At 43.0% G+C, this 288,358-nt stretch overlaps 1 protein-coding gene across 1 annotated transcript; it reads right to left on the bottom strand.

Annotated features, from left to right (window-relative positions):
- Positions 1-94,916: 94,916 nt before the first annotated feature.
- Positions 94,917-244,320, bottom strand: KCNH5 (potassium voltage-gated channel subfamily H member 5). The gene is made up of 11 exons (XM_059848193.1): positions 244,248-244,320; positions 231,655-231,778; positions 224,176-224,282; positions 219,708-219,836; positions 205,286-205,401; positions 200,353-200,745; positions 185,169-185,598; positions 144,681-144,880; positions 133,196-133,448; positions 122,506-122,702; positions 94,917-95,864 (listed from the first exon to the last, which is right to left on the bottom strand). The coding sequence occupies exons 1-11, from the start codon at positions 244,318-244,320 to the stop codon at positions 94,917-94,919; spliced, it is 2,970 nt and encodes a 989-aa protein (XP_059704176.1).
- Between the last annotated feature and the right edge of the window lie 44,038 nt (positions 244,321-288,358).

Below are 288,358 nucleotides of genomic sequence, written 5' to 3'. Positions count from 1 at the left end.
TCAATGGATTTCACTCAGTTTATCACAATGCCTCTTTCTATACCAGGTTTTGAAATATTAGTGGAGATCCTAAAATACAAGTAGCTTGGGAGGGTTGTGGGTGACCACAAAGCCTATTCCCTTTCTGGAAAGGCAGCATTTTTAAACTCAGTTCAGAGGTGATGGTAAGGGATGTGATCCTCTGAGGCTGCATCAGGACATCTGAACTTGGTCTGTCTCTCTCCCTCTACAGGAATCTGTTTCTCTTCACTGACTATGGATGAAGCTTGGGAACCTTTTCTCCTTGTGCTGACACAAGCCTTTGAGTAACTGCTGAAGACTTCATAACTTTTTTCCTCCTAATGAGGTCCATTAGTGCAATTTAAATCTCATTAAGCTAATTGTAGTCTGTTAGACTACACATCTCTGAAAATATGTTTAAAAAACATGAGGGATGTTTAACTCATCAGCGTGTTGTATGAAGTACTCAATTAATATTCGAGTAAATTTCCCTTGCAGTTGTGCTTGTATCTGGAGCAGTTGGGCTGAGGGGATATTCACCAAAAAACATCAGGGAAGTATTGTGAAGTAATTGCCCTTTTCTATCAAATATAGCAGTGTTCTTCCTAGAAAATTAACCCCTTAGAGTGGTGGAAAGATGAAATAATGTTCTTGGAATACATTCATTCAGGGGATGGGTCTATATGCCCAAGTTTTGCCTTCTGTCAAAATACAAATTAAAGTGCCCTGGCTTCTGGGATGCCTCCCAAATGCATTGACATGAATGCTGCTGCCTATCTGTAAATGAGAGCTTTCCATTTCCATAAGACTGAATTTCTTTAAGAGGTCTCCCCAAGCAGACACCCCAAATCCCTGCTCAGCCTAGCAAAAACCTTGGCTGCAGTCTAAGGCTATATGACAGAAATAGAAGTGCTGGCTCTCCTGCCTTAGAAGCTCTTTGACACATTTGTGTTACTGCAAAAACTTCTCAGATCTTTGTTTCTCCAAAGACATGTCAAGCTGGAGCCTTGAATGAATTCCTGCTGGGAAAGGTTGGATTTGCTGCCTGCAGGCAGCCAGACGTGGTGCAGGACCTGTTTCTCACGCTGGGGAGGGAAGTGGGGCCCTTCCAGAGATTTTTGCCAGCAGTATGCTGGGTTTGGCAGGGCAACCCCAGCCAGCCCTGGTGTTCCTGGGGAATGAAGCAAGCTCTCAGATCTTATTTCATGCAGGTTTTTGTAGGTCAGAGCTCACATGGTTCTGACTGGGAGTGTACTGGGGCTGGGTGTTCACAGCCTTCACCTGGTGAGGAACTGGCTTCTTCCTTCACCACCTTTTTCTTCTGGTGTGTGTCTGTGCTCTGTCCTACTGGGATCAGCAAAAAAAATCAGTGTCCTCTAGAAATGGCAGTGGGTGTGGATCAGGTTAACAAGAGACACAAATAAGAATTGGTGGGATTTTTTTCTCATAAAAAACCCAGAAAGTCTTCAGTTTTTCACGTTGAAGTTGTCTCTTCCTCATCCCAGCTCACCTGCATTGACACAAACCTCTGCAAACACTCATGGAGAGCCCAGACCTTAGAAACTTAACTTCTTTCTTCCTTTCTTTCCTCCATGTTTTGTAGTCACTTGACTTCCCAGATCTGAATCTTGTTCAGGAGTTCAAATCCTCCTTGGGCTTGTACCCTACTGGGCTACTGAAGTCTGAAAGGAATGGAAGTGGTGAGTTATGGGGAAGGATTTTGACATCTGAGAAAGACCTGTGAGAGAAGGCTGTTCTAATTAGTAAAACTTGTGACTAAAGTATGGAGTAGGGAATGAGAGAAGAGAGGTTGCTGCAGCAACAAAAGCTGTGCTGCTGCTAAATGTGCTGATTATAAGCTTGAACTCCTTGGAGAAAATGGATCCTAACAACTTATTGCTGACAAAAAGTGGTTGAGATGGAAAATTGAAGTGTAACATGTTTGAGTATGTGGAAGTGTTACTTGTGGCTTTCAAAGTGGGAGAGTCACTCACCATTCTGCTCAGCAATGGGGGAAATTAATGTTGAATTTAGGTGTTTTAATAGCAGTAGAAATTGGAGAGCAATGAAGCTTCCAAAATCAGGATGATAGATTAGTGCAGTTTGGTATCAAATCTTGTAATGGTTGGTCAATCTCCAACGGAAAAATAGCTATAAAATAGAGTTGTGTGTTTCCTGTAATGACACAAGAAATGTGCAGCTGCTCTCTGGGTTGTGGGAACACTGAGAAATAGGGGTGGGAGGTGACCCCCACCACCACTGATGTGGCTGGAGACCAAAGAGCAGTAACAGGAGGGTTACTGTCAGCCAAAGCTGTTTTCAATTTTAACACTCCCTCTATTTCAAGAGCAAGGATTTTGTTGTTGGTTGTTTATTTAAATCATAAGATGCTCTTTGCATCATATCTTTCCAGAGAGGAAGAGTGAGAATAAACTATTGACAAATTGGTCATGTTCCTTGGTACGGTACCAGAAGGCATCACAAATGAGCTCCAATAAATGAAAAAAGCAATGAGAGGAAATATGGAGGGCATGGAGGAGAAACACCCTGAAAAGAGGAGGAGAAAGATCAAAGCAGTTCTGATCTGGGAAGACTGCAAGGTAACATGACTTTAAGATCTAGTAAGAAGATCAGGCAAATGTTAGGGAGCTTTTTTTGCTCTTTGAGTTTGTTTTCTTGTTTTCTTTTCTTCCAATGAGAAGATGTTTCATCTGGACAAAAATGGTATATTGATAACAATGAAGCTGGACTTAAGTTCAGGAGGTCAGGTCCTCATCAGATTTTCATCTTTCAGTCATAATTCAGAGGAGAACTGAATACAAAAGAAATCTTTGTGAAATCTGTTTGAGAACACACTGAGAAAAATATTGAACCATGTCTCTTATGATCCAATCAGGCATATCTTTGAAGCAATGTTTCCCCACGGAGGTAGGAATTGGTATGCAGATCTGCCTGCTGTCTCTTGACTTCCTGGCACTGAACAGATGAGTCTCTGTCCTCATTGCTCTTCCTCTGACCTTACAACTCCTGGGGCATTCCCTAGAAAAGAGTTTTTAATTCATGCGCTCTTGTACAGAAGGCAGAAATCAGGATAGACACATCAGCTGCTAAGTGCAGAAAGCTTCACCCTGAATTTTGATTTCCCTGATGCTCTTTTCTGCAATCCCAGGACAGACCTGTGTCCAAGAGTGTGGCAGTTTGATATGTGTCCTCTTGACTTCAGCAGTGGTTGGCTTTGAGCGTCGCTCGCTCAGCACATCGAGGTGCGAACCCTCGCGCAAAGTGTAACTGAGCAGTGAGAATTTTATCCTCTGAACAGCCTTCCTGTGCACTTGCAGATCTTGCCATCACACTCGTGCCCTTTTAGCTTCTGGCCTCAAAATGCTGGGGCTCTGTCTGATGCAATGTTTGAGCTGAGCTGGGGCATTTCTGAGGCTTTGAAAAACGCGATTTGGGTTCTCTCTCAAATATCTTTTACTGGTAAAGTTCTAAAGAAAAACATCTTGTATAAAAGATACCCCACCTTGATTGAAAGAACTCAAATGCAAGAGTGAGTTCTGGCATATTTTACCTTGAACTGTGGCTAAACTCACCATAAGTTCTGCTCATTTCTTTTTGAACTTCAGCTTCCAGTCTTTCCATCTTATTTTGCTCCACTGTCAGGCACTCAGCTGTGTCTGAAATCTTGCCCCCCGAAGCATTAGAATCGGTGCAAAGTGCCAGTCTCTAAAGCAGACACTATGTAATGTGGTAAAACACAATGAGCAACCGTTTATTAAAAAAAAAAAAGCAAACAAAAAAGATATGTACATGTGCATCTCACTGCCTGATTTGAAATTTCCTGGTGATAAAAGGACCTGGCACAATGAGGATGTAGTTTTGTTCCTCTATTCCTGTTCTTTAATAATATGAGAATTTGAAAGGCATAAATATGCAAGAATTTTTTTTCCCCAGTTATTTTTATATCACAAGGCATGATAAGAAAAGATACTTTAGGTGAGGTATTTTAATAATGGCCCTTTTTCAGTTGTTGATGATTGAAAAACAGCAGCAATAAGGTAGAAAACCTGTCCATGAGGCAGCTTCTAAATAATTACTAGGCACAAGCTTGTCAATGCTATATTAAAACATTATTAAAGTTAGGGGAATAAAATCAGCAAGAGTTGTTTATCAGTTTTCTTATGTATCTGGAACAAGTTGAACAGACTGTTAAGGGGTTTTCACAGCAAGTGGGGAAAGGCTACAGTTCTTTCTCTGGGTGGATTGTCCATAGTGGAATTGCTTCAGCAGAGCTGTGCAGAACTTTCCCTTCTCCTCTTCTTATGTGTCCTTGTCCCAAAAATCACAAGCAGAATGGGGCAGGCTTTAACAAAAGGGAGAAGGCTTTCTCGTGGGAACAGCTTTATAGCACCATTTTTCTGCAAAGGTTGCTTCTCTTCTAAGTAAATAAATAAATAAATAGATAAATTTGTCTGCTTGTTTGACTGCAGTAATCCAGACTATAATGGATGTGAAAAAGAGAAACCTCAGCTGGAGAGTGAGGAAATATTGGGAGAAAAGGCTTCATGGTTCCTCATGGTTTGGTGCATTTTCTATCCCATGAAGAGTACTCTATTTATTTAGGTTTAGAAAGCTGAAGCACATTTAATATACCTGAATATGTAAGTCAAGCAATCCAAAGCTGAAGTATGGGAGACAGAATTAGATATAATATGTGATAGATTTTATGTATTTTGGTATGTCTTCAATATTTTTTTCCCATAATTGTGCTAAATAATCCTTTGAGTGACAGAAATTATACTTTTCCTCTCACATACAGGTTTTGGTAAGTAAACTCCTGTTTCTCTCCATCTTCCTTCCTTTTCCTTTGGAAATCTGGACAGACAAAAGCATCTGGGAATGCTGTTAGAATTAAGTATGGGGTATGTAGTTCTGTGGCCTTATCTCCTTGGTCTCTCCCACAAGGAAGGCTCTGGGTGGAATGTGTTTTTATAGAAAAGACAATGGTTATCACCCTCATGACACAAGATGAGGCACAGTTAGCTGCTCAGAGATGGCTGTAGACAGCTGATGCTCCCTCAAGAGAGATGGATTCATGTCTCTTATCTCATGTTATCTGCAAAATCAACAGTGTAATTTGTTCATGATGATGTTTTTCTGATTGCTTAGCTGAGAACTAAGCCTTTCCCAATGGGAGCACATAGAATTGATTTGATCAACTGTTCCTTCTGAAATCCTGAGGGAGAGGAGAGGGTCAGTGCAGCACAGGCCAAGATGGGCCATCCTTATGTGAATGAGGGTTTAGACCTTGCATCATGGGCACAAAGGGAAGGAAGTTCTCTTTAAACATATGAAAATACTTTTGTTGCAAATGTGGTCAAAGAGTGAAACAGATTTCCCAGGGGGGTGGTGAAATCTCCATCCCTGGAACTGTTCAAAACCTGACTGGGCACAGTCTGCTCTCCTTGGCTCTGTTCTGAGCAGGGGATTTCAACTGGAGCTCCCTTCCAGCCCCTGCCATGCTGTGATCAGAAACTCCCCCAGACCAGGAGTGGCCAGGCTGCTCTGGGTGCTGTTTTGGTGGAGTGAGCCAAACACAGCATGCACAGATAACCTGCAAAATTATATGAATTAAACATTTCCTTCTGCTGAATTCTCTTTTGTCTGTCCTTTAACTATCATTACTCAACCTTGAGTCCTACTTCCCAACATCCCAGTATGTTCCACTTTTACAGTGGCCCACTCCAAAGCCAGGTGAAGTTTCTCTGTTGTTTCCTTCAGATTTTGGCAACCAGGGATTCAGATCCTAACCTAGCTTTGTTCTCTGCAGGTGGCAAATCTGGATTGTAAAGAGCAGGCATTTTCCTCATTAATGACTGAGTCTCATGGTGCTGCCTGGCCATTCTGAGACAGGATCTGATGGAAACTGCTGTTCTGGGTCTCTCTAAAGGAAAAACCTGGGGGAGCACCTCAGTTTTGAGGCAGTTGATGGTACTGCTTGGGATACACAAATTAATCACCCTCCAAAGTGATTTGTCTGCAGAAAATACTGCTGTGCTGTGCTCCATGGAGCCTCACTGAGTGTGTGCATGCACACACACTTCCTGCCAGTCCATCCTCTCTGACTGGCAGCTCTTTTTGCAGAGCTGCCTTCTGGTTTGTCTCCTGCTTTGCTGCCTTTGCTCACACACACCTCTCGCTGATGCCATCCCTCCCTCTCATGGGCAGGGAGCTCTTCCCCCACTTTGGGCTGCTTTGCTTTTCATCCCACTCCACCATCTTCACCATCATGGGCACTGCTCTGAGGACTCTTTGCCTTTTCATTTGGAAGGGCAGATTTCCAGTTTATTGTTGCCTGACTGTTCCTTTTAATTCATAACAAATTCCAGTTTATTATTGCCCATTTCTTTTAATTCATAACCATGTGCCACATGTTGGGGTTTTTTTCCCCACAGAAACTTCCTTTGCTGCAGCCTTTGTCTTCCAGGCACCTGCAAGCTCTTTATTGACTTGTCTTGCCAGCTCTCCCTGCTCAGTCTCCATGCTGTCAGGTCTCTGGCTCTGTTTACTTCCTGCAGCTTTTCTCTCCTCACATAAAGGTGAAGGCAGATATACCTGGGAGGCCTCTATTGTCAGCAAAAATGGACTTCCACTGAGGCCAGAAGTATAAATATCCTTCCTGTGATCTCATACAAAAAAATAAATTTAAACAAAGCCCTTTTATCTGTCTGCACCCACAAAAAGTGCAAAACCACTCTGCTAGTGTATTTTCTATAGCTTTATAAATAGACTGTTCCTTTCCTTCCCCTGCTTGCTCAGGGCAGCTGAATGAATACCATCCAGGGACATTTAGTGCCCTCCGCCCCCTCAGAAGACATGGCATTAAAAAGAAAACAAAAAAGATAAAAGGGTTTGATGTAAAATGACCATTTGCTTCAAAAGAGCATTGACTGAATAATAGATCAAGCTTCACTTTGGTGCAGTGTTTTTAATAAAGGATGTGCCTTTGCCCACATGTTTCTGCTCAGCATTAACTTGAGAGACTGAGATGTTTGAGTATTCTCTCTAATTTAATAATCAGTGGTTAATTCTCCTCTGGCCTCTTCTGATCCTTTTGCTAGCATGTATTGGCCACTCAGAGTATGAAGCTGAGATTTAAATTGAGCTCAAGCCTCCAAAGCTTTGATCAGCAGGCTAGTTTGAGTTTCTTTGGCAGGAACTAAAAGGTGTTGGCATTCAAATTCCCAGCTAGAGCAAAACCAGGAGGTGCTCCTGCAATCCCTGCAGTGACACTGCCTGGTTTTGGGGACACAGCTGAACTCTGTGCTAGGGCTGACTCAGCCACACTGAAGTTTTAACTTTAGACTGGTTCATGCTTTCCAGGAGGTTGCCAGTGGTTTAAAATAGAGAATTTGAGGTTGTGCATCTTGGATCCCAGTCCCATGTCACCACAGGGGACGTGTGACTTGTCCCCAGCCCCCTTGCACTGCGGGAGTGCTGCTCCTCCTGTCAGTGCACACAGTGACACTTTGGCTTTTTCTCCTGTTCCTGTCCCATGGAAAATTCCTCCTTTCACCCTCCATGTGAGAAATGGTGAATTCCCCCCATCACATCATGACCTCTTCTACTCCTGGCACCATGAGCTGTGCTGTCCCAGCTGAGCTGGATCCATGGCTGTTGACCTTCCCAGGCTGAAGGCTGACACTGGTGGCTGCTGTAAACTGAAATTGTACTTCCATGGGCTAATTTCATTCTAGACCTCACTCTGGCTTTGCTGAAAGGGAAAAATAAGATAATTTGTAACCCATCTTGTGTTGATTTGCTGTGTGTTAGCCTTGACTTTATCAATATTACCACAAAGACATTGGGGACATTGTTTGAACCTCTGTGAGATGGGAAAGGATAATTCCAGATTTCCATCTGGTTGATTAAAATCAATCCCTGCTCTTCTCAGGAAAAAAAAAAAAAAAACAAACCCAAAACACCAAACCCAACATTTCTATTTTTGTAGTTTCCTGGTGGCAATCATCTGTACTTGCTGAGACCCAGATTCTTTAGAACCTAAGGTCAGGTTTATTTAAGCTCCCAGTTGCTCTCTATGGAAATTTTGCAATTTACATAAAGGACAGTAAATTCAAATCATCACCATCAGTACAAATAGTTAAACCCCTATTGCTCACATCCAAATTCAAATTCCTTGCTGATAATTTGAGCAGTACACTGGCTTTGATAAATTCCTTTCCCTACATTATTTTATCATCATAATTATTTGCTGTTCTGCTTTGAATCTGCAAATTATCTCATACATTTATATTTACATATGCAATAAAACTGGGCACATGATTTATTGTCTTGTCAACAGCAAAATAAATAAAACAGTTTGTCAGAGATTATCCCTGACTTTTGGGCAGAGCTGTAATAAATAAATAAACAAATACCCAGATGATAGGATTTTAGAAGGGATAAGTATGAAACAAGTTTGAGGTGCAACACTTTGGCAAATACACAGCTGTGGGAGTTTTGTCTGAGGGCTGACTCTGAGGTCCTATTCAGATTAGAGATGGAATTCCAGTAGGTTTTTCATTTTGAAACATGTGCTGCTAAAATATTCCTCTGCAAAAGGAACACAGCCTTTGAGTTGGAGCATTTGTAGTTTAGTCAATAAACCTGTCTAAAAGACACGGTGGATGAGGGTCCATCAATCACATTTTATGATTATGATAGCAATGTGGCAAAGGAGTAATGTACCAAATAAGTGTTGAAATTGATGTCTGTAGCTTTTATAGGTTATAAAGAATAAAAGCCTGGAAGATGTATTTTTAGCATTGTAGGTAAATTACTTGGGTATTTTGATTGCAAATATTATAAAATTAGATGTAGAATTATTGGCATGCATTTTTATTTCCAAGAATGTGTAAAAAATGCTGATTGAGAAGACCACCAACCACATGCAGAATAAAAATCCACACATAGGCATATTTCTACAAAATTGTCTTAGAGCCGTCTCGCATGGTTTCTACAATTTGTAAATTATTTTCCTACAGTTACTGATAACCCAAACTTTTGGTTAAAAATATTTTTAATGAAATCAGTTAAGTATCTGAGAGTCTCATCTGAAATTACCAAGGTAAAAATTAACAAAACAAATTTTGCTTGCCCTTCATTTTGAAGCTGACCCATGAACCTCCACAGCACCTTCAAGATTTGGTGACAAATCAGTACACTCTATTTACTGAACAATAAATAATGCATGAGCAGTCAGCACCCTGACAGAAGTTGAGAAAGACTGTTGCAGAAATGTAACTGTAAAAAAAAAACCGAATTAAAATATGATGGTGGAAGTGATTTGTGAAAAGGAAATGGGTCAACAATGTCAAATTACCAATTTCTTCTGAATGACTCACCCAGCCATAGTACTTACAGTAGTGTGCAGTCAGCAAGAAGGAACTGGGACAAGAACTGTGGATTTCCTTCCTTTTTCCCTCACATTGACCTAAAATTCAAACTATCCCAAGTACTGCCAGGACAGGGGGTGTCTTAATACCTCTCCTAAATTTGTCCATCCTCTCTTCAGTCCCCCAAAATCTAGTGGCAGCTCTTCAGGTCAGCAACAACTTTTCTGTTGTTTCATGTGAGAACATGAAGTTTTCCCTACCTGAGCAGAGCCAGGTTTGGTCCCTGCAGTGGTGAAAGTCTCTTGTGAGGAATTATGGAACAGGCAGGGCCTCTCCTTGCTGGCTTGGAGTTCTGGGTGTGCTAACCCCATGGCCAGCATGTTTCTGAAGATGCCATCAAACATCAAGTAGGCTGGGAAAGACCTCTAGGGTCATGGAGTCCAACCTTTGACTGATCCCCAGCTTGCCAAGAAGAAAACAGCACCAAGTGCCACATCCAGCCTCTCCTTATACACCTGCAGAGATGGGGACCTTTGGCCATGGACCAAAGGAGGTGGTAAAACCATCATGACAAAAATCCACCTCTAGACATGTCTCAAACAGACTTCAGATGACCTGCTCTGGATAACCAACAGTGGATATGCCCAGATGCAATAATATCTCAGCTCACCTTTAGGACTGGCAGGAGCTTGGTGTCTGCAGAGAGGAGGTTGGGCTCTGTGGAGTCCTACCTGGAATGGGAAGACAAGGCAAAATATACAAATTATTAGTGCCCCTGGAGTCGTCTGCTCCAGCCTGTGCACTGCTTCCAGCCCAGAGCTGCCCTGTGGCTGAAAGGATGAGGAGATCTTGCTGGTGACACGCTGTGTTCTGCTGTCTCAACGTGCCCTCAGAGCCCCTCAGCTCCCCTTCAGCCTTCTGTGGAATACAAACACCCCTGTCTCTCCCAAACTTGTGATCCCGTGGGGATTTTGGCAGGTCCTGGAGCCCTTTGCCTTTCAATGTGAATGAATGGTTCTCAGGTACCTGGAATATGGGTGGGTATGAGATTTTTCTCTCTGCTTCTTCTTCTCCTAAGGGTCCTTTGATCTTTCAGGCTAGGAAGCCTTACTCTAATAAGCCAAGGTTTGTTTGCTTTGCTGAAGAAACATCAAAGCAGGTAAAGACCTCTTGAGTTGTGTAAGAAATAACTAGACATGATCCTAACCTTGTATATATGCAATGGCTGATCTGTTTGTCTGGAGGGAATCAACACAGACTCATCACGCTTAGGGAAGTGAACAAAAGCAGAGCAGAATTATTGAAAGTAGCAAACCCCAAGCTGTGTTTCAGGTGAATCAGTTCAAGGGGACCTGCAGTGAGAAACTCAGCGTGGGGGTTTTTTTAAGTCTTTATGTGCAAGTTGCTGCACTATAATGTCTTCTCACAACCTGCAATACTTAAAAAATTACTATAGATTTCTTGTAAATCAGCACTAATAACAGTCCTTGAAGGACTCTTTGCCAGCCTTTTTGCTTGGTGTTGGAAGTAATCCACTCTGTGTAAAGTAATGTGTGTGGAATTCCCCATCATTCCCCTGGGAAATGATTCCTCTTGCCACATTGCCTTGCCCATACCCTGCAGGTATACTTCCCTTAGCTGTGATTGCTTTGCAAATAAGGATATTTGCTTTCACATAACTGCTTAAATGCTGCTGTGAATATGAGCCTGGGGTGGTTGTTCATTCAGCTTTTAGTCTGAAAGAGTGTTGCAGCACCAAGTGAGCTGCTGGAATAAGTCCTTCTGGCCCTTACCTGCAGTGGCAGATGTGGGAAAGGATTAGAGAATATTAAATGTTTGCTCTTTTAGCTTGCATATGGGGTGAGAGAGGATATCTGCTTTAGTTGTGAAATGCCTTTGCTGTTGGGCAGAGCTATTTGCACCCTGACTTGCTCTAGTGCACTTCTGGAAGGTATCCCAGAGAGTCATGCACCTTTCCATAGGAATGGGCAGCTGTGAACTGAACTGAGCTCATGGCAAACACTTTTGCTTGCTGTGTAAGGTGTGACTGTTCCATGGTCTTTGTTTGAATGGCAGCACCTTGCAGTCACCACTGGAGCTGAGCCTTGCTGAGTTTTGCAAAGGAACAAAAGTGGAGTGATAATTTCCATTTAGAGCTGCAGAAGCTGAGATCTCTGTCAGATCCAGGTAATTTCTGTGAGGTTGTGCAGCCCATACCCAGCTGAACTGTGACTTGAATTAGAGATTCCAGCAGTGCCTAGTTCTCTTGACACAAATGAGGGTCTCTCACCATTCTTGTCAGGAGATTTTCTAATGCACAGAGCAGAGCTACCACACTGAAGACTCTTTCTTCTGGACCACCCACACCCTTTTCCAGGTGTGCATGGTCTTTGTCTGAGGAATATGGAGCACAGCTTCTGTCTGCCACCTCTGTGCTCTGCTCTCCTTGCTTGTGAAGGGGTGAGCCTTGAGCAGAGCCAAGTCAGCTCCTGGCTGCTCCTTCTCAGTGTGGCCATCAGTGATGCTCAGTGCATGAACAAGGGGAAAACTTGGAGTCTGGCAGTGACTCCCAGAAAAAAATGTGTTTTCCCATTCTTGAAGGGATGGAACCTGAGGTCAGTCCTTATACAGAGCTTGTGCCCAAATTGCAGGATATCCCAGAGCCACTCCCCTGCCCAAACTCTTTTCAAGTGTTCTGAACTGTAATAGCATGTCCTGATAACTGTTTTGCTTTGCAGAACTGCAGCTTGTGTTAGCCTGTGAATAACAACCCTTGTCATTATTGGCAATTAGTTATGTCCTGCAGTCTGGCTGTGAGTCCTGTGTTCACCAGAATCCCTTACAAATATTGCTCACCTACCTTTGTCAATGCATGTACTGTGCTCTAAAAGCCCTGAGTGCATTGAGTAAGTTCAGAGGAGGTTGGCTCACATTTCAAGGTAAGGAAATATGGGTTCTGCTCTTTAGAGTTAAAACCTCCAGGGATCTGCAAACTCTTCCCTTGAGTTTACAGAACTTTATCATTCTATATCCTCAGCATCCATCCTGCACATACAATATTCAGAGATCTTCCTGCAAGAATGCCCAGCTCTGCCAGCATATTTGGGCATTCCCTTTCTCTTGGGAAGTTCTGCTTTACATGAAAAAGTTAAATGCACCTGTAAACATAAAATGAGAGCCACGGAAATGGACAATGTGAGCCAGTAACAGTTTGTATTTTTTATATTATAGTATTTATATTCATACATATTTGTATATTCACATATATATTTACATATACATATATAAAAATATATTTAAATCAAAATCCAGAAAATGCGGTCATTCCCAAAAGCCATCTAAATGCTGCCTGTCAGAAGCTGGAAAAGCACCCTTAGGCTAATTTAGCAGGGATGAGATGGCTGTCTTCCAAATGCTGAAGAAAAGGACTCCACAAATTAGTAATGCTGGGTCCTTAGTAGGAGACACAACTTTGTAGGGCTTCTGCTTTGAACATGGTTGTGGGTTTTCAGTGAAATGTCTTAGTTTCTCCACAATACAGGAATTCCACTTGGGGTTTTACCTGGTGTGGGGCTGTACCAGAGCAGGGCTGCACACACACACCAAGGGGTCAGAGTGGGAAGGAGGTTCCAGCATGGAAATTTGGGACATTTGTCACCTGAGTAGCAGAAATCTTCCACCAAACCAAAATATCGCAGCAGGCTGTTGTTAAAAGTTCCAGCCACTGGCAAACTCATCAAAGCAGTGCAGAGGTGTACACACTGTGTGTCTGCTCTGCATCTCCTCAGTTGTATTAAAGATTGATTGAGCTGCACCAGCCTATCTTAGCAGTCATCTGACTTGGTGCACTCTAAAACCAATATAAGCCTGTAAACCTATTTAACCTTCCCATCGGGGAATGCATTTGGTTGAAGATGGCAGCCTGATGTTCATTAAAATTAAAGACAGAAAATAATATTAGATAATGCAGTGCTTTTCCCTTGGCAGCTTAGGGCTGGCACCTCCTTGGTGTTCCAGTTTGACCCTTTGTGTTGTTTTGTGAAGATTTATTTTCATGTTATTTGGCATATTTTTTCTCATTGCTCCCCATACTACTTGTGCATCACCTTCACCCAGTTTGTCTTTCCCCATTCAGACATTTTTAGGAGGACAGAATACCTAAATAGAAGAGTTTTCCAGCTATTGGCCTCTCTTTTAGCAAATATCAATTGTCAGTAGACACCACTGGACTTGCTGTAAGACAAAGAAGAAGAAAGGAGATGCAGCTGTCATGTTATAAAAAAATGTTTCTTTCATGATGGGCATCACTGTGGCTGTTTGGGTCTAAAACAACAACAATAATTCTAGTTTTGCAGATATTATATGCTGGTTACAGCTACAGATATCTTCCCAGTGTTGTGTGTATGAACTTTTTGGATCAGCAGCTACAGCATTTTTCAGCCTAGCACAAGTCTGGCTTACCTCAGCTTCTGGAACTGGGCTGATTTCTCTTGAAAAGTAAGAACTGGAAATGAATAGTAGTTTTTAAAATGTTGAAGGTGGAAGATAGTGCTCACAAAGCTGTAACCCCAGGACTAGAGCAGCTACAGATTCAGAAAGGCAATATTTCCATATTAACATGTACAGACCCTGTGCAGAACACCAGGATTATGATAATGGAACAAATGTGTGCTGGGTGTTCAGCTGTCTGAGGTCACTGCTGCTCCAGCAATGCTGCTGATGTGCAACATCAAAGAAAGAGTGCTCTGGGTTTTTTGTTCTTTGTGGAGAATTGTTGCTAAGCAATTGGGAAAACAGTAAGGCAAAAGATATGAAAGCATAATTCACTTTGTAAACAATAAAGATCCTTACAATTTTGGAAGAAACTGCAGCAATAATACATAACACCAGAAAGGAGAAGCTCTACAGAACATCAATAGAACATTATTCAGGCTCTTTTTTTTTAAGAGTGCCAGAAGACTGACAACTTGATGCTGATGTAGAATTGAGTTACCATCACTGATATCAATCATTTCCCTACCATGGTTCACAGAACCCCAAACCACAATGAAGTTAGAGCAGTGCACATGCACACACTCACAGTACAGATATATTTCACCAGTGGAACTTTATCATATCAAAACTCATGACAAGTTTGAAGGTGGGGGAATTTTCTTCACATTAATCTGACTTTGTACAGTTCTTGTTTACAGATGGTTTTGCATTGTTTCATTTTGTTTTTCAAGGATGCCAGTAAAGATCTATATTGCAGTGGCTTTTGTGTATGAATTAGCAGAGAAATCACTGATTTCTCAAAGACAGCAGAAAATTTCCTGATCCTAGCAAAGGCAATTTCTTGTTTATCACTTTTCCAAAAGTGTTGACTCCCTGGTTGGGCATTCCAGGTCAGCACCTACCTGGCTGTTCTGCAGCATTATTCCCTGTATCAATCCTTGTCTGACTAAACTGATGCTGCCCTTTTGAAATCGATGGAGTGAAGTCATTTTACATTTCCTGAGGATCTGTTCTAATGTGGAAATACTTCCTTTTCTGTCAGCTGGTGTTTTCATCTGGCTTGGAGGTGAGTTTGAAGGCTGCAATATACATTTATCTTTTAAATCACCTGCCAATACATTAAGGAAGGGTGGCATAATCTGTTCTCCTGTCATCTTTATGAAAAAAACCAGTCTTTTCTTTCAAACTCCCAAAACTGGGAGTCCACAACTGCTCCTGGGTACTTTCTGAGGGACTGCTCAAGCCAGCTTCACTTCTCTGTGTTGTGCAGAGAAATGAGGGAAGATCACACATCTTACACCTGGGCCTGTGAAATTTTGCACAGAAACTTTATTTCTGCCTGTGGTTGCTCTATTTCACTCCAGAGTATTCTCCTTCAGCAAATTTAGGGGAGAAAACCCCAACATTCCTTTTTAAGTGTGGATTCTGGCATCCTCACCTGAGCCAGCCCATGCTGTGCTGCTGCCTTTGCTTTTGCTCTGGTCCTCTGCTGGTTTGCTCCAGCCTTTGGGATGGGATGGGATGGGATGGGATGGGATGGGATGGGATGGGATGGGATGGGATGGGATGGGATGCTGGACTTTTCCAAGCTGTGTCCCTTTTGCCTTCACCAGAAAGGAGTCCTGCAAACACAATTGTAAATCCCCAAATGGGTGACAACATTTAATGCTGCCAGGAAAGCAGCATGAATGGGAGTCTGCTGATAAACCTTGAATTAAAGGCCTGAAATTAAATTCTAACAAGTTGCCATGTAGCTTTATGATCCTTTGAAAGCAATGGTCCAAATCCTGTTGATTACAGTGGATCCAGGCTTTCTCCTGAGGTGTTTCTGCTGTACTCACACCCTCAGAAATGCTTAGGGTGTCACAGTGTCTGTTCATTTGGTGAACAGACACTGTGTTCTGAACTTGGAGCCTTCCAAGTTCACAAGGAGACAGAACAAAAAAATACTGTGGGTTTTGGCCACCTACAGACAATGTGAATGTTTGGTTTTTGGTTTCACTTTGGGTTTGATGTTTTCATTAAACAGAAGCAATTCAGATATTTTTTTCTACACAACTCTGGAAACATAAAGAGTTTGGTACATAGGTGAACTCATCCATAACAAATTACATGGAAACTATGGAAACACCCTGCTTAATGGAGTACAAGGTCAGGCTGTCTCATACTAAAAAATTAATCATTCCTCTGGGTTTTTTTCCACAGGATTTCTTGGGAGGTGGGGAAAGAGATTCAGATCAGTAGGACATGGCAAGACTAAACAGTGGAATTGATTAGGCCTAGCTGAATTAATCACTGAGAACAAGTCACCTCACAAATTAAATTTTTTTTTGTTTCTTTCCCCTTGTGTGAGAGGAAGTGTTCATTTCTGCAAGTACTGATCAAATTATTTACCTGACACATTCTGGAGCACTCATGTCACTCACAGACCTGCCTTTATGTCCCCTGGGATCCTTTGGCCTTTCTTGCTCTTCAGTGGCTTTGCTGGTGGTGGTTCAAACAGGTCACTCTTCTATAGAATGCCAAAATGTTTTTGGGAGATGAGACATGGATTCTTCCAGTTTCCATTCAGTCTGACTGCAGGAAGGTTGGTTCTGCACTGGGTGTTTTGATTAATCTCCAAATGAAATTTTATATTTGCCTTTGTGGCAGCAATTATCTCCTCTTTTCCACATAGACCTCCTGTCCAAGTCAGGTTTATCCAGCAGAACTGAGTGCCCAGCAGAACAAAGATAACTTTTCATGGAATTTATCATAGATTTATTTGGGGTTTGAGAATTTGATAAGATCTCCATTCCCCCCTCCCCTTCAGTGTTTCCAGATTGTGATAGAAGTAGAACCATTCTTTTAGAACTGAGATAATTCAAGTGTTTGCAGTTCCATTTAGTGTGTAAACCCTGTAGATTTGGACTCACAGCATACAAAAATTATTTCTGAGGAGAGGTTGCACAACAGTCTTTCCCTGGAGCTGAATGTGATACAGCCAGGTCTGTGTGAAAGAGTGAATCCTGAATTCCAGATGGGGAGGGGTTTCGTGGATTCCAGGAACAGGAGAAATGAGCTGCCAAATATGCAAGCCTGCCACCCTTAGTCTAATTTAATTTAATGGAAGTGAAGCAGGTAGGTTGACCTCGATGGGATTTTAGCATATGCTTGAATGTTCTGCTGATTCTGAGATCCCAAATCTAGCTATTTTTTATCATTCTGGTGAAACTCTGCATTCACAACGACAGTTCTCTTTAGAGGTGAGCTGTTTATAATGATATTTTCTTTGGAGAGGAGATAAGGGAAGAAGGGGTGGAGACTCCACTGCCAGTATTTAGGACTCTGGTTGGGCTGGCAGGAGAAAACTCTCCAGTCCTGTGCCCTGCCTGTGTCAGAGACCTGATGGATGAGGAGCTTGGCTGTGAACCAGATAGGCTCAGGGTGCTGAACCTCAACCTTTTCCATCCTCCCCATCCATTTGTCCAGAGGAGGAGAAATCAAATCTCTATTTCTATGGCCACGTTTCCATTCAGAAAATTTCCCTAAAAACCTTTTTGTGTTCTGCCTTTCTGGCTTTCTTGGTGATTTTCAACTATTCTACCTGTAAGATGTGAAGTATTTTGCTTCAAGTTCTTCTAAAACCTGACAATTTTTAGTTTTTCCTTTTCTTTTTCTTTTAGCAGGTAGGAAAGACTCACACGAACCCAGCTGAGACCTCTGGGCTCATCTCACACCACCATGAATCTGTTGGCCAAGGTTTGTCATTTTTTGGTAGTGCTGACTGTCCTGCAGCTCTGGGATGTTTTGTTGCTTTGCCTGAAACTGAATTCTCAGTTTTGTATTAGAACACTTGTGTACAGTTTAGTATTTTGAACAGTCACATAAAATGCCACTTTCCTTATCAATTATTGCTTGAATTCACTTTCTTCTTCAAGCTGCTCTTGTTCCCACATGGTCCATGGCTCTGCTTTCCTCAAGTTTATGTTATAGTTGGCATTTCTGAGTGCTGCCTGGCTGAAGGCCCTCCCTTGTCATTTATCTAGGCTGGTATGAGCCAGGAATGCACTTCCATTTTCATGAGCATCCCCTCTACTTTGTAAGGCCAGAAAACCTGCAAGGATTTGGTTTCTGCTGACTTTCCTATTTAGGGTTATAGACACAGGAGCACCTAAAGCTTTCCTCTCCAAAGCTGCTCATGTGGGGATGAATGATGCATGCAGGGAAAGGACAACTTAAACCTGGGAAGGAATTTTGGGTTTCCACTCAGATTCCTGTGATTAGACCCTCTGGCTTCTATACTTGGAAGGAGCATGAATCACCACTTGAAGCTTTTCTGAAATCAGCTTCCCTGCTGGTTGATTCAATATTGCCACAGCCTTGTCAGCTCCCCCAGGGTGAGTTCACCCACCTTTTCTTCAAGGAAAATAAGCTCATATCCAGCACCATTAATAACTTCCCTGCATGTGGGGATGTGTCCACATCTACTCCACTCCTAAATTTCAACCAAAAGCTTTTCTGAAGCACAGTGCAGGCTTGTTCTCCTTCTGCCACCCCCTTTAGCTCCATCTCAGCCACCTTCTTCTCCAGGCAGATGGCTCCCACCCCCTCCCAGCTCCCCTTGACACCCTGCCAGCACCATGCCCAACCACCCCTGTCATCTGCCTCTTGTCTCTAACCCAGTTCCCTCAGATATGACAGACTACAGTTCTCCTCCTTCTCTCTAAAAAGAAACACTGCACCAGCAGCCAGGAGCCCTGGTCAAACAAATGGGGATGGGGGTCAGAGAGGGGTGCAAGGCCTTTCTACAGAGATGTTTTGACTTTTCAGCCAATATAACTGACTTTTTAAGGGTATTTCCATTGTATTTGTTGGGAATTTAGGGGATTTTTGGGTATTTTTTTAGGGTGTTTCTATTGTATTTGTTGGGAATGCCCTGACGAAGGCAGGAATGAGGCATCTGACTCCATGTTCTTAAAAGGTTAATTTATTATTTTAAATAATATTATTTTTATTGTATTATATTGAAAAATACTATACTGTACTAAACTATACTGAAGAATACAGAAAGGATATTTATGGAATGCTAAAAAGCTAATAATGAAAACTCATGACTCTCTCCAGAGTTTGGACACAGCTTGGCACCAATTGGCCAAAAAGTCAAAACAACTCACACCAGAATGCAATGAAACCATCACCTGTGGGTAAACAACCTCCAAACACATTCCACACAGGAGAAGCAAATGAGATAAGAATTGTTTTCCTTTCCTCTGAGGCTTCTCACCTTCCCAGGAGAAAAATCCTGGGCGAAGGGATTTTTTCAGAGAATGTGAATACCACATATTTCTTTCCTCCTGTTCAAAAAGAAAAAAAAGAAAAAAGAAAGCAAGCACGCCCTCCCTTCCTCCTCCCAGTCTGGTTGGAAATGCTGCTGAAGCACAAGGTGGGAGCTGTGGTTCCACACTTGGTGCATCCATTTTCTGACGAGGCCTCCTGACCACCTCCCCACCAGGGCACCTTGCCAGGCCTCCTGCATCCCCTCTCCATGCTTCCCACAGGAGACTGGAGAGATGGAAAGAGCAAGTGGCATTTCAGCATCAAGCCAGTCACCCATCTTTGGCTTAAATCTGCTAAATTTTCAGTGTACAAATGCTTTGGTTTTCCATTTTCTCTAGTGCATTGAATTTTTTTTAAAGAAGCAGAATCTCTCTTTTTATGGGAAAAAAAGACCCTAACAATCACAAGGTATTTTCATTCCCTCAATTTCTCTTCAAAATATTTTTTATCAACTTTAGTAACAAACTGATTTCTGCAACATGTAAAGTAGCCTTAAAAGTGACTTTTTCTTGAGATGTATGTTGGCTCCAAGCTCAAGAGATTTTTTGTTTTGTTTTGTTTTGGTACTCCTGAAGTCTCCTGATCACTGCACCCTGGTTAAGTTTTCTTTGTGTCTTAAACAACGCTGTGTTCTCATCTCCCAGCTCTAGACTTGCACACAAACCTTTGCAAACTGGCCCCAGGAGAACCTGGGGAATTTATAATCAGGATCACAATATAATTTTCAGTCAAGTGTCTCATATAAGATTTCTCATTTGAAGTCAGACACATCCCTTCCTCATTCAGGGAACAATTTGGGACTGCTTCTGCCTTTAAACTCATGGCTATAAACTACACTGAATCCATTGCCTCCCACTGGCACACTGGGCTTCCAGTGATCTGGAAATCTGGATGTTGGGCAACATTTCATCCCTTCTTGGCATTGATCTCTTGTTTGTTCAATGTATTTTCCATCCCTCAGTCCTGCAGCAATGAGATTTCTCAGTTGTGTTTGGCTTAGAGGTACTGGAGAAGGCAGGTTTAAGAAACAATCCTTGTTTTCCTTACTTTTTTAATACCTCAACACAGAAGCTCTGTCAAGAGAATAGTGCTAGGACTGCAGAGGGTTCTAAGGTACTTTTAGAGACATTCTTCAAGATTTCTCAGTCCTTGATGTATATTTCAGAAGACACAACCCCAGGTGAGGGGACTAAGAAATCGAGGAAAAGACTGCTATAATTTGTCACCATGCAATATACTGTCACCATGCAATATTATCACATTAATTGATATTTATCTCTGCCTTGAAAGGTGCCAGTGGATGTAGAGAGGTGTTCTCATGCTGCATTCCTTGCTGTTGTGGCATCTGGGGCAGGGGACAGCTGTTCTTTGAGCTCTCATTTTGCTTTCATTTGATGCCCATAGAGTTATCAATGAGAAATGTCAGCTTAAATTTTCATGCTTGAAACTGTGCTAACATTTGAAAACCTCTCTAATTCTATTTATAAACCTAACCTCTGTTAGGGTTATAAATGGAGTTTAAGTTGGACAGGGCTTGGAGCAACCTGGTCTGGTGGAAGGTGTCCCTGCCCATGATGATTTTAAGGTCCCTTCCAATGGAAGCTGGATGATTTTTAAGGTTCCTTTGAAACTGGATGATTTTTAAGGTCCCTTCCAATGGAAGCTGGATGATTTTTAAGGTCCCTTCCAAACCAAACCATTCTGTGACTCTGTGATTAGAAGTGGTTACTGGCAGACTGAAGGAGCTGCTTTCTTCTGAGACACTGAGCTGTTATCAAAGAGTCTACAGGACTGAAAATCCCATCAGAAAAACCATAAACCAGGACTTCATGACTTTCAAAATCAGCTTGGTGTCTTGGGTGACAGCTGATACACTAAAAATCAGTGAGACTTTTGTTCTTTAGCAATTTAGGTAAAATATCCCCTCCTTTGCTACATCTGAGGCTAAAGCTGAGATAGACAAAATCCCAAAGTGAGATGTGAGTCAGGAAGACAACATCATTTTTTCCCCAGAACTGAAACAATCATCAGCCAGGCTGTAGTTCTCACTTTCTCTAAATTACTGAAGCTTGTGAGGAAAAAATTGCATGAAAGGCCTAAATATTTTTGCTTTTGTCAAATTTTCCCAGGAAGCCTTTATATTATGTTAGTGATTTTCAGTGGTTTCTAGCATGAATTCTGCTTTTAGTTTCAGCTTGGACTATGTAAATTTCACTGACCTATTTTTAGCCACACAATATTTTTGTTGTTATTATGCAGCAGCCTAGAAATAGCAGTGGGAATTGAGAAGAAATTTTAATTTACAGGACTCTATAAACCTTACCAAGCACAACTGTTTGTGTTTTGTATTTCAATTTACTGAAGGTGCACAAAGCTGTCCTCTGTAGCTTTTTCACAAAAAAAGTCACATTCTTAACATAGATGTAAAATGCAGAAGAAAATGCAGAATAATAAATTGGAACCTGTGATCAGGGTGGTTTTTTTCTCTAAAACTAGTTTCTGAAGAGTTAACTGATAATGCTGTTAGAAAGAAAGTGAATAACTAAACACTATCTTCCACAAACAGCTTTTTCTGGGATTCTATTTAACCAGCTTTGTTTAGAAAGCCTCAGACTGATGTAGTTTTAATGCCATTTAAATTTAGCATTCACTTTGCAGGACAAGGAGATGGTTGCCCCTGTACAGCAGGGCCCCCAGTTTCCACACAGGGGTGAAGTCAACAAAGATTCTGCTCCTGGTACCATGGGTAGTAACCATGGAAGGAAAGGAAAACAACACCCTGCTTGCCCCCTCATTGCTAAAATAGTGTTTGTGAATTAATAACTGCTCATTTTTTTAAAGCATTTAGGTTAGCATAAAAAGAGTGAAAGATAATCACTCTGTGGCTGGGGCAGCAACCCTGCTGACTGCCTGAGTGTGACAAACAGCAAGGGTGGGAGAGGGAGCAGACAGAATATTCATTATTTTCTCATTGAGAAAGGAGGAGGGCAGTCTGGGAGCCAATATTTGGAGTCCATGTAAGCCATGATTGCTGCCTATGATCCCCTTCAGCCCCACCCATCACCCACTCAGCAGCTCTCTGGGGAATTGGTGTGCCCAGCTCCCCATCCTGGGTCACTTATTTATTGCAGGGGGGAGCTCTGCCTGCTCTGCTCACATTCCCATGGCCCAAAAGTCATCCTGCACTCTCCTGATTTCAAGGTGTGACACTTGGGTGTCAAAGACCAGGTGCTGTTGGTTAGGAGGAGAGGAGAGGGAGAGGGAGCATTAGCTTAGCAAGCCCATGACCGGAAGATGTTGAGTTCTGATAGCTGTCCTGAAAACAGAGATTTGAAAGCTTAGGAAAGAGCTACAGAAATGTCTGTAGACATGGGACTATGCCCTGGAGAGGCTGAGCTTGAAGGTGAGTTAGTTTTCCATCTCTGATGATGGATGGCCTCTGAGACTGGGGAATGGTCTTCAAACTAATGAAGACAGAATGTGGGCAAAGAAGTGGAACAGGAAATTCAGATGAAATCGTGCTGAAAACAGAGAGAGTGATTTTGATAATGAGGATTATTGAGCACTGAAACTGCTTGTGAGGAAATACATAGGAACATCATCACCCTAGACATGATTAATCAGCCTTCTAAAATATGGGCATTTTTCAAATAAACTGTGTTTGATGGTGGTTTTGGGGTGGAGGATCTTTGATCCCCAAGCTGTAGGATCTAAACAATTCCATGCACTTCTATATAGGAAACACTTTCTGGGCCACAGCATATTTTTCTTTACACACTTGGGGTATTTCTCTCTGTCCTGGAATGGATAAAATGCTAATCTTAATGTTCTGTTGTTTTTCATTTAAAATTGCAACATTTGAGAGAGATTTTTTTTTTCTCTCTCTCAGAAACTTATGTCTTTTCTCTGTTTTTATGGCCTGGAGGTTTTCTCTCCCTTTTTTATTTATCATCTCATATTGCTGTGGTTTGAAGATACCCAGCAGTGACGCAGGCTGCTGTAGGGCTTTGGTCCTTTGGCTGGTTTCTATTTTTAGAGTGTTCCTAGTTGCACTGAAAACAGGCAGCAGCAGCTGGATTGGCCCCAGTATCTGGCACCCTTTTGGTCAGAAGCTGCACTGTGAATAACACATCTTGCCCTATATTTGGGGACTATGAAGAACATGATCCTTCTAAAGAACATACTCCACCTGTGTAAGTAACAGGTCTTGTGGATCTGCCCCTGGTCAAAGGGGACCAGAATTAACCTGGCTCAGCACTTCCCCCGAGGCAGGTGCTGTGACCAGCTGAGTTAGCTCACCTGCACAAAGCCAGGTGAGCTCTGCTGCTGCCCAGCTGGCCCCCTGGAGCACAGAGGTACTGCTTGGCAGCCCAGAGGATCAGCCTGCCCAAAGTCTGAGTAAAAAGTGGAATTTCTCCTCCAAGAGCTGGAACAGCTCCTCATCTCAATCCTCAGAGCAATCAGAGATGGCAGAAGAGCCAGGATTAGCTCTTGCTGGCAGAGCAGTGCCTGTCCTTCAGCTTGCCAGAGACCAGCTGAGCATCCTTCATGCAATCAGCCATGGACTCTTCTCTTGGCCAAAGCAAAAAAAAAATTGAGGCATAATTTTATTCCAATGTATGGCAGGATCACCTGGGCATTCCAAAATTTTCACTGGTCAGAATAATTTATTTTTTTATGCCTGCTCAGTACCTGGTACAGCTTTTTCTCAGTTTGTGCTTGAGAGGAATAAGAAATTCCCAGTTCTACCCTTTCCTGCAGCCACCTTCTGTTCTCCAAACACCCCATGGGAGAAACATTCACTTGGGATAAATAAAATGAAGTAATTTTGTTTGCAGTCTCCTGAAGAAGAAGCTTTGCCTGTGAAAGATTTCTTGAAAGTGATTTTCCTGGTGTGTGGTTTCCTTTTTCTAACTTGAATTTCCTCTGAGGTTTTGTCTCTATATTTTTCCCTGGATTACCTGAAGTAAGAAACTTTTAGCTGAGCTGCATTTGAAGAAGGAACACCAGTATCAAGAAAGAAAGATTCTGTTTGAGATTTTAATTTCTACCATTTAAAATTTTTACTAAGGTTTGTATCAAAAAAGCCCCAAGCTAATAAGAATGAACAGGGCTAAATAAAAAAATGCAGCCTGAGTGGTGGTGTGGGTTTTGAGTCAATTAAAAAGGCTTCTTTTTCCCATCCAGTGGGAAAATATTATCCATGCCAGGCATTTAATGCTGTATAAATGCCCTGGCTGAGGGAAGAGCCTTGTTCAGGCTGTATTATTTCTCACATTTTCCTGTGACTCCTCTTCCCAGTCATGTTCCCAGGTCCTGCCCTGTTCCTGTGGATATTTTGAGCAGTGATGGGCACTGAGCAGACCATGTCCATGCTGCAAGTGCAGGTCCAGGCCCTTCCCTGGGCTCAGGCTGGTGGCCCAGGACACCCTTGGAGGCACCAGTCAGGCACTATGAGATTTCTCTGAGGGAAAGCCTCAGCCTGCACTCAGACTCCTTCATGCCACATGGAGACACCAGACACAGTCCAGACAGTGAACTGACAGCTCTGTCCCCACAAATGTCTGTCTTAAGTCAAACCTGCTTCAGTCTGCCAAGAGACCATGATGTGCTCAGAATCTGCAGGGAGTGTGGCTCCCAATATGCTGTATTCCACTTTCCATCCTGGTTTTATCACCCTTTCCCCATCACAGACCAAGCCCCTGGTGTGAGAAGTACAAGAGAGAACCTCCCTGTCTCATTTCCCATCTTGGATCAGGTCTCATGGACCTTTGCCTTGTGACTACTCTTAAATAATTCTGTCTAGCATCTGATTTAAAAATATCTCCAAGTCAAGCTTTGTGCAATATCATCTGTTCAAAGCAACACCCAGACTGAACTGCAACTGTACACTCAGTGCCCCTGCTTGTTTCTGAGGAGGAGTGAATTTAGTCCAGGAATGGAAGAATTTCTGCAGCTTCTCTGTCTCCTCTGTGATAAACTTCTAGTTTGAGATGTGTTCTGGACTTGCAAAAGGAATGAGGCCTCTTAAATTTGTATTTTTTTGTAATTGTCCTTATTTATTGCTACTTTTCCTTGTCCACCTGAATGTCACATGGCAGTGTATTTTTGCCCTAACTAAAGGCATAATAGGAAGAAGTTATTGAAAACAGGTTGCTTGTGATTTTTAGCTTAATTAGAATGTTATTAATTATTAATAGGATTAATTAGGATACCCTTCTCTGTATCAGTCCTATATCAAGCCTTAAAATTTTTTCCCACTATGCAGTATTTTCCACCTTCACCTGAATTGCTGTTTTTACCCCTCCTGCTCCTCTCTGTGCATCCCTATGACTGAACATGCCCTATTATCAGTTCTAGGGCATGTTCCACCCTCTGCTGCCTGGCAGCCCCTTCCCCAGTGAAACACATTGTGAAACCCCAGGAGAGACCCCTGTTGTGGGTGGGTGTGATGAGGCAGGCAGTGCTTGGGGTTAGGTATGGCAGCACCTTGGTAATCAATGAATAATTTGGGTCAGAAGGGATGTCAGGAGGTCTTCTAGTCCAGAGCAGGCAGAGCCCCCCAGATGTAGGGTCTGAACAGAGGGGAAGGATGGCTTCCCTTTTCTCAGTGGCTACACTTGGTTGTTCTTTCCTGAACATTAACTATAGCCAAGTTTGTCCTGAGACAGGCTGCCATGGGAAGGAACACCAATATTCCTCTCTTCTCCAGAAATCTGCTGTTGCACAGAGCCCCAGGTGGGGGTGACAGCCACGATGGGGTGAGAAAGCAGCAATGCTGAGGAAGTTCATTTAATGCTTCCTTGGGTGTGGGCTAGAGCTGTGGATGGAGCAGATCATAAAGGGTAAAGGGTCACATCCAGTCTGTCCTCCCCACAGGCTGCAGCCCTTCAGAGCCCTCACATCCTCAGGGCAATGAGTTTTGTACTTCTCTGCACCAGAAAGCCATAATTTAAATAAAAAAGAGGCTGTTTAGTGTTTCATTCTAAACCTCTGCCTAAAACACGCCAGAGAATTGCTCCCAGTAATTCCTGCCCTGTGCATTGCATCCCAGCCTCTGTTTCAGCAGGAACAGACCTCTCAGACACAGATTTACTCATCTTTAACAACTCTATGAGCTGCAGAATTTGCAGCTTCCCTTGATAATCTTTTTAATCTAAACAAGCCCCTGAGTGGGCGAATAGGCTTCAGACTATTCCAGAATAAACTGGAACTTTAAAATATTCTATGAAATATTTTAAAATAGATTTGGTAACTATCTGGAGCTTAATCTTAGAATTGTTTATCTGGAAAAAGGTGTCTTGACGTCAGCAGCAGACCTGGCAGGGACTGTAAGACCATTTCATTTCACTAAGAAATGCTATAATTCCTCCACTATCTTAAGGTAATTCTTATAGACATTGCCTTTACAGTAATGCAAATATGTTACTGGAATAAATGCAATTAATTAATACTATTTATTAATTAAATCTCATTTGGTAACATGCTGACCCAGCATGCAGATGCCAGTCAGGCAAAAAAAAAAAAATCAAAACCTAAACCCAAAGGACAAAATCTTGATAGTTGATGCTTTTGTCATGAGCACTCATTGCCTATGCAATTGTTGATAAATCCAATGCTTTTCCTGTATCATTGGCCAGCAGCATGAGAGTTTTGTTCTCTCATGTCAGCAGTTTATAAAATGTCATTTGAACATTCCTTTTTTCCTTAAATCCAACCATGAGATCTGGGTGAGACCCAGATGAGGGCAGGACTTTGGGAATACCTGAGCAACCTGATCTAGTGTGAGGTTGGAATGAGCTGGTCTTTAGGGTCCTTCCAGCTGAAACCTTTCTATGATATTTGTGCATCTTTGCAGCCATTTGGAGACCTGCTGTGCAGCAAACACTGCTTGCCTCAAAAATTTGAGGAAAACTATGCCCTGGACAGTTTTTGTCCAAAATAGTTGTTGATATACATAATAGGGATGTCCTGTATTCCTCAGGGTCTCCAGCAATCAAATCAATCCCAGATCTCTTTCTGTCTCAGGGCTGAAGTTCCAGGTTCCATGGGGCTGTGGCACGAGGCAGGTCCAAAGTCTCAGAAGTGTTTTGAGCTATGTAAGCAAACAAGAACAGGAGTAGAAGGAAATTAGGAAATTTCTGCACAAACGTGTTGCTCAGAGCCTGAGACACCAGGATAATTGTTCTTTTTGAGAGATTATCAAGACCTCTGCAGTGGATCCATTGCTATATTTCATTCCCATGACTGGAGCTTCATCATGAACTCCTCTGTGTGGTGACTCCAAGGTGTTCTCTGAGCAGGGACAGAGCTGTGTCCCCCTGGCAGCAGGGGACTGGCTGGAGCACAGGCAGGATTCCATCTGGGAATGTGATGTTGGTACCTGCAAGGATCTTTCCACTTGAGTTAATTTATTTGTCACTAACTCCTGACTTTTACTTCTGGGAATTGCTCACACAATTAAGATGTGTCCTACAAGATTCTCAGTGTGATCACAGCTGAAAAGATTTTGGGTACAAGAATAGGCTCTGAGATGATACCAGAAACTCTGCAGTATCTCCTTACAGTTGAAACTGGGCTGGTGATGGTGAGGGCACCTCGTGTCCCTTTATTATTTTTTTGTTCATAATTTTTTAGAAAGTAAAATATTTAAGCACTTTTCCAGCACAGACAGGTGTCATACCTGGTTGCAAAGCTCTGGCAAACTCCACGTGCAAACACATTTCTGGTCAGTCCCAAGGACAGCACAATCTCTGTTTACAGATAAGAGTCTCTCGTGATGGGGATACCAGGGCAAAAGGGTTTTTATTATGATACTCCAGAACTGGATTACAGTAGCAGAAATAGCTAAAAGCCACAAGAGTTTCCCAGAGCCTCTGGCACTCCTGTGAGCCTGTTTTTTTCTCCAGGTTTTTACATTCTGTTCCAATGCTTAGTTATTGTCACCATTCAAAATGTCTTGTTCTATATTTGTACTGTGTAGATTTAACCTCCAAGGATTGCTACATTTGCCGGTTTAAAGTGTCCTCTGCATGAGCCCTGTTTCCACTCCTGACTCTTTAATTCATTTAACTCACACCTTACTTTTCTGATAAAGAAAATAGCATAAATGGAAGTCAAAAGTTCTGTTCCATGAAGGATAACGGGTTGGGATATTTACATTAATTGTGTCAGAACACAACTTCTATTAAACTGCTGCAGAATGCAGGTAACCTGTTGGAGCAACATTAAACTGCAATGTTTTAGTGTGACTCAGATATTTCAGTTGGTGTGTTTCTGAGAGAAATTTCATTTAAATTGATGATTTTTGTATTGAAAAACTCCCTTATGAAAAGATAGCTTCAGATGTGAGATCATGCTGTGTGCAAATTGCTGCTTTGCTTGGGCTTCTTCTCTTTTCTTTTAAGATGTATCTTTAAGACAATGCAGTTTCTCAACATCCTTTCAGAAGATTTTCCCTCAATGGCTCAATAATTCCATAGGTGAAGACATAAACAGAGTCTATGACACCCCTTTATGAAAACAAAGACCTTGTAGCAGCTCTTTATGTTTTGTTCCACTTAGTTAATTTTCCTCCAACAGCCTCTTTTTCAATAGTTTTCTGTATCTTCTTGGTCAATTACCCAAATGAATTGCCAGGGAAGTAATTTGCTGTCTGCTCGTGTCATTGCTGTGCATAGTTTGACTTGATTAGACTTGCCATGCCACCTTGCTTCGAGTCTTTCTGCCACTTACCCTGCCAAATGAGATGTTAATCCATCTTTCAAAAATGCAGCTCAGTGGTTTCATTGTCAGTGATTTTATTAACCAACAAACCACCTCACAGCCACTTGTTGCCCTCAGCTTCGTTACACGACCCTCTTGGGATCCAAATAACTGCTGCTTCCTGAACAATTCTCCTTTCTTTTACAAACTGTAGACATCTGTGTATCCTTGGTCTCTGCATATTTTCACTAGTGCTTTTCTACCCTTCTTGTTTGGTACACAGCTGATTGTCAACACTCCTATAAATCCATGGAAGTTGTTGTGGATGAGCTCCACCCAGCCTGGAACTGCTGAGAATTTGGGCCCAGACAATTTCTCCTCCAAATTTGGTACACTTTATTTTCTCTTAGACTTGCTTTAGCAGTGACTCCATCCCAAAATTGCCCAGGAATGAGTTTATTTTGTGGCTACCTCACTGGTGAGACTCTCCTGTGGATGGAGGAGCCCAGTGGGAATGGGATCCCTTAGAGGTGTGGGTATGAGGGACGATGGGACCAATGCACAGTTTTGGGAGGCTGAGGTGCAGACCAAGTCACTGGGTTAGGGACCCAAGGGACCTTCCTGCCAAGGTCCCACAGCCACATTTTCTTCACACACAGGTGCTGCTCTGGCATCCTCGGTGAGAAAAGTTTAAAATTTCTTCTGATTGTCATGTTTTGTTTTTGTATTTATAACGCAGGACCTGGGTCTGAAGGCTGGGACTGTGCTGCCCTACTTAGTCTGTGATCCTTGTTCCCTGCTGGTTGTCATCCCAGACAGGGTGATGTGTATCTTGTGGGGAAACTCCATTCCAAGGAGATCAGAAGCTTTTGATCTGCCATGGCAGATGGGAACTGTGAAATGTCTGATCAAAGGGGGAAGGACTGAGATAAAGCCATGCCCATGAGATGAGATTCAGCCCAAGTGTGCTTCCAGCTCCAGAATATATTTTTCTCTCTTTATTTTTATTCCTAGTGTGAATTTGTCCAGTTTCTAAGTGACAAATGGCCACTTCAGCATAATTTCTGGTTTCTTTTGCATGTCTGCTCTTCTGCTGATGCATAAACTCCTCCCTGTTCTTGGGGAGAGTGTCCTGGATCTGAGTCTCCAGAATTGCTGCTTTCCCCATGATGTTTTATGTACAATATAGAAGCTAACACCTCCAACAGGAGAATTGTGGAAAGGAGTCAGGAACCAGCCAAGTGCTTGGATGTGAGGACTTTTCCCCAGATTGCAGGAGGTCTGCAGGTTCTGAATCTTTACTGATAACTTATTAACCTTAAAGTGGCACACTCACATTGAGGAAGAATAATTTTATGTTTGGGTTGAGCAAAATTTGAATTCTGCACTAATGTTAACAAACCTTCCATCAAAATCAGTATATTTCCCTGAAAGGGTTTGGTTTCAGTCAACCAGCAGGTTTTGATGAACAATCATAGTAATTTTATTTCCCTTCCTCAAAATTTCCCAGTATGTTTCCTAATTACATGTCCAACAAAAGATTGCAAAAGATGGTTTAAGACCCAGTTGTAGCAGGTGTGGTTGGAATCTTCCAAAGATCATCTGTTCATCCAGGTATCAGGATGCATAACCCAGGATATTGCATAAGTATGTAGGCTATTGATGACAAAGAGAGCACAAGATTGTGCCTAAAATAAACAGAAAAATATAGAAAATTTCCTGTCATCAAAATCATCTCCAAGCATGTTTCAGAATTTTCCATGAGGAAAATCAGGAAGGATCTTTGACCCAAGTTGAAAAAAAATTATTCTGTCTTTGGTTATGTATCTTAGTCACAGACTGACACTTTAGGTTCATTTCAGCAGTGTTTGTGCCATCAGAATCCAGTGTGAATTCTCCTGTGACAGCATTAGATCAATCATGTTTTAAAGAATGCAAGTAATTGCATCTACTCCATCTTCTGAGACAGTCCAAAACTGACACTTTGGGTTCACTGCAACCTGAGTTGCTAACACGGGTTGGAAGGTGAGAGATAAGTATCACAAAGCTGTATTTTTAATATTCTTATGTAAAACGAGCTGGTTTCAAGTTAAAAAAAAAAAAAAAAAAAAAAAAGTGAGAGAGACTATGAGAAAAATGCCTAAAATCAGTTTTTGAAAAATGGGATAAAATGATAAAAGTTGGGGACTTCACTGAACTCAAAGCACTGTTAGTACTTATTGAACATACACTGAGGTTATCATTTTAATGGGTAGGTCAGGCTATCTGAAATACTGGTGTCTGCAATAACCCCTGTGATCAAGGTCTTTAAAGGGAATCTTTGCTACAGAGACAGACTTAAATGGAGAGTAGAAAATGCCACTTGGGTCTAATATCTTGGTGAAAGGCTGGTACTTGAGGTCTTTGAGAAAAATTGGTTACAAGCCCAGAAAAAAGAGCTTTTCCTCATGCTGCAGGTGTTCTAAAATGTTATCACATTTTGTGCATCTTTGCTAAACCTGCATTTCCTTTTCAGAGCCTTAAATGCAGGCACTGGGATTTCCAGAGAAGCCAAAACCAGGCCAGGACCAGAGTGTGCTTTCCATGGCAGTGGCAGATAACCAGTGGAGCACATGTGGAATATTGTCAGCTGCTTGTTGGCATGTCTTACAATGAGATTGGGTGTTTTTCAAAATGGAGCTCAACTCCAAATGGGGAAAAGCCCCAGGAAGTTCCCAGGTGTATATTGCACAGAAAGTCAGTCTAGATCATGGCAGTATTTTCTCCTGACCTTGCCCTCTGAAGATAGATTTTACAGCACCTGGCAAGGCTGTGCCACCAGAGAGGAAGGGCAGTGGGAATTTAGAGATTTTCACTGTGGTGAATTTGCATTCAGAGAGATTCCCTCTGGCTTTACTGCTGCAATCCTACAAAGAGAAAAGCCCTACCCATTTCTCCTGCTCTTCCCATGTGCCTCAAGGGGCCACCCCTGGCTGGGAAGGTTCTCTAAGGGCAGCCTGCAGCTGCACCTCCTGAAGCCTTGGCTGGGGGGGGATGAGAGACACTGGAAATGCTCTTCCCTTCCCCTCCCTTTCCTCATATCTAGATGGATCTTAGACCTGGCATTTTGTTCAGGTGGAAGGAGGGTGAGCATTGAAAGCAGCTGGGATTGCATCTTTTCCCTTTCTCAGGATATCTAGTCAGGAGGGACCAGTAAAATTCTTCCAGAATGGCACAGAAATTGCACAGGTATTAAACTTTCTCCTTCCCACTTTAATGTTTTTATTAGTCTTTCCCAGGCTTCATCCACAGGTGAAAATGGGTGTTTGTTAGTCACTGGTTGTGTCTGAGCCGTGAGTGTGTAAGATCTGTGATGAGGCTCGAGGTAATGAGGACACATCAGGACAGTTTTGTCTCTCCTTGTTGCCTTAAGCTATTCAGTTTTCTACAAAGAAATGGGAATCAGAAGGTTTTATTGATTAACTTAATAATCTGAATCTGTTTATCATGTTCCCTTGATGCTGTGAAATCAAAGCACTGCTCCCCTGCCAGGCACTAAAAGGTCACATTCGAGGGTCATTAAAAGCAGCAGCGTGCTTAATCAGGAGCCCTTGCAGAGCAGCACAAAGACACCCCTCCCTTTCTGTACATGATTTATTTTTTAATAACAATGGCCAAGATGGCAGCCCATGAAACCCTCTGTGCTGTGCTGGCTGCTCTGCAGCAGGGCAGACCCTGTGATTTGCAGACCCTCTCTGCAGTGGTAATGTCTGTGTGAGCAACCTGGAGCAAGCAGTGCTGCCTTATTGCTCTGAAAGCTCTCCCCAGCCATGTGGGCCTGACTCACTCTGGCTACAGAGAGCAGTTGAAGGACTCATTATGCAGATATGAATTTTTAAATGGTGTGGTTTTATTACCTTCTGGTTTCCTACACAGACTCCACTGCTGGGTAGCCCAAGGTACAGGAGCTCACTCCCTGGGTCTTTATGGGCTGTCCAGCCCTCATCAGAAGATGCTGCCTGGCTGGTTTGGTAGATTTGACTTAGTGGCTTCAAACAGCAAGGAGGATGGATGTGGGACTAGATGAACAGTCAGCTGAGTTTTTGTGAGTGTAAAATGCAACAGAGGGAGTTGAAAGATACAACACTTTGTTGTAGCCCCAGGAATCCCCTTGTGTGGGATTCATCACTCGACTTGAGCACAGAGCCTCCTTGATAAGTGGCATGGACCTCCCAGCATCATCCTCTTCAGAGAAGTTTGGAAGGCAGAGTGCCTGCACCAGCTATCCACGCATTTTGTACAGAGGGAAGGTGGCCATGTGTGTTCACACCCTGAAGAGAAACAGCCACCCTGCCCTGCATGCTCTGCTGCCTCTGCCTCACCCTCTCAGATGAGATTCACTGGCTCATTTTCAGTCCCACAGCCACAGTGGCTCAGGGGCTGTGTGCCCCTCACCCTCTCCTCCCTCCAGCTCTGCCAGCTCCACCTGGAGCTCCAGTCATGAAGCCAGCAGCAGCTTCTGGCTTGGCTGCAGCAAGAGAGACCCAGAGGTGAGGGACCAGTGGTTTGCAGTCACAGCCCTGGCAATGCAGGTGTGCACCCAGCTTGACTCCTTCTCCTGTGGCAGAAGAGCTGCAATCAGCCAGAGCACCTCAGAGCACAGAGATCAGGCTGTGAAACGGGCAGCAGGTACCAGAGGACTGCACCTCCTCTGTCCTCCCACCTTTCCCCCTTTGGGACACAAAACTATTATGGTATTTTTCATAAAAAGAAGAGGGTTTAAAGTGGGAGAGGGCAGGGCAGAGGGTGATGACATGTGAACAATGCAAGAGTGACAGAGGCACCTGCTGTCCTAAAGCATTTTCAAATGTTAAAAGCATATAATTGGGGGCAGCTGAAAGTTGAAAGAGTGCATGGGGAGCTTTTAAAGTGGAGGGCTGGTGCTTACATGAAGGATTGCCCTTTCATCTCCCTGATCCTGGCAGCCTCCAGGAGCAGTCATATTCAAATGGTGAAGGATTAGGAAAAGAAGTTCCATGTGGTGGACAAAATAAGAAATACATTTGCCCTTTCCTTTCAAGTCATCCTTTTTCATTCTGAGACTTTGCTAAATAAATAAATCTTCACACTGAGTCCTACCACTTATTGTCTGCATTTCTGACATAAACCTGCCTCTTTCATGCTCTGTTTTGTGAGCCACAGAGACCATTCCAAACCCTGGGGAAACACAATTGTGCATCTAATTTCCTACTGGTGAAGGCAAAGGTTTTCAAGCAGATCTGATGACTGTGGGCAACCACTTTGTGAGAAATCCAAAGGGAGCCTGCAACTCAGAAAATGCTGAGCCTTCTGAAAGCTGTCTGCTCAGACAGAATTTGATGGGGGGAGGAAAAAAAAAGTTTGCTTGTTTTTTTTTTTTTTTCCATTTTTAAGTTTGCAGATGGAGCTCAGCTCATATGGGAGCAAGGGATGAGTAGTGTGGAGATGAGGCAGACACAGGACTGTGGGCTGTGTTGAGACTGCCCCAGATAGATGTGTTGATCCCTTGGTGTGAAGCATCCTCTGCTGTTCCCATCCCAAGCAGCTCCTGATCACAGACTAACAGCTGAGCTGTGGTGTTGGTTATCAAAACACTCAGGGAAGGTTATAGAGGCGCCTGCTTTTTATTGAAGACTGAATCAGGAGAGTTCGTCTCCCTCTCATTAAACCAAAGTTTTCAGATCAGTTGGGTATATTTTACTGATCTTGTTGCACCAACTTATCCCACTTGTGTGGCCCTGAGATAGAAATATTTGAAGATTATGCTGTGTTTGCTATGTGTGCACAAGCTGGTTCAAAGAGCAGTGAAGGGAGAAGCCTCAGATTTCTCTCTTTCATTACAAATACCCTGCACCAGTGAAGTGTCACCGTTTTTTGTAGTGACTCACGAGGTGTAGCTGTGTGTACATGGATAAATATCACAGAATCATAGAATGGTCTGGCTTGGAAGGGGCCTTAAAGATCATCTCATCTCATCCCACTCCTCCTGCCATGGACAGGGACACCTTCCACCACACCAGGTTGCTCAGAAGTCCCTCTAACCTGGCCTTGAACACTTTCTGAGATGGGGCATCCACAGCTTCTGTGGGTAACCTGTTCCAGGGCTCACAACTCTCACAGGGAAGAATTTCTTCCTAATATCTTGTCTAAATCCACTCTCTTTCAGTTTGAGGCCATTCCTCCTTGTCCTGTCACTCCATGCCCTTGTCAAAAGTCCCTCTCCAGTTCTCCTGCAGCCCCTTCAGGTACTGCAAGGTTCTCTAAGGGTCTGAACTGTCCCAGCTCCCTCTGTCTTTGTAGGAGAGGTTCCAAATCATAATGAAATCACATCCTGAGGACACAATGTTCTGTGAACTTCCTTCAGCACAAGAAGGATTTTGCTCTCATCTGAAGAACCAAGGCTGGTTAAACATTTCTTCTGCATTCAAGAACCCTGAAGTGGTGATTGAACTGTGCCAGGATTTGAACTTCTTCTGAAAGAATTGATTCACTTCAGACAAAGTGTTATGAAGGCGCCATGTGTACCCTGATGTAACTGAGAGAAGGATCTCCTGTTTGCAAACCACTGTAGTTCTTTACCTGCCTCTTGCTTTTTGAGAAGAAACCTATCCTGCCCCGAAATCAACCCAGATGTCCAACAGGCAGCACTGCTCACAGCATGTGAAAAGCCTACAAGGGAAACATTTTGAAAATATTGCAACTTGTTATTGCTAAATGACTATTCACTGTGCTTCTGCCAAGAGAATCTGGCTTGGCTTGGCTGTACTTGTCCTTTGTGTGCTGGTCCAGAGCCTGAAAAAGAAGTGGGCACCAGGCAGCCCAAGTGATCCCTTCCCCATGATCCAGGGCAGGGACAGTCTGGGGACACTGGCCCCAGAAGGCTGATGGCAGCACAGGCTTGGAGGTCTGTGTGTCATTCTCCAGTCCATCACCAACTCACCTCATCACTGCTGGCCTGGAGCCCTCCCTCTCTGCCTGTAGTGCCCCATCAGAGCAGGGGAGGCAGTGCAGTTTGCATGTGCAGTGGTCTGAACTAGAATATTTCATTTTATTTGTGGAGAGTGTGACCATTTTCTCCAATGCTGGACATGAAGCTCAAGGCTGCAGAGAGATAACAAGAAGATAACACAAGCTATGACAGTCTCTAGCAGTCTCTGGCAGTCTCTCCTTGGGAGTGTGTGAGGAGGGTAGCCATGTTCATCTGCCAAGTGAAAGTGATTTGGGAAGGTCTGAAGCCCTTTGGAAGCTTTGGAGCCATTAATTTATCTGGGTTTTTAATATTTTTATTATTATCCTGCATTGTTAATATTTCCAAAGAGTGGGGTTTTTTTCTTATAAACCATATTGGTAACATTTGATAAAATAATTTCAACTGGCTGTGTCTCAGGTGGAAAATTTAAATTTTCTTCGGAATGATATTTTCATTTTGTGCACTGGACCACCCATCCTCGGAACAGGAATGCACATAAAAGCCAGCAAAGCTGTGATGTGACCACAGAAAAGATTTCCTTTGAATCAGAGCCGTTGCATGGCCAGAAGCAGCACAAGCTTTATGTGTGCTTGCATGGTTCAGACATGAAGCATCAGCAGGGAATGCAGGCAGAGCAGAGTTTGACCTAATGGACGTGGAAGATACACAAATTTCCTGCAAGAAAATCTCCCAGCAGGGTGTGGATGTGTATTACAAGTTCTGGCCTTTTGGACAACTGTTCATGTGTCCTAAAAATAATGCTGCTTTTTAAAGAGCCTTCTTCATGCTGCTGAGACCCTTCCAAACAGGAGCACGCTTGCACTGCACTAGCTGGCCCACTTAATGAATATTCATCATTAATGCATGAACCATAATTTGTATTCAGGCAGCTCTTGCTTCCCCCTCTATGGTGGCATCAAAGTACTTACAGGGGTTTTAAATGTGAAGGGCTGATTAGGAGGAGAGGGGAAGGCAAATTTCACACTTCAATTAATGCTTTTGAATCAGTCCCTCTGTTGCAGATTGCCTAAAGGCAGTCGGCTGCTCCCCACAGCTGCTGCTGAGGATGAGAAGCAAGCCAACTTGCCCTGAAGTCTCTGGCTAACAGCAAAGGTCATGGGAAAGCAGTGTTGTGGTATTGGACAAGTTAACACTGCAATTAAAAGAGGCTAGGAAACCAAACCCTGCTGATGGCTGCCTCGTCAGCCTCGCATCTCTGCGTGCTGGCTGGTGCTCAGGCCAGCTGCCTGTGAAAAGCAAATGAAATCCATCCTTACTGCACAGCCTGCAGCAGGAGTGTGTCTTTCACACCAGGAAAGGCACAGACAGGACTCAGAACTGCTCAGATGACCAGGTCCTGGCAGCGTGCCCCTCTGCTGAAAGTGGTGTTTGGTGCAGTGCAGCCAGCCCTGCAACCTCTCCAGCAAGGCATTGGGCTGTGTGTTGGTCTCAAAGGCACTGGGCTGTGTGTTGGTCTCAAAGGCACTGGGCTGTGTGTTGGTCTCAAAGGCACTGGGCTGTGTGTTGGTGTCTGTTATCCCCAGGTTCATGCTTGTGGCCTCTCTCAGACCCTTTATCTTTATACCCCCCTCCTTTTCCTACCAATTTTAGCTCAGGGAGGAGATGGAAAGCACAGGAAAGAGGGGATGCTTTAGACAACCCTCAGAACTTGCTCCCAGTGCAAGGATCTTCAGAAGATCAGGCTGCAGGGCCTGGATCCTTGCTGGATGGAAGGGATGGTTTGGTGTGGGGGCAGTGCAGACAGAAGGGCATGTGTGTGCTGGTAAAGGTCCCATTAGCAGCCTCTTGGTTGTTTACCACATCTCTGGTCACCCCCAAACTTTGTGTTTTGACTTCATGGCATACAGCCCACTTGAGGGGCCAGACAGCAGATTGAGGGGTCTCTCCAGAGTGGCAAAAGTGACCCAACAGTAGTTTTTGGCCTTTATGCCATGTGGAAGCAGAAAAAGAGGAGGAGCAGCCTGGAGATCCCTTCTGTACCTCTCTCCCTGCTCAGGGATGTGTGGGACACTGAGAGCACCCATTTGAGCCCCAGCCCAAATGAATCCAAGCTGGTTTCTCCATGGTGGCTGGGGTGGAACAGCATGCTGTGGTGCTGCCCCAGTGCAGAGCTGTGCATCACAGCCCCTGCATGTACCTGCTGCCTTCTCCCCTTCCTCTTGGGCAAACGTGCTCAAGACTTCTGTGGAATGCAGTGCTCATTGCTGTAACCCTCCATGCTATCCCTCAGCTGAGGAAGCACCTTTTTGAGATGTGAAATATATCAGTAAGTGGGAAAAAAAAGTACTAGAACATTTAAATGTCTTCAAACTGTGCAAATCCTTGAGCATGTTGGAAGAGTTCTTCAATTAAACTCCTCCATGTTGTTCCTCCAGGGAGCTTCATCTCCACTGCCCACCTGTCCAGGTGTGGGGCATGAGCATGTGCAGGACAGAAGGCACCCCAGGAATACCTGTCTGTCTGTTCTACAGAAAAAAAGCCTTTCCAAAGGGCTTTTTCATGAGGCATTCACCATCCCAGAAAAGCACAGAGATGCACACCAAGTACATGGGTAAAGGAAATGCAAGCAAACTAAAATTCCTTAGGGCTGTCTCCCTCCACTCTTTCTCAGATACAAATAAGTGTAAAAACATAAAATATTGGAAAGTCTGAGTTGTTTATCAAACATTTGCACCCCATTCTCTCTCTGCAAATTATATGAGAGACCCACTGTATATCCTGTGATGGGTAAATGGGTTCTTTTAACTCTGTTTCCTCTCTTTTTCTTTCCTTCTAGTGCTCTCTGAAATGGGTTTCCTTTCCCTTGGTTTATTAAATTTCTCTGATTTTGGCTTTGTAATATTTTAAAGTGATGAAGACCCCTCCTGGCTAGTTTTGCAGGCTGATGGGCTGTGTGCAGCTCACTGCTGCTGCCCATGAAATATTATTTGATGCCCTGTGAGAAGAGGAGGAGGTTCTTGGCAGACCAAGAGACAACTGGAGCAGTGTCCCATAGCAGTGTGTGGAAATAGACCCATTTTATTCCTCTAAATTACATTTGAAATATCTTTACTGAACGTGACAGGTCAGAAAATGAAATATTCATTCTGTAGGAAACTTACAATTTTATTTTCAAACAAGCACTAGAAGCCAAAATTAAATACCAAGTGAAGTTGGGGAATTTTTCTGTTCCTGTAACATTGAAATGTCTTGATTGAAATGCTTCGTAATGGTAATTTAGAACATTTTGCTCTTATTTCTCCTTGTCACAATGGTAGCTGAAATTATTCTATTGAAACAAAATGATTGAATCTATCACAGTGAAATGTAATTTCTGGTGAAAGAACTGATGGAATTTGATACCTTCTTGCAGCATTTCCCAATTTTCACACTTCAGTCAAAAAAGCTCTTATTGTTGTAAAACTTGGTCAAGCAGCCCTTTTGGACTTGTTATTCCACTGTCACCTGTGATATTTGGTATAAAAACAGTGCCAGTGGATGGAAAGGCAGATCCTGATAACCAGGATGGAGAAAGGCATCACAGAGATTTAGGTCTCTTTTTCATCTGATTTTCTGTTCAGTTGACCTAAATATTTAATCTTAGAGTTCCCTTCATCCTTTCAAGTATTTGTCTCAGTTTGAGGATGAACACCTAGCCTGTGATGACAGGAGAACCCATCAAAGCTCTGTGATGATCACCTTCCTTCTAACATGGAGCTTCTGCAGCTCCAGGCAGGCACCAGACCTGAGAAAATTTTCTCTCTCCATCCTGACAGGACTGCTAGCCATGTCTGTGAAACTCAGTGGTTTTTGGCAGTCCCTTAGAGTCTGTCTTTGCACAGGATGTGCTCCACTTCTCCTGATGCTGGCTGAGACTTTATTTATTTCTTTGGAACTGAGCTCAGAGGGCTGTAACAGCCAGACAGGGTCGTGTGTAAGGGTGGAGGAGGTGACACCTATTAGATGCTGCTTCACAAAGTGCTTCTCTTGCTGCTTAGCCCCCTTCTCATCCATGCTTTTCGAAGACCAGCCAATCCTTTGAACCACCTGGGAACTATAAATGTTGAGGTTTTGCATCAGGTAGGCAGAGGGGCACCGTGAATGCTCACGGGGGCTCTTGGAGAGGAAGATCCTTCCCACAGGGAGCTGCTCACCCACCTTGGCAAGTGTGACAGCTCTCTGACACTAATGCTCCTATCACCTCTAACATCTCAGCTTTGCTAGGCAGGAGCATAAAGCCCACAATATTAGCATCCAAGATACGTGTCTATTAATAGCTGCTCACCAGTTCTTAATTAGATTGACATATATTGAAGATATGTAGCTGAATTAAACCAGACTGAATGCAGAGCTGCTATCAGAATTTCTAGCCTTTAACCATATTTTCCAATGTTGCCTTGTCTTTATGAGCATAATGAAATTTTCCTTAGGATGCTGCCTGGGCAAAATGCAGGGCACCTATAGAGAGATAATAAATAACCTCATGCTCATTCCCTCCCCACTCCCCTCTGCAGGATTGAATTCTTCAGCAGCTAATAACAGTTCCTGCCAGCACAGCATCAATTCTAAATCTCAACACATGGGGAAAAAAAGTAAGTTTAGACAATATTGAAGTGAAGCAACTAAAAGTTGGAATTGAAGTCTTGGCACTGAGTACAAAGTTTGAAATTTATTCCACTTCAGAAACATCCCAGGCTCCCCTTCGGAAGAGCCTATTGTAGATATCTTAATTCAATGTCTGAGGACTTCATGACTTCATTCAGGCCTTTTAAAAAGTCTATTAAATGTTCCAATTGCTTTCTCAGAATTCACAATTGTCCTCTGTGACTGACTGGTTTTTTGTTATTGGGTTTGAGGTTTTTTTTAACCTCCAGCCTCAATAATTCAGACCTGTTAAGTGCTGGCTGATTTTTTTCAATGCCTTAAAGAACACTAAAATTTCAGCCAGGTGCTGTAGCTAACTGGTTCAGGCTATGAAAATTCAAAGGATTTCCAAAAGACCTGGCTTGTTCCCACTCCTGATGCAGCTGTGCCAACCCATTCTAACATTTTTGACAGATGTGCAGTGATTGGTGAAGGCAGGCAAGGGAGAGTAATATATCACCAGAGTATAGGATCTGTCAGCTGTAGCAACAACAACAAAAACCAGCAACACTCTCTCCAAACTGAAATAGAAAGTAATGTCTTCAAACACAGACACTCACTCCTCCAGTGGGAGTCACTTGCCCAGGTTGTCAGGCACCCACACTTTATTTAGGGATATTGTAAAATAACTCCACAGCCAACAAATACCTGTTCTTTTATGACACTTAATGTTATGCAAACTCTCTGCCAGATCATGCCTTAGAAATGCCTGTATGGCCTCTAACTCTGCTTGTGTCAAAGGAGTATTTTTGCTTTTGTTACACAAGCCAGTAGTTAAATTCACCTAAATGTGTCAAATCAGAAATGCTGGGGTGAGTTTTCTGCAATAACTTCTGATCTCTTCGAGAGGCGGCACAGCTAGTCAGGGTTAGCATGGAGGTTTGATGCATCATCTACCTTAGTGAGGAGGGAAGTGAATAATAAAATGAAATGACTCAATGAGTTTACTGATGGATTTAAACACTGTGATCTGAAATTGAAAGTGCTGGAAATGGAAAGGCAGTTCAGGAAATGAGAAAAAGCGTGGAAAGAAAATTTGTCATTTGACCATAGGCATTAACTTTGGGAGAGGCTGGCTAGGGGAGGTAAGGCATGCATTCTAATGATGGATCATCAGACACCTCAGAAGTTCATCTCAGTCACAACCTCTTCACTCTAGTCTGCAGTGAAATATGTTTTAATTCCTGTTGTTTATCCTTAACAATACAGCCTTCCAGTACCTGAAGTCAGCCTACAAGGAAAGGGACTTGTTAAAAAGCATGTAGTGCCACATGGGGGATGGCTTTGACCTGAGAGTAGATTTAGGTGAGATATTAAGAAAAGATTCTTCACTGTGAGTTTGGTGAGGCCCTGGCCCACACTGCCCAGAGAAGCTGTGGATGCCCCATCCCTGGAAGTGTTCCAGGCCAGGCTGGATGGAGCTTGGAGCAACCTGGTCTGGTGGAAGGTGTCCCTGCCCATGGTAGGGGATTAGGAATAGATGATCTTTGAGGTCCCTTCCAACCCAAACCATTCTGTGACCTGTGTTTCTCTGATAATACAGAGAGGTGGGCTCTGCAGTGCTGAGCAGAGGAGGCTTGGCTGTCTTTGTGCAGCTGGCAAGCATAAGGGAGAGGCATGACTTGTTCTGAAACCAGAGAGCAGATCTTCTGTTTGTGTCTCTAAGTATTAGGAACTGGTGTTTTCTTCACTGTTCATGTCTTGGGAGATTGCAAATGAAAACACTATGAAATAATACCACAACAAATTTACATGTTGCTGTTATATAGAATTACACAATGAATCTTTTAAGACAACCAAGATGATCATAATTAAAGTGGCATTATAAAGACATCCCATGGCTTTTGGGCTCTCAGTTGCTTTAGTGTCTGTCTGGGTTAATTGACCATATGAGAGAATTGGCCTCCAATTTATCCTGTTTTAATCAAGATTGAGAACGTTGCAGTAATGCTGCATCCTTGCCTGAGTCTGCAGTGTTTGAAATACAGAGTTTACCCTGAAATGGACAGCTGCATGCTGGTGGAGGTTTAGCAATTTAATAAAAAATCTGCACACTTTCAGTTGGTATGTACTATCTTTTGAACAAGAAGATACAAAACCAGGAGCTTTGATCTAGTGGTTGTTTTTTGTTAGTCATGCCTTGGTTCATATCCTGATGAAAAGAAAATAGCTTGGGTTGACTGCCCACTCAGGCTATCTCTGAGGACAGCTAACAAATGCTCTTCTTCAGCATATTTTCTTAAAAACCACAGACGTGCAATGGTGGAAAAGTGGGGTTTTTGGGGGGAAAGGGGCATCTGTGCTTCTATTGTAATAGAATTTGCTCAGAAACTGCATTACCTTTGTCTAATAGGACCCTCTCTGCTAGGCAACATTTTGCTGATCTTTCAGAAGGATCTAAATATTAATCATAGACATCACATCAAGGTCCTTGGTTTGGTTGGACCTCAACCACTTGTTGTGATAGAACATCTGTATTGATGTAGTGATAAATCCAGGAATGTGGATTTGAATCACAAAAGAAAAATTGAATCACAAAACAGTGATGTGGATGTAGTGGTGTTCATTCAGACAGTTAACTTTGCAATCCAAATAAATTGGTGACTGTTTAAAGTGGGGTCAGTTTAAGAAAGGTTTTGTGTTACCCTACACAGACACTAAAATGCCTGGCTGTAGAGCATAATGATTTAATCACTAAGCTTTGAGATCTTTAGATCCTGAGATCTTTAAGATCTTTAGATCTCACAGCACTGAGATACACTCATGGAAATTAGGGTTTTGCTAGAGGAAACCACATGGTGCTGAGGCCTTCACTGATTTTCTGCCTGTGGCAAAATAAAAAACTCTGCAGATGTTATTTCACAAGCAGCAAGCTCACCCCCACACACAGAGGTCAGAATCTGCTGGTGAGGGCTGCTGAAGCTTCTTAATTTCTTTTCTCCTGGCCTTTGATTAACAGACTGTCAAGGCTGCTCTTTGCTTGCAGCCCTGCAGCACTGGCAGGTGCAAGTGAGAAAAAAGTTCCTTTGGATGAACTTGGCTGGGCCAGTGCAGCCAGTGGTGACCCCAAGGACAGAGTGGATGTGTCATTGTCAGTGCAGTTGCTCAGAGTACTTCAATCCATCAGGCTGGTGGCCCATGTATAAAGGAAGCAGAAGGCCAAGTAGTGCCATGCCACAGGATAATTCCAAAGACTGGTGCTCAAATACTCTATTTCTTGCTCACTCTGTCTTTGAGACTGGTAATCCTTGAAAACACCTGAGATTTGTCACCTAGAGTGAGGCAAAAAACCTCCTTGCTGACCACAGGGCCAGAGGGTTACAGTGATTTCTGGAGTGCTTCGCAGCTTCTCAGCTTTGGTTGGAATTCTGTGTCGTGTTTTAAAGGAACAAATAATGGACTCTGGTCAAACTGGATGGTCTGCTTGCAGGGCACAGCCTGTGCATGAAAAATTGTATTATTTGTATTGTATTGTATTGTATTGTATTTTTTGTATTGTTGTATTTTTTGGCTTGTCCTTTCCACAGAGTTTGGTATGCAGCTCAGAAAGGCAGAGGGTGGGGAGAACAAAGGCAGGGAGAGCCCAGCTAGACACGAGGGCTGGTGAGGATGGCCCAAGTGAAAGCAGAAGAAGAAATGGCCTCTAGGAGTGCCAAGGGGAAGTTCAGATTAGATATTAGGAAAAAAAAAAATCACTGAAAGACTGGGTAAGAATTTGAATAAGTTGCCATGGGGGGTGGTGAAGTCACCACCTCTGGAAGTGTGCAAGAGCAGTCCAGAGGCTCTTTGGGGATATGGTTTAGGGGTAATTAGGATGACAGCTGGACTAGATGATCCTGAAGGTCTCTTCCAACCTTAAATACTCTGTGATTCTGTGAATATTCATGTCCTGCCCTTGTGGATGCCATATTCTTCAAATATGAACCACAGGCAAATAAAAATGATCAGAATAGAAAGCCAGCACACTCACTGCTGTGTCTCATAGGGGAAAACAAGCAAGGTGCTTTTCCATGCAATTTTTATTTTCAGAGACTGAAACTGAATTGCCTGTAAAGAATGTTATATAAACTGGCACTGTAACATTAGCCATTGCTCTAGAGAATCTGCAAGGTGGGAGGTGGTAATCAGGATGAGTGGCAAATAAAATCCTCAGAGAAGACTGGGGCTCCTAAAAGACTGGCCTCTTTAACTGCATGGTTAAAATGCTGCTTGAAAGAGCTCTTCTACTGAGGGAAACTAAATGTTGCTGGCATAGCCTGAAGCAACCAATATTGGATATTTTTAGCAAAAGTTTGGCCCTCCTCCTCTTTTCTCAAGCCTTTGTGTTCATGCCACTGTCAGAATAGAATGATTGCAGGAAGCACAGCTATTATGGAGCATTTTTTTAACCCTTAGAATCCAGTTTTTAGGTAGGTTCAGGTGATACTCTAGAACTTACAGGTTCATGTATAGCTATAGTACAATTTCAGCAGCCTGGTAATATTTAATCTCATTCATGTGGCTTGTTGTGTATTTTGCATGTAATGAAAGGTAAATGAAATAAAAAGGCACAGGCTTGGAAGAGGGACCCCAGGGCATTGATTTCAGTCCTTTGCAAGAGCAGGAGACCAAGAAGTACTCAAAAAAATCCACAGACTTATCCTCACACCAAGAGGCACTGCAATCATGTCCCATTTGGGCCAGTAGTAAGAAATAAAATGCCTTAAATGTGTGACAGAAAGAGAACAGAAGAGATTGAGGGAATCAGCAATGTCTTTACACTCCTTTGATACCAGACAACTCAATAAACAGATTTTCATTGAGATTATGGGAGAGAGAAGAGGCACATGATGGGAGCAAGCCAGAAATGCCTCAGAATTCTTGCTTATCTTACCTAGGGGGGAAAATTCACTCATAGGGAGTTCCATACCTGTTGGAGTGCAAGCCCTGCACACTTCAGAGAATAGAATTTCACTGAGAGACCCAGAAAATCAGCCTCTCTCCCATGTTGAAATTTGGCTGCTCTTTGGTGTCCAGAGAAAGCAGGGAAAACAAAAATCCACCAACCAGAAATTAAATTATGCAGCAAGATAAGAGAGAAACATGAGATTTTTACTGTCTGCTGCGTGTACCAGCAGCAGCCCTGAAGTCTGAGGTTTCTGTCATGTGGCTAAAAAAAGAAGTCACTGGCTACTGTCTCTCCTTACAAACCTGCCTGGGTGTGTAACAGATCATAAAAATGCTTTATTCTCATGGAAAATCTAGGATGATGAAAATAGAGCATGAGAGAGTCTTAGAGGGGGTGTAAGGCAGAGACTTTCTGGTCAGTATTTCCACAATGACTCTGCAAATGAGTGCTGGTTTGGCTCTCTAAGACAGTCAGGTAATTATCTTAATTGCTTTTAATTTTGCCAAGACCTTGACTCCCTCAGTGCATCTGTAATCACGTAGTTGTTATGCTGCCAGACCAGGAGTGTCTGTCATTTTTTTAGGCTGTTTTGTTCTTTTTTGGTTGAAGAGGAACGGATCTAGGTATTTCTTTTTTTACTTTTTCTACATATCCAAGCAAATTCTCTGCTGGACCTATTATTTTTAAAAACAATTAGTAAAATTCTGGTGATTTTTTTTCAGAATTTCTGAAAAAATAATTCCCCAGATGGAGAGGAACCTTTCAAGTAATGGCTTAGAGTTGATTTTAATCTGAATATAGGGTTTTAAACAGATACTGGCAGCCTTGGCCAACAAATGCTGTTAAAATCTAGTCAGACTCCCTGGAGAGGATGTCTCCCTTTAGCTGCTCTGCAAGAAGTGCTTCTTCTTTGTCTCTCATAAACAAAAGAATGAAGTTAATGTGGAAAACAGCACTGCAGCATTGTCCCCTGGACACACAATTTCACTTTCACACCAGAGCAACAAAACTGCAGCAGGGCTTCTCTTTGAGCCAGGTTCTCCCTCTCCACAGGGAATGGCTTTGTTTTCTCACTGCTGTCCCCTTCTCAGCCCTTTGGTCACGAGCTCTGTACACAGCTCCTGCTCCTCCAGCAGCTTCAGGCAGAGCAGGGGCTGCATCTGCTGCTCCATCACCTTCCAGATCCTCAGGGGGCTTGGCAGGTGCTGTGTCAGCTGATCCTTGGATCTGGGGATGGGTACCAACAACCCTCTCTTTCTTCTGGTGGTCTTCCCATTGATGCCTCAGGCTTGAGCTTTTCTATTTTTCACATTCTGTGCAGCTTTAGTGTGCAGTTCTGAGCTTCACATTAGGGGATGGTGAGCTCTGTGCACAGAGTAGGGAGACAAAACAATTCCTTCTCCAGCTGGGGACCAAGGACAATGATCCAGATCTCAGGCCCAAGAGCAGAAACACCGTGGGCTGAAGAGAGAAAAACAAGAAGGATGGGACTGCATGGGCTGGAGCTGGAATTGGACAATGAACTCCAATATGCAAATGGAGCAGAACTCATAAAAGTGAGAGACCACTGGACTGGTTGTCCATTTTGTGACCATTTTGGGTTCATCCTGGGTGTAGCCCTGGCTGGGCTCTTGTGCTGCCCAAGGTGGATCCATTGAGGCCTTTTAATAAATCCCTACTTTATTTTTAGCTCTGTCTAGTCTCTGTTCTAGGTCAGCTTTCACAAAGCATCACCACTGGTAACAAACCTGTTTGAAGCCATTTTTGGTGGGCAGCTGTGGTTGAGTGGTCTTTTTTGGGCATCTGAGGTCACAAATATTTCCTTCAAGTAAGGTGTCTTTTGGGGAGAAGGGGGCAAGAAATGATCAAAGGGCATCCTGCAGAGCTAAGGAACCTGTCAGAGCCTCTGTCTCCAGTATTCCAGTTCTTCCTGTGGCCTCTGCACAGCCCCACAGGGGAGTGATTTCTCAGGGGAGCTCCCTTGACACCTCTCCCTCCTTGTTTCCCCAGAGGAGCTGACCCCTGTGAAGGATAACATCCCTTCTGTCAGCTCTGCCTGTAAGAACGGAGCAAAAACGGGAACAAACCATCCCATTTGTGCAGTCCCAGCTCTCCCCATGTCAGAGACTGCAGCTGGCAGGCTGAGGACCAGTCTTGCCAGAGCAGCAACTGAACACATGGAGGGTTAAAGTCTCTTCCCTGTCACCTCCTCACCAGGAGGGTTGAGCAGTTATTCACTTTATTTAGCAAAGGGAAGCAGCTCCCCACTAAACAGGCTTGTCCTCTGCCCTCCAGCCCCAGGAGCCTGGGCTGTGGAGGAATTCTCAGCTGAGGAGACAGCCCATGGGTACCTCCCTTTTGGGTACCCCAGGTGTGTGGGTGGCTGTAGGACATGGGCCCTGGAGATGCAGTGGATGGTGACCTTTACACACACTGATTTCAAAAATTCAATATCTAAAACTTGTTCCTAAGACTTTTTGGTTTTTTCTTCCAGACCAGGATTAATCCCTGCTAAAATAGCCTGCTTGTTTTACAATGAAAAATACATCTGCTGGTCTCACCCTGTGGAAATTGCTTTGGAAAAAGCCTAAATTCAATGTGGAGGCCAGCAACCAAATTCATCAGTGTCCAGCCTGACTGTGTGCCCGCCCCTGGCAGAGAGCCAAGGCAATCCAAAAATGCCTGTCCTCCTCATTTTGTGCAAGAGGGCTCAAAAAGGGGCTGGTGCTGCACCAGGGGCATTCAAAGTGCTTTCATCTGAGGAGATGCAGCCTGTCAGTGGTGCTCCTACTCCACTGCCTCTCCTTCTCCCTCCCCTCCTCTCCCCACACCTTGCTGTGAGATCTCACCTCCTCCCACTGTCTCTCTGGTGACATAATGCACACTTGGCATCAGGCTGAGCCTCCAAAAGTGCCTGCAAGGCAGCAGGGTGGCTGCTGGATCAGACTTTGGCTTGCAAGGTGGATCCCTAGAAGGGAGGAGAGCAAGGGAATGGTGCAGGAACCAGCCCTATCTCTCTCTCACTTGGAGGTGGATTTTCCTTAGTCAAAATCCAAGTTGTCCATGCTAAGATTTTTAAATACCTTTTCCACTTCCATAAGCAATGGATGAAGTCTTGCCAGTGAATGATTTGGCTGAAGGTAAAAGAGGAAGCAGCAGCTAAAGTTTGGAAATCATGCCTGGCTCCTGGGAAAGGAGTGGCTGGTGAGTGGCTGGACAAAAAATGAGGGATCAGCCCTTGGAGGTTCCGTGCCCAGCTCTGATTCTGTTGAAAAGTTCCTTACCCTCCTTATGCCTTGGGTTATCATAGTGGTACACAGTGGTACTTGGTTATCCCCAGGGCATTTAGGAGATTTATGAATATGAGGCTTGAAAAGTACACTGCCATCAGACACTGAGGGATATTGCTGTCTACACATGCCAAAAAGCATTTGTAGCCTCAGCACTCCTGGTGAAGGCTGAACACAGAAAATGTTTAGAAATAATAATAATAATAATAATGATGATGAAAAAGGAAGCTGTTTGATTTTCCCAAACCTGCAAAAAGTTATGGTGCAGTTGCTTTTGAAGGCTTTGGCCATAGTTTAGAACACTTTAACCACTGTTAATCTTATCCTTGGAGATTAATTTTGCTGCTGCTGGAGAGAAACAACTATATGCTATTCATTGCTTCTTTTATGGCATTTACAACAGAATCACTGTACACAGAAAAGCAGTGCAAGGTGAGGTGTCAGGAAAATCCAGGTTTCATCCCCCAGAAGGAGAAACTGGGGAGCAGCACAGCTTTCTTCATAAGACAAGCTGCTCCCTCAGCAAGCTGGGAGAAAAGTGTTCAAGTCTAAAAATCTTCAAGTGGAAATTCATCCCTTTAAATGCTGGAATTGTAGGCTCTAATTTTAGGATTTTTAGGTTTAACTGACTGACTGTAGTCATTACAATGCTCCATTTTTAGGCACTGCAGGTATTGTAAGTCTGATCCTCTTCTAACACCCTGTTGCTAGGAAAGGCTGTGTTTGATTCCTGTTCAGGCAGTTCAGATGGCAGGGAACAAAGTCAAGCAGGCTTACAAAGCAGAACTTACCTGTGAAACATTCCCCAAGCTGAACTTGTGCTCTCTGTCCCTTTTTTGACTCACAGGAGTGGAGAACAAGCCTGGCTGGGGCTGTGATGGAGGAGTGAAGTGGCAAAGAACAGTTTGTGGCTTTGATTGCTGCTGGCTGAGTGCTACAGATGCTGAGGTCTGACTGTCTGCAGAGTGGCAGGCTGAAAACTGGGAGCAGTTTTTCCTCCAAAGTGAGCAGCAGGATTTACTCCAGGCCTGGAGGCAGGTGGAGATGTACAGACAAATTCACTGCTGTGGTGGCCCTGCAGGCTGGGAGGGCAGGACTGCACGTCCTGCTGGCACCAGTGACACAAGGTTTGTGGCAGGGGGGAAATGGCACAGCACAGTCTGTGAGTCTTCCCATCCTCCCTGATTATTCTTCATTTCTGGAAGACCATCTCAGCTAATTATTCTCTTAGTTTAGATTGACTGCCCAGTGGAAACTTGATGCAGCAGGATGGGAGCAGGCCAAGTGCAGGTACAGGAGATGTGAGATTTGCTGGGCTGTCCTCAGAGGACACTGCTGCAGGGAGGTTTTCATTCTGAGACACACACAGCTGAGGCCAGATCCCTTCATGCTGCTGAGGACTCCCCAATTCACACAGGGTTCCTCCTGAGGGAAGATTCTCCTGTCCAGGTTCAGACAGGCATCCCAGGAAGCCTGGCTGGAAAACAGGCAGGATGCATGCTGCATAACTTCAATAAGCATGGTGGAGCATCTGCTGGCACTAATAATATAATTCAGATTTGAAATTCAGAGTTAAGGGAAGCTTTTGACATATTCCTCCTTGTAGGTAGCCACCAGAGACCTGGAAATAAAAACACACATGGAAAAGTCAGAAATTTCATGTTGCTTTAGGCTTATTTTAATTTGCCACTCGGTAGGGAATGTATCAGCCCTTCACTTTGCTGAGATAACTAAAATTATTACCTCTTCAACTCTGAGGGTTTTTTTTGTTTGTTTGTTTGTTTTTTTTTGTTTGTTTGTTTTTTTGTGGTGGCTCTGTAGCTAAGAAACTCAAAAGAATGAATGCACCTCCTTCCAGCAAGTTTAGCTATCACTGCTTGGTTTAAAACCAATAAATCCATGTGAAAAAATGGATCAACCTTCCTAAAAAAGGAGGAGAGAGAGGATTTGAGCAGTTTAACAAAAGGAAACGGGACACAGAATGGGAGGATCCTCTGAGCATGGGGAGATGCTGAAGGTTCCAAACAAATGCAGTTGTTTGCTTTCTTCATTTATCATGGTGTGAGGAATTTGTCCCCGTCCTGTGTGATGGTTGCCTGCAGCTCCTTGTGTGTTGTAGCTCAGTCAACCTCTCCCTGTGCTTCTCTTTGCAGTCTGTGCAGGGCAAATCAGTGTCTGCATTTCTTCCTCGTGCCATTGGAGTGGGGACTGCTTTGTGTGCTGCAATTGCAGAACATTTCTGGCTAAGTTGCAAAAATCTGAGATTGGCTTTCTACAGAGCAAGGTCCAGACTTTGCCCCAAACTTCAGAATCAAAGATTACTTGGTGATTGTGCAGCCTCCTGCCCTCTCATGTGTCCCATCATGGGCAGGACAAGCAAGACATGGTGACACTGATGGAAAGGCCTGGATCAAAGTGTCCCTTAGCATGTTGCTGCTGCTGCTCAGGATCATTCATGAGAAAAATTTTGGTGGGAAGCAGGGATTTGATGGGCTGGTGTCCAAATCACTGGATGGAAGTTTAGGACTACCTGTCTGTGGGTTCTTCCAGCAGTAACACCAGAGTCTCAATCCTCACAGCATCTTTGGAATGGGAAAGGGTGACTTGACCCTGGTGCAATTCCATCTCACTGATGATGTTTCACTTCTGTCACCCTGGACCAAGAAGTGTGGTCTGGCTGCTGTGTTGTCCCTGAGAATCCCCATTCCTAAGGGCAGGGAATGTGAGTCTAGAATCAGAAATCAAACAAATCCTTGGCCTGCTTTGGGCCTCCAGCTCACTCAAAACCAGGCCTAGGCTTGTAATCTCTCCTGCTATAACTCCTTGATTTCTAGAAGGAAAGATCAGGGAAATTTAATGTGTGCCCTTCTTTGTTTTTTCCTTGCTAAAGCCTTCCTCAAGTGACCATTCATTTTGTATTTGATGTGTTTGAGCATTTCCAGCACACTCACCATGGTTTCTCTTGTCTGAAACAGAATTTTCAAATTCTTCTACCCCTGCAATGATCTTTTAGAGTAAACATTGGTTTTGTGTCAATTTGGTGCATTAGGCAAAGAGTGCACAATATCCACTCTCCTTTCCTTCCTCCAGCAGTGGTCATCCTCTGTTTAGCTTAATGTGCTCCCTTCCCACACTGCTGGAGGTCTGCAGTTTTGTATCTGGTAATGGATTTGTGCTGTCACTTCAACACACAGATTTTTCTTTTTTTTTTTTTTTTTCCCACTCCACTGATCTACTGATTTTAGCAGCGCTGGGAATCCACCAAAGGAAATTAATTCAGTCTAATATATTCAATGTGTTTGTTAGAAGACCCTTTGTTGAGTTTGAATAATTGGAAATAATTCATTTTATCGCCACTCTCAGGTCCTGGCTCCATCATTTTGAGTCAGATATAGAGATCTGAAGGTAAGTTCAAGCCAGTAGCTTATTGGACTATATTCCTGATGGAGCCAAAGTGTGGTGATAAATTGTTCATAAACCACATCACAGAATGCTCCTTATTTCATCTTTGAATCACATTGCTGTCTCCTTAATTGGCTTTGATATTGCTGTGCTTATTTTAGGACATTTCTGATGAGTGAAGAATTTTCTTTCTTCCACTTCAATATAAATGTACTATCTGTAGTTCTGTTCACTCTGTTCAAATTTTATTCCAATGCTGTGGAGAACATTAAACCAATTTCATTGCATTAGTTTCTGCCTGTCTGATTTCAGCCCCAATTCTGGGGGCATGAACCAAATCATTAGTCAGAAGTAAACTGAAGAAATACAAAATATCTGTTAAAATACTTCCCGAGAAGTAAATGTCAGGTCCATGTGAGTGTTTTGCCCTCAGCGGGTTCCTTGGGCTCATCTCTCCTGAGCAGTGAAGTTTGTCCTCACACCAACCACAGATGGAGCTCAGCTGTCACATCTGACAGGAGGCCCTCACAGCCAGGAGAAGATCCAGCTGGATCAGCCCCAGGCCACATCTCAGCACCTGAGTGTCCAAACTTGCGAGTCATGGTCGCTTTCTCTCCCAGTGTTCTTCCACTGCCCTGTAATTCCTGAGCCTCTGGCTGCTCCATGTCCCAGGAAAGGCAGAGTCCCCATCCCCACCCACCCAGCAGCCCCATCCCACAGTAGCCAGGTGGCTCTGGTGCTCTCACAGGGCCAGCTGGGATGGAGTGGAGCCCCTCTGAGCAAAGACCTGCAGCTGAGGTTATTCCATCCTTGGAATGGTTGCTTGAGGCAACTGCCCTGCTGAGTGTGTCCTTCACCAAACAGAAAATTTGGAGGCTCTGGAGGCCCAAACACAACAGTTTAGTCAAGGAAGTGTTGCCTTTTCCTATGGATACACAAAGAACCCTCTGGCCACCTCAGAGCACACTGAGATTCAAGGGTTTGGCAGTGCTGGAGAGCAGAGAGGCTGCAGCAGCTCTGGGACCTGAGCAGAATTTAGGCTGCCTGGATCTGATCAAGGAGACAGAAGAAGTGTCCTTCCCATCCACCCTCGCTGCTTTCAGGATCAAGTGCTCTCTGTAGGGTCTGGGAAGAGTTTGTCTGAATTCTCACTCAGTTTCTGTACATTTAGGAATGGACACCTCATGAGGCAAAAAGATGAAATATTCAGAAGCTAATGTACCAAATTGTAAGGAAACATAGTAAAGAAACTATTGTGGCCAAAGAGAGACAGCTGCAGCCAGCAACTCCTTAGAAAGTGGTGGTAAAGACAGAAAATTCCCTTTGTGTCTGGCAGAAAATGGGGATACTGTGGGCTGACCTCATCCTGCTGGGCTTTGCTAAGCAAGAGAGAGCGTGAAGTCAGGAAACCACTGATCTCCTGAGTTTGTTGGGCATCTCTCCTCTCTCATTGCTTTCACCCCCATTTCCCATGACTTCTGAAGGGCAGGATGCCTGACTCTTCAGTCTGTGGTGTCCACTGCCCTCACTCTTCCCTCTTCTGATTCACTGCAGGATTTTACATTTGCTTTATGCCTTTTCAGGCAGCTTGAGTTCCTCATATGGGGAGCAGCCCTATTGTGAGCATGAGACTTCCTTGGCTCAGGGGTTTTGTGGAAGGAAAGGAGCAGATTTCCCCATGGTTTCTCACTACCTTTACTGCTCTTGCACTGCAGATGTTGCAGCTCATGGAAGGCCTGAAGAAATGATCAGTTGAGTGGTTTTTTAGGGACAAATGTGTAGCCCACAAATGGTATTTCGGGTATTAAACAAGGTTAAAGAAATCTGAGAAGTATTTGGAGTCCAAGAAGAGGAGCACTGGAAAGGTGAGGAGCAAAGCAGCTACAAAGCAGATTGTCCCCAGAGGGACCAGGAAGAGTATGTATTACTTTTACAAAAAAACAGGTCTGTTACCTTCATAGTGCCTCACTTTAGAGTGGTATCCCGGCTTTCAAAAATCCTTTGTAAATTGAATCTGTGCAGATGTGTGCCCTAGGAAACCTCTCAGGAAAACAAATAGGTGGCTTTCTGAGTTTTCTGTCCTGTAAATACAGTCAGCCTGCATTTTCCTTCTGAAAGTGATGCAGAGTTCAATAGTTCAAATGAATTAGAGTGGCACTCACGTTATTTATTTCAGCCCTGTAAGATGAGCTTGACACAAGATATTAATTACTGATATCTGTCTCCGTGTCAAACACATAATCAACACAGAAATCTGATTCTGATGAGTGAAAAGGGAAACCACCATTTGCAAATTCCTCTTAAAAGCTACCTCCTTTCAGGGGTGACTTCTGGAGGTCACTTTCAGCCTGTATTTGTCACAGAGAGCAGGGATTTATGGTCCCAAATTCTTGACTATAAAGAGATTTTAGCAAAGGTGTACCTCAGCCCAGAACAATTTGTGAGGAGCAGCATCAGTCTGAGGATGGAAGGAGTTTTAGCTCACACAGAAGCATGGTGGGAGCCACAGGCCATTTCAGGGAAGGACAAGGATGACAGGCACCCCACTGCACTGTCAGGTGTGCAGAACATCTCAGCACCCTCTGGTCCATCCATTCTTTCACAGACCCAACACTCCTTCACATGTACAATGGGATGAATATCGTGCAGGTCACCTCTTGAGCTACAGAGATGGGAAGCACTTAGCACTAGCTATTTATGTTAGTTTTCCTTTTTGAGCTCCCATGTCAATGTAGAGCCTGCCAAGAGATCCTTGACTAGCCCCTGGTGAGGCACCACCTTCAGCACCCTGCAGGTTTGTGCTGTGCCAGCCCAGGTGATTAATGTGGCACATCCAGTTCTGAAATTCCAGCAGAGTTTTGCTCACAGAGGGGGAATTGTGTGGAGCAGCACTCAGTTGAGTTTGATCAATGCAGGGAGAACTCTGTATGGCATTTCCTGCTCTCCATCTCCAGTAATTGACTATATGTGTTGATATGAAGTTTTGGAAGGTTATAAGACGTTATAAGGTTAATGTCTGCAACTGAGCTGCCATCTATCCTCAAGCCTAATGAGCTACCTGTGTGTCTTCCTGATGCCTTTGGGTGGAAAGCCAGAGTACATCCAGTAAATAAATTGCTTTCCACCACTGCCTTCAAGTCTGCTTCCTTCAAATGAGCACAGACATGAAACACAGCTGTGAACCTATGCCACAATCTTTCATTTCAATTTGTGATATTAACCAAAGCAATAGTCTTCCCAAGGCTTGCTTCATCACAGTTCAAAGGTGTTCAATAGAACATTAACTATTGCTGGTGCAGTTCCTCAGGTTTTTGGCTGGCTGGGAGAGCTGCTTGTGGCTGCTTTGCATTCAGAGCTGGCTGTGTGCTGCTTGGGCTCATTCCGCTTCCTCACAGATTCATATCTAAGTGTGGTCATCTCTCAGAAGGAAGGCTAAGTTAACTTGCTGAAAAAGCAAAGAGCTTTCTCTGCACAGAACAAAATTGCAAGTCTCTTCCAATCTCATTTTCGTGGCTGTTATACCACTGTGGACACCTGATTTACAATGCTGGCCTGATTTACAACTCTCCGGGACCAGATTTAGCCCTAAGAGTTTTTTGAATTAATGCAAGTGGAAACATAGCTGGGGGAAAAAAAAATGGGAAGGCAAATGCACTGTAATGGCTGCTAATGAGAGGAATAATTATGGGTAACTGGTGATCCAATACCCAGCATGACTGAGCTGAAGCAGTGCCATTCGGATTTGTGCTCAGGTCCTGAGGGCACTGCAGCACCTCTCTTTAGGGAAAGGCTGAGGGAGCTGAAAAACTCATGAGGCAAGTGCCACCCCCCTCTTTTTGGGTGCCAGCCTGGTGGGAAGAAAGAGAACACTGGCATATCCTGGTTCTGCAGATGTTGGCTCCAGCAATACACTGCCTGGCTGACTCTTGCTTTTTGTTTTATATTAAGATCACAGTGCATTGTCACCTAACCCATGAAGCCAGGAGTCCCAAGTTAAGTAAATAAATAAATTTTCACATCTACTTTTAACAAAAAATATCTGCAAATATGCTTTTCTATGGGAACAGATGGTTTGATCATTTCTGTGTCTGCAGAATGTCTTGTTTTGGTAGGATATGGTCATTATCTCTGTTGTTTTTTGTGAAGCTTTTGCTTTCTGTCAGTTTTCACCATTATCACATCTCGGGTTGCATTGGAACCCAACTCTGTAACTGCAACAAAGTGACTTTACCAATTATTCTCATGATTTCTTAAAACACTTGCAGCTTTCATTCCAATTGGCAACGAAATAACAAAATTTCCTGGGCCTAGAAATTGTCATAAGCTCTCATTTTGAAGCAATGGGCCAAGGGACACAGTTTAAAGCACAAGATAAATAACTTGCATGCACTGCCTGCACTGGAAGAAGATGGATTTTGTGTGTTTCCTTGTCTCATCTTTGTCTTGTAGACCATCTTGCTTGATGGACTGCCAAGCAAGGACTGAAATTTGCTTTGGGCACCCTTCAGTGGTGCTGCTTTTCTCCTTCCTGACCAGTGGGATTTAGCTCACAGCGTTTAGAACAGAACTGCACACTCCATTTGGTACAGCTTCAAGAGCACAATAATTACAGGAATAAATCACCAATATCTGCACAGTGTTTGTGGAAACTGAGATTATAAAGCACTAGAGAACTGCAAACACTGGCAGCTAGACAGGATGGTGCTGGAAGGCAGTCTGTGTCTAAAGTTACCTCCCTTAGCAAGAGGGTTAATTATGATAATTATATAATTATATTAATTATTTTATTTCTCTGGGGAGAAGAATTTTGGAAACAGGTCTGAGCTGTGGTATAGGCAGAAAAATCTAGAAATTACCCCAAATAGAAAAACTGTGGTGTTCAAGACACCAACTTCCAGAGATGAGAGCATGGAGGATACTTTTCCTAATTCTCTCCAACAAAATTATGTCTTGATCTTTGAAAATACTCCAGCTTATTGTTCCTGTAGAAAGTAAAGGAGTTTAGGATGTCCAAAAAATGCTATGTAAAGTCTGCTATGTAAAGTTCATTTTTATGACCTTGGTCCTCTTGAAGGAGTCACAGCCAGCCCTAATTTACAGACAGATTCAATATACAACAAATTTAGTTTGGATTGCTTGAAAACCTGCAAGCTTGGCTCTCTTGCTGACCATCCTCCCCTTGTCCAACCGTGGCAGTACTCAGTATTATATTATACTCAGTATTATACTCAGTGTTATAGAGCAACACATATTTATGGAAGGTGCCTCCAAGTTTTGGCTCCACTCAGCACCACCAAAGAGCTCTCCAGAAAATTTCATGGTGTGTGCACAGACACTCAGTTTTGGGGATTTTTTTGGCTTGACATGCATTAAAGAAAAGATAATCTCAGCTGCTGAGTAGAGGTAAATTTGTTATGGACAGTTATGGACATTACATGTATGACCTTGAAGGTTTATGGAAAAGTTCTTTATCTCATGTTTCTTGAAGGAATTATTGAATCATAGAAACCAAGAATGGTTTAGGTTGGGAGGGACTTTAAAAGTCATCCAATTCCACTCCCCTGTCTCAGAGAAGAACAGCTTGAACCATGCCAGGCTGCTCCAAGCCCCATCCAACCTGGCCTGGAACACTCTCAGGGATGGAGCAGCCACAGCTTCTCTGGGCAGCCTGTGCCGGGGCTTCACCACCCTCACAGTAAAGATTTTTTCCCAATATCTAATCTAAACCCACTTTCAATGTGAAGCCATCCCCCTGGTCCTGTCTCTCCACATCTCTCTCATAGGCTCCCTTCAGAATATGGAATTCTGCATTTGGGTCACTCCAAAGCATTTTTTTTTCCAGGCTGAGCAATCCCACTGCTCTCAGCAGAGCTGCTCAATTCCACCCATCCTCTGGCCAGTCTCCAGTGTCCCAGGGACCTTCCTGAGCTGGGGGTCCCAGCTGGATGCAGCACTGCAGGTGGGCTCTCAGCAGAGGGGCAGAGGGGCAGGATGCCCTCCCTGGCCCTGCTGCCCACGCTGCTGGGGGTGCAGCCCAGGGTGGGATTGGCTTTCTGGGCTGAAAATGCACTTTGCCAGCTCCTGGCCAGCCTCTCACCCAGCACACCCCTCAGGAGGATCTGCCACTGCTCATTCTGGTTCCAGCCAGAGGGGAAGGGCAGAGCAGGAAGAGTGATAGCTGATAAGGCACAGCAAACCATAAATGAGATACCTGCAGGGGCTTGGGCAGCCCTCAAGCAAAAGGAGTGAATTTCTGCTGTTTTCAGCTGATTGCAGTGAATGAGGAGTGTCACTGGCCTGCTGGAGCAGATTTAGGCTGCCTTGCCAAGGAAAAGCTTGTTACCTGGGCGAAACTGTGTAGCCTCCAAAGAAAACACATCATAAATGAGAACAAGTGCCCAACACGTATATGATCAGGCTGGCTATTTTCTTTTTGTGATAAATACCAATGCTGAAAGGCAAACAAGAAACAGAAACTACTCTGTTCTGCAAAATTTAGGATAACAGAGTTTCCAAACTATTTAAATTTGGAACGACTCAAATACTAAAAAGACATCAAAACCAATATAAAATATTTTTTAAATATAGTTCAATATGGCTTATTCATTTTGCTTTGATTAAAGTAAGAACAAATTTCTTGTGACATTTTCAAAACAAAATGGGACAACCTCAATAAGTCAAAAATCTACTTTTTTTTTTTTTCTATCTAATAATAGTTCGAAAACAGTACCCAGAGAAACATTTCACTTGCAGGGAAACTTGCAGGGAAAATTTCTTCTGGCTCAAATATTTCAACCAGCTTTGGGATTGAAAAAATTCTGGGTTAACATTTATTGTACAGACAGATCTTCTTTTGTGCAAGACCACCTGGATGGTGAATACATAAACCCAACATATACAAGTCTCAGGACAAAGGTGTCTGTCACAAATAAATCAATGTCCCAGCAGCACATAAATGGAAAATGGAAAAGGAGAGACTTTAAGGCTCTGATCATGTGACTTTATTAGGATTCTGGTCATGCTGATGTATGAAAAATGTTGTCAGGGAACAATAATTCACTTTCCTTTGGACTAGATAGGTGAGGAAATGTGGAATCTTGCATTAGTTTTCAGAGCTGGTATTTCACATGCATGGGAAATGTGAAATTCTCAGTGCCAGTCAGGAATGAAGCTGTAGGGGAGAGAAAATCTAAGGCTAGGCCAAAACTTTTAAAGGGACTGGTGACACTGGATTGCTGATGGAATCTTATTTGTGCAAGAGTAATCCAGAAACATCTGTGTCTCACTGATGCCTCCTCAGAACTGGGCGTCCAAAAAGTGAGGAACACATCCCAGTTTAGTAAAACATTGTCTTAGTGATTAATTCTAAACCCTTTCTGGAGGAGAAAGGGGCACCAATACCAAGGGGAGGGGGGTTGGCCTCTCCTCCCAGGCAACCTCCAACAGGAGGAGAAGAAATGGCCAGAAATGGCCTCAAGCTGTGCCAGGGGAGGCTCAGCTGGGCCATCAGGAAAAATGTGTTCATGGGAAAGGTTGCTGAGCATTGGAATGGGCTCTGATGGAGTCACCACCCCTGGAGCTGAGCAAGAACCAGCTGGATGTGGCACTTAGAGTCATGCCCTAGTTGACAAGGTGGGGATCAGTCAAATGCTGCATTCAATGATCTTGGAGGTCTTTTCTAGCCTAAATGGTTTTATGATCCTGGGGATCTCTGGACAAAAGAAATTGGGATTTGTAAGCAATTTGCAATGGTCAGTACTGGTTTGAAAGAACAAGTAAGCAAAATAAATACGACCTTTTTATAGGACTTTTTTAGCACTTTTCTTTCCCATTTTCAGACACCTTTTTTTAAGAACCTTTAGTTACTGCCTAGAAGTGGGCTTTAACAAGATTATTAGCACGGTGTCAAGTGACATCAAGTGGTCATTTGAAGAAATCTTCCCATCAAAGCAGTGGCCTTGGGCTGCCCTGCAGGCCCCCAGAGGCTGAGACTCACAGAGCTGTAGTAAAAGCTCAGTACTGACCCATGGAACTGAAATAAAAATGAGCATTCATAAATGTGTCCATTCTGTACCTTGTGCAGTCCATTAAGGACCACCCCATGATTCCACTGAGCCAAATATTTGGGAAACAAATCCTTAAAACCACCTAGGATTTCTCTACTCCCTTGGACAGCTGTTGGCATCAGCCAATAAATTCCTAAATATATTGAAAAAGGTATTATATTTTAATGTTATATTTAATAAGTTATGTTTAATATTAGGTTTATTATTTTTTATTATATTTAATAAGTTTAAATTTATTGTTATATTGTTCAATAAACCTCATACTGTGACTTTAACAAATCCATGTTCCTGACCACCAGTGTTTGTTTCAGAAGCATCTGAGGACTTTTTGTAAAATGCAGGTGGGTCGTTTTGGGGGAATGGGTGAAAAACAGGCTTGTTGGATGAGCAGCCCTGAGCAGCCTGCCCTAGGAGACTCTTCTTGAGCATGGGAGTGTGGGACTAGGTGGCTTCCAGGGATATTTCCAGCCTCATCCATTCCACAAGCTGTGATTCTGTTCCGTTGCAACAGAAATATTGAAATATTCAATATTGAAATATTTGTTTTGAAGACACTTTTGTGTGTTGGCTTTGCTGTTGTGTTTTTCCCCCTCAGTATGTCCTTATGCCCGTAATGTGGTTTCAGTCTGCTACAGTGCAGACTGAATTTTTCCTGGTGTAAAACACTTCTACAAAACTTTCACCTGCTGTAATCCCCAGAGTTGCTGTGTGAAAAATTCCACATCCATAATAAACTGCCCAGCTCTGGAGGCAGAGACACCAGTACTTGAAAGATTGCTGTCTACACCAGTTCTAGATTCCCTCCAAGTCTGGTGTACTCCTAACTACACTCTGTGCATGTTTTTCATGGAAGCTTAGGACAAAATAAACAAGTTCATCTCAGTTACTCTCTATGGAGGTTGTTGCTGTCTCAAAGCCTCAGAGTTCTGGTAACAATTAATTGCAGCAATTTTAAAATTTTTCATCTCTATTTTTTGCAAGCACTTTAGGTTTAATAAACCCAGTAACTAGGCTAATGTCACCTCATCCATTTCCCTGGTTTCCCATGTGATGCTTTGGTGGGATTCTGCAGCTTCAGCCCTTTTTTCAGCTGTTAAGGTTTTATTCCTAAGTGTGTAACAGCACAGAAGTGAACAGCATCCTGAAAGTGCTGTTAAAAGTACTGAATTGAAATCACTTATAGCATTTGTTGTATTTGTATTCTTGATTTGTTCATCATGTTTTTCTTCAGCCTTTCAACTAAGCCACATTGAAATCATTTGAGGTACAAGTATTAGACATGAGACACCTCTCTCTTTAGAGGTTAAAAAAAAAAAAGCTAGCTTAACTAGGAAGTAGCAATAGTGGCACATTCTGGCAGCCATTCTTATGCCATGGTGTTAATTTCTTCAAAAGATTCCCTGTGCCACTGATAATATAAAAGAGGTCAGAAGTTTCCTGCAGCTTTGAAACAAAAAAAATAGTGACAGGTTTTGGTGCTCTGTGGTGATGGGATGGCTTCAGATCCATCTGAGAAATGTTGCTAGAGAAGGCCTTCTGTGGGACCTTGCTCCCAGGTCCTGTGAGTGGGACCTGCAAGTGTGAGGGGCTGGAGAGAAGCTCTGGTGCTCATACAGGACCCCAGGATGGAGCCTGTCCCCATCATGTCAAGGGATCTCCTGGGTGCTCCCATCACCAGGTGATGGCTGAGTCCATCAAGACATGAAGGAACATTCCTTCCTGAAGGACATTTCTTCCTTTGTAGCATAGAGCTGTGGCAGCTCTCCTGTCCCCTCTTCTTCCAAAAGGCAGAAACCCTGGAAAATGGAGCCAGTTCATTTTTAAAACATCAGCAGAAAAGAAGCTGTAAGTTAGATGTAGCTCTGAACTGAACAGGCTTTTCCAGAGAGAGCCACTGCCCTCCTCCCTGATTTCTAGACTTTTAGCCAATTTTTGGTAGGAATGAGAGTCCTGCTATTGGGAAGAGCAGTTTTGCTTTTGGGCAGAAGAAGAAATGTCAGGAGGCAGCTGGAAGAGAATGATAGCATGGGGTTGGTGTTAGGCAGAATTCCTCTGGCTTTTAATTCTGAACTTTGGGTCAATTTTTGATGTGTCCCCTGCTCTGCTCACCCTCTCCCAGAGCAATGAATCAACTGTAAATGCTACTGTAAAAGTATCAAACTCACCCAGAAAAAGGTTCCCCTTTATACCATGTAAATTCAGATAGTGGGAAGCTTTGGCTCAGTCCCTTTCTGTCGTTTTTCAGATATCAGTTCTTTTATTGCCACTCATCCCACTTCAGCTACTGAACCCAGACTTTACAGATGTTCAGCAGTGCTTCCTGTCCCAGTGTAGTCACATTTCCATGTGTAAGTACATTTGTATCAGTCATTGATCAAAATGACTGATACAAATGACACTCAAAATGTCACTTTACCATTTTTGCAGTCGCCCTCCTGTGAATTTTCCCTTCCCACTTTGAATTTTTTCCAGACATTTCAGTCTCTTTGAAACCTCTGTTTTTACAGGAGCAGCAGTGCTTTTCCCAACAGGTAAAATTATTTCCATTCCAGGTATTTGCTGAGCAGTTAATAACTATGTCTTATAAATCAAATGACCCAGCACTTTCTGAGAAGCAATGGAAACTTTTCTATCAGTGGGAATGTGTCAGTATTTTAATTAAATGCAAAATAATACTCATTACATCTAACAGTGCAAGTAGAATAGGCTTACCATTTATCCAAATAAATGAGCAAACAGTCCAAATCCCAAAGCAACAGAATGAAATGGAATTAGGCTGCCTGTGATGGTCTCCCCCCTAAAATAATCATTCCTGGTCACTGTATCACAGGTGCTTCCATTTTTCAATTTATTTCTTAATTACATTTTCCTTTCAGAGTTTTTTCCTCCGACTTGAAATGCCATAATTCATCTATCACTTTTTATTCCTTGGACTCAGTCAGAAATGGAAGAGGGGGAGCGAGCGGGGTCACTGATTGAAATGGAAAATGGCATCACTGTATTAAGGTCCAAAACAACAAATGCAAAAGTTTCCAAAAGGTAAAGAATAAAAACAAACAAACAGAAATTTAAAAAAAACAGCCATGAGTACAAATATCAGCAAAGCACCCCCTGGTTGAGTCAATTTTGTCCTGCACGTTATTAAACTACTTCCACAGAGGAGACCCTGAAGGTTTGGCTTGCAAAGCACAAAGGGCCAGGTGACAAGGCACTGCTGCAAGGGGGATTCAGGATCTCAGATACAGCATTTGGGCACCCATGGGGAGCTGCAGGGGGGGATCCACAGCCAGGAATTCTCTCCTGCCAGTGGAGTTTTGGAGTGGCTGTGCTGGGTCACTGCCCTGGGTGGGAACCTCGCTCTCCAGTGTAGTCCAAGCACACAGTGACATCCCAGCCTTTGCCAGGCTCCCAGGGAATTTCTGTGCTGCTGAATGAAAGGCATGGAACCAGCTTCAGTGCTGGACATCTACTGTCCACATTGCTGAGCTCATAATTCACTGTTCAACTCTGTTGTCGACCCATGCAACTCACTTCTAGACAAATTCAGGACAGAAAGGGTGAGCTCTGAACAGCAGAGATGTGAGCCAGCTGCTTCCACCTGTGCTTGGTGTCTGAGGCTGTTTCCTTTAGCAGCCCAGGCACGGCTTAAGCAGCTTTCTGGAGGAGCTGGGGTTGATGTTGTACCCCAAAATAACAGTGGCAGTTCTTTGGGGTGGAAAGTTACTGATGAGGATTGAGTTTGGGGTCACTGCTCATTCAGAGGCTTCACAAAGAGACACGTGGAGTAGATTCCAGAATCTCCTGGACTCTTTGAAGGGAGTAGGAGAATTTTCCATGGCTCCAGGGGCCCCATATCTGACCATGGCTGCAGAAGAGCTCCAGGGATTGGGGTTGTGCATGGTCTTCTAGGAAAGTGTCCACGGGGGTTCTCCCCACCAGCAAATCTTTCTGCACACTGCCTGGCTGTGTTCTGGCCAGGTGGAGGGGAGCAGAGGTTTTGAGCAGTCCCCATCACGTGTCCCTGCCTTCTCTGTCCTGTTTGCATCCCACAGGCACTGAGCTCTATTGAGGTGTCTTTTCACTAACAGAATCTGAAAGCCTAATAGGAGTGACTTCTCTGTCTTTATCAGCAAAAAATGCATGTATAATCTGATATGAAAACTACTAATCCATTAGGACTTGGACATTTCATTAGCATGCAGAGAGGAGCTTTTATTGCCTGCTCAAGCTCATAAACTTGTCTCCAACTGGAAGGAAGTGGCATGTAGTTTGAAATCCTGGGGCTGGGCAGTACATGTGCTCAGCTGCCAAGTCAATCTCGTTTGCCCCAGGGGGATGCCTGCAGCACTGTACCAAGCCCACACATAAAGGTCACAGGAGGAGAGGCTGCTCCTTGTCATGCTCTGCAGCAGCAGCTTTGCCTCTGCAGGCACTCTGCTGGGAGCTGAGGTCTTGCCTGGGGAAATGCAGCTTGGGCTGGGATAGTTTCTAAGCTGCTGATCAGCTAAGCTGTCCCCAAGAGCATGGAAATGGAGAAAGGAAAGGAAAAGTATTTTACTGAGAGTCACAGGTGAGAATTTACCTGGCCTTTCCACCTGACAGCACCAGTTCCCGCCTTAAGAGTGATGAACAGTGTTTATTTCACTGGAGAACATCTTGTGTCCTTTCTTCCCACTGTCCCTCTGTGCTGTCCCAGTCAGGATCTGCCCACAGCACTTTGCTCTGTTTCACACTCACCAGTGCTCTGCCTCCCTGTCTTCTCCTCTCCCCTTCTCTCACTGGCTCTGCATACACCTGACTGGGCTTTCCTGCTTCACTACCCCTTCTCCTACGTGGCTCAACCAGATTTATCCTCTTTCTCCCTTTCCCCAGGCTTAGGAAGGGTTCTTCTGTGCCAGCTCTTCTTCCTAAACTGGAGAGCATGGATTTGAGCCTTGAGTGAGGGCACTTCTCAAAGTGCTCCTGGACATGACAAGGAGATTCAGGGCTGGCTCTACTCCTGGAAAGAAATGTTCAGTCCAGTGTTTGCTCCTCCTAAATCTTATATTTCATCCAATGGTAGAAAAGAATATGCACAGTCTATTAGTGTGAGGACCATGGTGTAGAACCACTGTAGGAAGACTTACTAGTACTGGGTTTTACAGAGGGTTTTCTGTTGTCCCTCATCTAACCCTAAAGCTGAAACTTGACCTTAAGTTTTACCTTTGACTTGTTCTGAGCAATCTGATAGCAGAAATATGCCAATGCAGTACAACTCAGTGACCTGATAAAGCCAAAACCTGATCCACAAGTACATGATCCATTTGGAAAAAGGCAAAACCCTCAGTGTATTCCTCTGACCACTTCAGCTGTTGCACAATAACTATATGCAAATCCAGGGTTATTCTCACAGCTGGCACAGCTTGGCTTAGATAAATATAAAACTTGCTTTAAGGGAATAGCTCGTAATTGGGTTAGGCCCAGGGTTTTAATTGGATTTACGTAAATGCACACAATGCAGGGCAAAAATCAATAACCTGGAGAGCTTCTTTGGGCTTATTGTTTAAATCAGCAACACCAAGTCAGCTGAATTGAACAGGATATTTGCATACCCCATCCCTCCAAAAATGGCACTTTTTACATGGCATGTTTGAAACGTGCTGTGCTCTCCCATGTTTGTGTCCTTTTTTATCTGTCTGGCCACTTGCACTTTGGGTGCTTGCAGGCAGAACCCTGACAGCACAGAAGAAGAGGGTAGGAAGTATTTAAATCAAGGAAAATTTTGAGATTTAAGCTAAAAACTGTGCTATGCAAACAATTCATGGTCACCTTGTAGGCTGACATGAGGTTATCAGTCAGCCTTACCATCCCTGCAAGTGGTAGCAATGGTAAAGAGGGGAGCAAGGTCTTCTTGCTGTGGTTAGAAGTAAAAGCCTGTGAGCTACATGCATATTTCAGAGACAGGGTGTGCTGATTTTCTGTGAAGGACTCGAGGAAAAAATAATGGTTTCGTTATTTATTTCAACTGAAAAATTGAAATTGTTGAAAAATAATTGCTTTATTATTTACTGATAAAGACTTCCTTGCCTCTATTCATCAACTAAGAGGAAAAAGACAGATAGAAAATGGTATTATCAGCTAATTCTTAAATGGAACAAGTTTAAGTGCAGTGTGAAATGGATTTAAATTCCCTTAGAGCCCCAAATTGCTATACGTTGCATTTTCTGAGGAAGAAAAAATGCAGATTTTCTCTTTCCTGCTTTGTTTCCCACCTCAGTATAGTCTTGTTGACACTGCTGCTATCCACATCTTAAGGAGCCTTTCTTCCCTTAGGAAAATTTACATAAAATAAGGGTGAGACTTGTAGCACAGGTTGGGCTTGAGCTCACTTCCAGTCAGTGGAAAACCACCACCATGAAGTGATCACAGCCCTTAAACCATCCCTTGGCACAGGGAAAACTCTCACTTCCCAGGAGAGCCATCAAGTGCAGAGTTCTGCACCCACGGGCGACTGCTAGGGTTAGAGCACTCGTGCAAAGTCCATTTCTGCAGACATTTTGTGATGTGGTCTTTGGCTGGCTGACCTCCATCTCATCCCCCTGACTCTTCAGCACCTGAGGGGGCACAATTTTTGTCTCCTCACTGGGCAAAGTGTGGCTTCAGCCTTTTTACTGCTGTTCCAGAGCTCCAGTACACTGTCCCTCACTAACTGGCATTATCCCTGTAGTAACATAAACAGATTTTGGGGTGTTCAGAGAGTTCTAATGGAAGTTTCCAAACTTTCATTGTTTTTCTTTGGAAATCCCAACTAGATCCTTCTGCTCTTCCATCCATAAACCTGAGCTCTTCAGCTCTCCACCTCCAACCTGGTTTTTGGTTCTCTTTTTCCTATTGTGTCATTCAATCCTGCCTTGAACCCTTCTCCTTAATTCAGACCCTGTTTTGCCTCTTCGTTCTTTCTCCGTTCTCTTGTTTTGATGGCTCCTCCTCCCAAACTCATCTCCCCCTTTCTTCCCTGCCCAATTCCTGCCTCACCAGTGCTTCAAGTTTTGTGTGCTTTTCATTTTCTTCACCTTGTCCTTTCTGTCCCTCATTTGAGTGCTGCTCAGTGTCTTGGTTTGGATAAGACAGGTGCCTGCTAAAGAAGGCAGGAGCTTCCCCTGAAATGGAGAAAGCAAACCCTCCCCACCCCTCCAAATTGCTATGAATTTTAAATTAAGGGGCTCTCAGGCAAAAAAATACGGGAGCAGGAAATAACAGTTCTTTAATAGGGAAGGGGGGAAAAAACATAAAATGGTAAAATAAAAACAATGCAGTACACTAAAATGACAGAGTCAGAACTCAACCTGACACCCTGTTGGTCAGGGTGCTGGCAGCAGTCCAATTGGAAAAGTGGCTGCAGTCCTCCTGAGGTGTCAGGTGTGGTTCTGTTGGAGCAGGGGGTCCTGTAGAAAAAGGGTGATTCTTCCTCCGCAGATCCGTGGAAGTAGAAGCAGCTGCTGTTCCTCTGGTGAATCCAGTGGAGAAGCTGTGCTGGTGTGTCAGAATCTCCTGATTATATCTGGGTAGGAATGCTTGGCTCCTCCCTCTGGGCGGAGCATCTCACAATGGGATGTTACAGTTCTTATCAGCCATGCAGTGACATTCAATAGCCTCTTATCACGGGATGCCTCCTGCTGAGGGAGGAGTGATTGTGATCTCTCAGGGAGAGAGATAAGGGGAAATTGCCCACTTAACACCTAGACAACTGCCATACAGATGGTAATAGAATACATCCTGCCTTGCAATCCAGAACACAGTGAGATTCAGCAGTGGTGGAAGAGAAATTCCAGCTCCACTTCCACCACCCCTGGCTGCAGCAGGCGCTGCCCCGTGGATCACACACGTCAGAGATGTGCAAATCTTCTGAGGTGAAAACTGACACCTTCAAAAGTGTCAACAGCCAAATTCAGAAAAAACAAAAAAAAACCCAAAAAACCCATTAAACTGAGCCTTATAGCTTGGTGGATTTTCAGAGCAGCAGGGAAAGGCAGAGCTGTAACCCCAAAGAACACACCTGCTCTAAATCCAAGTGTGCTCATGGTTTCTATTGAAACCAAGAAAAGCAAAGCAAAACAAAACAGAAAGGCTTGCCAATATTATTTTAAGACAGAAAAGGAAAATATGCTTCCTCTTCTCTTTAATTCTTGTTTCAAAGCTCTATATTTTTTTCCTCAATCTTTTTTTTACCTAAAAAGAAGTGAGGAAAAAAACAAAACCCAAACCATAATAAGCAAAACAGAAACAAAAAGCCCAAGCAGCCCCTCCTTGTATGAAATCTCAGAGAGGAGCAGTTGGGGTCACCTGTCCTGGCTGTGTCTCCTCCCAGCCCTCCCTGCACACTTCCTTATCAGTGTGGCTGTAGGAAAAGCAGAAAAGGCTTTGTGTGAGCCCTGCTCAGCAATAACAAAAACATCTCTGTGCCACCAGCCCTGTGTTCAGCACAAATCCAACACACAGCCCCACACCAGCTGCTGGGAAGAAAATTAACTCTACCCAGCCAAGAGCAGCACGCCTCAGCAACGTTTGGTGCCAACACTGATTTATAACATCATAAGGGTAATGTCTAAATCTGATGAAAGAATGGAAATTGCCATTGTTGAGGGCTTATATTCCCATTTTGTCTGCAAAGTAGATAGGGTGAACAGTAGTGGCATGTTTGTATTTACACAGGGTAAGAAATAGGCTATCTGAGACCTAGGAAAACAAGAACTTACTAGAAATAAAATCTTTGGACCAGCTAAATTTTGAGTTTCCATGTTTGCTACCTACTTCAGGTTTTTTTCCTTCTATGGCTTTTTAAAATTATTTCCTTGGTTTTTTGTTGTTCACAGCAACACTGTAGTTCCAAAAAAAAAAAAAAAAAAATAGGGTGGACTGATGAGTCTATTGAGACCTGTCTTCATATGAAATTTGGACTGATGCTGTAGCCAGAAGTATCCATGTAAATATAAAAAAGCCCAATATTTATATCTTTACCCCAATGGTAAAGATAACTGGCACAGTTCTGTGCTTGAGCATCTTCCTCAGACATTCCTGAGAGTTATCTTGGTTGTCTCAGTGGGTTGAGGCCTGGTGACCAAAGGATGGTGTGCAGGAAGGAAGGTTTAAGGTGCCATTTGTACCAGGGCACAGTCTTGTGTTAACCAGGAAAACTGACAGTCACTGGCTGTGCAGGCCAGACCTAGAACAGGAATTGAAATTAGGGGTTCACAGCTAAAACACAAGGAGTCATTTTGACTCTGTAAGGAAGAATCAAATCACAACTTGGCCACAGATGCAAAATTTGCACACGTCAAGAAACGTGCAAATATGTCAATAAAGTATTTCTCACGGAAACAACAGCCACTAGAATAAACAAAACCAAAATTTAAATTCTTTCCATTCAGCCTTTGAAAGAGCATGAAAGAATTTCCCTTGCAGAAATTTGAAAGTATGCCCAGGCAAGATATATATGGAAAGAAATCTAAATTTGAGGTAGGAACATGCATCTCATATAAAAATGTTGTGATGGGGTTTTTTTTGTTTGGTTTTTGGTTGGGTTTGGGGTTTTTTTTCAGAATAAAACATTCTTCAATGAATTTTTTAAGACTCAGTTTATGCAGGGAAATGCTAATGTTACTGTGTAGAGGCAGCTGCTGGGCCAACTCAAATCAAGTTTGGACTGCATCCTATAAAGTCTGTCTGGAGGAAGCATATGCATTTTTGGTGCCTGGATTTGAAAAGCAGTCTCTGAAATAACTTGGTTCAATATTTGGCAGACAGGGAACAGAGAAGAAAAGCTGAATCTTCAATAAAATAGTCACTTGCATTCACAAGAGTAATATAGACCAAAGTGAGGTGCTTTGAAACTGCACAAAGGAACAAACAGGAAGATGGAGCAAAAGGCACACAAAACCACAAGAAAAGATAAGTAAGGGTCAATTTTGTGGCAGAATTGACAGACTGCCTAAATGAAAAAGGAAATCAGTTCCACATGGCAGCCAGGAGCCAAGAACAAATGATTGATAAGAACAGGAGACTGCAAAAGAAGATCCTGGGCTAAGAACCTGAAGAGATGGCACAAGGACATGGTCCTGGACAATAATGCTCACCTGTTGAACTGGAGAGCTCGGCTCACTTGCAGTACAGAGGCAGCATGCAGAGTGCATCCTGCATCCTTAAAAATAAGGCTGAGTGGCTGTGGCCTGGACCAGCACTCTTTTTGTGATTAGTTTTGTGGTGAGAAGAGAATTTTGTGAGGATGCAGATCCCACCTCCTCCGAGCCCTTGCTGGTGCACAGAGGTGAGGGCACCAGTGCAGGGGGAGCTGGGCTGAGCTGTCCCTGCAGCAGCTGGCCACAGTGCTGAGCTCGGGTGGCCCTGGACTGTGGTGGTGACAACAGTCTGAGCACTTCAACACTTCCAAACTCTCCAATAATATCCCTCTCCAATTTAATTCCTTAGGCCTGGCTCACTGCAGCTGGAGCTGTTCTGACTGCACAGTAGGGCTGGATTTTTCCATTACACGTCTTGTGGAAATCCATAATGCAGAATTTTCAAATTGGACTATTGAGATGCTAAATTAATGGGATGGCAATATTTTTCCTGTGAAATGCTGCAGAGAAAGGAACTTAGATTTCACTGGTTTGTTTTTTGCTCATTTTTCTCTGTTCAGAATTTGCACAGAAGCAGTCAGACTCTCTGCAGGCATCTGGGTCTTAAGGTTACTCCTGACACTGGTAAATCATCCTGCAATTCCCCCAGAAGATGTTTTCTCCTGGGTTATCACAACTCCTGACATTGGCCAAATCCTCCTGGAATACTTTCAGGAATGTTTTTGTCCATGTTACCCCAGGGCCATAGGAAAGAGGAGCTGTTGGTGACCCTGTGGCTCCTGGCACTTCCCAGGAGATGGTCTGAGCTGTGCCTGGTCAGTGGCTGCAAAGCACAAAGAGATCCAAAAAAGATGGTAGCCAGGGACTAAAATTAGAGATCCTTGGCCACAAGGAGTCACTCTGATCAACCAGCCTCATCATTTACATAATGAAACACTTACTGAGGCAGAAATGTATTGATGAAGATCAGAGGCCTCCTTTGAGTTGCTTTGGAAATTTGGCCTTGCACAAATTTCAAGTGAGGTAAATCTTTTAAGTGTCCCACGAAAGAAAATTGGGTTGAACATGGTTTGAAAGTAAAATTCTTTAATTAATTTCTCCTCTGTGTTCATGTAGCATTTTAAAGAAAGAATGAAATGTTAAACTTCAAAGATCCTTGAAACACTAGAGTGTCAGATAGCCTGACTTTTTCTTTTGTTTTGTTCCAAAGACAAAATCCTTGCAGAAAATCGACATGGCTTTAGTATTGATTCATTCTTTTCTAAAGCTATATTTAGTTACATTCAGGTGACATTTTTTCAGATAAACTCAAACTTGCCTGTTGGAGTTGATGGAAAGCTGACCCCACGTCTGGGACTGGCATTTTTATTTAGCAAGAGAAAGAATCTGCCATTGTTTCTCACAAGGTTTGCTGTTATACACTTTAATTATTGCCAGCCATATCAGTGAAGCTGTCTGTGGATAAGGTACTTGGAAATGTTCAGAAAAGTGATAGAATCCAGCCCCAGCTCATTACCATGGCTATAGTGAAATGGTAATGGTGGAATAAATTGCCTGGTATAATTATGTATATGCCAGATGCTCTTAATCATTCCACTTCAAGCCTCCTTTGCTAACTGCAATTTTGAGCCTTTTCTGAATCGAGAGGAATTGGTAAACATGAGTAATTAAAAAGAAATTAAATGGATTTTAGAAGTGAATTACTGCAGTTCCTGCAACACTAATATAATTAGCACCTCTACAATCAGTCTGAGCTAGAAGATGTGCTTTATATGGCACAGAAGATGTTTCATTTGTGGTTTGCACTGGAACCCTAGTCACTGTGTTAGTGTGGTTAAACATCTCTATAGAACCATGCCAGGCTAGTAAGGAGAAACTTATTCTCTCAGCTGATTTATTGAACTAGAAAGCCACATCTCAGCTGGTGTAAATCACAGCATTTCCACTGACTGTGAGATGCTGAACTGGCTGAGCCTGTGGCCCACCCTCCATTTGGATTAATGCAAGCAAGGGTCTGTTGGTATCCCTACCCATAATAAATGATTTTTGGCTCTCTGGCTAGGACTCCTCTTTCAAATGAGACAAAGTTCCTGTAGTGAAAGCAGAAGATACCCTACTATCAGTTTTTGTTTTGTTTTTTTTTTAGTTATGTTGATATTTGAAGTACTTCTCCATTTTCAATACTCAGGGGACATGAAGGACAAAAACAGATTGCCACAAAGAAAACAAATTTCTGATCAAAAGTTTTCCTCAGAGGCTCAAAGACACCTGTGCTTTGTCAGAACTTTGTGATACATCACAAAAGTTCCATTTATCTGGGAGAAGGAAGGTTTTACCAGCAGGGGAAGGTGGGTAAGAATGACACATCTGTTGCAGGAATCACCCTGGGATCTATAGTCTGATTTTCCAGTCAGATGTGACTTTGTCTATCTGTGTCTTGAAATCCACCAAGGATGAACCTGAAATCACCTGCCTGTGCAGCTTGCTGTGGCATTGTAGCACCCTCCTGATGGAAGGTTTTTCCCTGAACCTCCAAAAAGGCAATTTGTGGGGATTTTCCCCTGCTATATTGTCTGCTTCTCCTTGACCTCCCTTTGTAATTCCAGCTGCAGGAATCTGCACAGCTTTTTTTTTGGCACTCCATGAGTTTTCTGTCATACCAGTCAAATTTCTCAAGATCTCCCCTGGACCAAAGTGAAGCATCAAGAGATAAAATTCCTTTTCTGTGTATTTTGTGCTAAATACAAGGCACCACCTTGATTTGATCCCAATAAATTCTTTATTTGCACCTAATTATCTCATCCCAAGCGTGCTTCCTACAGACTGGGGTGGAAGAAAGACTATTTGTGCTTTTAAATACAGATTTATTGGTAGCTAGGGCACACAGCTAGCTTGCAGAAACACAGGTACCTGGGCACCAGAGTACCTTGGCTGCTGCCTGCCTGTCTTGGCTGTGGCCCCAGACAGGTGGGGATTTCTCTCCTTTCACCAGGCTGCAAGTTGAAAAGTGGAAAGTTGCTCCAGCCCTCTGTATGTTCAGAAGTAGGGAGAAAACATGAAGGGAATTTTTTCTGCTGAGATGCTTCTCTGCCTCCTTACAAACACAGTGGACCAGATCTTCTGCTGCTCCTGAGCTGGCTTTCCCTTCATTGAGGATGTGGAGTTATTCCAGCTGACAGCAGGGCCTGAGCAACAGCACTTTAATGGTTTTTGCCTTATTTAACTATTAACACTTGTTCCAGGATTGTTCATTAGATGAGGCATAAAGCACAAGTATTTTTATTAGGTTTTCATCTCTCCTCTCCCATCAGGGAAAGGTTCCACTTTCAAATTACTGTTGGAAGGACTTTAAAGTCTTAGCTATCCCTAATCTTTATGGTTTCATTTCAGTTCCTAATATACCATTTGGTTTATCCTGTGAGCTGGGAGCTATACATTGGAGGGACTTAGCCCAAAGATCCAGTATAAGCAGATAGTTTGGTTAAGCTGATTTTTGCAGTTTAAGTGGGTCTAAAGCCCATCATGCCCAGGATTATATTTATACTCGTGGTTGAATTTGACAGAATTTGAGCATTCTTTGTGTGTTGCAGTGTGCAGCTGGGAAAGTAGAAGGCAGCAAGGTTAGTAGTTTATATGTAAAGCAGAGCTTGAAGAAGCACATAGACAATTTACATTTTCATTCTTTTGTACAGCTCTCGGGGAGAAAGTAAATATTTTGGCAGCCTAGATCATGTGATAGTGAAACAAGAGACTTCATTAATTCAGGTATTTCAGATTCAGCCACAGCTGAAAGGAGGGATTATGAGTGCCCAATTTGAGCCAGCTGGAAAAAACTAAATCTAGACCAAGGTCAGGTATATCACAAATGAAGGAATGGTATAAAATGCATTTAATTTCCTGAGAGCTGTGATAAAATTAAGATAAGAGCCCTGGGAAGAGAGTCTAATACACCACTCAGCCCTATCAAGCCTTACAGGTTTGCTAGGTGTGTCATAGCTGATTTGAAAGGATGATTCCTAAAAAAAAAAAAAACCCAACCTGCAGAATGTTTTATTTTTGTTCTTTTAAGACTTCTTGTCTTTCTGAGCACTGCCATTGACAGAACTGAATGATATTTTCCTGCAATATTGCTCAGTGAAAACACTGTTGCTCTTTGTAAGTAACCAGGGACAAGACCAGCCCTCCAGGCCTGCAGCCAGCCCCCAGCTCTGTGAAAAGCTGTGGAAAATCCCTCCTGTGGCATTGCAGCCCCCAGCACTGCAGTGGGCTTGGCTGCCTTCAGCATGTGCCCACCACAGGCTCGTGGTGGAAAAGGCTGCTCCTCCCAAGCAAAGCAGAGCCCTGGAGGAGTCCTGCATCACTGAGGCTGGGAAGCATTTCCTTAAACTTTATTTATTTTGCAGAGGCCAAAAAGGAAGGAGCAGCACCAGCTAGGGGAGAAAGGGGCTGTGGGAACATCACTGCCTTTCACTGCTGTCTCCTCAGCAGTTATTCTAAATCCAGCTTTTCTTCCAGAGGGTGAAAACTTGCCATCTTCCTCTACCTTTTTCCTTCTCTCTGCAGTCCATGCCTTCAATAATTTTATTTGCATGCCCATGGGAATATGGGAGCACACAGGTATACATTCATGTGGATAGCACACATTTTCATACAGGGCTGTGTGTACATTTTGATTTGAACTGAAATCAGGTTGCTGCTTGTCTCTCACAGACTAAGGGCCCTGTTCTAAAGGGTGAATTTTCATACATATTCACTTCTGCTTGAAAATCACACCCAGCATTTTCTTATTAGACCAGATCTAGGGGGGGTCTGATCTTATTAGACCAGATCTTCAGGGGGGTGGAATTTACAGTGCCCCCTAACCCAAACCTGTTTTTAATTCCTGACATGGCGAAGGTTTGATGTGTCTGTGAAAGATTCTCTCTGTGCTCTGCCCACTTCTTTGTTCACTCAGGTAACAAAAATCCTCTGACCTCATCCAGGGTGTAACAGCTGGCTCTGCAGCTCCAGTAACAGCAGGCAGGAGCACTGAAAGCAGCCAGCAGTGGAAGGGGAGGATGGCAAAATACCTGCAGGGCACTGAACATCTCCCAGCACTCAGCAATGGCCAGCTGTGAGTGCTAATTAGAGACACTGCATCACTGACCTGCTGCTAAAAGGGAAGGGAGATGGGGCTGTTTACCTTTGCTGTGCTCAGTCCTGCTTCCAAAGGAGTGGCTGCTGCTCCTGGCTTTGCCAGGTGTGCTGCAGGTCTGTGCTGCAGCCAGGGCACAGCTCCAGCAGCACCTGAGAGGGTGCACAGGGCAGGGGAGCAACGAGGGCTCAGCTGTGAACTGAAAATTCAGCTGGACTCTGATAAAAGAATCTGTATCCCTGTGAAATTCAGTTGTGCAGAGTCTCTCTCCATATCCAAGTTAGATTAGATTTATGTTTAAACAGGAAAGGAATCAAAGGTGCTTTCAGAGCACCAAGCTTAGTGTCAACCCATGGTAGCCAGCCAGGTGAGCACTGCACAGCCAAAATCCATGAGCCTGGTTCCCCTCAGATCCAGCTGGTGCACACAGCAATTCCAGGTCATAATTCCTTCTGATGTTGGCATGCCATTCCCAAAGGTTGGTGAGCATTCATTTTCCTTGAAAACCTGTAAATGATGGCTCTGGTGTGCTCATAGAGCTGTAGGGTCTAATGCTTGTACAGCTGCCCTGGGTCAAGAAATTTTCCATAAAAATAGTAATAAAAAACCAAGATTATTACTTTCTGTAAGCCTCAGCCTAAGCAGGCCTTGTGCTAGATTAAACCCCACCTCTCCTCTGAACACCTCTGAGCTACCTCCTTGTGCCTGGGGTGCTGCTGTCCTGATAATCAGTTCCTGGTTACAATTGTCTGCCACACTTCTCTGAAGCCAACACTTTGCTTCATTTATTTGGGATTTTCTTGCTCAGCATGAAAAGATGTGATTAGATAAAGGAAACATGAGCTGGTTGTTGTAGCCCTGTACCAGCAGCTTGTTTTGGCTTGGCACCAGGGTTTAAATGGGACACACAAGTGCAAGCCTGAGGAAGCAAGGCACAGGTCTGAATAGTCTCAGCAAGGGTTGAGGTGATCACTCTCATCACTGAGGTGATTCTGCAGGAAGGGCAGTGTGCTCCCAGGAGCTGTGCCCAGCTGGGGAGGCAGCTGGGCTGGACCCTCCATTAGCAGAGCCAGCAGTGGTGTGCTATTGTATTTGGGTTCCCCCAGACCAAGGCAGGAATGATGCATCAGACTCCATGTTCTCAGATGGCTAATTTATTACTTTATGGTGCTGTATTATATTAAAGAATACTATACTAAACTATACTAAAGAATTCAGAAAGGATACTTACAGAATGCTAAAAAGATAATAATGAAAACTGACTCTCTCCAGAGTCCTGACACAGCTTGGCCCTGCCTGGCCAAAGAGCCAAAACACCTCACAGCAGAATCCACTGAAACCATCACCTGTGGGTAAACAATCTCCAAACACATTCCACATGAGCACAACACAGGAGAAGCAAATGAGATAAGAATTGCTTTCCTTTTCTCTGAGGCTTCTCAACTTCCCAGGAGAAAAATCCTGGGTGAAGGGATTTTTTCAGAGAATGTGAATTTCACAGTGTGCAACTGGGTGTGCAGAAGAAGCCCCTCTGGTGATGGAGAACCTCAGACTGGAAAGCTGGGCTGCAAGGTGGGCTGAAATTGCTTTCTCAGGATAAGGCTGGAGACTTCCACTGTGAGGGAGGAACTACCAAGACACCTTAGTCATCTCTAGGGAGAAGTTACACAATTACTGAGTCCTTAGTGGTTTTGTAATAAAAAACCCAACAAGCTCATCTTCCTTTGGTGGATCCCCAGTCAGAAGGGGGAAGAATTTGCTGTTTGCTACAGCTGAGCACAGAACAACCTGCACCTCTTAGTAATGCCAGGGTAATGCTGACTTCATGCAGACAGGATCAGCTGAATGTTGTGGGAAGCAGGTTTTCACATGTGCCACATGGTAAATGAACCCTGGGATTGCCCAGGACCTTGTAGGTGAGTTTTACCCTGCCCTGAGAGAAGAGGAGGGGCTGCACCACCCACCCAGGCTGGCACAGCGTTCTGGCAACATGGCAAACAAAGCCCACAGAGACATTATGCAAACTGCTTCAAGATGGGTTAGAAACAGGAGCTGCAAATGCCAAACCAGGGGCTAATCATGTGAAACGTGCAGAGGGAAGAGATACTCACAAAGCAGCAGCCCTGAGAAAGCCCTACTGAGCACCCTGTTTAAACCCCAATGAGCACACCAGAGTTTCAAAGTGATTATCTGAGTAATAGAAGTTCTTGTAGCCAAACTATGGAGCAAAAGCATGAGGGCAGTGGCCAGGGTGCTGTGAGCAGAGGCTGGGAGCACTGCTGCACTCTGGGGGCCCTGGGACCAAAAGTTTGTAGTTATCTGCTGGCCACAGTGGGATGCTTTGCCAGACCAGAGTCTCCAAGAACAGATGGGATTTATCCATGCAAGAGCATGCACCTGCCTCTCTGTGAGGTGCAAGAGAGAAGAGATGCTCAATGCAGCATGGCTCATCTGACCTATCTAAATGTTTTATTTCAAGAAAAATGTTTGCTCAAGGAAATTCTGGGACAGGATCATCTTCTTCTCCCTTCTTCTCTCTTTCTACAGGTGTTGCACAAATCTTTTGTCTCTTACCCTGGGCCTTCAGGTGCTCAGATGGGCAGTACTTGTGTTAGTGAGCACTGCTGGGCTCCATGTGAGCAGGTCAGGGCTGAAGAGCCCTGGGTGGAGCTGGACATGCCCTTAAACAGAAATGGGAGCACAGAAGAAGCTTTTGGGGTGAAACCCCAGTTCAGCAGGTCACCAGGACAGCAGCAGTGGCAGCATGTTGGGCTTGGGTAGGGTCCTCTCTGTGACTCCAGCCCAAAGGCTTGGCATCGATTTTTAAAGTATTTGAAAGGCCAGAAAGGTTCTCTGCACCTTGCTGCTAATGAGATTTCAATGTAAAATAAAATGAACATTGTCTAACCCAGATTAAACTTGCTCCTGAGTTATTTTTAGCTTGCCTAAACTCTTTCAACCCCTTTGGTAAAACTCATCAAAATTCATCTCTGCTAAAAGGATGTAACTTCAAAGAAGGCATATGCATTAAATGTCAACATGCTTTACTCATTATAAATTACAGTATCATTAAATCTAACACGAGTTAAATGGGAAAGGTTTAATTTCACTATCTTTAAAATGAAGGCATTTTAGCATGGGAATAAAATTTTCTATTAAAAATGTTTTTAAAGTAAAAGGGGGCACAGAAGGTTTATTTTACATGTTATCATATTTGTATGAAAAAACAAAAGCAAAAATGCAACACCCCATTGTTCTGAGGAAGATGTGGCAATAGTAGCTGACTTCTGCTCGTTTTACAACCTTCTTTTTGGATACACTTCTAATTTAAACTGTGGAAACTGAAAAGGTTCCTTTAAAACTGGTTGTCATGGTTATAAAATCCCGAAAGAAATTATGTGCGTCTGCATCTGCTGAGGGAAACATTTATGGCATGATTTAGCAGAGGGGGGGCAAGTAGCCACCCACCACAACCCATTTTCAGACTTGCTTATTACATTACTCAAATTAATTTATCACCCTCCCCAAAAAGGATTCTCACACATTTTTCACTGCATGCAGTTCATTAGCAAATATCATATGGTGAGGGGCTGGTTCTGTCAGGTTCTAAGAGGTTGGGGGGTTTTTGTTTGTTTGTTTTCTTTAGTTGTCTTTGTTTCAAGCAAGCTTATCTAGAAATATAGAGTGTGCTAGACTGCCAGCACACAGTTGCTGTCACAATTGATGTCTTGGATCTCTTCCATTCTTTTTTCCTTTCCCTGATACAGCTAGAAAATCATCTGGCCAGAATAAAAAGCCAAGCTGAATGCTGCAGGTCAGACTGGCCTGAACAAATGTCTGCATTTCTGCATGGAGCTCAAAAGGATAAAGCAAAGGACAAGAGGAAAAGAAAGCTAAAGAAGAAGGGGAAAAAAAAAAAAAGGAAAAAAAAGAGAGAAAAGGAAAGAATAAAGGGAAAGAGAAGAAGGAAATGGAAAGAGGCATCACCTTACTGAAGGAAAACTAAGTCTTCTGTGAAGCCACTGCACTTTCATATGCTCCCAGGACAAAGCTGACCAACCTGTTGAAACTCTGGGTTTATTAGAAATGAGTCTATGTTGAGTCAGGCCTCCTCTCCCACAGGGATGCAGAAGTCTCCTCATGGCTTAGAGGCCGTGGTTTGGCACGTTTCATTTTTCATTAAGAAAAGCTGACTGCATAGACAATTAAAAAATTACAAAAAAATGTAATTTTTTGTGAAAAATTACAAATTTTCTGTGAAAGGCTGAGGTAGCATTTTTTAATCTTTAGGGTGAGTGATCTGTTGACTGCAGGAAATCTGTGCTGTTCATGGCCCTGTTAATGTAAATAGCAGATAAGGATGATGAGGGCATCTTAGATAAACAATACAATTTGTGTTATTGGATTGTGAGCCTCTAATGGGATTCAGAGTCTCCTCAAACCCATTGATCCAGGGCTTTTCCCATTTGAAAACTTCTGCTGGAGAAGGAAGTCCCCAGCATGAAGCAGAGCCCTTGTGAGAAAGTTTGGAATATTAAAACAGGCTGAGCTACTTCTGAAAGGCTGTGGATGTTCTCAGACATTTCTGCCACCCATGAAATCAGTGGTGTCATTCTTCACTCTTCTGTTTCTGTGGAAAATTATTTCAAGTGTAGAAAAATATTTTCTACACTTCTGATGGAAGCCATTAATTTATGGCACCTGAATGGAAGAATATAAAAAACTGCAGAAGAGGGAAATCATCAGGGACAGAATTGTGCTTCTCCAATCCTCTTGCCTCCTTCCTTTACCTCTCAACAAACAAAACCTTGCCATTGGTGTTGAATCCTTTATGTGACTTCTGAATGTTCATGTGCTGCATGATCACAGATTTGGATTTCCTCTTGTTGCCTGTTAAGTGAAAGATGTGCTTTCCCATGTCTGCACTGCCTAGCTCCTCACTCTGCTGCTTCCTAATGGCTGCAAAAAACCTGAGAACAGGCAGGCAGCAGAGCTGCATCCATCCAGCTCCCTGCAGCTCTTCCCACTGGTACCTCCTGTCTCACCTGCAGGCTGCTGCCAAGCTCTGGAGCAGTGGGGCTGAGGGCTTTGAGTGTTACAACACACACACACACACACATATATATATATATATATGAAAAACAGATAAATATGCCCAAATTCTCCTCCCATGTTGAGTAGTGCCTGCTCTGCAGTCCTAGCTCTCACACAGAGATGTGTTTTCCTTTGAGTAGTGTCTATATCACTGATCTATAATCCTGTAAATAGATTGCAAGACTGATTAATCCCTCATTTCTCTCTGTCCATCTATTTCTCATCTCAGTTCTTTTCTTTCCCATTATTTATTTACCTAGCAGGAAATAAATTGATCCAATCTATTTCCTCATCCTATCTTTCTTATTTCTCTGCTAATTATTAGTAGACAGACTCAGCACCCTGTGGGAGGGTCCCCCACTGCCCTTTGGGTACCTTTGGAGCAGCTGGGATGGATCACACCCTTCTGCTCTCCCCAGGGGCTGATGACAGCCTGATTCACTGCAATCAGATTAATTTGGAGCTATGTTACTTTCCTGGAGAAAATGTCACAGGATTACCCAGGGGAGGGATGGCAGAGGTTCATTAAATTGGTCAGTCCATCTTCCTGCCAATCAGGGGCACTTCCTGGCAGGGCACGCTCCAGCTCTGCTCCAGCAATGTGTCCTGAGTGCCTGGTGATGTGCTGCCAGCCTTGATGATGTTCAGAGCCAGCACTTTGCCAGGGCAGGGGCTCTCAGAGCCACTCCTGCTGTGCTCTGCCCTGCTGCCTGATCACCCTTCCTCCTGATGTGCTCCCCTCTGTGAGCACCACACACAGCTCTTGCTGAGGAAGGTGTTGAGCAGCAGTAATCCCTGCAGCAGCACTTGGGAAGGAATCCTCCCTGGGAGAGCTTTGCTGCTCTTTGGGAATGTCACCTCAGTGCCTCTGTCCCATGCTGCCCAAACACAAACATCCCCCTCAGGCTTGCAGGACCACCCTGCTCATGCTTGAAAGTAATGATTTGTAAATTTCCTTTAGGCAACCGAGTGAGCAAGAGGCTTTACTCAGACAGACCTGGATAGATGGAAATTATTGACCAGGAGAAGGTCTGAAAGTGTCTAGAAGAATAGCTGACACCAGTGGCATGCCTCTCCTTATCCATTTCTGAGTTGTGCTTTGCAAAAGTTCAGGTGGCTTTTGATGTCTGGCTCAATTTGTGCCCTGAACTGAGCAGCTGTTTTATTTCTGTACAGACAGAGAATTGTCAGTGCTGAAGAACTTCCTTGGTCCATCTTCATTACTTCACTTAATCAGATGTGTAAGATGATCATTTTAGCCACATTCTCTGCCAGAAAACAGAATCACAGAATGGTTTGGGCTGGAAGGGACCTTAAAGCTCATTCACTTTCACCTCCTGCCGTGGACAGGGACACCTCTCACCATGCCAGGCTGCTCCAAGCCCCATCCAGCCCAGCCAGTTTAACATCACTGGGGAGAATTAGGAAAAACTTCTGTAAGAAAGGTGTTGTAAAGGGTGCTCTGATGTGAGGAGGGAGCTGGACTGAACTAAACCTCTGTCTCTGCCCTGTGCTCCTGCCCTGTGCTGGCTTGTACACGTTGTTTATATCTGGATCCTAAATCAGAAGTAGCATCAGCCATGGAGAATAAATCTTCATCCTGGTGTGTTGGATGATGCTCTCCTAAAGGGATTGAGATGTGCATATATTAACTTGTTTCCCTGGCTCCCACAGGGCCTGTTTAGGCAGAGGTTATGAGCACAGGCAAAGCAAAATGGGTACCCTAGGGCCTCAGAAATTTTGGTGACTGATCCTGCATTTTGGAGAGCATGCTTTCCACTGCAGCTTACAATGCAAACCCTGTCTGGGCTTGTGGAAAGAGTCTGGGGTCTGGTGAGGGCTCATCCCACGGATAATGACAGGAGTTGCCAGCTTGCTCAGACACAGCTGCAAGACCACACAAACCAGTGCTGTCAGCCAAATCAGCTCCTGCAAATTAATCCATTCTTGCTTCATACCCCATCCTGACAGTTCCCTTTCCAGCAAGGCTCCCAGGGCTGGGATGTACAGCCTTGACACTCTTCCAAATGCCCACTTGGAAGAAGCTGCTGTGCTGATGCTGCCAGCTCCCAGTCTGGCAAAAGCCAACCCCAATTACAAAAGACAAGCAGCAGGAGCAGTCCCTGACACTGTTTTCTTCAGCAGTGGAAATTATGGCCTGTTCTACCAGGGTTTGAAGGCTTTAGCCTGCTCTCCCTCCTGTGCTGAGCCCAGGGTCTCCTCACCCCAGCTGAGGATGCTAAGAGTAGGCTCAGAGAGTAAAAAAAAAAAATAAAAACTCCCCAATGAATATTTTACACCATAAATTAAAGAAGTTTTCTGCACCTGTCCTTACAGATGGCAAAGCCTACCTGTGGACACCCAGATTTGGGTGCTTTAGCCCCAAACTGAATTGATGCCACTCAGTCTCTCACAGCTGTGACTACTCCACACCCAGACACTATTCCTGGCTGGGACAAAACCTGTAGGGTCTGGTCAAAGCCACTTGCAAGGGAATAGAAAAATCCACAAGCTTTGGTTTCTGCTCTGAAGGAGCCCCAAAGCAATGGTGGTTTCACGAACAGGTCAGCAATGTTGTGTGTGTTTCTGCCAAAAAATCTCTTGTACCTTGGCACAGGCAATTCTTTTGGGAATGCATTTGTAACCAAGCTAATGATGCAAGAAGCAAAGGGAGCCATGTCTTAGAAATTATTTAAATTTCCAAGTGAAACACTTCTGCCTCTATCCCACTGTCCTTCAAAATCTTCATTTTGTATCTGAAGTGTAATTTTTTTGAAGCAAGGTTACCCATTTGCAGCAAATAAAATGGAACATTTTATGAACAAAAGGTTGTAAGAAAATACTTCTTTTCTACTTGGATAAAGTATCCCCTCTTCAGCCTGATTTGCTTGGGAGAGGGAATTAGATGCCACAGAAGTTTTATGGATGAGGTATCTGTGACCAGCTCAGCTTGATTTATTTCCTATTGTCTTCAGGCTAACGAGGAGGAGGGTCAAGAACTGTTCCTATTGTCCTGTAGAGAAGCTCCATTGTAACAATAGATTTATGTATCTCCCTCATCCCCAAACCACCTAAAAATAAGATTGTGTTTTGCTCATTAATCTCAACAAATTGTATTCTGCTTTGGTCAGGAAAACAAGAGCTATAGCTTTTATGGTGTTCAAGAAAAGTAAGGACACAAACACTTAAGGTCAATAAAATGCACTTTTTATTCTGTATCAATGAAAATATAGCCACATGTAAATAAAGACGTGTGGAAAAAAAAAAAAATCAACATTGATCCTCCCTGAAGAAGTACAGTTCATTGTGCTAAAACCCATTTCCTTTGGGTTAGAAACAGTTGTCTGCCAATGCTTTAAAGTGACCCACGATTTTCCTTGTTGTTGAATTTTAGCAAACAGAAAAGTGCAACAAGAAGCTTCCTACAGATAAAGCAATCTCCCCGAGCACACACGGCAACGTCCAGGGGTGACGGGAGAGTCACAACCAACAAAAGCACTCCCAAGCCTTCCTCCTGGGCAGCACACGTGGCCAAGGGAGCATCCACTCTGCACAAACTGATGTGTGATTTCCAGCATTAAGATGGTCCTTCCTTGATGCAATTCCTGATTGCTTTGCAGGTTTCAGATATGGTAGCAGAGATGCATTCCTTTCATAGCTGTTCGCTTTCAAACGCTTTATTTTTCTTTTTTTTTTTCTCCTCTAGGTTTTTATAAGCTTCCTGCTGTCAAAACACAGTTCTCAATTGCTTTTGTAGAAATAATCCTGAAAGGCAGAGGCATTTAAAATCCTCCCAAATCCTCAGTATATTAACAACAGCAAAAAAGATAGCTGGGCTGTTCAAAAATATTGTCGGGAACATGAATGTCATTTGCATTGGCTAGTGTATAAAGAGCAGCAAGTAGTAACAAAAGAAACATCACCCCAGCAACAACCCTTTCCCCCAATTTCTTCCTTGCAAAAAAAAGAATTTTCTCAAAATACTTTTCCTCCCCACAGTCCCGTGTCTGTGAATCACATACATTCAAAAGCAGCAGTCACTCTGTAGATCAGGTTTTCCAACATGAGCTTTTAAAAGCAGTTGTTTTGCCCAACTTCTCCACGAGGGTTGCACAAACACAATTATACCAGCTGGTGCTTTTTCAGCTAATGGGACACCTTGAACACAAAAAGTAAGGACCTCAGAGTAAAAAAAAAAAAAAAAATAAAGAGGATTTAAAGCTCACTATGCTTTCAAAGTCCTGCTAATGTTCAAGGAGAGATGCCCACAAGCAAGGGATTAGTCCCTGTTAGGTGCTTGAGGGTGGAGAGAGACACCACAGCACAAATGTGCCACAAATGTGGGGTGGGGAGTGCTGAGCTGGTGCTACAAGGGAAGGAAAAAAATGCACATTACAATTTCAGCAGAAAAAAATAAATAGATAGAATAAATAGAAGGCAGGTTATGCCAAGGTGGGGTGCTCAGCACAGCCCCATGGGTACCTTGTGAGGGCAGGCTGGTTTTTAGGTTCATCATCTCTGCAGGCTTGTACAGCAGCTCCTGCTCAGTTTAGTTTTGTTGTCATTTTGGGTGGGGGGGGGAAGCTTAAGGAAAAAAACCTGGGAAAACAGCACAATGTTTTGACTGTAATGAGGTCCCCTGTGATGACAATTCGTTAAAAAATAATCTCCCCCTGCCACTAATTGTGATTATTGTGTGAGCATGCTCCTACCAGGATACTTCTGCAAAGCTGAGGGTGCACAGATCATGCCCACCCCTTGTCCCTCTTTCTTCTCAGTATAAATTCCCTAGATTTTTCTTCATTTAGGAGCCTAGGATGACTAGTTGCCTAAATGTGTGGGAACTCATAAGCATATCAAAGGGATGGGGGAGGCAGGGGAGGAAGCCTAAAACCCATGTGTCCCTTACAGAGCCAGGATTTCAGCCTTCAAAGCCTGGTCTGGGGTGGGGGGCTACACTTCAGGAACCCCCCCCAAGCTGCCCCTTCCCTTCCCTGCTCTGCTCCAGGTGTGGACATGAACAGGACCCAAAAGTTGAGCACATCTGCCCACAGCTGGATCAGCAATGCTCAGATGGAGAGCTGCATGGCAGGATTCAGCCTCACAGCACCTGGTGCTCAGCCCCTTGTCTTTGTCATCATCTCTCTCTGTGGTAGCAATAATAGCTTTATTTTTAACTGTGCTTCTCCCCAGAGAGAGTTTGCACAGCTTATGTACATATCTGGCTTGTGCAAGGATATTCTAGACAGTCATGAATTTTGAGCAGTTACTTTGGATGGAAATTACTGACAGTTCAGACACCAAGAATGTGTCTTTTGGATTCCAATATGTGTTAATTAAAAAGTGCCCTTTCCCTGATCAGGTCAGCTGATTTTTATGGCAATCCACCTTGCTGTCCCAATCTTCAAAGACATCCTCTACATTTCTGCATGCAGCATGCAGCATTTAGTAGGGCATGAAATCTTGGACCCATTTGCATTAGACAAGGGCCTGAAATTAAAATTCTATTACCCACAGTTCTCAGTTTTGAGAAAGCTCAGCCCACGCTGGGACTCAGTGTCCTGGTCCCTCTGCACGAACTGGGTTAGAGAAATTAATGGAAAGACTTCCACTGACCTTAGAAGGAATATTTACACAAGATGCTCAAGCTTGAAAATATTTACCTCCAAAACAGAGAACACAATTTAGAAGATCTGCTGAGACCACTTTACTGAACCACTCAGTCACTGGCTGGTATTTAAGCAGGACATTAAAAAATCTGCTCTTGCTACAATTCTTATTAGCATATTATTTCTTCTGAACACAAACAGCAAAACAGATCATTACCTCATTAAATCTGCTGATGCAACATCACTTAATCAATCTCCCCATTTCTACAATGTGCTAGCCTAATGATCTAGGCAAGAATACAAGGGAGAAAGGAAGGAGAGAGAAAGAGAAAAGATATAAACAAACAAATAAGGAAGGGAAACACTGCATTTCATTGTGGGAAATATCCTGTTTCGTGTTATATAGCTTTCAAAGCACAAAAATTAACTCAAGATACTGAGCTACACCTGCACATAAAAGCCCAGGCAAGTCTCTATGCAGAAGAACAGTCAATGGGTATGTAAGGCTTATGAAGCATATCATGTCCTAATTCATGTGAGGGTGGTTGGCAGGACTAATGGGATTTTGTTATATAAACTGTGCTGATAAGGCATTGGAGCTTTAAACTGTTAGCAAGAGTATTTTTATGGCTGGCATGTTTTCCAGACAAGATATGGTGAACCTTTACCTCTGCTTGCAGCCCCACAAGCTGCCCCACACCCCTTACAGTAAAGGGCAAATAATCAACAAGGAAGGGGGAACACAAAGCTGCCCTAGGAGAAATGCTGCAGCACAGCTTTAGGAGCATCTCTGCATCCCTGTGAAACCAGGGGCATGGGGAGGCTGACACTGAGGTCAGCTGTGAAATGTGCCCATGGAAGGGAAATAGTGCCAACTGAACATTGGAGAAAACATGGTTTGTGTGCAAGTTTTCTGGGAAAGCTCATTAGCCAGTTGTACCCTCCACAGAAATGAGCCACAGCTCCCCTTGTCTGAGTGCAGGGATTTTCCTGGGACAGCTGAAAGGAACATTTACAGACTTGCTTTGCACTTCAATGCTAATGAGCTTTTCCACTGGTATCAATAAATTCTCCTGCTCACAAGTTTAGCATTCCTTTGGCATGCATTGCCAGATAAATCCTTTATTGTCTTTCTGGTAGCTTGCCCAATCCCCACCAGGCAGATTTTTAAAACCCAAATCCTGCCTTATTGCTGGCTACTGCCTCTCTCACCTGATAAATTCAATTTACCACTTGATAGAATTAGGCAGCTGGTGGCCCTCAGCCCTTCCTTTAAATAGAAAAGAGATGTGTCTGGGAATCTACAGACCATCAACAGGCAGCAGGAAGAGTTGGGAGGTGCCATTGCATCCTTGCACCCAGAATCCTTTTCTAAAAGTCCCATTGTGGGAGGATCCTGCAGAATAAACCCCTGTGATTGATTTCAGGAGAAGGATGTTCACTCTCACCTACTGATGACCTCAAAGGGATGAGCTCTGAACGTGCTCTGAGTGCAGTGGGGTTGCTGGTATTCAAAAAGTTGGGTATAAACAACTAGTTGAGGTGATATTTCAGCTCTGAAATTTTAAGGTACAACCTGACTGAGCTTGTTTGTAATGCCAGAACTCCTAATTATACCTAAAATAAAAAAAAAAAAAAAAAAAAAAGCTGTTGCCAAATAGCATTTGATGATTCGAGTGAAGAAGGCAGTAATTAATCCTGCAGGGACAACAGAGGACTAATTAGAAGCAGAGCAGAAATTTTGTTTTCCTTTAGAAAAAAAATTGCCTTTTTCCATGAGAGCTCAGATAAGACACCCAATTTACAAACTGAACTGTGACCTCCAACTAATGGTCCTGGCAGCAGCTTTGGATGCAAGTGAATTCCCAATGATTAGTCAGAAAGTGCTGCTTTTTTTTTTCCCTTTTTCTAGGAAATAAAAGTGGTGACAGAGAAAAAAGGTGGAACATGTCAGGAAACTACTGAAAGCAAGTGCAGAACAGGAAAATGCCCACATGTCTTGGCATAGGACACGTGGAGAAGCTGAGCAGAGCCCCCCTAGGTTTGCCTGAGGAAATACAGAGAAATTTTACTATCACTACATGGCACTGGTTCAAATTGCTGCTAGGGCTGAAGCTCACCCAAAGTGTAGCTGAATGGTCACACACATGGCAGAAGCTGGTGTCTAACTCCAGTTCCCCTTCTCAAAGTGGCTCATTAAAACCCACAAACACCCCAGTCCCTGCCATTCTGTGGAACACTGCTGCTCAAGAGTGTACAGAAGGGCCACAAATTAATAAAATAAAATAAATAAAATGAAGGTTTGTTTAATAAAACAATGTCCTGAGAATGACAGAAGCCTTGCCCTGTTATTCCTGTTTAATTTGGAGACTTGTTGCTAAGCCACAGACTGGAAAGGATTTTGTGAGCAACCCTGTGAACCATCATAGAGATTGGGGAGGTTACAGAGTCTGGGAAAACATCTAACAACAGAGCCAGGTGTAAACCTTTGAATGTGCCTTGACAAGCAGGGAATAAGCCTGGGAATGGGGCTTGGGCAGGCCCTAAGAATGTGCCCAGACCCCATGGATGTGCCCAGATCTTTTGGACAAGCCCAGGCCTTTTCATCAATGGTGTCCACACATTGAGGAGCAGGCTGAATCCAGAGGGATGAAAATCCAGAGGGATGAAAATCACCTCCAGATCCAGCCACTAATGAGAAACCTGCACATTTCCTACAGCCTTGGAGGTGCACGTCTGCCAGGGCAGCACTGAAAACCAGCTCAAATGCTATTGATATTTTGATGGCATTTTCAGACACTGTAATCCCCTTCCACTGGACTGGGGAAGAGGCTGGAAGAGGGTGTGGGTGTTGTTGATGTATCCATATCAGCCCACTGCTTCCAGAAACTGCATAGTCACCGAGACATTATTCTCAGTGTTTGGCACCAAGTGTGGATTTTAGCTGATGCCTGACTAAATGCCTAATTTATTTCTATGCCATAGTTTTAGAATATGCCAGATTTCTCTGCTGTCTGTTTGATGAGTATTGGCTCTCACAGCTATTATCTGGAAAACTGGCAACATGCTCCTCCGCATGGTATTTAAACTGAAAACCAGAAAAAAATAGGACATCACTAAAAACCTTCAAATTTTACCTCCTGTTTGTGCTATTAAAATCTACAAAATCACCAAATGATAAAACAGAACTTGGGACTTTCTGGAAATCACTTGGTCAAACCCTCTCTGTTCATTGCAGGGCCAGCTGCAAATACAGAGTCCATACACTGATGCTACATAATTTAGATACTCTATGCCCCTTTCCAACAGGATTTAGAGATACTGGAAGAGCTTTGGCTCTCCTGAAGCCCACATTTTCCCCTAACAGCATATTTTTGAGTATCCTTTAATGGACTTTCCCTGTCCCACGGCTGTCACCCCAGAAAAGTCTGCCAGCCTCATCCTGTCCTGGAGCAGGGAGGGCTGAGCCCAACTTAGTACAAAATCCTTTTTATAGGGCTTTTAATTAAGGCTAATTGATGTATTCATGGCAGACAGCCAGACACAGAGTTGTTGCACACCAGTAGTCTCAGATTTTGGGCCAAACAAGCTTGCATCTCCAAGAAGAAAATAACAAAGAAAAGAACATATCTGCTTTATAGAAAACAGATAAAAAGGTTTGTGAGAATACTGCCTCAGATTCCTGGTTCCACGTGCCATGCACCAGGGGGCTGATTAGCATAATCTAAGAAATAAATACAATTTATTCAGCATGGCTTGGTCAAGCCCTTTTTAAATGCTTCTGCTATTTGAGTATACAAAATCAATATGTGCCTTCTTGTCCCACTGTGCACTACAAGGTCAATTTTCTGCCTGGCTAAATGCACCCTCAGTAAGGATGATTTTAGTTTGTTTGTCATTTGTTAGATATCGCAGCACTGATCTTTGCACAATATTCTTTATGTCAGTAAGAACATTCACTGCCTCTCTACCAGAAGAAATGTGGACTTTGTCAGTTTTAGCTCCATTCAGCACTTTGCTTTAAGAACATATTTCATTTGAAAATGCACCATAGCATATTTAACCAAATAAAACATGTCGAGATCGTGTTATCTGCTTGCACCAAAAAAAATTAGGGGAGAGTTATAAAAAATATTCCCAGATGTGGAAATCTAGATGGATCAAACTTTTCCTCCTACAGCCTATTAAGAGCAATGTTAACAAAACCATTCAAACCCTCCTCTGCAGGAAAATGGTATTTGAAAACATTTTTTTAAAAAAATAAACCAGGTACCTCTTTGACACCACCTCACTTAGGGAAAAACATATTTATTTTAAAAGACAATCTGTCGAATTCTCACATCCAAAAAGATAAGCTTGGGTTTTCCAAATGCTCAAAATCCAAGTAAAAAAAGTGTAAATTTCTCACAATATATCCTTCTATGCCCTCACTCCCAAATTCCATATTAAACCTTTGGCTTTTTTTTTTTTTTCTTTTTGTTTCCCTTCCAGTTCAGGGAAGGGAAAACATCTTTTCCCCCCAAAAAGCCTCTAAGCTATTTCATGAGCACATCTGTTTTCTGACCCAGGCAATGATGACGTCTGAGGAACGGTCTCAGTTACTTCCAGGGCAACTGCTCTTGGCTTTGCAAAGAGTACAACATCATTTCTGCAGCTTCCAGTCCTCTGAAACTGTCCTGGGATCCAAAATACATATTAAAGTCTGATCTGATTATCAGATTCAACCTTCACACCTGTGCAACAGGGGTGCTCTCCATGTGGTGCTAAATGAAGACTGAACTTGAGTCTAGCAACGAGCCCAAATTCTGGTGCAGCATCAAGCCCCTATGGTTGTGCTACTTCTGCAGAACACAGAAAAGAAACATGGACAAAGCTTAAGTTTGTCACTTCCAGAATCAGCTCTGCTCTAACCCCCGTGCCCTGGCAAAGACAGGAAAAATAAAGGATTTACAAATACAAATTCAGAAGAACTGAATCCTCACTACAACAATTTTTTTTTTTCCAGTAATAATCCTGAAGTGCTGTTCTATCTCTTATATGCAACATTACACAAAAAAAGCTATTAGAAGTACTTTAGTTCATTTGCTTTGGGAAGTGTTCACTTTTCTGTACACATTTTCTGTACATGTTTTATTTTTATTCCAAAGTCCAGAAAGATAAATCCACTCGTGTGCAGGTAAAATGCTTTGGACACACAAAGCACAGGGAAGGTGCTAAGGATGCTGTTCCCAGCATCTGGCAGGAACATCTGTACAGGTTTTGAGCTCTTACAGGAAAGGAAAGGAAAGCATGCAGCCAAGAGCTCCCTCCTCATGTGTCACTGCTTGAGCACTGGCCTGGGTGGAAGTGACACCTTGGTGTCCTTATTGCACTTAATGACTACAGGTGGTTCCTTTCAGTCCAACCTGAACTACAGGACTGTGAATCATGCTTTTTTACAGAGAAGGAAAGCCCAGTCACTCATCACATCATGCACAATGACATCTCCATGAGGGGACAATGACAACCCCATGGGAGACAAACTGCTGACAACTCCATGAAGCAATATGTAATGCTCCCACCACAGATTTTAGAGGCAAAGTCCTCCAGAATTGCACCAGCCATTGCCAACCCCACAAACTGGGCCTCCTCCAGGACACAGAGCCTGGGACAGCCCATCCACAGGCTGTGCCCATCACACACACCACTGCTTTGTGCAAGGTACACGCTGGTTCCACTGAACTGGCAATGGACAGTGCTGGGATATCAGAGTCAAAGCAGCACTAGAAACAGACCTGGAGACACCGTATTTGTTTCATGAACTTGGTATTTTACACTATTTAGCCACTCACTACACATTTGAACCACTCAAGCTGCACTTGAACTGTAATAGACATTCTGGGCCTGCCCAAATGATTTTCAAGGTCAGACTAATCCTGTTAACACATTCTCTTATTGTAAAGTGGCACAAAGTTACACCTGACTTGCAAGATAAACCTAAACAGAGATCCCTTTGCATGCCATGCAGTTCTACCTAGAATTAATATCAGTCATAGAGAAAGAAAAGCAGTCTGTCACAAAGGCAGAGGAATTAAGGCTAAAGCTTTCTAATAAAGCCAACCCCCGTTATCCTGCTGTCTCTTTTTCATGGCAGGTTCATGCATTCCAGGAATTTTAACAAAGTCTGGCCCCAAGCCTGAGCCTGTGTGGCTCAGCTATTCACCAGGCAGCCCTGGGCAGTGTCTGTGTGTCTGTCTTAACCAGCAGACCAAGTCAGGCAAGAACATTCAACACTTGACACCCTGGCACTTAAACTGTACCCACAAGGTCTGTGCAGACTCCTGCAGCAACCCTGTAACTCCCTAACCCCACAACCTCCCCATTCTTTCAGAGTCCCAGGGTGGGACTTATCACAAGAATGGGAGGTCCTGATGTTTTGAAGGTGCAGGTTGCTCTTGCAGTCCAAACCATGGCTGCAGAGTCATGCCTTTGCACTTGTGTCAGAACAGCAGCTGCAAAATACAGCTGAAAATTTTGACAGAGGCAACTGCAGCTGCCTAGAACTAAAATGAGTGGGTGGCCTGACCACCAGGCTTTGGGAAGAGCTGTCCCCTAATGTGGCTTTTTGTTCTTTCTCCTTTTTTTTTTTTTTTTTTTTTTTTTAATCTCTAATTTTCTAAAGAAAGGGGCAGAAACAGGACAGAAAAAACTGCCATCTCCCAAAAAGGCTCCATGAGTTGACACAACTGAAGCAATCACTTCTCTGGCTTTCTTATGAGCTTTAGGAGCTCTAAGGGTTTGCATTTCACAAAGATATGTTCACCCTAAGATGTAGATTCCTAATTGCCACTACAGTGAATGATGGTTTGTTTGAGTTTTAGGGATTTTTTATTTTTTCAGGATGTGATTCTGTTTAGTCTAGTTCTCTAATGTTAAAAAATGGATCTAATACTGGTGTTTAGAATGCTCACTAATTATACCCATGTATTTGATATACCTGAATCATAGTGATGCCTTGTGGTACATACATGTTTTACTCCAGGCACTTTTGAAAACACAGGATCTTGATACAAGAGGTCATTTAAGCCAGAGCCAGGGGGAATCCTTCTCTGAAGGAGCCACTGTGCTCTGCTGGGCTGGCCTCAAACTACACTAGGTAACACCTCTGAAGCTTCAATGGCAATTTCTGCTATGCATCTTGTGTACCTGGGTTCAAACCAGTGCAAACAGAGAGGCAAAAACCCTCTCCACACTCAGGGCAGGGTCCAAAAGTCCAGCTCCAAAGAGGAGATCAAACAAGATCCAGTGCAAAGCCTGCCCTGCTGAAGCCCTGCAAAGCCAGCAGCTCCAGTCCAGGAGTGGAGAGAGGGTCTGAGCACAGCCCAAGGCTGGGAGATGCCAATGGGAGTCAGCTAAGAGGGGGGACAGAGCCTCTGACACCAGCCTGAGGGACTCAGAGTGTGTGGGACCTGTGGGCACTGCAAGCCTCCTGAAATGTGGCTCCTCCATGCAGTGAAACCTCCAGGAGCCCCAGGCAGGAGCAGCACTCCAGGCAGGGCTCCATCCCCCCAGCACACCCACCACTCTCCCAGCCACACATTATCATCCAAGCACCTTGGACTACAGAGAACTACGTCCTGACCAGTTATTGTCTCTCTTTCTAAAGGCAGCTGCAGACTGATAAACATCCTCATGAAAGAGAGTGGAGGGGGATTTACTGCAACCTTTTAACTTCAGGCTTTCAAACTTGCTCCCATGGTTCCCAAGAAGCTGAACTAGGAGTGTTCTCTCCCTTGCTCAGACCTCGTGCAAAGTCTTTCTGCCAGGGGCAATAGGGGGGACAGGGGGAGAGCAATCTCAACCCCACAAAAATGGGACATGCTAATGAAGATACTGACAGAACTGGACACCACCACTGAGTGCTGCAAAGAGAATTTACATAATGTTACTCTAACAGTTCAGTAAAAATGGCATCAGTAAAAGGAGGCTTTCAAGAAAGAAGTTACCCCCAAACACTCCAGGAGTGCAACCAAGAGAGTTTCTGTTAGTTTCATTTTGTTACATAAATCACCATTGTTATTATTCTTATTATTATTATTATTTCTTACTTACGATGTTAAAAGAGCAGGAGGATACTTGAAATAAAAGGCTGTGCATGCACAATACCCACAAAAACAAATTCCAGTGATCCACCCTAGCACCAGGCACGGTGCCCTTCCCTGCCCACTGAGCTGAGCCCTCCCTTTAGGAGGAGTAGGGGAATTCATCACCAAATATACAGTATATTGTCATGGAATGATACCAGGAAACAAACAATACTAACAGGAGTCTGAACGTGTCCTTCACGTCATATTAATCTACTGTTTAACTCGGCAGAAAAGACAGTGAGGAAATAAAAGCTCAATTCACCCAGCCTGAGATCAAAACTGTCATGGCAATATTGGCAGGTTAGACCCTGATTCTTTAAATAGTACATTGCCTTTGTTAAACAAAAGTCATTCTTTTATTACATAATAGAGATTATAAATAAATGTAAAGTGTGCATGCAGTCAACTGCATATTATACAAGCAATATCTATGTTAATAATTGCTTTCTTTGGCAGGCCAGAATCCAGCTGGACATGCAATATTTACATATCAAAATCCTTGGTGTGTTCAAGTCATTTTGGATGCAAGTGAAAATATATATGTATATATATTTACCGTATACACACACATTTTTATATATATATGTATAAAGGTATATATACACCTCTGCATATATACTGTATACATATATACACATAGGTATATGCTAAAAGTGGATCTCATCTTTTTCAGATTCAGGTGATGCAGGCCTTGAAACACTAAAAATATCCTGACAGGGTATCTGGGGAGGGGACTGGGGTGATAAATGAGACTTGGGGGAAGAGAGCTGGGATACGTTCTTTTCAGACAATATTTTTAAAATTTCTGCCACCTGCTTCTCAAGGGCAGCCATCCTACTGCTTAGCAGCTGGATATCTTCTTTGAGTTCGTGCTTGACTTCCTGCAGCGTGGTTTGTAAGGCCTGCTCAGGAATGGGGTAGAAAGGACACCTAGCATCCGCCTGGATGGGGCTGTGCTCCAGGGGGCTGCGAGTCTCACCAGCTTTATCCAAGCGAAGGTCACTTTTTGTGATTCCACTGTCACAAGAGTCTGTTTTCCTCAGTGGGTTTTTATTTACACCGTTCTCCGAGTCATTGGACTTGGGGTCATCGGACAGCAGCCCCATGGACTCGGCCTTTGTGACGTTGTTCCAGTCCTCCTTCTTCTCCTCGTGGGCGCCCATGGTGTTCTTCAGCCGAAGCCAGCCCTTCCCGTTCCCGTTCTTCATCCTCATGGGGCTGTTGACCTTGAGGCATTTCTGCTCTCCGTTCCCGTTCGGCTTCAGCTCCATCACGTCGCGGTTGTTCTGCTTCACGGCCTCGCTGGTTTTCATGTAGGCCAGGGTGGTCTGGATGGGCGTGATCTGGGACACGGTGACCACACTGGTGCCCGTGATGGAGGCCCCGTTCTGCACGCTCCTGCTCTCCACCTGCAGCTGGTTCCGCTCGGGGTCGGCGTGGCTGGAGCCCTGATTGCGCATCTCCTTTTGCTGCTTGAATTTCTGGAAGAGTTTCCGCACTGGGTGGTCCACGGGGATGCTCAGTGTCACCTCGTTCTTCTGGCGCAGGCGCTCCTCTTCCTCCTTCTTGACATCGCTGATCTTCCTGAAGATGATCTGTGGGGGGATAAATCCACAACAGAGTCAGGACTCAAAGGACACCGCATGAAAATATTAATTTGAGATGGGTAAAAAGTCTTGAGAACAGCCATTTCTCTCTTTATTCTTAATTCTGATCTTCCTTTCCATCTTAATTTTTTGTAGTGGTTTCAAATGGAGCTGATCAAGACACAGCAACCTCAAGGTTAACCACTATAGATAGGGTACTTACACATACACACACACACTTTCTTAACAGGATACATTAAAAAATGGGTTTCACCTTTTTTCTTGATGCAGAAGATACTACTACTCGAAGAACTAAAAATATCCCAACACCAACAGAAGGAAAGAAACTGAACAAAGAGAAGAAAGCCATTGACAAAGAACCCAAATACTGTGATGCCAACCTACCCATTACTCACACTCATACCTGCTCTGTCACTATCTTTAGTACAGATCAAAAGGAAACAATAATTCAGCAGGGACTACACAGCTGCAAGATAAATTCAATGTACACACCCTTCCAGAGGCTGGAAATTCACAGCTTGCTTAATACTTTTTGGTTTTGCTGTTAGGGTTAGGGTTTTTTAGGAGTGTTGGAGGGTGCAATTAGGTTCCCCATGGGCCACATGTGTGGCTTCACACACTTTACAAGTGTTTACTGCAGAATTAGTATGTCTAATATGTGTAGGTGAGCTGGAAGCACCAGGGAGAAGCAGCACAACAGGGCTGTAAAACCCAGCAATATCCACCCTCTCATGCCATGCCATTTAATGCTGAGTTATTTCACCAAGCAGCATGTCTCAGGCTGCTGCAGAAAAAGGAATTTGAGCCTCAAGCTGAGGGAGGATCCACAGAGTAAAATCTTTTTGTTGATTTTCTACATGTTACTCATACGATTTTTTTATTTTTATTTTTAGGTTCATCCAGTTTTCTTGAATGTGGGACTGGGAATCTGGGAAACTGGTTCTCTGTTTGACAACACTGTGAAAAGCAGCCTGTGATTAAATACAAATATGGACTGTGAAGGGATAGTGTGGTAAGAAAAGGAAAACAAAGCCCTTGAAATACACAAACAAAACCCTGTGTCAGTCAGCTGTAGGTTTTTGAAATATCAACTTGAGTATCCATATTTGAGAATCTATTTACTTTCAAGTCTCACATCTTCAGAAGTCAACAGAGAAGTGCCACGATGGCTACAGATCCTTCACTGCATGAATCTGGGATGAGCTGGGCTTCAAAGCTTCATTAGAGAGCTTTCAAATGCAGTTGGTATCTCCTTGCCTGCTGCTGATAAACACAGCTGCTTATAATAATTTGGTTAACTTGCTTATTAGAAGCCCAGTTAAAAAAATATATATGAACAAAACCAAGGGACAACCATGGAAGTTACTTTAATCTGACTACTCTGACCTAGATGCAGTGACACATTCCCTCATTTGGAGGCTCCCCTTCATTAGCAGCTGCCCTCATGGAGCTTCTCTCTCTCTCTCTCTCTCTCAGGCCACTCTTGAGAGCAAATAATGGCAAGAGAAACTGCCCTTGATTCAAAACTGAGTGATGACATTTAATTGAAGCCACGCTCTCTAAAGGCACATTGGGAAGGTGGGTTGTATGTGATGTTTTGTCTGTGCCTCTCTTGCCCCAGAGGGCAGTGCAGCACTTCTGGCAGAAGATGCAGCAGTGAAAGCAACCAGCTGCAAGGATGTGTCCCCAAGGTGTGTCTCAGGGGACATGGCTGGTTCCTCTCATGGTGTCCCCATTTGGCTGTGCTGCTCTGCCTTGTGCTGAGTCCCTGAAAACATCTGCAGTGGGGGAAACTTCCTCCACCCAATGCTTTAAAAGGTTGTGTAGGGACAGGACAAAGGGGAAATGGCTTTAAATCAGAGTATGCTTAGACTGGATGCTAGGAGGAAATTATTTACTATGAGGGTGGTGAGGCACTGGCACAGGGTGCCCAGAGCAGCTGTGGCTGCCCCATCCCTGGCAGTGTTCCAGGCCAGGTTGGATGGGGCTCTGAGCATCCTGGGATAGTGGAAGATGTCCCTGCCCATGGCAGGGAGTTGGAAATGGATGATCTTTAAAGTCCCTTCCAACCCAAACCATTCTATGTTTCCATGATTCCCCTGCTTTTTGGCCACAAATCTGTTTCACAGCTTGAGCACCCTGCTCCCTGCAGGCAGCCTGTGCCTGGCAGCTGCTGTCCAGAGGCAGTGGGGGATGCTGGAAGGGAAGGATGCTGGAAGGGAGGCAGCCTGGCACAGTGTGCTTCCCTGGCCAGTGTGGCATTGGATGTGCCATTGGGAAAGGCAGGAGGCAACTCTGACAACTTCTCTCCTACTGCATGTTTACAATAACCAGAATGACAACAACAAAGACCACAGCAGCAGTTTTTGATTCCTCTCCCAAAGCTTGCACTTCACTGAAATTACCCTCACTCCCTTTCCCCCCCAGTCCAATCTTGGTTCTTTTATCCCTCTTCTAGACTCAGTTCAAACCTTCCCCAGACAGAGGTTATCTCCCTGCACAGAATATAATTACCAGTGACTGCTGCTGCTGGGTTTGGCAGAAGAAAAGCAAAAACCTCTCTAATCTGACACCACCTGTACCTCACACTCCTGAAGAGTGTCCTTATAAAAGTCAGGAAATTACTGTGAAGCTTTTTGCCCCAGAACCACTTGGAAAGGTGTCATTTGGATGAGTTGAGCCCAGTGGCAGGGGGGTCTGAGCCTGAGTACTGCTGTAACTCAGAGCAGAGCAAACACTTTGGGAACAGAAGAAAGGGATGGTGGTGGCCAAAGTGGCAAATGCCATCAGATACACGATGCAAATCTGGTCTGCTGTGTGAGGCCAAGGACCCACTAACCCCTCACAGCCATGAGCTTTACCCCTACTTTATGGCCATGCAGTGGAGAAGACACACACCCAAAGCCCTGCTGTCACCTCCTCAGAACAGGTTCTCTCAGCTTCTTGAAGGACACAAGCTGACAGAGCTCTTCAGTGAGTTATTTCCCTTTTCTTCTCTTGGGACAGAAAATGCTCCAGCCTGGAATGGTTCTGGACAGCTCCTTGGAAGAAGCAGATCTGCCACAGGCTGATTAGTGCAGAAAATGCCCAGGGACTCAGGAATCCAGGGGTTAGCTGAGAGCCAAGAATTCAGGAGTCATCTACGTCAGTGGAGCCCTATTTCCAGTAGATCAAAGGTGGGCTGGTGCACAGCCCTGGGCCTACTCCCCCCTTGGCTCTCTCATGTAACCTGGATGTGTTCATAGCTGTTTATTAGTTCCTTTTTTACTCTGAAATGCATAACCAAGACCCTCACATCCCAACTGACCCTGTGGGATAATGGCACTTTGGATGGAGACTGAGGTCTTGGTCCTCACTCTCACACTGAACTACTCTGCCAAGGAAATCATTTCACCCCCTGGAGAACTTCCCCCTCTTCCTTCCCCTCAACCAAGGAAGATGCACCCCTAGCACAGCAAGAATCTAGTTTTGGTCAGGAGTACTTGAGAGCAGTAGAATATGTACAAGTAAAAGAAAAGAAAGATCCCACAAAGTACTAAAGAAAAAAACCAAGATGTGAATTCTAGCACTAACAGAGCAATAGTTATTTTTCATTACCAATTTTTTCCATATTAGGAAATTTTTCATGTGGCTGGATTTAATCTGCTTCCACAGTGATTTAAGCTAAACCAGAATAGTTAAAATGTGTTTACATTTACAAATGTTTGCATGGAAACTTAATTCTATTAATGTCTAATAACTTTAACCAGCATTTTTTCTTTATAAATAAGAATTGAAAAACATCTCATGCAATCTGACATTTCTCTGAAGATTGGGAGAGCATTATTTTGAAGTCTTAAACTGGATGAGCTATTTAATTTGCCCCTGACCCTTCTCAGAGCAGTTACACATAGGCTTGCCCAAATGTATGTCCCAGGAAGAGTCACAATCTTTAAAGAAGAAGCTGAATTAAGTGTGTACAGAGTTCATTTCAAGGAGTAAACAGCCACACTCCTGTCTCACACCAAGTTCTAAACTCATTAATGTAACAGACATATTTCCTTTATGGATCAGATTATGAAAGACTGTTCCATGTGGCACAAATTTTGTCCTATGGGTCCAGGTTCCTGGGTTTCTCTTAGTGTATTCACTTTGGGTAGAAGGGGCAACAGTGATGACATTAATTACTGAGCTGGCAAAGATGAAGCAGAAGTTAACTGACAGCCAGCCATGGGGACTGAAATACTCAAGTTATTTATGAGGCAGGCACGGAGGAGAAACTAGCAATTTGAGATTCTCCATCTGATCTCAACCTCAGCCTCCTTGCCCTCCCTTCCACACCAAGAGGTAACTCATGTGAGTGTGAACTCTATCCCTTCCAAAGGGGGACCCTACCCCAGGTACTGGCAATGGAAATGTCACTGCTGGAGCAGCTCCTGTGAGGCACCAGCTTGTTCAACCAGCCCCAAAGCCAAGTGCAGATGAGGGCAAGAGCAATGAGGAGTCAGGGAGCCAGCTCAAAGCTGAGACACACACACACTGAATTAAAGAGTAAAGCTGTGGCCTTTTCAGGTGCTTTGAAATGCATCCCTTGTCTGCTGTCTTTTTTTTGTAGCAGTACTGTGGAAATCATCCCTCCATGACCTTGCTCCATCCAGGAGGTCTGCACAAAGATCCCTTAATAAGCGACTCCAAGGCAGGTACGTGAAGGGATTACAGAGCTGGTAAAAGTCTTGAAGAATTACAGTGAGTTCATAAAAAGTGGCAGCTGTTTGACCAGAGATCATCCTGTCCTGTGCCTGAACATCCCATGCTGTTGTTAGTGGTGCTCAAGGTGTGCCTACTCCCCTCCACAGAAATCCACAGAAAGGGACAGCCATGGATCCAAAGGGAACACAGTTGTCATGGTGATGGATGCAGTGTGTGTGCACTGACTGGGAGGGAGAGAGGGAAGGAGGGAGGGAGAGCCACACAAAGCCACCAAAAAGCTAAGATTTTCTCTGCGTGAAGACCCTGTCCTGGGAGAATTGGTTTGACTCAGCTCACTGGACATTTCTGAAGCAGAAACACCAGACTTCAGTCCCCAGAGCTGCATCCACTCAGTAACCACAGGTCACTCTTATTAAAGCACAGACCAGGCTGATGTCAGTGCTGATCATCTCTCAAAACTTTGTTTCAGGGGTAATTATCTTGTCTGATTCAATGTCTTGTCTTTAGGAGCCCCATCTCCCTTGCATCTGGCTGTTCACAACCCAATGTATTTGTCCAGATCTCTGTATTTTTGTTCCTGTTTATTACAGCAACTTCTTAGAAGGCATCTGAGATCAGTGAGATAAGAATGAAAGAATTATAGAACCATTAAGTTTGGAATCAAGATCATCAAGTCGGAACCAGGTTAACAAATTTGAAGAAATACAGGGCTCTTTTTAACCTGGACCCACCTGGCAGCACAAGTCCAGAGCTGTACTTGAAACACTGCAAATAGAGCAAGTGGGATGAGCAGACAAAATGAGCTGGAGCTTCCCAAGTGATGGAGGCAGGATCTCAGGGAAATGCACCCTTCTTTGAACCACTGCAGAGCTGGCAGCTGGATTGCAGTTGGCTTAGACCCACCCATCAGCTCCTTCACCAGCTTCCAGATCCCTCCAGAAGGATTTGGTCTGGTGCCCCTCCTCCAGGAATGTCTAGTTCCCATTCAAAAAAGGAATTAGAGTGTCCTCACAAGGTGTATTGGTTTTGGCTCCCTTTTATATAAGCTTTTTTTTTTCTTTTTTTTTTTTTTCCTGGAAATAGGAGAGCTGCCTTTCCTTGCCTCCTTGGCCTGAAATTATACAAGCTTAGCTGAAGCTGGCAAATGGATTTTAAAAATTTTAAGTGGTATAACCAATATCCAATACCACAATAACACAGATCTCATTTTCTTTGGAAATAATGCTACAAGGCTTTACAACATAAATTTCCATAAAGATGTCTGCAAAAAATACTATTAATTTTCACATCTTGGAGTGCACTGTACAAAAGTAATTTACATTTTTGTCATGCTAATGTGGAAGGCAGATTTATGTCAGATGCAGGATTTAGAAAGACACAGGATACTCCAGCACAGACGTGTGTGCTATTTCCTGCTCCTGAAAATACATAATACATAAATACATTTCCTGCCCCATAAAATACACCCAATTTCCAGAGCACAGACACTTGGAACAGGGCTCACCTACAAAGCCTCTGTCTGCATCTGAACTCACCCTCCAGGAGCCCTGCACAGCAGAGGGAGGAAGACAAAGGCACTTGGAAGGTGTGAGTCATTTATTTCACCTGCAGCTGGATGTTAAAGCAGGTCAGACAAGCTGTACCCTGAGCTGCCTGCTTGTCTCTGGTGTCTGCACAGTGAGCTCCGTGCCTGTCGCCTCTGTGCAGGCATCCTCCATGGAAGGTGGGGATGGAGGATTCAAATCCCCACCTCTGGCAGTGCAAACGTCAGGGTTTGCTGCAGAGTGTATAAAAAAGCCTCCTGTAGTTATTCTCTGTGCATGTGTGTGTGTTTTGCACCCTTCATCTGGTGCTATTTTTATTTCCACCCCGGAGTGTTGGGGTGTTGCCAGTTCCTGGCTGGGATGAATTCCCCACAGCCTCAGGGCCCAGCCAGTCCTTACAGCCAAACTTTACTCTTCCAAAAGCTGCAGAGGGAGGACAAGCCATGACTGCCCAGGAGACCCTGCCAGACTGGTGGCTCGCAGTGAGAGCTTGAGGAAAATCAGATGGAGCATCCCAGACCCCCCCTGATCCCATCAGAGCAATGGCCTGGGAAGGGTTTGCTGGGTTTGGCAGTGCCAGGGGTGGGAGTGATCCAAGCAGGATCTGTCCTACAACACCTGGAGTGGGATGAGCTTTGAAGTGCAAAAGGGTGGGTGTGCAGAACAGACACATCTCAGGTGGTCTCCAATTTCCTGGATGAACCACCAGCAGGGAAAAGAAACCCATCCCTTCCCCACTATTCTCACTACACTTCCCAGAAAAACCTTCCAGCAGGGGAATGGGGATGCCCTTCCCACAGCCCCTGGGAAATTGGAGACCACCTGAGATGTGTCTGTTCTGCACACCCACCCTTTTGCACTGCAAAGCTCATCCCACCCCAGGTGCTGTAGGACAGATCCTGCTGGGATCACTCCCAGCACTGGCACTGCCAAACCCAACAAACCCTTCCCAGGCCATTGCTCTGATGGGCTCAGGGGGGGTCTGGGATGCTGCATCCCTCAGTCCTTGAGGATTGGTCCCCTCTAGGAGCCATCAGCTGTCAAAACAGGGCATATCTGGGATCCTCTTTTCTGAAATTCTGAAAACTAGGCCAGTCAAACCCAATTCCTAATGTATAACCCTTGGTGAAAAGGCTTGCTCCAAAATGAACGGGTTTTTAAAATTGAGGCAGGTCCCAGAGAACAAGGCTCACTATTAATACTTGATGTTAAAATGCTTTTAAATCTTATTTTTCAGATTTTCTTTTTCAGAAAGCTCCCAGGACATTACTAATACCTGATACTAAAATGCTTTTAAATCTTATTTTTCAGATATTATCTTTTTAAAAATCAAAAAAACTTCCATTATATTAAAAAATCTTCCTTTTTTGTTTACATTAATCAAAATGTGAATTTAAAAAGTCAAACTATGAAGGACTAGACAGAAATGGATTAATAGGAAATGACCCCACAGAAGCCTTTAGGCTGCTTCTCCTAATTCACTCCTGCAAATCTCCATAAACTCTTAGCTCACTTTATTAATCTTCACTTTAAGGATGCAGAGTAGATGGTTTGAAATGATGGCTTTATTGTTCTTCTGCTCTGTACACTCCTCAGATAGCTTCACTTTGATGTGAGATTCAGCCTCAAAAACAAACTGCTCTAACAACTCTTTTAATTGCTCTCCAGTAAATTCCCCTTAATCCTCCTGTCCCAGGAACTGTTTTGTGCTAAACCACTGCTCCATCTGCATGTGAGAAAGGAATCACTGTCCTTGGCTGTGCAGTGAAAATGACTGACTGCTGAGCAAGTAGTTAATCTCCAGGATAGGGATGTCTCACTAAATAGTCTTTCATGCTGGATTTTGGAGGAAAAGAAGATTTCTGCAGGTTAGTCTTCCAGCTGCTTGAAAGAAACAGTAAATAATAGCCTTTCTGCAAATTTCCATTGATCCTGAATTCACAGACACAGTAACATGCTACAGCAAAGGCTTCCTACCAAGCACATTTTAATTTTGCTTTGGAGAAACTGTGTTCACATACATTCTTCCTAAGCAACTATTGAATTGACCTGCAAAAGATGTGAAGATTTCCAGCCTAAGTAACAAAGTGATGTCACTTCAAGGAAATGAGAATTATTTCCATGATGCTGAAAAAGCCTTTTTAAAGCATATTTAATGGCATTTTATGTGCAAGGATGAGGTTCATTCTTTAATGATGACTTAATAAAGATCTTTGTCCCCCAAGCTGCTCATCTAAAGAAAAATCAAGGCATGTAATGAAGGACAGACCCTTCAGAAAAGCACAACAGCAGCCAATAACTGATTTCCAAAGTCCAGAAATTCCAACATCTCCTTACTGCTTGTCCTACTGTTTAGAAATTGATTACTGTAGGTCAAATTTTAATCTGGTTCCATTTCATGTTCACAATCAATTCTCACAGCACCTGAGTACTCTTGCAGAGAGACATCTGTGCACACTGGCAGCCAATTAGGCTGATCTGCATTTGTCAAAAAAACATGAATATTGAGAAGAAAGTGGTTGAGAGCTTGACCCATCCTCTTCATACTTGGTATGGATCTGAAGTGATCCTGGTTTCATTCAAAACATGTCTGGATGGAAGAAGAAAGAGGAGAGAAGCAGGCAGAGATCCAAGTCTCATTTGTCACATCCCCGGAGCACCGTGGGCAAACACACAGAGCAGCAGGCTGGGATTCACAGGGATGGATTATCCTGCTGGCCTGACCTTCAGCCAATGAAGGGAAGTCCTGTACAAATCACTCTGCCTCCTCATGTCTCCATCTCCCCCAGTGTAAGAGAGGATAATAACACTGCCCTCATTTCCCCAATTAACTGGAAATCCCTCTGTCACTGCTAACTATTTACAACTGAGAGACTAAAACCCATGGCTGACAGCAGACAGAGGTCACTGTGCTGGCCTGTTGCCAAAACTGTGGCAGTTCATTGAAAAAAAGTCACAGAAAAAATGCACATAGGTGCTCTCGGGGTTTCATCTTGAGATCAAGGGCCCAGAGCACTGCTGCCCTAAGATGTTTAGGGCAGTGCACAATGGATGTACAGTGCTACATGAAGTCCTGTCCTCATCCCCTGAGACATCACTCTCAGATTGATTAAAGGTACTGACACCTACTGGCACCTACTCTGCAAGGAAGGATCAGTCAGATCACTCAGCTGGCCTGTTGGGTTCTTTAAACAGTGTGATTACACCTTCAGCCAAGTGTGGGCTGAGCTATGGAGTCAGATTTCCAAAAGAAATGCCAAAACCTTCTCCTCCCTTGGCACAATTATACAGTTTTCCACCAACCACAAATGTTATCTGAGAGCAGCTCAGTCTCCTGAACCAGGAGCTCTTCTGTTCTTTCAGTCACTCAGGCCTGAGCACCTCCTGCCCAGAGATGCCTCCATCTTTTCATATCCCAGGGGAAAACAACTCATGGATTTCCTGTGGCTGCAGGTTCAGCTGTTGTCTGATGTCTGCTGGGCTCTGTTTGTCTGCTTGGAAAGGGATGCTGAAGAAGGGCACTGTGCTCCTTTGGAAGTGGGGAGCTTTGCCACTGTTTTTAAATGAGGCTCTGGAATTGGAATTGATTGCTTATTTTTGCTGCTTTCTCACTCACTATTTTCTGTTTTCTTTGCTGTAACCAAACAGCAGATGCTTTAGCATGTTGCAGAGCAGACAGATTCAGAATGATTTCTGCAATACTATCCAAGTGAGCAAAATGCTCCTTCCACATACAAAATCATTTCAATCAATAAGCCAGAAAGGCTACTTTGTTTATGAATTTATGGTGGGTTTCAACCAGGGTCTGTTGTTACTTGGCCTTGTTTAGGGTCAGTCTGTTGCAGAGTGAAGTATTGATCTGTGTGGCCTCAGAAGGACTGTGACCATGGTCACAGCTCCTCTTGGGCTCCTGTCACAACTGGGAGCAAAGAAGCCCAGCTTTAGCTTCCTAACTCCTTTTCAGGACCCTAAATCCTACACTGAACTCAATAAGAAGACAAAACTGGATTGGAGAGCTGAAATAATGCATTGAATCAGAGTCTAATCTGTTTTCTGTATATCACACAAAGTCTTCAGATTAAACATGGGGAAATTGAGCAGGGAACAATTTGAGTATGACTGCTGCAGTGTAACTATTACTGAGCAGTGTCTTGTGGGGACCCCTGTTCCCTCTCACTGGTTAGGTTTATCCACTTTGGGATTTAAACTCATGCCTTCCTTCACTCCCTAACAACCCTCCCATGTAAACAAGTCTAATCTGGACTGGTCATTTGGTGGGTGAGCAAACTACTTGCAGATGTGCTCTTGATGGAGAGGATCACATATTCATCCCTCCTCCCCCCTTCTCTTTTCTTCCTTACAGATACAATTATGAGAGAGAAAAGGGCAAGGGAGATATTTCTCCTATTTCTTTGTCTGGCATTAAGGCAGAGGGAAAAGCAGATTTCTCTTGACAGGATTTCTTTTTATTTTTTTTTCCATTTTGCAGATATTTCTTTCTCCAGCAAGAAGGGAAGCTGAGGTACTTACAGAAGGGGAAAAAGAGCCCTGTAGATGGCAAAAAATCCAAGCCCATTACACCCAAGATCTTTCACTGCATGTGGAAGAGAATCCCAGCAAAGACAGCCTGCACCCACCCCAGCCAGACCATCTCATGACACTCAGAGAACCCCACAGAGGTAAGGAGATGGTGACATGTGGCACTGCATGGCACACTACAACCACATTGTCACCACCAACCCCATCAGCACATCACCATCAGGTACCCCAGGGCTCAAGAGTCAGAGGGAGCTTCCCACTGCCTCCCAGCCCAGCTGAGGGGTGCTGTGCTCACTGCTAGACAGTTTTCTCTTCCACAGGACAGCTCCCAACCCCATCAGGCAGCCTGGGTCTATGCAAACTTATATTGATTGGCTGCTGGGTCAATATCTGCTATTGGCACTGGCCTAATGAAATGTCAGTCAGCAGCACTGCCAATTGATCCACACTCATCTGTGCTGCAGATTAGTCACTGTCTCTGCATTTTACCAGAGATGATTAAAAGAAGAAAACAGCCTTCAGTTCTCCCAGGATCACCTAAGGGGGCCACACTCCTGGGCAGGGAGAGGGAAACACAGTTCAAAGCCTCTAGATGACAGCAGGGTGGTTTGAGCTTGGGGCACACTGCAGAACCAGGGAAAAAGTGCCAGAAGACTTTACAAGTTGCTCTTCAGCCTGATTTAACTTGGAGCAGAAAATCAATCATCAATAATAATATGCAGCACTAATCCAGCCCTCCCCTTTCCCTGCATTGGAGGAAGTTGGATTTACGTAGCTGCCATTTGTGCCAGAGGCCAGCAGCAGGGCACAGAGAAGTCATGCATCACTGGCCCAGGGTCACTGAGCTGTTCAGTGGATAAGCTGGGGGGATAGAGGCAAGGCTTCCAACCTAAAGCCCCTAAAGTAGGGAAATCCATATTGCAAAAAGATTAAACACACAATTATATATTTTTAGAGGTAAAAACCCCAGAATGTATTAGTATAATAAGAACCTTTCTTTTCACCACTGTCCTGTCTGGTGTGTAGAGTTCTGGATTTGAAATAATTGAAAAGGCTCACCTTTAATTGCAGTTAATTGCTGAAAATAATTCCAGACCAGGACAACTTACTGCTGCTCAGGTTTTTGTTGGAAGAGGCGTGAGGAGGGAGGCAGAACTATTTCTGTTTATTTAGTGACAAAGGTTGTGCTTTTATTCCAATGAAAAATATCAAAATCCTCATGTTTGGCTTCCGGCCAGCCCTGTTTGTGCAGTGTTCCTGCTCATCCCCAGCACAAAGCCACTCAGAACATGGGCACAGAGGATTTGCAGAATTTGTGTTTTCTTCTCTGCATTTTTGCCTCTTATTGCTTTTTGCCTAAAGACTAAATGGTCTCACTAAATGCCTAAGAGAGTCTCTCCATTTACAAAGTAATACATCAGCAAAAGAATTGCAAATTGTTCCCCAAATATGCTACTCTCTGCTGTCTGCTTTAAGTGGAAATTTAAATTAATTGGAATCATTATGGCTTTCTTTTTTAAGTTAAATATTACTGTACCAGACTATAAAGTGCCTGAAATTTAATCTGAAGTCTTCAGACCTGAAAAAGCGTTTTGCAACTGAAAGATTTTTGATTTTTTTCCAGCTATATCCACTGGCCCAATAAAAAATAACACTCATTGCTATCAGCCTTGCTTCTGACATTGAGAACATTCTACCTGGCTTTCAGAAACCTTGGTTTTATATGGAATGTGCCACCAGCTACTCTGTTGACTTCATCACTTTCAAGGTTTTGTTAATTTATTGAAAAGCTTTTACAGCAGGAGCTTCAATTAGAGCAATGCACTTCCATTGCCATGCAAGGTAGAACACCATGAGTTTTGTTTGGAAGTGCTAAGTCAGACGTGAAGAAATAATTTAGAAAACCCAAGTGGAAGGGACAAGGGGCAGCCTCTGTTCCCAGAAGAGCCAAGACACCAGCTCGTATTACAAAATGGGGAGGTAAAACATGCTGCTCAGTCACTGCCAGATATCCCTCACTTCAACCAGGTCTAGTAACAGAGACCAGTTTAGTGGAAAAGACACTGACTCCAGATCCAAGCTAACTGAAAAACATTCCAGTATTCCTGACTGGAGCAGATTTACACTGCTGGACAGGCAGGCATTTGCTTCTTTCCCAACTGCTTCTAGATTCCAGTCAAGGACCCGACCTTTTGGGGCTATAAGTGAGGGCCTGCCTATGTCACACCATGGGGAAGGGCACCAGGACTCCTTCTGTCCCACAGCAGTGTCCCCCTGCAGAAAGGCAGGATCCAGGAGGATGAAGCCAGGCTCTTCTTAGTGGTGCCAAGCAGGAGAAAATGGGCAGAAACTGATGCACAGGAGTTCCACCTGAACATAAGGGAAAAACTTCTTTCCTATGCAATGACTGAACACTGGAACAGGTTGTCCTGAGAGGCTGCATGATCTCCCTCACTGGAGATATTCCAGAACCATCTGGACACACCCTTGTGCCCTGTGCTCTGGGATGGCCCTGCTGGAGCAGGGATGTGGGACCAGATGACTGACTGAGGGCCCTGCCAACCTGACCCACTCTGGGGTTCTGTGATTCTCTGATCAGGCTGCACTCAGAACTGCTCTCATCTCTCTCTGTTGTCAAGCTCAAAGCTTGCACCATGGTTCTGCTCTCAGCCAACCAATCATGCCAAAATTACCTCAGTTATTCCTTTTCCCATACATCCTATTGCAAATTCAGAGAAGATTGAAGCTGTCCAAACCAAACTCAGGATAAACTCAGGACTTCTGCCAGCACTCACTCCCTTTCTACAGATCTTTTGGATAAAACCTAAGTTCAAATGACCAATGATCATATCCCTGTGCCCACCTTACCCATGGGATGCCCTGCAAATGAAGCCACAGGGAGAATGAGCTGGGGCAATTCAGCAACATGTCTGCTTCTCAACTCAGAGACACGGCACAAAATCCACTCTCAGGGTGACCTGACAATTCTTTTAATTTGAAATCAAGACTTGGAAAGGATTAACACCTCTGAGAGCCAGGGTCAGCCCACTGCGCAATAGATGTGAAAAAACTGAGTTGAACCATTGGGAAATCCAAATTTGACAGGAAAAGAAGACCAAAAGGTTATTTAAACTTTTAATATCTACTTCATTTAACTACAGAAAGCTTGGTGAAATAACCTTAAAAAGTATCCCAGGGATTCTTCAAGTGAAACATCTCACCCAGCAAGAGCAAAGCTTTTCCCAACTGGGAGCTCTTAGTTGGCAGTGTGTGATTAAGGAGGGCTGGCTGCTGGAACATGCTGAAATTGCCTTTAATATGATGACAGTCACTGCTTCAGTGGGGAGGAACCACTTGGGACGAAAAAAAAAAAAGACCCAAGACACAAGCATGCAAACATTAAGGAGTATGTTGTCAAGAAGAAATATACCATGTACAGGATGTGCTACTTTCACCTAAAACTTCTCCCTTTAGCCTTAAGTGGCTGGCATAGCTATTCCACTGAGGGTGCTTTAGCTCAGGAGACTGAAGGAATCACAGTTTTTTAGAGGTTTCTGTAATTGTCAGCAGAGCAGGAGCCTTCTATTTATGGCAGGATCAAATTTAATTAATTTTTAGGGAGCAAAGATGCCATTTCAAAGATTTTGCTAATGTTTCCTCATACTTGAATGTGCACCAGCAAAGAGCTCTTCCTTTCTGGTGCAGAGTCAAGGGAAATCACCCACAGCTGGGAAAGCCAGGAGGAGAGCTACCCACCAGCTAGTGAGCTCTCTGCCACAGCACAGAAACACAGCATCAGCCATGTGAAAATTCAGAGTGCTGCTCCCTGAAGCCACATGTGCATAGATGGAGCTGCAGATGACAGTTGTGGCAGGGCACTCCTGGACAGCACCATGGGGCTGCCTCCCCGACACACACCCCAGGATGAAGTGCTCTCCCTGCCCCCAAAGGGAGCACTGCAGGTTTTCCCAGCTCAGGAGATGTCACTGAGGCACTTGGCAAGTGGGAACTCTGCAGAGCCTTACATTTATTTCTGAAGGGCACCCACAGGAGGAAGAGGTGGCACAGTAGAGTTAGCTGGTGGGGTATGGGGATGGCATGAACAGATGGTGTGGTGAAGAACCATTTCCTTCCCACTTGCACACTGACTGCATTAAATCAATCCCTGGGCTTTCATGGCAATGAGCTGAGGCTGTGCTGTGAAGGATTTTAACAATCTGACCATATCCTGCTTGTGGGTAGCACTCTATTGGGTCTCCACACTTCATCTACTCTCGGGGAAAGCTCCTTCCATTTTTCTCATGTGCTTCTTCGTGATCATCTCTGCTATCTGTATGGCAGCCATTGCCTCTTTGCCAGCTGTGGATCTCTGTAAAGCTCACCAGCAGTGGTTTTGTTCCCATCCATGTACTCAGGCACTGACACAGGATGCTCCATAGGGGCTGAGCCTGCTGGTTTTGCATCCTTTGCTTATCTCATTGCTCCAGACCTAAACAAATTAGTTTGTAATCCTCAGTATTGTATGCTCTGGAAAACCTGGCTTTAAAACTGATCAGAAATTACTTCATGTAAAACTGGAGTCAATCTCCTCTTCCTGTCTGGGGCTAGAAGAAAACCCTGTACCTGCACAAGTAACAGGTCTTTGCAATCAATAATATTGACAACTCTGTATTTCCCTATTTTTGGCCATGCTTCACCCTGTTTACACACAGTTTGTATTGCTTTCTACCACTCCCTGTGCACACACAATTAATGAAACACCAGCTGGTGCAAGATAAACACTGCTGCAGGGATGTAAAAAGATACTACCAAAAGTACAGATCTCTACCTCTGTTATTTTCCATCTCAAATGCTGTGTTTGCCTCCCAGAGCTCCCTCTGAGCTCAAAAACTTTGGCTAAAGCATCTCCCTGTTTTTCTCTTTGATTTTTTTTTCCTGGCTAAAGCATCTCCCTGTTTTTCTCTTTGATTTTTTTTCCTGAGGTCCAAAAAATCCAGCTAACCCCAAACCTCCCACACAAGACAGCAGTTCTTCTGTCACCTTCTCCCAGGAGAGCCTTGTCCAGGAGGCTGACTCTCCTCAGTGGGGTTTGCCACTCTCCTTAGATGCTGGGGGACAAATGTGCAACTGTGTTGGATGTTAAGACCATGAAGGTGCACAGAGGGCTGCAGCACCTCACCTGTGATGACAGGCAGAGAGAGTTGGGCTTGCTCAGCTTGGACAAGGCTTCAGGGAGACAGACCTGAGAGCCCCTTCCAGCATCCAAAGAGGCTACAAGAGAACTAGAGAAGGACTTTTGATGAGGGCATGCAGTAATAGGACAAGGGGAAGTGGTTTTATATAGCCAGAGGGGAGGTTTAGATTCAATTTAAGGAAGGAGTCTTCCCTGGGAAGAAGACTGGCCCAGGTTGCCCAGAGAAGCTGTGGATGTTCCACCCCTGGAAGTGTTCAAGGCCTCCCTGGATGGGACTCAGAGCAACCTGCTGTAGTGGAAGGTGTCCCTGCCCATGGCAGGGGTGTGGAAATGATCTTTAAAGCCAAACTGAACCAAACTATTCTGTGATTTTGTAATTCTGTGTTCCACCATGGGGCAGGGCTGATCCATGGGGCCAGAGCATCTTGTCCTCAAGAAAGCTAAAGAAGGCTGTTGGGGTTTTGCAAGCCCAGTCTCTGTCCAAGCAGATTCCTGACCATCCCCATTAGCAGGTGCCTGAAATGTTGGTCTGAATTTGAGCCCAGCTGGTCTGGCAGGAAGCTCTTAATGGGACACATACTACAAAATTTCTAACAAATGCTTTTAAGTTACAGCTGATGGTTCATCAGGCTCAGCCAGGCATCTGTTTGGGACATTAATGCCTGGCTGCACTGAGCTTGTAAATTATTATTCATGTAGTTTTGGAGAACATCTTGAGGTTGTTGGCTGAGTCCTTCACTAAATGGGAACAGGGACAATTATCCACACATGAAAAACATGCATGATTCAGTTCATCCATTTACATTTCCAGTGTGGCCTTCCTTGGCAGGATGGCCAATACAGCCTGGGAGAAGGATGGTCATTCATAACTGAGCTGCTCTGACCAACAGCTGTCCCATTTAAAAATGGGTTTACCTCAGACAAATGAGGGAGGTGGAAATTCACTACAGTGGCACAGAGTCAAGGAAGGCAGAATTGGTGAAAATAGTGAGGTTAGACAGAGAAATTAATTATGGAGTTGACGGGATACTCCGTTAAGGTCAGGGACATGCCCACTGCTTCCCTCTCTGTGCACTGAGAGGGAAGCAGTGGGCATGAATGGAAAAGCAAATTTAATCACAATAAAAAGGCTTCATTTCTTCTGATCAGTTAGAAATATCCTGATTAGAAATGGCTGCTCTTTGCTGCTGTCATCAGCTGGTTGCTTAGGTCCCCATTTTCACATTTTTAAGGGAGTGTGAAGTGTTTTAGGCTCTCAGAAGAAGCCAGAGCCTGTTCCTGAGGTAACAGGAGTGCTGTTCATAATAAAAAAGAGGACAATGGACTGCTTCCAAAGGGATATGTACTCAGAGAGCACAGAGAGGTAAAGTCCCCCTGCTCTGCAGGTACAGTGACTGATGGAAATTTAATATAGGAAACAGTATATAGAACCTTTCTGGCAGCTGAGACAGCTTTGTGGAGTACTAATAAAAAATCTGATATTCACCCAGAAGTCAGAGGGGAGGTCCCAAAGTTCAGAATATCAAAAGATCACTGACAGTTTAATTAAGGAGTTGAGAGAATCAGAGGCTTTTATAACTGCTCACACTGTGCTCCTTTTTTTAACAGTAACCTACAACTAAAACCTATATTATGGTTTTGCTATCTTCAGGAAGGGAAACAAATTAAGAGCTACGACTGTAAGCTCTGAGAAATAAAAATATGGGGGGGAAATAAATGAATCATATACATTCCTTCCTAAAAGCACAGAGTATTTTTAGCTTTCAGTAAGTTGCTCAGAAGTGCAATAATAGGGGACTCAGCTTATTTCAGGTGCTTCCTAGAATGTCTCTGTCCCTCCTGACAGCTATGCCCACCTCTGGAATATATTTAAGCATCTCCTGAATTTATTCCTCCAGAGTTTCTTTGCATGGGACCTAAACTGAGCCAGCTTGCTAATCATAGCCATTGGCAGACAATTAAAAAAGGCACAGTCAATCAGCCATCATCAAGTTGGAAGTGACAGGCTGGGTTTTATTTTTAACTAAAACTAGTGGGATTTATGCAAACTTTCCCATAAAGTTCCTCTTGCACTTTGTTTACAGTTTAATACTTTCCTACATGCACTGTAGAAAGCAGCCCCAAAATACCACTAAAAGCAAGGTAAATCTGGGATTTGCAGGACTGCAATGATTATTGTGTGCTGAACTAGCAGATTTGGGTATTATTGCATCTGTGTAGTGTGAGCTGAAAAAAAAAAATAGATTAATGGATTTATACTTGCACAGAAAAGAAAGGCCTTACACAAGGAGTTTTATTTGACATTTGAGAAGCTATTTATTTATTTATTTACTTATTTATTTATCTGAGGAGCCTTTTTGTTCAAGCCAAGGCAAAAACCTAATAAATAAAATCAGTGCTGTCTCCATTGCAAAACTGCTGTCAAATTGTTACTAATCATTTCTAGATGGGTCAAAATGGATCCCATTTTGGGCAGAGCCAGACAATTTGCACTTGGATGAAAGCTCAAGCCCTGCCTGTGCCTTGTGAAGCCCATGGGGATCCACTGATATGATCCCAATGAACAGGCAGAGGTTCTCTTTCCCCAGCCATGGCTTTGGGTGCATTTCTACCTGCATTCCCAGTCTGGCAGAAGTAAGGTTTAGGGAATGAGAAGTCTGGGGCAGAAGCTCATTTTATACCTCCAAGTCATATTTTGCTGTTGCTAAAATGTCTGGTGTTCAGCTCCAGGAAGCAATGACAGAATAAACCATCTCAGTTTTTTAACATCTCCCAGTTTTCTTGAAGTTATCAGATTGAAAAAAAAATCATAGATCTACACAGGAATTAGACTCAGCAGCCCCTGTAAGAAGAAATCCATCGCTCTGGAATAATTGTTTGGAGGGGTGTGAGGTAACACAACACACCTCTGTCCCCACTTTCTGTGCAAATCCTGCCTGATGGTAAAAACTTCCTTAACTGGAAATCAAAAATGAGATGGCAATGTTCCCTCCCATTGCACCATGCACATTCCCTCCCTTTCCTTTGCAGTGGGAAGAGATTAAAAGCATCAATTTTAATTGATGAGGGGAGGTAAACACAAAATGTTTATTTTTTAATACTTACAAGATTAAAAATAGCAAACCTTTGATTTATTTTTTTTATTAGCAGTCATGTCCTGTGCAAGCAATGCTGCCTTGAACTGGTATTAGCAGACAGCCTGCAGAATACTTTCTGTGTCAACCAAGGAGAATATCTTAATTATGAGAGCTTTCTAAACAAGAAAATAGCATTAATTCAAAAAGCACAATAGCAAATAATCATCAATCTGGATCTTCACTCTAACACAGCCAGTCACATTTTTGTCTCCCTATGGACCTGCCCATCCCTGACATTCCTGTTTAATGATCTTTCCACACACAAACAAATCACCCTGAGGAGGGGATGCTCACACCTTTCACTGTGGTACATCAGCTGAGGGCCTTTAGCATCAGCTGCTGAGTCTCTGAGTGCAGAAAGCATCACACCAGCACACAGGATTCTTTTTTCTGCAGCCAGACAATGCTGTTCCAAGATCCTTGAATGAGAAGTATGCTAAATTGCCTTGCATTTCTCAATAAAGACCAGCAGAAAAACAACATAAAACAACCTTTTGATTTAGATTTAGACAGGGAAGTTCCACATACAGGAAAATAATAAGTCTACCTCTGTAATGCCAAGGGATTATCAGAATTGGGTTCAGTCCTGCTTTTAACAGAGCTGGTGATTTGTCTCTTGCTCCTGCAGAAGCATGGTCAGGACCTCTGAGGAAGGTATTTAACTCAGAGATTATATCCAGAATAGAATATTGGCCTGCTGGTATCCTGGGGGATTTATGTGGCTCTGAAACACTACTAAAGATGATAGTGCACTGGCTGATCTCTGCATCTGCCTGCAGTCTGAAGGCAAAATGTGCTAATCCAGACTGTGATGTGAATTCACAGCACCCCAAACCCACGGGATATTCAGTGCCCTGGGTTTGAGGTGAGTATTGAAAGGAGAGGAGAGGGAGAGGGAGAGGGAGAGGGAGAGGGAGAGGGAGAGGGAGAGGGAGAGGGAGAGGGAGAGGGAGAGGGAGAGGAGACAGGAGTCTACAGCCATCATCTAATTCAATTGCCTGACCATTTCAGGGCTGATCCACAGTTACAGCATGAACTTAAGGGCAATGTGCAAATGCCTCTTAAACACTGATGGGCTGAGGGTATTGACCATCTCTCTAGGAAGGCCGTTCCAGTGTTTGACCATCCTCTCAGTAAATAAATGCTTCCTAATTTCCAGTAAACCTTTCCTGGAGCAGCTCTGAACCATCCCCACACATCCTGCCACTGGACCCCAGGGAGAAGAGATCAGCAGTTCTCTCTCTGCCCTTCCCCTCCTCAAGCAGCTGCAGGGGGAAATGAGGTCACCCCTCAACCTCCTTTTCTCCACACTAGGGAGCCCAAAGTGCTCAGCTGCTCCCCACACTCCTTCCAGCCCTTTCACCAGCTTTGCTGCCCTGGATGCATTCAAGAGTTTCACACTTAGCACCAAGTTCTACACAGCCAAGCAAGAGAAAGCTTCTGTGCTCCCTCTGCTCCTCCAGGGAGGGGATTCAGAGAGGATTCACTGTACCTCATTTCCCACGGTCAGAATGACCTGAAGAGCACCCAGAAGAGATGACCTGAAGAAGAGATGAGTGTACAGGAGATGAAGCAGTGTCAGAAAGGAGAGGGAAAGGAGTGAGGCTCAGGGAAAAGAGTCCAGCTCTGTCACAGCTACAGAAGTGAGACAGCAAACCCACAGCAGCTCCTGCAGCACTCACTCTGCTCCAACTGCCCTAGGCTGTCTGGCAGGGGCTGAACTTGAAGCTGCTGCAGTTCTCCCTTTCAATTTTTATGCTGCTCTTCTACCTAGCAAAGTCACACACAGTCCTCCAAGGACTCACTTCCTTGCTTTGAATGCCTTCAATTCAAATCCCCATGTCCCTGAAGAGGGACAAAGACACAAGGAATTGCTCAGGGGAGCAGGAGATGGGAAGGAAGAGCTGCAGAAATAACTCTGGCCTCAGATCTGTAATTCTCACTTGGAAGGATCCTTGGGGCTCTCAGTGGCAGAAGGTGGAGGATGGCCTTTGCTGGGCTGTCTGTAACCACACAGCTACAAATACACAAGGAATTGCTGCACTATCTGTACTGATAAATTCCTGATATAGGTTTGGATTGCTCAGATTGCTCAGATCCCTGAAAAGTTTCTCCAGAAACTTCCAGCCCAAGACCACCAATCAACAATTTGGACAAGGTCACTTTATTTGAAGGCTTGGAGTGGGCTCTTCCCACCCAAGCCCATTTGACACACAAGTGTAGACACCATCAGAGATGGTGTTGGATATAAATCAGTGGAACAATCCTTTAGGAAATACTGCAATTGGGTATTAACATATCTGGAGAGAGCAGTGAATGCAATAAAGCTAAACAATAAAAATCTTCAAAAATGTTCCAAAGTGAAAGTCTTTCCAAGCATAATGGCAGTTGCAAAGTCACCTAAGATGTGAACAAAACAAAACCAAATTGACTTTTGAGGGTGTAACTTACTTGCTTGGTAATCACACTAAACAGTCACTAAAGATAAACTATAGCAATAGGACGCAATTTTTGGGGATAATACGTTCATATAAAAGAAAATCAACCCAGACAACTTAAAACAAGAGAGGGAGAGAAAAGGCCCGAGACAAGGACAATGCTCTGACCCCTTTCCATGTAAGCAAGTCACTCCCCAGGACTGGTAGGGACTGTGTAAGCACCAGCTGGTGAAGTGCTAACAGCTCTGAACTCAGCTCCTGCAATTGTGAGTAGCTCAATTCAGAGCACAAAACGTGTGGAAGTCCTCAGGGTCACCAGAACACAAGTGACCCTCAGAGGCAAGGGCTGATAGCTGAACAATGCTCTCTGCCTCTGCCATTCTGCATCAGGACTGTCACTAATACAGCACACCATTAGGAGGGTCTGGAAAATGAAAATAGGGATGGTGAATGAACCTTGGGACAACCTTCACTTTTAGGACACGTGGATGAAGAATTCAACTTAAAATAAAGCTTTCTAAAAGCCATGTGACACAGAACTGATGAGTGATTCAGTCAAGAAACCATATGTGATGCATTAAAACCTAAAGCAAGAAGAGGAAGGCAATTTAAAAAGAAATTATTATAATCTGAAGGAAGAAAGGAAAATAGGACGTGTGTGTTAACACAGTCTGATGGCCTCACCCGCTAAAAAGCCCCCGAGATTCTGCGTGCTGGAGGTATTAGATAACATCAGCTGCTCACAGTGTTGTCCCGGCTTTAAGAGCATCACAGGGAAAAAACCCTGAGCTCCCCAAACGGGATTTCACTGCCTTAAAGGCACTCATCTCTCCTCACATCTCCTGGCTCACTCTCAGCGCACCTTCCAGGAGCAAACGCACCAGGGGTCAGACAGGAACAATTGTCCTCTTCCCCGGCTGCCCCTGACTCATTCCTTTAACACAGCTCATTCTGGCCACGGCAGAAAGCAGCAGGATGTGACTGTGTGCCTTAAAAGCTGTGGCTGTATGGAAGCACAGAAGAAATTTAGCTGTGAATTCAGGAAGGACAAGGTTTCACCTGGATTTTTCCCCGCACTTGCACAGGCTGTGCTGGGCTTGCAGTTCAGCAGAGGTAGTACATTAGCAAATGGAAACAATGATGAGAAAAGGAAGAAAAAAAAGATCCAGAATGTGGCTGAAGCAGGGGCCTTATGGAGGTAGGTAGGGCAGCACTTTTCCAGGACAAACATCTTTGTTCTGGTTCCTGGAAATAAAAACAACACAGCACAGCAGGCGTGCAGGAATGAGGTTGAGATGTGGGCGTGGGCAGTAGCAGGGGATCAAGACCACCCAAGACCCACAAAGCCTTCCAGCCCAATGCCAGGAAGGTCTGGAAGAACTGACTGTGCATGATTACAAATTTAGAAAATTAGTTAGAAAATGAGAAACTTATCTGCAGGATGGGAAAATCTATTTACAAACAGGTACCCCCACAAAGCCTGGGCATGTGTGCACCCCACAGTCCAGGACACCCCAGCTGGAACAACTGGAGCCAGGACTGGTGGTCTCTCTTCCTCACCCTTCTTTAGCTTGTTTGCTTGCTTTCATTCATCTCTCTCTTTCTCTGCTCCCTTTCACCCCAGTCTTTTATCCAAAACCCACTGCTGTGTGCTTGCACAAGGAGAGCAGGGACTAAATCATATAAACTCCCATGCCAAGTGTGTAATTTACTAATGAAGCTTGGCAACCATTTGCAGACCCCCTGACTTCTGTTGTTCCTTTCGACCCAAGATTTCCACCCTGGGTGCTCGCTTCCCTTTGATGTTTGGATGCCACAGAGCCTCCTAAAAATCAGTCATGACTCCATGGCTCAAGTTTTCAGAAAGGGCTCCCTCCAGCTGTGTGAAATCTTGAGAGGCACTTAATGAATTAGATATTATTAATATTCTCTTTCAGCATCAGAAGGCAGTAATTAACTCTTTGAAGACTCATCCCAAACCCTGCTTTATTACTCAATCCTCAGAGGCAGCTATGTAATCTCATTGTGATTTTAAAGAATATCTTTTCAGAATAATTATTTTCCTTAAATGAAAAAAAAAAAAAAAAGAGGTTCAAAGTCCTGGAACTGCCTTGGAGTGTGCATTAGTGATTGTGAGACATGCTGTAAAGATTTCAGAGCATGAAACATGATATGCTGCAATACTTTTGCTGAGCAGATGCCTTAAGGAGGTCATTCAACATGCCAGGCTCTAAATGCTATTTGGGAGTGAGAAAAAATTATTTTCCCACTTCAACAAGACTTTAGCTTCCCTGTCATGTGGAAATGACCTTTTGTGCTCAGTGCTATTATTAATTTATTAGCCTTTTGAACGTCCAAATGTTTTGCAGTCTGTGGACTGCGTCAAAGTCCTGGCTGAGGGACAGGGCAGCACAAACACATGGTGTGTGCACCCAAATCCATGGATATATGTTTCAAAGAGCAGACCTTGTGCAAGAACACCTCTGGCTGTGTATTTTTGACAGTGAGAACAGCCATTTTCTCAGGCACAAACCCCCAAGGAGTTTATTTAAGTTATAATTAAATGTCAAACCTTATGAGTGATGACTATGTAGAAAAAGTGCTAAGTATATATTTCTATAGAAATCAATTAAAGGAGACAATGATTTTCTTTCCATTTAAGCTACATGACTCCATCATAAGCTGCTGCAGCTCAGTGCAGCTGTCAGCCCAGCCTCAGTGCCTGAACAATTGCTTTCTGTTCACCTGATGGAACTGTCCTGGATGGCAACAATTTTCCTCAGGGGTGAACTCACCGCCAAATGCTTCTGTGATTCCCAACAGGGAATCACGTATTCTTCCAGCAGATAGGAGGTTTGAAACAATCCCCTGAATATCTTTATGTAACAGGACTTGGATTGTGTCTCTGGTGTTGAATGTAGCATGATCTATTTTGTGCCCAGGAACAAAACACAGAATTTCTGCAAAGCAGGCTCTGGCTCAGCGCATCTGACTGCAATGCCAGGCTGCCTCCCAAACAGTTATTGACTGGAACTGCAGGAGAGGGTGGAGTTCAGCTGAGGGACGTGAGGTATTTAAAAGTTAGTGATCATGGACTCTGTGAAATCAAAAGGGAATGGTTTTCCCATCCCAGACTGGGAACCTAAACTGGTTCCCCCTTCATGGACTGTGGAGGTGATTGGTGATTACCCTGGACATCCTCACCCAATTTTTAATGAAATGAACTGTACTCTCCATGTTCCACATTGACACAACCCTTCTTTGACCATCCACTCTCATGTACTGCCCACACATTCCCCCAAACAGCATTTTCTCTCCTGCAAAATCCAATGTTTCCTTAGGAATGCTGTTCCTTCTCACTGGGAGTCACTGTCCCCAGGTCAAAGTCCATGTACCTGACACTGAGCTAAACAGCAGGTATCTCTACTGGCAACTTGAGTTCCACGAGTTTTTCCACCTGGGTGATTCCCCATGCCAGGGCCCTGCAGGGAAACCAATTTTCCTTAAAAAAAAGAGGAAGAAATTCTGAGAAGAAAGAGAGAAAATCAGAAAAAATTCTGTGACAACTCAGCCAGGAGGCTACTCCCCGTATGCATCCCTGGACTGCAGAGCTGAACTCCAGCACACTGCCCTGTCAGGAATAGACATGTCCATGTTTTTCTCAGGAAGCAAGCTGGAGTGACAGGTTCACAGTTTTAAGAAGGAAAGAATACATTTTGGTACAATATATGTGGCATTATCTTGTCCCATGAAATCACCATCAGCAATGCCTGAGCAGAGTTGTGATTGCAGGGCTGTAGCTGGTGAGCTGGCAAGGGGGGGAATGCTGAAGTCAAGGCTTGGAGCATTTCTTATCAACAGAGAAGTGATAAGCTAGAAATCATGAACCAGCTTCCAAGCCCCAAAGCCCTCCTTCAGGTCTGAAGTGGAGCTAACAACCTCGAGTCAGAGGTAAGCTGACAAGCTGGAACCAAACCTGATTATCTCAGCTCTTTCAGGCTCCAGCACAGACAGAGGGGCACTGTAATCCTACTGCATCTGCTTCTTGCCATGGGTATTTTATGCCACACTTGGGGTATTGATGAGCACAAGTGATGCACAGAATGAAACCTCCTCTGAAAGCAGCTCCAGTGGCTAGAGAAAAATGAGACTTAAGAAAGTAAAATTGTAGTTGTGTTGAAGTCCTCTTACTGCAGAGGCTGAAATGGTCTTGTGAAATACTGAGGTAGCCTTGGTACATTATCAGGTGAGATGCCCAAGGTACAGCTGCACAAAAACGTGTTTCAGCAGCTAGAGGATCACAGCTAATGCTCAGCAATCCATAAATCATTGTTATGAGATTTCTCTATGCAAATGAAATTTATATAACCCTCATAAATCGTAAAAAAAAAAATCATAAAGATGAAATTTTGCAGCCGCAATGTGAATTAAAGGATCCCTTAGCCTGTTTTCAAGATACGTCTTTATAGCTAATTAATTTTCAGATGGAGTGTTCTTTGGCTCACTAATGGGTAGTGAGCATTGCTGATTGATTATAAAATGAGCAGGAGGGTTTAAGAAGTGAGCTGTGAATGTAAAATCACTACCCAGCTTTGTTAACTTTGCCATATTAAAATTCTAGACTATGCAACTGTAAGAAGCAGGTATTAATACAGTACCTTTGATGAGTGTATTTTATTTATTTAATATCAACAAATTTCTCTTAGTTGGTCTGTAACATGGAGATCTATCAGCTTGTCCTCTGAACTGTATCTCAGAGACTTGAACTTTGAGAAATCCAGAATCTGGATTCTATAAAATATAACTTTATACATTTATGCGACAGGGTGGAAAAAACCCAACAAAATGAAAACCAGCAACTATGAAGAAAAGGAAAAGAAATGCAATCCATATGTCATCCTGCTAGGACTGCTCTCCAGAGCTGCAAATTTACAGGTAACTTTTATTGAGCCATCATTACCAACAGCGACAAGAGCATTTATCAAAAGGCCACTCAATCTGCGATGACCTGAAAACATCAGGAGGAAATGGGGGATTGTTAAACACTGCAAGCACCTGGTGAGAGGAAGGGGAAAATAAGGAGCTTACCCTCTTCCTCAGATTGCAGGTGAGCGTGAGGTTCCTCGAGAAGGAGTTGGCAAAAGCAGTGTAAAAGTCCAGCACTTTCAGCAAGGCTTCTCGCTTAATTATATGCAAATCGCAGTAGGTCAGAGCCCGAACGTTGGCACAGGCATGGGCCAGGCTGGTTTCCTTCCAGAAGATATCACCAAACACATCACCTTTACCTGAAAAACAGCAGGGCAAATTTGTTAAAAGGTAATTCTTAGGCAGAGTTTCTCAGCACACAGATGATTTTTTTACAACCTGTCTTATGCTACCAATTATCCCAACACAAGCTCCCAACCATGAAAACTAACAAGGGTAAAAGTTTTGAAATTAGCTAAGGTGCTTGAGCATCCTTAGCAGTAGCCCCAGGTTTTTAAGGTATTTATAGATTGCTCTGTGAAGTGTCACAAAGCATAAGAGCCAGATTGTAAAGGTCTCCGTGTAGCTGAGGATTCAAGTAATGGATTTTTCAAAGGCTACTGAATATAATGAGCCCTTAACTAATGTTCAGGTGATTGAGTATTTCAGGTGTCAGTTCCCAAGTGATTTAGGAGCTCAGGTCTTACACAAACCTTCTGACATCTAGGTTCTTTCATCCTCATGGTTCTACAGTGAGGGGCGGGAGCCAGCTTCCAGGGCCCAAGGACCACATTTTAAAGGACATTTTAACATTTTTAATTCAGTGTCAGTGGCAATACTCCTTCTGGAAAACCCACCAAAAGCCTCACTGAGACTTTTAACTTTTAAATAACCACCTCTAGATCTTAAACACATCCAAAAGTATAGTTCTAAACCCAAATTCATTCATTTACATAGAGGCTTAAACTTAGGTCTGTATTTCAATGTTTTCTGAGTAAGAGAGGGTTTGACACCTGAGACACCTACTTGTATAAATACCCTCAACCAGAGGGGAAAATTACACCTCAGGCTACTTCTGCAGTGTAGCAGAACAGCTGATTGAGGACTTGGGACTAGCTGTAGTCCAGTGCCATGGACAGAAGAGCTCCAGGGACTGGGAGTTCTCTGACTTAGCCCAGTTTTCTTTCTTCTGCAAGGAATCCACACCCCTTACACCTGTGCTAGATACCCAAGCAGGAGAAGAGGATGAGGGCACCAGATTCAAAATCACACTTCTGACCCAACCAAAAGCCCAGCATGGGTGGAGGTTGGTGATATGATTTCAGGTTTGGACCTTCTGGTTGTTCTGAGAAGAGGCAACAGAGAGCACACTGAAACATTCCAAAGCTGCCTCTTGCTGCCTGGGTTTGGCCAGCACCTTGGTGTGTGGTTTGTGGCTGACACCTCAAATCCTGAAGCAGAAACCATGGTACAAAGGGTATTTTTTGTTTCAGACCCCCAGAGATATCCCAGCTCTGTATTTTAGCAGTTATTAAAAGGGAGCTCAGATCAGTCAGCCAGTGGCTATTGATTTCAGGCACCTCGAGCAGCCCCTTGGTGAAGGTTAGGGATGTTACACTTTTGGCATAAAAAAGGTAATGGATTTTAGTATTTCCTCTTGTAAGAACTTTTAACATTTTGCTCCAGTCTGTTGTGGAAACACAGACCAGAGGGGTAATCTATCCAACCTTATTACTTTTAGGGGTCAGAGGCTCTATTTCTCTATTTCCATTTCTGCTTTTGGTATTGTATCCAGTAAAACATATCTAACATTTCTCAGACAGAGTGAAATAAAACATGCAAGTCTTTATCTTCCTTTCTCTGTTTTTATTTTCCAAAAAATGTCTCTATAACAGAATCATCCCTTAGAAAGGTTATAACTGCATCTCATTGAGCTGCTTTTGATTCTACATATTTTTATGTAATTAAATTTAACTACAATACATAACACAGCTGGTATAATTTATAAAACAAGGTGCTTTAAAACGTTTTCCTTAATACAGAGCATTTTCTGGTAACATTATAATTTATACAGTGTACTGTTTTGAAATTACCTTTTGCAGTTAATTGTCCTTGTCTCTACTTAGAGTTCAAAACCCAGTTTACAGACATGCTCAAAAGAGTTACATAATTTATAGAAAACAGTCCATCTCTGAAATGCAGAAAATTGCTTAATGGATTTGCTCTCTGAGGTGGACATAGGACAGAGCTGAGTCCTACTTTCAGTGCAGAGTGCAGTTAAAAGACAGTGGTTTTACCACTGAAATGTGAGCAAACCACTTGTTCTCTTTTCAAATTTAAGCTAATATGTAGTTAATTTAACCAAGAGGTTGAAAGCAGTGGATGCTCACCCCAAGTATCAGGATAACAGTGTGTTACAGAATCTGTATATAGACCATGGATAGATGAAATAATATTTATAAGTTTGAGAAAATCTTGGTGCCATTCCATGTGGCAGGAAGGTGGGACTGCACTAGTTGGGACTTAAGGGCTGGGACACAATGAACTGAATTTTTTCACTCTTCCATGAGCCATCACTCACTGGATTTGAAGGGTGAAACTCTAAACTCCTCTTATATTACGGTTTATACTCCTCAGAAAGTACAAAATCTTGGAAGCCTTTAAGGGATCTTAAATTTGACGTTTCCCACATATACTTCTGAGCTTGTCTGCTGGTTATAAATGTGCTAAGGAATGTACAGAATGGAAACAAAACCTACCAGATTCTCCTAAACAACGCCTCTTTTTTCATAAACACAGAGATTAATGCACTATACTTTATCCCTATTAACTGGAGTTCACTGTGCAGAGAGGTAATTTCTCACTCAGGACAAGATCAGAAGTTAGAAAAGGATTCTTTACTCAATGGGTGGTGAGGCATTGAACAGGATGTTCAGGGAAGCTGTGGGTGCCCCATCCCTGAAATGCTCAGGGCCAGGCTGGATGGGGCTTTGAGCAACTTGGTCTAGTGGAAGGTGTCAACCCTTTCCATGATTGTGAGGGTAATTTTACACCTTGCAACTAAATTAAAATGAAATTTTCAGGGTTGCAAAACAGCAAATTTAACTGGCTAGGTCTGACACAGCCACCCAGAGACACAGACAAGAATTTTTCACTTGCAGGGGATGTTCAGAGTTCCAGGGGAAGTGCTGCAGGGGCTGAGCTGGGAATGCAGAGGTGCTGATGCAGCCTGCACAATCTCCAAAGATTCTCTGGAGATTTATTGAGGCCTTAGTACATTCCCTCCCAAATCTGCCCTATCCTGGGTCCTGAGCACCTCCTGAATGGAGGCAAAGCTCTGGGAAACTCTCCTGCCACTGCTCCCAGTGCCCCAAGCATGGCTGGAAGAAGGAATGCTGTAAATTAAAGTGCAAGGCAAATACTTGCATACATTTTACACATCATAGAATCATAAAATCCTTTGGGTTGGAAAAAACCTCTAAGATCATCAAGTCCAACCCTTAACCCAGCAATGCCAAATCCACACTAAAACATGCCCCTAAATGCCACATCTATAGAATTATGGAATCACTGGGTTGGAAAAGTCCACTAAGATAATAAAAGTTCAGATTTTTGCAACAAGAGGACATGTGAAGGGTGTTGGTGGCAGGCATAATTTTTGCTGAAATAGCTACACTGCTATCATTCTAAATAATATGTATGTGTGCCTGTACATAAAATATACCTATACATTAATGCATATTCACATCAATATATTTAGGGGCAATCATATGGTATGCAGCTTTATAACAGGTCAGGATATTTCTATGCACTGCTCTATCTTCTGTATTCTGATGACCTTGCCAAACAGATTTGGGGGGACAGGTGCTCTCTGCAGCCTTACACCATGGACTGATGTGCCAATTTGCCAGACAGGAGTTCATGCCTGGACCTTTCAGGTAGAAAAATTCTTAAGGGCTTTATGGAACCCCCCAGGAGCTTGCAGATGGAATGAAACACTCAGAAACACTCTGTTTAAACAACATCTCAGAATCCACATGTGTATTTATGCAGAGACAAAATTTATCCTCCTTCAGATGGGGACAGAAACTGAGCTAATAAATATCCTAGCAGAAATAAGAGCTTGATGAATTCTTTGGAAGAAAGTCTAGGCAGGCAGTTAAAGAATAAATTCTTTGTGGGAAATAGCACTGGGTAAAAACACATAAAGGGGACCAATTCTTCTTAAGGAGTTGGTTTTTTTTTTTGTTGCAGTCTTAGGTAATAAACCAGCTACCCTTTAACCATTTGGAAATATCTCCAAAGCCTCATCAGTCACACTAGCACGAGCCAGACATGATGAATGATGTTGGCTTTCCATCAGGATGCACTCAAATCTTACACTGCTCATGAAAAGCAAAGGCTGATGTTGTTTGAAGATCAGTAAAACTGTACCACAGAGAGAAAATGTTCATCCAATCAGCTCAAGGCCAAATACCACAAAGTGATGACAGCATGCACAAAAGTGGAGGTCATAATTACATATATTGGTGTCTACATTCATACAAATTCCTATTTTTGTGTATCTGCAGTGAAACCTCATGCTGCAGGCCAGACATGTCCCAAACTGATGTGGAAACCCAAAGAGCAGGGAGTGAATCAGCTCCTTTCACCCAGAGCAGCTCTGGGATGGGTCAGTGAGCAGTTCTGCATCTCCTTACCATGGCACACTGGGACTGGTAGCACAGGTTTACAAAATGATGCAATATATTCATGGAATAAAATCCATCTGTGGCTACTAAACACAAAAGATTTCCCTCTGGGTGAAATACTGTCCAATGGAGGGTTGGAAACATCCTGGGGAAGCATCACAGTTTCCTTACTTCACCTTCTTACTTTCTCCTGCACATCTGCTATTGACCACTTTTGGAGACAAGCTGTTGGGCTGGCTGGATTTCTGGGTGTCCTGGTTGGAGACAAATTTGGGAAAAAATAGGGGATACCAGACCATAAAGTCACCCCAAGACATTTGGCTTAGCTGAAATGGTGGTTTCTGCCTAAAGAGGGTATCTGGAGTAGGTGATGCAGTGGTGCAAATCCATCAGGTGCACTTCCCATCTGGGACATCACAGCCCAAGATGTGCAGAGATGATTCTAAACTGTGAGAGAGGTCTTCTTGCCCCTGTGATTGTTCTAGCCTCAACTTCTTCTGGGGCATCCAGAAAGGCCAGAACTTCCTTGAAAATCAGACCAGAGCTGGTCACTGAGCTGCACATAAACCCAGCTCTATGGGGCTGCATGTGAAAGGGCAGAATGACAGGAGAAAACAGCATTTCCAGCCTCTGAGGCATTGTCAAACAGTCAGTAAAGCAGCAATGACAAGAGACTGTGCCAAAACCCTGGTCCATGCTGGCAAAGGTACTTTGCATTATTTAACACTGTGCAACCTTCCCCATCTGTGTCTGGAAACACAAAGGAATTACCTTTCTTCCAGCATTCAGGACTGCTGCAAGCAGGGCCCAAAGTCCAGAAAGACTTTGTGCAAGTATCATCACTGCCTCACATCCTTCTAGAAGCCCCAGCCCCTAAAGACAGGTTATTTCCATTTTGATTTTATGTAGAATTAGGTTTCTATCCTTCTTGACTGAGGAAATAAACCTGAAAGCATGACCATTCCTACCACCTTGAAAATTCATAGGGCAAATCAGATTGCCTCAAACTGTTAGTCTGATTTAAAAGAACTGTACCACACAATTTTTAAATAATTTTCCTATTCTTGTGCTGGCAATATTTTCGAGTTCTGGCAGTGAAGCATGCAGGTCTAATTCAAAAACATATCAATTCAGAGAAAGAAATCTTTCTGACTCTGGAGGCTGTGGATCAAATCTGTAACACACTAGCTGGCATTAAATTAAGACTGATGTTTCTTATCATAATTAACCATCATGCAGAGACACAAAAAATATATTAAATTACAAAACAATATGAAAAATTCAGGTTTGTCAGCAAGAATGAATGACACTTTTGAACAAGCATCAGTAGGACTAAATCACACAATGGTAGTGCAGATGTCAACCCAAAGCTGCAAGATCTGACTGATTCCAAGGCACTTAAGGAGAACTGCACAGTGCAGATCAGCAAATCACACTAGTTTCAGACCAGTAACCCTTCAAGTATTTTGCAAAATACTTTCAGATTCAGCACTTAAAATCCAGCCTAAATCACATTAATTATTTCAGTTCTGCTAGCTGCAAAAAACCCCAACCCTTTACTCTATGAATCATTTTCCTCTTAGTTAATTTAGAGCTTTAACTCATTGGAACACAGGGGACTTTTCCTATAGATGAAATAGGACACAGCCTGCTCTGTAAATTGCTACCAGGTGCATGCTACTAACCTGGGGAAATGTTCACAATTAGTCTGCCTTGGTCGACTTCACATGGAAAACAACACAAAAGTTCAGTATAAATTAACAAGAGTTGATTTGACACAGGGGCCAATTCTGCCACCCTCATTTCACTTGAGAAGAAACCCAAGCTGCAACTAAACAAATTAAAATCAGGCAATTAGCCACTAATACTGTGAGATGGAACTGGACTAGCAGGTTTTCCTGTCACAAAGTGCACCCAATGCACAGTCAGTCTTGTCCTACACAAAGCACATGCCTGGCTGCCCAGGCATGGAAATTCAAATGCATGGACATCAAATATCATCTTGCTAATGCCCATGGATGAGAGCTATGGAGCTCCTGGGATTTCTGCCACTCAAATGGGAGATGCTACTTGCTCTTCCTCTAAAGAACTTTCCTCTGTGTGATTTGGTGGGAGATCTTTTATCAATCTTTTGACCTGCAAACACAAGTAGCATTAAGAGCAGTAAAAGACTCATCCCAATTTTCACCTGCCATACCAAACTCAAGAAACTTGCTTTACTCCTCTGATACTGCATCATATCCCCTTCCCAGATAAAAAATTTGGAAATACTGAATGAAGCAGACATTTAATAAGGTCTGGTTTGTCTAATAACAATTAACAATGGGTTACTCTGGAATTATATGCAGAACATGCAAATTAACATGTACTACATAAAGGCAAATAACTGAATACTATGGGATCAGGACCCTAAGTGTGGCTGAAACATGAACTATTACATTTATATTCATGTTGATTTGACTATCATACTGAGTTCACTCAGCAGCAACCCCCACCAGGATTCCACTGCTCAATATATTTTTATCGCTATGCAGCTTGAGCAATATTTTTGATCAATTCCTACAATCAACATCTGAACGCAGCAGACCATTATTTTTCTGCTGAAAAAACAACTTCTTTAAACCTTGTTAATCAATATGCCCAGTTTTAGTTACTGCACAACGTAAACAGCCAGCTGTGCAAATAGCAGGAGCTGGAAAGCAACTTTCAGAGCCACTTGGCTGGCACTGCCACCGATTTGTAACTCCTCATGAGGAGGAAATTCAGGTTAATTGCAGCAGGGTGAATTATGAGATGCCCTCTGGTAGCTGATGCCTCTTTTCATTAGCCTGGGGACTCCAAATCCCTGGTCCTCCCTGAGATCCTTTGCTGGTAACACCTCCCTGTGCAGAGCAGTAGCAGTTAAATTGTTTACTCCTGCTTGAGACGGTGGAAAATTACTGATGTGCCTTCTCAGGGTCACCTCGCTTGCTGGGAAAGTTTGGATAATTAGAGACAAGACTGTTTGCCCTTCTCCATTTTCCTGGCAGCTGCAGATGAGTTATGTTAAAATGTCCGTGTCTCCTTTTCCCCAGTGTAGCAGCACCCCAGCCCTGCACATGGAGAGCTCCCTGCTACAGCCAGGACCTGCAAAAGGTTGGACACTGCCCCCGAGAAGGGGAGGTAACTAATGAGGGGAACATAATGGGGCACCTGGATATCTCCTTTACTGAGTCCCAAAAACTGCAGGTCTGCAATTGGAGTCATTCTCTTACTGTTAGTGTTTCTGTAATGCTGATTACTGCAGTGACTGGGCGTTTAATTATCCACAAATGAGAACAAAATCAAACTGGGGGGGAACCAAATGTCACAGTGCTGCAAGCTGCCTTGTCAATCACCAGGCTCCACCTGATTTCAAGCACAGGGAACACCAAAGCTGGCACTGCTGAGGCAGGAAGAAAGCTGCTGAAAGAAAGGATGGCTGTTCCATGAAGGTGGAAAAAAAGAAAAGCACCTGGACAGGATGCCAAGTCTCCTGAGGACACCATTTCTGCAGGCAGGGAGGCTGGATGTGCCAACTCACCCCGGCTGGAGGCAAGGGAACATGATAAGGGAAGATGGACAAAGGGAAAAAGCAGCAAAATCCATGGAGTGATTCATGCCAGGACCTGAGGGAGGATGAAGCCCTGCACTTCGAACGGAAGCACGAATGTCAGAATGGGACATGATGGTTCTTAACCTGTTTGAATGTCCCTACCTGACTCACTTCTCTTGGATAGTCCACATTTAAAAATACATCAGACCACCCATCTATGGGTGAGCATGGTTGAAAAAAAAAAAAAAACACCCCTTCTCCCTCTCTCTTTCCTTAAGTAAGGCCAATAACACACTTCTGTTTTAAACCACATTGCTCCGTTATTTCCTCTGCAAGGAGCAGGGGCTGCAGACAGAATGTCCTGCTCATTCCTGCTCTCATAGAGGAAATTAATGAGGACAAGTTTCCAAAGGATACTTATTGCATTTCCTCTACTCTAGGTCACTGCTGGGAGGTAGAGAAGATGGACAGACTGGCAGCACAATCCACTAGTTGACTTTTCCTGGGAAAACCAGTGTGGCAGCAGATGCCTGGAGCATTCAAAGCAGGTACTGAGGTTTTCCCATTAGTCATTTTTTTTTTAAACCTGGTCTCCCCCTTAGGCAGATTCATGGTCCTTGTGCTTGAACGTCTCAAGGCAGAACAGATCAATAAAAATTATGTTTTTCACTGTCTGGTCTGCAGTTGTTGTTTCAGGTGCCACAGCTGCCACTAGAAATGGCAGCTTTGCAACTACATCTGGGAGAGATTTTCTTCCACAAGTGAATTTTCAGGACAAAATATCCCATAATTACTCAATTCACTATTCTGCTAAATAATCTGTCAGAGCATGAAAAAACTCTTCAGTGTGTTCTAGGACTAGAGGAAGCAGTTTATCTTGCTTCAAGTTACATTTACACGTTCTGCCAATCCCTGTAGTATATGATGAACACAGCTCTGAGTCATGGAAGAATTGAAGGCACTTTTGGTAATTAAAGGTAATTAATTTAACCAGATATGGTTAAAATTCTCTCTGGTCAAATGGGGATTAACATAGATACTAGATTTAATACATCTAAAAGGTAGAAACAAAAAGTTCTTACTGTCTTGCCATTCCAAACACACAATATTCATTAATAACTGCAATCAAATTTTGCAAATTTAGCTCTTAGTTCAGTAAATTACATACTTATTGTTTTCATTGTAAAAAACATTTATTTGTTTAAATACTGCTACTTCCTCTTAAGCCTTTTGTTTTTTAAATAACTGTAAGCAAATATAAGATATCATCACTGAGATTAATTATAAAAATGAAATGGTCCAGTGAACTGGAATATAAGGAATAATTTCCTATGGAAATTGTTGATTTAGGAGCTTTCATCATAATGACTTTACGTCTGAACATGGAAACAGATTCATTCTTACACTAAATCTCTCTTTTTTAAAATTGAGTGTACACTAGAATACAGAATGGTGCAGCAAGTATTTCAAAAGAGCATGGATGTGAGTTGTCCTGAGCTCCTAATCCAACTGGGAAAATCTAAGTGATGCCCTGGGGGAGCTGTTCCCATGCAGCCCCATCCACACTCTGCCCAATCCCACCCCAGCCCCAGCCACACACACATTTTTAGGGAAACATGTCAGGAGCCCTCTGGAGCCACCCTTAGAGGGAAAAAGCAGCACAGAGCTTCACTGGGGTCTGACAGCTGCCCTAGGACCAGGAACCCACTGGGTTTGCCCTCAGGGAGTGACAGCTCCACCTTAAGAGAAGGCAAATATTCAAGAGGATATGAGTTCTACAATAAATGGGCCTATCTATAAACAGGCAAGACAGGCTCTGGGTGGTTTTTCTGCAGAGCCACCAGTTTTTCCTCCACATAGTTCTGCCTCTGAGGAGGATCCCTGCCTCCACACTGGTGCTGACCACTCAGTCCCACAACATGGCACATCTTTCCCATTCCCATGCAAGCTAATGATGGTCTCCCCTGGGCTCTTTCCCGAAACCAGACAGCACAGTGGAGTGACAGGGTGATTCACCTGAATTCCCCCATAACTTAGACTCCTCATGACTGTGGTTTGGTACATTGTGTAACCCCATCCCTTTGCAAAGTCAGATCAGACTCTATTTTCTGTAAAGCCAGCTCACTACAAGCAAAAATTGTGCCTCTTTGCAGTGACTGTTTGCAGGTGTTATTTTGGGCTAGAACACAGAAAAATGAAAATCCCAGTGTGAAGGTTAATGTGGAAATCCTCCTGAGGGATTAAGATAAAACAATGTGCATTTCCTCAGTTTAAAACATGTCGAGCACACAGATGCCATTCTCTTCTGCTCAGAGACACTGTAGCTGTGACCAGTGAGCCATACTGGGCAGAAAGAGCACTCCCAATGGCACAAAACATGAAGGATTTGCTTCCAGAGAAGGATCTCTGGAGGCACAGCATCTCCATCTTATGACAACTGCTACCTTCCCGTAGTCCCAGCCAATGTTAGGCAAACTCGTTAACATTCAAACCTCAGCAAGAGGAAAACACACACAGACCACAAGCATTCCAGCAGAGATCACAGTACCTAAAATAGCCACCACCTCGTCGTCCTGGATGACTTCCAAGGATCCTGAGACCACAAAGCAGAGAGCATCAACGCTTTCCCCAGCGTGGTAGATGAGGTCCCCCGGGGCACAATGGATGGTCTGGAACTCCACGGCCAGGGCTCGCAGGCAGCCGTCGCTGGCCAGCCGGAAGGCAGGGTGCTCGTTGAAAACCTTCCTGTTCAGGTGCACGCAGATGTCTGCTCTCATGTCCTTGGGGCAGATCGACAGGACCTGGGTGAAAGAAAAGATGGAAAAATAATCAGCTGGGCATGTGACACCAAGGCCACCGCTGTTCGATATAAACCGGATGGGTGGGTCTGAAGATGTGCCTGGGGGGGATCTTGAAATCCATCCATCCATCCATCCATCCATCCATCCATCCATCCATCCATCCATCCATCCATCCATCCAATCATTTCATACAGCTTGTGGTGGGAGTTTTATCCTGATTTGGGGGAGTCTTTTCCCACCCATCTACTGCTTTCACTTCATCTGAAAGGGTGATGTGGAAGACAGGACTGTTCTGTTACACTCTGCTCACTCCTCACTGCTCTCACACTCATTTCCAGAGGTGGAAATGCTCTGTCCTGTCTATGGGTGTCCCTCCAGATCTGGTGCCCAGACTTTCTGCCTGCTGCTATGCTCAATCCCTGCAGGAGCACAGAACAGACACACAGAGCTGAAGGAGCTCGAGGACATCAAAAGACAGACTACCCACAACAGAAAACCACCACATTTGGCTCACACTCAGAAAATCCAACTTTCAGAAGTCTTGATGTAGTAACCACTTACCAACACATGTCCAAACACACCCAAGGCTCAGCTCAGTGAGTTATACAAGGAATTACCTGCTCAGGAGGGCCTACTAGACTAGAAAATCCAGAGATTGGAGGAAAAAGGAAGTATATTGAAACCTCATGAAATGTAAAGTAAAGGTGAGTGAAGAACTGTCCACTATGAAGATATCTCCAGTGTAGATCAATTAAATAAGACCTCAGCTAGTTTCTTACCTTAAATAGCTTTCCCTATTGAAACAGTAACACAAATACACCTGAAGAAAGAAAGTGAAAACCTGTGGGTTTTGTTGGGTTTGTAAATGTGTTTAATATCTGCACACCCTCCTAAACACACTAACATTCTCCCAGCCCCAAAATGCACAGTAGCTAATTGCACTAAGAAACATATAAAGCCTCTTAATGTTTTTCTAGTTTAAATGACAGAAAAAAGCATGAGATTAAGAGCACCCTGGAAGTCTCATATCAAGAAGACTGCAGATCAATAGTACTGATTAATTTCCCATCATATGGAATTAATCTGGCAGCTTGCTCTGCAGACAGTGCAGGAGACAGGGACACTGGGTTAATTAGTTGACTATCATGGAATAATAGCAGAGGGAGACTCTGGTAACCCTGACAAAGCTTTGAGGTAAATGGTCATGTTAATGAACTCAAGCCACGATTTTAATTTCTGTTTAATGCAGGAGAGGTATAAAACAAATTACTGCAAAGCATTATTAAAGGTCTTAAAGCACAGAATGTGAAAAGAATAAACAACTTCTATTTTAATAATAATAATTAGTCCTTTTCTTATTCAGATAGATCAAAGTGCCTTTGGGATCAAAGACATAATGAATGCAGAAAGGTGAAACAGAAGTTATTCTCCCATTCTCTGTACTATGACAGCGTGTGGTGAGCAGGGGCTACTGTACCCATCTGCACTAACCTCTTCCACTCCAAATATTCCCATCAATCCCAGAATACCTGGTAAAATTATAGCCTGGAAGTTTGCAAATGCTACAGGTTATTTGTTCCAATGGACAGCTACTCTCTCTTTCAAAACATGTGTTGTTTCTGAACTTTTTTTTTTTAATTTTCAGCCAACAGCCAGAGAATCTATGATCTTGTTCAGATAAAAGACCTGAAATACTCATAAATCTCTTCCCCAGGCAGGTGTTCGTAGAATATGATCAGGTCACCTCTCAATTTTGGAAAAACAAGAGAGACAGAAGATGCTTTTTCTTCCTAATATTATGAAGCACAGGCTCTCTTTGGAAACTTCCCCCTGCATGAGCTTTTCTCATTTACAACCAACTTCCCAGAGCTACCAGATCATTAGATTTTATTTTAGTTAACACAGGGTAAGCCAATTTGAGTTAATGGTATTTTTCTGTAACAAAATGCTGTACAGAACACATTAAAATCCCCTGCATAAGTATGTTTTATCATAAAAAATAGTAATAAACACATTTGACAAGGCATATTTTCTATAAGCCATCATTTGCATTAGTAATAGTATCTTGTCTGAGTCACTGTAGACCATGTTCTGTATCACATTTCCATAATTTAGCAGGGGCAAATGTCAATTTTACAGAAGTCTATTTACCTGAGTCATTCCATTTACCAGTAGAAATATGGGCACGCCTCAGCTTCTCAGTAAAAAAAAAAAAAAAAAAAAGAAAAATTACTTTTGAGAGTGATTGTTTCACCTCAGCCTTACTTGTGAATCAAACAGAAAGTTTGTCTTTATTACAATAAAACAGAAACATGCCATCTTTCTTCATCTCAGTAGTAACTTAATGAAAAATTCTGCTTTCTTTTCTACCATGATTGATGAATTTGAACATTTTTATCTACTCTTGGGCCTGAATCATGGTTATAAGTTTTTTATGTCCCTTTAATACTTTCAGAAATTTAAGTGCTTTTGACTTAACAAGGCCACGAGCTAGGAATTCTCAAACATTGCTCTTAAGAAAAATGTCTGTGTTCATACATGACTGATTACCAAACTTTAGCTTTTGAGCTTCCAAACTGCAAAAAAAATTGGTTAAACTGATGCAGAGGTTGTTCCTGTAAGATTCTGAGATGTTCCAAGACCCTTTGCTTGTCTGGACTGTAAAATAACTGTGTCTCTCAAGAATAAAAGCCACTTGGATGCAAAGCAAGATACCATTTCCTCACAAATACAGACCTAAATACAGAGTATTAAAAGTGAATAGTCAAAGAATTATTCTTTTTATAGACATGAGCAGCATATCTATCATTACATACTCTGATATGAAGAGACAAAAAAAAAATTCATTGCACAGAGAAAATCCAGTCTTAGAAAGCATAATTCACGAATTTTCTGATGTCATGATAAAGTGATTCTCCTAATGACAAATCACTGTACAGAGATATATGGAGATATCAGTTACAACATCAGCAGTGAATGAGTAATGATCTAAGAGTTAGCCAGGAACAAATATGCTTAATTTGATTTTTCTTGCCTGCTACATAGGCATTGAGAACAGAGAATGAAACAGATGACAAGTAAAACAAATATTTAATACTAGAAGATTTGGCAAGGCATTGTTGACTGCTGTAGATAAATGTAGATACATGTAGAGGAAAAGAGAGCAAAGAGAGACAATTGCAACATTCAGCTACATGTTTTCTGCATGCTCTTCAAATGAGCACTTCAAATTCAGATGAATATTCATGAAAAGGACCCCTTACTGACAATACAAAACTTTGGACACTCTTATAGTGAATTACTCTCACTGAGATCTCAGCATTTTAAGGCAGCATACAGCCAAAGAAATACAAACTAGTAGCACCGTGGCTGAGTTCGTATTGTGAACAAATGCACTCATGTGGGTGTAAATAAAAAAATCAGGTTAAGGGAGGGGACATCCTGCAATGCTCTGTCAATCTTTTCACTGCGAGGGAAATATCTCCAAAACATCGTGGCAACAGAACCAAAGCTCAGCTGCGCCATTGGTTCTGCCCTGTGTGTTCTTTAGGCAGCACAGCAAAAACCACCAGGACAAATTTCTAAAGAGGAGATTTCCTTGGAGATTCTGTGGCCTTTTGCAGTGAAACATTCAGTTTGTAAGGCAGGCAGGGTATTCAGGTGGCTGATGGCAATGCTTTGCTAACTGAGGGGTTTGCAGCACTTGGAGGGGACAGGTGCTTGTGCTGCTACAGAATTTGCTCTGTAATAAATCAGCAGCCACAGACTCTGCAGCCAGCTCTCGTCTACATGTCCAGGCAGCATGAAAGAACAGAACCTGCCACGTATCAGTGCAAAATCAGAGGAGAAAGCTGAATTCTACCCAGAGGAGTATCTTTCCTGGCTGTACCAACTCTGATTTCACCAGAAAAGAACCAAGGGTCCCTGAACAGCACACAGGTATCCACAAAGACCTGATCCCCTCCGAAGCTGAGGGAGGAGAAAGGAAAGCAAAATAAATAATCAGAATAATATTTAAATAAACCGAATAATATTTATCACTTTCCCTCTTTGCACAGGAAACTGAATCTCCTCCAAGTCAGTGTAAGACAATTGCTGAGCTCTGCCATCCCCACCTGGCACCCAGCAGATACAGACCCCAGCACGACGACTCCCAGAGCAAAGACTCAACAGCACCATCATCTCTAGATCATCTCATATGGAAAATGCTGACAGTGAGAGAATGGCTTGTGGTTGCTGCTAGAGATTGGGAAAGGCAGGAACCAGCTCTGGAAGACTCATAGGGAATTAGCACAAAAGGTCTCACAGTCCTTTCAGCTCAAAATCTGTAGGGGTGGGAAATTAAACTCCCCAGAAGGTTCCATCTGATTTTTTACCTCTCTCATCCATTTCCTCAGCATGTGCAGGCAGTTCAAGATAAGCTTCCTGAACAGCTCAAAGAGCTCTACAGGGAGCAAAGATTATAAAAAATTCAAACAAAAGCAAATGAATCAAAACAAAAACTGCACAGATTAAGAGTGCATCCAAACAATAACTTTTAGGATGGGTTTACAGGTTTTAGTAATTGCTTAAAAATCTTCCCCAGCTGGAAAACACTACAGGATGACTTAGCAGGTGTTACAGAATCTGTTAAGACTTGTCAACAAAAAGAGCAGAGGCCAATGAATAATGAACATTAGCTATCAATCCTCTTTCAGCACACAGGATTCCCACATTTTGGGGGTTGTAGGTAGGGAATATATTGACTGATAACCAAGCCAAGAGCTTTGACATTCTGTGGTGCAATAACTAGGACTGTTTCCTGAATGAGTAACTGTAGCAAATATCGGAGATACTAAAAATGCCAGCTTTGAAAATAAAGAAAATAAACTCCTCCAACCTCAAACACATTTGAGGTCACAGATAGGTCTTTTTATTTTGTGGAGAAAGGCCACTGTGGGTTTTCAGACATATTCAGCAGCCAGAATCAAGGTCAGCTCTTTATAAAAAACTCACAATACTCACTAGGCAGCTGACCAAGCTACTCAGATTTTTTAGAAAGATTTGGCTCATATGAGTATGGAATTCTATTTCAGGCCTGGCCAAAACATTTGGCACTGGATGGAGGCCAAAGAGTCAAAGGTAAGAAAACATCTGATTGGCAAATCACAGCATTTTTCTGTAATAATCAGGTAATTTTGTAAGGATCCCAAAGATGATGTATGGAGCTGAGCAGTGATTAACCCTGCATGCATTAGGGTGGTCTTTAGCACATCACTGAGTATCCTGGCCCTAAGAACTGAATGTCAGCAGCAATGCTGTGCTCTGTTTTAATTGCACTAAGATCCGAAGTCACTTGGATTTAAATGCTCTGAAACTGAGATCTGAAAATCACATCTAAGTTGAGTTTGGCTTGTTTTCTTATTAATAATATATGAGCTGAACCAGTGATTCAAATTGACAGATTTAGTGGTATCATAACAAAATTAACTTGTTTTTTAAACCAAGTAGCTGGTTAGAGACATTAAAAAAATCCCTGGAAATTGTCTGTAGAGTCCATTAAATTCAGTTTTATCAACGCAGATAGAATCTGGCTAAGGGTTTGAAAATCAGGGCAAGATGAAAGGCAGCAACATGTCTTTTAAGGAATCAAGTGGGTCATCAGCACAAAGGCTACTGGTATGTCTAATGCACTGAAAAGTTGCACACTAACAACATCCATGGATGACCCCAAGTAGTAGATCCCAGGTTGCCTAAAGATTGCATATTTAAAGGTTTTATAGTTTTCAGTTTTGTTGTCATAGCTACAGTAAGCAAAATTATTGCATAGCCTTCTAATGGGGCAAGGGATAGCACACTACTGGGAAATCTATCCTTAAAAAGCAGCTTTTTAGATAAAATAAGAAAAAGAAACATCAGAAAGAATGTGTCATACATCAAAGAATTTCTTAAGTCACAACAGTTTCTGGCACTTAAGGTCACCCTAGCAAGAATGGAATTGTTCAGTGCATTATTTCATTTTGTGCTTCTTCTGGAGGTGGCTTCATCTTCTCACATGCAGCGCTGCGTAAAGACGCTTAAAGAAATGAAGGATGAAAACAGATGTGGATAGACCTTCCCTGAGATGTGGTCTGGAACTGAGAGCTCCCCTTTGTCTGCTCCATCCCTTTGGTGGCAGTGCCCAGGAAATTGCTTGGCCCATCCACTCAGGGACTTACTTCCCCAGGAATTAAGCTCATGAGCAGCTCCACAGCCCTGGCATCTCCTCAAACAAGACAAGTTCACCATTTATTCTGTATTAATCCCAAGATATTACATCCAAGAGGCAGAGATAACTGTGAATACTCTTTCCTGGTCCTGCAGAGTGCATCCAGGAGGCAAACAGTCCATAAAGGGGAAACAGAAAGCCCCATCAGTGCACAGGCACTGCTCACAGACCCATGGGAAGGACAGTGAGATCTTGAGCCTCTCTCCTGCCTCCTACTCTTCAGAGATCTGTGGATTCCAACTGTACCTGTTCCCAGCTCAGCTCTAGGAGATGAGGCACAACTCCTTGTTCACCTCATTCTGACCAGCAAGGAATGAACAACAACTTCTGCAGTCTCTACAACAAAACAAAAATGCTTGTCCAAATGATTTTTACCTGCCCTTCCCAGCAGGGAACTGTGTGCAGCTGTCACAGCTAATGTTGTGGAAGTTCTCTTTGGCCACAAAGCCTGGCAGGCTTCTACTCCTGGTCATCCACAAGGAAATCCAGCCAACACTTATGGGCACCTCAGTGTGATGGGACATGGCAGGAATGGCAGCCTGGTTCCTCTATTTGTCTCAGGGCATCACTAATTATTTCTACAGCTCTTGAAGCTCTTATTAACAGCAAACATGAATAAGCTGCATTGTCCTCATGTAGATTCCTGGTTAATGAAGCTACAACCTGTGTCTATTTACCATAAACCCATCTCCTTTATGAAAGCTTGGCAGTGAATAATTCTAATTCTGTGTTATATTCCTGTGATTTCCATTTCAGTCAGTGCAATGTGGAATTGGCTTTCATTATCCCAATTGCCATTGATGTTCAGGTTGAAACTAAATAAGATTACTTTTTTCTCATTCAACCTATGGCTTTTCTGAAGGAAACTACTGTTAAAACATGACAGACATTTATTTAATTGCCTTCCGAGCAAATTGTAAGCCATACAACAGCACAAAGGTCAAGATGAGAAAATCTTTGGGTTTTACAGACATTTCAGAGTGTTATCATTAGATAAGACCTTGAGACATGTGCATGTTAGTTAATGGTTGTTCTGCTTTCCTGGATAATGACCTATTTCTTACAGAAGAGCTAGTATCTATAAATTTCTCATTTGCTGCCTGGATATTTTAATAAAAACTAAGATATTTGAATTCAGTGTGTTTCATATACCAAATTATTTCTGCAAAGATTTTTTAATCTATTTTAAAATGGTCTTATATATAGAAAGCACTGCCTCTTTTACCTTTCACAAAACAACCCCAGGTTGTGATGGATGAGAGACACTGCTTAATTTGTAAAAGCTTTTCAGTTTTGTCATGTTTTTAACTCTGCTTGTTATTAGATGAGTACCCCCAAAATCTGCATCACTGAACATAAAAAAAAAAAAATATTAAAAAAAAAATCCCATCTTGTTTGAGCCCCTGATCCACCAGGAGATAAGTGTCCATGTGTTACACATCTCATCCCAGCTGTCAGAGGAGGGCTCTAAGTGATTTAAGATTATGGATCAGAGGCCACTTGCTTCCCCTTAGGTAATAATAAATATGCTAATGCTTTTAGTGTCATTGTTAATTCCTTGTTTGTGAGCACTCAGAGACAGGCTGAAGCAATGTGGTCTGAAGGCAGGATTTAAAGATGAGTTATTCCCAAGGAGACAGGGAAGCCAAAATTCTGAGCTTAAAGCACCTCCACTTCAGTGTGGGAGACCAAATCCTCTTCCACATACAAGGAAAACACACTGAGGTTTTAAATTCTTTTCAGGACATCCTGCTACACAGGCAGCAAGGACTAGATCTTCACTTTACCTCCTCCACACTAACTTACACTTTGCCTTCAGTTCTCACGCAAGGACTCACCACTTTTGGCCACAATCTTCTTTGGGACTACACAATGACTGTGTTATTCAGAGATAAATATTTGAGGCAACAAATCAACAGATGTGAAGTAGTAGTAATTTCAATCAAGTTTTTAACTTATATTTTGATTTCAACCACATCAATTTAAAGTCTTTAGTTATCATAGAAACACACATTAACTCTTGCTCCATCAATGCTGGGATTGTTCAACACCACAGAAACCTATTGTAATACTCATATAAAAAAACTCATTCTTTCTTCTTTTCTTTAAATTTGGGGTTCAAAACACAGCCATTTCAACATGCTGAGTGACTGAATGAAATGCATTACAGATTTAGGGCAAATGATGTCCCAAAACACACTCCAGTGTGACCATGGAGATATATTTGGAACAACTTAGGATGTAACAGAGTATAGTAGGTTGAAAAACATCCTTGGATGATAGAAATTGTCTGACCTGTCTGATGGAAAACAAAAAGCTGAAATTCCTCAGTAATTATCCTGTTTCATGAGCACATGTGTGTTTTGGAGGATAATGAGAAGCTTAATGAAAAGTTCATAAAAATTAAGGAAAATAGGAAATCATGTGATGCAAATATATCCTCACAACAGACTGCTCAGAATGTCATTGCTGGAGCTTTGAAAATGAAACTGGCAGAAATCTCTTAGGTCAGGTCCAGGCTGTCAGAAGAAGCAGTGCAGAGAAGTAATCCAAGACCTGGAAGAAGAATTCCCTCTTCCAAGCTGGAGCACTGTCTGGACTCAGCAGCCCAGCTGCAGGTGCAGTGCATCCCACTAGCCCCTTTGTAGCCACAAAAATAAATCTGGTGTGACACTGGGTACCTCAGGGTCCTTCTGCTCCTATCCTCTGGCTGCTCTAGGTTTGGTGCAGATGGATGCAATTTAAGTGCAGAGGGTCTTATAGCAAGGCTTGAAGGGTTAGTGAAAGACCTGAGGCAAGAGAAACCACCCACCCTAGATGACCAGTCTCTAGGACTGTACCACTGTTTCTATGATTTTTCAGCTGGAATTTACAACAGTTTCTCATTTGTTTGGGTGATGTACATCATAGCACCTTCCTGAGTTGAGATAAATGTAAGACTGGCTGTAACACAGCTTCCCAAGCTTTTGCTAAAGGCAGGGTTTTTGCAGCAGAAAGCAAACTGCCTTGTCCTTGCCCTTGTACAACCCCTGGAATGTTCTGTGCAGGCACTACAGGCCACTGGAGCTGCTGCTTTTGCAGACTTGCAGGCTGAAGGGGACACAAAATACCAAAATATCCAACCCAGTGCTCAAGTTCTTACATTTCTCTTGTCTCTGTTCTTCTGTACCATGGGCTTTCCTGGGAAGCTCCATTAGCTGCAACTACTGATGTCCAGATGCAGAGGTTCCTGAAATCCTTCCACTGTTTTAAACTGGGTTTGCATCCAGGCCTAGGTTTAGGCAAGTCTTCACCAAGGGAAAATTGTTAAAAACCTAAGTCACAGATTTTACAGGTAAATTAATTATCTAGCTAAGCAGCCACTCCATCTTACAGACCAGAGAACAATGCTTGCCATGAGTCAGAGATTAGGGCTCTAACTGTGTTTTTATCATCTATAAAACTGGACATGCGGAAACTATGGTAGGAAATTTCAGTAATTAAAGCATAGGTTCTCCTAATTAACTGCAAAGCATCATTAAAATCTAATGAAACTGTAGTGGAGTAACACAGGACTCTGGCTTAATAGCAAGGAGATAAATGCAAATAGCAGTTGAATTTTCATGTAGTTGGAAGTTTATACAGTAGGACTGAATGCATTTACAGGAGTTTAGAATAGAAAAGCTCACTTTTAACACTTGTGAATCGGGATTAGGAAGTTAGGGTATTAGTGTATAAGAATTTAACATATTAAATGGAATACTGAAGCACAAGAATCAAAGAAATAAAGATTTTTGTTACTTAAAGTAGTTGTATTTGTGGTGGTAAACTGAATTTCACAGCAGATGATAAATAAAAGAACTGGTGTTGCAAAAACATGATGTAAGACTAAATTTTTCTGTGCAGAGACTTCATCCTGGCACACCTGAACAATCTGCATCACCATCCTGGACTGCACCAGAGATTCAACTGAAGAAAGAACTTTAAAGCTCAGCAAGCACATTTCAAGAGTCATCTGTCATCTGTCATGACTCTTCCTTAACTCCTTTGGACCCTTGGCCTTTAAGTTCTCAGGAAGGGAATCATGGATACTGGAGCCTGAATGCCTAATTTAAGCTGACATGTACCAGGTCCACAGGAGCCACAGGAGCATCGCTGATCCTCATTGAACAAAAATCTGAACCTAAAGCTGTTTTATCTTGCCTTATGTTGAAGGCATTGCAGCTGGAACCCTTCCCTCATCTGACTTCAGCTCTCTGAAATATCCAAGGCTGGAAAGGCTCACAGCACGTGCAGAGCAGAAAGAGAATTCTTGAGGACAAGCCATGAGGTCAGTCCTGGCACATGATGAATCACTTTCCAAGATGACCTCCTTAAACCAGCTTTTGAAGAAACCTAAACAACCAGGTCCTTCTGAGGGCTAAAGTCCTGCAGGGCTTCCACCCTGGCACGGATGCCAATGGTATCACATTCTCTGTGCCTCCCTACCAAAGGGCTGAAGTGCCAGTCCAGAGATTTGAGCTCAGGGAGATCAATCTCTCCTGCCATTAAAGATTATACTAATTATGCTGATGGATACACCTATGTCCTGGGCATCTGCAAAAGGTCCAAGCCAATCAAACTCATTTAATTGCAATGCACAGATGCCAATACTTCTCAGGATAATACTGATGTAGTTTAGACACCAAACTATGTTCTTGGGCTAATTTGAAGACCAATTTCCCATTGATTTTAATAGTTAAGTACATTAGAATTATTTAGCATTTAGACGAACCAAGACTTGAAAGCAGAAAACATTTACAACAATGAAAAATAAAGGCATACATTCCAAGCAGCAAAACAGTCCACTTTAAAGAACAACCTTTTTTTTTTTTCCAAACACAAACATAATAAAGGTGTAGCATGCAGTTAAGAATTTGTTAGTAAATTATAAGCTGCTATACAGAAGAAAGCACACAATGGACACAAACTCTTGCTATCTAAACTGTTACCTCAGGTACTCATACCTTTTCTGTGTCAATTCCTTTAGACATGGACCAGGTCGAGACAATGTAATCCATGACTCTTTCACTAAGGCCTTTTGGGACTTGATATAATTTTAGGAAATCCCTCACATTGTTCAGCATCTCATGGTACCGGTTGGTGTTGGCATACATTTGCTGGAAAATGGTGGTGACGTTTCCAAAAATAGTTGCATAAAGAAGAGCTGGAAAAAAAAAAAAAATTGAAAATAAATATGTATGCTCTAGTAAATGCTAATCATAATCCAAGAATAATGTCAGAGAATTTTATGTTTTACACTCTAACATTGGACATTACAGACTTTTCAGAAAAGAGAAATATTCTGGTATCTCATAATACCAGTGTGCTGCACTACTTCTGTTTTTGACATTATCAAATACACAGAAATGTGCCTGTCATTTTTAATAATCTTTACTCACGTACTTTATAGCAGAATTCAGCTATGCATTTCCATATTGCTTTAAAAAAAAACAACCCAAAACAACTGCAGCCTACAAATGGTAAGAAATAAACCACTGTGAAAGGAAAAAATGCCTTCTATCACTCAGTGCTTAATGTCTTCCCTCTACACAACCCATTTCTACCTCATTCCAGAAATCTCACTTTGTTTCAAACCAATTTACTATTGTACATCACCCCTATGTGAGAGGTGGCATTTTTAAAGAAACATGGTGTTCTCCTAAAACCTATCTAATAGAAGAACTGTACTCCCATTTCACACTGTGATATTTATGTGTCCAGGTAGAAATCAGATGTCGAAGTTCATCACAAATACAGGATTCAAACCAAACAAAGTCACACAATGTGTAGCATAAATGAACACCAGATTTCTGTTTAAGAAAACAGAGCAGAATAACAGTCTGTGTGATGCTGCAAGGGCAGGTTTTTTCCTTGCTTTTCTGATTGCTGTGTCATATCTGCAAGATACAGAAAGATTTTTCTATAACTCTGTATCCACTCAGACATACATCAACACTTAAGAGTACAAGCATATGGATTATAAGAAAGTTTAGATGGATGAATGCCACATGACTTTTTTTATTTCTTCAGCTTTCTCTGCTCTTTTGGACTTTTGCAGCAGGACAAACCTGATGAAATACCACTTCTCTTAAGTGCAACATCCCTCACCCTTTTGAACAGTTGCTGATTTATCATGCACTCATCTCATCAGGTATGTGAGAGCACAATATCCCTGATGTTAGATGTTACTGCAAATCATTATAAATGTATAGAGGAGCCCCAATTGCCTCCAAAATGCTGGTTTTCTGCAGAAGTAGAATTCCTACAACTTCTAACTACAGCTAGACTGCATCTGCAAATCCCATGCCTACAACCCAACTGGCCATGCAGACCTACCCAGAGCACATAGGCTGATTAAAATGTGCCCTGCAAGACTGGCACAAAGAGATGCAACTCTGCCACCTGCCAGGTTGGAAACAGCTAAGGATGCCATAGTGAAAACAGCTTGTCTGAAGCAACTGGCACCGATTACCTCCTCTTGGCAGAGAGGATTTGTAGAAAAATATAAAGTAAAAGAATTCTGGTTCTGTGTCTCATAACATAGGGTCCTGGAAAAGCTGTACTTAAAAAAAGTTTCTTCAAGAAATTGTGAGTAGAATAAATTATTGTATCAAGCACACAAAAACCCTTTAAACACCACCCAGCAATACCTCACTAAGCCAGAATCCACCAGGCTGTGGAGACTGCAGAGACAAACTCAGCATTGTTTCTCTGTTGGAAACAGTAAAAATGGTTGAGTTCATCCAAATACTCCACTTCTCTCACAGGTTACTGCATAGGGAATCTTTGGCAAAGAGTTAAATGGAACCCATTTAGATGTTCACAGCTTTGGAGCTGTGCCTCAAAGGCTCTCCTCAGTTGTGGTGCTCTCCAATGCCCACACCCTGCTGAGGGTGCTTTGCAGGTTTTGGGGGGACAGAAGATTTTTCATAACTTAACTCTCTCTGTAAATCCTCTCCCCATCCCCGTTCTCTACAAGATAACTAGAAAAGGAGGTCATTTATAAAAAGGTGATTTCATTATTTTACAGGCCTCGGTATGCAACAAAAGTTTGGAGATGCTGACAACCATCTAATGCTGCTGTCACCTTCAAGGGGTTAAGGCTTTCCATCAATAACCCATATTGTCCATAATTAGCAAGTGAAGATTTGTCAGAGAATCTCTATTTAACGAGCAAATATTGAAGTGACAAGTGTGAGTCTTACCCCTCACCTATTAAAAAAACAAAGGCAGATAAGCACTACCAAGGGCATTTCATTTTTGCTGTATTTTAATTATTTTTGGCAGGTGGAATTGGCAGTAAAAAACATGTGCAAAAGGTTCTGAAAGAAAATAAAATGCTGTGCCTCTCTTTACAGCAAAAGTATTTAAACAACCTCTAAAGAAATCTCTGAAGTTATTCATACACTTAAAACTCAATAGTTTTAATTTAGTCTCTCCCCTTACAATAAACAGGAGAGATCAGGTTGAAGGTGAAATTATCCAATTTCATGAAAAGACTCCTTAGGTCAAACTGCATTTATTCACCTCCTCTTTAATGACTTGAATTTCTCCAAACATTTCCTGTTATGTTCCTACAGTCATGCAACACTCATTAACTCAATTGTTCTATGTGTGTAGATCTGGAACAGTCTTCACTAAATTTTATAGAGATAAATTTGGTGTAATGATGCAGAAATATTTTTTCTCAGTCCTAAAGGTGAGGTAAGTGGTTCAACTGTAATCGTGGTTTCCATTTTTATTCTTAAGTGTGGAAAATCTCCCCAAAATTACATACAAGAACCCAAGTACTATATATTTTTATATAGAAAATGTTACTACATTTGAACTTTTATAAAACATTTCTGAATGATTTAGCAATGGTGTTACATAAATGTTTTAGCCTATTTAAAAATAAGGAACTTTCTGGAAGAAAAAATGACTCAGACTTACCTAAATAATCCCAAAGCATTTCAGACCTCTTCTTATCCTGACTGTATGCTAAATACATCCAGATAGGAACATCTGCCTTAAGGAACTGAAGGCTTAATTGAGATATCTGATTTTCCTTACATCCAGGAGTATTATTAATCCAAGCATATACAATGTTCCTCTAAACTGCAATTGTAAAGAAGATTAGTGAGGGGGTACCAGCCTCTTCTTCCAAATATCAGTCAACAGGACAAGTGGAAATGGCCTCAAGGTGTGCCAAGGGAGAGTAAGATTGGAAATTAGGAAAACTTTCTTCACTGAAGGAGTGTCCAGCAGTGGAACAGGCTGCCCACAGCAGTGGTGGAGTCACCATCCCTCAAGGGATTTAAGTGACGTGCAGATGTGGCACTTGGGGACTTGGTTTAGTGGTGGGCTGGGCAGTGCTGAGTTTATGGTTGGACTCAATGACCACAGAGGTCTTTTCCAACTTAAATAATTCTATGAAGCTGTGATCCTGGAAAAATCAAGATTGCCATTTCTGCATGTGAGGCTAGCTGTGACTTCTTCTTTAACTAATTTTTGAAATTAGCTATTCCTGCAAGATTTTTAGATAAGAATTATTAAAGTTCTATCATTCAGAAGAGATTAAATAAAAACTCCAACATACATTTTTGGCACTGGGTTTGCATGGCCTAATTTTGTACTGAGAGGGTGCCTTCTGTGTACACAGGAGTGGCTTCTGTGAGAAGCTGCAGGAAGCTTCTTCCACGTCCAGCAGAGCCAATGCCAGGCAGCTCCAGGACAGATGTGCCACTGGCCAGGGCTGGGCCAATTAGCAATGATGGTAACACCTATGTGGTATCATATTTAAGAATAATAAAGAAAAAAAAAAGGTATTGTACAGATGTAACTGCAGCCAGAGAAGAGAAGAGTGAGAATATGTGACAGGATCAGTTCTGCAGACACCAAGGTGGGTGTCTGGCATCCAGACAGGGTCAAACCACTACAATTTACTAAATATAAATAGAGAGAAACCCAGTATCAAATATCTGATTTATGTTTTTAGAAGCTGAGCGGTTTTCTGTTATTTCTTTCCAATTTACCTTAATGCATCTGCTCAGACTGCAAAATGTTTGCAGGCTCTGTTTGGTGCAACACCAGGCAGGGGCCATCTCCTCCACCAAACAGCCTCGCTGAGATGCTGCAGCAGCAAAAAGCTGCCACTTTCTTAACAGAAATAGCTTCTCTCAGATCCACCAACACATTTCAACCAAGTTACTACTTGGGAGAAAATAATCCTGCTAAGCCCCCTCCCTCATCACTGTTTTATAGCACTTTTTTGATGCCAGCCCCAGCCTCCCACCTCTCCCCCTCAGGGACACTACTGTCTGCCAGCTGTGCCAGTGAAAGCACCAACACAGCCCTGTGGTTTTACAGCTCTTCAAAAGGCCAACCCTGATTCTAAATCCCTGGCCCCACTAAATATTTTGCTGTAAAAATACTCTCCCCCATCCCAGCAATGTTTTACATCAGTGTTCAATCACTGTTTTTCCCCATTTACAGGGAGATGCCAATACCAGAGCACACTAACTTTTACATTTTTCTTCCAAAACCATCCAAAGCATTAAAGAAAAAAACCTTTCCTCCAATAACCCCTGCAGCCACATCACTGTATTGTCCCAAGACACATAATCCAATGTATTCATCCTCCTATAAGAGTGCATTGTCACACCCACTTTGCAGAGGAGAAGATAATGAGCAAAGCTGGATTCAGCCACGAAATTCAGCTCTGAACTCCTCACCAAAACCATCTAACTGCTGAAATCAGGGGGGAGTTCCAGACAGTTGTGTCTGGTCAAAAGCCCACCATGATTGCAGGTTCCAGTCTGATTCCAGCAGCAGCCTGGCCCACATGTGTGTCCTGAACTGGGTGGCATTCCTACATCCCACTCTGCAGCCACACAAGGTGCACAGCTCCTCCCTGGGTCTAGCTGAGACCAACCCCTGCCTTCCTGGCCCAGCAGCTTCACAGAATTCACAGAATACACAGAATTCACAGAATCAGTGGGTTGGAAGAGACCATAAAGATCATCAAGTCCAACCCATGCCCCAACATCTCAACTAAACCATGGCAGCAAGTGCCACATCCCGTCTTTATTTTAAACCTTCCTGACGCTACAGTAGTGCAAATACTAAATTAAGATAATAGTGGTAATAAAGATAGGCCTGTAAAATCCCTGTTAACATTGATATTTGTTTGACAAGAACTAAATGAATATGTAAATTAGATGACTATCAGTACTGAAGTGTAGGAACTCTCACTGTTCTTCCCCCCTTCCAGGGGACCCTGCACAGAAGGGAGGGACAGCTGCTTTGGAGGCAGTTGGGCATTTGGCATTCCTTATGCATTAATTCTTATTAAAATGAAGGCTTTCAACTGCACTTGTATGGTCAGTCACTAATGTTGAAGTGGTGAACCTGGGAGCTTTTTGGGTTTTTTTCCATGAGCACACTAAGTTAATGGAACATACTTACTTTAAAGCTCCAATGCCTCACCACCATGCAGATGTGATGACCTGACCACCTGCACTTTTGCACAGAGCTGCATGCCAAGACTGGCTGAAATGGTATTACAAAACACAGTCTTAAATTAAAGCTAGCATTGTCCACAGCAATCAGTGAGTTTGGCTTCCAGTCCTGTAGCAGTGATGGACAAGAACTGGGGTTGGCTAAGGTTATTCAGCAGCACAGACAAGAAAATCCCACATTTCAACCCCCTGAAGATGAGGGGGCAAAGGCTCCCAGGTCTGATGCTAAGTAGCTTCAAATTAGTTTGCACACACATTCCCTGCCCAACATCCCCTTCCACATCCACCTCAGGTTATCAGATTACTTTGTTCCTTCACTGAAAAACAGTGCCAGCCATCAGAAAGAGAGCCCTGCACAGGCTCAGGGGGTTCCTGTTGGTATCTGGATTGAATTTCCTGCATTTCTTTCCATCTGAAAGCTTTACAGGTCTTGGGACTGCCAGGGTCTGCTTCTTCCTCATCACATTAGTCAAGGGTGTTAAACAACATATGGGAAGGCACAGCCTGAAAAATGGTGGCAATTACACCACAACATGCAGCAGGGCAAACAGCAGTACCCTGTGTTAAGTGAATGGAAAAAGCATCACTTTGCTGGAAAAAAACCTTATTTTGCAGTGAAAAGGCCTTAATTCTAGAATCTTTCTCTCTAAGAGCTCTGAAGTAAAAGGCTGATTAGGGCTTCTTTTACACTTTTCATATGCAATTGAAATTGGGTTTAATGGGTCACAGCTTTTGAAGGTGACAGTTGGGGCAGGAATATTTAACTTACCATTTAGCAGAACGGTATGACACAAACTGAGATAAGAATTACCTAGTGAAATGAGTGAAACTATTTTTTATAATAATGCTTCATCATTCCTGTTTCTTCAAAAAGCCATCACCTCCCTGCCAAATTACATGTCTAGAATTTCACACACTGCACAAAGTCCTGTGCAAAGGTGAATGGTAATTAAAACACAATCACTTCCCTCAAGAAATTACAGTGGGTGCAGGAAGAAAGTAGAGGAGCAGAAGTTAACCAAAGATCATGAGAATTACATTTACCATGAATTCCAGCAACTTCTGTGCCTCTAGCACACTTTGCTCCATCCTTATTTATCATCTTCTCCATTTTGAATATTATCTCCAACACTGCCTCATTTCCATGCAAATCTCTCCAGTATTTCAGAAAAAGCTGAATTGTGTCTGTTAGACAATCATCCACCTATCACATAAATCTTTCTCTTTCCATTCTCCATCAAAAAATTATTCCCAGAGTGCTGTCCATACTCTTGTTACTGTCCAGAACTAAAACCCAGGGATCAAAACCATCCTGTGCCTTCCTCTCTGTTCCTCAGTGCGTCAAAACTGTCACCAATAACAAGCACAGGACACAAAGGGTCTCCAGCACTACTGTACTGCAGCACAGGAACCAAAGGGATCATCTCAAAAAAAAAAGTTTCCTGAGCAAAGTTGGCAGCTGTCAGTATCCCTGTGTGAAATGACTTCACAGCTCCTTGCTGGATTTGAGCTGCAAGGCTTTTTTCTCTTGTTGATTTTTTTTCCCCTTTAATACTTTTAAAGGATTTCTTTTTTTTTTTTTTTTTTTTTTTAGTGGGACACCAAGTTCTTGTCACATTAAGATGAACTCAGGATAGCAATGTTGCTGGAGGCAGGATGCCAGAACATCACTTGCACACTGAGAACACCACCTAAATTGCCTGTCTTGTTAAAATATAATGGAAAGTTTGTAAACACACCTTCAAAGTACTACACTGTATGAAAAGATGCTTCTGGCTCTCTGCTCCTGGGCTCTTTTTTTATGTGTATGCCAGTGCAGAAGTTTGTGCTGTATAAATCTGCGTGGTGTGGTTTAGATACTCATAAATATACATATATAGATGTACATACACACATACAAGGGTAAAGGTGAATGAACATACAACATCAGTGGGCTTGGAATTCTGGCAGGCGCAAATTTTCCTTTGAGTCTTCTAATTTGCTCGTTCTTTCTAGTTCTTTAAAAGCCAATTTTGCTTGTTCATTTACTTAAATGTTCGGTTTTATCTTAGCACAAATAAAAAGAATGGATTTGGGACAATTAAAGGAATTATTCCAGCTATAAAATACAGGCCATGTACAGCCCTGAGAGATGTGGTAAACACACCTGTTACCACAACAGTGAGTAGTTATACAGTATCTGTCTGAAAATATTAATGAGACAGAGAACAGCTAAAGCAATATTGTTTCTATTCAGTAGAACTCAGCCTGAACTCTGTGTGAAGATGGATTTTTGTGAGTAATTACAGACTATTTTTAGGAACAAAGTAAAATACTTAACCCTTAATATTAAAAGCCTCGAATTTGGAGATGATGTTTCCATCCTATTATTTTCAGAGTAATTCTGCTTCATAAAATGACCACAAAACTGCTTCACTCAACTCAAGAATAATATTTCTTACTCATCTAAGTCATCTACAGAAGCACTTTCCCTCTAATTCTCTATCCAGCAAATTCAGCGCTTCGAGACAGAGCTTAGCAAACTTTTGTATCCAAAATTTTCCATCTGATGCTGACAGATTAGCTCTGATTAAATTTCTCTTCCCTGACATGTTTGCACTAAAACCAATGGAGAAAAAAAAAGTTTCACAAAAAGTTGAAACAATTCACCTCCAGGTTTTATAAAATTAAAACCATCCACCGCAAAACATTTTTCCTCCAGTCTTTTAATTTTAAATATTAGAAAGCTGAACAATGGAAGAAAATCACATTTTGATGCAAAAAAAAAAAAGAGTCTTAACAGCCTAAAAAAATAGTGGAACATTCACTATCTTCACACATACCCTCAGTTTATATCACAATGGAATATTTTCCACAAAACCAAGCCATGAGTTCCTGGCACACTGCTAGCAATAAGGGCCAATCCAAACTCCTTTTTGCCCAATTTATTAGCACCAGATTTCCATTTTATCAGTACATTTGTGCACATGACTGGTGTGAAGCCTGCTCCCCACTCCCACACTTGGGCAGAGCTCAGGGCTGGCCCTCAGCACCTCTCCTTTTTTGCTAGAATAACGCTGGTTTTGTCTAAAAAATTTCACACCAACATTTTCAGACTTTCAAGGTGAATTAGCTTTACTCTACTTTGATTATTCACTCTGGGAACCTGTCCTCCATGGCAGTATTGATTTAGCTGTGACAGATGCTGAGCTGTCACCAAGCCTGACAGCTTCTTCAGAGCTTCCTCTGTGGCTGTCTTGTAGAACAGCCAATAGCCAAGTGAAACCCAACTGTGAAAACAAGCACGTTTCCCACTTTTATACTCTATGAAATCCCATGTCCTGCTCTGTGCTGCATCCCTCTGGGAGGAGGAAAGAAGCTGGCCTCTCAGTTTGGCACTCAGCAGTACCAATTAACCCTTTGTGTACTCAAAGCACATCATCCACCCCCCTGCCTGACACGTTGGTGGGATCGCTTTTGTCACAGGTCTGTGGCTTGGCAGCCACTCAGAGCTGCCACAAAACCACTTCTTACAAGGGGAGAAAGCTCTCTGGGGAAGGTGAATGTGCTTAAGAAAAAGGTTTCATTCCCAAAACGATGTTGATTTGAATTCCAGTATATCTGGGGAGTTTTTACAGCACTTCAGAGAACACCTATAGTCCTACGAAGATTCTCTGTGCTCACCTTGCAAAGTGACATAAAGCACCCTTGTGCAGGGCAAAATGGCAGGCAACACCACAAAAATGTTTTTGCATTGTTCATCAGAGGATCACAAAGCCAGATAGTAATATGTATTTTTAAATTATTTACCTATTTATTTATAAATTTATATGTAGAACTGGACATCAGCATTCCAAAGGCTATAAAAAGATCTGTTTTCAGGTGAAACAAGCTGTCCAAGTACTGTACTATTCACATTACCTCCACTTTTCTCCACCAGTCCCACAGCTCTGTACCATTTCCCTCTCTAGAATACCAAAAATAATAAAAAGTCCTGGAAATATTGCTAGCACACTGCACAAAGTCCTGTGCAAAGGTAAATGGTTGCACAGGACTAGCCAGCCATCGATGCTAAAACATTGCTACCCATCAATGTTGTTCTGGCAGAAAGGGTTTGAGAATATTCAAAAGAACAACAAAAGATGGCATATACTGTCAAACTAAGACCAAAAAAAAGCCTGGTTTTTCATTTTGTCCTGTGCTTGTATTGCTGAACTCTCCATGACTATGTGAGACTGGAAAAGTATCTTTATTTCCTGGCAGCAGCTCCTGGAGCTCCTCTCCTCCCTATCCAACTCCTTCTGATCAGCACTTGTTTCTACCTTATTACCTCTCTGTTTTCTTGCTCACTATTCCAGGAAGGAGATGCTGCAATTAGATTTGCTGCATTTCCATTCCTACATTAACACTAATTTCACTGAAGACAATGAAATTACACTGGTGTCTGGAGAGTGTCTGAGGAGAATAATTGAGTGTATTTTATCACTTTCCTTTGACTTTTTTGATGACTGTTTCGTGGCATTTTTAAATGTCCCATTTCACTAAAATGCACTTACTCTGGGATGCTGCAGTGAAGTTGCTCTGTGGGACCATGGAGTTCTTGCTGTAAAGCTCCAGACAGTGCCTGGAAGATGCCAGGGATGTGAACACAGAGATGTGTACAGTGATAAATATGACAAGCAGCACCACACCAACTGCTCACCCAGACAAAACCCATCCCCTGACTGCAGGCCCCTCCAGATATTTATGAGAAGAGCTCAAGAAAGAGGGTGCAGAGTGCACTCCTGCCCTGGGCCACTCCTTTCAGGTTTCCACAAACCCAGAGAGCCCAGGGACTGCACTCACACCAACCATCTCAGCCCAGAATATTTAGTACCATTTCACAAATCCATTTCTGGGTTTTTTCCCTCACCAAAACATTAATTTTTTGTGCTACTCTGCAAGCCTGGCTGCCCCAGCCTTTACACTGACCACCCTCAGCCATCCTTTCTAGAAAGTGACTAATTGCTCCTCTCCATCTCCTTCGCTCCACTCTTGATTTTTTCAAACCATCGCCCACTCTGTGTTTCCAGCCCTCACGCCCTTCCTCATTCCTGTCACCTTTTAGACACCCTTTTTAATCTTACAGCATCTTGCTGCAGAGCAGTGCAGTGTGGTGCAACAACATTAATTTCAATTGCCTGCCCAGGAATCCTATTTGCCTTCTGTTGACTGGTAGTGAATATTGCACAGATATTTCCAAGGAACTCTCAGCAGCAAGAGTCAGGTGTCATCCCTCAGTGGGAACTGCTAATTTAGAAAACATTACTGGGTAGGTATAGCTACCTACACATTTGTGTGCACTGACACTGAATTTCAGCAGTCCTTTTCACAATCACTTCTGTGGTGGGATAGCTGGACCAAACCAGAAACCCTGATTTCAGGATTCAGCAGACCTGCAGCACAAGGGCGTTTTCTCCTATGCTTCTCCTAAGCTAAGTTGTCCCCTAAGCTGCACTTAGATACAAGTATGAGTTAAAAATAGAAGTCTGAGCAAAATTCAATAGTTTTAAAAATTTTTTAGGTTTATGCCAGTATCACAGCTTAGGTCACAATAATTGGGAAGATTTTATCATCTTTCTACTACAAGCAGGACTGACTATTTCCCAGAGCATGACAAAGCTGTTCTTGGATGTTACCCAAGAGTGACTAAGCCAACCCTGAAAGTCCAGTGAAAATAAACAAGAGATTTGACAGAATAAAAATATCAAGATTTGACCCAACAGTTATAACAGTTATGGGATGGGATATCTCTCAAGCATTAACTCTTTAGCAGCAGGAGAAAGCATGAATTTCTAAAAGACACGTTCAGCCCTCCAGTCTGGCCTGAATGTGCCATTAACACTGAGCATCTTGTTCTCTTTATTCACACACCAGTGAGATCAGCCACAAATGCAAGAGGGTAATTTCAGGGGCCTTGATGCCTTTGACATATTTGTTCACATGTTAAGAGCTGAGGCAATGACTGCAGGGTCTCCCCCTCCACTTATTTTGCCACCCTCAGTTGTTTCTCAGCCATTGCAAGGCACTCATAGCTGGTCACGTGTGCCAATAATGTCCTTTTTTAGGAACAACGACATCTGAAATTACACACAAAACAGGCATTGCACATGGAATGGGGAATTTGACAGTATATTCCTGCTTTTTGCATGCTACTAACCACCTGCAAGTATCACTCACTTTGAGTTGTCCTACCCTCAACTACTTCTGAAAGAAACTGCTGCAAGCCCTACAGGATGGAGTCTTCAAACCCCAGGAAAATGATATTCAACAACCCATCTATTAGCACATCTCTTCAGGCCTTCCAGCCTGCTTCTCCCCAAGCCTCTGCAGTATAGTACATTAATTTTATACTGAACTATTAATTGCAGTTGACTTTGCAAAGCTCTTTTCTTTACATTTTTTATTCAGTTTCGCAAACCCAATCCCAAAGGAGTTCATCTTATTCCCCACAGTTGTTTGATCAAATTGCAAATATTTCCTTTAATCTTTTCAGGCGTTCAGATTTATTAACTATGGAGCAGAGCCTCTTCATCTCCTCTACTGATGGTCTGGGAGAAACAATCTTTCACATATTTCTCATTTTATGCAAGTGCTTGTTCCTGCGAGTACATATTAGTAAGCATAACATTAAAACACATTTACCTAACCTAAATAAAAACACTTTGAACCAAATTTGCAAGCTAACCTGCTTTAGTTCTTAATGATAATAATCTGAAGTCATTTTTCCCAGAGGTGGTGGTCCATAATTCACTGAGGTCAATAAAAAGTAGCTGCTGATGTTAGTGAGTTTTAGGATTGGCAATAAACACGTATGAATGTACTTTCCTTTGAGAAGCTGCAGGAGAGATTTCCCAAAGGCAGGAGAAAAGGCCTTTGGGACACAATTTTAATTTTCTTCATGCCTATTCATAGTTAGAATTAGGAATAATAATAATCATCATCATCATTTCACAGTCACTTCACATTTCTCATTAATACATGCATTTCACAAAGACAGGTAAATTATTCAATTTTGTTCCATACTTAAACATTTATGATTAAGTTCCACACTTAATCATTTATGTCAATTGTCCCTGTTCTATTTTTTATTAGGAAATTCAGAATGAAATATTTTATAAAATAGAGATGCGCACTCTTGATTTTAAAAATTACTATTTCCCTCTTCATTATTTTGCTGCTTTTATTCTATGAAATAGGATAAGCTTTAGCAAAAAAAGAAAAGTAACACCTTAACCTGAGTCTTAGTCTGAATTTGTAACTGCAGAAGACCTAAAGTGAAAGTAGAAGTCAAATGTCTTTTTTTTTTTTTAATATGTTCTGCTTTTTCAACATCCAAGTAAAGTTTTTTAAAAATAACTTAAGATTTTCCCCCATTTTTCCAGCAGAAAAACCAAGGGAAGGATATTTTTCATTTCATTTCATTGTAGTGTGAAAAAAAGAAATCTGAACAGCAGAGTAAGAGAATGAGCAAGAGAGGACTTCTCAGTTCTCTGGAAAACAGGGACATATTAGTTTGGATGTGTAAAAAACCAAAACCTTGTGTGTATCAATTCTTTCCCTCAAAATCTACAATTAAGAATAAGAATAAATTTTCAACAAAACTAAGGATTTTCCCAAAGACTTTTTATTTTATCTGAGTAAATTTCCACCACAAGTTTTTTTTTCACTATCTCATTAACTCCCTTCACTTCTTCCTCCTCTCCACATCTGCCTTCAGCCTCTGCTGAATTCTTCCAGAAGTGATATAGCTTATTTTTTATTTTGTTTAGTAGCTCAGCTGCCTCCCACCTGACATGACTCTAAGCTGTTTTTCTTCATTTTACTCAATGTTGTTTGTAATTATTTAACCTAATTGATAGGATGCCTCCTCTGGGTAGAGGTGGTTGCCATGACACTCTAAGAAATTACTCCATATTTCTCCATTCCTGGATCTTCCTGAAGAATTTATGCAGAACATCTTGCCTTCACCAGCTCCCTACCTTCACACACATCCATAAAAAATAATTAAAGAGTTCATCCTTGCAGGCAGATTTCACTGGAATAATAGGGCTAAAACTGGGGCTGGTTTTTTGTAAAGCCTTCTTCTGCTGATAGTGACCATGACTGCACAGCTTTATGCAATCACAGAATTGTTTAGGTTGGAGAAGACCTTTGAGATCATTGGGTCCAATTCTCCACCCAACACTGCCAAGGCCACCATTAAACCCCAAGCGCCACCTTCACACCCTTTTCAAATCCTACCAGGGATGGAGACTCCACCACTGCCCTGGGCAGCCTGTGCCAGTGCTTGACAATCCCTTCCATGAAGAAATTGTTCCTACTACTCAGCCTAAACCTCTCCTGGAGCAACTTGACACCATTTCCTTTTCTCCCATCACCTTTTACACAGGAGCAGAGCTCGACCCCCACCTGGCTGCATCCTCCTGTCAGGGAGTTGTAGAGAGTGATGAGGTCTTCCCTTAAACCTCCTTTTCTCCAGGCTAAACACCCCCAGCTCCCTCATCTGACTTGTTCTCCAGCTCTGTTCCCATCTCTGCACACACTTCAGCTCCACCATGTCCATCTTCTCATGAGAGCCCCAAAACTGGACACAGGGTTTGAGGTGCATCCTCCCCAATGCCCAGCACAGGGGGACAATCACTGCCCTGGTCCTGCTGGCCACAGTGCTGCTGGTACAAGCCAGGATGTGAAGGCAGATAGGCCATGCCTGATGTGACAAGCCCAGGGCACCCAGAGGAAGGAAACAAGCAGTGAGGTGGCACAGCACCATCAGCATGAGGCAGCTCATGAGAATATGGTTTAGGAGACAAGCTGGGTCGCAGCTGAGTGTATTTGCAAAGGCCCCCCACCATTCACATCAATTAAAAACGTGGAAGGAAGAAAATGCAGTTTACAGTACATGACTAAGAAGATGGAGCCTCACCCTATAGTGTCAGGCAAGCTTCCTGTAATTCCAGCAATGTGATTTAAGACTGTGCATTTCAGAGCAGACATGAATGGCTGAGATGCTTTTCAGAGCTCTGCAGCTCTTGAGGAGCTGTACAGCTACAGCAAAAGGGCCACCTTGAGAGGAGTTCCTGCAAAGAGCAAGGGCACAACCAGGAGCTCCTGATGAATTTGACATCCTCCTTGTAAGAACGGTCCTTGGTACAAGTTCCCCTCAATTCTGACAACCCCAACCCCTCCGGCCTGGCCCCTATATCACTCCAAACTTTTATCCCAATTTTCTCACAAGCTCCTCTACCTCCTGACCCAGACCTTTCCAACCAGGAAAACATGATTTGAAAATTAATTTGAAAACATGAAATGAAGCCAAAGCATGTTAAGTACACACCAAGCAGCATTCACAGCTCAATCCCTACAGTCCCTTTTGGCCTGGCTTTGGACAGTGATCACACTGCTGATTTTACAACCTTCTGGGCAATTATGAACAGTTTAGAGGACCACAGTTTGTATCTAAGGCAGTCAGGAATGCACAGCATGGACACAGTGTATTTGTCCTTGTGAATGTCTCTAGCAAAACAGAATATTAACTATATTCATTATTTTTACTTACACACACCACTGGAGTTGTGGTTCTGCTCTTTGAAACTATGCACTCAATACTGCAGAAATTATACAGATTGGGAATAGCCAAGCTTTGCACAGTAAGAAAAAATCCATTTATTTTCATTTATACATTATTAAGAAACTTGCTGAACAAAACCTGCTTTTATTGTTGTTGATGAAGATTCATTGACTAGGCTAGGATAAAAAGCTAATGAAAACTTAAGGAAAAAGTCAAATAACAAAACTGTATCTGAAGTCCTTGATGTTATCTCCTTTTCACACTTCAGAGGCATTAGGCTATTATGAAATTCCATTTTTTTTTAATTATTATTTGGGGCAGATTCAATAACTGATTTATTCAGCTAATATATTTATTTTCATTTGTGAAAGATTTTCGAGCTCTGCAACCAAATTAAAATTCTCAAAAGCTACAATTTACTGATTATAATTACTAAGAGTGTGCCCATCTCCCATGTCATTTACACAAAATGAATTTCCAATCCATTTCCAGGTTCCTCCCCTACAAGTAGTCAGCCAACAGCAAGTATTTCAAAGAACATAGACTCAGAGGGACTGTGTGGAGGGTGAAAAATTATCTTTTTGACCCTGCACAGGACCCACAGATAATTTAAGCAAAGCTGTGTCTACCCCATAAATCTCCTGACACAGCAGACATGGAGTCATTAATTGCTCCATAATTTCATAAGTAAAATAAATTAATGTCACCAAGACATTAATGAAGCACATATGGCAAAGCATGTCCCTTCATGGTCTCCTAATTAACAGGTGCTATATATATTTTTATATTTGCTTTTCCCATCTCCCTCAAAAATATGTAGAGAGTGATATGGCTCAGATTTTCTTCTTCCACGGAAGCTTTGATTTTTGAGTCCAAATGGGAAAGAAAGAATAATTTTTAGATTTAAAAACTGTGGGCAGGTGGGGGTGGTTTATGGTGATAGGAATTAAAATTAAATCGGTTTTGCACTATTTTATATTCCACTAGGTAACATGAGTCAATAAAAATCTCAAAGATAAGGATGGTTAATGACAAAACTGATAGGTCAGTTTGTCCTAAATGGAATTTACCAGCCCATAATGGAATGAAGGGGACACAGAGTGCTAACAAGCTTTTAAAAGATGTTTTGGCAAGATCAGTTAAATGCCTCCTTTTTTGACAAAAGGAGGCATTTCACTTCTATTGAAATAGTATTCTCCCTCAAAGACTTTAACTGGCTTTAATAATCTCCCAGTTTGTTTCCTAGGAAGGGATTTCTGCAATGCTGCAATGATATTTGCATTCACGGCATTGAGACTCACAAGGGCCACACTGAATATCTGTGTATTGAAACTCACGAGGATGTTCAGGCCAGTTACAATTGTGGCACAGTCTAGTACTAAATTACTACAAGCAATTTGAAAGCAATTGTACATCCAGTATCTTGATTTTTTTAATTACTGGAAGAAGAAAACTCTTCTCTTTTTGATCTCATGATCCTCACATAGGCTGAGACAACATCTGGGAAAAGCTACTGAGCACATTTACCATGACTGATCCCCACATGATATTTTTCACTTTCCTTCAGAGAAAAATAAAAAATAGAACTTCTCAGTGCCAACTTCTAAAAATACACACCACAGTCTTTCAGAAGCAAGTCTATTTCTCACTATGTTTCACCTACTTTATTTCAAATAGAAACTGAATCATTAAAACTCCTCTTTGTTAAAATCATGACAGGGGCAACACACCTGTCCGCAGAGAAGCGGCGGCTTTGTCCTCGGCATGGATCTGAAAGATGACTTAATGCTGTCACTGTCACTGATGAACTGGAGCCTCTGGAGGCTATTCACCAGCTCTTTGTATCCAGCAGTTGGTCAGAGAAAAGAACATTACCCAGCACTTTCTTTTTCTAACTAAAAATAATTTTTAACAGGTTCTAAATTTATGGACTTTACATTTAAATGACAAAAAGACAAGAAGAATCTGTATTAAGTGTAATGTCTTCTATTCAAAGAAGAGTGACAATAGACGTTTGGGAGGAAAAAAAGTTACATAAAACTGGAATCAGAAGAATCAAATTCCATTGATTACAGCAGTCCTTCCCTATGAGCTGACAGAACTTTTAAACAGTCCCTTGCTGAGAAGGGAAAGGAAGGGAATGGAAAGGGGTGAAAGATGAGGAAGGAGGACTGAGGCTAGACTGAAAATATGCAATATTTTTTCCTGCTGTTGGTAGTAATGGTTTTAGAGTCTTTTTACCTTTACTACATGAACTTTTCATGATCCATTCAAAATCGATACAGAAAAGCTGCCACCTATTTTGAGAACCCAAAAAGTGTCTGTATCCTGACAGTTTGACATTATCTGCATTGTTGGAGGTGCTGAATTAACACCACTCTGACAACAAAACCTCCCGACTGACTCCTTTGCCCCAGGCAACTCCAGAGACGTTTCTCGGAGTTGTGTATTGATTTTAGCACCAGCAGAAGTAAAGAGGAAATGAAAGGGAAAAGGCAAAAGAATTTAGATAGTGCTTTGCTTTGCTAGCCAAGCACTATTTCTGACTGAGAAAAGAAATGACAAACTGGGTGATCAAAGATTTTAAGAAGTCAGCTGCACCGGGATGGCAAACACAGGTGCAATCTTCTCCTCTCTGCCCGTATCCCCAACAAGCACCTGACCGTGGTTATTTTAAGCTGCCTGTTTTCAGCTTTTCTTCTCAAGAAACGTACTATAGCTGCTGCTTTTCCCACAAATAGCAGTAAACATGCAGTGAAAGGCATTTGACAAATAAAAGCCTATTACTTATGCAAAAAGTATACCTTTTTAAAAAAGGCAAAACATTATCATCATTTTCTCCCTTCTTTGTAAGGAGTATAAAATAGCTACAGCGTTCTCAGATGTTTTTCAATTGCTTGTTAATGTACTCAACTGTTTTTGCAAAAGTTGAAAAATAAAGCCTTCAAAAGAAGGAAGCATTTGCACAAAAAATACCATCTTGATAATTTGATTTTTTCCAAGAAGCAGACTTTTTTTCAAGTCTTTTAAAATACCAATTTTGGAAGAAGCACTCCATTTAAAAAAATTTACTTTTTCTCCTAATGCAATTATGTAATTGTATTAAATGCTCTTAGTCACAGAATTATTTTTTTTTTTAAGAACCAGGGGCAGGGTACTGCAGGCAAAACTGGTCTGTACAGGCAGCTTTGCTGTGATGCCAGAGTATTTCAGCGTAAACATTCAGGACACAGAATTTCGCTTGGATGAGTGCCATGCAAAGTGCAAACTGAATCATTGTTAGGGTCTTTGGACAGCATGGAACAGATCCAGAGCAAAAACAGAAGCAGAAAACAAACTTTAAGAAAATTCTGATGCCTGCATCATTGTGTTGCAATAAGGACTAACCCTGGAATTACTCAGAACCATCAGCTGCTTCTCTTTTAATCTACATATTCCCGAGTCACCTTGAATGCTGCTTTTCTGCAGAGACTGAGAGACTCAGCAAAGATATGGGAGGCACCAGGCAGAAGTACCTGCAATCAGTGGAGGTTGCTGAAAACACAGAGGATGTGGGAAAGGTTTCAGAAGAGTGGCCAGGTCCTAGATGAGTGAGTTCACCTGGGAGGGAACACCTGGGGAAGAAACAGGCAGGAACCCAGGGCAGGGGGCAGGAAGAGACATAAGCTAGAAAGGTGACCTGGAACCTCTAGAGGGTGAATGATGAGGGACTGAAACCCCTCAGCCCACAGATGGTTCCTCAGGGAGATTTTCCTAGGGAAACAGATGCCCAGCTCCCCCTCAGGACACAGGGGAGGGCAGTGACTCTGCCATGGGAAACCACCCCTGGCTCCTGTCAAAGAGCAACTTTGGACTCCAGCTGCCTTTGTGGGGCTGGGTCCCAGATGGGCAGAGGATCCTGGCAGCACCCTGCCTCATAACCTTCTGCTCATGGGATTCCCAACCTTGAAATAATCCCTGTGTTCAACAAGAAACCCACTAAACCTTGAACTCATTTGGCCATTTCCATAGCTGTGCCCCATGCTCCCATGCAGGAAGCAGGGAAAAGGCACCTTTCCCTGGACAGAATTTGTAAGGTTTGTAGCCTCAGCCAGCGCTTTGAAGATTTGTCATGGTGGGGCATTTTTGTAACCTCTGGTGTTCATCCTGCAAAACAAATCCTTGGAGAAGATCCTGAGGATCCAGTTTAGCTGTCCACATTCAGTCACCCTTGAAAGTGGGTATTTATTTTTGTCTTCAGGTAACACTCCAAAGCTAGTTTCCTTTCACTAATACATCTCTATTAAATTTTTCTGCTAATTAAAGAAGCCAAGGCCATAGCTAAGGAATTGAAAAGTTCTCTAATGCAATTACTACTCTGAGGTGGCTTGAATGTCATAATTTCCTTCTCCAAACATAGCAAAATCTTGACAATCACCTTAAAGACAAAGAGCAAGAATAAATGCTGCTGGCTTTTTCAGGGGAAGTGTCATTATGGCTATTAACACATTCTGTGGTAACAGTAATACAGGCATTAAATATAGCAGCCTCAGTGACTGAAATGCCTAAAAAGCATCTGCCACAAGATAAAGCATAAAGAAAACTCTGGGCTGAGAACCACCCTGGAAAACTGCAATTAAAAATGTCAGCATAACTAAGCTATGGCTTCCAGCAGACTACAAACACAGTCCATTCCAACTCTTCTTCATATTTAAGAAATTATTATCTAAGCTACTTTAACATCAGGTTATGCAGCATTTGTGATTTTGTCATAATATCAAAGCTTATTTTCACTGCAATATTCCTATAAAATAGGGATTCAGTGTTTGCACTATCACATCATCTTAGGGAGGAGGTTAAATGATCCCTCAGCTTAACCCAGTGAACAAGGACAGGTTAAAGAGCCAGGCTATCCAACATCAGGTCTCTTGTCTTTCACACCACCACTGCTTCTGCATTTAACAAATGAAACACAACTAAGACCAACACTAAAATGTAGGGTGCACTGACATTCTTGGCATTGGGGAGTTTTTCCAAGGGTTTTTTGCATTACAGCTCTTCCAGTGTATCATCTTTGAGAGTCAATGTACTGTCAGCTATGTAATGCTTAAATTGCTGAGGCTGTTGAGTGGATACACAGCTGACATTTAATTTTTTAAAAAGAGGAAGGAAACAAAAAAAAAGGAGAAGTGGAAAAATAGCAGAAAAAAAAAATCTTCTCTTTAATTAAAACCAGTGGTATTTAAATAATAATTGGGATGATAATTTGCACTGAAGAATTTTACCCCAAGTCAGGCAAGACTAAGAAACCGAGTCATCAGGATAAAAAGGAAGGAGAGGACGTTCAGGAACAAATTTGACAAACCATTTCCTCCTCTTTTTTGTTTGATACTCTTGATGAACATCTTGTCAGCAATTTTAATATGTACCTCCAGAGCTGATCAAAAGCTGGGATAAGCAAATGGAGAAGTTGTAAAGCAGTAATCTGTGGGTTTTCCAGCAAAGTGAGAGTAAAAAATAAACCAGCATTTGAAAAATGCCTTCCTGCTGTCAGTAGGAATAATGGCTTAGCAGTAGTTGAGCATCAAACCCCAAATTTACTCAGATTTCTTCCCCTCTACATCTTCTACAGAAGGTGGAAGACAAACCAGATCTTCACAGGGCCCAGAAAACAAATGACTGCAATGCTGAGCTCAAGGCCATCCTGAAAACCAGCTCTAGGCCACAGCTGCACAACAGCACATCCCTGCAAAGCTGCTTGTGTGCATGCTGAGAGTCAGTGCCATTCCCAGCCTCCTGCACTCACTCTGCCCTTGGAAAATCAACCCTGAGTATCAACTCTGAGTATCAAGGGTGCCACAGGACCTCCAAGCCTTGCTGTGCTTGCCAGCCACTGGATCCACCCCAAACACAGAGCAACTTCCAAATCAAACTTCCAAATACCAGGATTATTTCCACAGAGTGGAAGACAGAAGGAAACAAAATAAAGAAAGGGATTGAGCACTCAGACTGACAGAATGTAAACAGCAGATGGTTTTACATAACTGGCAAAAAGGGAAAAGTAAAGGAAAAAACCCAAACCTCCATTAAAGGGGCTAAAATATTGTAGCTTGAAGTCTCATTTTAAAAATTGATGCATCCTGGGAAGCTGAAAAGCTCAAAAGGAGAGAAATTTTAGGATGTACAGGCTTTCATCTCTCCATCCTCAGCCTCTGCTCAGTGCTGGCCAGTAAATCCATATTCCTGGCAGGGTTCAAATACAGGCATAGCACACTCAAACCCAAACCCTCCTGGTACTCTCTGAGCCTCAATATCCAACTCTTCACTGCAAATCTTCCTAACTCAAATCCTCCCAGAGGACACTGCTGCAATAATATGGTAATCACGTTTACAAGACCCATCACAGGAGTGATTTAATGTTCATCCTAAGCCAAGGATACCCCTGGTAAGGTAACTTGCCACTGCCTGCCAACATTTCCTGTCCTAAATGTCTCACAATAACTCCTGAGATCAGAAATCACTGGTTGTCCCTTGGAATTTTTTGGGTATGTGCATAAAGGCATTTTTTAATTCTCTTCCCACCATGTCAGCCTTTAATCAGAAACAAAGTAAGAAGGCACAGTACCAGATTCAAAGATGTGCTTACACAAACTCCACTCAACCTGGAGCCCTGGAGTAGAATTAGCAAAGGGATTAAAACCATGAGGTTGAGGAACAGAATTTCTGATGGAATTAGGATCACAAGGTAGAGGAATAAACTTCTCAAGGAGGAGGAGAAAGTCCCTTGAAATTCCCCCTGCACACTCCAAGCAGAAGATGCTGTCCCTCTCTCTTCCGTCTTCCCCACTGCATTTTTTCAGGCCAATAAAAGAACTGACACACTAAAAGCTCAGAACATTTCAATCTGGCTAAGTTGATTGTTTTACTTATGGAAATTTCAGAATTGAAATGCACTTATTTTATTATAATAAAATTATGCATTGTCCTTTCCATGAAGAAACTTTCACGGCAAACAAACCCCTTGCACAGAGCAACCATTCCAGTTTCACCCAGGTTTTAACATGAACCCAGGTCACTACTGACACTCCAGAGTCTGGGCCCTTCTTCTTTCATGAGGTCTGGATGAGGAAAACTTCTCTGCCATTTTTCCCTTGGATCATCTCTGCCTGTAGTTTTGCTCATCCTTTGCTGAGGAGAAATCTCAGGATTTTCATAAAACACACAGAAACGAGCTCTGCCAATGCAGCCACTGAAAGGAGGAGGAAAACTGAATCCTCCTCCTTGGAGAATTTAGCACAGGTGTTTGCTACTTGTATTTCCTTAAAAGTGGGAGTCTTTTACTTCTGAAATAAGTTTGCTGTACTCTCTATTAAGTGCTTGATTAATGGACAGCTCTGTAGATGCTGACTACAAAAAGGTGGGAGTCTGTCCTTTGTGTGGGAAAAGTGTGCATCAGATTTTCCAGCGAAAAATGGGCAGGATTAAAGCCAAAGCAAAGAGAATGACTGCTACGAAATGGGCCCAAAGTGCCTTTTTAATAGATGTTTAAAATGTCTCCAATATTCTGTACTTAAAGACTTTGACAACATAATTCTGTGAAAAAGCTTATTTATCCTGCATAAAGAACACAGAGCACTCACCTCCCAAAGGAAAGAAAATACTTATGGCTGTTGCTGTGATAAATGTTTCAGACAACAGCAGAATCTCTCTCCTCTGCCAGCACAAAGAAACACAGGGAGGAGACTTCACATCCCAGTCCATTTACATAGATAGGTTTGGAAAAGAGGAAGAAAAATTCCTGTCCATAATTAATTTTAACCTTTTCTAATTTCATCAGGATTCATGTTCAAAAATATTTTCATTAACTAATCCATACAGTACTGAGCTACATACTTAGCCTAATTAGATTACAGAAATGGTTTTAAATCAGGAAGGTTTAATTACCAGCAATTATTTCCCGTGCTCCATGCTATTTCCACTGCATGATGGGATCACATGGATTATTTCATAACAAAACCAAAAAAAGTATTTTTCTTGCAATTACATATTCTACTGTGATGCACAACACAGGCTTACAGAAACAGATCAGCCATAAAATATAACTCTGAGTTGAGAGATACCCACTTTTACATCTCAACATCAGAAATACACCCTGACTAAAGCCAGCTTGGCTTTAGTTAGAGAGGAGAGAGGAGAGGAGAGGAGAGGGGGAGGGGGAGGGGGAGGGGGAGGGGGAGGGGTAGGAGAGGAGAGGAGAGGAGAGGAGAGGAGAGGAGAGGAGAGGAGAGGAGAGGAGAGGAGAGGAGAGGAGAGGAGAGGAGAGGAGAGGAGAGGAGAGGAGAGGAGAGGAGAGGAGAGGAGAGGAGAGAAGACTTGAGTATTTCCTTGTTTCATTAAAAGGATCAGCCTCCAAGGTAACACACTCCATGTTCTACCTTGTCACAAAAAGTGAGCTGTTGCATAGTGAGCCCATGCATTCTGCAGGTTTTCCCTTATTGTCAAAACAATAGGGGTAACATGGACATCAGGATCTTGCCCTGGGACAACATAGATGGCCTGATCCCAATAGCCAAACAGAACTCCACAGCTGCCTGCATAGTTGTGCCACAACAGCAATTTGGGGAGAAAGATTAGGAAAAAAATTAATTACCATCTTCACAGAAACCATTTCAGGAAAAACAGTGTATGAGGACAGAGTCTCTGAGGATAACAACAGAATAATTAACCAAACATCTCAATCTGATCTATGAGACACCCAGGTTGCTTAAATGGAATTGAGTAAAATCCATGTTTAGTACTGGGTTCTGAAATGAACTAACAGAATCAAAACCTAAGAAATGGATTTGTCAAAAATTAAATCTGTCCTTATTTTGTGATACTCTCAACCAAATCTACTGGGTAGGATATTAATTTTCTTGATATTTTTATTTAGGTGTCTTCAATGCGAAGCAGCTATAAACCGAAGGAAAGAGGATATTGCAAATATAAAGCTGATTGCCAAATTTCATTTGGGGCAGGAAATGGAAGTAAGGCAATACTATGTCTCACAAAAGTATAGTCAGCATTGGGGTTTTTTAATTAAAAAGTAAGAAAGTTAAACTATCATCGGCCGACTGAACACTGCATTCCCCAGCTGAGACAGTTTCACCTCCCACTCTAAACTTCCTTCCTTTCGTCAGACTAATTTGTTTTGGCCTGATATCTTCCAACGTCAAGGTGAATGTTCCAAAGAAATCTGAGGGAAAATTATTTTGGCTGGTTTTCATCTGTACTAGCTCTACATGAAAAATACAGACTTTTTCATTAATTTTTGGAAGTATGTCTAAGAGCAACGGCAGCTACTGGCACACACCTCAAATTCAATGCAATTATTGATCACAGTAGGATAAAATGCACATAAAAACTTTGGAAATATTCTTCTAATATGAAAAGTATTGAAAAACAACATTTGTTCATCTACACAAAACTGGATTTATTGTGGGTTTTTTTAAACTTAATACAAAATGTTTCAGACAGAAACAGGTTGAAAGAGCAAAAAACCCAAGAAAATCTAATGCAGAAAGTGCTAAGCAATACAAAAACTGAAACCAGTGAGACTGTGGTTTCCTGTGCTTTATGAAACAAAAAGAAGTATCTAATATTAATTTACTCTTAAGGCTTAGCACTCCAAGACCTCATGCTCAGAGGTCAGGAGCCTCTGAGTGGTAGCTTGATGGCTTATCTTAACCTTGCTATTATCTCACATTTCCTTTTTGTGACTTACATTTCTGTGTCTTTTTGGAGAGCAAAAGCAGAGCAAGGAGCAGATCCTAAATCAGTTTAAAATGTTCTATATTGATTGCAATGGGAAAGGCTTACAGAAAACAGGGACAGGATGTTAAAGCCAAGATCTCTCTGACAGTGAATGGGACATAAAACTCCCCAAAGCTGTGTTGGTGTTTTCAACATTTGCACATTATCCTATACAATTTCCATTTCCAGTGTCTTTTAGGGGACTTTGCATATTTATAGCAGATACCTGTTGTGCCTTTGCAATGTCAGCCAGGTATTTCTTGCCATTCAACTAAATAACATTGGCTCTGCCTTAAACACATTACTCTATCAACTTAAAAGATCAGGATGTTTCAGACCATTGCCTTTATGCCCACATATGTTCATCACATTTGTCTGAGAAGCATGAGACAGGGACTAATTTCAGCACAAATCTGTACAGTTCCCATGTACCCTGGCTATAATAATCCTGGAACTATTTACCATGGAACACATTGCTCCTGGTAGAAAGAATTGCCTCCAGCCCTACTTGTTAGGCTCCATCCACTGAAGCAAAACAATGTATGTATTTTTATTATTTTTTAAATTAGGATGAACTACAAGGTTCATCTGATTTATTCCCACAAATGCTACAACCCAGGCCAATGTGAACTCTTGCTATCATGGAATATCCTGACTGCAGACAATTATGCCAGCCAGAGCAATGCACACCACCCTACATTTACCTCTGCCTCACCTCAGCTTTTAAGCTGTAGATTGGCAAAGATTAAATGTCTCCTGCACTCTTTGAACTAAACCCAAGGTCTGAACCAGTTATGTGGAGTCAGCTACAGAAATTCAGATTAATTCAGTGCAATCAGATGGCTTTATTTTTTTTTTTTTTTTTTTCCTTTGATTCCTGGAATACAGTAATTTGTTTTTCTTCATTCCCTGTAACTCATAATATGGTTTGGTAGGCACTTTACAAAAACATTTGGAGTTCCTGCCCCCAACCATTTACATTAAACCAACAAATCAGGTGTGGGTTTGGAGAGGAATAAAGCACCACAATATTTATCAAACACCTAAGTTCACAATTCTACGAAATGTCAGATCTGGAAATTAAATCAAAAAGTTTCACTTTCCTAGATGAAAGCCTCAACCTTTAGACACTTCTACCCAGAAGCTCTTGTTTCTATAATAAATGTTGCCAATTAAAAGCAGCCACAGCTGAGTCCTTCTCCTTTTCATGTACACATGAAAACACATCAGTAAACAACCTCCATGTGTTGCCATTACACCTGAGCATGCCTTGCTCCTGCAATTATAATCTGACAGACAATAAACTTATGAGAAAGTCTGATTAATTCTGACATTCTCATTGTAGTAACACAAAACCCATTAAAGATATCATGCCACTGCAGAGATGTCTGTGTCACTTTGACACGATGATCTGCCTTTATCCACAGCAGAAATTTGGTTAGAAACAGTAGAGCAGCACACAAAGGAATAAAGGGATAAATGCCTTTTGCAGAGATAAAGAACAGAGGACTCTGTTCCCGTTGAATTTCTAATATTTCAGCAAACATCCTCTTTGTTGCCTTCTCAGCTGGCTGAAAATGGATTAGAAGGTGAGGATGCATAACTTCTCTATGGCCCATTATTTCTTATTATCATCCAGATGGAGCGTGGCTATTAGAGCACCACTAAAAACTCTAATGAACTGCAGTGTTGTAGATTACTAATTCTTCAACAGCATGTTTGTGTATCAATAATAGACTGTAAAAACAACAACAACCTGACTAATTAGGCTGGATCAAATCTGCTCAGCTCGGCTTCCTGTCCCTCCTGTTCCGGGTGTCCGTGTGGGTGTTCAGTACTGCTGCAGCTTCCATTAAACTCCTTTCAAAGCCTCTAATCACCCATGGAATATTGCAACCATTTAGAAACATTTGTTTAAATGCTTGTAAGAAGCATTTAAACAAGAGCACATCCATCTTTAAAGCGTATGAATAATTTTCTTGCTATTTTGTCTGTAATGCAGGGGAGTTTAAATCTCAGCTGCTCCTAAGACAGGAAGAAGTGGGAGGGCCCCAACATTTATCATTAAATCCTCTGTTTAGCAAAGCACTCAGAATTTAATTCATTAATATTTTCTGCTATTCCTGGGCTTGTTTGGGTTTTTAACAGGATAAACAGAAACTTCTTCTAAGCTTGTGTTTCATTTGTTTTGCTCCCTTAGCAGTTGGTGGAACATAAAAAAAGAGCTGCAGTGCTGGGCCCCACTCAGAAGCTTGGGAAAAAAATACTTTCTTCAAAAATATCCAAAGCAGCCTGTGGGATCTACAAAGTAAAACTGCAATCCTGCTCCAACCCTGCTCATCAACACATACACAAATAAGGAGCATCTATTGCGACTCCTGAAAAATATTAAGGAAGTTCACCCAATGAAGATTTATTATTTTGACATAGAGTAATGTTTCAGATAAATCTCCCCAATTCTGTCATTTTACATCCCATTTAACAGCCAGTGCCACCCCTTGACTTCCCAGAGGAGACAGAAAGTGCAAGATGTGATGGGGCTCAGCATAGCATCACTGCCATGGAATCACACACACTCAGCCTGGCTCCTCACTGGACAGGGCTCTGCTAAAATCGCCTCATGCACAGGGCAGGGCAGGGCTGGCCAAGAACCTCCAAGGGCTGTGGCTGTGCCACAGCTTTTGTAGGGATCTCACACACCTGTCTTTCCCTTCTCCCCTCCTTCATTCATCTCCAGACAAGAAGATTTGATTACTAGATCCTTCTTGCATGACCAATCTTCACCCACACTTAATTATTTCAGACTCACAGCCATGAAATAGTTTCCTATTTTGGCACTGCTGCCAGCAGCTTTATTCTAAACTTATTTCTTACATTATGGACTTGCCTTTTTTTTTTTTTTTTTTCCCCTTTCAAGATAGATTGTGTTTGATTAACTAGAAAGTTACATTTCCTTTAGGTAAGGTGGATTATCAATTTCAGCAGGAAATGCTTGCATTAATGAAGCTCAGTAGTAACCTTCTGTATGCCTTGATCTCCTATTCAAAAATAAGGCAGTGGAAGCAGTCATCAGATTTTGTGCTTTGAAATGTTCCTGGACGAGGAGGAAGAAGTAGGAAAATGAAGCTTGCCCTTTCACCATATACAGGAATGATGGTTTGTTCCAATGTCTTTACCAATCTGGTGTCATTCAAACATATCATGTAAAAAGAAAATAATTTCCATACATAGGACCTCATTGAAATGGATGCTGAGGTTTTTACAACACACCTACATGGATTTTAGGCATGAGCCTAAAAATGGGGCTTACCCCCCTAATTCCCTCTTGCCAATACTTGGAAGACTCACCAATAAACCTGAAATGTCAGAAATGTTCCTTCATCATGGTTTGTGGCCAGAGAACACATAAAGGTGAGTTCTCATTGGGCAACAATGAGGTCAGTGGGACTTAAAAACACACCTCGAGTTTAAAGTTCCCAGTTCAGGAAGCACTGAAGGACTGGATAAAATGAATTTAAAAACTAGGAAAACAGGAATTCATCACACCTCATTCTGCCCTCCTAGCCTTTAACCTAACATCCTTTGATCACATATGAGGCAAGAGGGATGAGGCCTGAGGGATGCAGCACCCATTCACAGGGTGACACTGATGCTGAGTTCAGGTTGCTCAATCTTGCTCATACAATGTAAGAATCACAATTTTTTTGTAGCAGCCACCATTACTGTTGGAATGTACATGCAAAACCACAAATGTTGTAGGGCCATGGATATGACTGCTCCTCCCAGTGTTCCAACTTCAGGAAAAAATCCAGTTTAAGGGGCTTTTACCTCAGAACTGACCATGTTCCATTGAGGAAGAACTGACACAATTCTCTCAACATGATGCCAGTGGTACAGAGCTGGGCTTTTCCTGCAGAGGAATGCAGCCTCCACTCCATCTCCCATTGTCATATCACCATGCAGAAACCAGCAGCAGATATTTATAAACCCTTTTCCATCAACTTCATCCTATTTCAATTCTGATTACACTTCACAATGGAGCTTTGAGATGTGTTTTAATTTTCATGAGACACTTTGGAAGAAATTAAATATTCTGCTCTATTAGAAAATCCTTCATGTTGTTATGCAACAAAAATGTAGACAAAGTAAGATAAAAGCTTACTACTAATCTTTCAACTTTTTAAAAATATCTTTTTCTATCTGTTGGTCTTCTTTTTACCTACTTGCTTAGTTTCTCCTGGAAAAAGAGAGAAATGGCTGAAAGTAAAAAAATTGCTCCCAAATTTCTCTTTTTTGGTTCCTCAGACTTCAAGGAAAATTTTACTTCCATCCTTCTACTATACTTCCAGCATGTTATACCAAAAGATGCAGCATTTAAAATACCCCAAACTTTAAAGAAAGAAAGACAAAAAAAAAAAAAAAAAAAAGGAAGGCAGGAACAAAATGTCTTATATAATTTTTTCTTTCTTTAGTGTAGATGTTTATTAATGAAAAAGTCATTATGAAAACCCAGAGGCAAGAACTTTTAGCTCAGAACTATATTTCAGCTACAAAAATTTTTAAAGCCAAAAAAAGTCAGGACTCCTGTACTGAAATTAATCACCAGATATTTAGGGATGGTCAACCACCTAGAAAAAGTGAGCTTTGCCAGCTTGGCCTTGCTAAGACAAGACAGGGATTTGTAGCTGTGCCTTACTCTCCCTCCAGCATCAGAGATTTGTAGGCTTGGGAGGGACCTCAAGGGAGTGCAATCCCGAGGGAGGAGCAAGGATTACCTGTAGCAATGCTCACCAATGAACTGGAGTCTACCAAATCTGGTGCTGTCTCTGCCCATGATCAGCAAAGTTCTGCCCAAGCTGTAAAATTTTTGGTGGACTGGTGTTTGAATCCCTGTTTCCAACATCACTCTTTTGTTCCCTCCTAAGTGACCTGACTGCCCTCCAGGAAACACAGAAGATCAATATTTTTTTCTCTTTCAAGCACACTCTTTCCATGGTAGAAATCAATCTTCATGCTCCCCTTAAGCTTCCATCAGCTTAAGCCAAAGTCAGTTCTTCCAAATGTTCCCTTGAGATCCTGCCTTGTAACACATTTTTATGATCTCCTCTCCCTCCAGCTGGTCTACAGCTTCTTTAAAGTGCTAAAAAAGAAAGGAAAAAGGTGTCTACCCAGTCCTAGTCCCAGCAGAATAAATACCTTTTCAGCTTCTTTGTAGCACTGCTCCTGATACTTTCTGGAGTGAAATTTACAGGTTTTACCCCACTGCTGTGTTGCTACATTCAGTCTGCAGTCACCTATCCCTTTTCTCCTCCAATATCCTCCAAAATCCTCTCCAGCCTCACAGCAGCAGACCCAGTTATTCCATAGACTGTGCTAGACTGTGCTTAGGCATTTGATTTGCCCTCTTTGCACGTGGTGCACTGCATTTCCCTCTCTTGACATTCACCTTGCTGATTTGGGGACGCCTTTCCAATTGATTGGGATGATTATGGATTCTGATGCTGTCATCTGAACTGCTTGTAACCCTTCCCAGAACTCTCCCAATGTGCTCTCTCTGTTCTGTCACTCATCTCTGCTAATGAAAGTGTTGAGCAGAATCACACGCAGGGCCAAAAATCTCGCTGGCAATTCCCTCCAAGTTTGACAGCGAAGCCCTTGATTATATTTTGAGAGAGACTGTTCAATCAGTTATCAGCAACTTTGTTATGACTGTGTTGAGATCATCTTTCACACATTTGCTGTAAGGCCACTAAGTAAAACCTGTCAGAAAGACTTCTAAAAAGTTCAGATATATTGTATCTGCTCAATTCCTTTTATTCTCTAGGCAGTTTTCTTGTCAAAGAGAGAAATCTGATTAATTTGCCATGAACTCATCTTGACAAATCCATGCTGGCTGCTGGCCAGTGGAAGAAAATTAGTCTTAATCATTCATGACCAAAATATTCCTACTGAAACACAATTGAATTTGACTCAGCACTTGCAGGGATGCATAGCAGCTACCCAGGGGAGAGATGCCAGTTTGGATGCTCTCCTGTCCTTCCTCCAAAACGAAAGGGAAAGGAGTTAAGGTCTTTAAGGAGGAACCCACAGTCATACTCCTACACAGAATATGCTTATATTTCCTGGTTCTACCAAAGTTCTTGTAGAAAAAGCCACAGGAAAGATGAATGAGGATGAGAGACACACAGGCTGAGTCCTCAGTGCTCAGAATGTTCAAGAGGAACATGACATTGCACTAGAGTTCAGACCTACAGAAAAGAAGCAACTAGAAAGCAAGAACTGGTATCTGTCATCTTTCATCCAATTACCTGACATCCCCCAGTACCACCAAACGTGTTACAGCACCACAGGCAGTACTGTGATAATGAAACCTCCCAGAGACTGGGGCTTTTTGTATATTTTACAAAAACAACACAAAACCCCCGGCTCTGTCAGCGTCTCTGGATGTGTGACAATGTCACACGGATTTTTAGTTCTGAAAGTCAGCCTAACAAAATTTAGGCATGGAAATCTATTGCTGGACATGAAAAATGGTATTTTAAGGCCTGATTCAGTGGCATGATTCAAATTTTCTGCAACAGGACACATGTTAAAACAACTTGTCTTCTCGCTGAACTGCTCATCCTAACTTCCACTCCAGTTGATAAAACACAGCAATTATCTGCAAGCAAAACTGGGACAATATTAACGAGATTTAAGAGAAAATACCTGGTTTTCCATGGAAGGCAGGGCCCAGTGAGGAGCACATCTCCACTGATACCAGGCAATACTTACCTGTTCACTGGCCTGACTTACTTGGGTAACTCTCCCTTCTAAATGCCAATCACATAGAGGTATTATCTCCTGGGTACACAAATTAACCAAGGATCTCTGTGCAGACACAGACTCAGATCACTCACTTGGCTCTCTGAAGCTTCAGAACAGGCAAACACAAAGGGGCTCCCGAGCCCCTTCCATCCAAGCAGTGTGACACCCTGGGGGTTATCTTTTATCTCAGATTTGTTTATCCCTCTAGCACAATGTGCTATAAAACTGAGCTGTGTTATGTTCTTAGCCAGTCAGATATATTTGCTGATCTAGCTGGGCTAATTAAAACTTTCTGTTTCCTGAGAGATACAGTTGTTTTGAGTAATCCAGGACTACTTGATAATCCCTCTGGGACCATCTCAGGTGATTGCTTGCACTCTGTGTGTGAGCATAAAGGTTCATTTTCAACATTTACGTATCATTTATTCAATAACAATTTTCAGTTGTTTTAAATAATATAGCTCAGTAGCATAAAATAACATTTCCTTCTTCATTGTTACCTCTCCCACTCACTGTCCTATCTCTCTTGATACCATAATTTCCTTTAAACACATCAAGCCAATGACAATAAAAGTAAACCTTATATAAACACATGCAAGCTATAACCTTGACAAAAAAAATCCCATAAAGCTTCCCAAGGAGGCTGTTTTACAGTTTTAAAGCTCTTTATATAAAGACACATGTTTTTGCAATAAACTAGAACCTGAACATCTAAAAATCTTCTGCTCTGACAGAATTATAGCAAAACAAGGCACATAAGGCCCCAATCTGGTGGATAAAACCAGGTGCTGGAGCATGTCCTGAGAGGGGAAACAGAGCTGGGGAAGGGTCTGGAGCACAGATCTGATGAGGAGCAGCTGAGGGAGCTGGGGGTGTTTAGCCTGAAGAAAGATGGGAGGGATCTCGTTGCTCTCTACAACTCCCTGGAAGGAGGGTGTAGCCAGAGGGTGGTAGCATCTTCTCCCAGGCAGCAAGTGACATGAGGAAACAGCCTCAAGTTGCACCAGGGGGGATTTAGATTGGATATTAGGAACAATTTCTCCATAGAAAGAGTGTCAAGCACCAGAACAGGCTGCCCAGGGCAGGGGTAGAGTCACCATCCCCAGAGATATTTAAAAGAGGTGTAGATGTAGTACTTGAGGACATGGTTTAGTGGTGGGCTTGGCAGCTTACCCCATGGTAACGGTTTGGCTCAATGACATTACAACTCTTCTCCAACTTAAACAATGATTTTACAATCTCACTCTTACACTCAAGTCCCATTAAAAAGTGGATGATGCTACATCTTTTACTCCCTAAGAGTAATTTGATTTTTTTACTGTAGGCCATTGAGATGTGATTATACTCTTAAGGCTTTTCCATGCAGCTGCACAGAGAATATTGAGATTGCCAAGTTCAACTGCTACACTGACACCAATAACCTGGCTAAAAACACTTCATCTGCCCCAGCTGTGAGACATAAGTAAGATTGGTAACAGCTAAAAGATATCACAGAAAGACCCTGATATCCTTTCTTTGTAGAGCTAATGGCACTTGGGCTATGGTTCAGCAATCCAAAAGTGTCAAAATGCTTTTTCAATGGCACTCAAGAGGGGAAATTTTCCCTTGCAAGGCAACTTCTTGTAACTTTCTGTGCCACTTTCTTCTTTTTGCACTAATGGGTAAATGTGAATGTACAGTTTTATTCTCTCCTGATTTGGATGTTGAAGAACTTATCACCTTTCTCATTGCTTGAGGATTACATCTGTTTGTAGCAGAACAGGTTGCACAGTGAAATTGTGAATATGCCATTCCTGGAAGTGTTCAAGGCCAGGGATGGAACCCTGAGCAACCTGGTAGAAAGTGTCCCTGCCCATGCCAGGGGTTGGCACCCAGATGATCTTTAAGGTGCCTTCCAACCCAAATCATTTTATCATTTTGTGATTCTAAGAAACAATTAAGAGCTTGCTAGCAGGGCTATATTGTTGGAAGAGACATTCCCCTCATTGGCCCCCATTTTAAGAAACTTTAAGAACAGCACAAAAATGGCATCAGTCCTCTACTGCTGAAGAGGTCAAACAAATCCTTCTGCAGCTCCTTGATGCAGAGCCACGTCTCTCCCACATCCCAGACCTGCTCAGGAAAAGAAACTGCTCTTCCAGAGAACGGAATCTTGTAGGACACCCTTAAGGGCAGATCTTTCAACCATAGCTAAACACTCCAGCCCATGAATTCCTACAGGTGTAAAACCTTCTCATATTAGTATCTGTTGCTAGGAAAAATACAATTTAATCTACCTTGTTGGCAGTGATTTTTGCTGGAAGGTGCTATCTTACACACTTTCCTCAGGATCAAAAATTAAATCCTATGGGCTCTTGGGATTGCTTGTCTGGGAGGCTGCCAGACAAGCGCTTCCCTACAATGATACAGTGTTGTGTCAGCGCGTGGGCTCAGCCACTGCTGAACAAATTTGCTGGATAAACTTCCATGATTCATCCAAATGGCATTCAAGTGGCTAACTACCAAATATTGGCAGGGAGCTGCCGAACGCTGCTGGAACAATGAGAGAAGCCACTTCAACCATGAATTTGGTTTGACAGATCAATGGAGGCTTGACTGACAGCCCCTGGCACCCCACGTCACAGCTCTGAAAGAGCTGAGCAGCAGCAAGGGGGGTGCCATGAGCAGTCAGCAGCCTCTCAGTGCTGTTTGCCAAATACAGGAGAGTTTAGGGCCAGAGGTGGCTCAGCTGAGAGCATCTGACCAGTTTTAAAAAGGATAGAGCAAGTCACAGAATCACAGAATAATGAGGCTGGAAGAGACCTCTAAGATCATTGAGTCCAACCTATGCCCTAACACCTCAACTAGATTATAGCACCAAGTGCATGTCCAGACTTTCTTTAAACATATCCACAGATGGTGATTCTACCATCTCCCTGGGAAGAGTGTTCCAGTACTTTATTATTCTTTTGGTGAAAAATTTTTTCCTAATACCCAACCTATGCCTGACGTAGCTTGAGACTGTGTCCTCTATTCTCTCTGTTTAATAAAATTAGGAGGAGGGCAGGACATCTATGTGTTTAATAGAGATAACCAAGATATCAATGATATCCATATTTATGCGTCTAGCAGACACCTTCTGGTGAAATATGTCCCAGCCCATGGCAGGGAGGTTGGTACTGGATGATCTTTAAAGCCCCTTCGAACCCGAAGCATTCTGTGATTCTGAGATATCAAGAAGAACCCACTCTTACTCTCCTTCATCATCTCTCCCATGAACAATAATAACTTGGGGTCCAAGCGACAGCAATTACATCTGTCACCTTTTCAAAGCTGAAAATCATGAACCTGGGTATTTTAAGAGGAAAACAAGAAGCTAGTATTTTGAGCCATTAAACTAGAAACTCCTGGAAAGACAAATCTAGAAATTACTCCCATTTTCCAGAGGAGGTTTCCTGTACAATCACTACAACAAATTCTTCTGCTCATATGCAAAACCGATGTGAATTGCCAGGCCTGTTTTCACTATAAATTAAAACCAGTAACTGAAAAATAACATCTCTCCCACAAACATCTCCCCATAAAACTGGAGTAAATACGAGCCAAAGTAATTATGTATATAGATAAAAGTATTTCCCTAAAGGAAGAACAACAAAGCACCCTTTGCTCAGCAATTCTGGGGACCAATGGATAACTGAGAGATTCTTCTGAGTTTTTCACAGCCTGAGAAAGAGTGAATTATTCAATGCTCACTGACACCCTGCCTTCAATGTCTCACTCTGCCCTTCTCTTGCTGCACAGATCATCGGATCATTTCAGTGACCAGTGGAATATACTGGATTTCTCCAACTGCCTGAGTATACATGCCAGATCCACTCAGCTGGACAAATAACTCCTGTAATTGCTGTATTTATGGGGCCAGACTGATGCTGCAATCTGCTCTGTGCCACACAGAGCCATTTCACTGGTGCACATGGACAGGCCCAAACCCATTACTCCAGATTACACCAGCAGCATGAAATGTGTCAGAGACCCTCTGAGCCCCAGGCTGGGTGCTATGCTTCCACCTAGCAGGCAGCTAAAACTCCCCCAGCCACCTGCTCACTCCCTCTCCCCCACTGGAATGGAGAAAGAATCAGGAAAAAAGGCAAAACTCATGGGCTGAGATGAGCACAGCTTCGCAGGACAGAAAAGGAAGTGGGAAAAAAATAATAATAATGATAAAAGAATAGAAAAAACAAGTGATGCACAATGCTATTGCTCACTGCCTGCTGACCAGTCACCCTCCAGCTCCCCCAGTTTTATAGTTTAACATGATGCCATATGGTGTGCAATGTCCCTTTGGCCAGTTTGGGTCACTGTCCCAGCTGTGTCCCCTGGTGGCTCCCTGTGCCCCCCAGCCTCTTCGCTGGCAGGGAATGAGGAGCTGAAAAGTCCTTGACTTCCTGAAAGCACTGCCCGGCAACAGCTGAAACCTCAGTGTTCTATCAACATTATTCTCATTCCAAATCCAACACACAGCACTGTACCAGCTACTGGGAAGAAAATTAACTCTATCCCTGCCTAAACAAGGACTCTGGGAAGCTGGCTGCTGTTCTCACAGCAAAAGTACAGGAAGGAAGAAAGCATATGACTGTACTGTTGTTTAAACATTGACACTTGTTCCTTAAAAAACCCATCTCTCCTGAACTTTTCAAGCTATTTCACCCAACCACATTGCCACCTTCTCCAAAATGATTTCTCCCTTTTTGTTTTCTGCTTGCTAAAGGCCTGGCTGGGCTGAGTTGCAGGACAGTGATATGCACCAAAAATTTCTTTCTGCTCTCTTTCATGGTACGAATTGTGGTTTTTTTGGTGTTTGGGGTTTTTTGGGGTTTTTTGAGGGGGGCTGTTGTTGTTCGTTTCTTGGGGTTTTTTGGTGGTTTTTTTGCGAAAGACACAACCCCCAGTCAGTTTTACATCTGCATCTATGGCTGTGCTGCAGGAGCCTTAGAGCTGCTTGTGGACAGAAGTAGAGCAACACACAGCAGCACAGGCTGAGATTTCGTTTGGAGGCTCTGAGCTGACAGAAGATAATGGGGGGTTTACAACAAAGGTCCTTCCTGAATGATAAATGATTCCTGGTGCATTCGAAGGATCTGACAGACCTACCTATTTGTTCTGCTCTGCACAGAGAGGGGATGAAATGACCTAGATCAACACAAAAGGCACTACAAAAATCAGATTTTCAATGCATATTCAGCAACTCTAGGCAGCAAATGCACAATAGGTATTTAAACAACAACCCTTGTAAAAACCTTGCTCGCTTGTCATAGGATGCTTTGTTGGCTATTTTTAGCTTTTCAAGTGTCAAGAAGCAACGGAAAAAAATATTGCTGAACAGCACTGGACACCAAGATAAACCAAGTGAGGCAAAAAGAAATCTGAAGCAAACTCCACAAGATGAGGTTAAGTTATTCAAAGCTCTTTCCTGCAAGACAGGTGATGTATTTCAGCTTAAGTATCCCACTCAATCTGTCCTCAGTGAACAAGCAAGTGACAAGCTGCCAATCCAGCTGAAAAGCTCCCCATCCATCAGGGCTTCCCCCGCCTCTGCCCCGCACCAAGCAATGCTTCATCAGCACCTACAGAATCTGAATCTGCCTATTTTTAACAAGAACACCATCCTGCAATCCTTCCCACCAGAAGGATTTGCAAATCTCTCCAAATACTCCTCCCAGGTCCTGATAACTTTGCCAGCATGAATAGGAAACTTGGGGCTTTCAGAACAAGCTGCAGCTCGCTGACAAGGCTGGCAAGATTTCCTTTCCTATCTGCAGTTTGCATGAGTAGGCAGCTGGGATTGTGATGAATTACTATCTCTGATTCCAGTGCTAAGTTTAAAACATTTATTTGGCATAGTCTGTTAGAAAAAAAACACTGCCAATAACAGCTATTGGTATTAGCAAACTTCTTCAGGAGAACTACCAAAGGTATTTCACAGCCTCTCTCTGCTTATAACAGGAGCGTGTTTGTGGAGCAGACATATTTATTGACTGAACTGTAATTGAATTTTACTCAATGTTTATCTCAAAATGCTGTTTCAAAAGAGAAACTAAATCATCTTGGTTTGAAAATAACTCAGTTCTTAGTTACACCTTTTTATGAGGCCAAATCCTTCTCCCAAGCTCAGTGGACACTGAATTCCTGGGAAATTGTATTTTCCATCAACTGTTTGTTGTGCCTCCCTGTTTCATTTTGGAGCTCAGAGTGCCAGGCTTTCAGCAGCTGGCTCTGAAAAGCATGTCTATACAATCCTGCAGGTCTGATCTCTCTGCACAAATATTGCAAATATTAAGCCCATGACCAGTGCCTGTTCCAAAGCTGGTTTATTTTCTAACCAGTGGAAAAAGATCAATCACGGTTTGGATTTCAGTCAGGAGCACTCATCACACTGATGTGCATGGATTAGGAATCTTTAACTCTGCACTGATGTTGTTGCAGAAGATTCACTATTTGATGGTAATTGAGCACTTTTATTTGTAAATTTACTTGTAATTAAACCAAAAAGGTTTCTCCTGTCTGTAGCCTTCCTGCCTGCCACAGTGCTTTTCACTCCACAAGGGAAGGCACATTTATTTTGGTGTTATTATTTTGATGCAATAAGCAACTCAGTATTCCTTTTGCCACACTTCTTAAATTTTACATTCTTCTTTTGACTTTGTCTAAAAGCCTATAATCCTACACACAATTTCCCAACTGCTAAATTCACAGTTGCCACTTATAAATTTGATGTGAACATTTAGTAATTTTGTAGGTAACACTTATGGAAATTATTAGCCAGTGCCACATATACAGGTTGTTGTCAGTGTCTACTTTGATCCTGCTACTTTGTATTCCCCATTTTAATATGATTTTCAGAGATGAAAAAGCAAGGAAGCAACCCACCTAGAACTGACACAAAGCAGGTTACAATCTCCCCTTCCTGTTCACCTGCTGAGGCCATGCATGTATTTTTTTCTTGTTATCATCACAAATAGTAGTAGTGGCATTCATCATGAGTGGCTCTCATCACACCCTAAGTCATTTACGACTTAGCTTTTTCTGTCAAATCCCCCTCAACGGGACAACAGAGGTCCCCACAAAAACAAACAAACAAAGAAACAAAAAACACCCAAAAACCCCCACACAAAACAAAACAAACAAACAAAACCCACAAACCCACACACAAAACAAAACAAACAAACAAAATTTTAAAACACAAAAAAAAAACCAACATGGGAAACAAATATTACAATGTATAAAAATGTTCTATATCCACTTTATTCTCCAAGTCCCCAGGTTCTGTAAATACCACAAATCAGTGTCAACAAACAGCATATCAGCTCCTATGGGCTTTTGGTTACCTATCTGCAATAGCTCACTAATGCTGTGGCCTGGGGATTTGCTTTTTATGGACTTGGAAATGTTTTGCAACACATCAACCCATCATGTAACAATGGTGTTCAGCAGAAATTTCATTGCACCACACTGCAAGACTCCTAAAATTGCAACCTCTCTTTTTAAAAAGCATTTTAAAATCTCCAAACAAATGTCTTTAATCTTCTAAAGATCTAGAAAGACTGTGGCAAAAAAACTTCCTTTTTATAGTTCAGTATTTCTCAGAGATGAGCTCTAAGAGTTAGCTGAGATAATTATCAGAGAGATTATGCAGATCTTATTATCAAAAGGTTTTGTTTGCTCTCTTGTTACATAACTGCTTAGTGTTTGCATGGTGCTCAGGAAATAGAAAACACCACAGAAATGCCACGAGTATTGATTTAACAGAAAAATAATTCTCCAAATGGTATTAACATTTTAAGTTGTCTCTACTATATTTTGAAGATTTCTGGTTATCTGTAGAGTCCCTCAGTGATGGAACCTTGGCAGCACACGAAATGAGAGTTGTGCCTTACCACTCCTGATTTTGGACTATTTCAGCAGAGCTGTGAAACAGCAGGAAGAAAAAAAGGTGCAATACATTGTCTCATCAGTTCCTTCCCTTCCAGCTTTGCTGGTGACAAAGGCCACCATATTCAGAAGATAAAGTAGGATTTATATCTCAAAGCACTGCCATAAAGTAAACAGTCAATTTATGGAATCACTAAATGTTTCAAGAATTGGATAAAACCCCATCAAACAATTCCAGGCTTGTGTAAGTTTATAAGCAAAACTCAAGACTACCTGAATTCAAATACACTTAGTAACTTTTAACCAAATTCTAGCAAAGACTTTACAAACAGGATAAAAGCCATCTTTAAAGTGTAAAGATGAGGCCCCAAGTATCAACTTGCCATTGGGCACACTTATGTACCCAGACCAGTTAGCCTTGCCAGCAATTTAAAAGGTACAGCAACTACATAATTTCAATACCTGTTTTCAAGAATTCCAAGTTCATTTCATGATTATTTACAGGCAACACAGGTGTTTTTAGGATGTCAAGAAAGCTTTAAGCAAGTGCACTATACAAGAATCACAAAGAATCACACACGGAATAATGAGGTTGAAAGAGACCTCTAAGATCATCGAGTCCAAACTATGCCCTAACATCTCAACTGGACCATAGCACCAAGTGCCATGTCCAGACTTTTTTCAAACACTTTCAGAGATGGTGATTCTACCACCTCCCTGGGAAGAGCGTTCCAGTACTTTATTTTTCTGTTGGTGAAAATTTTTTTCCTAATATCCAACCTATACCTTCCCTGGCATAGCTTGAGACTGTGTCCTCTACAAGTATGGTACCAGCCACAGAACCACCCTTAAACACAAGAAAATCAGATTTTACTTACAGCCAACCATCATCATGGCCACCGAAAAAATCTTCTCCCCATCAGTGGTAGGTGCTATGTTCCCAAATCCTATGGTTGTAAGGCTTGTCATGGTAAAGTAGAGGGAGGATATGTACAAGGAGTCTTTGCTGGGCCCTCCTTCCCACTGGCCCGAGCCCGTGGTGTTGTAGCGATATGGGGTCCCGATGCTCAGGGCCAGCTGGTAGAGCCAGCTGTCTGTTTTGATGGTGTTGGTCAGTTCATCGATCACTTCGTAGTCCCCAATGCTGTACCAGATGCAGGCCAGCCAGTGGGCCACCAGCCCAAACACACACACCAAGAGCACCAGCACAGCAGCACCGTATTCCAGGTAATGGTCCAGCTTCCTGGCCACCCGACCCAGCCGCAGAAGGCGCACCACTTTTAAGGAGCTGAAGAGGCTACTGATTCCCTGGAAAGGAATAAAAAGCATTATTTGATCTGAAATATCCTGCTGGTTAGCACTGAAGGCTATACAGCAATTTCTGCATCTGCTTAAAATCTTTCTATGTAATTTTTCAGGCCTCAGATAACAGAATACAAGATCAAACTCTCCTGTCCCTCCAGTGCTTTTGTCCTCGTCAGCCTAAATTGAGTTTGGCACTCACTAGGTGGATAAATTACTTTGTTCAAACTCGGTCTTTCAAAGCCACAAAAGGGTTCTGTAGAATCCAAAGTGGAAACAGCAAGTTTATTACAAAAGGAGTGGTTCAATGCTTCACCAGTTTGAAGTAAATTGGAGACTCTTTTGACCTCAAGAAGATAAAAGGAAGTGGAAGAGGAGTCACAGATGGAACTACACCCACCCTGTGGAGTCTTCCTAAAGTTGCCCAGGGAACAGCCTTCTATTAAATCCAAGCAGAGGATTTATTCTTGCCAAAATGGGGGCACACCTACTTTAAGAACCCTCAATATTAAGAGATGCTTGAGAGAAACATCAGAATGCAATCACAGTGGGAAACTCAGAAAAATCTGCCTATTGCTACTCTCATGCACCAAACAGGAGCTGAGTAACTTCCTCCAGTACAATACTCTCCACCTCTTATTATCCTTCAAACATAACTCTGGATATTTTGTTATTTACAAGAAGTCTCACTGACTGAACATGGAATTAAACAACTGTGGGCACATCACCTTCCTGATCAAGGGAAATATGGACCACAAGGCACATGCCTTTGCATACAGGGTTAATTTCCTTTCCAATCAACAGATATTTTCCTAAAGCAAGTGTTGGTGCAGTGTTGTTTTTTCCTGTCACGCAAGATAGATGACATACAAATAAATGGAAATACAAATATTTAGGGAATAAGAGCACAAGGACCATCAGAAAGTTAATAGAAACATCTGAGAAGGGATGAGAAATGTGTATGTCCTTCTCAATGCACAAATGGTTTGGGAGTTTAGAGATGCAGAAAGAGAACAAAAATATGGTCTTGATCTACTGCAATCCCATGATATAACTAACTTGTGCATTAAATTAACTAGTGGCTGAAAATAGAAGGTTTGTAAAGGAAGGTTTCTAATATAAAACATTCAAAAGCTGAAGACATTTAATTTAAAGTAGAAATTAAGACATAGAAAGCAATGAGGCAAACATTCCTAGTTACTGTGCCAAGATTAAATTGCCCTTTTCTATGCATCATTATCAAATCAGTCTAGTCAAAACACTGGCTAATTATATTATCAAACAGTAAAAGACTGGAGTTTCTGGAGTTTTCCATACCAGAAAAACATTTGTCTCTTTTGCACCTCTGTTTCTCCTTCTTTTGCACCTTCCCTCCCTTTTCCCAGCATTTGAAGAGTAACATACATCTGATATTTCTAGATGTAATCTGTTTGGCACAGTTCTTGTATACTTTTCAAATCCTGTTGGAATGTGTTTCAGATCCCCAAATCCTTAATAAATTGAAGCTCTATATTTGCATTCAAGCTCCCACGATGACTAATACCACAGAGGGAAGTGGAATTTTCCCATTTTGATTTCTGCATTTTGCATTTACACAAGACAAAGAACCGAGTATCATCCTTATTTCCATCCAAATGTATATCTACTTATTTGCTTTAGGATTTATGACTGGGAGACACTCTGAGCAACCAACTTTTCCAATAAACTGGGAAGTCCCTTCCAACATTCCTGACACAATGGACTGTGGTCAGTGGACTACTGCACGAGGGTCCAACACCACAGAAACAATATCTACATTAAAAAAAAAAAAAAAAAAAAGAGAGAGAGAACTTCAGACTAGTTCCATAGTTATTCTTAAAATATTCAGTATATTTTACTTGGTTAACCTCGACTTTGAAAGCTTACAACTTTCAAAGGAGGGAGAAAAAAGCAGGCTGTTTTTCTCGTAGGACCAAATCCTGTTGCATTGGTCAAACAGAGATGCATTAATTCTGTTTTTATTAAAGAATCACCATTCATTTCCAGGATTAAGGCGAGGGAAGAAGTTAAAAACCTGGAATTTAAACTTGGGGGGCCCTTTTTACACCCAGTAGTTTAAGTTTGTCCCAGTGGCACAGCTTACACTGCACTTTTTACTGCCCAAACAACCCTTGAACAGAAGAGTTTACAGACTGACCTCCACCTCCACCCACACTTCATCTTCTCTAAATTACATGCACAATTTAGCAGTTATACAAATAATACAAAAATACAGCATTTATTTCAAAGTCTGGAGAAAGTTTGTGCTGTCATTTTTTTTCCCTAAGCACAGGTAACAATAACATCTCTTATGTATAAAACAAAGAGAAATATTTCATTTTAGCTGACATTGAAATGTATTATTTCCAAAGAGTAATTCATTCAAGTAAGTTTCACTGTAAATCTTGAAGCCTATTCAATCTGACGCTTTACTTAAGGCCAAAAAACCAAGAGATATATTCAACATTCATATTTCATGTCTAATCTTCCAAAATAGAAAGACAATATTGGAAGCTTCAAAAGCCTCTTCCATAAAGCACTTTGTAGGAAATAGCAATTAAACAAATGCTAAATGAATATATGATATAACATGTGTAGTGTATGTATGGTGCGTGTGTATGTATATATGTATAAATCACATATGCACTAACTACTGTTGGGTCAAGCTGGTACCTTCATACTTATAAAACTGCCAACAATTAATGCACAATTGTTAATGTGCAAAGCTCTGCCTCAGACTCAGCAACATCTTTGACAGAAGTTATGTGAAAGACTAACTGCCTTGAATTACGTTTGGGCAATTAAGAAATTCAGTTTTCTAAACTCAATTGATTGCAGGCTGCCTTTAATTTCATTTTTCTTTTAACTGTATTTATGCTCCATAATGAATACTTTGGATACCCTCCTACTCCTGGATGAGTATCTGCTCTGCCAGAAGTAACTTCAGCACTCAAGGAACAGAGAGGTGATTAGAAATTGTGAATGGGGCATGTAATCCAGTTTGGATTTATTTATTGTGTGAATAAAGCACATGTTGGATCCTGGAGATCCAGCCTTCTGGGAGGAGCATTTGTGACTCCATTGCCATTTCAACTGGGCCAACTGTCTGTAACAGCTGCTGGGCTGTGTTCTCTAATTGAGAATATCTCCTTATGTTATCAACCATCCAATCCAGCCCCTTGGGGTTTTGGCTAATGTATTTTATCACCTCCTAATCCGATGAGGACACTCAGCTTGCTCATCATCAATCATCTCAGCTGCAGAAATCTTTTCACTAAAAAACCACCTACTCCAAAACTGTGTTTTGGGTGTCAACTTTGGAACCAAATTCCCATCTGACACACATCATCCATTTAACTACTCCAAATGTGAGTCACAGGAGTCCTTCCCAGGGACTTCTAAGGCCACTGGATCAGGACAGGACAAGAGCAGTGGCACTAAACCAGCCAATTTTGTACCAACATTTCAATTTAGGAGACAGCTGAAGCTGGACAAAAGATGTAGACTCTGTCAAATTTATCCAGAAAGATATTTTTGAGGGATGGATGTTTAACTTTGGAATTAGCTTAGACATTCATGATTAAACAAAGTCCAAGTTGCTTGACACAAGCACCTTGCAAAGTCTGTTCTCAAATCCTCTTGATACACTAAGAAGGGAAATTAAATTTGATAGTGGAGTCTTAAATGATAACAGCACTGAGTCTGACATGCAGAGGGACCAACCCTTCCTTTTAAACTACCTGACTCTTGCCAACAACCCTAGATGTTACCACACTGTCAAACTGCTGTCCTCCAGAATGGAAGTGTGTAAGCTGTGTATCTGCATCCAGCTGAACTTTTCCAGCCACAGGACTGAGGCAGATGTTTCCCAAAATTGCCATGCACGGCATGAGAACAGATCGCTGCACCTCCAGCAAGAACAGGGAGCAAAGTTCTCTTGCACTTAATGAATCCCTGATAAGCCAGGCAGCAGGAAGGATGAAACTGATAAAGTGTTATACAGGGGTCAAGAGCCAAACATGCAAGAGGATGAAGGGAACGCTGTCCAAAGGAACAAAAGGAAAAGGAACCAAAGGAAAAGGAAGGTTAACAAGGGCAGGAAATCATCTGAGTCCACAATGACTCTACCTAAAACCTCCTAAACCAGGAAAAAGAGAGTGGAGTCTGCTCTACCCTAAAGGAGCAGCAGAACAGCAGAGCAGCATGTTCGTAAAATCTGAAAAAGAATATCTGGTTACTTGCTAAACTAATTAATCTTTTCTGAAGTTAGAAATTATTGCATAAATTATTTTTTAAGTAAAATAAAAAACAAAAACAGCCATTAGTTTCATCTAAATATACAAAATTCTGCTTAAACCTCGAAAGTAAATCCCAGGATGCTGGAATGGTAAATCATGCATATCTTTTTCTTTCTACTAGGGAACAATGTGTTTTTAACTCCAGGCACTTTTTCAATTAGATTTCACTCCATGATTATTTATTTATTTGTTGTTAGCTGTGGGTACACACACAATAACAACAACAAAAAGAAACAAAATACGCATTTTAAAAGTGTTCTAAAACTGAAATATTCCGAGCTTTGAAAATGGGGATCGGTATTGCATCATTTAATAGAAAACACTGTCTCAGAAAAGGTCAGAGAAAAAAAAGAACAACATTTTACTCAATTTTAATGTTCAGCACACTGTGGTTTTGAAGAACTTATGGGGTGGCCAAGAACCAGAGCTATGAAATGTTGGTAGGATGTGTTGCAGATGCAGTGAAAAGGGTGATTGCACCATATACAGATGTTAAACTAAATTCAAGCTAGTATCTTTATGCTGGACACAAGCAACTACAGCAAAACTTCCATCAAAGTGATCAAATCCTCAGAGGATCTTGCAGCCAGGGCTCACCTGTGTGCAAGAGCAAAATGGTTTTGTGTGGCCACAGCATGGACTGAGCTCCAAGTACCCTCTGGATCTCACAGAATGCTTCAAGCTGATGACCAACCACCCTGACCCTGTGAGCAGCCCATCCTTTCTCCACAGAGAGGAGGATGGGGCATGTCAGGGGAGTGATTCACCCCATCCACCTCTGACAGATAGGGAGGGGATGAATCACCTCCCTCCCCTGCCACTGAGCCCACAGGAGCTGAGGGCTATCGCTGACACAGCTGCTGTGAGGAGAAATCAAACCCACCCCCAGAAACCCAGAGAGCTGGATCTGCACACAACCCAATCTGTACTGTGCACCAGAGAAACAGAAATCCAGAGCACTGCCTCCCAAGGTGAGACTGATCCTGCTCCAGAGGAGCTTGGGGAATAAATGCTATTAATAACAGCAGGCTGAGATGCTCTGCAGATGCAGCAGCATGCTCATTTCTTCATTTAACAGCCAATTACTCCCCATAATGTGATGCTGCACTACCTTCAGTTCTGGCAGGCCTTTGCACAAGTCCCCATTGGCTTGAGGAAGGAATTGAATCAGTTCATAAAAAAGTGAACAATCAGAAAGTAAACTGGACTGGGGCTCTTGCTCTCAAAAAGGGCAAGAGCTGGTAAATCATAAATATTGAACTACAGATAGTAATAAGTGAAGACAGGTGGACTATGAGAGGTAGAAGAGTCAGACACCAGGAATGTCCTTACATCAAAAGGTACAAAAGGTCGTAACTCAAAGAAGGGGAAAAACTTTTAAAGGTGGGCATCAGTTATAAATGAGTAAATAATCACCCAGAGGAAGAAAACACAGAGAACTGACAATATATAAGAAATAAAAAATTGATCAACAAAAAACTACACCTTAGAGAGGAAGTAAAGCTAAAGTAATAATTGCCAAATGCCAGGTTGAACTTTTCCTTCCAAAGAATACTAAAAGAAATACCCAAAGATCCTTCAAATTCAAAATTGAAAAAAATAAAAGAAAAATAAAAAGAATAATTAAAGTGATCAAGCTGCAATGAAGTAAAAATAATCCAGGCTTGGGCTAAAAATTAAACTAATCCAGAGGATTAGTTTTCAAAAATTATGTTGCTACATCCTAGAAAATCTAATGTATCAAGAAGGAAATAAACAGATACATTACCTGAACAAATGTTAAGGGAAAGAGTAATTAGAAACTTTGAGATAAATCAAAATGCAATCAGTGGAGCAGTAGGTTAGCTGAGCTCAGGCTAGCTGGGATCCATCCAAGGTTTCCTGATAGCTTTCTCTGATACCACAGCCCATTTTCTAAATATAAGAAATGCAGTAATTCAGTAATATAAAAGGTGAAATTATTATGAAACACAGGGAAAACAGGGACCACCACTGAGATACCAGGGTGACTGAAGACCTTGTGGACAGCATGGAAAAATGGAAATCCTAAAAGGAGAGTGTAGCAGGGGTTACAATTGGTGACTCCTAGTGATTTTTTGGTTTCTTAGTGACATAAACAGAAATAGTAGATGGTCACAGAATCTGCTAATGGCACCTTTGGAACACACTGTCAGGAACACAGAATAACCATGTGGGAATAAAGGAAAACATGATAAAGCTTGACAATATAGAGTCCCAAGGCATCCATTACAGCACAAATTAACAAAAATGTCTACAACTACAAGAGCCTTTAACTGAAGATTTCTGAGAAAAAGAAATATTTGGGTTTATGGGTTAATCCCACATACCCATCCCACATGACTCAGAGCAAGCAGTGAGCTGCACTCACACAAGAGACTAATCCAGCTCCAGGACAGATCAGCTGAATGTTTCCACCATCAACAGGAAAAGCCAAACCCCAGTTGCAAAGTGAAGATGAATTCTCCACTTGGAGTAATCTGTAAAGCTCTGCCCTAAAGAGATGTATTTGAACTTCACTTCCTGCAGAGAGAGGCAGCTGGAACAGCCACAAAAATGCTCATAAAATTTCATAAATGAGTTGTCTAGACAAGATCAGTTTGCCTAAACTAAGGAAAGGAAAATAGGGGTGTTTATGCAGGGGAGGGATGACTCTTCTTTCTAAGCACATCGAGGAGACAAACATGAGGGAGGGGAAAAGAAATATTTAACCAAGGAGGTTGGCACAGGGAGGAATGCACAGACTGCAAATTAAGAGAGATTTAGTAAGACATCATGAAGAAAGGTGGATTTTTGACCACCAGTTTATAATATGGGTGATACAAGGAACCTGCTCACCAGAGCTGATGACTCAGAGACTCAAAAGGACCCTGTGATTCTTGCACCTTTTTTTTTCTGCTTTTGCTTTTATCCTTTGAAAAATCAAAGTGAAGCAAATACAGTCTCAAGGGGGGATATATTTCACCCCAGCCCAAACTAGACCACAGAGGAGTTTGCATCTGAGCTATCACAGCAGTGTCACTACATTCAAGGGTGAGAAATAGAAGTTTTAGGGCAGAATTACTCCTCAGACCTACTCTGGATGTGCATCTTAGAACATGAGGAGCCCTGCCCCAAATGTGCCTGTACCTCCTTGTGGACAATGTCTGGCCCCATGTTTCATCAGGTGAATCCCATGCTTAACACATTTTGAAATACAGTCCAAATACTTTCTTTAAAGATGCGTGGGCAAAATTTTCCTTTCCCCTTCTCTCACCAGAAGTAAAAAACAAAAACAAAAAAATCTCCCAAATAAAGCACATAGCTGATTCTGTGAATTCTGTAATTAAAGTATTGAAGCAGTGAAAGAGGCAGCATTTCTGTAAACCTTGGGCAATCTCCACCAAACAGTTGTTCCACAATGGCACACGATGTAAGAGGAAACAAAGTGCTTACAGATTTTGGGAATGACTGAAAGGGTGAGCCTGCAGGCACACAACCAAAAAGTTCTATTCTGTGTAGAGCAGGAGGAGTATCCTGGAGGAGGTAAAGCCTGTTTGAAATGCAACCAGCAAATCATTCCCAAAAGAAATTTTTGAGCTTAGCTACTTAAATAGAGCTTAGCTCCAAAATCCCTGGTTAGCTCCTTATTTCTGCTTTACTGGAGTTAATGTTAAAATAAATCTTCTAACTTGTATCAGAAATCTTTATTTCTTGGTAAACAATTAATATAATAAAGCTGCAGAGCTACCAATCAAAATGAGCAAATGACAAAAAAAAAAAAAAGGTGACATTTCTGATTTATCACCACTTTAAGGGCAGAATTTAGAGTTGTATTCAATTATGTAGACACACACGAGTAAAGGGCTTTCCTTCTTCTACACCAGCTATCTAGATTCCAGGTCCAGATACAAGCAGAGCCCAGTTAATACTTGACCCTGCATCACTGGAAGCAATGGGAGTAGTGACTTCAGTGAGCAAAAATTTCAGTCCTTACAGCAAAAGGTAAGCAAGCAGATTTCTTAATGCATTTTCCAAAGGTACCCCTAAATTTATTGCTTGGGATTTATCTCCTGGTTTTTACCAGAGGGATGCAGAAACTTTCCTTTTTTTTTTCCTCTAACACAAATGTCAATAAGCTGTAACATTATAAATAAAATTCCAGTGAACTGTTTATGGCACAACCAGACAGTGCAGCACATGTCCAGCAGTAAATAACTGAGGTTATAAAGAGAAGGGTGATTGCAAAATATTTCTTCTAGATGCAAGGTAAGGGGGATGTGGCATGTTGCACTACTTATTTGTTAGTGCATCAGTGTGCCTAAAAAAAGGGGAAAAAAGACAGCATCATGAAATAGGATCATCTTCACTCACTCACAGGGGAGGTGGGCAAAGGACAAAATAGGAACTTGTGCTACTCCCACCAGCTTCACTTCAGTGAGCATCTGATCAGATTATTTCATTTCCTCATCTCCTTTGTAAGCCTTCCCTTCTTTTGTGAGCAAAAGGGATCACACAGGACTCCAAGCTTCCCTTGAAAGTGCTCCACAAACAATTTCCTCTGCTGGACTCTGTATCAGCTTATACAGCTCTGACTGAAGATTTTATTTAAATGGCTCGTACCCAACATCTGCTTCCCACTAATATATACATCACATTAAAATAAAACATTTTTAAAAATGGAATAAAGAAAGACCACTGGGACATCTAATTACAGTTCAGTATGCCATAACCCACATCAGAGAGGTGTATGAGGCTACCAGGTCACCCACCACCCCCTGCCCTGGCTCTGGCTCGGCTCCTTCCTTTCACAAGTTGCCTCTCACATCATGGAGACTTTCAGGTGTTTCCACAGGGAAACCTGCAGACATATCCCAGACCTTGTACAGCACAAAAGTATCTGGTTAAATAATTAAGAAAAAAAAAAAACTAAAAGCTGATTAATTAAACGGTGGCAGAACTTTAATAAAATCCTAGAATAAAAGCCAAAGAGAAGAGATGCAATTCTGCAAGTCAGAGCAATGGGGTGATAAAGGTGACTAAGTGAAAGGGGTGAAAATGGTTGAAATTCTACAAAATATATACCTACAGTGAATACATTTATAACTTAATACCATACCCATGCCACTGTATTATTCTATTATTCTAGTGGGTTTTCACACACTACAACAGAATGACAGCTTTCTCCATATTTAATTATTTTCTGAGTGCATACCAAGGGGGAAAATGCCAGGTCCCAGGGTTAGTGCTTCTGTCATTACTTGCCAGGAATTTCCATTGTAGTTTAACACTTGGCTGCAGCCAGGATTTAGTTCTGGGAATTATTTTTTCCACGTCAGCCACCAAGATTTAAAAAAGCTAGCTAGTCATAGACTGTACTTCAGAGCCAAAGTCACACTCTTGAAAGACACCAATTTATCTTCACCTTGCATACACCACTCCGCCTGGTGCCCAAAAACTCTCCTTCAAATACCTCCCACAAAGGGAATGTTTTCAGCAAAGCACTGCAGGTGTGAACATGGCTACACCAGCTTAATCAGCTTTTATTTGCTTTCAATTTACAGACATTGCAATTTTAGTTTCTATTAACTGCAGTGATACAAAGAAGTTCCTGACAATGCTGAAATAGATCGATAATGGCAATTAAAATAAAATTACAATTACAAGGAGTCCATGCTTTAATGTGCCCTGCATAGATCACTAAATTTTAAAGGCCACTGGGTCACGTAGTCTTACATTATTAAACAACAGGCACAGAACTTTGGTTTAGGTCATTTAAATTTCTCTGCTTTCATTTCCAGCCATTGGCTTGCAAAAATAAATTTCTGCAGAAAGGATCTTGCAAAAAGGATCTTGCAAAGGATCTTGCAAAAATTAATTTCTGCAGAAAGAATCTTTTATACAACTCATCTGAAAGCCATCTGGATGCCACCCTGACCTTGTGTCCCTTTCTTCACAGTACGTGATATGTCATTTCAGGACCATGTTTCTGGCAGAGAGCAGTTCTAGCTTCTAGGTATTATTCCATGACAAACTCAGAAATTCATGAATCTCAGTTAAAATTCCCAGGAAAAAAACAGTATTTTTCAAAATAGTAAGAGGCTTTCTCAACTGAATTTAACCCTTAAATTGTGGAAGAATTTTCCATTTGGCCAAAAGCTTGTCCATCCATCTAGTTTGGGGAATATTTACTCAAAATACTTACTTGCAAATGCTCAAATGCATGTGAAGACAAGAGCCAAACACCTGCCCAAAATCCTGGTGTCCTGGGATGCCAATCAATGTATTTGGTCCCAAAGGCAGATGTTAGCATGGTTTGACCATACCTGATTAGCATTCTTGGGCACCTGTAAATTTGCTGACGATTTCATCACAATATAAGGCTGATAATTCTGACTTGTGTGAAAAAAATGGTTACAAACAATTGTTTGGTGGCCCAGAGTAAGAGAGGTTGGATATTTATCTCTCCAATAGGCAGAACACATATAAAGGCCAAGTCTCAAAGTACCATAATTCTCCAGTTTCAAAAGCAGGGAGTCATGATCCTATAAATTTTATAAACTGGCAGACACTTTTAGACTAAATCTGAAGTTTCAGAGAACTCTTATACTAAAAAAAAAAAAAAAAAAAAAAAAAAAAAAAAAAAAAAAAAAAAAAATTCAGCCAAGAGACTCTGAGCACACACACTCTGTTCTGGTTTATTCCCTGAAAACTGCCTGGATTCCCCAGTACTTACTTATGCTGTCTCCTGTCCCAGCTCTGTAAAGGAAAGGTTTTCTGTATGGTTTTGGTTTAGCCAGAATGTACTTCAGTGCAGGATATGCTGCCCAATTAGAAAAGATATGCATTTTTCTGATTTTCTAGGACTATCATCTTAGCAAGTTTCCTAATTCAAATGTCCCACTAAGGATTCCACTTTCCTCTCCATTAGTTCAATTTTCTCCAGCCTATTTTACCTTGTTTTCCTGCCCTTTCAATACCACTTAGGCACTTAATTCCTCATCCATTACATCATCTTAGATGTCAACAAGGTGTCTCTCATTATGTTCCCTTTCCCTCTCCCTCTCACACATCCCAATCCCCCTGAGAAGACTCCAACAGCCTGGCTCTGTAACTCCAGGCTTGGAAACCTACACCTCTAATTCTGCCTCAAATCATCTTAATCCCCCCCAGTTCTCAATTTGTGTCATAATCCTCTCCATCAAATCCTTCCACCAAGGCTCTACATGCACTCAGCAACAAAACTACTTTGATTTGCAGTCATGTTTGCCTCAGCTGGGAACTCCAGCCTTCACCTAAAGTTGTCTGTGAGGGAAAGGACACAGTTCCTACACTGGATGCATTTGAAGGACTAAAACCTTTGGTAAGAAAACACACATTACCTTTTTTCAGCCTTTTTTTTTTTTAATCTTTCAATTTATCTCCTTAATTTTGGCATCATAAAAAACACTCTAGTGCTTAAGGCATCTTAGTTCACCTCAAGCACCTGGATCACATAGAGCAGTCTACAGATACAACAGAGAGACAAAATCCCAAACCTCCTTGGCCATATCCTTCTTCATGAGTGAGAGATCTGCCCATAGGGAGGAAAAGAAACCCCCTCCAATAGTGCTCCCCCTTCTAATCTAGCTCCTTAACAACTAGCAAAAAATCATTCAATGCTTTATGTGGGACTATAAGGGTCAAATTCACTCAGCTGGATTTTAGGGCTGCTCACTCTGATATGGGTCCATCCCTCACCACCACACCAAGAACCCAAAGAGCATCAGGACCTGCACCCAAGGTCTTTACTGCTAAGCTCACTTTCTGCAGTTTTATCTGAAATGCCACAATGATCAACTTTAAGACTTTTATCCAACACTCAGGGCCAAGAGAGAGAGCTAAAATCTTGCAGAATCAAGAGCTAAAAGAACTCTTCTCTCTCCTGCTTGCCTTAAGAAGGAAACAAACACTTTCTAATGAGAAACATTGCTTTTAATCAGTCTCTCTCCCAAATTAAGATTATGGATTTACTTATTCTTTACCTACAAACTGTGTTTGAACACCCTGTTTCTGGGCAGCCAAAATGTTAAATCCCAGGCAAGAAGCACCAGTTAAAATAAATGTTAAAAACCAAATGAAGATAAAGAGCATTAATAACTGCAACCACCCTGAACACACTAACCAGCTCAAAAGACTTAAATGTCACAAATCAAGACATATCACAAAAAAAAAAAAAAGAAGATCTCCCCTGAAGGACATGGAAAAGAGAAAATGCAGACCCAGGGAGGAAAGACTGACTGTTTACATACCTGTTTTCAAAATCACTTCAATTCTTTTCAGACACTAGGGAAAGCTGGAGTTGGAGGGGAGGGAAATCAAGTAAATATAAACCTGCTGGAGGCTTCAGAGCCGTAACACAGTGCTTCACGACGAGGGAATCTGACTGTTGTCTCCTTTATTAAAAAGGAGTTAATGTTTCATTTGTTTGAAAGTAAATGACAGCTGCTCTAGGATCACTGGGGTTCATGATACCTTGCTATCTTTATTACGTTTTGATTAAAATTTGTCACTTTTGGTGTGTCTCAATTGTAATGCTCTGTCAAGATTTTCTTCCCTGTCACGAATATTGCAGATAGTTTATTTCCCATGTATATGTTAGAGAAAGAGGTTAACCTCATCCTTTAAATCTGTCCTGCTTGGGCACAGAAATTTTCTGTTTGTTTTACATATTACAGCACAAAAATCTGGAGATAATGCTGCATTTTTTATAAAAATCAGGCTTCCCTGAGTCTGAAACTGGTTACCTTAAAAAGATGTATTACCTCTACAACCTTGCTAATATCACCTTCTTACACATCCTGACTGTACAACCTGGTTTCAGATGGGCAGCCCTCATAGGATCTTGAATTTAAGCTGCAAGTATTATCACTTCTGTCATATTTGCTATAAATAAAATGGAACAATGTCAAAAGATGCTGCTCAGCACGCAGAGGCCGGGATGGAATTTAAAAGGAGCTCTACAAAATTTGCAGCAAAGCCTGCATTAAAAAAAAAAAAGCATGTAGGTTTTATATAGTGAGGATATGTAAGTGCAGAATTGAGAATTAAAAACAAACAAACAATCCCACTAAACGGTGTTCTAAGAAAAAACTGCTAAAATGTTCAAAATGAACAGAGGCTTTTTCATCTGTTTATGGCCCTGAAGATAAAAAGCTCTAGAGAAAAATTAAAACAAGTCCTAAAGCCATTACAGTTCCATTTTAATAATGAATTTCTGTACACTGACTCGTGCATTATTTGTTGTAGCTATTGCTTGTTTTCTGTATTAGCTTAGGCCGCAAGCTCGACTGCATAAATGTTATCACTCTTAGCTGTTAAAAAGCTTTCATTCAGCATCTATCTATGATATTTATGTCCTCTCTTCTCAAACAGTTTCTCAAATTTTAGCTGTAGTTGAATAATTGTACCAAAAAATGGAAATAAATCTCCATCTCAAACAAACATTTTAAAATGGCATTAAAAAAAAAATTACAGTATGGTTCAAAAGGTAATCCTAGGGCAGGATTTTAAAAAATGCTTATTCAGAGCCATTCCCTGCTTTCATATAAGTGGCAGATTTGTCACCAGATTCAGCCAGAGCAAATACAGAAATGTAATCAAGGCCTGCAATGGGCAAGAGCTGCCCAAAGACTGAGCTGAAAAGGAAGGCTGTGACAGGGGACATCCCAACTGGCCCAGCCCACTTTGACAGGGATTTGCAACAATGCTTTTGGGATGACATTCAAGCCATTCTAAAGCCCCCATCTCTAAAATAAACATCCACACATGGTACTGGAATCCTCAGACACCTCTCCACCAACACAGGAGTGTCTTGCTGGTAAATCCCAGCAGCTCAAGACCACCCCCCTGTATTTGCACAGAGCATGAGCTGCCTCACTGGGTGATGCCTCTGGTTTTAGCTTTTCTATTTTTCAGATTCTGTGCTGCTTTAGTGTGTGGGTCTGGGCTTCATAGGAAGGGATGGTGAGCTCTCTGCATCAAGTAGGGAGACAAAACAATTCCTTCTCTAGCTGGGGACCAAGGACAAATGATCCAAATCTCAGGCCCAAGAGCATAAACAGCGTGGACTGAAGAGAGAAAAACAAGAAGGATGGGACTGCATGGGCTGGAGGTGGAACTGGACAATTAACTCCAATATGCAAATGGGGCAGAACTTACAAAAGTCAGAGAACTCGTGACTGGTTGTCCATTTTGTGACTATTTTGGTTCATCTTGGGTGTAGCCCTGGCTGGGCTCTTGTGCTGCCCAAGGTGCATCCATTGAGGCCTTTTAATAAATCCCTACTTTATTCTTTAACTCTGTCTAATCTCTGCTTTAGGTCAGCCTTCACAAGGCACCAGGGAAGAAGCTTCTAAATGAATCCTTAGTTAAAACAATCCTTTTGAGACAGACTACAGCCACTTACCTCATCCACATTCTCAAAGGCATTGATGATGTCATATGGTAAACAGGACAGAAGATCAATCACAAACCACGTCTTCAGGTAGTTCATCCTTATGAGCTTGGGATCAGATATAACCTCTCCCCCAGGGCCAACAAAGGTGGTGTGAAAGTTCAAAACAATGTCAACCAGAAAAATAACGTCCACTACGCTGTCCAGCACCAGCCAGGCAATGTTGTTCTGCTTTGTCTTGAAGGACACGTTATATGGAACCATGATTGCTGTGTAGAAGGTTAGAATTAAGATGACCCAGTCCCAGGTGGTCTTAAAAGCACAATAATGGAGTATAATGTGTGGTGGAGTCTTTGGAGCTTCTTGCTTGTACTGAGGAAGAATATCAGATCCCAGCTGGAGAACCTGTAAGAGGCAGAGAGGCAAATGTTACTGTTTTCAGTGAATAGGATCCAGTGAGGGGTCTTACAGACTTCTGTGAGGAGCAGCAGAGATGGGACTGTGCTCGTTGGACATTGCAAGGCAACCCACAGTTTCTAAATGATCTGATTTATTTAGGATGTGTAGAGGCAGCTGTCACTCAATGAATGGGAGCAGCACGGCATCTCAGGATATTCCTGCAAAAAGGAAGGTCTTTGCAGATGGACTGAGGGGAAACCATACCAACAGCAAGGGAAGAGAGGCTCCAGACAGAGGTTTTGGGTACTGCCACACCAGCAGATGCTTTGCAGTTATGAACATAGAATCATAGAATGGTTTAGGTTGGAAGGGACCTAAAAGATGATCTATCTCCAGCCCTCTTGCCATGGCAGGGAATCTTCCACTAAATCAGGTTGTTCCAAGCCCTATAAAACCTGGCCTTGAACACTTTCAGGGATAGGGCAGCCACAGCTTCTCTGGCAACTTGCTACCATCCCTCACCAGCCTCATAGAAACGAGTTTCTTGCTAACATATAATCTAAACATGAACACTCATTCAGATTTGTAGTTACAAGACTAATTATTTGTGCCTGACCTCTTTTTTAAATCACTGCTGAGCCAGAGCAACACCCTGTCAAAGGTGACCCCAGCCTTGCTGGCTGACCTCCTAAAATGAGGCATTAAGTGCACAACCTCTGCCTAAACCCCTGCCAATATCACACTTCCTTCGTATTTTCTTCAAAAAGTTGTTGCTCCCACAAGCTCAATATCACCAGTGGGTTCTCCTTTATTTCTTGCAATTACTTCTCATTTTTTCTGCACAGGACTATAATCTCCCACACGCTCACTGCTGTAAAACTGTGGAACTGGTAACACTGCAAAAACCAAGCCAAATTCACTTAAGGCATTTCCAGCTAATCTAATTACCTCTTATCTCAGTGCAACACAAGAAACAAAAGCACAAAGGAATGCACACGTGGCAATTTATTGCACTGACAACTGAAAGATCCATTTGGAGATCCACCTGGGGATCTGAAGTCCTTATGGGATAAAATAAGTAATTACAGCAACTTTAAAACTCATTTCAGCCCTACACCCCCCCCATACTGGGTGATGCACCGTATTTCCAGGATTGAAAACAGCAGCCTCAGATGTGTGAAGCTGAGGATCCTTCCTCAGTGGAGAGGAGTAAATGGCTCTGAATAAACTATATAATAACTAAAAATATGAACTCAAGCACCACAGATAGGGATTCTCCATTAATTCTTTGCAGTCTTGCCTTTTAGGTGTTTTTAAGAGAAAGCTGTTACTGAGATCAGACAGTAAAAGTCTGGCTCTGCTGAAAATCTGTTTCTCCAGGAAACCAATGGATCACTACAGCAGCCTCTCTCATTCTGTGATGAGGGATGTGGCTTCCCAAGATGTCAAATCTGGGCCAGTGTCAGGCTGAAGGGATGCAAACCTGCTCCTGCCTACCTGTTCCCACCCTCCCTCAGCCCATATTTAGCAACCAGGATCTGTAGGGAAAGTCAGTGGAGCTGACACAACGAAAAACTAACTTGTTACATTAATTAGCTATTTCTTTTCTACAGGGTCAGCAGAATTGCACAGATTTATCCCATGGCCAGAAAAGCACTGCACCCACTACACAGGCAGCAGTGAGAAAGCAGCAGAGACCTCCAGGAGCCCGTGGCTGCTCCCTTTGCCAACAGCCTCGTGTCACAGCAGCCCCAGTGTAACACAAAGCCCTCTGTGGTCCCAATGGCACTTGCCAAAGACAAGCACAGATGCCAAACCCCTGATGAGACCTATAAAAACATCAAACTCCAGGTGTCCCTCCCCCAGTGCCCAGGACAGACTCACTGTCAGCACTTCTATACTCCTATAACCACTGCAGCACACTGAACTTGTTGGTGGATCCATGGGTTTTTCCCTGGAATTAAAGCAGCAATCAACACAGTCATTTTCTCACAGCAGCCTTGTGAAAATTTCTTTCAAAGTGAAAATTTCCACCTGCACTTAACACACCATTTTGGCTTTGCCTCATAATTTGGTAGTTTTCTTCAGATATCTCTTTGGACACATCAGTGCCCAACACTTTGCTGATAAATCAGCACTGGGACTTCTTTCCCTGGTTTCTTCAGGCCTGTTTGTTCCCTGCCTTGTTCACTGGGGCAGGAGCTGGAAATGTCCTCACTAGAGCTGGAAAAATAAACTACTTAGGGCTCAAGCAGAATGTGATTAACATATGCTTATAGTTCCCAGTGCCTCTGGTGGTGGAGTGCTTGGGAGCTCCCACGATACTGTAAAAGCATAATTATTATTCTTAACATAATCTCATGCTGAGTTTGACATGGTGAGTGGGTGGCAAGTGGCTGTGGAGACCACTGAACTATAATGATTATTTCTTTCATGCTGCATGGATTTTTAATCACCAAAGAATACACAATATCTTGTTAGTCAGCTGCATTCACCACAGACTGTCTGAATTATTCCTGTATACAGCTAATAAAAATGACTGGTAACTGTTAAGTCTGATAAGGTGAGCAGCACATTCTGCAAGGGGATGAGCTATGAAGATAATGCTACACCTCACATACAGAAATATAGAAAATGGGGCCTGTGCAGGGATGGTGAACCCCCCTCAGTCTGCCTTCCTCACAGCACTTTGCCTACAAAGCACTTTCCAGCCATAAACCACTTTTAAGAGAGGAGTTTGCACACTCTGCAAGCAACTACTCCTGAGTACAACCTCATCCCAACTATTCCTGAGCACACCTACTCCCTTATCTGAGGTTTTGCTACTGCCTGATCTAACTCTCCCTTGCCATTTATTTTTTCCTCTAGCTATAGTGGTCCTGGTGAACAATTTCCTCCCTCATTCTATACAGCTGCTTTGGACTCCTTTGAATATCGTTACCATATCTTCTCCAGTCTCCCCCTCTCCAGACTAAACCAAGAATGGCTGTAACTGGATTTACAGGACACTGAAACATCATGAATTTGAAAACCATGAGGTGTCAGCATTTCTCCAAGCTATTGGTATGGGATCATTCAAGGGAAAAAGCCACACTGCCAACACCTGAAAACTGTGGGTTTTCATTATGATAATTTGAGATTTTTATTATCAAAGTTCACTAAAACCAGAAAGGCAATGAAACTAAAAAACCAAACATTTAAAGCTGCTATCAGTTCTACAGGATAAGTTCTCTGGCATAAGGGCTGTCTTTTTCAGTAGCTCATATATTTTGACCCTGTATTTTTGAGCAATTTATTTTTCATTACCGGTGAACATGAAGATGAAGGCAGTACCTCTGTTTCAGAAGTTAACCTGAAGGTATTCACTCGTTGCACCACCTGCACTGTTAAGGAGATATTTGCAACCTGCCAAAGAGTTCATTTCATCAGGTCTGAAGACAAAAGTGATGAGGGAAATACTGCAGGAATGGCTCTGCAGGAAAGTCAAGATCAGGGTATATATGCAGGCTATGGGGACCCAGTCTGGGATGCTTCCAAAGAGGTTTCTCAAACAATCCCATTTTTCTGGGAGAAGGACTCAAGGACATCAATCCTGGTTCCATGTTCCAGCACAGTAAAGAAGCACATTGTGCACCCCAAATTAAGGAACACTCAGGAAGCTGAGGACTGTATGCACAGAAATACTGTCATTTAAGTAAAAATGTTTTTATGACCTGTGCTAAAAACGTGAGCTTGCCACATGGAGCTGCTTTACGACGAGTAGAGGCGAGGCTGAAAAAAATCAGAGTCAAAAAAAATTTTCCTCTAAGAACATCCTTTCCCAATGGGAATTAGGGTGGGTTTTCTTCCCCCCACCTCCCCAGGAAGGGAGCAGGCTGGTGTCCAACCCACTGTCCTGGTTCAGGGCAAATTTTAGAGAGAATCCCCAAGGGGCTCCTCTAGGAAAGCAGATTCAATCGGCCCCTCCCCTCAACCAGTCCGGGAGAAAATACCTCCTTGGAGAAAAGTGGGAAAAAACCTGTTTATTAAACAATAAAACCTAAACAATATTAAACAATAAAACCCCTTGCTGCTCCAAAAGAGATGACAAACCCAGAAAGTCCCTTCCGTGGGCTGCAGCTCAGCTCACTCAGTCCCTTATCAGTCCCTCAGGGCTGGCAATGCCGCGGCCCAGGCCCGGCCCGGTGGGCCTCAGGTGGAGCTGCCGGTGCTCTGCTGGGTGTTCAGGCCAGAGCAGGTTTGAACAGGTCCAAAGAAAAGGGAAAAAAAACCACAGTCCAGGGAACTTCTTTGCCTCAGCCAGCTAAAACTAACTAAAACAAAGGAGAGCTCTGTCCTGCTGTCTGTCCATCCACAGACATCGCAGTCCAGGAGCAGCAATGTGGAGGAGCGAGTGCAGAGTCTGAAAACAAACTGTGTGAGTCTTCTCTCCCCCCTTCACTCTCTGGAACAAGTCTTAAAGGTGCAAAACTTATTATTCCGCATGAACAGAACAAGACAATTGGGGATAAAAGCATCAGATAGCCAACCCAGGCCAGCCACTTACTTCGGCCAAGCGGGAGTGCTTGTGCACCACCTCAGCCTTGTTCATCGGCGTCAGCTGCTGCAGCACGCTGCGGCTGTTGGTCAGCGCCCGCGTCAGCCGGGCAAACTTGGTCCAGCCTGCAGGGAAAGAAGGGAACCGTGTCAGAAATCACTTCAGAACTACTCAGGCCTCATCTAGGGTTAGTAAAGCTCCTCTCTGCTCAGTGATATTCAGTCTCAGACCTGAGTGGTTTCTCTAAATTGCCGCACAGAGCAGCTTCAGGCTCCAGCAAAAGAGGGAAAATACTGCTCCTTCAAGGCAGCACAGGTAAATGTGAAAGGAATCAAAACATTCTTTCTTCTGCCTTCTGGAGACATTGTGTTAGAGGGATGACATCCTGTTTTCAGCCTTCTGGGGACATTCTCTGCTGCTGAAATCTAATTCTGAGCCACTGAAGTTGATGGAAAAGCTGAAGGAAAATCCTTCCCGGCTACAGAAAGGCTCCTGGTGATTCAGGAGCGCTGGAGCAGCCCCAGAAGTCTGATCCTTAAGTCTTTACTGGTTTTTGCCCCAGCTAAACTTCAGGGACAAAAATAAACTGGAAAAAAATTAAAAAGACTGCACCAGCAGCAATGCTTCAAACTAAAAGAAAAAATATCATTAAGCATTTGAATTCAGATTAAGAACTCGATTTCAAATGGCATTAAGAAATAAATTTAGCTATTATACTAATGATAAACACCTGCTTTAATTGTAGCCTAGGACCCACCCAGTGAGCTGTCCCTGAGGAACATTTTCCTGCAGCACCTGGCAAGGAGCAGTTTGTTACTGACAGCAGCACCAGCCCAGGGACATGGCAGCAAGTCATTCCTGCTGGAAAAACACCCCAGTGTTTGTGATGGTATGGATGCATCAGTGGAGGGGGCAGATGGGTGCAGCAAAGAAAACACCAGGATTTTCAGCAGCGTAGCACCTCAGTATTGAGCAGGACAACTGAAAATCCAAGTGTCTTTAGGAAGGAAATATATTCCCAAGGGCACAGAAGGAGATGCTGGATTCAGTTAACCAGGTATAATGTCATTGTTTTATCAGAGAGCTGTGGATAAAATATCAAACAAGTTACAGACAGGAAAGGGGTTCAGGAGAAGGTTTAACTTTCATTTAATGTGAATGCTGAGTAGGTGAAAATTAAATGAAAATATTCATATCTGAGAAAGGAAACATAGCATTTCTACCATAGAATCATCACAGAATCACAGAATGGTTTGGGTTGGAAGGGACCTTAAAGATCATCTCATTCCAACTTCCTGCCATGGACAGGGACACCTTGCACCAGACCAGGTTGCTCCAAGCCCCATCCAACCTAACCCTGACCACTCCCAGGGATGGGGCACACACCGCTGCTCTGGGCAACCTGTGCCAGTGCTAGGCTTATTTTTAAATGCCTTTTGCTGATAGGAGTCAGGGACTTGGGATGTAAAGGGAAGCCCCGAGGGAGATGAAATAACAAGCAGGGAACAGAAAAAAACAGTAAAACTTCAAGAAAAAATTATGTACAAACTTGGCTTTGCCATTTACCACATGCATATCACATTCATCCAAATGTAAATCCATTGTTCATCATTTAACAATCAGAACAGCTTAAAATATCATGACACACCACCAGCACTGCACAAACATTTGTGTCTGGCTATTTATACATGACCTCAAAAATGCACATAAAAAATTCACTGGAAAAAGGTAAAAATAGAAGCATTTTATTAACTTTTCAAATGTAAACTTTAAATGTGAGCTTTGGATATGTCTCATGCTTCTGGAGCTTACAGGGATATTCAATTAGGAATATGCACTTTCCCTATTTAACAAGGTCAAGGCAGACTACAGTGATCTGTGAACTATTAATTTCTATTAAAAAATCCTTGTGCTTTTCCTTTCCCTAATTGTCTGTAAAACTGCAGGAAGGAGACAGCTTTAAAACAGAAGTCAGAACTGTTCTTTATTTTTCTAAACCAGCCATTTCAAAGACCAAGTGAGCCTGGTAACAGCATTGTGACAGCTCTGCCCCAGCATTTCTAGTAATTGCTGGAGGCCACATTGCATGCAGGTGATTTATTTTGGGTCACTGCAAACACACAGCAAGAAACAAGGAAAAAGACCAGCTCTCCTCCAGGAAGGTGTTTACACACTTCCAGTCCTGGGCAGGTACTCACACACTCATGTACTCAATCATGGTCCTCTTCCCCCAGAAGAATATTTCCCTGTGGTCCATAAGGACAAATATGGGCCAGTCCCCAACCTTTAGTTTGTCATCCTGCCTCACAGCTGATCCAAGAGTGATGGAAAAGTGCTCAGCAAAAACAAAACCACCACAGACAACCTGCTGGGTGCAGCCCAAGTCACTCTCATTTGTCACATCCCAGTGTTGTCACTACTCCAGCTCCCGACAGGGACATGGGGATGTCCAGCAGGGAGAGGTAAAAGCCCTGTACCTAAGGAGGTACAACCCCATGGACAATACATGCTGGAAAGTGGTTTGGCAGAAAATGGTGTGGGGATTCCCAGAGGACTGAGCTGAACATGTCCGTGGTGGAAATTCTTGGCTGAGTGAGACAGAGAACTGCCAGCAGGTCCAGGAGGGTGATCCCTCCTATCTCCTCCTCCCTGGTGAGGACAGTTCCTGCAGTAAGGAAGATTTGGAGAAGAGAGAGAGGCTGGCAATGACAGGAGATAGCTTCATGTACCCTCTAGAAATCCTCTGTCATGGTGCTTTGCAGGCTGAGAGATCCCTCTCATAAAAATACAGGGTTTAAAATACCTCTCTTATGAAAGCAGAACTGGTAAGAAATCCCTTGTCACTGTTCTAGGTAAGAAAAGCATCTGTCCTGCATTAACCACAAATGCAGAATTCCTGGGGAAGTTAGGGAAGATGGAGCAATAGGCTGCACACCAGACAACAGCCACCCTTTTGCTGTAAAAATACAAAGAAAGGAAAAACTACTTTTTTTTTTTCAAATCCTTCTTTACCACCACATGAAATCATCAATGTCACGTGAAAAAAAGAAGCCACACATTTTAGCCTTCAAGGTTCCCACTCTGCTCATCTGCTGTGACCTCTTCTTTTCACAGGACAAACCATTTCATCATGTCCTTTCTCCACCAAGACCAAAGCTTTGCTTTGTGCCAGAGCAGACCTTCTGCAAAACCCTTCCAGCCTCATTTAGGGACTTCACATTTTCACATTTCTTTCAGCCCTGTGAAGCCCGTGATTCTGGACACTGGAAGCACAGAATACACTAACATGACTTTTTTCTCCAATTCAGCACCAATTCCAGCATTATTTTACCTGCTCCAATCTACCCATCTGCAATAGTGTGAAAAAAAAGTACCAGATTCTTTTGTTTCCTCTTTACAACCCAAGAGAATGAAAAACATAGCAACAGCAAGATGCTGGGTTATGAGTGGGAAGGTGAAAATGCACACAGGCTGCCTTGTGTCTGAAATAATCTGCACAGGGTACATTTCTCTCTTTCTTGACCTTGTTGTAGACTAGACAAGTTCAGAATTATATTTAAAACCAATGTGTATGTTTAAATAGACCAGGGAAAATTTGCATAGCTGCCTACTGCTGTCAATGTTTCTTCAAACGATTCTCTCCTTTCTTTTCCTCTTTAGACAGACACTTGAAAAGAATGATAATTTTATCCCAAGTATTAGTGACCGTCTGTCCTCACAGATATTTTAAGTCTGGAAGGAGTAAAGGAGATGCACAAATAGCAGGTGCAAGAGGGGCAAAAACAAAAATGTACTTATGAGAAAATGCAATACTTTTGATGCTCTCTTCAGCTCAGCTGGATTGCATCTTTCTTCCACAGCTCTGTCTGAAAAACAGCACCCTGAACTTGCACCACTGCACTCAGATTCTTGGGAATAAAAGCATCATCATCAGGTCACACACCAGATCAGGCCAGCAGCTGCTTCTCCTTACAAGCAGGGTGTTCCACACAAAGATGGGAACCACCTCAAATGGAAAATTCTGGAATAGCTCATAAATAAAATGATTGTTTCCCCTGGTTCTCTTTAATCACTTTCTTATCCAGGAACAAAATAAGAAGCATTTGTTTCCCTGCTTTAAAAAAAAACCTCTCATGATATGCATTCATTCTCAGGATCCAAAACAATGCTCTCTTAAACAGGAACCTAGCAAAATATTTGCCTGTTTCTATCCATTATTCAAAGTAAAATTATTGCATTCTCAGTAAACTGGGGGATTAACAGTTACAAGAACAAGACATGAAGAAGGCAAGCATGCTGATGGACATGAGCTAAACTACTCTCTGCCTTGGCCCAGCTGTAATGCTGCCCTTCCAAGCTGGCACCTTCTTCTTCCTCCATGCATTTTAGACACAATTAAATATTTTACATCCACTATTCTCCATGCCTCTTGCCCTAAACAGGACTGCCAATTTGACAGCTCTCTGACTGTGGGTCTAACTGAGACAGAGATGACTTTGTGATGCCCTTCACATAACAGCTGAGCCAGAGGTTTCTCTGAAGAGAAATAAAAACAGGAATACCAAATTAATTTTTAAAAAATGTAATTTTTCTAAACCTTGGATGCTGTGACACTGATTGAAGCTGTTGATGCTGTGACAGGATGCCTGGAGGAGTGCAGGAGCACAGGGGGGAAGTAGGGAATAGTCAGGTGAAGCAGTCAGAGCACCCAAACACCTCCACAGAGGAGGAAAAGCTTTCCAGAAGGGTCTGAGGAGCTCATTTAGCCACTCAGTGGTTTATGAATGTGTAGATTCATACACCACTACAGAAACTTCACGGTGCCTGAGGGGGAAATGGTATTTCAAGGTTAGAGCTCAATCCTTTTTTCCTTCCACCACCACCATAAAGTCCAAACTATCCTACTAATGTGCCTTTCTATCAGCTCCTCCTCCAACAACAGCAGTATTATGCCCACACATCTCTCTCCCTGGGATCCCAGATCCATCATTCTGTTTTACACTGGACAGCTGGGATGGGCACAGCTGTCTAACATCTCTGGGATGGGCACAGCTCTGTGGCAGCTGCTCTGCACAAACCTCCCCTCCACTGCCACACTCGCTGCTTTCTCTGTGTGCAAAATCCTTTCCAGACTCATTTAGACACCTCACATTTTCTGCCAGCTGCACCCTTGCACTGCCACAGGGACCTCTTTTTGCCCTTCTGGTCACCAGCCTGCTCCCCAACAACACAATCTGCAGATGGGTCCAGCACACAAACACCCCCAGGCAGCTCCAACACTGCTCCTCATCTCTGCTGCCTTCCCTGGGCAGGGAGAAACATCAGCCAGATCCAAGATATTGATGCAATGTATGGCAGAGCACCAAAAAAAAAAAAAAAAAAAAACAAAAAAAAAAACAAGAGAGTAAAATCTGTCCAAAGAAAGTGCAGCAAGGGAGGCTTCCCCAAGCAGAAGTGATGCTGAAATGGATGAGACAGAATCATTGAATCATTTAGGTTGGAAAAGACATCTGAGACTCTTTCCTGAAGGTTATGTGGAGACAAAACCTTGGAATCAGAAGGCTTTCCAAGCTCACAAAACTCACAAAACAGAAAATATCTTCAAATATAACTAAATGCAAGTGATAAAACCTTTAGAACCCTCACCATAATTTAATTAGGAGTTGAAAATTTGCAGTCTCTCTGACTGGGTTTGTGTACAGTTCCAAATGCAGATCTAACCACCCAGCTAGCAGCCACACTGAAAAAAAAATATTTAGTTCATAAACTACATTATGTTATTTTAAAGCTAAATTCATACATCAGAGTTTATGAAGAGTTTAAAATCTCAAGGTGAAATGTTAATGTCCTTTATGGTGCACTTGCTCTGAAAAACCTCGACATGACTAGCTGCCCCTAATAAAGCATTAATGCAGCTCTGCTGGGTTGCAATTAACCTTTTTGTCAGGGTTTGTCTGGTCTTAAATAATGATGACTTTTAAATCAGTGTAACAGGGAACTATCCCCTACCTTAGATTGCAGGGAATACACTTGGGGTAAGAATTATATTCAGTATACAAAAACAATTGCAGAGGGCAATTCCAGCAGTGCTTGTGTTGATTCCTGCCTGCAGGAGCACAGGGAACAGATCCCAGCCATGGGAAGATTGTTCTGATGTCATTGTGAAGCACAAAACAGTTAACATGCAGAATGCTTAAATAATACATAATTTATGACTTACCCACAAGAGCAAAGAGCTAGCACTGCTCAGAGTTAGGAAGTGTGGAATTCAATTGGTAACACAGATCATCCTTTGGCATAAAGAGTTAGCATGTATAAATCCAAACTATTTCTAGACTCTCAAGCAGTAAAATCATGACAATGGCTGGCTGTTTGCTCTTTACTGCAGGCAAAGTATGTCTGAAAGAGTTCACTGTCTCTCTGAAAAACTTGATAATCCCAGTACTGGGTTTTTAGAGACAGAGGGGAATAAACAAGATTTCTGAATAAACAGCTCAATAGTCAAACAATGTTCAGTCATTCCCATGGTGCAGTAAAAATATTTCTGGACTTAGAGTCTATTAAAATGAAATTCAAAATATTGGGATAAATTTCTGGAATTCAAACTCTGTGTGTTCCACTGTCTGAAAGTGCACTGCACTCCTGGGATAATTTTTACATCCAACCTCTCTTCTTGCTCAGTGTAGTCTCCCCAGTTACCATCCACCCACTGCAACTGCTGGGGAGCTCAGTATGGATGAAAAACTAATGGGTGATCTTGGGCATATCATTTTACCTCTCTGAGTTTCAGCTTCTCCTCCTTAAAATGAAGATAATGCTAATTACCTAATTTGCAAGCCATTTTGAGATCTACTGATAAGGAGAGCTAAGATTTATATAACTCTAGACTACACTAGGCATACATTTTAAAATTACAAAATATTTTTAAATTTAATTCTCAAATACCCTTAAATGTACAGCGTCCAACTTCTTTAATTTCACTTTTCTGCAAATAAGGCTAAACTTTATACACAAACACAGGGCCACTGGGGAATTAGTTCCCAAAAGTGTACTAAGGTGAAATTCTGGGGAAGAAGAAGGGGAAAAAAATACTAATTACTGTCAATATCAGTTAAATGTCTTTTACAAGTTGGTCAGATAGCAAAGTGCTCATCCCATCACATCATCTCATCTTAGTTCTGCATTTAAATCACTCCAGAGACATTGAGTGGCCAAAGCTTCTTGCACAGCAATCTTCACCAAATTGACCCTTGTGTGACACTCTCAACAAGATAGTGAGAGCACACAGTTAAGTAAATTACAGGTTATATGGGTGAAGAATTTATTACTTGGCAAGTATCAAACAAGGAGCAGTAGAAAATAATAAAAATTTATTACTGGGATCCTTCTGGACACCAGTGGCCAGGCATCCTATTCAGTGCTTATCTCCAGGGTATCAAAGTCCTTAGAAAATGACTGATAGAAGTGTCAAATGACAGGAGGTTAGAGGAATGCTAAACAGCACTGAGGACAGTCAGGATGCTGTGCTTGATGCCTGGGCACGTGCCATTAAAACATGTTTTAAATGGAAAACAGTCACCCAGAGAAAAGCAATGAAAATTGTAACTCCAGCACAGGAGGGGGAAATGTCCCAAGCAAAGAACAGGTCTGAAAGGGATCCAAAGGTCTTGGCACATGAGCAATTCAGCATGTAATTGGCTTTGGCAAAAAGTCACCTGCTCCTTGGATACATAACAGTAAGAACTGGGCTTGGAGGCTGAGCAATGAGCAATAATGAGGAATTAGCTGGAAACCCACCCAGCCACAATAATTGCTGCAGAAACTCACTGGGGACCCAGGAGCATGAAATCCAGGCCACCACAGCTTCATCCCTACTGCTGCCAATGAGCTGGATTAAAGGGCAGCTAAAATATCCATGTATCTGCCATCACCAGACCTCCAAATTCAGTCTAGACAGAGGTTTAAGGAGCTGAACTCATTTACTTTATCAAATGGAGGCACAGAGATGAGCTGATTATATGTGTAAGTGCCTTAGTGGGACTTTCCTAATACAGTGGCAAAGAAGACATAAGAAGATGCCACTTCAAGAAGCTGAAGCCAGGCTAATTTGACACTTCTTTAATGCCAAAAGCCTAATGGAGAAGCACAAAGCACAGTAAGTAATGTAGTGGATGCTCAGCCTCTTCTAAATCAATACTGGATGCCTCCCTGGAGGGGATGGTTTAGTTACACACAAGTTCATGGGTTCAGCAGAGGAGCAACTTAGTGAAGTGGAATGCCCTGTGTTACACAGATCAGACTTTTAAACCCCACTACATTTATATTTATTATTTTAGATTTGGCAAATGATGAGCGTTCAGTTTTCTACACACAAAGTGTATCCATCTACAAACAGCTTTTGCTTCAAAGATCAGCTTCCAGTTTAATTCAGTCTCTCACAGGGCTAGATTTCATTTCAATGGGATTTCATTTTCATTGCACATTAAACTTCCAGAAATTTGCAGACAGTTAATGTGCATTGATGGGTTGCTGATGGAGCACACAAAGGGCTCCAAAGGCTGTATCAGATTCAGAAAAAAAGTACTTCATTTCTGTGAAAGAAACTAGACAGCCCTGGATATGGAAATGGAAATTCCCTCTTCCTCATCATGGTGGGTCTCCAGCAGCAGTAAAGCAAAAAAGGATACAGAGGGGGAGGAGAGAGTAGAAATAAGGCCTTGGAGCATCACTCCTGAAAGTGAGGAAGAAAATCTCTCTGTGACTATTTAGCCTGTGCAGTATCTGCAGAAAGTGCCAGCAGCACACCACTGAAGACATATTAGGGATGAATAACAGGGGTGTTTGTCCTGCAGGAACAGAAAAAAAGCAACCTTGGAAGGTTACTGGCAAGCTGTGCCTATCCCAAATGGATGGTTTAAAATACTACCTAAATTAGTCTTTTATCTGAATATTATCTGATTATCTAAATACTAAAAGAGATTCTCTCTCAGCATCATTGCACTGAGCTGTCTGCTCTTGGCACTGAAAACCCACCTGGTGTCCTGGCAAATGCCCATTCTTGTCACTCCTCCCAAACCAAAGCCCTTTCTCCCAGCCCAGGAGTCCCTGGATGCTGCACTCTAGACCCAGGGAAGAAGGGAGAACAGGAGGTGATCTCCCTGCTGCCAGGAAGGAGGGAAACTGCAGATCACAGCAGAAGGAAGCAGCATGAGAACAAGTGGGTCTCTATTGTGACCCTTGTTATTATAGCCACAGAAAAGAGCAATAAACACATGTTAAGGATATCCAAATTGTAACCTACTAAATTACTGTGATGGATTACTGTCAAGGTGATGTACTCAACAGGGTACACTGTGCTTCAGCTAAAGGTAGAAACCTTATTTTCATGCTCTAATCCCTCCACCCACTTCTTCTATTATCACCAGGATGGATACCCCCTCAAGGAAAAAAAAGGTTCCCATGTGCAACTAGTTATATATGCTTAATAACTTGCACTTATTAAAGATAAAAAAGGATCAGAATTATAGGCTTAGCAAGGATTAGCAAGACATAAGTGCATATTTCTGCAACTACTACACTTTTTATAGCCCTGTCACACTCTGAGATAGAGTTGTATCATTATATAGAGTTATATAACCATTAAGAGTTATATCACTGGATATAACATTACAAAGCATTACAGCATTGTCCCAGACAGGCTTGATTATCAGAGTCTGGCTCTAGCAAGTGAAAAGGGAAAAGAAAAAAAAAAAAAAAAAAGCAACTTCAGGATCCTGCTGTGCCATTTCCTGATCCCATCTGTTACCAGCACACTGTCCTGAGTTGTAGGGAGCTCATTAACACAACTTTGCATCCCGATTCTACATCCCATCATTATTCACTAGAACTTTCCCATCACTGCAGATGTGACAAGCCTGATGTTCCACTCCACAGAGACTCCAGATAACCAGGGAGAATCCCAGCCAATTCCAAACATTCTAAGTTTACATAGAGACCCCTTTTTTTCTTCACTGATGATAGCAAAGGGAATAAAACCATTGCACAACGAGGTGAAACTCCACTATTAACCAAAATTGCTGGTCTTTTTTTTTTTTCCTACACTTAAACTTTTTGTTCCACAGACTCTACAGCGCTCCTGGCTTCAAATGGTGTTAACATTTTAAGTGGCCCCATTCACCCTTCTAATAGTTAGGGCCCAGAAAAATGGCTTAATTTTTTTCCTGACAAATAAACAGAAGATTATTACCACTGTGTGTCTTTGGAGGAATTGAAAGTCTTCAGATGTTTTTAAAAGGCCATTGGGTAAAGACAGAATAAAAGCTCAGCAAGCTGATAAAAGCATCCAACTGTGACCTGACAATGGTACAAACATTTTAAAAAAAGATCCTTTGGGTTTTATTCACCTAAAGAAAATACATAATAGGATCTTTCATATGCTTGTAATGGCCTTCCACCTCTGCTGTGCACGGAGACTTGGGGATCTGGCCCTCTGCCACCACAGGTGGGACCTGCTGCTTGCTGCTGAATCCAGATCAGACAAATACTCCCATTAGCAAAGAGGAGCAGGAGAAGGAAAGGAGAGATCAGACAAGCACAGCACAGCTCCTTAACCAGAAAATAAAGCACTGGCCCAGTGACCACCCAGGGCAGCCATCGTCTCCTGCCTCACCACGAATTCTCAAACCTCTTCTTCTTCCACACTGCCCTCATCCACAGCTCATCAGCCACTGGCTCAGGAGCTGGGGCACTATAAATCCAAACCCAAACCAATGGAGGGGGTTCTGTCTACCCTCCAGAACTCCAAGCTGCCAGTGGCACCTTCACCCAGGAGGCAACACAACAACCAGGAGGCTGACCCTTCCTTCCATCATCAGTTTTGCTGCTTCTGCTGGAGTTGCTGGGGGATTTTGACACTTTTGACTGGTTAGACACTTTTTGAAGTAATTTTCCATTTACAAGGAATGGCTTTACAGCAGGTTTTGGTCACTGTTACATTGCCATACATCACAGGTCTCCCACGCATCACCCAGCAATAACAGATTGGAGCACAAGTAACAAGAAAACAAGTCAGTCCAATCTTCAGTCAACTGCCTGTACCCTCTCAGAAAACAAGGGTTTTGATCTCTGTCACTGTATTTTATGAGAGGAAGGTGGCTTTTAAATATCCCTTTTCTCAAGTCTTGCTTACAGTCCAGTAAGTTTCAACAGCTTTCTGGTCTGCAGCAAATTCACACCCCCCCCGGGTGAGCCCAGGAAAAATTTTCATTACTTTTACTCCCTCTGGCAAGCAAAGCTCCCTCCTCCTCCCTTCTTCCTCCTCCTCCTCCTCCTCCTCCTCTTTTCAGCATTAACAGAGCAAGTGGAGAGCACACAGGTAAGCAGAGACACACCATCTGTCACAGGGTCCCAGACCTCTCTGACTCCCTCTGCTCACACGGGGCTTGTCCCTGTGAAGTCAACTGCATTTGCTGCACTCAACAAACACGTTTTTAAACCCACATCAGGAAAAAATAAACCAATCCCACCTCACCCTGACAATGTGCTTTGTAGTAAGACAGCTGTTTCATTTCTCTGTCCTGTTTTCTAAACACAACAAGCTGCTTGACTCTTTTGGGCAGATCTGCATCCTCAGCACCACTCTCTGTCCCCCAAACCTGCTGTTCCCTGGCAAGGTCTCCAAAAGATGCCAACCCCACTGCAAGCAGGTCTGGCCAACCCCACCAGGTATTTCCAGGAGTGGGGACACACAGACACTCTTCAGTGTAGATATAACCAATGGCATGATTTAAATACCTCACTCACAGGAGCATGATATACTGAAGCTTCACAACAAAGCAACACACCTTTGAACAGTGCAGAACGTTTTGGTATGGAGAGATTATTGCATAATGGCATCAATATTTTATTCCTGCTGAATTTTTTATCTCAAATTTACTGCTCCCATAAGTAACACACAGTAACTCATCTGCACCACAGTTACTTATGTATTATGTATTGCATGGTCCTGGCAGAATTTCTTAAGAAATATCCTTCTTTTAAAAAGGAAAAAAAAAAAAATAGCCCTTTCAATGGCAAATCCCAGCACTCAGCAGCAGCATTTTATTGAAACCCTTTCCCACAAGACTTTAAAAATTCTCTGCCAAATTTTAACGTGTATGTTTACCAATCTCATAATGCAAAAAGAAAGTGGCCTGGAAGCTTCTAAGCACATTGTAATGTTATCTCCAGGGACAATGAATTATGTATCTCTCACAGCACCATGTCTGACACAAAACCACTATGATCCCAGTGCCGTGGGATCCCAGAGACCCACACAGCTGAGACACACGGGGTGATACAACAGTGCTGTTTTCCCACCCCTGTAGTAAAGTGCTGCAAATATTTGAATATGTTTTCCTTATATCAAAGATGCAAAAGACAAGCTTTAATTTATACAGAAGCAGAAGAAAAATTGGGTCAGTGGTTTATGAGGATGAGGTTTGTTGGAGGCACAGATCAATGCTCTTCAACGCTCTAACCAAAGCAGATTCTTAAGGCTCCAATTCTGTTCTTTAAAGAAATGTGGGAAATGTGGCTGCACTGCCTCTGCAATGTCCTGGTTGAGTTTTGGGGGTTTTAGGGTATGACTTTGACAGAAGTAAGGGCTCTTTAGACACAAAGCCAAACCTCTTTGGCTGCTGAGGGCAATATTTTGTGATGTCCATCATTAATACCTGGCATTTTAACTAATGGTGCTCTCCGGTGCAGAGCAGCAGCACACAAGTCATGCCTTTCACTGCTACTGCTCTTCCCCATAGGAACATGTATGCCTGTTCTGGATGCCACGTGGGTTCTGCTCCTCCTCAGCCACAAGATGGGGAGGGGAAGAGCTCAGCCCCTGGAGCACATCCCTGCCTCCCCAGGGAAGGCAGCAGAGTCTGATTCCCGCAGGCTGAGAATCCAAAGGAGGCAATATTCATCATTTCTGCATTTGAGAGCCACCTTCAATATGTTTTCTCTGTCCTGCTGCAGTCCAGCACTTCTCAGTGTAACTCAGTCCTGCGGAAAGTGGGGCAGAGCTGGGAAGAAAAGTGGTTTGGGAGCTGGCTCCCTGTGAGCTACATCTTGGCTCCCCCAGAAAGCATCAAATAGGGAACCTTACAAGAGGATTCTTGCAAAGACTGCCTTTTTCCTTGATAAGCTCACACTATGTATTACATACACTGCAGCAAGGAGCCAGTCCCCTGCCTTCAGATACCTATAAAGCCCTTTTAATTAACTGACATTTACCCTAAAAAACTCTGATTCTTTCCAGGCAGAAGAATTCCACATTATGGAGCTGAAAGTGAAATAAAGAACGTTTGCAGGTTGCTAGCTAAATTGTAGAGGCAATAAAGTTTACGATGGCTGAGAAGGTATTCCTATATCAGGATCTTATAATTTTATGGATAATACTCTCTAGACAAAAAAAAACTGTCATATTTAGTGTTAGCTCGGAGGGGAGTCTTTCATTTTAAGTCTGCCTTTATAAACTGACTTTTCAGTTATCCAAACACTTGCAATAAGTGCTATCTAGATATTAAGAAGCTGTTTGCATTCAAATGACACCAACTTTATCCTAAGGAAGATGGCTTAGAGCACACCAGCTCCAAGTGAGATATCAAACCTTCTTCAAGCATGAGGGGAAAAACATTGTAAAGAATTAATCATCAGGAGGCAACTTGCAAGAGACGTGGATAACGTCCTTCCTTATGCAAGCATGCATTGTTTCACCCAAAGCAATACACATGTAAACCTGACACAAGACACATGTTTTATAACTAAAGCAGAGGATGATGCTGTCAGATCCTCTGTACCTTTTCCCACAAATTTCTCCTGCAAGGCTGCAGGTCTGGCCAGGAGCTGATCAGTGACAAGAGCATTCCAACAAAATCCTGCCTTGCAGCTGATAAGTAACAAGCACAATGCCCACTGCCATGCAGTCATCACTCCTCAGCAGTAATAAATGACTCAAGCAGGCTGTTTCACACTTCACCTCCAAGAGGGAGAATGGGAAGAAATATCAGCATCTCATCACAAGGAGCGGGAATTATTTTTTTCCTGAAAAGATGACACCTGTCCCAAAACAGAAAGATCTCCCAAAACAGCACAGCATTCAAACAACTCAAACCTGTGTAATTTTTAGAAAGTGCCTGCTGTAGTGATAAAGGAGTGAATTACAAAGAAAAATGAAGGCTTGTGACTCTAGAAAAACATTGGTAGGGAATTTCCACTCATGGTGACTTATGCTTTTTTTTTTTTTTTAATAATTTAGGAGAGTGGCATTGAAACTCTGACAGGTCACAAAACTTCCTCAGTTCAAGACACAGACATGACATGTCCCTGGGACAGGTCTGAGCTCAACCATTTACTTCTATTCTTCACAAAAAACAAAAACGTATTTCATGTTTACCTTTTGTTGAATCATCTTCGATTGGTTGCTTGAATAAAGTGATATCCTTAAAAGTGCACAAGAACAAAACCACTTTTTCATGTTCATTTCTTATAGGTGCAATTTGCATGTAGAACCAAACTGGGGTTCCTGGAGCAGAGAAAAAATTGACATTGGAATGTGGTGTAGCACAAACTACCCCCAACCCATAATATTTGCACACTATTAACATACACATGTAGTTTAGCTGTGTATCTCAATATTTCTGCATCTTCCAGAGTTTTTAATTTTACTTCCTCCAAGGAAAACAACATATTCCCATTTTTACAGTTTCATTAATCTAACAAGATGATAAACAGAGACAGAAGGCTATATAAAAATTTATTCTGAAATAAAATACATTGCTCTTCCCCTCTTGCTCTTGTTTTTTCCCAGCATGTTGCACAAACTTAGGTCTGAAATGTAGAAAGGTGAGAAAAAAACAGGTGAATAGCATCCTTGATTCCTTCTTTACATAATACGGAGCTATCAAATCCAAAAATGATGGAATATACTGTGAAGTGCTCCAAATTTTATATTACTACATTATTGAAGAGGACCTGAGTTGGACTCTCAATGTCCTATCAGGACAAATCAGATTTGATTTCTTTTTTTGTGTTTCAGGTCACACCTCCACCTCCTCACTGCCCTGCCCTGTGCAGCACTCTCCCAGCAGAGTTCTCTCTACTTAACTTCTGAAATGAAACCAAGTGTTTTTCAAATCCTACCACCCACCAAATAAAAAGCCAAAAAGAGCCCTTGGTTTTGGAGTGGTCAGCTTGGCCTTTGGTAAATCCCCCCTGTTTGCAGAGGGCTCCTGCAGGTGCTCAGGAGCTGAAGCTTCCAGGCTGACACACACGTGGCAGTCCCCTACACACATGCAGGTGTGCTCCACATGGGGTGAAATCCTAGAACACTGGAGCAATGTTTTTAGAAACACCCAGTTTCCCTGCAGGGCTGGGAATGTCAGATGTTCTCCATCCAGCAGAGCTCCGTGTCCCTCCCTCCCAAACGAGCACCTACGCTCGCTGCACCGTAAATGCCTTCACAGCCAGATAATTACCTCTGGGATTTGATGTGCTTTCAGCCAGTTGACAGAATGGCTTTTCTCCTGAGCTGCCTGAGAGCTGACACATTGACACAAGCCTCTTGCCCACTGTTATCCCACATGGGCACTGCTGCCCCCCCCAAATCTCCTCTGATACACCAGGTCCGGGAGCTGTGCCAGGAGCTGCAGCACAGGTCCCAGAGGGCAGAGAAAACCATTTGGGCTAGGATTACTGTGGGGAAGGTTAAAACCCACAAGGGTTTATTGAAATTCAACCCAGATTAAACCAGTAACTCACTACCAGTAAACTGGAGAAGTGGGAGAGATGTGGGACTGCTTTTTGTGATAATTCCAAAGCTATTATGCTGATTATTTGATTATCTTAATTCCCAGTTGCTAACCCAAGACAAAAGACTTTTCATAACTACTAAAACAGAGTGCTGCAGCTTTCTGGAGAAGTAATTTGCACTTATACCTGGGAATCCACTGGTACCCTTTGAGATGAAAGCAAGTAGGCAAAACACCCTGCACTAGGGTGCTGACAAAAATCAAAGACAGAGGCAAGGTGGCTACTGCTGTAGAAGCAGCAAAATGAGAAAAAGCAGGTAAAGAGGTTTCCTGAGTATTACCATATAGATTTTCATATATAGAGATATAGAGAGAGGCATGCATATACATACATATATATATATATATATATATATATATATATATATATATATATATATGTATGTATGTATGTATATGTAGGCATGCCTAATGTAGTTGGTGAATAGTTGTGTGGGCAGAGGTAAGGACTATATAATAAGGGAATGCAGCAAAGCAGAAGAGAGTTGTAGCAAGCTTTCAAGTCTTGAAGCTGGAAGCTACAAGCTGGGTTAGAACACCAAGGGGAGTGTTGAAGGCAGCAGTCAAACAGATGCTGCCAGAGAATATCAGCTCTTAAAGACCATCACTAACACAGCAGAGAAGGATGGGAAAACAACTTGAAAACATCAAAATCTCCCTCTGCCAGATGCAAAAGGGAATGGGTAAAGGAAAAAAAAAAAACAACCAAACAAACAAAAAAACCCAACAACTAAAAAAAACATATCATGCCACATTATCAAAAATTCACAGCACACCTGGACCTACAGTTTAAAAATGTGGGTGGGAGGGTGCTCTGAAGGCACTGCAAGCCTCATGTAGGTGATAAACACAAGCCTTTCCACACCTCCACTCTGCAGAAGTATATTCATACCAACAGAGAACTAATCTTTATTTCCTTCTCTGCTCCAATTTTCAGCCTGGAGGATAAGCAGGCAGTGTCTTCCTAAGGACGATCTTCCACAAGGCTCAGAGAATGACAATTGGAAGGAAACCCTGAGCACACCAGCTGCTGAGCTGGAGCCCAGAGTGAGCCTGTTAGCATGAGTGAGGGGTTGAGGTTCTGGGCTTTGGGTGATGGAGAAGAAAGCTGACAACAGATGTTATGGATGGGAAGTGACTCAAGCCCAGAGAGGAATACTGAGTAATTTTCCATAAAGTCCTTCTGTATCCTGCATAATTTATGGAAAGTGTAGGCTTGGAGATCTGGGCAAAGGTGAAGATTTTATTAAGGCAACTGCAGCTCAATAAATCTCTGCAGCATCATCAAGCTCCAGCAGACAATCCACAAGCCAAAGCAAAAAGCATCTGCCTTGTTACAGGAAAGTCACCAAGAGAAGGCTCTTCTCTTTTTTTACATAAATAAAGTAGGAAGGAATAAAACTCAGGCCCATTCTAGAGCAAGAGCTAAGAGCAGCATTTACTAAGAGAAGCCAGGGTTGGAGAGAGCACAGGGTCTCTGGGAACCAGTTTGGAAATCACATGGACACAGGGCATGGCAGTGCTAGGCACTACCAGTGGCAAAGATACCCAACATGAGATTGTCCCAGGAGATTCCCCTGATGGGAGGGGGCATCCAGGTGACCTGGAATGCACAGAAAACAGGAAGATCTGTGGAACAGACACATCCATATGCTTGGGAACCAAAAAGAGGTCATTTGGAGGGCTCCCCTGGGCACCTGCAGGAACAGCTGGACTTCAGAGCCGCTCTGGCTTCTCTCTTTAATTAATATGTTGTCTAAAATGCCTTGATGCAGGCAGAACTGGAGAACTCTATAGCATTTCCTGCTATTTTAGTGCCCTCACAGGAAGATTGAGTCTAAAAAGGGAAAACAGAGGTACAGCACAAGAGGAGGTGTCCAGGATGCTCCCTTCAATGTCATGAAAGGTTTAGGTGAGTTTGCAGTGAAATGGGGCAGGCAGGCACAGGGAGCTCTTTCCTGAGGCACAGCATTCCCTTCCCTCAGCCACAGCATGCAGGGAAAAGCTCTGGCAATCCCATGTCAGCATCAAAGCCCACCCAGGGGAAGCATGGCCTCAGATCCTGGGCTCCAGGCAGGTGAACCAGGGGGAAAGATCCCCAGCCCCACGGCACCTGCACCCTGTACTGAGAGCCAGACTGAGGAGAACATCTCCATCAGGACTGCTTGGGCTGCTCTTGGCCACCAAGCCAGTCACCTGGACCAATTCTGTGCAGATAGAGGAACCAGCTTTTCTGGAGCACCTTAATCTGGGTTTTGGCTTTCTGTCTTGGAAGACAGTCTGTGCTAGTGAAGGAGGCTGCTCATTTCCACTGACAACAGCAGGAATCACAACCACCAGCTCAGCACATCTGTCCAGCATGCACAAGTCCAGTGTGAGGCCACACAACAGCATGGGCTGTGCTCAGAATGTTCTCTGTCAACAAGCCAGGACAGCAAATGTGGCTGGAATGGCTCATGGTTAAATCAAAATGAAGAAAATCTCTGGTTCTGGCAACTTCCTGCAAACCCAATGCCACCAAGAAGAAGGAAGACAGGCCCTGAATCTCTTTAAGCCATGGAGTCCCTGGTTTTCTAACTAATCCCTGGGCTCTGTGCCAGGCTTAGTGCTCTCCCCAGAGCTGGTATGTGCTGGTTTACTCACACAGAGGCATCTCAACACCACCAGGAGCAGCCACTCCCCAACCAGGGCCTGGCTTCTCACTTGTGGAGACATGGGGGAGTTTCCTGAGGGATGTGGGGGAATCTCATTCAGCATTTCTTTTCACTTAACCCAGTCAGTTTCCCTTCAGGGAAACAATCCTCAAAACTAAATATATTTTTGAAAGAAGGAGTCAGACTAGAGACAGCAGGGAACAACTACTATTCTTGGCAATCTGAATGCTTGGCCTGAAAAGAGAAATCTCTTCCTGAGTTGTGGCAACCAAAATGCCTGTTTCTTCTCCAAATCTTGCCCCAAATTTACCCATATGTCAAAATGAAAATTTCTTTCAGTCTATTACATGCTTTCAATATGCTTTATCACTCCCAGCACCACACACAAATATATACATACTGTTTTTCTTGTAGAGGAGAATTTCAAAGCAGTTTGACTCATAGTTGTCGAAAGTCTGTCTGACTTTTTCAATGGTCTTCTTGTCTGTCAGTTCACCATACATAAAACTGAAAAAAAGAAAAAAAAAATCTCTTTTTTTCTAGACAAGCACCAACATTCTTACAGTCACCTTAAAAAGCAAAAGCATTAAAGATGCTGCGAACTGTCATTTACCAAGGCTTAATTATGATTTACACTCCATTTACATATTTAGAGTGTCACAAGGACACCTACAATAGTGAGTAACCATGACCACCTTCTTACTGCAAATAAATCCAACATAATGCTTCATTAAGTGCTTTACTGAGTATATCTTTAAGGATACAAGGTTAGAAAAAGAGCTGACAGCTTATGAAACCATTATCACCACAGCTGCAGGCCATGGCAGTATTCCTGTCAAAACAGAGAAAATTGAACAAAACCACTAAAATCTCCCAAATTTTGTTCAATCCTCCTGAAAATCCTTCTGGAGGAGGGATGTAACTTAATACAGGTAAAGGCTGTTGGCTGAACCAATGGATGCAAATCTAATCTTGTCAAGATGCATCTGGGACAATTAGATAATTGGAATGCTTTTACTAAATACCAATCCAAATAGAGGTAGGTTTTAAACAGCGAGGAGCAATGACTGCAATGTGTAGCTATGTCTGCACTACTACTAGACAACCAAATTCATCCTCATTTTCCTTACTGTATACTGCATTTCTTTAATAGTTCAGTGGAAAATACTAAATAGCTTTTGGAGTCTCATCCCTCTCCAGGCTGAGAATATAAAAATGTAATTTTAACTCCACTATTTCTTGCCACTTAAGCATCTCATCTTTGCATTCTTTTCCAGGTCAGACCTCCAGCTGGTGTAAGCAAACCCAACCCCCTGACCTTGCTTTTGACAGTCTTTGTAAGAAAACAGCCAGGCTTTTATTGTCATTCTCCCCTGGATTAAAAATAAGTGAAGGCTGCTCTGTGCAAATTCCCAATTACAGAACTGAAAGAAAATGGAACATCAGATAAAAGCTTTCAGACACTTAGATGAATATACTTTTAATTGATCAGACTTTCTTTCCCCCTCATTTTCTTAGTTCACAAACAGTTTGAGCCTCAGCTGAAACCTACAACAGAAAACCCTGAGAATATGAAAGGGAAAAGCTATCAGTGCCTCTGTGGTTTCAGTGCAGCTTCTCTTATTGATCAACAGACCTCCAAAGGTTCAATAAACATTTATTTTATGTCTACTGCTCTGAAAGAAACAATAAAACAACACAGTGGTTAGAGGCTCAGCAAGCATTTAAGTACTCAATGAAGGCCAGACCATGAATCTTTTCCCTTCACAGCCAGCCCAGGGAAGCAAAGGAGCTGCTCCCACAACAGGGTGGTGCCTGCTTGTCGCATTCACATTCTCTGAAAAAATCCCTTCGCCCAGGATTTTTCTCCTGGGAAGCTGAGAAGCCTCAGAGAAAAGGAAAACAATTCTTATCTCATTTGCTTCTCCTGTGTGGAATGTGTTTGGAGGTTGTTTACCCACAGGTGATGGTTTCAGTGGGTTCTGGTGTGAGTTGTTTTCACTCTTTGGACAATCAGGGCCAAGCTGTGTCAGGACCCTGGAAAGAGTCCCAAGTTTCCATTATTAGCTTTTTTAGCATTTAATAAGTATCCTTTCTGCATTCTTTAGTATAGTATAGTATTCTTTAATATAATATAGTATCATAAATAATAAATTAGCCTTCTGAACATGGAGTCAAATTCATCATTCCTGCCTTCGTCGGGACATTCCCAGCAAATACAACACCTGGTCTGGGTGATGGAGGAATCAGAGGGGCTGCAACACCTGAGTGTCACTGCAGCTGCCTCTTCACTGGTAACACAGGCACAGGCATTGATTAGATTGGCTATTGGGAAAAACATCACTGAAAGGATGCTCAGGCACTGGAGCAGGCTGCCCAGGAATGCTGTGGGATCACCAACCCTGGAAGTGCTCAGAAAACACAAGGATGTGGCACTTGGGAACATGGCTGTGTGGTGAAGGTGGCAGTGCTGGGGTAGTGTCACCCTTGGGACAGCAAAGGAGGTGCCACTGGAGCAGCTGACATGCAGGAATGCAGCAATGTCCTGATTGTCATTAACATGCACAGCTGTCTCGGGGACATGCAGACACAGCCTACTGCTGCTTTTCAAATGACCTGCCTTTCCCCATTTCACCTGATAACCTTCTATACATTCATACAGGAGAGGACAGCAGAAAGAGTTTGATATTTTTAAGTTTTTTTAATCTATGCCTTATTTAATGCTCCGATTCATCTCTCTTTTTTTGGTTTTTTTGAGACTTAAAACAATGCTTCTCATAGTCCTGAAGGAAAAAATAGCAAGAGTTTGTTGAGTGCTTGATTTTACATGATTTATAATACAGAAAGTCATCACTAATTAGTGTTAAAATGACAAATCCTACTTGATGATGAGAGGTGGACGATACCAGTTAGTGCTGCAGAACATGATCAATCAACTTTATGTTTTAAATTACAAGCAGCTTATTGTTGCAGTAAACCTATAATGCTCAAATCTCATATTATATTCACACATAAAGAGACATTTTAAAGGCTTCTGGAACAATAAAAACGTTTTTCAGAAGGCAATTTTTAACAGCACCAAAGGAACCTCAGAGCCTTTCACTGCACAAGTTATATAAGATTTTTGCTTATCACAAGTTTAATTTAATTTAGTCTGTCCTATTTTGTATACATGGAGGGACTCCTTTAGTCAATCACTCTGTCTTTTTCTGCCTTTTCTTTTTTTTTTGTTATTTTGTGCTTGTCAAATGCCTTGAGTGCAAACTGTACAAGACATAAATATCAAAACCACTCTGCTACTGGGAATCTTACTACATAGAAAACACACTTATCAAAGAGAAGCAAGACTTGCTGAGGTACACAGAGAGAGGCACAATCTTAGTTATTTTCTCCACCTCTAAAACAGACCAGTTGTCATTTCAGATGCCTGGGCTCCCACCTTCCTGTTAAAGCATCTCTTGGCACAGAAAAGCCTCGTCTGAAGGTTCACATTGTGCTGCTCTGTCCTTTGCCAGGATGCAGAGCAGCAACATCAGAGCAGGTCTGGGTTTGCAGGGCAGCAGCAGCTCTTTGAGAGGAATTATCCAGGACAGAGGAAAAGTGAACCACAGAAGGAATCCAACCCTACACCAAATTTACAGCTCTCTTCATCCAAAAGCAGTCAGGGCATCAGTTACAGGAGACAAACATCCACACAGCAGGAACAGCAAATACAGACACACATCTGCACACATTTAGCTTCAAAATTCTGCAAGGTGAAGAGCAGACACCATTGCTACTGCAAGGACAGACAAAACTCAGGCCACAGAGGTGCCACCCCAGCACCAAATCTACCCTTCTTCAAGTCCAGCTGTACCCACCATGCACAATCCCATTCCTTTGAGCACAGTGGGAATTCTGCCATTAGCTCCACTTTAGCTCCACTAGAGCCAGGATTTCCCTTGCAGACTGGTTTTTAATACCACTTGTCAGGGCAGTAAATCAAAACAAGGCAGGGCAGAGATGCTGACCAAGTGTTCCAGTGGGAACAGTGGCTGTGAAAATCTCATGTGCAAGGAAAGGCAAGCAGAGCAAAGCCTGGAGTGAATGCCAAATGCCAAATGCCAGGGTAGGTCCATTAAAGGATGCCTGCTCTTCCAAAGGCATGATGAAATCACAGAGCTTAGCTGATAAGCAGCAGTATTTGGAAAACACTGAAATAACTTGCAACATTAAACTGCCCTTCAGTATTTTACAACTGTTTATTCTTTCAACGTGCTCATGAAGACACACATGGTCATGTCTGGGGACAACTGGGCACAAACCCAGTGATTTTCCTGGATGCTGGCTGACCTACTGATACACCTCAAGCGGGCTTTTTTTGGTTAAATAGAGGTTAGAGGTGTCTCAGTCACACATGAGCCCCCTTCCTCCTGGACTGTCAGCTCATTTTCACCTGGCCCAGCAGAAGTTCTTCCGCCTAAAAATTCTATGCATTTTAGCACTCACTTATACCAATTATTCAATATATCAGCCCAAGCTACACATGCAGTTTTGAGTGCCACGTGAGCTCAGAAAGAACACATATCAACTCCCATTACCCAGTACAGCCTGGCTCCTATGTACAATGTGCTTTTTATATAGTGCCTGTGAAAGTAAGGAGACTGGCACTCATACTGAGGGATTGCTAAGTGATTTTCCTGCCAGTGAGCATACTGTTGCTGATTAAAAAGATGAGAGAAGTACAAATTCAAAGGAATTACCAGCCTGTCACAGGACTAGCTCATTGCCTGAGCTGGAACAAAAATCACATTCACACCTCCAGTGCCTTCAGCTGGAGACCTCTCCCTGTGATCTGTATCAGGCAAGACCATCTAAGACTTAAAATCACAGAACCACAGAATTATTTAGGTTGGGAAAGACCTTTAAGATCACCAAATCTAACTGCTAACCCAACACTGCCACATCCATCACTAAACCATGTCCATGAGTGCCACACCTTCAGAGCACATGAACAGTCCCACTGCAGGGGATGGGGTGGGAAGAGAATATAGGGAATTCTCACTGGACTACCAGGAGAAAAGTATGGCTGAAAGATGATTCTGAAGCACTTATAGCCTGAGGCCAATTGACAAACATTGCAATATTTAAAAATTGTCCTTTATCATATTTGTGATCAGTAATAAAAACAACTTGGATCAGGGGCTAGATTTACACTGTTTGTGTAAATTTAATTTGGTTGGTTTTTTGGCATTGAAAAGCAGATCCTTCCAAAACCTGCAATGAGAAGGTGGCACCACAGCACCCTTAGCCCAAAGCACTTGCCTTAGAGCACTCAAACAAACCCTGCATATAAAGCAAATTTTATATATAATGTAACATAATCTGGTCATAACACAGCAAAACTGGACTGGGAGCTTGACTCAGAAAATACTGTAAATAATAGTCCCAGATATCAAAAAAACCCTCCAATAACATTCTGCTGAGCAGTCTAAGCAGGAACCATTGGCCTTGAAGACCAATCATCTCTGTATCTCTCATCAGAGAGCAGCTCCACCTGCTCTGGAGGCTGCAAGCTCCATGTTACCTACTCTGAAAAAACTGTCCAGCTCTCACTTGATCCAAATCTGTCCAGCTCTTATAGCTCTGGAATGTGTCCTAACAAGTCAGAAACATCTCTCTGCTCCTGCAACTCATAGAATCCCTGAATGGTCTGGGTTGGAAGGGACCTTACAGATCATCTTGTTCAAACCCCCTGCCATGGGCAGGGACATCTTCCACCAGATCAAAGCCCCATCCAACCTGTCCAAGAGCCAGACACAACAATGCTAGTCATGCTTTGAGTGTAGAGAGGGCTCCCCTCAAAATCCAGAGGTGGCTGTCTAGAATGAAGGTGAAAGAAAAAAGCAATCTTTGTTACCAATTCCATTTTCCACAGTAATTTCTCCTCGATTTGTACAACTCACCTCAATGACCTGTTTGAATGGGCTCAAAACAGGATCCTTTTAAATGCTAACAGGAGATTATCACGTTCACAGTAAGCACCCAGATGGAACAAACCTTTTGGTCCCCTCAATATTTCAAGCACATGTGCATCATTATCAGACAGGTATTGCTAAACCTTCCCCTCCTCAACAATTTCCTACAATCTCATTCTGTATTTGCAATTATTTTAGAGCCAGGCTATAAAAGCACTGGCTCACAGCAAACACAGTTCAATACAGAGGATGGCAGAGAGCAAAAGGGAAAGTGTGTTTGTATCTCCAGAGCAGCTGTGATCAGGCTGTTTCCCTCGGCCCCACAGAGTGCATTGACTCTGTTGCTACTGTGTGAACAAATATTTTATTTCACCAGCACGTGGCCATCTCCTGCCTCTTGCCCCTGCGAGGACATTTGGCTGCACAGAGCAATCCCAGATCTTGCTTCCTCCTCTCCCCTGCAGATGAGAGCAGTGACCACACAGCAGTGTGGCATTCACATTCTCTGAAAAGATTCCTTCGCCCAGGGTTCTTCTCCTGGGAAGCTGAAAGGCAGTGAAAGAGGCCTCAGAGAAAAGGAAAACAATTCTTATCTCATTTGCTTCTCCTGTGTTTTGCTCATGTGGAATGTGTTTGGAGATTGTTTACCCACAGGTGATTGTTTCATTGCGTTCTGGTGTGAGTTGTTTTGGCTCTTTGGCCAATCAAGGCCAAGCTGTATCAGGACTCTGGAAAGAGTCATGAGTTTTCATTATTATCTTTTTAGCATTCTGTAAGTATCCTTTCTGAATTCTTTAGTATAGTGTAGTATTCTTTAATATATTATAGTATAATAAAGTAATAAATTAGCCTTCTGAGAACGTGGAGTCAGATGCATCATTCCTGCCTTCGTCGGGGCACCTTGTTTACAACACCCAGCTCGTGTTGCTTTCTGGAGGAGGCAGTGACTGCCATCCAGGGACAGGCTCCCTGCCCACCCTGCCCCTGCCAGCTGAAGCATCAGCTGATCACCAGTGTATGGCAGCATCATCTCCCATCATCACTGCTGATCACAGAATCATCACAGAATGGTTTGGGTTGAAAGGGACCTTAAAGATCCAACCCCCCTGCCATGGGCAGGGACACCTTCCACCAGCCCAGGTTCCTCCAAGCTCTGTCCAGCCTGGCCTTGAACACTTCCAGATACTCCATCCTCTGTCCCCAATGCCTGGAATTGGTCATTCCCTGAAGGCAGAAAGGGAAAACCTACACAAACTTGTATCTCAGCCCTCCCTTCCTGCCCCTGTCCCTTGTTTGCTTTGCTCACACACTCACACACACATCAGGGAGCCAGTCCTTCCCCAACAGCATCTCTTTCTAAAGGAGGCAGCAGGCACAGCTCAAATGCACATCCAGCCACAAATCACAGCTGCTGGCTCCTGAAAGACCACCAGTAAAAGAAAAAAGCCATAAAGCTGCAATGCTTGGAGTAAATATATCAGCAGCCTAATCACCCTCTTGGGAATAAAGATGCACTTTGTGCATTACTGGGCTCTGTTTATGCTTAATAATAGGGGCCAGCGTGGGCTGCAGAAGAGCCCACTGCCTCCTGGCATGTAACAGCAGAACTCAGAGCAATCTAGCAAAAGTGCCTTTGAACTATATTACCTAAAGCCCCACTCTCTTTACTGGATCATTAGCTAGAGTGTATTCTCACCAATACCAGCCAGGATAAATTTCCAGATGTTTTACCATGTTCTGTATAAGTTGTGAGCTGCATAAATTCTATATCAGTTTCATTTAAATCCCGTTTTAAGACTTCAACATCCGCAAAACAGAGCTTTTCTTACCTCAATCCTTTCTCCCAAAACCTCACCATTCCTCCCAGCAGCTTAAAAGTTTCCAAGTGCACCAAGTGGCAGCAAAAAAGGCAATGGGCATACCTGCAGGTGCTGCTCTTCTGCATGACGTCAGCTCGGTGGTACCCAGAGAGTTTGCAAAATCCGTCATTACTGTAAACTACGGGCCAGTCCACAATCTGGGCGTTTCCCAACAAAAAACTGGATTCTGAAAGGACAAAGAGCAAAAGGGAGAAAGGGCTGCTGTCAGTGGCAAAGCAGAAAGAAATCCTCCTCGTGTTACGCAGCAGATGCAGAGTTATTCCTGACAGGAATTTCTACCTTGGCGTTTCAGAGGGAAACCCAAGTGGACATCTGAAAAGAATTTGTGATCAAACAGGGTAACTCCTGGCAATGCAAGGAGCTTCCTACACCACAAAACACCAATCTAAGCCCCAATTCCTTAACGATTTAGAAAGCATTCATTTATTAACCACATCTGGGCAAGACAGCCTGTTTTATTTTTATTTGAGACATATCTTGAAAGCAACATTAAATTAACGTGCAAACTGAGTTTTAAATGCTGAATTGTATGTGTGCCCAAAGCTGATAATGCCTCTTTTGCTTGAGAGAAGGAATTTTTTTCTTCCTGGCAGGTCTGAGTCTGTTTTGCAGGACACAGCCAGCATCCCTGGGATGAGGGACAGAGTGCCAGGTGACACTGGGGAAAGCAGATGTTTTTAAATTGCAGTCCATGGTAATCTTCAGTGTTTTCTTTATTTTTACTGTTCATTTTCAATTTCATTTTGACTACACTATGGAACTATGTGGTCCCATTCACCGGTGCTAAAAAGCTATTAAAATATAACTATTAACAATCATTGCTGCACAGAAATTACAGGAAATGTTCCTTTCAGCAGTTCTTGGGGGGGGGGGGGGAAGGATATTTTTACAAATCTTCCTCATAATAGCCAAAGAATGGTTATGACAACAACAGACATTCACTCAGGTGTGCATACTGATTTAAACCTCAAAGTGACACTGAGTTTGCATGAGCTACACATGCCCTACTCAGAGTGTTTATAATTGTGACTGGATTGTGCATTCTGCAAATATTATTCTATTGGATATGGAACATGTATTAAAAATAGTATTTTTATATTTTTCTTTATAAACATGAATTTTGAAAAAAATAATCTGGAGATTATTGGATTTTCTACAGAAAAGCAGATTTTAAAATATTTAAAAGCCAACCAATGGGAGAATTAGAAGTTTAGATTTTGCGAAATCTACTTTTACACTCAAGGCATTTATTCAGATCCATCACAAATGTCTTTAAGCCTAAATGTCAACTTTAAAAATTTGCTTTCCTGCCTAGAAACATGCCCTCACTACAAACAGTAGGAGACATGGAGTAAAGCCTGAGCATTACATAAAATATCCCTGGATTCCACCAGCTCAAATCCCTGGGCCCCTGGGTTTGCTGGAGCTCATCCCACTGTACTGGCATTCCCCCCACACCTGCATCTCCACTGATGTCTAAAGATTTTTTTAGCTTTTTATATATTTTTCATATACTTTTAACCTTGTAGATTTTTAGTATGTGTATACCTTCTAGTACTTTTCCTGCCCTTTCTCATAATAAACTAACCCTTTTCTATCACATTCCCAAAATTCTGTTTAATCTTTTACTTAAGGAAAGACTTTCTCATAAGGACATTTTGTTTTCCACCTGAACTTAAAAGATATAACAAGAAAATAGGGCAAAGAAGCCCTGGGAGCAACCCCAAAGGGCTGACCCAAGGGTGGGTTACTGGGGTAACTGATTTCCTATTGGATGCACTGGCCAGATACACTAAATGATTAACTTTAAAAAAAGTGAAAATCCTTTTTAACGTGTGCACAGAGCCACATTTGTGCACCGTATTTTGCAGCTTTCATTAAAGAATTGCTTTTTATCTTACCACTTCAGCACTGTTGCAAGGTTTTTTCCTTTTGTTATTAGGCAGCACCTCCAGTTTGGGAAAGGGGAGACACCCCCAACCCCCCAACCCCAGGCTGTCCCCATGGCTGCCACCCCATCACCACCACACTCCAGAAGCTGGAGATGCTGGGAGCATCAGCGATTCTGAATTTCTCATCCCACAGGGACACAACCCAAGGCTGCAAGTTAAATTTGGAAAATTGACTGTACAGAACCATCTCTGGCCAAAATTCTGCTCACACACCTCGACACAAAGGGCACAGCCTGGTGAAGATGCACTCAGGGGTGCTCTGCACATCCCTGAGCTCCCCAGAGGGCACAGTCCAAGAGCAGACAACCCTCCTGGCAAAGCTTCCCCAGCCTCAGACATGAACCCAACTGGGTATTCCCACCCCATCACTGTTTCAGGACACAGAGCACAGAGCAGAAGATATGTGGTGCAGCCAGATAAATAGCATTTAATGGTTGTTTTCTATGGATTTTCTACTTCTTTGCACCTGAGGGTCTCAAAATGTTTGATAAGGCACTCGCCAAACTGATAAAGTCCACAAGAAACTTGGGAGGGACAAAACGTAAAGCCAAGCTCTGGACAAATTGTGGTGGGTTTGTTTTTCTTTTAAATCCCATAAAATTTGAGGTAAAAAAGACACTAGAAACATCTTGGTGGATATTAGTATTTTTAATTTTTAATGTTAGATCAGATCCATAATATTCGAAATTTTAGAAATTTGACCCAATTTTAGACAGTTTTCTTTTGTCCCCTTGAATTTTCCTTTACTTGATTGACTTCTTCTTTTTACCCTTGTCTCCTAAGCAAGCAAAGTTCATTCTCAGCACAAAAATATGAATCATAGAATCTTTTAGGTTTGAAAAGACCTCCAAGATTATTGAGCTCAACTGCCAATTCAGCACTGCCAGGTCCATTACCAATATGTGTGTGTGTGTGTGTGTGTGTGTGTGTGTGTGTGTGTGTGTGAGTGTGTAATTCCAGTTGAAGGAAAATCTTAAATCAATCTTTGCCTCTTGTTAGAGACCAATAAATCCAAGTGCAGGCACAAATCCACAGGAATCTACATTTCATTAATGCTGCTGCTCACTGAGCAACTGGGTAAAATTGAAGGAACAACAGGTCAGTATCTGACCCTTTGGTTTTATTGGGAACCCAAACCTCAGTATTCACAGAACCTTCTGTATTTAACCTACCTTATATTTTATCATGAGTCATTATTTTCTTCAACCAAGACACAATTATTTCTTCCCTTTTTCTACAGTTACAAATCATAACTCCATGCAGATTTAATTCTACGTGAGCCAGTCCATACCCAGCTGTAAAAATCCAAATTGTGTACTGAATGACAGAACATTTTGAGAGAACCTCTCTGGTTTTGACCATAATCTTATAAAATCATGTTATCACCACTAACTACTCATTAAAAGTCCCTTTCTGCAGTTCCCTCCAACGAGGATGGATCCATAGCCAGTTCTGGACTAAATCCTGCATGCCCGACTTTCATATTCCCACAGTTCAGATTCATGATTTCCTGGCCAAGAAAGATCATCACAGTTGTGTCTTTGATTATTATTTCCACAAGTCTATGGCAATTCCACTCTGTCCCATTTCCAGCTGGCTGCATGAACCAGGTGTAAGAGACAAGGGCTGGAAAAAACCTCATTTTATCCCCATCTCCAGTTGCCACAGGGCAGCCAAAAATGGAGGTGTTCAGACTCCCTTCATGGGAGAGGCAACCTGTCCTTCCCTGCTGAAGTCTTTGACAGATAAAAGGTGTGTTTTAGGTCCCTTCAGAAGAAAAAGAAAAGGAGCCAATGAAAGGCCTGGAAATGGCAGGGTGTTGGGCATGGCACCAGCACTGGGATCTCCACTGCCATATTCCTGACAGATCCAATAGACAAGAACTATATTCTGCAAGCAAGTCTGTTGAGAGAATATGTTCTGTTGGAGGTATTCTCAATAACAAGTGTTTCTTAAGAGAGTTTAGTTACTTATAACTGGGCATCACTGAATCCAGCCACTACACCTACACCAGAACAACATGAATTTACTTTAATTATGTCACATCCTCATGGAAAGATCACAACAGGGATTGCCAAGGACAGCCAAAGTTATGAATGGCAGGGCACAAATACAGCTGATGTCATCTGTAAGGTGCTGGAAACCAAAACTTCTGCAATATCCCTGCTGTGCCCAGAAAGAAAAACCTCTCTCTGTGAAGCTCCCACTCTCACAACTATTTTTCTGCAGAAGCTGGGGACTTCCCCACAGGTCAGCAAGACACTGGTGACTGCTGAAAGCAGGACAGTAACTCTGACAGGCTCTGGTCTGATCCAGCATGTGGAGAAACCCCAGGAAACTGGGATCCAGATGACCATGGTGTGATACCTTGTACTCTGAAAGCACTTCCATGCAGCTAATTTCAAAACTCACACGATGATTACCCCAAAATCTCTGGTGATGTGTTCATCCTTCTTGGATTTCTCCAATGCACTGGAAGTGTGTGTCCACTCTCCATTTCCTTACAGATAAAAGGTCAATTTTTATTATTTCTAAGCTTGTCTTGATGTCATTGCCTCCACCAACCGTCTTCTCCACCCATTCCCCTTTCTGATGCACAGTAGGGAACCCAAATCACAGCTCTGTAGGTTGTGCATGCTTCTTGACTGGACACCTCTGAACACCAGTGTCTGTCTGTCTGTCTGTCTGTCTGTAAGGAAAGCAGGGTCTGCCAGCAGACTCGTCTATCTCAGGTTGCCAGATTCCTCTCAGGAAGGCAGCAGGCTTTTTATTAACTAACATAACTCTCCAATTTGCAAGGTTTAATGCTGATGGCAAGGAAACAGGGTATTAGAGGCATACAGTCAGCAAAACTTCACGTTGGAAAACACAATTGAGGAAAACAATTTTTTAAAAGGCACTGCATTTGTTGTTGCCACACTTCTATTTTGTAAAAAAGGCTCTTTTGTATAAAGGCAGCCTATGCTGCTGAGCAGCAAGCTTTTAATCTTACTCTATCTTGCAGTAGCTGGCACTCAACACAGTGCTGAGCCTTGTGTTTGTTATTAAAACAAAATAAAAAGACCACAGTGTGCGAGCAATTTTTTTAACTAACAAAATGCCTAAAGCAGTGTAAAATTCATGTTATGTAATGACAGCAGAGCAAGAACAGCTAAATCATTCCAGGAGATATGCTTAACCAAGTGAGAAACGTTGTCTCTAGTCATCTCTTCTCAAGAATGCTTGGGTACCACTTGCAACCAAAATTGTTTAAATCACCATTTTTGAAGAATTCCCCTTCTTCTCAAGGAAACTGGCAACTGACCTTTTTTAGAAAGGCCACCACTGAAAAGATGTTCTAAAGAAAATAAAGTAGCAGCAGAACACAAACAACAATAATGATTATAATAACAAAAAGCAGCAGCGTTTTCATCTAGGAACAAATTCCTACCTCTGTCAACTTTACACAGAGCTGTCCTTCAGAACTGCCAGCCTTCCACTGCACAGCAAAGGCAGCTCAGACCTCATGAGGGCCGGGAAATATCTGGAATTTGCCTTTTTTTTGCTAATATAAAAGCCCCAAACCACTTCAACTGCTATCAGTTGATTCTCCTCAAATCTACACAGGGTCAGCAAATTGCTGCAGACTTGTTTAGAGCACCTTGGAAAGGGTGTACTCAGGAGGGGTGTAATAAAAAAAAGTCTCTTTTTGAATTTTCTTTGTTTTTCTGAGCGAGTCCTGGCCCTGACGATCCCCAGTGTTGTCTGCTGATTCCAGCCATGTGCTCAAGATGTGCTGCATCCCCATGGAATACAGAGGAAGATCCTAAGCCCTCTTGGAGGGCACAGCCCTCTGAAATCTGCCTCAACAGGCACCAACATCCCTCCAGCTCTGGGGCTGGCTGCAGACAAACCTCTGCTCTTGAAGCACAACCTCCACCAGCACTTTGTACTCCTGTCTGTAAAACCACAGTGCTGTTTTCTAACAAAGCTGTAATTTCCCCAGTGTCTTTAAAGCATGCAAATCATCAGTGTCATCCAATTTACCCAGGACATTAAGTGTTGCTTGCCTGAAAATAAAAAAAAAACTCTCAAAGGACTGACTCTTTACATCACCTGTCTGTGCCAGTGTTGTCTTTATTTAATACTCACATTATGGAGATGCAGAGGGCTAAATCCAGAGCAAGGTGTGATCACACTGACTATGCTGAAATTATCCACTTCCTGCCTCAAAAACGTGCTCCTCAAATAAAACAGAAGATGAATAATCCAGCCCTGGCTGAAATATTAAATCCACATGTAAGCCACTCAGCTGGGAACACAGCAGCTTTCAGCAATTTAGCAAGTGAGCTCAAGAAGAAAAATTAGAGCCTGCCTGAAATTCACCTCCTTGAAAGTCAGAAAATTAACTGCAGTCATTTGGAATGTGGAAGCCCACAAACAGCCCCTGCCTTTACTGTGGCACATCACTGACCCCAGAAGAGCTCTGAGGCAGTAAGGACATGAGAGCATCTCTAGGAATTACCTGAAAAATGACATTTCATACAATTCTGGTCACAGATTCTCCCCCATGCATCCATTTATCCTAGAATTAAACTAACCCTCACCTATCCCAGTTATCATCTCAATGCCACTGCTGAATCTGCTCTCTATTAAAATTGTGCAGAACACAACACAGATGTACTGGGACTAAATTCAAACTGGAGCACACTGTAGCTCTCATTCAAGGCACACAGGCACCCTCAGGGAGAAGCAGAATCCAGACTTCCAGCTCTATACAAATGGAAGTGCTGCCTTCACATTCCCAGAGGAGAAAAGTGTGGTAACAGGAGTTCTTCAGACACAGGGCTCTTCTTGCAAACACTGAGCCCGCAGCAAGTCCTGGCTGCAGTTCCACAGAGCTTGGCTGCTTCTCAAAGAAAAAAATACCTGTTTGGGCAGAAAATCAGCTGCACACCCTGTGCTCTCCTCTGTGTGCCAGGGGCTGGAGCAAAGCTTTCCACAGGACTGATCCCAGAACCCCTCCTGGGTGGGGAGTCAGGCCCTGGGCTCTTGGGATAGCCAGGGCTTAGCAGTTCCAATAGCCAGTCCCCTGAGTGTGCTGATTAAACAAGTATTGTCCTTTTTTTTTTTATCTGAAAAGCAGATTATTAGAGTACCAACTCCAAAATCTTCTATTATTTAATGTTATCAAATCAGAAAATCCTATTGCCTTCAGCTATCCAAGAGAATAACTTAAAATCCCAGTCCACCACAAGACAGCACCCTGTAAAACAGGCTAATTAAATGTATTTCCACTTCCTGAGATTATTCCTTGGCTGCAAACTCCTTCCAACTGCAACAAGCAAACGCGAATGCTTCCTTAAAAAAAAAAAAAATCAATTTACTTTTTTTCCTTCTCTCAGGTTTCAACATTAACCTGGGAATGCAGCAACTCTTGCAGTGACCTCTTGTGGCAAGTGCTCAGCAGCTCTCAATCTTCTCCCAAAAAGAGAGGATGGAAACCTCTCCCACCAAGAACAGAACAAAAGATAAGAAAGAAAAATAAGAAAAAAATTACAAAATAAGAAAAAAAATTTACAAAAATAAGAAGAAAATTAAAAAGGAAGGAAGGAAAGAAGGAAGGAAGGAAGGAAGGAAGGAAGGAAGGAAGGAAGGAAGGAAGGAAGGAAGGAAGGAAGGAAGGAAGGAAGGAAGGAAGGAAGGGAGGGAGGGAGGGAAAGCAGAGCCACAATTAGAAAGAAGACCACAAAGCAGCTGATCGTACTTCAAGAAAATCCAGCTTTTCCTTTCACTAACAACATGGCATTCTTTAAGTTTCAAAATTAATAAAATGGCACAGAGCTTCCATAACTATTTTTCAAAAGTAAAAATAAACACTTTACACCATGCAGAACTCCCCCAATTTCAGCAGCAGCAAACAGAGATGCTTAATCTGTCTGTGCTCAGCGAGCCCACTTGAAAAGCAAGGAAAACAGGGTGTCTGCAACTGCAAACCCCTCACATATGTCATCTAGGAAGGCTTGGCAGTGTAAAAATCCACTTTGCATTGATTTACGTGTCAGCAAGCTCCCTGCAGCCACAGAAACTGCAGAAGGAACCCTGTGCCTTCAAATGCCAAAGAAAACCCCCATGACATGAGCACCTTGGTAATCCCTTCTTAAACTTCTGAGCTGAACTGGAGGATGGGAACTTTCACCTCACAGTCCATCCTGCTTTTATGCAGGGATTTAGGAACTGCTGAGCTCTGCATTTTTCTCAGAGGATCCTAAGTGAGAGACATCCACTAAACTTGCAGTACTTTGCTTTAAAGAACTTCCTCTGTGCAGCATGTGTGATTTAACTGGTGCCAGATGAAAATGCAGCTTGTTTTATACAGGGGAGAGAAGCCCACATGCATCACATCCCACATCCTTGCCTGGAAGACAGGAACCCTACACAGCTAGGAAGAACAGAAGAGACAAGAGACACTTATTTAATCCGTAATACCAGTGGAATAAAATTTAAAAATGTGTCTTCCTGCTACAGATGTGACACCTGTTTCCCCCTCCTGTCCAGGTAACCTGCCTTGACAAAAATCACCTATGAACAGGGCTGATTCCATCCACCCATCAGTCACAGGGACCCAGCAGGGCATAAAGGTCTGTGTGAAGGAATTGCTTTTCAGGATCCTAGCATAAAGCTGAAAAAGGTCAGGAATAAAATGCTAGCTTCATTAAAACTCATGCTGAAATTCCCATGTAAGCCTTCGAGAGCTAAGATTTCATCCCAATGTCAAAATGCATTTGTGAAAGACCCACTTTCATGATGAAGCTTCTAAGAGTTATTGCAACAGAACCAATATCCAATAATGATGACTCTTATCATATAGATAAGATTATGTACAGTTTTTCACTAAATTCATCCCCTTTTCCAAACTGTTAGCAATCTTTATTGCAGATTGATGCCAAGTCCCAGACTCACCCTTTCCATAAATTCATGCTCTAACATAAAAGCAAATTATGCCATTAACATATACTTAATTTTTCTGCTGGTGGAATTTGTGAAGGCAAGACAAAACTTGCATGGCTCAACTCGCTGGATGACTCTGCCCATGGGACAGGTCCATAAATCCCAGCCCTGATCTAGACACCTGCTCAATTCTGTACCCTCTGCACTTCCACAGTGCTGAGCACAGCTCAGTATCACTCAGAGCTCTGAATGCACTGAAGAAGTGAACAACAATATCAGTAATAACGGGCACAGCCTGCTGAGAACATCATGGGAGAGAACATTGCCCTTAGGATGGTCCTTATTCAACATCCCAAATACTAATGGCAGTAAAAGGCAGCCACCTTAATGTGATTTAGCCCAGTGCTCTCACAAAACACCTTTCAGCTCAGCAAAACACCTGGTGCTCTTAAGATCTAGGGCACAGCCAAGGCTGTGGCGAGACCGTATCAATCTTTGTGAGCCTCAGATAAGCCTCAGTGTATTTTCACTGTGCTTTAAAAGAAGAAAGGAAAAAAAAAAAGATTGCAGGGAGTGCACTGAGATTACCCTGAAGACAGGCCTGCTTGTCCCTTTCACCAGGCACAGCAGCCCTAAGGTCAGAGCCCACTCTCCCCACGGGCTTTGGCTCTCCCTAAGTGGAGCTCAGCTGTGGTGAGGGCAAAGACCCTGCAAAGCAGAGGCTGCCATGCACCACCCCATGCTTTGGGAAGGACCTGCAGCCTGTGATGCTGCCCAAACACCAACCTTCAACGCTGACCTAAAACACTTCACAAGCTCCGAGGTGTAAAGTTGTCTCCAAAGGAGACGTTGTCCCCCCAGGGGAACACAGTGGGACCTCTCCATCACTCTGACAGCAGCTCCATCCTTCCCAAACACCTTGGCATGGAGAGGGGCATCCAGCAGGGCATCCAGCAGGCAGCCCAGCTCTCCCACTCCCCAACACAGAGGGCAAAGAGCCATGGTCACCGTTTCATGGCCACCCTGGTCACAGCCACCCCGTTCCTTTCTGCTCAGCCCCTTGGTGCCTTGCTCATGGCTGCACACTGTGAGGGCTTCTCCCACAATTTTAACCTGATGAGCAGCCAAAGATGAGGTAAAAACAACATTCCTAAAGAGAAAGTGCCCAAATAATGCTGAAAATTTAATATATGATTGTTTTTAACACCAGGCTAGACACCAGACCAAGCCTGCACACTGTGTTCCCTCTACACCCGGTCCTGACTTTTCACATTTTAAAATTATTACAATTTTGTCTATAAATTTTGTTATTAGGATCCATCTCTGGTAACTCTGAGTAATTTATCTCCATCAACACTTCATTTTGAAGCCATTGCTTCTATTTCACCTGAAGAAGAGCCTATCTGCTGAAATACCTGCCTGATTTTTTCCAGCAGTACCCGTAGCCTAATAGAAGTTATTACCTGTACCTACAAACCTTCTCTTGGTTGTTAAGAAAAGATTTATGATCAAGAAGTGCAATGGGATTGCATAAATGTGACAAATCTCAAAGGAGAATGTTCCTGAACCAGGAACGGTGACAGAAAGGCTTTTGGGGGGAATGCTGAAGATGTATTTTAAAAAACGATCATCAGTCTTTCCTTCATCCCATTCCTCAAACTGTCAATGAAAAATCCCTTGGAACTTGGTGAATCCAAGTCTAAAAACAAACCCAGCAGACCAAATCCTTGTCTTCTTCCAAGCACTGGCAGGAGATACTTGAACCAGATTTGCTCCACTGTAAACTATTAAGTTTGGATTAAACAGTACTGAATCCAATGAAAATTACTATTTCTATAAAGGATAAATAAGGCTATGTCCTGGATGACAAAAATAAGAACTAAATCATGTTTCAGCTCACAGCACTGACAACTTACATGAGTTAAATACAAATTCTCAATCTCCTTTCCTCTTTGTGTCCAACAGGGAAGATTTACCTCTCCAGCGAACACCATGCTTAGACATCATCAGTGGCACAGCAAAAGCAGAATGAATGACCAGATCAGCATGATTTATGCTCCTAAATTAAACCAGGTTAAAAACTGGAGGGGATACTTGCTTTTAAAGTATAATGCTCAAAAGCCTTCTGAGTTTTTCCAATTTTTGATGTCTCAAAGCTTTCTGAGCTTTCACCAGGGAGGATGTGGGATTTAATTAGAGCACAATACAAAACCATGGCATTCCCAAACCATGCTCCCAGCCCTGCCACTGACATGCTGCATGACCTAGGGAAATCAGCCGTGATACCCCAAGCCCCCATTCACGCCATAATTTGATGAACAGGTTGAGAAAACCTCTGTATGTCCTCTTCCACAAGGAGCTGTGAAGTGTAATTAAATTCCACCCAACACTTTGAAATTGTCAGAGGGAAAGTGCTATATAAATGCCTATTAATTAAGCCTGCATTTAATATTCAGGGAAATAAATACACTATTGTGGGAAAGCAGCTCTTGGAGATCGGGCAGCTACAGGGCTTGACAGGGAGTCAGCTGCCGACCACAGAACTGACAGAGGCAACACCACAGGGAGGAAGCCCCCCCAAAACAGCTTAATACAAAGCTGGCATTTTAACACACAACATTTTAAAACAAATTCCAACTCCTCATCCCACTCCTGCTCATGAGGAAAATCCATGAATCACCAGTTCACTACCTGCCTTCAAAATCCACTCCAAGCCAGCACACCAGACCACGCCAGTGTGACTGCCAGGTACATCCAGCACTGAGCAATAGGGAAAGGTGGAAAGGAACACTTTTCAGCATAATTTCACAACCCATTGGTGTCTTGATTAATACTAAATGTAGTAACTCTTCTCTATGCTCTGCTCACCTTTCCCACTCCCGTCCCCAGGTGTAGACTGGCACAGCAGTGCTTCCCCATGGCAGCATCACCCTGAACTTGGGCTGAACAAGGAGTTATCTTTTAGCAAAACCCAAAGCCAGGCTCTCCTACATTTGTGCAAACACTCCTATGTCTCAGTAGTTATGTGCCAGCGCAAAAACTACATTAAAAAATGAATGTAACTAGCACAGGACTTGCCTAAAGCAGCATCTACACCAGCACACCCAAAGAGACAGTGGGCTGCAAACACATCGCAACTTTAATGGAGCTGTGTACAGCGCTCTTGATCGGTGCTTTGCACTAGAAAGGGTGAAAATAACTCCGGCAGCAAGGAATAACTGGATGCCACAGTCCTGAACTAGCCCTGTAAACATTCACCTAACAGAGGAGCCGTAAATGACCAAGTGCAGACACTTCTTAACCCATTTGCTCAGCCACAGGATTGCCATCATCCAAACCACAGGCACTCCCTCCCCGCTTTCCCGGCACCTTCGCCACAGACTTTAAAGTGCCATAGAATTGCAAAAAAACTTTGAACCCCTGAATGGAAATAGTTGCAAGTCCTAATTATTACAAAACTAAAGAACAAGAAAAATTATTTTTAAAAAGACCCGATGAGCGAAGAGGATGACAATTTACTGTGTCATAAAAGAGAAGTCGGTTCGAATTTGCAGTAGCGATTGCGATGTAAGAAGTGCGGGGAGACAGGGCAAGGACCGCGAGGGGATGCTCCGGAGGGGACGGGCGGATCGCGTTCCTTGAAGGCACCGCTTTGGCACGGACCCGCCAGCGCGGCAACGCCGGGGCGAGGTGCCGGAGGGACCGAGGGATGGATGGACGGGCGGACGGATGCATGACGGGGGGATCTCTCACCGCTGGAGCGCCGGACGATGTTCTCCAGGAAGGTGTTCTGCGGTGCCACCAGCCCTCTCTTGCCCCCCGGCATCCTGCAGCGGCGCCGGGCTCGGGGGCCGGGGGTGCGCGGCGGCAGCGGCGGCGGCGGCGGCGGCGGGGGGGGGGCCGGCGGCGGCGGCGGCGGCGGCGGCAGCGCCCGGTGCCCGTGAGTCGCGCAGGGGCGGCCGCGGCCGCTCATGGTAGTGGCGCCCCCGCGGCGGCTGCAGCGCGGTCTGGGGCCGCGCCGCGCTCCGCGCTCCCAGCGCCGCGCCCGCCCCCCCTGCGCCTGCGCGCCCGCCCCGCCGGGCCGGGGGACGCCCGGGGATGGGGGGGGACGGGAGGGGATGGGGATGATGCGGGGGGGACGGGAGGGGATGGGGAAGGACGCCCGGGGATGGGGAGGATGCGGGAGGCACCGCGCGGAGTTCGCGAGCATCCCCCGAGCATCCCCCCCCACCGCGTCGCTGGTCCCCTGCGAAGTTCTGCCCTGAGTGAGACTCAGCCAACCCCCTGGTTTTGCATCTATACGTTGTTTTGTTTGTGGTTGTTCTTTGGGTTGTGGGGTGTTTTTTCTTTTCCCCAGCGGTTGGGTTTGAGGGAAAACACTCGGGAATGCTTGTGTGGCACACTGGAAGGCGGCCGCGCTTTGCCCGCAAAAGATAAACGCAAAATGCAACGTAACGTGTTAAATGCCACTAGCCTTGCCTGAAGGCATCAAGATACTTCTTGAAGGATTTCCCCCCTCTCTCCGTGCGAGGCAACAGGAGGCGGATTTGGGGCTGGAAACCTCTTTTCTCCTCGCATTCGGGGACCAGGCTCTGCCGCGCCGGAGCCCCAGAGGAGCAGGTGAGTCAGTGCCGGGAGCCGCCACACCCGAGCTCCTGAGTGCGCTCTGCCCTGTTCCTCACCCAGCCGCCCTCCTCCCTCCAGCCCTTTCTTGACTAGGACAGTATTTTTTAAAGCTATGGACAGTAAAATCCTGGAAGGAATTTCTCGACCTACTGCTTCTGCCTCTGCTAATTTAGCATGCTGCTTCAGACAGGCAAGGATCGTAGAAGGAACTAAGCCATGTGAAAATGAGTGTTTGTCCAGAGCAGGAGCGTGCTCTGCAGAGCACATCCCGCTGTGCCGCACGGTCCTGCCCTGGTTGGCACAAGCAGCAGTGCTTCTCCCAGAGGACATCATTCCACTGTGGAAAAATCAATTTATTTATTTTTTCACTCTGCTTGCAACACCTGCTCCTTCCTGTGCTTGAGTCTCGGTCCAGCGAGGCACACTGAGGTCACCCGCACTCCACGAGATTTTAAAGTTTAAAATCTCTACCACCCCAGGAGCTGTTGCTGGTGCAGCACTTTCCTGGGTGCCACTACTGCTGTTGCCGGAAAATGTCTGGTTTCCTTTAATTTAAACAAATGCAAATCAGGAGCAGCTCAGTTGGGAATGCTGACAGAAAACAAGTTTGAGGTGTGAACCACACCCGATTTGTCAAACATTCCTGTTTTCCTCCCAGGTCTGGCATCTTCAGGGCTTCCCTTAGAGTGGTGTGGTTTAAAAGATGTTCCTGCTGAGCGCTGCCCCGAGGTACAGGGGAATTTTGATGGTGAAGGGCAACACCTTTGTTTGTTTCAAGTGAGCTGTAGCTCACCTAACCCAGCTGTGCACAGGCAAATACTGGATGACTGATCTGTCTGGACAGTGCTGCCGGGACCTCTGCTCCCCAGTTCCCTCTCTCCCAACTAATCTGAATTTTTCTACTCATTTCCCAACCTCTTTTGAAACCTAGACTTGCTCCTTGCCCTCCCACGCCCCTTTTCATCAAACCCCTTCTTGTTCACCCTTTCCACTAAACTTTTCATGCCCAAGAGTCACTCCATCCTCCCTGCTCCATCTCCTCAACTTCAAATCCCTCGTTTAAGTTCTCTTGCTGTATTTCCAGTGGCACTAATTAAACAATAGGTTATGGAGAGGGGCAAGCTCCAAAAACATATCTTTAAATGTCACAGGCGTCAGATAGAAATGGCAAGACGTGGTGGGATGTTTCTATACCAAGAGGACACTTCTTTCTTTTCCTGGAATGCTGGACGAGGCTAAAGATAACCTTGAAAAGCAGAGTCTGACAAAGAAAGCAAACTGGGAACTGCAAAGAGATTCTTGTCTTCTTTTGGGAATCTTCAAATTGTGCTTGGAAACAGCATTGAACCACCACGCAGGAAACTGCCAGAAAGGTTTGAGGTCAGTGTAAGTAGGAAAAAGACAACTAGGCAGCTTCTTTCCACATCAAAAATACCCCAGTCTCAACCTGCTGTTCTCAAGTGTGGCAGAAAACCCACTGTGATTCAAAATGCCTTGTTTTTTTTTTTCCACAGAATAGGTAAGTCAAAACAGTTTCAATTTTAAGGAATTAATTAATTGTTAAAACATTAAAAGAGAAAAAAAAAGTAGTCTAAGCTAAATGTAACAACATTCCTGATGGATGATCAGAGCATTCCTAGTTCTTCTTTCTTCCTGGCTTGCAAACTTTGATTCTTTAAGGGAAGAAACGAGTTTTCCTTTCCTAAAGGAAAAAAGGCAGAAATGGAATGAGCACATTGCTGTACCAGAGTAAAAGTAACCACGATTCCTTCCTCTTCTGCTTCACCATTTCTTTTCTTCTGAAATTTGAAGCACCTGCTCAGGATGACTTCCCTCTTTTCTGGTATTTCTACAAAAGGCACAATACCCCAGCAGTGGGCAAGCACTGAGCTCCCACTGCAAGTGGAGACAGCACGCACTGTGAAGTTCAGCTGCACGTGGTGAAGAGCTGACCCTTGGAATCTAAACCCACAGGAGAGGGTTAGTTTACTTCAGGGACTATTAAACATTTCAGAACTGGTTCTTATTCACAGCACAGAGCTTTAAATGTGTCTTCTGTGAATTTATGAATTGAAGAATCATCGCTCCCAGGGCTCCTAGGAGAGCAGGGAGACACAGAGCAGCATAAACAGGTCAGGCACTGATCCAATCCAACAGCCTGAGTCATTGGCACATCCGAGCTGCTGAACAGCTCCACATCTCTGCTCTCAGTGCTGTGTGTAACAAGGTGAGTCAGGTTCCCTGGGACCGCCCTGGGGACCCAATGAGACTCACCTTCATAGGGCTAAAAATGTTGTGAGCAGAGCTGAGTCATGGGATACCCTTGGCAAGGCTCAGAGCTGTTTGCTACCCCAGGTGCACACAGAAGACTTCCCATTCTAAAACCACCATCAGGATGAACGTGGGCTTTTGTTATGAACAATGTGATTTGTACATATGAACTCCAAATTAGCAATATTTGATTTCCAATGACCTGCACCTATTGCTGTAACAACAGCTCGAGTTGGAAACAAAGGCCAGAGACTGACATGTGAAAGATTTAACAGCCTTCATTTTAACATCCTTAACAGTTAATGGTGGAAAAGCAGGTAGAGTTTTCTCCTTAAAGGCATAAAAATCTGCACCAAAGAATGTGACAGAAGAGATTTTTCTGCTAAGAGGCATTAGACCCTTAATAAATCTTTCTCCGTGAGTGAAGCACATCTGTTGTCAGATACTGGGGTGGGACAACAGGGGAGCTCATACTGCAACTTTTTCTCCTCAGCAGGGAGGACTATAAGGCCAGGGGTTTTTACCTGGCTCCAAAACCATTACCCAAGAACCGTGGGGGGGTTTGTCAGAAATCTGCAGGAAGCAAGGCAGCATTTCTGAGCCCATCATCCTGCTCACCAGGAAAATGGAATCTGAGTCTGGAAGCTGTTGAGGGGATGGCATCAGATCTGCATTTCTGCATTGCCTTCAGACACTAGCCTTCGAAAAGGAGGAAATACCTCTGCTCATAGCAGCAGCTGATAATACCAGAAAAATACTTAGGTGACAAAAAATAGAGAGGGGGAGGAAATAAATTGCTGTTTCTTTCCTAAAAATAAAAAGTTGCTGTTTCCTTCCTTCCCTGTTTTGAGGGGCTTTGCTTCTTACCCCATTACAAATTTGAAAAAGCACTTTGGCAGACAGGAAATCAATAAAAACTTGACAAAAGTTGCTGCTTTTGGTATAAAAATTGATGGAAAATATTGATGAAACCTCAGACCTAAAGTACTCACCGGATTCTAATTTGGCACCGATGAGAATTCTTTATTCTCTGTTGTGTTGGGCAAGTTAAGTCTGGACAGCTAGACCTGGAGGATATGAATCTCCTGCCCCTCAGTCCCTTTGGCAGTGCAAAGCAAAGGAATGCAGAACTTAAGGCAAGCAACAGCATTCAGCTGAGTCAAGCACACAGGGATCAGGAAGAATTAAGGCTCCCTGTGTATCCTGCACCTGGGATGCACTGAGGATGGCTCAGTGCATGGATAATGGCTAAGCCTCTCCCTTTTACACTTCTCATTCAACATGGCCCTGTGCCACCTTCCTGGGACCCCAGCCAACCTCTGCTCAAGTATGGCATGATTAATTTTTCGTGTGTGTGGTGCTCATCACTAATCTGCTGGTGCTTTGTAGGCACCATTGAATATCTTCTGCATTTTACCTCGTCATACCAGGATCAGACAGGAAACTGGGGCACTGGGAGATTAAGGTCAAAATGGCCAGGGAAATCACAGTGTCCAACTTGAGACATCCAGGATGCTTCAGCAGAGGAGTCCCAGTTCAGCAGAAGTTTGTGCATTCAGTGTCTGGAGGCTTTGGTTACAGCTGTGAGAGCAAAGCACTTCTCCAGATCACAACCTCTCATTCCCCATGAGCTCATGAAAAGGAGAGGAAGAATGGCAGAGCCTAGGCTTGAATGACTTGCACAGCTTCATGGAAGATCCCTGTTTAACAGGAGATTTAACAGTAACAGCTCTTGCTTGCTTTTAACATGACATTTTTATAGCCCTTGCCTTTTTTATTTCATAGCTTTCATTTTCTCTAGTGAGCACACCAAACTTGCACAAGTTGGCCAAAGTTGTACACAAGTCAGAAGTTTATACATTTATACACACACATACATGAAATATTGTGGGGAATGTAACTGAAGACTGTGTTGCAATGCACAGACATAAGGGCAGAAGCAACCCAGCCATTATATGGCCATTGCCTAGAAATAGAGTGCCTAGAAACCCAATTTTTCTTTTCAACAGCCTTTTCTTGAGCCAGAATCAGACATTTAGGAAAAGAGCCTTTAACACATTGTCATTTTATTAATGTTGTTTTTCATATTCCTTCACCTGCAAGGTCTGTGCTTCAGTTATCAGGAGTCCAGCTGTGCAGACACAGGGAGCCATTAAAGCTTCTGAAGTGACCTAAAGTAACATCTAGAATTGAAGAGCATCTGACCTTTCAAAGTCCATTATCACAGCATCAGGCAGGTGCTGCAAGGCCCAAACCAAGGCTCCTGTGTACTTTCTCCCTGGGAGGAAGGAAGTCCCTCATTTTACAGAGCTCATAATTCTAACCCTGGAAGGAAACCCTGACACATGCTGCAGCACATCTGTGGCTAGGGAAGCATACAGTAGTAAGAGGGAAAGTTTTCATGTCTTCAGGACCTTTCAGGAGACAAGAGGTGGAAATCTCAAACTCCTGCTTGGAAAGGAGAGAAGAGTCCTCTGATTTAACCTAAAACCCCAGGATGACCAGTGCCATAGGATGGCAGCTTGCAGATGCCCAAGAAGCAATTTTTGGGACAAGTAAATCACAGCCAGAGCCAGATGTGAAAAGTAAATGGTTGGTGTTCAGCAGTCAAAAATGTCTGTGGAATAAGGGGAGGAAATGTTCTTCTATCATAAGGACAGCAAATATCAGCACCCACATTAATCACTGGGGCTCTGGTGAGTCCATGGCAACTTCCTCTCCCAGGGTTTCACCCTGAGAAATAAGTTGATAGCAACCAATAATTTATTGGCAGGCTTTACAGAGATAAATCATTCTATTAATTACAGAGGACCAAGAGAAATGGACTCATGCCCTTTTCTTGCTGTTGTTTTGAGGGAGTTTTTTGGGTTTTTTGTTTGGTTGGTTTAGTTTGGGTTTTTTGTAGGGTTGTTTTTGTTTGGTTGGGTTTTTTTTTTTTTGGTGGTTTTTTGGGGGGTTTTTGTGTGGGTTGTTGGTTTTGTTGGTTTTTATAAAGAGGAAAATATTTTTACCCTGAACAGGTAATACATTAAATAACAATCATGGGAAGATGGGATGACAGTGCTTCAACATCATACTCTTCAGCTTATTTTTGCCAATAGCTGAATCATCACAGAAAAGATTCAGAATTGGAAACAATCCACTGGTTTGTCTTAGAAGAAGCATTTTTCATTTAAAGTAGTGCCCATCTAAGAACATGTCACAGAAGCTCATTCTGCTTTTCTTAGCCTTTTTGACTAATCCTGAATTTTTACCCCAAAATCATCCTTGCAGGCGTGCTCTGAGGAAATCCATGACAGAAGCAAGGACTGCACAGGCTCACAGGTCCTTCCTGGGTACAATTTGCAGTACAGTTAAAAACCCCTGCTCTTGATTCCAGGGTTCCACATTTTGGGGAGTCTTTGGACTACGTGAACCAGCAATAAATCCTTGGCACCATAGGGGCAGGAAGCTCAGAAATAGATGCTCTCCTAGTAGCAGAAAGGGATGTTTTTTCAGGCAGGAGTAGGTAATAGCCTGGATTAAGTCTGATAGAAGCCCCAAAGAGGATGACATCCCCCCCTTGGACCCCAAATGTCACAATTCCAGCACACAGGGGAAGTGGGGGAGTGTGAAAGGAATGGCAGCAAACATCCTCCACTCTTTGGAGCCTTGGCCACATGTGGGAGATGAGAGGAGAGCAAGCACCCTGCTGGAGAATGGAGCCATTTCCTGCATCAGAGCTGGTTTTCAGGCTTCCTGCAGACTCCAGGCAGGAATTGCTTCATAGGCTGTGCTCTGACCAGCTTCCCAGCCTTTCTGGGGGATTCCAAAGTGAAGACATTTTCTTGGTAAAAAAGGGCAAGCTGAGAGTCCCTGCTCCTATGACTCAGGGATCTGGGGCTCTAGTTTTCATCATGGCTCTTTTTTTTCATTTTTTTGGATGGGGAATATTTTTGTCCTTCCTCAGGTGATAGCACACACGTGGGAAGCTGCACTGGCAGGAGGGGGGACAGAGCAGTCAGTGATCACGGGTGCCTGTGGCAAAGTGAGACACTTCATTTTCCTCCCCAGAGGTGGTACAGGTTATTCCCACATCTGACACCTCTTCTGGACCCTTCTCCATGTGAGAATCGTGCCAGTTTTGGGGCCTCTTCTGAAATCAGCAGGAGCTACAGAAAAAACCCTCCCCAGAGCTGCAGGTCCACTGTGTTCACCACATTTTGTGTGAACCTCTGAGAGCCTGGGGATTGTGCCTCAAGTACACTAGAAAATCTCAAGACTTTCTGGCAGCTGAAGGATGGACATAAGTGGGTGACACTAAATGTCCTGGAACTTAGGTACCTAAAAACCCAAACACCAGAAAAAGGTGTTACAAACATTTGCTTCTAATGCAGGCAATCTAAGTTAAGTGTTTTATATGTTTGGGAGAATATGTTATATTAACAGTGATGCAGTTAAGAACAAGTTATTGGGTATTTTTTTCCAATTTAACTTATTTATATGCACTTGTTTATAAAAATTGTCTTTGAGAAGGAAATTACTTGCATCAGAGCTTACCTCAATTGCATTTTTTTTTTTTTTTTAAGAAATTGTCATTAGAGCTCAGCATGGGGCTAATTTTGAGTTTAAACATACTTGCTAGAACTTGTCTTACTGGAAAGCCAGAAAGTGTAGCTGCCCAAGTGTAGGATGAGCAGCTGGCTGGCTGCTTTTTCTTTTTTAGATTAATTCAGTGTGAGTTTTCGTATTGATTTTCACAGGAGCAGAAAGAAGCCCTTAAATTGGTATGTTTATAATAGTGACTCTTCAGAGAAGTTAAAAAAGACTTAGCATGGAATTGCCTCTTTTTAGAGCAGTTAATCTCAACCTATCACCTCACTGGCAATGTTTTCTCACATTAAGTTTTATTAGGATTTGCTGCTGGCTCTGCAGAAAAACACAACATAGAGGCAGAATGTGCTGACACACAGACCTTTCATAACAAGTCACACAGCTGCTACTCCAGCACTTCTTTGGAAAGCAGGAGCATCTTATGTGACTAATTGATTAGCATGGAAAAGGTGTCCCTAATTTGCTGTTCTGTTGGATACACAGAGTAGCACCACTCCTCACTAACACAAACTGGCCCAGCAGATGGGATCCTGCTTAAAATGCTGTTCAGCCTGAGTTAAGCATTAGGGAACACAAAATTCTGCTCAGTGAGAAGGAAGGATGTGCCAGGGCATTGACCAAGCAGCTTTCCAAAAAAAAAAAAAAAAAAAAAAAAAAAAAAAAAAAAAAAAAAAAAAACCAAACAAATTTTTCTAGGTGATCTGGTTCCTTCCCTTGTGTTTACAACCAGGGTAAGATAAAACACATTTTTCTGTTTATAGTGGGTGACCAGCCTGAAGCCTACAGACCTTGAACTGCCTGCAGCACATTGGGACTGTGGAAAAAAGTCTTTGGATGAGGTGTGTCCCTCAGAGCAAAGCCACTGATTGATTAGATCCAACCCTCCCTCCAAACAACTTCTTGCTGGATAAAAATGAACCAAGTTCATCTTTTTAATGACAAGGGTTTAAAGAGGGCTCAGGGAAAAGGAGTTACTGTATGCCACTGATCCATTAGAATTTCTCTTCTCTGACAGTGGGGGAACAAGAGTTGCTGAGAGTAAAAAAGGAAAAAAGTCTGCAACTGCTAGAGGTTGATAATTTCTTTATTTCAAAATCCTAACTTTTACTTTACTTTGGAAGAAGTTATTAGGTGATGTAAAACCCATTTTAACATAAGGCAGGCAATTAAATCAACTTATTGAAACAGAGCATCTGAACATTTGGGACAATAATTTGCTTTGACATTGCTTTATGAAAGCAGGTCACAGCTGTATCCCCTAACTATTTGACATCTAATTTATTAATCTATTTCCGTGTTTCCAAATGCAGCTCAAGTTAACTACAGATTGTAGAAATCACCTAAAAAAGTTTTCCAGCTGCTGGGGTGTGGCAGGAGTGCAGAGCAGGCTACAGTTTTCCACTTCATGTGTGAAGAGGAAAATGTTGCCCCTACAGTCAGTGCTGTGAATACAAAATATCAATATAAAAGGAGTGTGTATATGAATAATGCCATGTACAGGAGTAGGAGTGGTTGTAGCCATAATAATTGTCTCTGTAATAAATATTACTTTCATTTCCAAAGGCCACAGTTTGTGCTTGCACTGTAGCTCCTCACTGAAGTCCTTTGCATTCAGTAATCGAATAACTCAGGGCGAGGATTTCTCCAAAATTAAGGGCAGCAGTTGACTGTGCTCTGCTGAATCTCATTTCCATCAGAAAGATATAATTGCAGCCTTACATTAATTTCTGGTTAGGAAACTGGGAATTATCAATACAAACAAATTTGTACCAGAAACACTTCTATTTTTCAAGTGCTTTTTGAGCTGCAAATCATGCAAAAATCATCTGATTGTTAATTACATGTATCTCACTTATCTTTGTCTCAGAATAGATACAGGCTAGACCTAAAGAAAAGCAGATTTATACAGTTACTAAATCTTCTGGGGAAAAAAAAAAACAACCAAACAACAGAATCCTGCATCTTTTATAGGGTACAAGATTCACATCCTGCTGTTTTCAATCAAACTACTCGGAGATTTTTCTCTGCTAGGAATAGAAATACACATTTAATAAGCATAAACCTAATGCCCCCTGTTGGTTATACACAGCTTAAACCCTCGCCTGTGCCCACGGGGACTCTCATCTCCTCCTGCTGACTAAAGCATCCCACACAACGTTTAAGGCTTTGCATGGGCACAGAGATTATGCTCCAGATTCACCTGAATTAATTTCTCTCCTCCCTCACAGGCACAGAGTCACATTCTGGTATATAAATTGTTTCTGTACCTACAAAGGCAGCCCATACCATCAGAGTGCTCTGCCATATCCTGTCCTCAATCACTGCACGTGGAAATTGCAGAATAATGGATCCATAGAATCATTAAGGTCAAAAACACCTCTAAGATCACTGAGCCCAGCTTTTAACCCAGCACTGCCCAGCCCACCACTAACCCCTGTCCCCAAGTGCCAAATCTACACATCTCCCAAATCCCTCCAGGGATGGTGGCTCCAACACTGCACTGGGCAGCCTGTTCCACTGCTGGACACCCCTTCAGCAACAAAACTATTCCTAATATCCAGTCTAAACCTCCCCTGGCACAGCTTGAGGCCATTTCCACTTGTTACCTGGGAGAAGAGACCAGCTCCCACCTGGCTGCAGCCTCCTTGCAGGCAGTTGCAGAGAGCAGCAAGGTCCCCCCTGAGTGTCCTGCTCCCCTGACTAAGCAGCCAGCAGACCTACAGCCTGGGGCTTCTGTGTGCCCTGGAGAAAAAGGCAAAATGATAATTGTGGGTCAGGTGTTTAAAGCCAAAGTTACTTGGGGTTTTTGGCTTCTCCACAACACATTTCACTGGTTTCTGAGGAGATCACCAAAATGAAAACTAACAGCCTCTCCAGCTGGGTTGTGTTCTGTAGTCAACTTAACCTAAATTTGGAATTGCTCTTCCTTGAAAGAATTCTTAGGAACAATTAAACAAAAATACACAAGATTAAGTGAAGGGCTTTTTATCAAAATTCCTTTGGCCAACAGCACTTTTTCTGTTGAGAGAATGTTGAGCACAGTGGCTCACCTGGCTCTGCACAGCAGGAGATGCTGAGAGACTCCTGCTGCCTGTGGTCTCAGGAGCAGTAAGAGCCAACATCTTCAGAGGCAGGAACCACTCCTGTGAGTGACAGGAGGCTGCTTGTACCCCTCTCTGTACCTCTGCCTTTCAGCAAGAGCCTCTGCCAGCCACAGCTGAACACTCCCTGTCCCTCCTAGCTGGCAGACACATCCCCAGAGGAGATGCTGGACCAATCCTCCAGAGCTGGCTGAGCAGTTTGTCCCTCAGAAAGAAACCACTCAGTGTGGAATCACAGAGCCATTCCAGCTGGAAAAAACCTTTTAGGTTATGGAAGCAACAAACAGCTCAGACCTATGCAGCAGAGCAAAATGCAAAGACCATCCTCTGGTCCTGACCTGGAACAGCATCAGAATTGGAGGCACACAGCAGGAATTTCCATCCTCTCACATTTCCCTGCAAATGCCACCACTGAGATTGTTCCATTTCTGAGGGTTCCTGTGCCACCCCCTCTTGTTTGAGCCTGTGATGCAACAAACTCCAGGATCCTCAGAGACAGGGAGGCCAGGGCTGGGGACCTGCAGCAGCAGCCTCCTCCTGGGGACACAGCTGGTGTCCAGCACACTGATGGAGGAGCTGTTCAGAGCTGAAGGGACTGTCAGTGTCACAGCATCACAGAATGGTTTGGGCTGGAAAGGACCTTAAAGACTCTCTATTCCAAAGCCCCTGCCATGGGCAGGGACACCTTCCACCAGACCAAGCTGCTCCAAGTCCCATCCAACTTGGCCTTCAACATTTCCAGGGATGGATCATCCACAGCTGCTCTGGGCAACCTGTGCCAGGGCCTCACCACCCTCACAGTCCAGAAACTCCTCCTACTATCTCCTCCAAACCAGCCCTCTCTCAGTTTGAAACCATTTGCCCTTAATCCCCCTCCATTCTGGGTCTCATCCAGCAGATCAGGAGGCAGCTGGTGCAGGTTTTGGTATTGCACCCTGGGAGCCAAGACTGGGGTGCCACCCCTCCAGCCACCTCAGTTGTCTCTGGATGTGGGCAAACCAAAGTTTCATACCCAAAGTCTCCCAGTTTCCCACCTCTGGCCCAGCTGAGCTGTAAGTTATAAAAGACCCAGGTTCCTCCATTGCAGCAGCACATGGAGAAAGACAGCATGGCTGAAATTACAGAATAAAACACAGGCAACAGAGAACCAAGCTGAAAGCATTTCTCTGAATCAAATCCTGCAAAGCCTGCAACAATTTTCCAATATCCAGTTGCTCCTTCAACAAAAGCAAATATAATTTCCTCTCTGCACTTAATTTGAAAACATTCTACATGAGATGATTTTCTGGATATTCATTGATGAAATATAAACCCTATCAGTAGTTAGGCAACAAAATTCCTTTGCTGTTTTTTTCATAAAATATCTTAACTGAGCCACTCTTGTACCAGCATTATTTGGATGGAATTAAAATGTTATTTCAGGTCCTTTGAAAAAGGTTTGGGGATATTTTTGCTCTTCCTGGAACTTTCCCCTCCTGTCTTCTTTTAAATAAATTCAAGAAATCTCATCAGTGCTAGGAGAGAGAGGAGACACTGCAAAGGGTATCTGGATTTATTTGTTAAAGTGTTTTTGCAATCCAGCCTGACTTTATTCCATGCTGGGGAACCTGATGCTTATCCTCACATGTAGTTCTTTGTGACCTCCAAGGCCATGAAGATAAGAAGAACAAAGCTTTTAAAATAATGCAGTGTCATATCTCTGAAAGATTCCTGTAAATCTGCCTTTGAGGCTGAGGGAAGGGGAATCCAGCTGAACAAAAGCTTTAAAAAACACATGTGATACCCTACAGATCTGTGTAACCACTCAAGGAAACTGGAAGAAAAGGAGCAAAGAAACTCCTGCAAAACAGCACTGAAAATGGCATGTGATGCAAGGAAATGATAAAGGAACTCTTGCAGCCTTTAAGGACATCAAGTAAAATGCAAAATGCTCAAAGTTGGCTTGGCTTGATCTCTGCTTGATTTGAATTTCAAGCTCTGATGTACAAAAAGCTTTGTCTCCACGCAAGGTTTTGAAGTCCTGCAGGACTGCCTGCTTGGATGCTTTTGCTTTTAAGCTGTCTAAAGCTTCCCTTGCCATCACTGTTTTGCATTAAAATAGATATTCACCATTGCAGGACTTAGCAAATAGATTTTCTGCTGTTCCATCCTCTTGCTCCATCAGATTGTTTTCTTCAGGCTCCAAGTATATGCAGATTTAATGGGGAGATCTTTAAAAACTAATGCTTTCCTTAGAGAAAACAATAAGTTAAAAGCCATTTGTTGTCTCATGCTGTCAGATATTTGCCAACAAAACCAGAAAACATGACACAATCAGAATTATCTATGCTGTGAAGTAAAACTGCCTGCCTCTTCTGAACCCTTCTTTTGTCCTGGTTACATCAGTTCCTGACACCAAAGTGTTTCCATGATTTCAGCCTCCTGCCCGGTGATGCCCAAGCCCAGTCCCAGTGTTAGAGTAACCTCTTAGAGCTGGGTCTAATGAGCTCTAAGAAGCCTAAAACACACCCAAAATAGCTCAGCTACTCTTAGGGGCACAATAATCAGCAAGATGGCTTCTGTTGCAGTGTTAAAAACAAAAAGGTTTAATAAAAGGCAACATAACAAACAGGAAAACTGAGCCAGGTGCTAGATGTTCTTGCTTTTGGTAAAAACACCTCACAAAAGCGATTAGGTTTTTTGTTCACCCCTTTTTCTAGTTAATTGCCCAGGTGGGACTTTTTGGCTTTGTCTAATTATCTATCCTTAAGTTTGAAGTGGTCTCCTAGATCCTGTGAGGTGGCTTTTCACCTAATGGATGAGAGAAACTTCTGGGCTTCTTTCCTTTGAAAGAGACAAAGGGTAGTTTTGTCACTCCATCAGCAGAGAGCACACTCCTACATCCCATCAGCGGAGCAGAAGACAGCTGGATGCCCTTGATGGTTCAGATCTGCAGATTCCCTGTGCCCTGCATTCAGGCTCAGGGCTGGGTCCTCTGCCAGGCTCCATCTCAGCCACTGACATCCTCCCAGCCCAGAGTATCTGTCTGTGCCTTTCCCTCCTCTTGCAGCCTTTTCTTTCTCCCTGCACTTCATGCTTCTTCTCACCCCTCTCCATTTTCCTCCTTTTGACCCTGATCCCTTCCTCTTAAACTCCTCTTCCTGCACTCACCTCCTCCCCCTGCCTCTCCCAAGGGTGGAGCAGGTTCAGAACAAATAAACACAATGGCTTCAGAGAGCAGCACTGCAATGGAGTGAAGCACCAAACTCACCCAAGGATATGATGGTTTTGCAAAGGGAAAAGAACACTCCCCTCTTTCGTGTTCCATATCATGAGTAACAGTGATCAGGATCTAAGGATGATCTTTACCCATGGCCAATTTCAAGAAGGTTTCAGGCAAAGCATTATGTATTTTAGAAATGTGATATACTGTGGTGATCTGTGAGCTGCCATAAGCAGACAGAGGAACAAGCTGCTGACAGAAGGAACACCCTTAAAAGAGATAAAAGCAATTTGATCTGCAGCATGAGCAGGTCTGTCTCCAGTTACTCTGTTGCCTTTGCCTAGAAGGATATTAATTGGAAATTAAATAACACAATCCTGCTTTTAATAAATAAGATTTACTAATCCTATATTGTGTAGTCAGAACAGAGACTCAATGTAGAAAATATTACCTGAAATTCTTTTTACTCAGATCTTTTATGTTTTTTCTTACTCCATCTACTAGTTTATTTCTCAAATCCTGCAGCTTCAGGTTACCCTTATGTTCTGAATCCTGTTTCAGCCCACAACAAATGAATAAATCACAGGACCACAGAATGGTTTGGCTTGGAAGGGACCTTAAAGATCCTCTCATTCCAACCTCCTGCCCCAGGCAGGGACACCTTCCACTAGACCAGCTTGTTCAAAACCCCATCCAAAATGGCCTTGAACACTTCCAGGGATGTGTGTTCCACAGCTTCTCTGGGCAGCCTGTGCCAGTGCCTCACCACCCTCCCAGGGAAGAACTTCATATAAAATCTAAATCTGTATTCCTTCATCTTAAAGCCATTCCCCCTTGTCCATGTCCCCACATGATCCAATCCCTCCCCATCCCCTCTGTGCCCTGCAGACAGGACTCTGTGTCACACACAGGACTCTGTGTCACACACACCTCCCCCAGAGCATCACCCCTGGTTTTCCTCTGGTGCTGCCAATCCCCCTCCCTCTCCCCAGCCCTCCTGTACCACCTGAGATCCCTCTGAAGTGAAACAACCCAACCCCTTGCAGTGTTTACATCTCTCCAGCAGCTCTTGGTGGGAATCACTTGAGCAGCTCTGGTTTATATCCTTATATAACTGCTGCCCAGCTCTGATTAATTTGTCAAGCCCCTGGACTTTCTCTCTGACTCCCCATTCCCTTGTTAACACAGCTTCCATGATGTCCTTGGCTTTTCACAGCTGCTTTGCATTGTGGTGACATTTCCCCAGGTTCACAGGGATCCCTAAAGCTGTTCTTTTCACATAACTCACACCCTGTGTGCCAGGGTGCCTCTGCTCTACCCTGATTTTCAATTTCCTCCAGTTTTCCTAGCTAAGAGTGTCTCAACTGGCAGATTTGGAGGAATTAATGTGAATCTCTAGCAAAAGTAAATTTTGCTGGAAATTCACCAAGCTCCAAGGCACATGATGTCTTCCACATCCCTGCAGGACATCTCAAATTTCTTCATGTTTTCCAGGCTCTGAGGGACCAGCATGTCAAACACAGAATGCAATTCTGCCTGGGCCATCAGAGGCAGAAGCTGAGTCCTGCTTCCTTCTGGCCAGATTTCTATAAAAGAACACAGAAGACCTTAATAAATAATAGAAAAATTGGTAAATTTTCTTGGAGACTGCTGGTGAAAAATAGGCACAGCCTTATGTTACATCCTTCTGGGATTCCTCAAGCAGCTGGCCGGCTCAAATTAACTGAAGACATTTGTTAAGGCAACATGTCCTCTTAATTTGTAGTTTCCTTTTTTGAAAGGTGTTTTGATTAAATGGTTTTTCACTTATCAAACTTGAAGTCTTGAGTACAAAATTTAGGAAAAAAAAAAAACCTAATCAAAAGGGAATGATGTATAGGTTTATTTTTGACAGCTGGGATATTTTCCTGACAGGCTGCCACAAGACAGGGTGCAAATAAATCCCTTCAGGTGCATCACTGTGACCAGAGCTCATCCAAATGGCATCAGGTGAGGGCAAGAGGCACTCAGCACAGATAATCCACATGGATCCACCTTGGGGAGCACAAGAGTCCAGCCAGGGCTGCACCCAAGATGAACCAAAATGGTCACAAAATGCACAACCAGTCCTGAGGTCTTACACTTTTGTAAGTTCTGGTCCATTTGCATATTGCAGTTAATTGTCCATTTATAGGTTTAGCCCATGAAGTCCCATCCTGCTTGTTTTTCTCTCTTCAGTCCATGTTGTTTGTGTTCTTGGGCCTGAGACTTGGATCATTTGTCCTTGGTCCCCAGCTAGAGAAGGAATTGTTTTGTCTTCCTACTCTGTGAAGAGAGCTCAGCATCCCTTATTATAAAGCTCAGAACTGCACACTAAAGCAGCACAGAATCTGAAAAATAGAAAAGCTCATACCTGAGGCATCACTGACAGTGGCTGCACCAAGGAGCTGGAGAAGTCACAGCTGGGGCTCACAGCACCTTGGGGGTCCCCTGATTATTTCCAGTACAAAGTTCTCCAAGACTTCTACAGCCAGCTGACCCTGTGTAAGTGCTGCTCTGCCCTGAACCACTTATTGAAACTTGCCACTGCACTGCTGCTACCACCTGTTTCTTTCCCACTTTTCTCTGGCCCAAACTCTGTGGATGCCAAAATGACTGGGACTGAGAAGAAGAGTATGAGGTTGTTTCTGATTCCCTGGCAGCATTGAAAAATTACAATCTGGGGAATCTGATTAAATCAGGAATATGAAACTAACCCATTGTTTTTCCTGCCTTTGAGAGCAGCTCTCACAAATAATTTAATCAAGAGAAAATCAAGCCACAAATGAGCTCATATGACCAGAGTGAACCACAAATAGTTTACTGCTCTGATTGTTATTTAATGAAGTTTGTATTAAGCTTTTAAGGGATTTTCATGAGGTTTTGTCACATGTCTTTTTAATTTTTAGTGGTTCCTTTCAAAATGTGACAGTTTCCACCTGGGGGGTGCACCTCACTGCAGCACTCTGTTTCAATACACTCTATTTATTTTTTTGTTTCATATGCAAACTTTGCAATGTAGATTACCATATCAACAGGCTGGTTTATCTTCTGCTGTGATATGCAGCCACAGTAGCTCCAAAAATCAGGTGTGTTGCTGCTGAGAAAGATTTTCAAAGCAACAAAGTTTTTGTGGTTTCATGGCATGGAATAAAAACACGAGGGCAAAAACCTGGGGTGCTGCTGCAGACAAAAGACCCATTGTCCTGTTTCCAACACTGACTGAGAACAGGTGTATGGGAAGGAATGCAAGCACCTGGCAGCCATGTGAAGGTACAGTCCTTGTACTCCAAAATAGATATTTTGCACTCCAGGAGTTTCCTCAGCCAGAGTTGTTTCCTTTGCATTTAACATTGACAGGCAGCTTCTTCCTCTGTGAGCTCATCTAGCTGCTCTTAGAACACCGAGACAAATATCTGAACCAAAAGTTCTGGGTTTTTGTTTGTTTGTGATAGGAAATCTGAGGGCAGCAGCTGCCATCATGACTGATTCTGAAAAAAAAAAAAATCTTATACAAAAAGTTTAATAAACCTCACAAAGGTTTATTATTCAACAAGGCCAAGTGCAATCCTGCACACGGGTCAGGACAATCTGAGGTTTAGAAGAGGAATAAATTCTTGATTGTCAGGGTGGTAAAGCCTTGACACAGGTTACCCAGAGAAGCTGTGGATGCTCCATCCCTGGAAATGTCCAAGGCCAGGCTGGATGGGGCTTGGAGCAACCTGGGATAGTGGAAGCTGTCCCTGCCCATGGCAGGAGATGGAACAAGATGGTCTTTAAGGTCCCTTCCAGCCCAAACCATTCTGTGATCCTTCATTCGTGGACTTGGTTCCCAGGAAAACAAAACCAAAATGAACAGACCTAAACAACAAGCATTTCTCAGAGAGCTAACTTTTGTACGTGTCAATGACAAGTTGTACATAGCAAGACAGCTTTTTATAGCTCCTACTGGTAATTCCCAATAAATATCCTTGAGCCTACTGGGAAAGAAAATACCCAAAAAAAACCCACCCCAACTGAAAATTCTAATTGCAGACAGTATTTGCTTTTTTTAGTTTCAACAACAACAACAACAACAAAAGCACCCTATTTCAATCATCACTACCAGGTTCTGTTTCAGAGGACAAAAATATCCCATAGAAATGCAGGTTGTCAGAGATAATGTCACTTCATGGGTTTTGATCTTTATTCACTGTTTGCAAAACACTTTTCCCCAAAATGAATTAATGTGCTGTAGTTCCCTAAAACCCAGGTGACCCCAGCTGCTGACTCCTCCCAGGACAGCCACTTCAACACTGAAATAGAGTGAAACAGCCAAGGGCAGCCAAGCATCTGCCATTGCTGGGGCTTCCATTTCTTACATCACAAATGCTGCTCAGCCCAAACAAAGCTGATTTATGCCTGAAAACTCCTCCTTCTAATTGTCTGCCCCTGCCAGAAACCAACTGACCAAGAAATCTGCATGGGGTGTATTTTCTCTTGGTGTGTACTTAACCCCAGGAGCATATTTCTGTGGGAACATCACTGTGTCTCATGGATGAGCTGGTGCTGCCACGAGCTTTGCTCGTTATTGCTTCCAAAAGCTTCTGGTCAGAGCCAGGCACAGCTTTTCCTCTCTGAGCACTCACAGCTAGACACAGACATGGTGTGGGGTGTAGCATTCACATTCTCTGAAAAATCCCTTCACCCAGGGTTTTTCTCCTCAGAAGCTGAGAAGCCTCAGGGAAAAGGAAAACAATCCTTATCTCATTTGCTTCTCCTGTGTTGTGCTCACTTGTAGAATATGTTTGGAGGTTGTTTACCCACAGGTGATGGTTTCATTGGGTTCTGCTGTGAGTTGTTTTCACTCTTTGGCCAATCAGGGTCAAGCTGTGTCCAGACTCTGGAAAGAGTCACAAGTTTTCATTATTAGCTTTTTTGCATTTTATAATTATTCTTTCTGTATTCTTTAGTATAGTATTCTTTAATATAATATAGTATCATAAAATAATAAATTAGCCTTCTGAGAACATGGAGTCAGATTCATCATTCCTCCCTGCCACGAGGGTCCCTGCAAATACAAGGGGGGGCACATCCTTTCCAGCCTGTGCAGTGTTTGCTTGTGCAAATGCAAGAGTGCTGAAGGGATAAACAACTGGCTTCCCCCTTTCCCAGCTGTGTAACTCCAAGCCTTTGCACAGATGCATCCTTTACATCTTCTTTCAAATGAATTGGCAAACCTTGAAGGAAAAAGATGCTTTTGGCATCTGTGAATCATAATTAAACATGTCTCTGATAGACATGCAGCTTTCTGGTGACTTTAAAGAACATTGTGGTTTGTTCTTTGATCACACACTCACTGCAGACACAAGCTTGAGGTAAGAGTTTTCATCTCAATTCCACAGAAGGAAAGAGGCCACCCAGAAGGGCCAGATGAGCCTTGGACCCTGTTTTGAAGAACAGATGCATTTTAAATTTTATATTATTATATTGTATCACTATATTATGTTATATTTTGATGTAATTTTACACAGTAATACAAGAAGATTTAAAAACTCAAATTTTACTCTCAGCTCCCTGAAATCTGTGTTTGTTAAAGGATGGAGCATGTACCTAACATTTCAATGAGACTGCTTTTCTTTCTATTATAATAATGCTGCATTCTCATCCAGTGCTTTCTCCAAACTCTCTACTGAGTTAGTGGAGCTGTCATTGTTTAAAAGACATGAGGTTATTGGTTCTGCTTGTGAAGGAAGACACACTGAGGGATTAATTGCTTTAATTATGCAGTAAGCTGTCTGTTCCCATCTAACTGCTGCTGCCTTTGCTCCTACAGGACCTTGTGCCCTTCTGTTTTGGCAAGCAGGAATTGCCACCAGGCTTCCATTGCCTTAACACTAACAAACTTTCATTTTGATTGTTCATCTTTTCATAGGGTCCATCCATACAGTCTCTTGGAAAACTTTGGATCACCTAGGGGGCTGTTGTTCACTCAAAAGTCCTTCTCTTGCCATGGCTGTGGCCAGCAAGCTTCCCACGTGTCCCTCTGCAGCCTTTGAGCCCCACCAGGGGGTGACAGAAGAATATTTGGCACCTTCCAGGTTTGGTGGGTAACACCTGACCTCAGTTTCCCCAGGGCTTGCAGCTGAGGAAGACCTCAGGGCCAGTGTCCCATGAGAGCCTTTTCTGAGGTCAGGGAGGACAGAAAACATGACTGCCACCAGCTATGGCATGGAAACCTGCTCCAGACTTCAGCAGAAGGGCAAACAGGATGCCCAGGAATGGTGGGATTTGGGGAATTTTCAGGCAATTTGCTGCTGTTCTCCAAAATGATCTTTTTGTGGGTTTATTTCCTGTGGAATGTTTCTACCACAAACTCTCATCTACGCACCCAAATTAGGGACTAAGTTACACCCCTTGTCTGGTTAATATACATAATCCAGCTGCTCACCACTACAACTGAAGATTTTACCTATACAGACATAATTCTATTCCAGGGTATTTGAAAACTGCCAAGGGAAAAAGATAAGCAAGCTTACATCACAGGATGTGAGAAAAAAAATCACACATTTCATCCAGACTGCCTGTTGGGCAGGGTATTGTGCCTCACCTTCCTAAGGTAATTTTTTCTTTGTTTAAGTTTTCCCAGACAATCACAATGGAGCTGCCAGTGCAGTTTTACACAGATCCCCAGTAGGTGTAAGACAGTGATCTCCAAAAACTCTGTTTGTGTTCCTGGAGGATTTGGCCCAAGGTGTTAAAATATTTACTGCAGTGAGATTCATAGATCTATTAGAATTACATTTTATCTACTGATCCCACCTCTGACTGTTCCTAGTGCCTTAATTACTAAACTTGGATTTCTTCCAGGAAGAGAGAAACCAGTAGACAGATGGGGAAGGAAAAAAAAAAAAAAAAAAAAAAAAAAAATCAAAGGATAATTTAACATTTCCCTGGAGAAATAACAGAGAAGAAAACATTTAACAATAACCAAAATTAAGACTAGATTAAGAAGTTCAGTTGTCATTGTTCAGGAGCAAAATCAGACCCACTAGAAAGGGGCACAAGCCATAGTACAGCTTCCTGTGCCCAGCTGGTCCCTGGTGCCCATTCACCCACCAAGGTTCCTCCTGCCCATCAAATCACCCTTTTTAGTGGACTTTTGGCACTCCTTACATGGGTTATTCAAAGCTACAACACACCACTGAGACAATTTCCTTGTTTTTCCACACGAGGTCTTACCTTCTGATCCTCACAACTTTGGCTTGCAAGGCTCTGTGACCTGCTGGCTGCAGTTCTGTGACACCACAGGAGTTCACCAGCTCCCTTGCAATAATTTGTTCTGGTTTTCAGCTGGGGATGGGAATTAAAACTGGAGGTAAGACACAGGTAACTCACACTAATCATCACCATCTCCCAATTCTGCAGTCAGCCACCACAAGCTTTCCTGTGGACTGAAGCCAGGAGGGCAGAAAAGCAGACAGGAAAGCCAGAGCTCCCACAGAACCCTTCTTTCAGTACCAAGGTGTCTGGCATGAGCAAGAGCTGCAGGAAATGTGTTCCAAGTCCTTTCCTGGATGTGTAACACACACACACACACACACACTGCTGTCTGTTGGAGTAGAGTTTTCCACAAAGACCTCACATGTGCACACTCAAAAAAACCCCACCTGAACACAACACTGCTCTGCCCACACTTTTCCTGCCCAAAGAGAAGCCAAGAGCACAATCTAAACACACACCAGAGCTGGTTTATTTGTGTGCAGTTGCAAGGTGCTCAGAGGAGGGAAGGACATGCCAAGCTTGCAGACACTGTGTTGGCTGCTTCCAGATGTGGAACGGGATATTTTCCAGCTGGTGGCTTTCAGATTGCTGCCAAAGGCCTGCAGAGTCACTCCTCCCTAATGTTAAATTAAGGGGTCACAAATGGGAGAAAGAGAATAAGACTAAGATCAGAGCATTTAAATGCACTTTTGCAGAAAATAATTGAGGAGCCTGTCTATGAAAAGTGCTGAAAAAAAACTTGTTCTTGAAAAACAACGTGGGAGTGTTCCCTGTCCCCCTGTCAAATCCCAAATCCCAGATTTGGTATGAAGAAGGAAAGGAGATGAGGGTGTGCTCTGCAATCTCATCTCTTCTGCTCACCTGCCCCCCCTTTCCCATGGGGATGAACTCTTCAAACTCAGCTGGAAGCAAGTTCAGCCTGAGTCTTCCCAAGCCCCCAGCACCAGCCAAGAGCACCATGTGCATGTGGAAGACAGGGAGTGAGAGGGGCAAATCCCACTGCAGGTGGACAGGCAGTGTCAGGAGTTCAGCTCATGCTTTGAGCTGGTTGCTAGAAGAGTTGCCAAGTCACATGCAGGGCAGAGATTTCACTTCTGACGTGGTCATTCCTTCAGTGTGAAGTAATTAACCAAATCTGGACCCCATCCCTGCACAGCACCCAAACTTGCCTCTTCCTGACTTAATTTGGATGCTCATTTTGCCATTTCTGCACAGTATAAAACCATAAATCACATTTCCTGGAAGAGTAGAGGAAAATGCATACCTTGCTCATCATACAGGACAAGACAGATATAATTTAAATACAGATGTTCTGAAGATGATGCATCTGAGGCATTTTTTCAGAAAATCAGACTTAGCTCTGAAACCACCTGGAACTTGAAAACGAGTACAGATTTCCCAGTTACATCATTGAAGTTTCAAAAAATAGTCCATTACATCAGATACAAACTAATTTACCTGCATTATTAGTCTTCATTAGTTGAATTACTAATCCTCTCAGGAGGCTCAGCTGTGAACAGCAACCACCAAGAGCAAGGCTAAGTGCAAATAAAATCAACAATTATCTTTTTACCCGTTTTTGACATTTATACAATTTGTGCCAAACTCATCCCAAGAGCAACACAAAATTGACACCCTGGGTCAGTTCAGTCCCCTCCCCTCAAATCTTCAGTCAATACTCATTTATTTTCTTAGACAGATTTCCTGTTTCCCCTCATTAAGCACATTCTGTCTCAGACACCACACATTAAACATTATTTAACATTTAAATATATCCTAGAATTTCTTTTTCATTTTTTTCTCCATCCAACAGTCTCTCTTGGTCTTTGCAGCACCACCAGCTCTTTCCAAGGGAGCAGAAATGAAGCAAAACCTTAATCCTAGCAAGATGTTTCTTGCTGTCTGCCTTCAGGAAGGATCTAATGAATTTCCATTCCCTGGCAAAGGAGAAGGCTACAGCTTTCATGTGTTTTGTAGGCTATTGTGGAGCTGTGCACTTCTTTGTCTCCCCAAAGCCAAAGAGAAATATCTCCTGAAATATCCTCAGCAGATTGTCACTGCTTTGTCCTCTGTACCTCCAGAGCCAGTTTTAGAGGGACAGCAACTCACCAGCCTGAATTATGGATGGCCTGACTGCTCAAACATCACTTAACCAGCTTTTATTTAAACAGATAACTCCATGAGATAGGGCAAGCCAGCCAATTAACCAGGAGAAAAAGAAATGTGTACCTTTCCTTCACATCCCTTTCACTGATTTAGGATGTGGGCCCAGATTCTCTACCATTTTGAGAAGGTTGCATATATTCCAGCTTTTTCAACTCTCTGTTTCATAAAGTGTAACTTGCTCAGTCTCTGCTCTTTCTGGGTGGTCGGTGTCAATTCATCATCTTCAAGTAAGACTCCATGGTTGATTTCTGCTATGCATTTATTTAATGTTTCATCCTAACAGGGACAGATGCTCTCCTGAGTTGCTTTAGAAGTGTTGCACCACTAAGTCAGTGAGGTTCTTACCAAAATAGAGGAGTGTTTGTACCAAAGGCTGTTCAACACCTCCAGGGTATTCCTAAATCCCCAGTCATGGCAGTGCCACTGGGGTAATGTTGCTGTCACTGCCCACTTTCCCCTCACTTTTATTTAGAGATATTCTTAGGATGCAAGATGTTGTATCCTTAGGGCCGTTTTGTCAGCCACAAAAGAAATTTTAAAAGTGATTGATTGTCTTTTGAGATGCCTTCCCAGCTATGGTTTGCTAAAAGTTACAGTAGGTCTTGCTGTGACCCCAGTCCTTCCTAGCCACAGGGTCCCCCAGGTTTCTCCAGCACCAGGGAACACCAGGACACGAGTGCAGCAGCCAGTACCCCTGATCCCACTGAAAGCAGAGGATTCCTTTTCCTAACAAGCCTTGGGTCACTTCCCCAAGAACCAAGGTGAGTGTGCTTTGCAGCTGATCTCAAGCCTTTATTGCACACCACTCTCCTGACAGGTTTTCCTGAAGGACTTTCCTTTACACCTCTAGTGACCCTACAGTCAAATCTTCCATATTTTAAGTAATCTTTTAGGGAGAGAAGGGGTTTACCTGCATAAGTGAGCTGCAGTCTGTCCTGTGAGCTTGCCATTAAATTGTCCCCAATACTCTGTGCACCTGGCTGCAGTTCCTGTTCATTATGTCTGCAGACACTCGACTGAGAGCTCTCTGTATGGAAAAATTTGGCAACAGGGCTTTGTGACCATTTCTTCTGCTGACTTAATTTCTTCTGACCAAATACCGAAGGAATGAAGAAGAGATCTGTTTTAAATAATGACAATATTTGACTTGGGAACATGATGCAGCTGCTTTAGTATTAAGAAAAAAAGTAATAACTTTTAAATTATTTTGTCTGTCATGTCTGTCCCTGCAGAAAGGCACTGGGAAAAGAAAGCTACTTGCCATCAGCAAAGGTTACTGAAAACTTGGGGTGTGAAGGAAAGAACACCATGGTAGAACCCAAAGAGGACCTGATTTGGCAACCTTTATCATGAGCCAGTTTGTGCCCAGGTGGCCAAGGAGGCCAGTGGCACCTGGCCTGAATCAGCAATGGTGTGGCCAGCAGGACCAGGGAAGTGATGCCCTGAGCTGGGCACTGGTGAGGCCTCACCTCAAATCCTGGGTTCATTTTTGGGCTAAAATATTGCCTCACCTTCAGGAATTCAGTCACCCCCTTGTTTCCTTCAGTGTTGACTTGCATGGCCATGCACAGGACTCACATTTCACAGCAAAGATCTAAGGTGGAGACACCATCCTACACTGTAAAGAGAGAACCCCAGGAACCACTGAACAGCATCAGAACTCCTCCTTAATGTTAAATTAAGAAATATTTCATGTGATGGTGCACATCAAGAGGGTTTGAAACTGAAATTCGTTATGACAAAATGATGGGATTCCCCCAAATTTTCATTTTCTAAACTGTGAGAATTAGATCAGATCCAAGATAGCAATGGTACACTTGGATTTAAGCATTTGCTTTCCTTAATGGAAAGACAGGCAAAGGGAAAATTAAGAATTTATTAATGATACAAGTGTCTTCTGAATTCTCTGTACTTTTGCCTTGTGTTATGCTCTGAACAATAAAAAGGATGCAGTTGTCAGCAGCAAGAAGATAATAGTTTTCATAAGGGATGTTTGTGTCTAGCACAGCTTATTAAGAAAGTTTATATAAGCATCATGTCCCAGTACCTAATCCACCAAAATAGGTCAATCAAGCATTGCCAGAGAAAAGGAAACTTTTTTTTTTTTAAATAAACTGTTTGGGAACTTAATTCAGTTTTTATTAAACTACAGGGTTCTTTTATTTTTTTCAACACCAGGGATTAACATGGATATGACAGAAGTCACATCTCCGACTTTGGCCTGTCAGTTCTTTCAGTCCATCAGTTCATTCTGGAAAAGGCAAATTTGGCTCTTCCACACTGGGAGATGGACAGCAGTGCACCTCTGCCAAAATATCAAAATTCCAGCAGCCAAAGACCCAAACATTGGATTCTGGTGATGCTCCAGCATGGGCAATTCTTGTCTGGTGATGCTTTTCTCCCTTCAGCCCATCCTGACTGAGCCACCACTGCTGCCACCCACCCTGTGCAAAGGGGGGATGCTGCTGCTGGCACAGCCTTTCCCTGCTGCCTTGTTATCTCCCTGAACATTCAGGTCCTAGCAGTGCTGTTGTTCCTGTTTAATCCTCGGGATGACTCAGAATAGCTGCTACAATGCAATATTAGTTTGCTGTTTCTTGCATAAAATGTTTTGTGTTGCACACCAGGAGAGTAAACAGAGTACTTCTCACTATTAAAGGTGGGAAATGAGGGTCTGGGGAACCAAAAAATCATCAGTCTGGAAAGAGAATAGCTCAAATTATTAAACATTCTGTTTATAAACACCAGGAGAACTATAAAGTGATTTTAAAAAAGCTAGAGTGAGTGTCAAGAACACACAGTACCCATCCCAAACTCATTTCCCTCTTTGACAGGATGAGTGGGAAAGCAGGAGGTGGTAGATGTTGGATGTCTTGATTTCAGTGATGAGAAACAAGGGCAGTGTGGTTCCCAGGAGCTTGCAAAGAGGTGTCCCACCACTGTGTGCTCACACTGAGAGCACACCGGGCTCCTGTCCTGCTCAGCTGCACTCAATACTTCCACTCATCAGGTTAATGACCTCAATTAAAGCTTCAGGAGCATGCAGGTGGCCTCAGTTAGGAGGGTCCTTACAGGAACCTGCCCCCTGTTGATGGAGTGACAAAATGATCCTTTGTCTCCTTAAAAAGGAAAAAAGCCCAGAAGTTTCTTTCCTCAATTAGGCAAAAAGACACCTCATAGGAACTGGGGGACTTCACCTCAAACTTAGGGATGGCTAATTGGACAGGAGCCAAAAAGTCCTGCCTGAGCAATTTGCTAGAAAAAGAAGAGCACAAAGAAACTAATTGTTTTTGTGAGGTGTTTAACCAGGAGCAAGAACCTCTTGCACCTGGCTGGGTTTTTCTCTGTAAAGAATTTTGTTATTTTGCCTTTTATGAAAACTTTTTTGTTTCCACCACTACCACAGAAGCCATCCTGCTGATTTTATGCCCTCTTAGGTAGCTGAGCTATCTAGGGTGTGATATAGATCTCCAGGAGCTTGTGGGACCTGGCTCAAGGAGACCCTATATCAGGTCCTACCCCCCAAGGAGGGCAGGGGATGCCCAGAGACAAACCAGAGCTGGGTGTGCCCAGGCAGGGCCAAGGGCCAGGATGTGGGGAAGGGATGCTCTCCCCCTCCATGCTGTGCCAGACCAGCAAAGCATCATCAGCCCCATGCCCCTACAAACACACCCTTTTCAGGTGTTCAAGGTGTTAATTAGGGTGAGCTGTCCATCTAGCCTAATTTGAAATTAGTCACTTAATCCACATTGACAGCTTCTCTGGCACCCTCTGTAAGGGAAACATCTGCTGAAAACAAAAACATGAAAACCCCAAGCTATCTAACCCTGGCTGTCAGTAATATCTTATTTAAGCAAGACAATGTGTCCACAGCCCTGTCCCATGCAGTTCTGTATTTCAGAACAGTTAGCAATAAATATCTGGCTGCATGTTTGGAGAAAGCCATGGCAGCTGGGAACATTGACAAGCCATCTCCATTTCCCTGTTATTTACTGTTCAGCAGAGGTATTGATAAGAGAGCTGGAGGGAGGATGCACATTTCTCTCCATCTGCTTTATTATACCACTGTAAGGCACAGCATGAAGGTCCCTGTAGAGTCAAGTGGAGAAAATAATAACTAGGTTTTAGCGGAGGAGGAATTTAACTTGCACTTCTTCCATCCCAAGCTAATCCCACTGTACCTTTCAGAAACGTGGTGTCACATGTGGAAACCTCCTGCCAGACCTTTTTTCTCCTCCTCACCTGAGCCACAAGATAATTTGATCCCTTCCCATGAGCTTTCAGCTTCTCTCCCTGGTTTAGGTCTTTAATAAAGACAAAGGCAGTCTGACACCTGAGACAAGTGGTGGGAAGTCTGAGGGCAGACATCTGTCTTCTCTCCAGGGAAGCTTGTCCCAATTTGCTAGAGCTGGGAGCACTTCAAACCTCAGTTAAAAGACTTTATTAGTGTGCAGGAAGGGAAAGCTCATCAGCAAGCAGTGAATTGGGTATGCCAGGGTGAGATGGGGAAGCAGCACCTGAGTGAGCAACCTCTGAGACCCCACAGATCACCTGGGTCTGCAGCCAGAGGGAAGGGACAGAGCTCAGGGCAGCCTCCAGTTCCAGGGATCTTCTCTAAAATTCATCTGGGAAGTCTGTTGGGGTGTGAGCTGATGATCCAGACCCCTGCCTTGGCATTGCCCCCACAAGAGGGACAGGACAGGGGCTCCCTGGGACTTTTCCAGCTGGAGGGAAGGACACTCGAGCTGCCCTGTAAATGATGAAGCCTCTGTCAGCACTCTTGGCACACTGCAGTCTTTACTTACAATTTTCAACTTTCATTTTCAAAGTTTTACTCACAGCGAGAAAAATGTCATTACCCTCATTTCACAGCTACAGGTTAACAAAATTGCAGTGAAGTTCTGGGAAGCACAGCAGGAGATGACTGAGTTCTGAGGCAGGGAGACATCCCTGGGTAACCCAGAGTCAGCAGGCAGCACCAGCAGGGCTCATCTCTGAGATGTCTTGTGACCTGCTCCAGAGGAGGGGAAGCAGTAAGAAAAGCAGAGTTTTCCCCAAAAGGCCCACTCCCCACAGGGTGTGTGTGATGAGCAGGCTCAGGGAAGGAGGGGGAATGTCTTGTGTCCTATGACCATGGTTTTGCCTCACATACATTTTCCTTGTGTTACTGAGAACTCCTTAGGGCATTGGAATGGGAAGAATTCAAATTTTGCTTTCACTGCTTACTCTCCTGACTTACTTATTCATATTTAGGAGAGTCAGCATCAGCTTTGCTTAACATCCATATTAATTTTAATTTCATACTCCCCTCCCCTCACCCGATGCCACACTATTTCCAGAGTTAACCACAGCCAGACCAAACACACTGTTGAGCAATGAAGATGTTTCTGTGCCTGTCACATTTCAAACTTGCTCTCACTCACCACAAAACCCACAGAAGGAGGATTACAGCAGAAGGAAAAATCAGCAGCCACAGCCCAATCACTGGTTCACAGTCATTTCCTACCATCAGTTCAGTTTCTTACCCTCACCATATTTTAGGAGTGTATTGGAGTAAAAAGGGATCCCCCCAGGAATCCTGCTCTCTGCTTTCATCTGAACTAGATAACCTACAGCAAAGGGAGCAACCATCTCCTCCCTGATTTTCCCATTTTGTGGAAAACTCAGAGCATGGATCTGCTGCTGAGCACCCTGGTTCAGGCTGCTGATCTGTTAAAAGGCTCTTGGTGACCACTAGGTGGGGAGAGAAACTTATTGTCCTTCAATCCCATGGAAAACAGCACGGTGTGCTCCCTCTCCCAACCCTCAGAGTTTAATCTGACCCTTTCCCTCCCTTCCCAGATAAGTAGTGGGGCCATGAACTCGATGTGATTAGAATAAAAAAAAAAAATCTCAGTATGATTTGCAGGTTTCATTTACGATCTGCAGCTTTTCTGGACTCTGTTACAATCCCTGAGATACAGGATCTTAAATTTGTTGATGGTTCAGAAGTAAGTTTAATATTATGAACAGGAAATGTTGGGCCAAAGTAATTTTTAGGGATGAGTTCCTTACTGACAGATTTATTTGGCAGAGGGATTTGGACTATTGTGCATTTCTTTGGTTATTAAATAGAAGGTACTTTTAAAAAGAACTGGGTTTTCAACTTGTGAGTCCTAGGAGAGAATGATCAGATTCAGAGAGTTTAAGAAAGGTGACTGAAGAGATGATGTGAATTATCTCTCCAGTTACCTCGGAGATGCCAATATTCCCTCTTTCCAAGGATTCAGTTCTCATTAGATGAGTACTTACAGGGGTGCCTGGGTCTGTGGAAGGGTGGATCTCCCTCAAGAATATCAAACCCTCTCTGATGGCATCCAGAAGCCCCAAGTCAGGCACTTTTATGAGCTGGCACGATCTGAGCCCGTGTGCCTGAGTGCTGCCTTGCAGAGCACCCCGGACCCTCTCAGCGTTAGCTCCAGACTGAAATGCTGCCTTCTCCACTTGCCTGTGAAGGCAGACACAGCTGATGAGGGAGCTCAGCACTGCCATGGCCAGTCCCTGCTCACACCCAGCTCCTTCTCTCAGCCTGGGCTGGGTCTGCACTGAGAACGTGGCTGCAGCACCCACACGTTCTCAGGAACCCGAGCTCCTGGTATTTGCTCTAGAGACAGAGCCAGCAGCTCTCCTTCTCACTTGCAGCCTGAGCTGAGAACTACAACAGCGCCCACAAACAACTGTGGTTGCTATAAAAATTGTCTTTTAGTCACCTTTCAGTAGCAAATACCTTGAAAGCATTTGGCTTCAGTAGCTGTAAGTTTCTCACTTCATGCCTGGTAGTAAACAACATTATCCTTCAAACAAGATGTGAAGGTTGCCATGGAGCTCCCAAACCTTTCTGGCCCAAGAGAAGTTAATGTTTCAACTACAGCATTTTGAGGAGGATATTCTGTGTGGTCTTTTTCCTCCACATTCCCTGATAGAGGAATCATTACCTATGACCAAATAAGAGAAGCACTTGGCAGCTCCTGCACTCATCTACCAAGTTCAGTGTAATGTACTTCCAAGAGGAACATCTGGCTCTGTAATTTTGTTCCTTGGCAATGCAGCTGTTGTCTGCATGGCTGGCTACCCCTCTCTGCTGGCAGCTGTGGAACTGCACTGGGCTGTGCTTTGGACACAGACTGCTGCTTTATGGTGTCTGGGTGTTCTTTGTCCTTTCCTTCTTCCCAAAACTGCCTGCACCTAAGAATGATTTTGCTTTGCAAATTGATGCGAGGTGCAGTCCCTCAAATTTCACTTCACTGCAGATGGAAGCAGCTAGAAAAGAACAACAGCATGAGTCTATTTACCTCCTCAGCAGAATTAGCAGCAGGTGTTAGTGAATTTAACACCCCACCTGCAGTTAGCAGGCACACATCACCACATATGCTGCCCCCACACAAGGTAAGAGAGGAAAGAACTTCTGTCTCAATCACAGGCCATTTTATGGAAGCTTTGCTCTGATCTTAAGTGAATCTAAGACAGAAAATAACGAGTTTTCAAGGGAATTTAAATGTCAGATTTATCTGTTTAACAGTTGTAAAAATTTAGGATGTACAGGTCTCAGGCCACCACCATTAAACCTGCAGAGGGGCAGTGCAGAATTAATAACTGCAGTGCTGCTTAAACACAGAGCAAATGGCATGAACCTGGGCAGGGGGAGGTTTAGGGAAAAGTTTTTCTCCCAGAGCACTGGAACAGGCTCCCCAGGGCAGTGGGGACAGCACCAAGCCTGCCAGAGCTCAAGGAGTGTTTGCACAATGCTCTCAGACCCAGGGTGTGACCCTTGGGGTGTCCTGTGCAGGGCCAGGAGTTGGGCTCCATGGCCCTGGTGGGTCTCTTCCAACTCAGCATACTCTGTGATTCTCTCATTCTGCACTGACAGCTGACTGGCCCATCACTCAACTGTCCTGTGCATTCAGATCTTTTCAGAAACAATTTGGATTTTACAAAAGACTCGCAGGATAAACATCCCAGGGCAATGCCTAACACTAAAAGAAAATATTTTCATCATAAAATAGAGATGCAGAGAGAAAATAAATAGAGAATATAGAAATAGAGATTTTCATTTATGCTGGATGAGAAACTCTTAGGGTTAGACAGAAGAACCAAGGTATGGGCAAAAAAAAAGGTGAAAATGCCAGAATTGCAATGGATACCTTTAAAGCCACCTTTGTGTTGGGAGAAATGAGCCTTGCAGCAATGAAATAAATGGGTTAATATTCTATAATCACAGAATCATTAAGGTTGGAAAAGACCTCTGAGATCACTGAGTCCAGCTGGAAAGCCAGCAGCACCCTGTTACCCCTGAACCAAGTGCTGAGCCACCAGAGAGCCCTGAAAGGTGTCTTTGTGCTGAACACCCTTCCTCACTGAAGGGTGTCTGCAAGCTGGGCAGCAACAGGAGAAAACACAGAATAAATTACTGAAGAATGATGTATCAATAAGGGGAGGACGGAGTCCTTGATTGTAGCAACCAGACTGGAATTTGGGGTAAAGTCAAGATACTCCATAGGAATGAAGAAGTGTCTTCCAACAGAGCACAGCAGGTTCATCAAGGAAAGGATGACAGGAAATACTCCTGTCCAGGTAGAGCAGGCACTGGGTGAACACTGCCATCAAATTTCATTAAGGTAATGACAAAACACCACATGAATCCAAAAGTTTGAGTCCACTGGACAAAAAAACCAAAAAAAACAAACAAAAAAAAACCCCAACTAAACAAAAAAAAAAACCAGAAACTTGCACATGCTGTGGCCATTGCCACAGTGTCTGGCCCAAAAAAACAGGCAAATTGATTGAGGTGTCCAAGGTGTGCAACAGTGTGCTCCCACCAGAAATGGGCAGAGCAGGAGGAGAGTGATCACAAGAGCACTGAGAACAGGTTTTTTGTGGAAACAACGGAAAAGCCCACTTCAGAAAATAAAAAAATTCTCCACCAGCTAACAAATGAACAAAGCCTTTATTTTAAATGAGTTTGGAGGTGACAAGGCAGTGTCCCCTGAGGAGCAGTGACAAAAAAGGTGTTAGAAGTCCCCTACCTGCCTGCTCCACAGAGAGTGGGAGTTTGGATAGACCACAATAACAGAGCTCAGCAGCTCAAGGTGACACAAACCCTCTTTTTAAACTGTAATGTTCCCACTTTAGTGCTCCATGTTTTTGCCATCAAACAGTTGGAGCAGTTCCCCAGGATCCAAACCACAGTTGGCCTCTGATGCTTGGAATAACCTTTAGAGCAGATAAACCCCCCATTTTCTGTCAGGTACAGCTGAGTGTTTGTTACAGCTCCCTGGTGAGTTGCTATGAAAACCAGTGTCAAATTAATAAAAGCCTTAGGAAAAAAAATGCCACAGGGTCAGACACTGCTCCATATTTGGGGCTGCTAATTACAGAGGGCAGGAGGGGCTGGGATTTCACCTGCTGGCACCCCGCTCCCCGCTACTCGTAAAACAGGAAATGCCTTCGCGGCTGGACACGGAGGTCAGCTGGGGGAAAAAAGAGAGAGAAGGAGAAGCAAATTGCTTGTTTAGGGTTTGAGAGCTCAAGTTCTCCCCCTGCATCTTAACAGCCAAGCTGTGTGTATCCGCAGTGGGAAACAGCAGCTGTGAGCAGCTGCCTGTTGTGAGAAGTAACCTCGTGGTGGTGGGAAATTGCTTGCCCCACCAGATCCGTGCTGCTCAGATGGAAATGTGATTTCTAGACTCTGGAAGGAAGAAAAGGTGGGATGTGACTGTGCACCTGAGAAGATCTCATGTCCATATTGTCTTATCTTTTTTGTGTTCCAAACCCATTTTGAACCCACTCTTCTGAAACCCCAAAATTTGCCAGCTTGTTGGTTCCCAAACTGATTTGTGTTGGCTGGGAACCAAGGGACTTGCCAGCCAAAGAAATTTAGTCACAGGAAGTGTCCAGACTTGGATTTTCCTCCTGGGGCAGAATGGCAGCAGCTGGTAGGATTTGTGTGATGCAACAAGTTCAGGCACAAATTCAATCCCAGTCAGTGGGATGGTCTCAACACAGAGAGGCAACAGCAGGAGGATGAAAGAGCTGGACTAAGGAAAGACCCCCTGGTGAAAGGTCATCAGGTGTTCATTGCTGATGTCTTCATGGTCTTTGATACAGCCGGGAAGGGAGAAGGAATGCACTTTCCTAAAGGGCATTTCCAGGCAAACATCTCTGCTGTAACAGAGAGAAGCAGAGGAGCCCTGACCTGAGCCCTGAGAATTGTCTGCTCTGCTTGAGGGGCACCTGCAGGACAGTTTACACAGAAATCACAGAGTCACAGAGTGCTTTGGGTTGGAAGGGACCTCAAAAACCATCTCATTCCAACCTCCCTGCCTGGGCAGGGACATCTTCCACTAAGCCAGGTTGGTCAAAGCCACATCCCACCCAGACCTGAACATTTCCAGGGATGGGGCAGCCACAGCTTCTGGGGCAACCTGTGCCAGGGCCTCAGCAGCCTCACAGTCAACAATTCCTTCCTAGTATCTAATCCAAATCCACCCTCCTTCAGTCTGAAGCCATTCCTCCCTGTCCCATCACGCTCTGCCCGTATAAATAATTCCTCTCCAGCTCTCCTGGAGTCATTTTTGGTACTGAAAGGCCACAATATGGTCACTCCAGAGCCTTCTTTTCTCCAGGCTGAACAGCCCCAACTCTCTCAGCCTTTCCTTGTAGCAGAAGAGCTCCATCCCTCTGATCATCTTCATGGCCTCCCCTGGACTCACTCCAGCAGCTCTAGGTCTTTCCATTTTAGCACCTTACACTCAGTCCTTCCCAAGTGCTGCAGAGTAGCAGGTCCCACAGCAGGAAAATCCCATAAACAGCTACTCTGGCCCCCAGCTTGCACTCAGAGCAACCTGCTTTAGGCACAGCACATGACTAAAGGCATTTATCTTAGCCAGAGATAACCAGGGCTCATGGGTCAAGGGCATGGGCTGCTATTTCTGGCAGCCCCAGCACCTCACACGTCAGCTGGACAACACTTCCCCTTCTGGCTCCCCTGCTGCCACTTGCACCTTTGCCCTGCTGGAGGCTGGAGCTGCTGAGTGTCCCTGTCCCTGTGCACAGTGCTGGGTGTGACAGGAGCACATCCCCCATCTCCAGAGCTGGGTGCAACCCCTGTGTGCCAGCACAGAGCCATGGCAGCAGGGCCACGGTGACACCAGGGCACTGAAATCAGATGATGCAAACGCTGAATGAGAGCACAGAGCAGACCTTTTATGGAAATAAAGAGCTCTGGTTGAGTTTTCCCTCCTTTCCACTCAGCCCAGTTCCATCAAAAGCAAGGCAGGCAGTGACATGGGTGAGTGCTGAAAGGCTGCTGCTCTGCTATTCACAGCATGACAAGTCACAGAAGGAGCTGTCACATGAACCCACTCTCAGATGATTTCCCAAGGGACTGTTTTCCAGTCCTCCTTACCTCAGCACAAATTCAGAAAAGGACTGTTAACAGGACCTGGTCAAAAATTTGGGAAATCACGTGAGGACAGATTTATGAAGAGCTTGACAGCTCCTTTTCTGTGAAAACTTATAAAGTAAGTTTATCTGTGTTATTCCACGTATTACTCTTTTTCTTTTTTCTTTTTTATCATTTTTTTTTCACCAAAAATTAGAATGTAGCCCAAAATTATCTTGGGCATTAAAGTTACAGTGATCCAAGCTGTACTTCCAAACCAGTAAAAAAAAATTAACAGTACTCAAGACATCTGAGAAAGAGGTTTCTCAAGCAAGCACCATGACATTAGTCAGATGTCATGACACAATTCAGAAATTTAATGAATGGCTTTAAATGGGGATTTTAATTTGCAATGGTTAACCAGTAACTAAAATTGGAAAATTGGTCTCAGTGAGCATTTTGAAAGTGGATGAAGCTCTGAGGATGAGCTACAGGAAGGACTAAAAGCCAGTGGAGGATTTCAAACAGTGTGACAGCGACAGGCTGAAATGAAGTCTATTCCTGCTGCTCCTTTGCACACAAAGGATAGGGCTGTCACCCATGGCAGAGGGAAAGTCACAACATATTCCAGGATCCCAGCCCTTTTCCAACTCAGGCAGGGCTGGGACATGGCTGAGAGAGGAGAGGAAGAGCTGAAATGCTCTTGGAAGCCATCTGCTCCCTTTGCTGTGCACCTCAACAGCATCTGCCACGAGGGTTTCATGGCTCAGCTGATGATGGTGATGAAGGCTGGGCTAAAGAAAAGGTGAAAATGCCAGTTATGCAATGAATACCTTTAAAGCCACCTTCATAGTGGGAGAAATGAGCCTTGCAAAGGATATTTGAAACAAATAGGTTAATATTCCATAATCCCAGAATCATTAAGGTTGGAAAAGACCTCTGAGATCACTGAGTCCAGCTGGTAAGGATGAAGGCTGGTGGGCCCAGGACTGAGTGTGGGAGCCTGGCTGTGCTTCACCATCCTCACAAGCCCTGTGGGCCAGGGGATAAGGAGGAATTGCTCTGGAGGGGGTGACCACGATGGGATTTCTGCAGGAAAATCCCACATTGGGATTTTCCTTGGGAAAAGCTTTTCAAGGAAATGTTCTACTGGATGATGCCTACTGAGATCAGGCTGGGTCTCCAGATTGCCTGCAGGAAAAACTGGGGGCTGTTCTGCTCCTACCAGTGATGAACAAAATCCACCACAGAAGTCTGAAATGTAAATTACTGATGCTCATCAGCTGCTTGTTGTCTTCAAGTCAGCTTCTCTATTATTTGGCTTCATTTGTGGAATAAACCCACTTGGTCTGAGATATTTGTTCATCTCCACACTCTACTGATCTCCTCCTGATCAGAGACCTCTGCCCAAAATCCACCACCACAGGCAAGGAGGAGAAATTCTGTGCTCTCTGCATATCAGAAAAGGCACAGTTCATCCCAATTCAACCCAAATAATCAGGTCTGATGCCTGCAGGGTGCAAATCAGAGAGACAAAAAAGAAAACTGATCTTCCTGACCACTTTCTAAACATGTGCTGTAACAACAGCAACCTGTATCTGGCTATTACCAAATATCTCCTGAAAACAGTAGAAAAATTATGTTAGAGTTAAGCTCAGTCAATAATATTTCACTGGGAATGGATCCCCATATTATTCACTGTAGTTGCCATCCACATCATATTTATTTTATGAAATGAAATTGGAAAACATTAGGAGTCAATTCTGCCCACCAAACCTCCAGAGGTATCAGCTGTGCAAAATCCACTGCCATGAAGACAGGATGGTCCCAACTGCTCCCAAACTAAGGAAAGTAACCCACAGGGATTCCTGCCATTCACTGGCAGGCCCTGGGAGCAAACCCAGAGAGCTCTGAGGTGGTGGCTGATGTTCAGCCAGGCTCATTTTACATAAATGTGCCACTGTGGGAGAGCAGGGAGCAGGGAAAGGGAGCTCTGACCCCCGAAATCTTCCTGAGGCTGCCTGCACAGATTGCAGCCCCGTGCAGAGCACAGCCCCACTCACAGGATTCAGATCCCCCAGGAGATATTATACCTGAATTTCACTGCTAAATAAGCAGAGCTTCCTCCTGAGAGATGTCAGCACCCTCTGAGAGAAGGAATGAGCCAGGCAGTGACGAGAAAGAGGAGGCACAGATGGGTGGAGAGTTTCTAGATCAGCCTGTGTGTGCCATGAATGGTGTGTCTGCAGGGCTGTGGCTGCAGCATGGTGTGTCTGCAGGGCTGTGTCTGCAGGGCTGTGGCTGCAGCTCCTGCACACACAAACCACAGCCATCAGCACAGCTGCACTGACAGCTGCACTACCTGCAGCAAAAGTGCTGCTTCTGAACATCTGCCACCTCTCCCTCCCACTTCCATTGTATGCTCAGCTATTTGTGGGTCCTGAGGCTTTGACCTAAGGCCTCAACCTTCAGCCTCATGAAATTTTTGGACATTTCAGCAGCCTAGGTAGGCTGCCCACGCTCCTCACTTGTTTTACCACCACACCAGACACCTTTAAAGCAAGAGGACGATTTGGCAGTGCAAATAAAACCTCTAATTCCTACAGAAGGAGCAGAGTAACCTGCTGCTGCCAGCACTTCTATAATTCTCATCACTTGGTGGAAAATCAAGCTGTCCCTATAGTGGGGGATGCTATAGCTGGGGGACATCAGCCTGCAGAAAACCAATGCAAAGTGGGGGGAAAGGAGCAGAAGAGTTTTCTTTGCATTTTGTCCTTTAAAAAGCTTGTTGTCAGCTTAGACAAGCATTTTCTGGGTGGCAGTCAGCAAGCTGGTTTGGCTGTGTCATGGCCCACACCCTCCAGGCAAGGCAGGAGCTGGACCCTGCCCTGAGGATCAGCAGTACAAACAGACAGAAAAATAGGAAGCATTCCCCATTCCTCTTTCACTTGGATGATCCACTCCACTTGAGCCAGTCTGAGCAGCAGGTTTGGAAATGGTGCTCCTGGGCCTCATTGCAGAGCTTTGGCACAGGGCTGGGCTGAGAGCAGGCTCAGCAAGGAGACCCTGCACAAAAACTGTGACATCCCTTTGCTTGCCACCTTGGTCCTCCTCCTGCCTGCCTGCTCCTGAAATGTGGAGGCAGCAGCAGCCTTCTGCTTATTTTTGAGTGGAGGCAGAAAGATCAGATGAAGCAAAAAAGCACATTCCCTTCCTGGAAGCAGCCTGCTCCCTTCTTTCCAAGAGAGTAAAAACTCTGCATGAATGTTTTATGAATCAGACGTGTGTTCATTTCAGCGATAAAGCCAGCTTGGCAATTTGGGCTGGAAAGGGGGAAGCTGAAAACCTCCAGATTCCAGCTGGCATGTTTTTAGACACGAACCTCATCCCCCATTGGAAACATTACATTTGGACCCATCTAACTCGGGGAAGTTTCTCTGCTTTTAAAGAAATTGCAGATTATGTCCCAAGCATTACTCAGAGGTGAACAAAACAGATTTGTCCCTGTAATGACTTCACTGAGTACCTGCACACACGGTGCTAATTGATCACAGTGTTGGTGCCCTCAGTGCTGCTTGATTTCCTGATTGCAGCCCTTTTCCTTTCCCAGCAGTCCTCCATCAGCAGAGGCAAATGCCCTTTCGAGATGCAGAAGAGGCATAGATGAGGTTTCTCTTTGTTTAACCTCCTGCTGTACTGCTCAACCTAAAATAAATGTAATTTAGGAAAAAAAAATCTCTATGGAAAACATCATAGCTAGGGAGAAAGAAATTGCCTGAAGTGATGTTTTTTTCTGCTATGCTAATCTCAGGCTGAATTCTTACCTAAATCCTCTTCTCCCACTGTGACAGGGAGAGGTAAACAACTTCTGTCAGACATCAGGAAAGAGAGAAGAGAGAAAAGAGTAGAGAGAAGAGAAGAGAAGAGAAGAGAAGAGAAGAGAAGAGAAGAGAAGAGAAGAGAAGAGAAGAGAAGAGAAGAGAAGAGAAGAGAAGAGAAGAGAAGAGAAGAGAAGAGAAGAGAAGAGAAGAGAAGAGAAGAGAAGAGAAGAGAAGAGAAGAGAAGAGAAGAGAAGAGAAGAGAAGAGAAGAGCCATGCACGAACAAAGCCATAAAGCAGAGAAGGCAGAGACAACAGCCAGTGATTTTCTGGAAGGAAATGAGAGAATTCTGATGCAAACAGGGAGAATATGTACCAGGTGCAGATATTCCAGTATCCAGAAGGAACTTTCACATCTCCTAGGAAAACTCATCCTCAAAGCCCAAATTCAAATACCTATGAACAGAAAACAGCTGGAAATGCAGACTCTGGATAAGCACCACCAGCTGAGAGCACAGAGAGCACTGTCTGCACTCAGTGATGCAGAATTAACTGCAAGGTAACAGGGACAATTGTCTGCCTGAGCAGAAAACTGCACTCCCCATCCACAAACACACAAACACCACATGTGCAGTTCTCATTTTACAGCAGCCCCCTCTGGGAAGCAAGAGGGGTCTCTGCTGGACAGGTCATGAAACTTCCTTTGCTTGACCTCCTCTCCCAGAAGCCTCTTGTTTCATTAGCTCATCTTTGCAAAGAGAGATCCAGTGGCACTAATTATATCCATGGCAGCAGCTTGAACAGGGAGCCCCCACTGCTGGCATGGCCACCACGGTGCTGGTGCTGGTGGCAGCTGCCTGATGGGGTGGCATGGCTGGAGAGAGGCTTTGTCTCTCTCAACAAGCCCCAAAGCTGGCTCTCAGCACCTGCCCATCAGCAAGATGCCTCTCAGAAGGCTTCACACAGAGCACTTCCACTCCTCCTGTGGTCACTGTCAAACTATCACTCTTTTTATCCTGAATTTGCTGCTTCTGCTTTTCAATATATCAAATTCACTTGAGGTCTCTTTGAGCACTTCACTGGGGTGGGAGGCTGAGGAATGGGGCTGCCAGAAAGAAAGGGGGAGAGAGGATGGAGGGAATGAGGATAAAATGCTCTCATTTAATTAAATCTTAGCACAGTGTGGAGGGCCATACAGGCAATCCTAGAACAAACAGGAGCCACCCCAATATCTAAGACTGGAGGTGAGAGATGGGGTGACTGTGGGGATGTCTTAAAGTCCCAAAGATTTTTTTTTCTGCAGAAGGCTGGCTCTTACAACAGCATAGTCCAAGCAAGGTCCTGAATTTGATAGCCAGGAAAACTTGGTTTTGAACAGCACAGTGATAGTTAAGCTTAATATAGTTTTGCTATGTTCAGTCCAATATCAACACAATCCCTGCCCTAAAAAACTCAAAATCTAAACAGATTAGACAAAGGATAAGAAAAGTGTGAGAAGATTTGCCTGAAATCAATTTACAGTTCAGTAGTAGTGCCAGAAACTTCATTTCCTCATCAACACTGGTAGGTGGAAGGAGAGTGGCTGAATGTGTCTATTTCTAGCAGCAAGGCATGGGGAGAAAAGCTTCACAGCAGTGTTGTCACCTTCAAAATCCCCCGCCCTGGGGAGCTTCTTAGGCATGAGAATGTAGAGACAGATCTGCTTGGTTTAGGGCAGGAGAGGATTTAGGAGAACAAGACCTAAGGAAGAGTTAAGACCCCTTAAAATCAGTCAGGTCTGGTGAGGAAAACTCTTAATGCAGAACATTGCTCTGACTGTCAGGTTTTAAACTCATAAGATTGCACAAAGTTAGACCTCTGCATTTCAGGAGGCACTGGAGAAGGGTGGGGAGGGCAGGGGAAGAGAGCAGGGAGAGCACAACAGAGCATCATATCCCTTCTTTCCTCCTGTGAGCCTGCACAGAAATGCAGAATAAAGTTAATTGGCCAAGACATTGCTAATTGCAGAGCTAATTTAAAAATGTGCAAGTCCTTTGTGTCCTGCAGATCTTCTCACCTAAAGTTTTTGTACCAGCCTTGAACTCACTACTCCCCAAGGAAGCAGTGCCAGGCACCCCTGTCTGACCTGTGCTGATGAAGATGAAGGTGATGCATCCACACAGCTCGTGGGATTTGGAGATACTCTGCAGCCTTAGGAACAGATCTGCTGCCAGTAAATCCATTAATTAGCAGGAGGTCAGAGGCACTTCATCTAGAGCAGAGATTGCCTGAGAAACTTGGCTGGGAAGTGCCTCAGGTGACATCTTCACTCCATGGTGCTCATCCTCACTCCACCTGCCCCCATCTGCTTGTGCTGTGGTGCCCTTGGCTAGAAACTTGTTAAATCAGTGGGAAAAAAAATGGTCTGGATACCCAAGAACCACACATATTTAAACAAGAGTTCCAAGTGTTCAGACTAGTTGGATTTTTGTTTGTTTGTTTGTTTGTTTGTTTGTTTGTTTGTTTGCTTCAGACACGTCTTCCCAAGCTGTGGCTCATAACCAGCCTGCTCTTGTTGGGTTTGTGAGATGGTAATGACTGAAATCTTGGGAAAAAATCTGACCAATTCTGATCTGATTAATGAAATGGCAAAAAAAAAAAAGCCCTGGATGTAGGCTAAATCATTAGAACTCTCTGACATTTGCTAATGATTACAAATAACCTTGTGGCTTCCAGGCTGGGGCTTGAAGGCAGCTCCATTGTTCAGAAGGGCTCTTAGGGGAGCTGAAACTGGCACAGCAGTGCAGAAGGGTCAGCTTAACCTATAGAATTGCCACTTGCCACTTGCAGGTTAACAAATCTTCTCCAAAAGGCAACGGGATTGCCTCAAACTTTGCCAGACTGCTGGATACAGGTCTGGCCTGGTAATTCACACAGCCAAGAGAAGTAAAACATCAACAACCCCAGAGCAGCAGAGGGGTAAACACTCTCTCAGTCCCCTGAGTAAAGTGGTGTAAAACAACGTGATCAAACTTTGCTGAAGCTAAATCAGCTCTTAAAATGTTTTGATCCAGCTGATCTAAATGGTGCCAAAGTGAGTTAAAGTCATGAGATTAAAATAACATGTGTTTTTAGTCTGGATACAATTCTTGTTTAATAACTTTATCATAACTCCTCTAAAGCTCCTCTAAATATCACCAATATCGGGAAAGCAAACTGGTAGCACTGAGTTTGAGTTTTGCAGGTCAGATGTTAGCCTTCCTTCACCTTCAAGGTAAACTCCTCCTGTTGGCTTGTTCCAGACCATCCTTTATTTAGGCTCTGGCTTCATGGCTGCACTTCCATTATTCACACTGAGGGATATAAAGCATTTTATTGATGCATTTTTAACTAAACTGGTCCCCCACAAAGTGTCCCATGCATCAGAGCTTGGAACTGGAAGGGTCTGCCAAGACCTAAGGAGTTCAGGAAGAATTTCTCCTTGAAAGGATGGTCCAGCACTGGAATGGGCTGCCCAGGGAGGTGGTGGAGTCACCAGCCATGGAAGTGTTCAGAAATGATTGGATGTGGCACTCAAGTGCTGTGATTTTGTTGATGTGTGATAATGGAGCAAAGGTTGGACTCGATGACCTTGGACATTTTTTCCAACCTTAATGATTTTGGGATTCTATGATCCTCCAGTTCAGCCCCTTAATAGCACAAGAACACCTTTGAATTTTGGAAGATCTTTTTTTTTAAGGGAAAGAGACAATAAAGTCACTTTAATCCTCTAGCAAGGAAATTTCATCATTGCAAAAGAAGGGGACGTGGGCACAGTCCTGCTGGGACTTGCCCAGCCTTATGATCAGGGAGGAATGAGCCATGGGGATTTTGCTGCAGGCCTAAATCTGGCCTAATTAGCATTAAATCTTGCCTTAACTGGAGTATGTCTGGTGTTGAAAAAAGATAGATTAAAATGGGAAGCAAGACAGCTTTTGCTTTTGTCTGATAGAGGCAGTGGGGAACTGAACCATGAATTGTTGGAATGTTTTTCTTCCTCTGGCTCTGCAGTTACCTTGCAACAGCATGCACCCACATATTTGGCAAACTTTCCCCACCAGGCCACCAGGCTAGTAAGCAAAGGCACAGAGGGGATCAGGGTGCTGGTACCTCCTCAGAGCACAGGCTTGGAGTTTGACCTCGGTTACAACCAGAAATAAGCTCAAAGAATAAATCCCTCTCACATGTGCTGCACCTAGGATGGCCCAGGCAGGTTGCTGATGGTGGGAGTGATCAGCAGAGCAAATGCTGGAGAATGGGGGTTCTGACACCCAGAGCTCACAGGCTGTCTTGGATGAAGCTCAGCCTTGGGCTGCAGTTTGAAGCTAGGAGGGTGCACCTGATCTCCTAACTCTGGGGAACACTTCAGGGATGCCTCTGATGGCAGGAGTGATGCTGGGCCCAGCACTGCCTGCTCAGCTCCCTGTTATCAGCAGGGAGGGGGGGATGGAGGAGGTGAAGGCACAGATTACTGAATGACCAGGGCTCCTGGCTAGAGACAGCAAACACAGCTCCCTGGGGCTCTCCAGGTGAACAGACAAACCTTGCTCACATGTTTTATCCATCCTCCATCCCTTGAAGTGTTCAAGGCCAGGTTGGATGGGGCTGGGAGCATCCTGGTCTAGTGGAAAGCGTCCCATGGCAGGGAGATTAGGACTAGATGATCTCTGAGGTCCCACCTAACCCAAACTTTTACAGGATTCTATAATTCTAGCACCTCTTGGGGAAGGTGTCCAGAGCTGATCCAGCACAGGTAAATCATTGAAGAGCTCTGACAGATTTAGCCTGTCCAGGGGAGGCTGCAGGTGGGTCTGCTGTGCCTCTTCACCACAAAAACAATTGAAGGACACACATGTTGGGACTACAGACTTCCATTATTATGGCTGTGTTTGTCCTTACCCCTACAGTTTGGGGCTGTAAGATTTCCTTTCTAAGGCTGTGTTGCTCTTTGCACGTGCAGGTGTGCACTGGTGTGTACTTTTGGGCATTGATCTCTCACCAGGTGTGAGCAGGGCACGGGAAGTGTCTGTCACCGGTGGAGTGCCAGCAGGGGGGTGTTTCCCCCTCTCAAAGCCTCCCAGCCTCGTGGAGGGGAAATGCAGCCAGCAGGATGTGCTGGGCTGCTGCGCTGGGGTTTGTGTCAGTGTCTGGCTCGTTTCTGCTGGAAATTGCAAAATCTTTCCTGTGCAAGGAGAGGGAAGTTTTGCCCTCCGTGTGCATGTAGATTGTTGTGAATTTAAATGGGGAGAAGACTTAGGAGGCACATGAAGCACCAGGACAAACCAGAGGAGGAGGCAGGAATCATGTAGTTCAAAGCTGGTTTTTCACAGATTGCTATACAGGGGGTTGTTTGTTTAATTTTTTTATT

This window comes from Haemorhous mexicanus, chromosome 6, assembly GCF_027477595.1.
Source record: "Haemorhous mexicanus isolate bHaeMex1 chromosome 6, bHaeMex1.pri, whole genome shotgun sequence".
NCBI lineage: Eukaryota > Metazoa > Chordata > Aves > Passeriformes > Fringillidae > Haemorhous > Haemorhous mexicanus.
The sequence above is the reverse complement of the archived record's forward strand: the minus strand, read 5'-3'. Positions and strand labels throughout refer to the sequence as shown.

What these genes read in the sequence shown, in the direction of transcription:
- KCNH5 (XM_059848193.1), bottom strand. Translation starts at nt 244,320, where the DNA reads ATGCCGGGGGGCAAGAGAGGGCTGGTGGCACCGCAGAACACCTTCCTG. An exon ending in GGCCATGATGATGGTTGGCT is followed by an intron (nt 144,881 to 185,168) that starts GTAAGTAAAATC and finishes TTTTTTTTCCAG; the next exon opens with CTCTTCTTTATGCAACTATT. An exon ending in CGAGGTGGTGGCTATTTTAG is followed by an intron (nt 122,703 to 133,195) that starts GTACTGTGATCT and finishes GCTGTTTTTCAG; the next exon opens with GTAAAGGTGATGTGTTTGGT.